Here is a 288,358-nt window from a genome sequence, read left to right as displayed (position 1 = left end):
ACTCTAAAACCTAAGCAATATGAGAGATGAAACTGATTTTTTGCATTTTTTGATAAAATTTATAAAAAGAGAAGTTTTTGAAAGTTTGGGTTTGATTTCTTCAGAAAATGAGTTTGGACCCAAGTTTTTGAGAAAGTATTCGTGTTTTAAACCTTGAATTGAGGGATATAACACGATGGATCCAAACGGATACCGGACGAAGCGTCTGAACTTTTCAAAAGTTATTTTGGTAATTTTTAGAAATTGATTTAAAAATTGGACAACGAAGCTCAGATTTGAATTTTGATCTAGATCCGGATCCGAAATTGAGTTCGATATGTAAAATGAATTTAATTTCAACAAGTTTTGAGAAAAAAATGGAATTTAGATTAAAACCGACTCAATTACCCAAAAAAAAAATGGGGTCAGGGGCAAAAAGGGAAATATTTACAACATTTTGAAAAATTTGGGGTGTTCACATGGCTGCCATTGTTAGACACAATATCGTGTGGGATGCCGAAACGACAAAGAATGTTCTTATGAATGAAAGAAACCACGTGTCGGCCTTCCACTGTGCGCAGAGTTACAACCTCGACCCATTTGGTGAAGTATTCTGTAGCTGCGAGGAAGTATCTGTGGCCATTGGAAGCTGAAGGAGTGATCAGACCTACCACGTCGAAGGCCCACATCGAAAAAGGCCAAGGAGAAACTACGGATTGTAAATATGTGGCTGGCGCGTGAATGGAAGGTGCGTGTGTTTGACATTTGACGCACTTCTTCACAAATCGATGGCAATCCTGCTGCATGGTTTTCCAATAATACCTTGCCCAGATAATCTGCTTGACGAGCGTTTGGTAGCCGACGTGACCACCACAAATTCCCTCGTGTACCTCTTGGACAACCTCCATGGCTTCGTCCTTATCTAAGCATCTGGCGTACTCAGAACTGAACCCACAACGGTAAAGAGTATTGGCAAGAATGAAATAGCGAGCCGACATGCGTTGGATCGCATGTTGCTCCTTTATTGACATTTTCGATGGGAATTCTCCAGTTTCAATAAAGTTTTTGATGTCTTGATACCAAGGTTTCTCTTTCTGAGTGGCTTGGTTTACTTGCTCAGCTAGAATAAAGGCAGGTTGATCAAGTCTGCCAATCTCGAAGGAACGACAAGATTCACTGTCTTTGAACGACAAAATGGAGCTCAGACAGGCCAAACCATCGACTATATGGTTGTATTCCCTCTTGACATGATCGAGCTAAAATTCTTTGAAGTTGCCTATGAGAGCTAAGGCAATCTTCTGATAGGGAATCAATTTTGAATCCTTGACTTGCCACTCAGCATCAACTTGACTGACAACAAGCAGAGAATCGCCAAAGGCATGTACTCTTTTGACATTGAAGTCTTGCAGAATTTTGAGACCTTGTATTAGAGCTTTGTACTCGGCCATGTTGTGAGTACATTGAAAGTTGAGTTTGAGGGAATAAGGGATCATCTCCTTTTCGGGAGTGATCAATAAGATCCCGATCCCAATGCCGGACATATTTCTGGCTCCATCGAAGAATAGAGTCCAAACTGAGGATTCTTGAACATTGCAGATGCGATCGTCGGGAAAATCGTCTTCCGCCTTGATCTCTTCTGTCAACGGGAAATCTGCCAACTGATCTGCTATAGATTGGCCCTTGACTGACTTCTGAGATACATACTCTAAGTCGTACTGCATAAGGAGGACTTGCCATTTTGCAATCCGCCCAGTAAGAAAAGGTTGCTCAAGGATGTACTTGAGTGGATTAAGCCTTGACAAAATTTTGATTTCTGAGGTCATTAGATAATGTCTCAGCTTCTGACACATCCATACTAAGGCTAGACATGTTTTTTCCATCTGAGAATATCTTTTCTCATAATCGATGAAAGTCTTGCTTATGTAGTAGATGGTGTGCTCTATCCGGCTGCCTTCCTCATACTGTGCAAGAAATCCGCCACAAGCATTTTGGTTGACGGAAATGTACAAGAGAAGTGGCTTTCCAAGTTCTGGTGGCTTCAAAACGGGTGGATTGAGGAGATACTGCTTGATGCGTTCAAACAAAAGCTGACATTATGATCCCCATTCAAATTTCACTTCTTTTCTCAATAAGTGATTGAAAGGCTCGCATCTCATGGCCAAATTGGAGATGAAGCGCCAGATTGACTGAATACGCCCTTGAAGGCTTCATAGTTCCCTCATATTGGTGGGAGGCGGCATATCAATGATTTCCTTCGCCTTAGCTGGATCTATCTCTATGCCTTTCTTGCTGATCATAAAGCCAAGCAGTTTGCCAGACTCTACCCCGAAGACACACTTTTGCGGATTGAGCCTCAACTTATAGAGGATAAGTCTTTCGAAGACTTGGCCGAGAGCATCGAGGTGATCCTCTCCTTCTTTGGACTTGACCAGGATGTCATCCACATAGGCATCCATGTTCTTGTGCATCTGGTCATGAAAAATAACTGCCATTGCTCTCTGATAGGTTGCCCCAGCATTCTTGAGCCTGAACGGCATGACTGTGTAGCAAAAAGTACCCCAAGGTGTGGTAAAAGAAGTTTTTGATTGGTCACGAGCGGCCAGTTTGATTTGGTTGTAGCCTGAGTACCCGTCCATAAAGGAAAACATGGCATGGCCTGTCGTGCTATCGATCAGAAGATCGATGTTGGAGAGTGGATAATCATCTTTTGGGGTAGCCTTGTTGAGATCCCTGAAATCAATGCAAATTCGGACCTTGCCATTCTTTTTGGGAACTGCTACGATGTTTGCCAACCAGTCTGGATAATCAATGGACCGGATGAATCCTGCTTTTAACAACTCCTCAAGTCCTTCTTTAACTTGAGGTGCCACTCGGGGATCCATTTTCTCGAGTTTCTGTTTGATTGGCTTAACATCTGGCTTCAGCACAAGACAATGCTCGACCAGCTTGGGGTCTAAGCCTGGCATATCCTCATAAGTCCAAGCAAAGACTTCTTGATATTGCTTAAGAAAATGGATGAGCCTTTCTTTCTCATCTGAACTTAAACCGGAGCCAATCTTGAGGATCTTCGGATCATCCTCTAAACCAATATTGGCATCCTCTGTCGGATCCTAAACAAATGGCGATGGCTCATCTTGCTTCTGAATACTGGCAACTCTTGAATCGCTGAGTCGAACTCTGTTGGCTCTTCAATCTGGTCTGCCATTTTGCTAGCTCCTGCCCTTGCTTTTGCCTTGCAGCTTCTGGCCGGTTCAGAATTATTTTGAGAAAAACTGGGATTGATAATGAGCCTCTTGAGCGATTTAGGAGCCATGATTTGGCGATCCTGTAAAGCGCAAAGAAGGTTTTTGAGAGAAAATAAGAAATTCAAAATGGCCTTTTGTACAGAAACAAAGAATGACGACATAGACAAAATGTAAAGTTTTTGAATGATATATGCCAAGATATGAAGAGAAAAGATCAAAATTTCATTGATAGATCAACTATTTACAGACAAAGAACAAAGGAGAAACTGGGACCGGGTTTGTCCCTACAGGATGACAGGAAAACAAGAAAAAGAAAACAGGAAACAAAGGCATTGTTTTCATTCCGCTCCTTTGACGGAGGTGGTTCTTCTGCCAGACGACTGACCCGTGAAACCCAATCCTGCACCAGTGACACGCTGACTGGGGACAATTGGCTCTAGGATGCCATCCTCATTCTTACCGAGGCCTCCGAAGGGCTGGTAGTCATGTTTTATCAAAAGATCAAACCCCTTCTTGGCTTTAGAGAACTGAGGAAAAAGAGGGTGATCTTTAAGAGAAGCGCAATTGAGACGCCCTCCGATCTTGTAGAAGTAAGGTCCTTGCCACCGAACTATTGCTGTGACGTTCTCTGTTGGTTGGACTTCCTTCAACTTCAGTATATCCAAACTGTCACTCAAATTGATCTCATCAATTTCCCGGATGCTCGGGATGTCGGCGGTGAAAGTAGGACGAGGAATCATGGGCTGCGGGAGTCTCTCTTCTGGATCTTCCCCCAAGACTGTGGTGATCATACCTCCTTTCGACCACTTGATGCACTGGTGAAGGGTAGAAGGAACAGCATTGGCGTTATGAATCCAAGTACGCCCCAAAAGAAGGTTGTATGTGGGCGGTACGTTCACCACATGGAACAGAACAGTATGCACCAAATAGTTGATAAAAATTTCAAGGAAGACCTTCCCCTTGGCCGTCTGCCCATGATTATCGAAGCAGTAGATCGTAATGGGATCCGGAACATATTCCTCCTCTTTAAGGCCCAAGGCCTTCGCTGTCATCTCTGGACAGATGTTGAGGCTGCTGCCTCCATCAACAAGCACATGAGGGACAGTCATGCCCCTGGTCCGCACTACTATATATAGAGCATTATTGTGGAATGTATGAGGTTTTGGCAAATCCTCATTTGAGAAGGTAATTGGTGCGTTGGTCATGGCCTGGTTAACAATCTGCGCCATGTCCTGTGGGGTCGTGCTTGGCTTGACCTTGACTTTCCTTAACAAATCATCTAGAACTTGCTGGTGTTCAGGAGAAGCATGGGTCAAATCTAGGATAGAGATGTTTGACAATGCCGTGATAGGCTTCTGAACTGACTTGACACCTTTGCCCTTCTTGGAAGCTGACTTAATGAAGCGCTTTGGTAACCCGTGAGTCTGCCTGGTGGCTTTTGTCGTTACCTTTGCTGCCTCGCTGACTGGTTTCTTGTTACTAAAAATTGAAGTGATATCCACCCTCTTGGTGGAAGACTATGCCTGACGCAGTACGAGGACCTGATGCTGACCCTGAATGTCCTGGCTGGAACATGGCTGAATACTGTTTTGAAGAGGGATTGTTTGCTCTGAAATGACTGAAGTTGAATGCTTGGGAAAGGGCTTAGACAATATCTCAGGCTGATCTTCGTCCTCATCCTCGATCAACAGATTTTTGTCAATACAGTCCTGGATGATGTTTTTGAGGACAAAATAGTGCTCTGCGTCATGTCCTATAGTACGATGGAATTTGCAGAATTTTTTCGTCCATTTGCCCATCACAGCTGGTGGATCACCCACCTTAGGGAGTTTAACCATCCCTTTTGACAGCATGTATTCCAGGACATCTTCCCGGGATTGCTCTAGGGCGGTGAACTCTCTGTCATAACTCCAGCCATCGTGCTTCGATTTCATTTGCTGCTTTGCTTCAGGTTGTGGCACTGGCTAAACAGGTTGCGGCTTGATGAATTTTCCTTTCTGGGCTGCAGAATTCATTCTTTCAGCATTAGAGCTTCCTGAGCCCTTGCTACGGTTTTTCTTATTCTTCTTGTCGCCGAAACTACTGCTATTGCCTGAAAAATCGGTGGAATAAGTAACATGTGCCTTCTTTTTCTGCTCAGGGTTACCTCGGACGAATGGGTAACCTTCATAAAGGCTGTTGTCCAATCCTGTTTCGAGCCATTCAGCTGACTCGATTAACTTGATGAATGACTTTGCAGGAGACGTGGAAATGAGATTCCTCAGAGGCTGAGAGAAGTTATTGAGGATAATTTGCAGAGCATGTTCCTCTGGAATAGGAACCTTCATCTTGTTACAGGTGCTCCTCCACCTGTGGATGAATTCTCCTGCTCTCTCATTTTCATTCTGCTTCAGATTGTACAGATGATTGAGAGTGGGTGAGACCTCGACATTGAACATGAAGCGCTCGATGAAAAGGTTTACCACCTTATCGAACTCTCGTAGTTCGATAGGGTTGATGTGGTCTGAATACCACCTGGCCGCTACTCCTTCCAAGCTGCGAGGGAAGCAGATGAACAAGGCCCTGTTGTCCTTTTTGAAACGACCGCATTCCGCATAGAACGTGGCCAAATGGGCTTTTGGATTGCTCGTTCCATCAAACTTGATGAACTTGCGAGGGAGATTTTCCAGATCATCGTTCCCGTCCAAGCCATCATAAAAATCCTCGCCAGTGTAGGTCTGCTTGCCCTTACTTTTGGCCTGAATATCTTTGATTGCTCGAGTCATCTCCTTCAATTTCTCATGCATCGGATCCTCAGCCGGAATCCCATACTTAGGCTTGTTCACTGATTCAGATTCTTCGGTGATCTTTACAAACTGTCGCGGAGGATTCTGATTGAACACAAACTGCTCTTCCTCTTCCGACTCTTCTTCTGCTGATTCTGCGTCCTCAGAAGTAGTGTCTGATTGGACCTTCTTTCTGACAATTTTGATCGGCCTCTTCACAACCTTCTTTTTCGGTTTGCTCTTAGGAACGACCTTCTTCGGACTTGCCTCAGCCTGCTCTGACATCATTCTGGCCATCATTTTCTGAAACATACCATACATGGCGGGATCAATGTCATCTCCTTTGCTCTGACTCTGTCATCTGACTGACTTGGGAGACTCCATCGCTTCGATCCCACTGCCACTGTGTCTCCTTTCCAGTCCTTGTCTGAACCATCTTGACAATGCCAATGATTTCTGTAGAAGTAGAAGAATGGTTAGAGCCTGGAGGAATTTTTGAAAATGTGACCTTTTGAGAAAAAGACATGAAAGAAGGAAATTGATAGACGATTTAAACAAGTTATCCCATTACCAGGGATTGGGTCATCACAATTTTTGCAATAATTGTGTCACCATTTTGCGGCAACAAAAATGCGCCTTGTGACCTAGGCGAGGTCCTCCATCATGATGAGAGATAATCGAAGAAAGAATATAGAAAAGAGGTCTCATCACCGGGGATGAATTTGTCACGAGAATCGTGACTATATACAACAAACTTTGGCCATAAAAAGCTTTTTTTTTTTATCAGAATAAAAGTTGCATTTTTATTGACAACAAAATTTAAATACAAAGAGAAGGCGGGCAAACACTTTGCCACCATTCTCGGTATTCCGAAGATACATTAGGACCAGTAAACATGGACAAAGGAATGAAAGAGTCCCAAGTGTATTTGGCGACGTGGTATGCTCCAGACCACTGATCCGACCGTAGATCGAACTCTGGCATGCGGCCCGTCGGAAAGCGGGTGTTGACACGAATATGCCGCTGCGAGAACTGTCGGAGACTCCTCTCTGGCTGATAGTCGACACAGAAGAAAGGGCCGAGCAATTTGTAGCGCTTGTCACGAGCATAGGTGTAGCGAGGGACTGATTCTCGTCTGTCAAAATAGTCCCAGAGGATCTCTTCCTGGTGCAGATTCTCAATCAATGTTCGATACTGATAAATAGATTTTGGCTTCTTGTTGTTGAACCTGAAGGAACTGGCTTTAGATGGAACATGTCGCAGGAACCATGACTGCAAGGCATACGTGCATCCTTCTACCAAGCTTGTCTCTCCGAGGGCGAAACAAGCTAAGCCTCTGTAGAGAATAGCTAGAGCTGCCATGGACACCGAAAGCTGATGGGTCTGCTTGCTTCCCCATCTTCGAAAGAGTTGGGCGACTCTGACTGTAAAACCTATGAATTTTAGAGAATTTTCAATGAAATAAAAATGTGTGTTTACGTGAGATAATATGGTTTATGAGATATTCAATGTGATTTTGAGGCTTGTGGGCCAGTCGAGCGAACCCAATAACGAATACTGGAAAGGGTACTTGGATCCGGACTTTGACAAGATCCGATGATCCGACCCGGTTCACGAGGCCAAGTAAGGAAACCCGATGGTTTCGGGATGATAGCTTGAGATCCGAAGCACAGTTAAAGTAAGTGAGTGCAAGTTTAAAACCAACGGGTGAAAAACCCACTTGAAAATGGAAGAAATCCATCAACAAAGAAAAACGTCCCAATATGACATAAAAAGAATATTTTCGCAAAAGTAAACAAGTGGGAAAGTGGAGTTATGGTAGGACACATAGTGTTGTAGAGTTACAACCTCAATTCAAAACCCCCTGTGCACAAATTATTTTTTTCACAAGAAAGTGATGATTTCTACCTTGGTGAAAAAGGTAAAAACGTGGGCTCAAATTAAACCCTACCTTTTTGGTCTCTCTCCACCAAAAACGTGAGCAACTCCTCTCACCTTACCAAAAATAGAGGAGAATCCCATGCATCAGGGGATGAGGGGTACCAGAATAAGGAAAAAAAGAGTGGAAGTTGAAAAAAATGACACATGGAGTAAAGGGAAAAATCGGAAGAGATGCTATCCCAACAAAAATCGTGGGATTTGGAGGAGATTTATAAGGTTTGAGTTTTGAAAATCCACCTAAGAAAGAGGAGACAAATCAAGAAGTTTTTTTTTTAGAAATCGTGAAACACGATTTTTTATATCTCTCTTTCTCTCTTTCTCCCTCTCTCTCTCTCCCTCTCTTGGGTGATCAGACCTCCATAGTTGGTGGTGGAGTTTTCTATTGTTGCACGACTGGACTTCCATTGGCAAACGTAGTGTGCTACTCCAACGAAGGAAGAAGCGTTGCTTCATTCGCTTGACGCTCCAACAAGAGGTAAGGAGCATTGCTATTTGTATGTAAGTGGTTGATGCCTTGTTGCACATCTATGTTGCAATATCATGGAGTTTACGCGACAAACACCACCTATATGTGGGTGCGTTTAGGGCCTCGAGACCGAGGTGGCATGAGCTGAAACACCTATTCGCCAATAGGTCAATATATAGTGGTTCAGCCGATGGTTTTCACCCTTGGCCAACGTTGGGGCACTGTGGTGTTCTTTGTAAGGGCATTATGTTCCTATGTGTATGCCTGGTGACATGTAGTACTCATATCAAAACCTACAGTTTGAATCTATGTAGGGAAATGCATATATTTCTGGTGTGGGCATTAGCCATGACGGATTCAAGAACTAAACAAAATAAAGTAGGTGAATGGCGTGGAACCTTAATTATCTCGGATTATTATTCCTGAAATTATTGTTTGGTTGTATTTTCTTGTTCAATACACCTTTCACACTTTGTAGATTGAATGATTTTAATCAAGTCTGAAGTTATGTATACGTGATTGATATTTCACATCATGGTAAAATAAAGATATATCATTCCTATTGGGTAATTCGATTGGATTCGATGTTTTTTAGTGTGGAATGCACTCATATTTATAGTTGAAAGATTCCATACATTGAGGATGAAAGGGGTGGCAAAACAGTCCATTTAGAATGATCAAAATGTTTAAAAAAATAAAAAGATACACCCTTTTAAAAGTTACAGAAAAATGGCAAAATTAGTCGACTGAGACAATAGTTAGTCGACTGATAATATGTTCAGTCGACTGATAAAACCTTCAGTCGACTACTGCAAAAATTTCCAGGAAACAGACATTTTGTTCAGTCGACTGATAAAACCTTCAGTCGACTGATACTAATTTTTTTTCAGAAAACAAACTTTCTGATCAGTCGACTGATAAAACCTTCAGTCGACTGATGCTAAATTTTTCCAGAAAACAGATATTCTGATCAGTCGACTGATAAAACCTTCAGTCGACTGATGCTAATTTTTTTTCCAGAAAACAGACATATTGATCAGTCGACTGATAAAACCTTCAGTCGACTGATGCTAAAAATTTTCCAGAAAACAGACATTCTGATCAGTCGACTGATGAAACCATCAGTCGATTGCTGCTAAATTTTCCAGAAAATGGACATTCTGTCCGGTCGACTGATAAAATATTCGGTCGACTAAATTTATGATTAGTCGACTGATAAACCCTTCAGTCGACTGCTGCTAAAAATTTTCCAGAAAACAGACATTTTGTCCGGTCGACTGATAAAACTTTCGGTCGACTAATTTTATAAAATAGTAATGTTTCTGCTTAGAAGATTTGAAGCAAAAAGGTTGGTCGACCGGTGAGTCTATTGGTCGACTAATAAACATGAAAAATTAAGTAAAGGGTTTTCTAAAATGATTTTTATGAAGGGTTCTTTTAGAAAAGTTTTTCTAAAGAATTTTTAGGTGAAATGCAATTGAAATATCTATGAAGGAAATAGTACGATGGTAAACTAAATATGTGATTTACATATGGACTTTAGGATTATGTCCAATACATGGAACACACATGATACATATATTTGCACAATGAAGATCATTTCTTGTTCAGGATAATATAAGAGTTCAAGAATGAACATGTGGTTTCGCTAAATGTTGGGAGTGCCAAACAAGCACTTAAGAAATGATAAAGTTAGATAATGTCATGTTCAGGCGTAACCAGTGGGGGTATGAAACGTACACTCGAGCTCATAAACAAATCTTAAAATGCTGAATGAATAAGTACTCGACACAAAGTTAAACCAGAATTCTAAGAAATTATGGTTGTCGCCTATTGGGCTTCTAGTGCGTAATGTGCATACACTAAGATCACCCCGAATGTGGGTTGGGATTTCGAAAAACCCCTATGGTGCAACGACTCGCACTAAGAATTTAACCAAATACAAAATATGCATTACATGACCTAAATATGGGATTCTGGGTATACCTGAAAGATGGTATATGTTACTGGTTTCCCAAGGTTCTGGGTACATCTGAAAGACGATGTATGTTACTGGATCCAAACAAAACAAGAATGAAAATTATGCACATATATAATAATTATGGGATTCTGGGTATATCTGAAAGATGGTATATGTTACTGGTTTCTCAGGATACTGGGTATACCTAAAAACGGTATATGTTACTGGTTTCCCAGGCTTCTGGGTACATCTGGAAGACGATGTATGTTACCGGACCTCTTGTAGTGCGATAGCTCGCACTTAGTTATAAAGAAAATGTAAAAATGAAATATAAAACCTTCGAGACTCTGGGTATACCTGAAAGACGGTATATGTTACCGGATTTTTCAAGCTCTGGGTACACTTGAAAGATGGTGTATGGTACTGGACCCATGGTCTACCTTGGAGAGGGTAGGTGGCACGAACTTCATGGACGTTCGTGTTTTCGTGAGAGCTAGGCGTCTCACCGTATGGTCTTGGTCCGCTACGAGGTCTATGCCTGTACGTACCCACAAGGTAAAAGTAAGTTAAGCATTAGATAATTTAAGTTGACTGAAAACTTATCTCTAAAGAATTATATACTGTTGATTGGGCTTTAGTGAAACCTATGGAATCTACAACTTGTACTAATGTAGATAAATATACCTTTAGTTCAGTCATCTTTTGCACTGTATCATGAATTAGAAATCATAATTATCTTCTTAGAATGATATAAACTTCCATGCTAGTTATATATGTTGTTGTTGCACGTATTTGTACACAGGACACTGAACACCACATATAAATACATTGCTTCTTACGTAGACAGGGGAGTCTGACCCTTCTGCTTTAAATGTTTTTCAGGCAATGCATAAATGGAGCATCGTGGCGTCGCATTTGGAAGTAGTCAAGAGATCTCAGTTTTTCATGGTCTTCTGTTTGAACTCTGATTAGTAGATTTACATTTTTGTAATGGGATGTAATTAATGTCATTAATGTTTCAATTAATGAATGGTATGTTTTTAGTACTTCCCTGTTTTTACCCTGTAATGCACCCGACTTGTATTTTCCGCACTTCCGCTATTTCAAAAAAAAAAATTTTAATCCAAAATTTTCACTATAAAAAGTTGGGGCGTTACAGCTTTGGTATCAGAGCAGGACTGAAAAATCTGAGATCTTGGCTTTTCCAGCGACCGCGATGGCTCTATAAGTATGTAGAAATGTGGTTTTCTTAATGTAGAGATAAAAACATATAATTGCATATTATATTTTCATGGAGTTATAACTAAGATTAGAATGGCCTTTTACTTCCCAAACGAATGGCTTGGGTAAACCGTTGCAATGATTTATGGAGATGCTACATAACCTGGCCGAAGTGGTAGGCCGGCAGGCTGCTACAATGCAGCTGGTGGGTGACAATTTACATCTTGTGACCCATTAGAATATACATAGAAGATGAGTGTCACCTAAAGTATGGTATATATTTTGCTAGATGAGAAACGTGGATGCACTTGAGGGCATAGCTTCCCAAGTTAGTCTCGTGTCAACTCCTGCGAGAGTTGAAGTTCTGGAGCGAAACCTAGGGACTGCTCACGTATTCTACCTTCTCGAAACTGATTTGGTGAATCGTAAAGAATATCAAAATTATTATCCCAATCGCATGGGAAATGATGATTTTGTTGATAAGAGTCATCGGATGAGGCTCTAAATTAATGTTTTTTTTTCTTTTTCCAACTTCGTTGGAGATGTTAGTGACTCTATCATTGATGAAAGGTACTTTCCCGAATAATCTTTCGAACAGAAGGTGAAAGCCTTGTCTGTGCCCGTTAAACCTTTGAGTTCCTCGTTGAAGGATGTTGTAGATCCCTAGTTGTTCTTGGTGATGAGAACATAAATGATGTTATATGCTTAGCAAATGGCTTCTGGGTTGCCGATGATGGCAATCGACTCCTGAGTGGGTCATAGTTGGGGACTACATAACACCAGACTTCTGGGTGTTATGGTTTTTGAAAGAGCGTTGTGGGCATTCTTGTTTCCCAACCACAGTTGAAAGGGATTGTGGTAAGTCGAGTTGGCCCAGGTGGTGATTCCGGGTAATGCCAACGTTGTCATTAGGGTGGTGATGCTCTACTGATGTCATTAGAGTGGTGATTCTCTAATGAAGGTTGCTGGAGTGGTGATTCTTCAGCGATGCCGTTAGAGTGGTGATTCTCTAACGATGCTGCTAGGGTGGTGATTCCCTAACGATGCCATTAGAGTGGTGATTCTCTAATGAAGGTTGTTGGAGTGGTAATTCTCCATCAATGCTGTTAGAGTGGTGATTCTCTAACGATGCCGCTAGGGTGGTGATTCCCTAACGATGTCATTAGAGTGGTGATTCTCTAATGAAGGTTGTTGGAGTGGTGATTCTCCAACAATGCTGTTAGAGTGGTGATTCTCTAACGATGCCGCTAGGGTGGTGATTCCCTAACGATGCTATTAGAGTGGTGATTCTCTAATGAAGGTTGTTGGAGAGGTGATTCTCTAGCAATGCCGTTAGAGTGGTGATTCTCTAACGATGCCGCTAGGGTGGTGACTCCCTAACAATGCCATTAGAGTGGTGATTCTCTAATGAAGGTTGTTGGAGTGGTGATTCTCCAGCAATGCCGTTAGAGTGGTGATTCTCTAACGATGCCGCTAGGGTGGTGATTCCCTAACGATGCCATTAGAGTGGTGATTCTCTAATGAAGGTTGTTGGAGTGGTGATTCTCTAGCAATGCCGTTAGAGTGGTGATTCTCTAACGATGCCGCTAGGGTGGTGACTCCCTAACGATGCCATTAGAGTGGTGATTCTCTAATGAAGGTTGCTGGAGTGGTGATTCTTCAGCGATGCTGTTAGAGTAGTGATTCTCTAACGATGCCGCTAGGGTGGTGGTTCCCTAACGATGCCATTAGAGTGGTGATTCTCTAATGAAGGTTGTTGGAGTGGTGATTCTCCAGCAATGCCGCTAGGGTGGTGATTCCCTAACGATGCCACTAGGGTGGTGATTCCTTAACGATGCCATTAGAGTGGTGATTCTCTAATGAAGGTTGTTGGAGTGGTGATTCTCCGGCAATGCCGTTAGAGTGGTGATTCTCTAATGAAGGTTGTTGGAGTGGTGATTCTCCGGCAATGCCGTTAGAGTGGTGATTCTCTAACGATGCCGTTAGGGTGGTGATTCTCTAACGATGCCATTAGAGTGGTGATTCTCTAATGAAGGTTGTTGGAGTGGTGATTCTTCAACAATGCCGTTAGGGTGGTGATTCTCTAACGATGCCATTAGGATGTCGATTTCCTAATGAGGTTGTTGAAGTGGTGATTCTTCAACAATATCGTTAGAGTGGTGATTCTCTAACAATGTCATTAGAATGATGATTCTCTAATGAAGTGGTGATTCTTCAACAATGCCGTTAGAATGATGATCTTTTAACGATGTCATTCGGGTGATGACTCTTTCTTTATGATATTGGAGTGGTAATTCTCCAGATTGTGTATTAGAGCGGAAGTTCTCTAATGTGAGTCATCTAGAATGATGATTTTCTGACGGTAGCGGCCTTATGCTGTGTCGCTTGAGGTCGTTCGAAGAATATATGTATAAAATGGGTTATTGCACCAATAAATTTTATTGTGGCACTGTTTGAATTGTGTATTGTACATTTGAGAACTATGAAAGATTGCTAAGGATATTACTTAGCAAGCATAATTGTGTAACCTAACGATTAACTATTATTATGCTTCTGTCCTGATAGATGGCATGGGAGGCTAGGTGCAACAACATCATGGACACTGTGAACAATCTTGCCGAGGTTGTGCAACAGCAGGTGGTTGCAATGCAACAAGTGGGTGCAAACCTTCAAAAGGTGGCCCAAGATAGGCAGAATATAGGTGCAGTCACTTACAAGCGCTTTATGGAAATTGATCCTCTTGTTTTTAAGGGCAAGACGGATCCTGAAGCGGCTGAGACGTGGATACGTGAGATTGAACGTATTTTTTCGTGTTTTGAATGTTATAGAAGAACAAAAGGTGAACTTCGGTACTGATCGTTTGAAGGACCACGCTGAGAAGTGGTGGGATACAATCTATGCGGTCAAGTTCCTGAATGAAAAGGTTACTTGGGAGGAGTTTATTGAGGTTTTTAACTCTGCATATTTCCCTAAGCATGAACGTAGTAAGAAGATGCAAGAATTTTTAGACCTACAACAAGGGGCAACAACACTGGCGGATTATATCACTAAGTTTCGTTGTCTGGAACGATATTGCCCAAATGTATACACCGTAGAATAGGATCGAGCAATGAAGTTTGCTCGTGGATTGAAGCCAGCTTTGAGAACCAAGGTGTTCACCCGAGGGCCAAAATCACTCGATGAGGCCATCGAAGTAGCAACCCTATTGGAAGAAGACTGGGTCAAAGAGCAAAAGAACCAATGGAATAAACTCGAGCAACATATCAAGGTTTATGTGAGTACTAATGAGAAAAATCCTAGTGAAAGGGAGTTCACACCACCTATAAAAAAGAGAATGCTGCAGGAAGGCTACCCGAACCGCTAACAAAAAAGGAAATCACAACAACCAAAGGTTCAACAAATTTGTCGACGGTGCGATGAGGATCATCTCTTCAGAGTTTGCCCTCTCTATAATGGCAAGTGTTTCAAATGTGAGCAACCAAGACATATTGCTAAGTTTTGCCCGAAGAAGTCTACTGAAAATTTAGTTTAAGCTGATTCGACTCCATTGAAAGAAAAGACGTGCCAATAAGTAAGAAATACCATAACCTTTTTGTCGAGTGATGTTTGTGATTTCGCAGACGAAATCCTTTTTAAGGAGGGTAGGATGTAAAACCCATGAATTTTAGAGAATTTTCAATGAAATAAAAATGTGTGTTTACGTGAGATAATATGGTTTATGAGATATTCAATGTGATTTTGAGGCTTGTGGGCCAGTCGAGCGAACCCAATAACGAATACTGGAAAGGGTACTTGGATCCGAACTTTGACAAGATCCGATGATCCGACCCGGTTCACGAGGCCAAGTAAGGAAACCCGATGGTTTCGGGATGATAGCGTGAGATTCGAAGCACAATTAAAGTAAGTGAGTGCAAGTTTAAAACCAACGGGTGAAAAATCCACTTGAAAATGGAAGAAATCCATCGACAAGGAAAAACGTCCCAATATGACATAAAAAAAATATTTTCGCAAAAGTAAACAACAAGTGGGGAAGTGGAGTTATGGTAGGACACATAGTGTTGTAGAGTTGCAACCTCAATTCAAAACCCCCTGTGCACAAATTATTTTTTCACAAGAAAGTGATGATTTCTACCTTGGTGAAAAAGGTAAAAACGTGGGCTCAAATTAAACCCTACCTTTTTGGTCTCTCTCCACCAAAAACGTGAGCAACTCCTCTCACATTACCAAAAATAGAGGAGAATCCCATGCATCAGGGGATGAGGGGTACCAGAATAAGGAAAAATAGAGTGGAAGTTGAAAAAAATGACACATGGAGTAAAGGGAAAAATCAGAAGAGATGCTATCCCAACAAAAATCGTGGAATTTGGAGGAGATTTATAAGGTTTGAGTTCTGAAACTCCACCTAAGAAAGAGGAGACAAATCAAGAAGTTTTTTTTTTAGAAATCGTGAAACACGATTTTTTATATCTCTCTTTCTCTCTTTCTCCCTCTCTCTCTCTCTCCCTCTCTTGGGTGATCAGACCTCCATAGTTGGTGGTGGAGTTTTCTATTGCTGCACGACTGGACTTCCATTGGCAAACGTAGTGTGCTACTCCAACGAAGGAAGAAGCGTTGCTTCATTCGCTTGACGCTCCAACAAGAGGTAAGGAGCATTGCTATTTGTATGTAAGTGGTTGGTGCCTTGTTGCACATCTATGTTGCAATATCATGGAGTTTACGCGACAAACACCACCTATATGTGGGTGCGTTTAGGGCCTCGAGACCGAGGTGGCATGAGCTGAAACACCTATTCGCCAATAGGTCAATATATAGTGGTTCAGCCGATGGTTTTCACCCTTGGCCAACGTTGGGGCACTGTGGTGTTCTTTGTAAGGGCATTATGTTCCTATGTGTATGCCTGGTGATATGTAGTACTCATATCAAAACCTACAGTTCGAATCTATGTAGGGAAATGCATATATTTCTGGTGTGGGCATTAGCCATGACGGATTCAAGATCTAAACAAAATAAAGTAGGTGAATGGCGTGGAACCTTAATTATCTCGGATTATTATTCCTGAAATTATTGTTTGGTTGTATTTTCTTGTTCAATACACCTTTCACACTTTGTAGATTGAATGATTTTAATCAAGTCTGAAGTTATGTATACGTGATTGATATTTCACATCATGGTAAAATAAAGATATATCATTCCTATTGGGTAATTCGATTGGATTCGATGTTTTTTAGTGTGGAATGCACTCATATTTATAGTTGAAAGATTCCATACATTGAGGATGAAAGGGGTGGCAAAACAGTCCATTTAGAATGATCAAAATGTTTAAAAAAATAAAAAGATACACCCTTTTAAAAGTTACAGAAAAACGGCAAAATTAGTCGACTGAGACAATAGTTAGTCGACTGATAATATGTTCAGTCGACTGATAAAACCTTCAGTCGACTGCTGTAAAAATTTCCAGGAAACAGACATTCTGTTCAGTCGACTGATAAAACCTTCAGTCGACTGATACTAATTTTTTTTCAGAAAACAGACTTTCTGATCAGTCGACTGATAAAACCTTCAGTCGACTGATGCTAAATTTTTCCAGAAAACAGATATTCTGATCAGTCGACTGATAAAACCTTCAGTCGACTGATAAAACCTTCAGTCGACTGATGCTAAAATTTTTCCAGAAAACAGACATTCTGATCAGTCGACTGATGAAACCTTCAGTCGACTGCTGCTAAATTTTCCAGAAAACGGACATTCTGTCCGGTCGACTAAATTTATGATTAGTCGACTGATAAACCCTTCAGTCGACTGCTGCTAAAAATTTTCCAGAAAATAGACATTCTGTCCGGTCGACTGATAAAACTTTCGGTCGACTAATTTTATAAAATAGTAATGTTTCTGCTTAGAAGATTTGAAGCAAAAAGGTTGGTCGACCGGTGAGTCTATTGGTCGACTAATAAACATGAAAAATTAAGTAAAGGGTTTTCTAAAATGATTTTTATGAAGGGTTCTTTTAGAAAAGTTTTTCTAAAGACTTTTTAGGTGAAATGCAATTGAAATATCTATGAAGGAAATAGTACGATGGTAAACTAAATATGTGATTTACATATGGACTTTAGGATTATGTCCAATACATGGAACACACATGATACATATATTTGCACAATGAAGATCATTTCTTGTTCAGGATAATATAAGAGTTCAAGAATGAACATGTGGTTTCGCTAAATATTGGGAGTGCCAAACAAGCACTTAAGAAATGATAAAGTTAGATAATGTCATGTTGAAACATACACTCGAGCTCATAAACAAATCTTAAAATGCCGAATGAATAAGTACTCGACACAAAGTTAAACCAGAATTCTAAGAAATTATGGTTGTCGCCTATTGGGCTTCTAGTGCGTAATGTGCATACACTAAGATCACCCCGAATGTGGGTTGGGATTTCGAAAAACCCCTATGGTGCAACGACTCGCACTAAGAATTTAACCAAATACAAAATATGCATTACATGACCTAAATATGGGATTTTGGGTATACCTGAAAGATGGTATATGTTACTGGTTTCCCAAGGTTCTGGGTACATCTGAAAGATGATGTATGTTACTGGATCCAAACAAAACAAGAATGAAAATTATGCACATATATAATAATTATGGGATTCTGGGTATATCTGAAAGATGGTATATGTTACTGGTTTCTCAGGATACTGGGTATACCTAAAAACGTATATGTTACTGGTTTCCCAGGATTCTGGGTACATCTGGAAGACGATGTATGTTACTGGACCCCTTGTAGTGCGATAGCTCGCACTTAGTTATAAAGAAAATGTAAAAATGAAATATAAGACCTTCGAGACTCTGGGTATACCTGAAAGATGGTATATGTTACCGGATTCTTCAAGCTCTGGGTACACCTGAAAGATGGTGTATGTTACTGGACCCATGGTCTACCTTGGAGAGGGTAGGTGGCACGAACTTCATGGACGTTCGTGTTTTCGTGAGAGCTAGGCGTCTCACCGTATGGTCTTGGTCCGCTACGAGGTCTATGCCTGTACGTACCCACAGGGTAAGAGTAAGTTAAGCATTAGATAATTTAAGTTGACTGAAAACTTATCTCTAAAGAATTATATACTGTTGATTGGGCTTTAGTGAAACTTGTGGAATCTACAACTTGTACTAATGTAGATAAATATACCTTTAGTTCAGTCATCTTTTGCACTGTATCATGAATTAGAAATCATAATTATCTTCTTAGAATGATATAAACTTCCATGTTAGTTATATATGCTGTTGTTGCACATATTTGTACACAGGACGCTGAACACCACATATAAATACATTGCTTCTTACGCAGACAGGGGAGTCTGACCCTTCTGCTTTAAATGTTTTTCAGGCAACGCATAAATGGAGCATCGTGGCGTCGCATTTGGAAGTAGTCAAGAGATCTCAGTTTTTCAGCGTCTTCTGTTTGAACTCTGATTAGTAGATTTACATTTTTGTAATGGGATGTAATTAATGTCATTAATGTTTCAATTAATGAATGGTATGTTTTTAGTACTTCCCCGTTTTTACCCTGTAATGCTCCCAACTTGTGTTTTCCGCACTTCCGCTATTTCAAAAAAAAAAAAATTTAATCCAAAATTTTCACTATAAAAAGTTGGGGCGTTACACTGACATCGATGAAATTCTGACCATCCTGAAAGAACGCTAGTCCCACTGTGCATAAGACCATGGCATGCTGAATTCTTTCTTTCGCTGCTCGAGACAAGGTATCGACTTCTTCGTAGGCCCCATACTTGCGATAGAGTCCGAATAGGTCGATGAATTGACTTCCGTTGATCTCGGTGAGATGCCAAGATCTGCTCCTCGTAGCTCTGGCCAATGCTTCTCGAACATCTATCCCCTTGACGTTGATCAAGAACTGCTGCTCGACCGGGTCGTCTGGCTGACCAGCTGGTTCTGGCAATCCTATGATATCATTGAACTCGCCCATTAGCAGAGTCATCTCTCCCTATGGAGACCAAAATGTGCAGGTACGCGGATTCCACCGTTCTGCCATAGCTTGAATTAGACTGTCGGTGATGGTTCGCTTGCCCACTGCCGACGCCATCTCCAATCCACAGTCATCCAAGTGGTCTGGGAACATACGCAAGAAGGTGGCGAACCAAGAATAATACCACCGAGGGAAGAAAGGACGAGACTGGATGACCCGTTGATCCGGGGATCCATCCTGAATCTGATAGAAGACATGATCTCGGGGAAAGACCGCATCGAGGGAGTCAGATGCCATCAAAATGATACTGAGGCAAGAGAGGAAGAGAATTAGATAGACTGCAGGACTTACAGACAGACTTTTGATGAAAGAAGAGGATATATACAAATCCTGGAAAAATTTTGAGAGATTAACAGACCTAGAAGAGTCTTTCCAGGGTTTTTGAGAAAATTTTGACATAAAAGAGAAAAGAATGTAGGTAAAGGAAAAATATACACCTGGGGTTTTTTTGAAAATAGAGGGAAATTTTGAATAGTACACCCAGGGTTTCGAAAAAAAAAAAGGTTTGATATATATAGGAGAATACAAGAAAAACATTGCACAATCAGAGCTGCACAAACAAGGATGCGCACACAACACTCCCTAAAGGTTGACTGTAAAATGGAATATTTAAAATGGCTTATAGGACCTTAATCCTAACTCTATGGTTCAGATCATCTGATTTCAATCAAGGTATGCCTATATACTCAAGCCGAAGCTCGAAGTACGTGGCATAGAAATATTTCTCCGGTTCTAAGGTAATGGCTTCCCAACATCCTTGAGCACCTACCGATATACCTCGGACTATGGCCCTTAGGTACGTGGTAGGGGGGCACGAACCCAAATAAGTGGTCCAGTTGTGAGGCTCTCTACCGAACTATGGTTCAGTGAGACAGCCCAGCAACGTGAAGACTGGGACAATATAGGTAGGGATGTTTTCAAAAACATGCTCAACATGCAATAAAAACCAGATGGCTCTAATGCAAGTCCTAAAAGAGATAGAATTTAAATGAATAGGAGCATACACTTGCATACATTGTTTGCATTCAATCCCTAGAATTAAGGAGAGTTGTATTTCAGACCTAAGTCTAATGTGAACATGGATATAATCTCCTCAATGTGGTCCTACCAAACCATACTTAGATCCTATATGCAATGATGTCAGCTTTAGGATAAAGTCTAGGCTCCTAAGGTTTGCATGGGAATGAAGCTGACATTTGAAGAATAAAGACTTAGATAATATTAAAGAAAAGCAAAGGCATAGATTCAACCGGACGAAGACGGGTCCCATCTCGGTCGCCAACTTCTGTGATCATGCAAAATTTTTTCTCTTGTTCCTCTTTTCCTTCTCTTTGCCTTTCTGACCTCTATTTCTCTTTTTAAGGAGGAAATAAAAGACAGAAAAGAAGAGAGAAAAGAAAATGAAGAAGAGAGAGAAACTCTTTTGCAAGATCTCATTTGACCAAAGAAATGTTTTGAAAAATCACTCGCCTCCGTTTTGAAATTTTTTGCGGGAAAATGGAGAGACGGGATTCGCTCGTCGATACGAGGTTTAACCGTTCCTGGCGCCTTTACCAGGGATAATCGAACCAAGGATCGAATTTATGCCTTTTTGCTTTGCTAAAATATTATCTAAGTATTTATTCTAAGTCCTAAATGCACGAAGAATCATGTTTGTGCTATGATTTTGAACTTGAAAACATGCATACTTTTAGAAATGCTTCAGAAAAAATTGATATTTTCCAAGTGATTTTGGGAATGAATTTTGAAAACATCCTTAAGAAATGGCCCGAAAGTTCAGAAATTGGTTTAAAATTCAATGAAGAATGTTATAAATCGCAATAGCGATTTCCGAAAGAAGCGATAAATCGAGGATGATTTGCTAAAAATCTTTGTAAATCGCACAATGGTTTATGGAAAGACGGTAAATCGCAATAGCGATTTACTGAAGGATGTCACAAATCAGACGACGATTTTGAAATTCAAGAATTTGAAATAAATTTAAGAGGATTGAAATCGAAGATCGGGAAGTCGAATTCCGAAATTGAATTCAAAATTTAAAGTTGAATTTGAAAATCAGAAGTTAGAATTGAATTTAGAAGTCAAAAGATTGAACTTTAGACTTAAAATTGAAGATTTGAAGAAGTGAAGTTTGAAATGAAGAGAATTAATTTGAAAATAAGAAATTATATAAAATTGGGAATGAAGTTAGAAAACAGATAACTTTGAAATGAAGACTATTTTTTTAAAGAAAATTATTTCAAAACTCACTTAGAAATTCAAAAGTAATTTAAATAATTTGAAAGATAATGATGCAATTCTATCTTAAATGATGAATGCATTAAAGGAAATTTGAAATTAGGTTTTTGAAAAGCATATTTCATTCTTTAAGTGAGTTGAAATAAGATTGAAGATATAATACATTTCTGACTATGGCCATAAAATGTATTATATAATAATCGTATTTAAATTCATTTGAAGAATGAAATATATTTTGGTGCCTTTATAGGGTTTAAAATAAAATTAACTCTCAATATATCCTGACTATGGCCATTGATATATGTTTTGAGTTAATTTTAAATTAAACACTGATAAAGGAGGAAAATATTTAGAAAAACATGATGATTTTTGGAAAGAGATCCAGTGTAGACCCAATGTTATTATATAAAAGATGAAAACCCTAAGTTTTGTTCACATTTTGACTATGGCCATAAATGCAAATCGTCAACTTAGGATTTAATCACATTTTATTAGAATGGTGCTTGTGCCATTCGTGTTTCACCATAGTGTTATTAAAAATGAAAATAAAACTGCAACACATTGATTATGAGAAATGAAAAGTTAAACTACATGCTCATTCATTCTAATCTAGGCATAAAGTAAACTTTTCATTAATTGATTTATTATAACCTTTGAACTGATACAACAATTGAAAAGGAAATAACAAAACAGAAAATCCTGCAAAATGAGCAAACTTGTTAGAAATAAGTGTAGGCTTTTTTGGATTTTCCCTCAATTATTGAAAAATTAAAGAATACATCCAAAATTAGCCCTTTATGCCTCAAAGATAAAGAAAACAAACAGAATAAACACATATGACGCATGATTTTGTGAAGACATTTGAAAAGGCAGTTTTGGATAGATGGGAGTCTTAAACAATTTGATTTCAACTTAAAATGAATACATAGATTCACAACATATCAAGGAAGCATTTCCTTTTTACAGAATATCAAAATCATTTCTGAAACCAGGGTTATGATCAGAGCATTAATTTTAGAAACAAGAAATTGGGTTTTAACAGACAGGTTTCAGTAAACTGGATGTTGCAGAGACTAAACAGACCCGATTTCTCCAAAATTTGATGAAAAAGTTGCTCAATCCAATCAAGAAATCAACTCAATTTACAGAATTGAAAAATCAATTTTGGTTTGAAAATGGCGACTTCGGAAAGTCACTATTTCCAAACAGGGAATGAACCTGTTACAGAATTTTAAATTTTGTAACAGGTTTATTCCCTGTTTGGAAATAGTGACTTCCCGAAGTCGCCATTTTCAAACCGAAATTGATTTTTCAATTTTGTAAATTGAGTTGATTTCTTGATTGGATTGAGCAACTTTTTCTTCAAATTTTGGAGAAATCGGATCTGTTTAGTCTCTGTAACATCCAGTTTACTGAAACCTGTCTGTTAAAACCCAATTTCTTGTTTCTAAAATTAATGCTCTGATCATAACCCCTGTTTCAGAAATGATTTTGATATTCTGTAAAAAGGAAATGCTTCATTGATGTGTTGTGAATCTATGTATTCATTTTAAGTTGAAATCAAATTGATTAAGACTCCCATCTATCCAAAACTGCCTTTTCAAATGTCTTCACAAAATCATGCATCATATGTGTTTATTCTGTTTGTTTTCTTTATCTCTGAGGCATAAAGGGCTAATTTTGGATGTATTCTTCAATTTTTCAATAATTGAGGGAAAATCCATAAAAGCCTACACTTATTTCTAACAAGTTTGCTCATTTTGCAGGATTTTCTATTTTGTTATTTCCTTTTCAATTGTTGTATCAGTTCAAAGGTTGTAATAAATCAATTAATGAGAAGTTTACTTTATACCTAGATTAGAATGAATGAGCATGTAGTTTAACTTTTCATTTCTCATAATCAATGTGTTGCATTTTTATTTTCATTTTTAATAACACTATGGTGAAACACGAATGGCACAAGCACCATTCTAATAAAATGTGATTAAATCCTAAGTTGACGATTTGCATTTATGGCCATAGTCAAAATGTGAACAAAACTTAGGGTTTTCATCTTTTATAGAATAACATTGGGTCTACACTAGATCTCTTTCCAAAAATCATCATGTTTTTCTAAATATTTTCCTCCTTTATCAGTGTTTAATTTAAAATTAACTCAAAACATATATCAATGGCCATAGTCAGGATATATTGAGAGTTAATTTTATTTTAAACCCTATAAAGGCACCAAAATGTATCTCATTCTTCAAATGAATTTAAATACGATTATTATATAATACATTTTATGGCCATAGTCAGAAATGTATTATATCTTCAATCTTATTTCAATTCACTTAAAGAATGAAATATGCTTTTCAAAAACCTAATTTCAAATTTCCTTTAATGCATTCATCATTTAAGATAGAATTGCATCATTATCTTTCAAATTATTTAAATTACTTTTGAATTTCTAAGTGAGTTTTGAAATAATTTTCTTCAAAAAAATAGTCTTCATTTCAAAGTTATCCGTTTTCTAACTTCATTCCCAATTTCATATAATTTCTTATTTTCAAATTAATTCTCTTCATTTCAAACTTCACTTCTTCAAATCTTCAATTTTAAGTCTAAAGTTCAATCTTTTGACTTCTAAATTCAATTCTAACTTCTGATTTTCAAATTCAGCTTTAAATTTTGAATTCAATTTCGGAATTCGACTTCCCGATCTTCGATTTCAATGCTCTTAAATTTATTTCAAATTCTTGAATTTCAAAATCGTCGTCTGATTTGCGACATCCTTCAGTAAATCGCTATTGCGATTTACCGTCTTTCCATAAACCATTGTGCGATTTACAAAGATTTTTAGCAAATCATCTTCGATTTATCGCTTCTTTCGAAAATCGCTGTTGCGATTTATAACATTCTTCAATGAATTTTAAACCAATTTCTGAACTTTCGGGCCATTTCTTAAGGATGTTTTCAAAATTCATTCCCAAAATCACTTGGAAAATCTCAATTTTTTCTGAAGCATTTCTAAAAGTATGCATGTTTTCAAGTTCAAAATCATAGCACAAACATGATTCTTCGTGCATTTAGGACTTAGAATAAATACTTAGATAATATTTTAGCAAAGCAAAAAGGCATAAATTCGATCCTTGGTTCGATTACCCTTGGTAAAGGTGCCAGGAACGGTTGAACCTCGTACCGATGAGCGAATCCCGTCTCTCCATTTTCCCGCAAAAAAATTCAAAACTGAGGTGAGTGATTTTTCAAAATATTTCTTTGGTCAAATGAGATCTTGCAAAAGAGTTTCTCTCTCTTCTTCATTTTCTTTTCTCTCTTCTTTTCTGTCTTTTATTTCCTCCTTAAAAAGAGAAATAGAGGCCAGAAAGGCAAAGAGAAGGAAAAGAGGAACAAGAGAAAAAATTTTGCATGATCACAGAAGTTGGCGACCGAGAAGGAAAGAAGTATGCTCAGATGGAGAAAACTTGTCTAGCTCTGGTCTGGATGTGCCAGAAATTAAGACATTACTTGTTGACTTCTGAAATTAAGTTTTTGTCAAAGCTTAATCCGCTCAGATATATTCTTGAACAACCCTTTCTCACTGGACGGATTGCGAAGTGGCAAGTTCTTCTGATGCAATATGACTTAGAGTTTGTTTCTCAAAAGTCGATTAAAGGCCAAGCGATCGCAGATGAGTTGGTGGATTTCCCCCTAACAGAAGAAATTAAAGCAGAGGATGATTTTCCTGATGAGCACATTTATAATATCCAACAGCCCCTAGTTTGGAATTTGTTCTTCGATGGTTCTAAGAACATGTCTGGCATCGGAATTGGAGTTTTGTTAATCACTCCAGAAAAAGAAATGATCCCTTATTCCCTCAAGCTTGGTTTCCAATACACTCACAACATGGCCGAGTATGAAGCTCTAATACAAGGCCTCAAAATTCTACAAAATTTCAATGTCAAGAGAGTGCATTCTTTTGGCGATTCACTACTTGTTGTCAGTCAAGTTAACACTGAATGGCAAGTGAAAGATCCCAAATTGATTCCATATCAGAAGATCGTCCTAACTCTTGTGGACAACTTCGAAGAATTTCAGCTCAATCACATCAGAAGAGAGCATAATTAAATAGCCGACGGTTTAGCCAGTCTGGGCTCCATTTTATCCTTCAAAGGCAGTGAATCATGTCGTTCTTTCGAAGTCGGCAGACTTGAGCAACCTGCTTTCACTTCAGCTATGCAAGTAAACCAGATCAATCAGAAGGAGAAGCCTTGGTATCAAAGCATCAAAGATTTCATCGAAACTGGTGAATTTCCACCAAAAATGCCAAAAAGGGAGCAACATGCGATCCAACGCATGTCGGCCCGCTATTTCATCCTTGCCAATACTCTTTACCGTTGTGGGTTCAGTTCTGAGTACGCCAGATGCTTAGATAAGGACGAAGCCATGGAGGTTGTCCAAGAGGTACACGAGGGAATTTGTGGTGGTCACGTCGGCTACCAAACGCTTGTCAAGCAGATTATCCGGGAGGGTATTATTGGAAAACCATGCAGCAGGATTGCCATCGATTTGTGAGGATGTGCGTCAAATGTCAAACGCACGCACCTTCCATTCACGCGCCAGCCGCATATTTACAATCCGTAGTTTCTCCTTGGCCTTTTTCGATGTGGGCCTTCGACGTGGTAGGTTCGATCACTCCTTCAGCTTCCAATGGCCACAGATACTTCCTCGCAGCTACAGAATACTTCACCAAATGGGTCGAGGTTGTAACTCTGCGAACAGTGGAAGGCCGGCACGTGGTTTCTTTCATTCATAAGAACATTCTTTGTCATTTCGGCATCCCACACGATATTGTGTCTGACAATGACAGCCATTTCAAGAATGAGAAGATGAAGACCTTTTGCTCGAAGTTCAGGATTCATCATCACTTCTCAACTCCTTATTATCCTCAAGGGAATGGCCAGGCAGAGGCCACCAACAAAATTTTGATCCGCATTCTGGAAAGAATTGTGGAAACAGGCCGTGATTGGCACGAGAAGATGCACGATGCACTTAAGGCATACCGAACCACCATTCGGACTCCGACCAATGCTACTCCATCAGAGCTTGTTTACGGGACTGAGGTAGTGTTACCTCTCCATGTCCAAAAGTCTGCCCTCAAATTTGCCTCACTTATAGAATTGTCACTTGATCAATATCAGCAGCAAAGACTGGTGCAACTTGACCTACTAGATGAAAGGAGACTCAAGGCAGCAGAGCATGCTCAAGCTTATCGTCAAAGGATAGCTAGGCATTATGCCAAGTCAGTCATCGAGAGGAGATTCTGAGTTAATGATTTGGTACTCAGATCAACAACTCATATCAAACATCGACCACGGGGCAAGTGGTCACCCAATTGGGAAGGCTCTTATGTGGTTAAGGAAGCGATGCCTCGTAATTTGTATCGTCTGATCAATGCAGATGGAGTGGAACTGCCAGATCCAATCAATGCTCTGTACTTGAAGAAATTTTATACTTGAAGTTTCCATTCTTACCTTTGTATTCTTCAAAGAGCCTCTTTCAATAAAACAATGATCTTCTATTATTCTCATATTCTTCTCTATGACACTGGGGCATTCTATTTTTTTCTTTAATACATGCAGGCAGGATCAGACAAACTCTTTACTTCAAATTCATCAAAATTTTCATTAAATCTTTGATCAATCTTTATTTTATCAAATTTTATTCAATTTTATCATTTTTCATCAAACTTTATTCTTTTAACCCTTTCAGGTTAAGGGATAAACCTGATGCCTCTTTCCCATGAGGTATTTCCTTTTCCCCTTTTGCCGGTCCAGGTTAAGGGACAAACCTGACCCTCGTCCTTCGAGGTGTTCCTCTTCAGAATAAGGGATAATCCTGAAACACCGACAATCATTCTCGCTTAATTCTCAAGTATCTTGGAATGTCGGTCTCTTTTTCAACTCCCCGTTGGAAAACCCAGTGCTCGTACTGGTGCATTTCTGAAACCCAGTGCTCGTACTGGTGTATTTCTCAAAACCCAGTGCTCGTACTGGTGCATTTTCAAGACCCAGTGCTCGTACTGGTGTGCATTTAAAAAAAAAAAAAACCATTGCTCGTACTGGTATGCACTTTCGAAAAACCAGTGCTCGTACTGGTGTGCACTTTCAAAACCCAGTGCTCGTACTGGTGCATTTTCAAAACCCAGTGCTTGTACTGTTGTGCACTTTCAAAACTCAGTGCTCGTACTGGTGTGCATTTTTTTTAAAAAAAACCAGTGCTCGTACTGGTATGCACTTTCGAAAAACCAGTGCTCGTACTGGTGTGCACTTTCAAAACTCAGTGCTCGTACTAGTGTGCATTTTTGAAAACCCAGCGCTCGTACTGGGACATTTTTGAAATCCAGTGCTCGTACTGGTGTGTTTTTTTAAAAACCCAGTGCTCGTACTGGTACATCTTCAAATCCAGTGCTCGCGCTGGTGCATCTAGCGCTCGTGCTAGTGTTTGGCTGACTGATCGGTCAGCTCTTCAGGTTCAGTCTTAGTACTAACCGTTCATCACAATTCAAGCTCTTAAATCTCAATTTCAACCTTCAGGTTACCATTCTGTCAAAATCAATCATTTTTCTCTTGCGAAGGACCCTCTTTTGGGAGAGTTCAAGGGAGCTCGTTCCTTTCGCATGCAACCATCTTTCGTTCGCAAGAACCCTTTTTCAGGGAGAGTTTGAAGGGACTCGTTTTCTTCGCGAACAGTTTGCAAAACAACAACCAACTTTACACAAAAGAACCCTTTTTCTAGGGAGAGCTTCGACGGAAGCTCGTTTCTTTTTGTGGCCCCCATTTTTTTTTCATCTTTGGCCAACCCCTTCACAGAAGACCCTTTTCTAGGGAGAGTGTGATGGACTTGTTCCTCTGTGATACTTTCTCAACTTTGTTTTTCGGCCGCCTTTCCATAAGAGAAGCCTAGAGATAGGGAGTTTTGACGAAAACTTAATTTCTCTTTGAAAGTTCCGTTTTGCAAACACCTCCTCTTTCAGGGAAGAGAGGAGTATTTCCAACTTCCCATTCAGGTAAGGGCTTAAGCCTGAGTCTCTCTTTTTCGGGAAAAAGAGAGGAGAATTTTGTCACGGATGTGTCGATTCGATATCGAGCGATTTCTTTCATCAAGGATTTCTAGAATATCTTGCCAATTTGCTATCAAAAGTCATTATTGATCTCAAATTTTTCATCATATAAAGAATTACCTCAAACTACCTTTAGCATTATTTCCAAAAGAGCAAGACTTTTGCGAAATAAGAACTGAATTCAAACCTTTTCTTTTGATCAACCAAGAGGATGAAGGAAAATCTTCGATACGACCAGCAAAGGAAAATTCAATGATGTTGAAAAGCCATGAGCGAATTGATATTGATCATAGCTATGGCACATTTTTAAAGACCATTTCTTTGGCAGTAAGACAATGGAAATATCCTGGGAAGTCAGAAAAGAACCTACCCAGTCCATATGTCCTTAGTCCTTTCAAGCTGCAAATCAAATATCCGCAAAGGGGATCTCTCAATTGTCGTCAAGATGAAGGCGAATTAAGCGAGTAGACCCCCAGGGCCAAAAAAGATTTGAAACATCTCCAAGATGACGGAGCTTGTGACGGATCCTTCCAGGAAAAGTTCGGATCACCGTCGAGATGAAGGCGGATGTGACGGACCTACCAACAAACCCTAAAAGATATTTGATTTCTGCTATCACCTATACCATCAATGTCATAATTCCTAAGGAAGAAAAGAAGGATCAGAACATCTCCAAGATGAAGAAGTTTGTGACGTACCCTTCCCCGAAAAGAGAAAAAGTCAGGACATCTCCAAAATGAAGGATGATGTAAAAAGCCCAAGAAAGCTCCATGATTCAAAAAAAAAAGTGCAAAAAGATCATCATGGGAAATACCCAGGATATCCATGAGTTTCTTTATCTATGTGATATTCTTTTATCAATGCCTTTTCACTCAATTGCTTTTATGAAACTAAGAATATTTCTTCTCTTTTCATATCAAGGAAATTGATATCTTCCTCGAAGAAACTCAACAGCAACAAGCTTGAATTTCATTCTTAAATTCTACAGAGTTAGCCCAATTGAAGCTAATACTCTAGGTAGAAAGAGGTGATATTTTTTATACACAATTCAATCATGCTGAATCAACTACAATTTTGACACCTTATTGGCAATATTTTCTCATTGTCCCAAAATAAAGTGTGAACTTGATATTCGTTTTAACGTATCCTGACGTCATCCCTCCTTAGGACTGAAAAGTCCTTCCTTTCTGTTTGATCTGAGTCTCTCGGATCTGCACACTTCCCTGTGTTCCCCACTGTCCCGCCATAGACAGTTCCCGCTCAGGATAAGGGTTAAACCTGAACCTTCTGTAAAAGGTCTGTTATTGTCAAAAGCTATTTTAGTCTCAGCAATGAGGCGCCCAAGATCAACCCCTTTTTCAAGCTTTAAGGACCCCCATTTTCATCCTTTTGCAAACCCCTCTTGGACTTGTTGTGCAAAGTCTAGAGGCCCCATCACAGTTTCCTCGCTCCTCGAAGATTCTGTATCCATTCAGGCTAAGGATTAAACCTGTTACCTCACTCCTCGAGGTATCACCCAAGCTTTCTGCGAGAGGTCGTCTGTTTTTGAAAAAAGCTGATTTAGTCTCAGCAATGAGGCGCCCAAGATCATCCCTTTTCCAAGCTTTAGGGAACCCCATTTTTCTCTTCTCGCAAACCCCTTCCAGATTTGTTCGTCCAAATTCCGAAGGTCCCATAATGGTTTCTTCACCTGAGGATTCCGTATGGTCGCCCCTTTCAGGTTAAGGGTTAAGCCTGAACCTCGCTCTACGAGGAACTTTCTATTCAGGTTAAGGTTAAACCTGAGTCTCATTTCGACTAGATATCCTTTCTAGTCCCATCACGGTTTCTTCATCCGAGGATTCCGTATCGTCCCACTCGGGTTAAGGGATAAACCCGTTTGCCTCATGTTTCCATGAGGTATCTTCCTTTTCAGGTTTTGGGCAAAACCTGAGTCTCTTTTCGATGAGGTTTCTCGTTTTAACGAGGTGTGTTCTCCCAGTCCCATCAAGGTCTCCCTCACCAAAGAAATTCATATCTTTCATATCCACCCAGGAAAGGATCATACTCGAGCTTCATCTCACAAGGCATTTTTCTCAAAAATGTCTCATCACGGTCGCCAGAAGTTGGCGACCGTGATGGGACTATTTCTCAAAAATGGTATATTCTTGTTTTCTACCGTTTGGAGACTTTCATCCAAAGTCCCATCACGATTTCCTCATTTCTGATATTCAGTCATATCCTCTTCGAGGATTTCGTCTCCCCAATGTCATTCAGAATAAGGTGTTAAGCCTGAGGATGATAATGCTTCCACACCCAGTTCAGATCTACTGGCTGGAGTATTTTTTTTCAAAATTTGGAGTGTTTTCTTTGCCACTAAGCTCGGCTTTCAACCGGCTTAGTAGCAAAGAGGGGCATCTGTAAACACCCCAAAATTTTCAAAATGTTGTAAATATTTCTCAAGAATACAAAAAAAAAAAGTTGTAAACCCCTTTATTTTCCTTGAGTTTTTAGAGTTTTATTTCAAAAACACAAAAAGATACAAAAAGGAAAAAAAAAAGAAGTAATACAAATCGATTTTAGAAACCTTCTTTTTAAAAGCCTCTTTTAGCTCAAAGAGCCCATTTTCAGAAAAAACTTTTGAAAACAACCATCATTTTGCAAAAACCTCCTTTTTAATTCGTTATTTTTAAAATTCTCCTTTATATTCTATTTAACTTAGATTTTAAACCCTTTAAAATCATAAAAATATTTTTCCTCTTGTTCCATTATGGTCGCCAACTTCTGTGATCATGCAAAATTTTTCCTCTTGTTCCTCTTTTCCTTCTCTTTGCCTTTCTGGCCTCTATTTCTCTTTTTAAGGAGGAAATAAAAGACAGAAAAGAAGAGAGAAAAGAAAATGAAGAAGAGAGAGAAACTCTTTTGCAAGATCTCATTTGACAAAAGAAATGTTTTGAAAAATCAATCGCCTCCGTTTTGAAATTTTTTGCGGGAAAATGGAGAGACGGGATTCGCTCGTCGGTACGAGGTTCAATAGTTCTTGGCGCCTTTACCAGGGGTAATCGAACCAAGGATCGAATTTATGCCTTTTTGCCTTGCGAAAACATTATCTAAGTATTTATTCTAAGTCCTAAATGCACGAAGAATCATGTTTGTGCTATGATTTTGAACTTGAAAACATGCATACTTTTAGAAATGCTTCAGAAAAAATTGAGATTTTCTAAGTGATTTTGGGAATGAATTTTGAAAACATCCTTAAGAAATGGCCCGAAAGTTCAGAAATTGGTTTAAAATTCATTGAAGAATGTTATAAATTGCAACAGCGATTTCCGAAAGAAGCGATAAATCGAGGATGATTTGCTAAAAATCTTTGTAAATCGCACAATGGTTTATGGAAAGACGGTAAATCGCAATAGCGATTTACTGAAGGATGTCGCAAATCAGACGACGATTTTGAAATTCAAGAATTTGAAATAAATTTAAGAGCATTGAAATCGAAGATCGGGAAGTCGAATTCCGAAATTGAATTCAAAATTTAAAGTTGAATTTGAAAATCAGAAGTTAGAATTGAATTTAGAAGTCAAAAGATTGAACTTTAGACTTAAAATTGAAGATTTGAAGAAGTGAAGTTTGAAATGAAGAGAATTTATTTGAAAATAAGAAATTATATGAAATTGGGAATGAAGTTAGAAAACGGATAACTTTGAAATGAAGACTATTTTTTTGAAGAAAATTATTTCAAAACTCACTTAGAAATTCAAAAGTAATTTAAATAATTTGAAAGATAATGATGCAATTCTATCTTAAATGATGAATGCATTAAAGGAAATTTGAAATTAGGTTTTTAAAAAGCATATTTCATTCTTTAAGTGAATTGCAATAAGATTGAAGATATAATACATTTCTGACTATGGCCATAAAATGTATTATATAATAATCGTATTTAAATTCATTTGAAGAATGAAATACATTTTGGTGCCTTTATAGGGTTTAAAATAAAATTAACTCTCAATATATCCTGACTATGGCCATTGATATATGTTTTGAGTTAATTTTAAATTAAACACTGATAAAGGAGGAAAATATTTAGAAAAACATGATGATTTTTGGAAAGAGATCCAGTGTAGACCCAATGTTATTCCATAAAAGATGAAAACCCTAAGTTTTGTTCACATTTTGACTATGGCCATAAATGCAAATCGTCAACTTAGGATTTAATCACATTTTATTAGAATGGTGCTTGTGTCATTCGTGTTTCACCATAGTGTTATTAAAAATGAAAATAAAAATGCAACACATTGATTATGAGAAATGAAAAGTTAAACTACATGCTCATTCATTCTAATCTAGGCATAAAGTAAACTTCTCATTAATTGATTTATTATAACCTTTGAACTGATACAACAATTGAAAAGGAAATAACAAAACAGAAAATCCTGCAAAATGAGCAAACTTGTTAGAAATAAGTGTAGGCTTTTATGGATTTTCCCTCAATTATTGAAAAATTAAAGAATACATCCAAAATTAGCCCTTTATGTCTCAGAGATAAAGAAAACAAACAGAATACACACATATGATGCATGATTTTGTGAAGACATTTGAAAAGGCAGTTTTGGATAGATGGGAGTCTTAAACAATTTGATTTCAACTTAAAATGAATACATAGATTCACAACATATCAAGGAAGCATTTCCTTTCTGAAACCAGGGTTATGATCAGAGCATTAATTTTAGAAACAAGAAATTGGGTTTTAACAGACAGGTTTCAATAAACTGGATGTTACAGAGACTAAACAGATCCAATTTCTCCAAAATTTGATGAAAAAGTTGCTCAATCCAATCAAGAAATCAACTCAATTTACAAAATTGAAAAATCAATTTTTGTTTGAAAATGGCGACTTCGGGAAGTCACTATTTCCAAACAGGGAATGAACCTGTTACAGAATTTAAAATTCTGTAACCAGTCTCGGTTTTTAGCAGGCTTGAAATATTAAATGATCATCGAAAGTTATAAAACTTTCCAGATATAAACTAGACACATAGAGGAAAAAAACCCTTTTTACGGATTTGGAAAATGATCTCCCATTGGGGAGATATGACTCTTACAAAATGAACTAAAAACTGTGTCACTTAAATAAGGCAGACTGATAGGGGTCTGGTTTTAGATCCAAATGGGGTATCAAATAACTATATAAATCGCTGAAAATTTACAGGATAAAGCTAGACTCCATAACGAAGACACCAGTTTTTACGGATTTGGAATCCGATCTCTGGTTAGGGAGATATGGCCCTGACAAGTTGGTCCTGATTCGGATAGCGATTTACAGCGATTTGTATCACAAATCGCTGTAGTGTTTAGCGATAAACACTATAAATCGCTATAGCGATGTCCAGCAACACTATAAATCGCTGTGGGTCTCGTTAGAGACCTGAAAACACTACAAATCGTAGTTAAAAGACTGGACAACACTATAAATCGTTGTGGGACTCGTTGAAGACCCGAAAACACTACAAAGCGTAGTAGGGACTCATTGAAGACCTCAAAAATTGTAACCACGATTTACTGGAAAATGTTGTCAACCAAATGGCAATTTGTTGAAGGAGTGCTACAACAGTCATGATATGGGGGCCAAAATCAGAACATGTGCAAAATCTAGATACAGGGTGCTGGTATTTAATCAAAATAAAATAGCAAATGACCATGAAAAATTCTGAAAATTTACAAGGATGAACTAGACATGTAAACAAAGAGAACCCGTCTTACAGACTTGAAAAATGATCTCCCGTTAGGGAAATAAAATTCTGACAAAATGGATCAAAATCTGGGCCGTTAAAATGACACAAGGTGACAGGGTTGTGGCTTACGATCCGAAACAGGTATGAAAACACCATAAAAATCACTGAAATTTGGTATGAACAAACTAGATTAAATTTAGAAAACAACCCTTTTTACAAATTGGAAAGATCATCTCTGGTTAGGGAGAAATCACTTCAGTAAGTTGATCCTGATTCTGCTAAAATCGTGACGGTGCAAAATAACAAGTTTTGAATCTCGATTTTTAAAGTGGGTCAAACAAACTCAGAATGATCTGATTTTTTGTAGAGAGCATGAAGACATATGCATGAAGTTTCAGTAAAAATTTCAAATTAAAATGAGCTCTGGTTATATACAAATCGATAGATATAAAATGCAATAGAATTCAAAGTATAATCTAGAAAAAAAAAAACTGAACATGATGAAAGCAAACTGCACATCCGTAGATGTTCAAAGATGAGATCTAATGCCTTAAAACATGAATGCATGCATGGATGATGAAAAATTAAGGCAAAGAACGTATTAAAAGAAAACAAACATGGCTGAGGCACAAGTCTAACTTGTTGTAGCCCATTTGAAAGAAGGATTTGATCTAAAAAGATCAAATCACTTTAATTCTTTTGGCTCAATCAAAATATATGAAAAAAATGCAGCAAATAGGAAGATGAAAACTCAGATTCTAATCTATTAATCATGCTATAATAAGAAATTTTAAGGGAATACAGGAGGAATACTCACCTTAGCTGAAGGGGTCTGAGAGAAAGGGTTGGGAGCTTCTCCAAACTTACGTAACTCCTAAGTGAGAAGATAGAGGGAGAGAGAGAAAGAGAGAGACTGCTGACCACCAATCGCCGAATGTTTGAAATCGCTGACTCCCTTCTCTTCTTATCATTTTTTTCTCCTCCTTTTCCTGCATCTTTTCTGCTCATTTTCTGCTTCTTTTCCTCCTTCTTTCCTCACATTTTTCTTCCTCTGTTTCCTCCTTCTTTTCTTCCCATTTTTCTGGAGGGTCTTAGGGCTGAGGCAGTATTGGGCGACCTTTCTTAGAAAAATATTTTTATGATTTTAAAGGGTTTAAAATCTAAGTTAAATAGAATATAAAGGAGAATTTTAAAAATAACGAATTAAAAAGGAGGTTTTTGCAAAATGATGGTTGTTTTCAAAAGTTTTTTCTGAAAATGGGCTCTTTGAGCTAAAAGAGGCTTTTAAAAAGGAGGTTTCTAAAATCGATTTGTATTACTTTTTTTTTTTCCTTTTTGTATCTTTTTGTGTTTTTGAAATAAAACTCTAAAAACTCAAGGAAAATAAAGGGGTTTACAACTTTTTTTTTTGTATTCTTGAGAAATATTTACAACATTTTGAAAATTTTGGGGTGTTTACACACTACTCAGCAAATTCTGAATTTTAGAGAAAGATTATACCAACCGTCCACCTATTCTCTGCTAAATAAAAACTCAAATGGAATATATTGAGTCAATATGGCTATTTGAAAGTAATCCAACACAATCACTTCATGTCAACGATATCCTCGTTGTCAGAGCACTTCCATATTTGGTTTAATATACAAAGGTAAGAGAAAAAAAGAAAAACTTATTCATGATAGAACAGGAGATCAAAATAAAATAACATTGAGCAATAATATAAATCAAAAGAGAGAGAAAGGAAGAAAGAAAGAAAGGAAAAAAGAAGAAGAAAAAAAAAGGCTTATTCATGATGGTTTTATGTCAGTGAATGTCATTACTTCCAAAATAGAATGTTTTACAGGAACTGTCGACGAGTGTAAGAGACATATTTCTGCATGGTAGTTGTTTCCTGTAAACAAAATGCAGACATATACGGCTCAAACCCTTCTCAAATAGCATGAATATTTTAAAAATTTTTTTTAACAAGATAGACGACCTATTCTTAGAAGTCCCTACTTCAATGATCGAAAAGAACTGAGATCGACCTCTAGACTATAGATAAAGTTTGGACCTTTTGAGTTATTCTATTAACCTGTCTGGACATTCGCAGACCGATAGGCCATCGTATTGTCTGATCCCTGGATTTAAGGTCTTGATTGTTGAAGCTTTCCCCAAATCCTCTTTCCTCCTCTTTTTTTTTACCTGTTTCTCATACTCAATAAAATATATTCCTTAGAGGATTTTAGAATTTATATTCACTGCTTTCTGAAGAATCGAAGGAAGCTCAACTGCTGCCATACATTCTCCAGTGTTTGGGATAAATATACAAAGTGTTGAATGATGCAAGCAAACCCAAAAATTTGAGAGAAAAAGAATAAACAAATAAATAAATGGCATACAATGTTAGCAATGATTCGCTGAATGAACAGGGGTGGAAATCCATATTATATGGAAACATCTCCCATACGTGATTCACCAAATGCCCAAAATGAGATTAAATAGGATGAACAAACGCAATCAATCGTTATCAAGTCTGAAGATTCCGATCAAACAAACAATCGGATATAAGCCAGAAAAAAATAAAAATAAATAAACTGAAATAAAATAAGTGAACAGGATACAAATGCAGGAGTGGTTCTGGACGATTTGTTATTCAGAGAGCACAAACCCAAAGGAATTTCAAAGAACATGAAAAGGAAATTATAGGGATCGGATTATCCCGTTAATATTTACAATGGGTGGGTCGAGTCTGCTATATGCAGATCGACCCTTCCTTTGATGCACTTTAATAAAGCAAGGAGAAAAGAAGAGCAAGAATGAAAATGAAGCAGAATTCCTTTGAAATCAATCATAGTAAAAAAAATATCGAAGGAAGAAGGAGATGAATGCTTACTTGTAATGGAGGCACCGTGGAGGGGGATTGAAGGTAGCCGATTGCAGAGGAAGCACGAAAGGGAATGGATTCAGAGAAGGGAAAAGAGGTGAAGGAGGAGGGGTTGAAAGCCTGCAAAAGGGGAGGCAATCATAAGGTAAAAACCGGATGTAGGGGTGTGATTGAGGTTGTGCTTCGTGGATGCCCCCTCCTTTGCTTCTGTGTGCCCTTTTTATCAAGGGAGAGGAGGTTTCTAGATGGGAAGTGGTTAAGGATCAAGGGTGGAGAATGAGGGAAGGTAGTTGGTGATGGAGGGTCCTGCGATGGTTGATCGACGATGGAAGAAGAAGAAGATCGGGAGAGGGATGGTTGCGCGATGGGCGGTGGAGGAGCTCGATTGGGAAGAGGGTTCTGGAAGGAAAGAGGGCGATGGAGCGAGAATGGAGAGAGAGAATCCGAAAAAGCCCCTAAAGATATTTGTTAAAAAACTTTTCCAAAAGAATGGCCCTTTTCAAAAGTATTTAAAAAAAATTGGTTTTAGTTAAAAAGATGTTTTTTTTCAAAAGGAGGTCTTCAAAACTATTTTTTTCTTTCTTTGTATTTTTCATTTTTTTGTTCTTTTCTTCATTTTCTATATTTTTTTGGTATTTTTGGAACAAAAACCCTAAAAATTTACGAAAATAAAGATTTAAGACTATTTTTTTGTATTTTTGAGAAATGTTTACAAAAGAGGGTTTTTTCTGAAAATCCGAGGTTATCTTGGGGAAATTTCTTCAGAAAATGAGTTTGGATTCAAAATTTGAGAAGATTTTCGAGTTTTTGACCTCAAATTGAGAAATATAGGATAATGAATCCAAATGGATGCCGGATGGGCTGTCCGAGCTATTCAAAAACTATTTTTGGTATTTTCGTAATTTTAATTTAAAAAATAGACAACGAGGCTCATATTTGGATTTTGGCAATGGATTCGGATCCAAAACTGAGTCAGATGTATAAAATTGAATTTAATTTCAATAAAATCCGAGGAATACTGGAATTTAGATTTAAAACTGGCTTGATTACTCAAAAAATGGGGTCAGGGGCAAAGAGGGAATATTTACAACATTTTGAAAAAATTGGGGTGTTCACACAAGCGTCCCTTTATTATATTTTTGGGCCAGCACCAATGTACATCGTATGGCATTAATCTTGCTTGTTGTTCATCATTCGCTTGCCATGTTTTATGTCATTACAGTTCATTTGTTCTAAAATCAGCTCATATGGTGAGGACTCGTGATTCACATTTAATCCAAGCCGATGGGTATCGGTTGATCTCATGAAGATTTACATGATTGAACCCCATACAATCTGATTTGTTGTACATCCATCGAAGGTCCATACAATTGGGGCGCATTCAATTCCATTCGATGAGCATTTGCCCGGATTGCAACACAGTTCTATATCCATCTCCACTTTATGCATCCTTAGTACATTGGCATTCGTTTTTTTTTACATTCATATGCTTTAATCCAGCATAGCATTAGTTGTATCCTCGGTTCATTGTATGTTAGCATCTCTCTCTTATATTCATCATGGTTTTGTTCATGCATATTTCGATTAATGATCTTGCTAGGTATTGCATATGCATTACATGTGTGTAGCATACATCGTTCCCCAATGTCCACCATAATCCACTGGTTGTTCCAGATTTAGGTTCGACCTGCTGGAAGCAGAGACCAAATTCTGATTCGCTTCCCGGGAATAAGGTATTAATCCTTCATATATCTGATTTTGTCATAAATTTGAGCTTTATTCTTCTGACCTCGAACTTTTGTTCGCCTTGCTACATCTTCACAATCCCCACTTACACCCCTGTGGTTTCATCTTGGCCACCTACGATTGTGTTAAACCTTGTTGTAGCCAATTACATCTCCATCACCTTCGTTTTCTACCATCCAACATTACATCCATTTGCCATCCACCACCTGCACCTGCTGGAGCCCCCTTTACGGCATCTCATTCACCACCATCATGCCAATCCTCACAGCTATCTCTCCAACATCCTCCCAGACGGTTCATTGATACTAGGTGTTCAACATTCCTCTCATATGGCTCAGGAAGATATCAACAATCCATCAGACAACCTTACTCCTGTGAATACCAGTGAACATGGCTCTAAAAAATTTTGCTGTTATAGAAGTTATTGACAAATCAGACAGTTTAAAGGATGGAATGGAATCCCATAACAATCTCATTGGCGGTAGATCCATGCTTAAGGAATTCTTTGTGGAAGGAGAAAGAATGGTAGCAGACTCTTCTGCACATTATGGTGTTACCACTACTGCAAGCAAAAAAAAAACGTGGACAATTCTGCCTCTAGCCAATCAAAGATTGCAAAAGTTGACAGAAAGCTTTTAGCAAGAGAATCCACTGATTTTGAAATCAGGAAATCAACAATCAATGATATAGCCAGGAATTTGAATCCAGAGATGACTATGCCTGAAACTGTATCTCCTAAAGGATGATTCTCGATATGAATTTTTAGTCAAGTGGGTGGGGAAATCCTACATCCACAACAGTTGGGTTTCTGTGTCACAACTGAAAGTTCTAGCAAAGAGAAAATTAGACAATTACAAAGCAATGTATGGAAATACTATTATAAATATCTGCCAGGAGTAGTGGACTCCTCCACAACATGTTATTGATTTTCGTGATTCTCATAACAATAGAAGGAAAGCTTTAACAAGGTAGTGTGGTCTTCCTTATGATGAAAGCACTTGGTAAAGACCAAATGAATCTTCAATTGAAAATGTTGCACATCTTGTTACTGAGAGATATTAAAGTCAAACTGTGGCTTTATTTCCTACACCTTCAGCCACACCCTTCTAGCTAATGTACTATCTCTACCACACAACCTCCTATTCCTTCACTGCCAACATTTGCATCTTTCATAAGCAATCACCACTTGTTCACATACATTCTGCCATCTCAGTCACATTCACCTGCTGCTACCACCCACTTTTCCTCACATGTGCATGTTTTCTCTACCTTTCACAACATTCCGCCCGCCTACAGTATGTCACCATTGCCCTGCAGCTCACTACACACCACCATCATTAGCTGTTGCACCCACATACTACCTGATAGCTACGTCACACCTTCACTTTCAGCATTTTTTGCATTCATATCCTGTCATAACACTCACTCCATGGCACTTACCTCCTACCTCATTTGCCCATTCACCACTAGCACACTTTCAGTTGTCCATTTTTTGTATTACCTTCTTTCCCTCAATATCACACTTATACATTCAAGCACATCATCATTCATCACAATACTTACTAGATGCATATGCACCTTCATATAGTTTTCCCTTAATAGCATATAGGCATTTTCATGGGCATTTTATTCTTAAAGCAATCTTTTAGTTTCCTTCATGTTTTATATCTTTGCCATGAGCTAACTTTGTTTTGCAGGAAATACATGGAAAATTGTTATTTTCTTTTATAGAATTAGAGACTCTCGTAATCAAATTCAATATTGTAATAGCTAGATTATAATGAGAAATTTTCATTTCTAGTCTTAGAATAGAATGTATGAGCATGTAAATATCATGAATTACCTGTTTCATATCATTTTTCTCTTATTTCTCAAAAATCCACAATGATGAAACACGAATGGCACGTGCACCATTCTAATAAGAGGTGATTAAATTTTAAGCAAATGGTCCACATTGATGGCCATAGTCAAAATGTGGACAATGCTTAGGATTTTCATCTTTTATGGAATAATATTAGATCCACACTGGATCTCCTACAAAAATCATCATATTTTTCTAAATATTTTCCTCCTTTATCAGAGTTTAATTTAAAATTAACTCAAAATATATATCAATGGCCATAGTCGGGATATATTGAGAGTTAATTTCATTTCAAACTCTATAAAGGCACCAAAATGTGTTTTATTCTTCATTTGAATTTAAATATAGATTAGCTTATAATACATTTTATGACCACAATCACAGATGTATTATATTTTCAATCTTATTTCAATTCATTTAAAGAATGAAATATGCTTTTCAAAACCAATTTTCCAATTTTTTTTAAATCATTCATCATTTAGGATGAGATTACATCATATTATTTTAAATTTTCTTCAAAGTCCAAGTAATTTTGAGATAATTCTTCAAATATCTTTTTCATCAAACTTCAATTCTTATTCAAATTCATCTTTTATCCTCAATTCTATCTTATTTCAAACTTTAATTTCAAAGTCCAATTCGACTTTGAAATTTCAAATTCATTTCTAGATTCAAAAATTCAATTTCCAATTCAAATCAAATTTCAAAATTCAATTCAACTTTGAAATTTCAAATTCATTTTTCAGGATTCACTTTCAAATTCAATTCAATATTCCAGTTCATATTTCAAAGTTCAATTTAAACTTTGGAATTTCCAGATTCATCTTCTGATTTCAAGATTCACGTTTAAAATCAAGTTTATTCTTCATTTTTTGAAATCTTCAAAGTTCTATCTAAAGATTGAGTCTTGATTCTCAATTCAAAATCAAGGTTTTGATATTGATTCTAAATCTTAAAATTTGATTTTCCCGAAGTTTAAAGCCCACTTTTGAATTCAATCTGGATTTTCAAAATCCAGATCCATCTTCAAAGTCCCATTTGGATTTTCAAAATCCAAATCCCATCTTGGATTCCAGACTTCAGATCCAACCCCATTTAGGATTCCAGGTTTCGGATTCAACTCCACTGTGGATTCTAGACTTCGAATCCAATTCCATCTAGGGCCTTAGATTTTGGATTCAACTCCATCTTGGATTTCAGACTTCGGATCCAATTCCATTTAGGATCCCGTATTTCAAATTCAAATCCATCCTAAAATCCATATCTAAAATCCAATTCTATTTTCAAATTCCACCTAGGTCCAAGATCCATTTTAGTTTCAGACTTTAAATCTGGAATTCAATCCCATTTCCAAATTCTACCTCATTCAAATTCAAAATCAAATTCAAAGTTCATTCTAACCTTGAAAATTCATTTTTTTTACTTCAAAATTTTTATTTCAAATCTCCCCTTTCCTTCATTTCTTCAAATTTAAGATTTATTTTCAACTCTTTGATTATTCCAAGACTTGGGATTTCAAGTATCTTCTTCCAAATCTATTTCAAAATCCAAGTTAGGTTCAAAATCTAACTTTTTCAAACCAAAATCTTTGAATCATCTCTTCATTCCATTATCAAATTTATTTCAGAATCACTTGGAAAATCCCAAAAAATTCTAAATTATTTTCTCAAAAGCATACATCTTTGCATTTGCATTGCACAAGCATGATTCTTTGTGCATTCTAGGCTTAGAATAAATTCTTAGATAATATTTAGGCAAAGCAAAAGGCATAAATTCTATCCTTGGTTCGATTACTCCTGGTAAAGGGGCCAGGAACGGTCAAACCTTGTACCGACGAGCGAATCTCGTCTATCCATTTTTCCCACAAAATTTTAAAATGAAGGCGAGTAATTTTCAAATATTTTCAAAATTAAGGTCAAGTGAGACCTTTGCAAAAGACTTCCTCTCTCTTCTTTCTTTTTTCTTCTCTCTTCTTTTTCTATCTTTTATTCTCCCTCAAAAAAGTAGAATGAAGGTTAGAAAGGTAAAGAGAAGGAAAAGAGGAATACAAGAGGAAAAATTTTGCAATGATCACAGAAGTTGGCAACCGTGATGGAACTCGTCTTCGTCTGGTCGGATTTTTGCCTTTTTCTTTGCTTTGCTTTGATATTGTCTAAGTCTTTATTCTTCAAATGTCATCTTCATTTTGCTTCATGTAATTTTACTTTTCACTCGCATCAGCAATACCAATCGTTCGAGCCTCATTAGATTTATTTGCAGCAATAACGTAATATCATACTTAGATTCAATAGAGCGTGAGCTGTCTTGCATCCTGTTTTAGATTGCCATCCGATCCAACATTTGTGCATTTGTTCATTACAAGTTGTTGTGCATTTGCTTGTTAAAATGGGCTATTCATGTTATATGTTGCATTCCTGTTTAAAATCACCATATACATCATCATTTACAGATATTTCCGCTTAGCATTATGTTTTATTTCACTTATGCTTCACCATTGGCACCCCCATTTCATAAATGTTACGGTCCATCTGCAATGTCTGCAGTGTCAAGCGTCCCTTTATTATATTTTTGGGCCAACACCAATGTTTATCGTATGGCATTAATCTTGCGCGTTCATCATTCGCTTGCCATCTTTTATGCCATTACAGTTCATTTGTTCTAAAATCAGCTCATATGGTGAGGACTCGTGATTCACATTCAATCCAAGCTGATGGGTATAAGTTGATCTCATGAAGATTTACATGATTGAACTCCATACAATCTAATTTATTGTACATCCCTAGAAGGTCCATACAATTGGGGCGCATTCAATTCCATTCATTGAGCATTTGCCCCATTTGCAGCACAGTTTTACATCCATCTCCACTTTATGCATCCTCAGTACATTGGCATTCCTTTTTTTTTTACATTCATATGCTTTAATCCAGCATAGCATCAGTTGTATCCTCTGTTCATTGTATATTAGCATCTCTCTCATATATCCATCATGGTTTTGTTCCTGCATATTTCGATTAATGATCTTGCTAGGTATTGCATATGCATTACATGTGTGTAGCATACATCGTTCCCCAATGTCCACCATAATCCACTGGTTGTTCCAGATTTAGGTTCGACCTGCTGGAAGCAGAGACCAAATTCTGATTCGCTTCCCGGGAATAAGGTATTAATCCTTCATATATCTGATTTTGTCATAAATTTGAGCTTTATTCTTCTGACCTCGAACTTTTGTTCGCCTTGCTACATCTTCACAATCCCCACTTACACCCCTGTGGTTTCATCTTGGCCACCTACGACTGTGTTAAACCTTGTTGTAGCCAATTACATCTCCATCACCTTCATTTTCTACCATCCAACATTACATCCATTTGCCATCCACCACCTGCACCTGCTAGAGCCCCCTTTACGGCATATCATTCACCACCATCATGTCAATCCTCACAGCTATCTCTCCAACATCCTCCCAGATGGTTCATTGATACTAGGTGTTCAGCATTCCTCTCATATGGCTCAGGAAGATATCAACAATCCATCAAACAACCTTACTCCTGTGAATACCAGGGAACATGGCTCTAAAAAAATTTGCAGTTATAGAAGTTATTGACAAATCATACAGTTTAAAGGATGCAACAGAATCTCATAACAGTCTCATTGGTTGTAGATTCAGGTTTAAGGAATTTTTTGTGGAAGGAGAAAAGATGGTAGCAGACTCTTCTGCACATTATGGTGTTACCACTACTGCAAGCAAAAAAAAACAAACGTGGACAATCCTGCCTCTAGCCAATCAAAGATTGCAAAAGTTGACAGAAAGATTTTAGCAGCAGAATCCACTCATTTTGAAATCAGGAAATCAACAACCAATGATATAGCCAGGAATTTGAATCCAGAGGTGACTATGTCTGAAACTGTATCTCCGAAAGGATGATTCTCGATATGAATTTTTAGTCAAGTGGGTGGGGAAATCCCACATCCACAACAGCTGGGTTTCTGTGTCACAACTGAAAGTTCTAGCAAAGAGAAAATTAGACAATTACAAAGCAAAGTATGAAAATACTATTATAAATATCTGCTAGGAGTAGTGGACTCCTCCACAGTATGTTATTGATTTTCGTGATTCTCATAATAATAGAAGGGAAGCTTTAACAAGGTAGTGTGGTCTTCCTTATGATGAAAGCACTTGGAAAAGACCGAATGAATCTTCAATTGAAAATGTTGCACATCTTGTTACTGAGAGATATGAAAGTCAAGTTGTGGCTTTATTTCCTACACCTTCAGCCACACCCTCTTAGCTAATGTACTATCTCTACCACACAGCCTCCTATTCCTTCACTCCCAACATTTGCATCTTTCATAAGCAATCACTAGTTGTTCACATACATTCCGCCATCTCAGTCACATTCATCTGCTGCTACCACCCACTTTTCCTCACAAGTGCATGTTTTCTCTACCTTTCACAACATTCTGCCCGCCTACAGTATGTCACCATTTCTCTGCAGCCCACCACACACCACCATCGTTAGTTGTTGCTGATGATGCATGAAATGCACATCATGTTAAGACGTTTTTCATGCATTTTGCAACAAGTTTAAGGTTTTAAACCCATGTTTAGATGTATTTTGATAGTAAGGGGTTATGGTTCGAATTTCAGAAAAATCAGAGTTAAAATGAGAGAGTTATGGCTATTTCAGTGTTTGGGCACGGATTTCGAGGTGAATCGAATCCATATCCGACCCAATTAGGTTATTTGGACTTTGGATCAACCCTTAGAAAGCCCAAAACCCAGCCCACACGCATATCCATATCCAATTTAAAAAGTTTTGCAGAAACCCGCCCCCCAGAAAGTGGCGCCTAGTAAAATTTTATTTTTTAAACCTCTTTCTGAAAAATGTCAAAAGTATAAATAGTTTTTTTCAGCAAACCCTAGGCGTCTTTGGCTTTTTTTGGACGCCCCCTACAGTGATTCTACTCCATCAGCTCCTTCCTCTCCATCCTCCCACGTTTTGGCCATTGAAGACCGGTCTATTTCGATCCCCTTGTGTTTTCTCTTCATTTCTTCCTTTTTCCTTGCTGTCTTCTCACCATTTTTCTGTACTTTTGCAGGTGTAGCAGAGGTGGAGACTACTAACCTTGTGTGGGAGTGCGAAACACACCAACAAGGTGAGACGGCCCTACCTCCATCCGGCTATCTACACCCTCCGATCAAGAATCGGCGCATAATCCATCTTCGGTGGATCTCCAACGTGTAGCAGCTGCAAAGGTGCTGTTTTTTTTGGTGAATTCCAGCATTCTCGAACTGTTTGGGACGTCCAACTCCAGCCACGGTCCGCTCTTCTTCATCCCCCCGGTCGTCGGATCTTCCAAGAGGTAGGTCTTCTTCTTCCTTCTCTTATAGCTAAAACTGAAGTGTGTGTTGGTTTTCTTTTATTATTTCTGTGTGTTTCTTTTATTTTTTTTATTGTTTCAACCTTAGAATAGTATCCGTGCATAGACCAGCACGTTAGATCTAGGTGTTTCATTGTTTGCATGTTCGAGTATCGATTTCCATCATTTTTCAAGAAAAACGTGTAAATCGGCTAGAGGTTCTTCTAGCCGATTTGGGTTGTCTTCTTCCACGTGTGTGTTTGTGTTATTTCTACAGAAAAAGACCTCAAAAAGATGAGTTTGAGTTATTTTGGGTGTTGGGTCTAGATCCAAAGATGTTTTTCATCGAAAACCAATAAATCGGCTAGAATCTCATCTAGCCGATTTCTTTTATTTTATTTGTAATCTGTCATAGGCGTGTTCTTGGTTCTGTTATACTGGAAATCTACTTATAAAATTTCATTTTGATTCATCTTATTCATGGGTTGTGCTTGTGTCTTGTTTTGATTTTATTTTTTTAAAAAAAAAAAAAAAAAATCGGCTAGATTTATTCTAGCCGATCTTTGCATTTTCGTTAAATGTGTGTGTTTAGGTTGGTAAGTTGTGTGATTTGCTGTGTGTTTTGTATTTTAACAGCAGCATAATATTGTGTTAGTCCATTTTATTATTTTAGGATAGTTCTAAATAATTGTTTTTATCATTTTGTGTTTTTGGTGTTTTGGATCTATTAAAATTTTTTTTTTACAAAAATCGAATTTTCATTTCTTTATGTTTTTAAATAAATTCCAGCATAGTGCTGTTCATGTTTGCATTTGTGTAATTAGGAGTTCTTTTTATTATATTTTAATTTAGTTTTAGCAAGATAGTGGTTATTTAGTAAAATCGTTTTTTGGTAGTTTATGTTTTTATTTTTTATTTTGTCAGTCTTCTTCTTCTTCCCCAAGGAGGGGCGGCAGCCATTAGAGCTCAATTCGAGCTCTAGGCTGTTTTTGGTATTTCTTAATTGCAATTAGGTATGTGTAATTAGGTTGTCTAGGTTCAATGTATTAGGGTTTATTGCCTTAGCCGTTTTTAGGATTGCATTTAGGTAGGTTTTGGGAATTAGGTTAGTATTTAATCCTAGGAAGTCGGTTTTCCTATTTAATTCCTTTTATTCCCTAAGTAATTTTAATTGCATTAGTTTAGAAAGTAGCACCATTTGAAGTTGGCGATTTTTGAGAAGGGAGGTAATTAAAGTAATTGAAATTTGGAAAGCTTTTGGAAAGAGGAGTTTCTTCAAAAATCGTGTGAGGCATTTAAGGGAGACTTAAATTTTGAGTTTGAATTAAAGAAGGAGTTACTATTTAGTTTTGGAAAGAGTTTTTGGAATTTAATTAAATCTCCAATCTAGGCTCCACGATTTCCATAAAGAATTAAAAGCAATTCAATTCCATCTTGAAAAGCAAAATCGTGGGTTTCTAGATTAGACTTTTCGTCTTCCAAAGAGAGCTTTTAAAGACAATTAAGGAATGTAACTCCCTCTTTAAGTGGGGCGATTTTTGAGAATCCAAAGCATTTCAAAGTTTGAACATTGGTAATTATTACTTTCTTTTCCCAACCTTCTATATTCAAATCGTTAGCTTTGAATTAATTTAGAATAATTACTAGGGTACTAATTTAGTCGACCTAATTAAGTGAGTCAAACCCTAGTCTAATCCCCTTAACCTAATCTAAACCAAGTCAAAATCGAGCTTAGTTGAGTCAACCGAGTGACCCCTATCCCTATCCTTGTTCTTTAGTGGATTTAATGTCATTTAGATGTTATTTATTTTGATTTTAGGTTAAGTAGTTTAGTTATTTGATTTGGTATAGTGTAAAAGTGTGTGTGCGTATATTGTATTTGTTTCGTGTGTGTGAGATGTGTTTTGTGATTGTTTGATTGGTAGTTAGTTATTATTTAACTTAGTAGTCGGATTGCATTTTATTGTGTAGCATAGTTGCATTTGCATCGTTAGTTAATGTAGTTTTAGTCATAATTTGTTTATCATATTTTGTTCGTTATGCATTTAGCGTAATTGTAATATTCATCTGCATATACACTGTTATACAGTGTCATTTAGATTGCATTAGGTTTAATTTGCCTTCTATAGTGGTTAAATACACTCATAAAGTGAATAGTGCACTCAAAGAAACACCTGATTTTTGCCCTGTCGCACAAGCGTTATTTTCTGTGCAAAAATTTCATATTTTCCAAAAATTCTTTTTCTATTCACTTAAGTGGCGTGTTATCTTACTGCAGACCAATCTTCAGCTCTTTCGGAGTTGATTTGGTCTGATTTTTAAGCGTTTTGCGAAAACCGCTTTTTCTGGATTTTAAATTACAGGACTTTCGATATCCTGATTTTTTCCAGATTTGAAATGCTTATATCTGGAGTTCCAGATATCTTTTTTTCATTCTGTAAAAACTGTCAGATTGTTTAATCTGTCAGTTGCAGAACAGAATAAATTTTGAGAAAATCGGACCTCGTTTGCCTTGTCAAACAGTGGTTTTCCGATAACTTATCAGAAAACTATTTTGCACTAGTTAGGGGCAGTTTCGAAATTTCCTTAGTTTCGGCATTTTAGACCTGTTTTCAGTAGTTTCTGTATTTTAGGAGCTCATACAGCATTAGTAGAATTAATTTAGTTAATTTTAGAATTAGTTTAGTATTTTATTTAATTATTGTCTGATAAGTAGCATTTGTTTTATTATTTTCGTAAAATTAGAATTAGTTTTAGTTATTGTTTGCATTGTTAGATTAGAATACTAACTTTTTATTTTTCTGCATTTTTAGGTTGAAAAGCATATTTAGTTTCCAGGGTTATTGTCCAAGTACGAAGAGTGAACAATTGGCGAAAAGATGGAAATACCCTTGGTGTGGAGCAGAAGACTTAGTGTTGTTTCATTTTCATTTTAGTGATTAATTGTAGTTGTATTAACTTTATAATTGTAGATTGACATTTGTAATTAATAAATTAAATTTTCTAGAAATATCTTAATTAATTCATGTTCCTTGAGGATTCGACCTGTACTTACCACTTTGTGGAAAGTCGGTTTTTATACTTTTGGTTGATGATTTTCCAAAGTTTTATTGCAAATACTTGTTTTAAAAATATCATTTCAAAATATCAACCAAATTTTGGCGCCGTTGCCGGGGAACGGCGAATTAATTACTTTATTTCTTAGAGTTTGATTTATTAATTTGTTTTAGTTAGTTAATTAGTTGTTTTCTTTTTAGTTAGTAGGATTAGTAAGTGAATATAGGATTAACATAGTTAGTAAATATAGGATTCACGTACTGTTATTTCTAGGATTCACTTAATTTTCATTTTGTAAGGAGCGATTAGACAAGTGAGTTTTAGAAAAACATAGTTTGTGATTTCCTGTATTTATTTGTTTTAGTATTTTAGAATAGTTACTTTGTTATTTCTTTATTTAGTTATAGCATTCTGACATAGCTAGATAGCATATCTGTTTCTTAGTACTGTTATTTGTTTTATTTACATTTTAGTATTTGTGTTAGTTTAGATTTAGATTTAGGTTGTTTGCTTACATCTGGTCTTAGTACCAGTGTATGCAGGGGCGACGAGGTTTAGGAACCCCATTACACCCATTTGTGGACAACCCAGAGAGAATTTTACATTCTCATCGAAGTTCGACCACAATGGCTGACATGGATCCTCCACCTCCACCCCCAGTTCATCCACGCCCTCTGCGAGAATACTTCATTCTCACAGACTATGTTCAGGCATCTTGCATTCGGAGACCCGATGTAGGAGCGCCGCATTATGAGATTAAGGCCAGCATTATTCAGATGCTCCCATCTTTTTATGGCCTTAGTCACGAGGATCCCTACCGACATTTAGATGAATTTCTCGAAATCTGTTCTATTGTCAAGATACAGAATTTCGATGATGATGCTTTGAGGTTGACTCTATTCCCTTTTTCATTAAAGGACAAAGCCAAGTATTGGCTAAAGTCCTTAGATTCTGTAGAAATAGAGTCCTGGGATCAATTGCAACAGGAGTTTCTTCGGAAATACTTTCCCATTGGTCGTACAAACCAATACCGTAGAGCCATCACTAGCTTCTCAGAGCTAGATGGTGAGCGCTTTCATGAGACCTGGGAGAGAATGAAGGATCTCCTCAGGAAATGTCCCCATCATCAGGTGCCGAAATGGCAACTGGTGCAGAGCTTCTATGATGGATTGTCTGACAAGAATCGTCAGATGATCGACTCTTCATGTGGAGGGACATTCATGCTGAAGAGCGAGGATGAAGCATGGAGGTTATTTGATACATTGGCCGAGAATTCCCTTCACCATGCTTCGAGCTCTCATTCGGATAGAGCCACACCCAGCATTCAGAAGAAAGCTGGTGTTCTTGAGATTGGTCCATCTACTGGACTACAGTGCAAGGTAGACATGATTGCTCAGAAGCTGGACCAACTTCTCTCAGAATCATCCACTACACAGCAGGTGTGTACTCTTTGTGCCAGTCTGGCACACGATATCACTGAGTGCCCTTCGGCAGCTCAGTACCCTGAATTTGTTCAAGAACAAGTTCAGGCAGCTCAGGGTTACGTCAGACCGCCGAACAACCCATTCTCATCTACATATAATCCGGGTTGGCGTAACCATCCCAATTTTTCATGGAAGAATCCACAGTCTTCCATGCAGATGCCTACATCCTATCAGCCAGTTCGGCAACCATCTTTTACTCAGTCATTCCAAAGACCGAGCTATTCTCAGTCTTCTTCTTCTTCAGTCCCTCCCCCGATTCAGCCGGAGTCTGCCCCGCAGACATCTTTTGAGGATAGACTTCTCCAGGCATTCCAAGAGGTGAAAAACTCTAATCAGAACGCCTTCGAGAAGTGTAGCCAGATATTGAGCTCACATACGTAGTCCATTGCGAAGTTAGAGTCGCAAATGGGACAGTTAGCTGAGGCTATTAGTAGAAGACCCGAGGGTACATTGCCGAGTCAGGCTGTCATGAACCCGAAGGGCAAGGATCAGATGATTGGAGGCCTGTTTCATACTGAGACACAGCAGCAGGCCAAATCTGTTATGACCCTGAGGAGTGGACGTGAGTATCACGTCGAGAGTAGAGAGAGAGAGAGAGTAGAGAGAGGATAGAGGAACCAGAGACTATTGTTTCACCTACGTCAGCTCAGCCATCATTATCATCCCCATCCCCATCTTCATCTTAATTACCTTCATCATCATCATCTTCATCTTCAATGCAGAAGAAGGATAGGAGTGAGACTTCTCACAAAGAGAAGGAACCACCCGAGTATACTCCCCCACCACCCTATCCCAAAGCATTAGAGTCTCATGGATATAGAGGGAAGCAAGGTGCAAAGATCCAGGACATGCTTGACATATTCAAGCATATGCAGATCAACCTACCTTTGCTCGATGTGATTTAGCAGGTGCCGGCATATGCCAAATTCCTGAAGGAACTATGTACGCGGAAGCGGAAATCTAGAGAGAGAGTTCCTAACAGGGTCCATCTGACTGAGTAGGTGAGTTCAGTACTTCAGCATCAGACACCACCAAAGCTCAAGGACCCTGGAGCCCCGATCATTGCATGTACCATAGGGAACATCCGGATAGAACGCGCATTGCTCGATCTTGGAGCAAGCGTAAACATTCTGCCCGGGTATTTCTTTGATTCTTTCGGGCTAGGAGAGATGAGATCGACTCCTATTACACTACAGCTGGCAGATCGTTCTGTCAAGGTACCGAGAGGTGTTTTGGAGGACGTGCTAGTTAAGGTGGATGACTTTTATTTCCCAGTCGATTTCATTATTCTTGATATGGAAGGAGTAGACAGCCAGCATCAGACTCTGATCATCTTAGGCAGACCATTCTTGGCGACTGCCAATGCGTGCATCAATTGTAGGACCAGAGCCATGGATCTCTCATTCGGCAATAGGAAAGTCAAGCTGAATATTTTCAATGCCGCGATGGGACCAACAGGAGACATGGACTGCTTTCACGTAGATATTTCTCATGAGTTAGTGGAGGAGCAACCCGAGTTGTATATTACTGAAGATTCTTTAGATCTGTACCATATAGAGAAAAATAGTGGTGTAGATAGTGTAGATGTGTCTAGAGTGTCGTCAGAGAGACCACCTTGGGGAGCTGTCAGTGAGCCTCTTCCCCCACTTGCGGAGACCCCCGCCAAATCCTCGATCGAGTCACCTCTGAAACTCGAGTTGAAACCCTTACCGGATTCACTCAAGTATGCGTATCTAGGAGACAATGATACTCTGCCTGTGATCATCTCGTCCCTACTCACTGAGGAGCAGGAACAGAGATTACTGACTATTCTTCGAGAGCACAAGGCAGTGATTGGCTGGGGAGTTGCTGATCTGAAGGGGATTGATCCTTTATTCTGCATGCATAGAATACATTGTGATGAGGAAGTCAAGTCATTTAAGGATATGCAGAGAAGGCTAAATCCCAACATGAAGGAAGTGGTGAAGAACGAGGTGGTGAAGTGGTTGGATGCCGGAATCATTTACCCTATTTCTGATAGCCAGTGGGTCAGTCCGATTCAGGTTGTACCGAAGAAGTCAGGACTCACTGTGGTTGAGAACGAGAAGGGTGAGAGAATTCCGATGAGGACCACTACAGGATGGCGAGTTTGTATCGATTATCGGAAGCTAAATGTGGCAACTAGGAAAGATCATTTCCCATTGCCATTCATTGATCAGATCTTAGAGAGACTCGCAGGGCAGAGCTACTACTGCTTTCTAGATGGATATTCAGGATACAATCAGGTAGCCGTTCATCCTGACGACCAGGAGAAGACCACGTTTACATGTCCTTATGGCACCTTCGCATTTAGACGTATGCCGTTTGGGCTCTGTAATGCCCCGACTACTTTCCAGAGGTGCATGCTTGCTATCTTCTCGGACATGATTGATGATGTGATGGAAGTTTTCATGGATGACTTTTCAGTTTATGGCTCTTCTTTTGAAGATTGCCTCCAAAAACTTACTCGAGTACTGAGTAGGTGTGCGGAGACAAATCTCGTTCTAAGTTGGGAAAAGAGTCATTTTATGGTCCAGGAAGGGATTGTGCTTGGACACATAGTGTTCAAGCGAGGCATTGAGGTTGACAGAGCGAAGGTGGAATCCATCTCCCGTTTGACTCCACCCACCTCTGTGAGACAGATTCGATCATTCTTAGGGCATGCGGGATTTTATAGGCGGTTCATAAAAGATTTCAGCAAAATTTCTCGACCGCTTTGCACTTTATTAGAGAAAGATCAGCCCTTTGTTTTCGGTGAGGATTGTATGAAGGCCTTTGAGATTCTCAAAGAAGCCTTGATTACTGCACCTATCTTGAGACCTCCGGATTGGACTCTCCCATTTGAGATTATGTGCGATGCGTCTGATTATGCTATGGGGGCTATTTTAGGACAACGCGTTGATAGAAAGCCCTATGTGATCTACTATGCGAGTAGAACTCTGTCTGATGCTCAGATGAATTATACTACGACAGAGAAGGAACTACTTGCAGTAGTTTTCGCATTGGACAAATTTATGTCCTATTTACTCGATTCAAAGGTGGTTGTCTATTCTGACCATGCTGCATTGAAATATTTGTTGAATAAGAAAGACACCAAACCGAGATTGATTCGTTGGGTTCTACTACTACAGGAGTTTGATCTCGAGATTTGAGATAAGAAGGGAAGCAAGAATGTAGTAGCAGATCACCTGTCCAGACTGATCGTGGAAACCACGCAGGATCAGAGGCCGATCAGTGATTCTTTCCCCGACGAGCAGATCATGACAGTCAGTACATCGCAGTTACCCTGGTTTGCAGATATTGTGAACTATCTTGTTTCGAGGCAGATACCTGAGCATTGGAACAAGAATGAGCGGGAGAGATTCCTATCTCAGGTGAGGCACTATTATTGGGATGAACCAGAATTGTTCAGATACTGTGCAGATCACATCATTAGGAGATGTGTTCCGGAGGAGGAGTACCAGTCCATTCTGAATTTTTTCCATTCATTAGCCTGTGGAGGGCATTTTAGCAGTAGGAAGACGGCTGCAAAGGTTTTGCAGTCTGGATTTTATTGGCCCACACTCCACAGGGATGCTCATGAGTTCTGTAGGCGATGTCTTCGATGTCAGCAGATTGGGAACATGTCCAAGAGGGACATGATGCCCTTGCTTCCGATTTTGATAGTCGAGATTTTTGATGTGTGGGGTATTGATTTCATGGGACCATTTCCGCCTTCATTCAGAAATTTATACATCCATGTGGCGGTTGATTGTGTCCAAATGGGTCGAGGCTGTGGCAACCAAGACCAATGATCATAGAGTAGTGCTTAAGTTCATTAAGCACAACATTTTCAGTCATTTTGGTGTGCCATGTGCAATGATTAGCGATGGTGGAAAGCATTTTAGGAATGTACAGATAGCTTCTCTGCTGAGAAGATATTCTGTCAATCATAGATTCACCACTCCGTATCATCCGCAGACTAGTGGACAGGTTGAAGTGTCCAATAGGGAGATTAAGCGAATTTTAGAAAAGACAGTTCGCCCGGACCGCAAGGATTGGTCCCAGCGCTTAGATGATGCACTTTGGGCATATAGAACTGTATTCAAGACTCCCATTGGCAAGTCCCTGTATCGCCTTGTATTCGGGAAAGCATGCCATCTTCCTGTCGAGCTAGAGCATAGAGCATATTGGGCTATCAAGAAATTGAATTTTGACCTCACCCAGGCTGGCAAAGAGAGAGCACTACAGCTCTCAGAATTAGAGGAACTCAGGAATGATGCGTATGAGAATGCCAAATTATACAAAGCTCGCACGAAAGCATTTCATGATAAGCATATTGTTAGGAAAGTGTTTGAGCCAGATCAGAAAGTGTGGCTATACAATTCTCGTTTGCATTTATTCCCAGGGAAGTTGAGATCGAGATGGACAGGTCCTTATATTGTGAAAGAAGTATTTCCCCATGGAGTAGTAACATTATTTGATCCTATGACCCAAGGTACATTCAAGGTGAATGGGCAAAGATTGAAGCCCTTTATTTCAGATTCCTTGCAGGATGGTGAGTGTGAGATAGTGCATCTCACATAGGCATGAGGATTCAACCAGAGGGATGTATAATATGTACACTAGTTTATTTTTAATTTCAGTATTTTTCTTTATTCAGTATTTCATTTCATATGTGCTAACATTTGTTTTGATGTATGCAGGATGAATCTAACACTTTATCAGTTACCAGGTGCATGGAAGAGCTTTCAAAGAATTCAAAGATCAGATGAAATTCAACTTCAGAAGCTTAGAGCAAATCAGGTTGTATCCATCCTTTCTCCCATATTTTTGTTAGTGTCTTTTAGTGTGCATCTGCATTACATTTTTATTTATTTTGTATGCCACTAGGGACAGTGTCATTCAAGCATGGGGGGATGGTTTAGATGCATGCACACAAAAATGTCAAAAAAAAAAAATTTGACTGGTAATTAAAGTAGGCATTTGAGAACAAGTTGTAGCATATATGATTGTTTTTGGCATAATCTAACAATTTATAAATTTTTAAGCCCCATAAAAAAAAAATCTCTGAACTGATTCAAATAGAGTAGTTATTTATGAGAAAATTCAAAGAAAAGATAGTATTTGATTGTTAGCAAATTTTGAATCACTTTAGTATAAGTATGCACAGTGTGTTTTGTGAAAGAAATAAGCAATGGAAAGATGTCTTTGAAAAATGAGTTTAAAAAAGAATAGAGCTACGTTTAGTTGTTGATGTCTTTGTGAATCCTAGTAGTGAAACTCAGACACGAGATGAAGTGTTTGAGTCTTTTTTACGAAAAGGATAACGAAGGAGATCATCTTCTTGTCTAGTTGATATTTGTGGCCTTTGTAGTTCGAGTAAGTAGAATCTGAAGGGTGTTTCACACCTGGTGCCCCAAAGCCAGCTGGTTTGGGAGCCACCGATTCGAAAGCTTGTTACATGGACTGCATAGAAAGCCTAAGAGATAGAGACATTGCACATGACGAGAGGAAGACTATACGTAAACTATTAGAATAGAAGGTCTAGTGACTCGAGCAATTAAGTCCGAGGGATACTTTGTATCTAGTGCCCTAAGGTTGGCCAGCCTGGGAGTCACTGACCCAAAGCTCGCTACACGGGTCACGAAAACTGACTATTCGAAATAGTGCTCATGTGAGAAGAATGCTCAAGAGAACAAATTTGAAAAAGGGTGAAAAAATGAAAGAAAGAAAAAAGATAATGTGAGAAATGAGAAAATTGTCATTGCTTAGGCATATATGTGTATTACTGTGCAGAAAATATACAAGTGAGAATAAATGAGTAAAACATGAGAATACTTGACTTTCTGAGAAAAATCATGAACTAGCTACAATATTAGAAAAGTGAAGGAAAAGAATTTTTACTGTGGTGGCATGAGATTTTTAAACTTGTTTTGAGAATGTCAATTACATGAAATATTTGTTACAACTGCATTCTTAAGAGCCTAATATTTTTGAAAGATCATCCTCGCATTTCATTGATGTTTGTGGGTAGCATCTCTGCAAACCCTCACGAGACCTTACTAGTCCACTAGTGTAAGCTAGGGGTTTAAAGGGCTTGTTGCAAACGCTAAATGCAACCGTGATTCCTACGAAAGTAAGTTAGTTTTATGCATTCATGCTTAGCATTTCTTGTCTTCGTTGCATAGCATAATTAGGGTTTGTTAAGGGACTAACAAACATTCAAGCATGGGGGTATTTGATGATGCATGAAATGCACATCATGTTAATAAGTTTTTCATGCATTTTGCAACAAGTTTAAGGTTTTAAACCATGTTTAGATGTATTTTGATAGTAAGGGGTTATGGTTCGAATTTCAGAAAAATCGGAGTTAAAATGAGAGAGTTATGGCTATTTCAGTGTTTGGGCACGGATTTCAAGGTGGATCGGATCCATATCCGACCCAATTAGGTTATTTGGACTTTGGATCAACCCTTAAAAAGCCCAAAACCCAGCCCACATGCCTATCCATATCCAATTTAAAAAGTTTTGCAGAAAACCTTCCCAGAAAGTGGCGCCTAGTAAAATTTTATTTTTTAAACCTCTTTCTGAAAAATGTCAAAAGTATAAATAGTTTTTTTCAGCAAACCCTAGGCGTCTTTGGCTTTGTTTGGATGCCCCCTACAGTGATTCTACTCCAGCAGCTCCTTCATCTCCATCCTCCCACGTTTTGGCCATTGAAGACCGGTCTATGCTTGGGTTTCAAGCATATTTCGATCCCCTTGTGTTTTCTCTTCATTTCTTCCTTTTTCCTTGCTGTCTTCTCACCATTTTTCTGTACTTTTGCAGGTGTAGCAGAGGTGGAGACTACTAACCTTGTGTGGGAGTGCGAAACACACCAACAAGGTGAGCCGGCCCTACCTCCATCCGGCTTTCTACACCCTCCGATCAAGAATCGGCGCATAATCCATCTTCGGTGGATCTCCAACGTGTAGCAGCTGCAAAGGTGCTGTTTTTTTTTGTGAAGTCCAGCATTCTCGAACTGTTTGGGACGTCCAACTCCAGCCACGGTCCGCTATTCTTCATCCCCCCGGTCGTCGGATCTTCCAAGAGGTAGGTCTTCTTCTTCCTTCTCTTCTAGCTAAAACCGAAGTGTGTGTTGGTTTTCTTTTATTATTTCTGTGTGTTTCTTTTATTTTTTTTATTGTTTCAACCTTAGAATAGTATCCGTGCAAAGACCAGCACGTTAGATCTAGGTGTTTCATTGTTTGCATGTTCGAGTATCGATTTCCATCATTTTTCAAGAAAAACGTGTAAATCGGCTAGAGGTTCTTCTAGCCGATTTGGGTTGTCTTCTTTCACGTGTGTGTTTGTGTTATTTCTACAGAAAAATACCTCAAAAAGATGAGTTTGAGTTATTTTGGGTGTTGGGTCTAGATCCAAAGATGTTTTTCATCGAAAACCAATAAATCGGCTAGAATCTCATCTAGCCGATTTCTTTTATTTTATTTGTAATCTGTCATAGGCGTGTTCTTGGTTCTGTTATACTGGAAATCTACTTATAAAAGTTCATTTTGATTCATATTATTCATGGGTTGTGCTTGTGTCTTGTTTTGATTTTATTTAAAAAAAAAAATCGGCTAGATTTATTCTAGCCGATCTTTGCATTTTCGTTAAATGTGTGTGTTTAGGTTGGTAAGTTGTGTGATTTGCTGTGTGTTTTGTATTTTAACAGCAGCATAATATTGTGATAGTCCATTTTATTATTTTAGGATGGTTCTAAATAATTGTTTTTATCATTTGTGTTTTTGGTGTTTTGGATCTATTAAAAAAAAATTACAAAAATCGAATTTTCATTTCTTTATGTTTTTAAATAAATTCCAGCATAGTGCTGTTCATGTTTGCATTTGTGTAATTAGGAGTTCTTTTTATTATATTTTAATTTAGTTTTAGCAAGATAGTGGTTATTTAGTAAAATCGTTTTTTGGTAGTTTATGTTTTTATTTTTTATTTTTTATTTTTGTTAGTCTTCTTCTTCTTCCCCAAGGAGGGGCGGCAGCCATTAGAGCTCAATTCGAGCTCTAGGCTGTTTTTGGTATTTCTTAATTGCAATTAGGTATGTTTAATTAGGTTGTCTAGGTTCAATGTATTAGGGTTTATTGCCTTAGCCATTTTTAGGATTGCATTTAGGTAGGTTTTGGGAATTAGGTTAGTATTTAATCCTAGGAAGTCGGTTTTGCTATTTAATTCCTTTTATTCCCTAGGTAATTTTAATTGCATTAGTTTAGAAAGTAGCACCATTTGAAGTTGGCGATTTTTGAGAAGGGAGGTAATTAAAGTAATTGAAATTTGGAAAGCTTTTGGAAAGAGGAGTTTCTTCAAAAATCGTGTGAGGCATTTAAGGGAGACTTAAATTTTGAGTTTGAATTAAAGGAGTTACTATTTAGTTTTGGAAAGAGTTTTTGGAATTTAATTAAATCTCCAATCTAGGCTCCACGATTTCCATAAAGAATTAAAAGCAATTCAATTCCATCTTGAAAAGCAAAATCGTGGGTTTCTAGATTAGACTTTTCGTCTTCCAAAGAGAGCTTTTAAAGACAATTAAGGAATGTAACTCCCTCTTTAAGTGGGGCAATTTTTGAGAATCCAAATCATTTCAAAGTTTGAACATTGGTAATTATTACTTTCTTTTCCCAACCTTCTATATTAAAATCGTTAGCTTTGAATTAATTTAGGATAATTAATAGGGTACTAATTTAGTCGACCTAATTAAGTGAGTTAAACCCTAGTCTAATCTCCTTAACCTAATCTAAACCAAGTCAAAATCGAGCTTAGTTGAGTCAACCGAGTGACCCCTATCCCTATCCTTGTTCTTTAGTGGATTTAATGTCATTTAGATGTTATTTATTTTGATTTTACGTTAAGTAGTTTAGTTATTTGATTTGGTATAGTGTAAAAGTGTGTGTGCGTATATTGTATTTGTTTCGTGTGTGTGATATGTGTTTTGTGATTGTTTGATTGGTAGTTAGTTATTATTTAACTTAGTAGTCGGATTGCATTTTATTGCGTAGCATAGTTGCATTTGCATCGTTAGTTAACGTAGTTTTAGTCATAATTTGTTTATCATATTTTGTTCGTTATGCATTTAGCGTAATTGTAATATTTATCTGCGTATACACTGTTATACAGTGTCATTTAGATTGCATTAGGTTTAATTTGCCTTCTATAGTGGTTAAATACACTCATAAAGTGAAAAAGAAACACCTGATTTTTGCCCTGTCGCACAAGCGTTATTTTCTGTGCAAAAAATTTCGTGTTTTCAAAAAATTCTTTTTTTATTCACTTTAGTGGCGTGTTATCTTACTGCAGACCAAATTTCATCTCTTTCGGAGTTGATTTGGTATGATTTTTAAGCGTTTTGCGAAAACCGCTTTTTCTGGATTTTAAATTACAGGACTTTCGATATCCTGATTTTTCCCAGATTTGAAATGCTTATATCTGGAGTTCCAGATATCTTTTTTTCATTCTGTAAAAACTGTCAGATTTTTTAATCTGTCAGTTGCAGAACAGAACAAATTTCGAGAAAATCAAACCTCGTTTGCTCTATCAAACAGTGGTTTTCTGATAACTTGTCAGAAAGCTATTTTGCACTAGTTAGGGGCAGTTTCGAAATTTCCTTAGTTTCGGCATTTTAGACCTGTTTTCAGTAGTTTCTGTATTTTAGGAGCTCATACAGCATTAGTAGAATTAATTTAGTTAATTTTAGAATTAGTTTAGTATTTTATTTAATTATTGTCTGATAAGTAGCATTTGTTTTATTATTTTCGTAAAATTAGAATTAGTTTTAGTTATTGTTTGCATTGTTAGATTAGAATACTAACTTTTTATTTTTCTGCATTTTTAGGTTGAAAAGCATATTTAGTTTCCAGGGTTATTGTCCAAGTACGAAGAGTGAACAATTGGCGAAAAGACGGAAATACCCTTGGTGTGGAGCAGAAGACTTAGTGATGTTTCATTTTCATTTTAGTGATTAATTGTAGTTGTATTAACTTTATAATTGTAGATTGACATTTGTAATTAATAAATTAAATTTTCTAGAAATATCTTGATTAATTTCTGTTCCCTGAGGATTCGACCCGTACTTACTACTTTGTGGAAAGTCGGTTTTTATACTTTTGGTTGACGATTTTCGAAAGTTTTATTACAAATACTTGTTTTAAAAATATCATTTCAAAATATCAACCAGCTGCACCCACATACTACCTCATAGCTACGCCACACCTTCACTTTCAGCATTTCCTGCATTCATATCCTGTCACAACACTCACTCTATGGCACTTAGCTCCTACCTTATTTGCCCATTCACCACTAGCACACTTTTAGTTGTCCATTTTTTGTATTACCTTCTTTCCCTCAATATCACACTTATACATTCAAGCACATCATCATTCATCACAACACTTACTACATGCATATGCGCCTTCATATAGTTTTCCCTCAATAGCATATAGGCATCTTCATGGGCATTTTATTCTTAAAGCAATCTTTTAGTTTCCTTCACGTTTTATATCTTTGACATGAGCTAAGTCTGTTTTGGAGGAAATACATGGAAAATTGCTATTTTCTTTCATAGAATTAGAGACTCTTGTAATAAAATTCAAGATTGTAATAGCTAGATTATAATGAGAAATTTTCATTTTCAGCCTTAGAATAGAATGTATGAGCATGTAAATATCATGAATTATCTGTTTCATATCGTTTTTCTCTTATTTCTCAAAAATCCACAATGATGAAACATGAATGGCACATGCACCATTCTAATAAGAGGTGATTAAATTTTAAGGAAATGGTCCACATTGATGGCCATAGTCAAAATATGGACAATGCTTAGGATTTTCATCTTTTATAGAATAACATTAGATCCACACTGGATCTCCTTCAAAAATCATCATATTTTTCTAAATATTTTCCTTCTTTATTAGAGTTTAATTTAAAATTAACTCAAAATATATAATAATGGCCATAGTCAGGATATATTGAGAGTTAATTTCATTTCAAACTCTATAAAGGCACCAAAATATGTTTTATTCTTCATTTGAATTTAAGTATAGATTATCTTATAATACATTTTATGACCATAGTCATAGATGTATTATATTTTCAATCTTATTTCAATTCATTTAAAGAATAAAATATGCTATTCAAAACCAATTTTCAAATTCCTTTTAAATCATTCATCATTTAGGATGAGATTACATCATATTATTTTAAATTTTCTTCAAAGTCCAAGTAATTTTGAGATAATTCTTCAAATATCTTCTTCATCAAACTTCAATTCTTATTCAAATTCATCTTTTATCCTCAATTCTATCTTATTTAAAACTTCAATTTCAAAGTCCAATTCGACTTTGAAATTTCAAATTTATTTCTAGATTCAAAAATTCAATTTCTAATTCAAATCAAATTTTAAAATTCCAAATTCATTTTTCAGGATTGACTTTCAAATTCAATTCAATATTCCAGATCGTATTTCAAAGTTCAATTTAAACTTTGGAATTTCCAGATTCATCTTCTGATTTCAAGATTCAGGTTTAAAATCAAGTTTATCCTTCATTTTTCGAAATCTCCAAAGTTCTATCTAAAGATTGAGTCTTGATTCTCAATTCAAAATCAAGGTTTTGAGATTGATTCTGAATCTCAAAATTTGATTTTCCCAAAGTTTAAAGCCCATTTTTGAATTCAATCTGGATTTCCAAAATCCAGATCCATCTTCAAAGTCCCATTTGGATTTTCAAAATCCAAATCCCATCTTGGATTCCAGACTTCGGATCCAGCCCCATTTAGGATTCCAGATTTCGGATTCAACTTCATCGTGGATTCCATACTTGGAATCCAATTCCATCTAGGGCCCCAGATTTTATATTCAACTCCATGTTGGATTCCAGACTTCAGATCCAATTCTATTTAGGATCCTGTATTTCGGATTCAAATCCATCCTAAAATCCAGATCTAAAATCCAATTATGTTTTCAAATTCCACCTAGGTCCAAGATCCATTTTAGCTTAAGACTTTAAATCTGGAATTCAATCCCATTTCAAAACTCCATCTCAAATTCAATGTTCATTCTAACTCTGAAAATTCATTTTTTTTTACTTCAAAATTTTTATCTGAGTTTCAAATCTCCCCTTTCCTTCATTTCTTCAAATTCAAGATTTATTTTCAAGTCTTTGATTATTCGAAGACTTGGGATTTCAAGTCTCTTCTTCTATATCTATTTCAAAATCCAAGTTAGGTTCAAAATCTAAAATTTTCAAACCAAAATCTTTGAATCATCTCTTCATTCCATTATCAAATTTATTTCAGAATCACTTGGAAAATCTCCAAAATTTCTAAATTATTTTCTCAAAAGCCTACATCTTTGCATTTGCATTGCACTAGCATGATTATTTGTGCATTCTAGGTTTAGAATAAATTCTTAGATAATATTTAGGCAAAGCAAAAGGCATAAATTTGATCCTTGGTTCGATTACCTCTGGTGAAGGCGCTAGGAACGGTCAAACCTCGTATCAATGAGTGAATCCCGTCTCTCCTTTTTTCCTGCAAATTTTCGAAAAGGAGGCGACTAATTTTCAAATATTTTCAAAATTAAGGTCAAGTGAGACCTTTGCAAAAGAGTTACTCTCTCTTTTTTCTTTTCTCTTTTCTCTTCTTTTTCTATCTTTCATTCTCCCTCAAAAAAGGGGAATGGAGGTTAGAAATGTAAAGAGAAGGAAAAGAGGAATACAAGAGGAAAATTTTTGCAATGATCATAAGGACTACCATCGTTTCGTAAGGAAGTGCATCAAATGTCAAATGCATGAACCTTTCATTCATGCGCCAGCTGCATATTTGCAGTCCATGGTTTCTCCTTGGCCTTTTTCAATGTGGGCCTTCGACGTGGTGGACCCGATCACTCCTGCTTCTAATGGCCAAAAATATTTTCTCGCAGCTACAAAATACTTCACCAAATGGGTCAAGGTTATAACTCATCGAATAGTAGAAGGCCGACATGTCGTTTCTTTTATTCATAAGAACATTTTATGTCGCTTTGGCATACCATATGATATTGTGTTTGACAATGGCAGTCACTTCAAGAATGAGAGGATGAAGACCTTTTGTTCGAAGTTTAGGATTCATCATCATTTCTCGGCCCCGTATTATTCGCAAGGGAATGGCCAGGTAGAGGCCACGAACATGATTCTGATCCGCATTCTGGAAAGAAATGTGGGAACAGGCCATGATTGGCATGAAAAGATGCACGATGCACTTTGGGCATACCGAATCACCATTCGGACTCCGACCAATGCTACTCCTTCGGAACTTGTTTATGGGACCAAGGTAGTACTACCTTTTCATGTTCAAAAGCCCGCATTCAAGTTTGCATCGCTTATAGAACTCCCACTCGATCAGTACCAGCAACAGAGGTTGGTACAACTTGACCTGTTGGACAAGAAAAGACTCAAGGCAGCAGAGCATGCTCAAGCTTATCGTCAAAGGATAGCTCGACACTATGCCAAGTCCGTCATTGAGAGAAGATTTCGAGTTAATGATCTCGTGCTCAGATCGATAGCTCATCTCAAGCATCGACCACGGGGCAAGTGGTCACCCAATTGGGAAGGCCCTTATGTGGTTAAGGAAGCATTGCCTCGCAATTCATATTGTCTGATTAACGCAGATAGAGTAGAACTAGTCGGATCCTATCAATGCTCTGCACTTGAAGAAATTTTATACTTAAAATATTCATTCTAGCCTTTGTACTCTTCAAAGAGCCTTTTTCAATGAACAATGATCTTCTATCATTCCAATATTCTTCTCCATGATACTGGGGCATTTTTATTTTGTACATACATTTGTCTTCTCCTCAACATGTGCAGGTAGGATCAGACAAACTCTTTTTCCTTAATTTTATTGATTTTTCATTAATCTTTTTGTCAATCTTTATCAGTTTTATCAATTCTATACATCTTTATCAAATTTTCATCAATTTTATCAATTTTTATCAAATTTTCATCTATTTTATCAATCTTTATCTACTCTCATCAATTCATTCTATAAAAAATCAGTCATTTTCTCTTGCGAAGGACCTTCTTTTAGGGAGAGTTTGAGGGAGCTTGTTCCTTTCGCATGCAATCCTTTTTTTTGTTCGCAAGAACCCCTTTCCAGGGAGAGTTTGAAGGGACTCATTTCTTTGTGAACTGTTTTCAAAACAGCAACCCAATTTTTACACAAAGAAACCCTTTTTGGGAGAGCTTCGATGGAAACCCATTTTCTTTTGTGACCCTCAATTTCTCAATTTTGGCCACCCCCTTCACAGAGGACCCTCTTCTAGGGAGAGTGTGATTGACTCGTTCCTCTGTGATACTTTTTCAACCTTATTTTTGGCTGCCTTTTTATAAGAGAAGCCTAGAGATAGGGAGTTCTGACAAAAACTTAATTTCTCTTCGAAAGTTCTGTTTTGCAAATACCTCATCTTCAGGTTAGAGAGGAGTATTTTCTATTTCCCATTCAGGTAAGAGTCAAGCCTGAGTCTCTCTTTTGGGGGAAAAAAGAGGATAATTTTGTCATGGATGTGTCGATTCGATGTCAAACAATTCATTTTATTAAATATTTCTAGAATATTTTGCCAATTTTCTACCAAGAACAGTTGTTGATCTCAAAGCTTTTATTGCAAAAAGAATTACCTCAAACTACCTTCAATATTATTTTCAAAAGGACAAGACTTTTGCAAAGAAAGAATAGAATTTAAGCTTTTTCTGTTGGTCAACCAAGATGATGAAGAAAAATCTTCGATATGACCAGCAAAGGAAAATTCAATGATGCTAAAAAGCCATAAGTGAATTGATATTGATCATAGCTGTGGCATATTCGTAAAGACCATTCTTCTGGCAGTAAGGCAGTGAAAATATCCTGAGCGATAAAAAGAATTCACTCAATCCATACCTCCTCAATCATTTAAGTTGTAATAAAATATTTGCAAAAGGGATTTCTCAATTGTCGTCAAGATGAAGATGAATATGCGAGCTAGACCCCCGGGGCCAAAGAAGATTTGGATCATCTTTGAGATGAAGGAGTTTGTGACGGATCCTTCCAGGGAAAGTTCAGATCACCGTCAAGATGAAGGTGACTGTGATGAACCTCCCAACAAACCCTAAAAGATATCTGATTTATGCTATCATCAAAAGATTCTCAACCCAAGAAACAATATCATCAATATAATTTCTGAGAAAAAAAGAAGGATTGGAGCATCTCCAAGATGAAGGAGTTTGTGACGTACCCTTCCTAGAAAAAAAGAAAGAAAAGTCAGGACATCTCCAAAATGAAGAATGATGTAATAAGCTTTTCTCCAAAACCCAAGAAAGCTCAATGACTCAAAAAGAGTGCAAAAAGATCATCATGGGAAAAGCCCCAGGATATCAAACTGCCAAAACTGTCAAGAATCATCTTTATCTATGTGAAATTCTTCTATCAATATTTTTTCATTCAATTACTTTTATGAAGCTAAGAATATTTTCTCTTTTTTCATATCAAGAAAATTGATATCTTCCTTGAAGAAACTTTATAATAACAAATTTGAATCTGATTCTTGATTCTACGGAGTTAGCCCAATTGGAGGTAATACTCTAGGTAGAAAGAGGTGATATTTTTTGCACTAAACGGGCACATTTCAATCATTCTGGATCAACTACAATTTTTGGCGTCTTATTAGCAATATTTTCTAGTTATCCCAACATGAAGCAAGAACTTGATGTTCATTTTGACATATCCTGGTGTTGTCCCTCATTAGGACTGAAAAGTCCTTCTCTTCTGTTTAATCTGAGTGCCTAGACTTGGATTCACACACTTCCTTGTGTTTCCCATTGTCCTGTCGTAGACAGTTCCCGCTCAGGTTAAGGGTCAAACATGAACTTTCTACGAAAGGTCATCTGTTTTTAAAAGCTATTTCAGTCTCAGCAATGAGACGCCCAAGATCAACCCCTTTTCAAGCTTTAGGGACCCCTATTTTTCTCCTTTTGCAAACCCCTCTTGGACTTGTTGTGCAAAGTCTAGAAGTCCTATCACAGTTTCCTCGCTCCTCGAGGATTCTATATCCATTCAGGCTAAGGATTAAACTTGTTACCTCGCTCCTCGAGGTATTTTCTCGCTCAGAATAAGTGCTAAAACCTGAATCGCAAAAGGTCATCTATTTTAAAAGCTGATTTAGTCTCAGCAATGAGATGCCCAAGAACATCCCTTTTCTAAGCTTTAGGGAACCCCCAATTTTGTCCTTTTGCAAACCCCTCTTGGATTTGTTTGTCCAAACTTCGAAGGTCCCATCATGGTTTCTTCATTCGAGGATTATGTATGGTCATCCTTTTCAGAGTAAGGGTTAAGCCTGAACCTCTCTCCTCGAGGTATCATCCCTTTTAGGTTAAGGGTTAAGCCTGAATCTCACTCCACGAGGTATCTTCTGTTCAGGTTTGGGTTAAATCTGAGCCTCATTCTGATGAGGTTCCTCATTTTGATGAGGTTCTTCATTTTGATGAGGTAGTTCTCCCAGACCCATCAGGGTTTTCGCAATCTTGGAATCCATGCTCTTCATATCCATCCAGAAAGGATCATACTTAAGCTTTATCTCACGAGGCATTTTTCTCAAAAATGTCCCATCAAGGTCTTCATGTATTCTTTTTCCATTCAGGTAAGGGTAGAACCTGAAATTCATCTTTATATATCTTCGTCCCATCCAAGTTAAGGGCTAAAACCTGAGTCATTCCAAAAAAGTTGATCTCGTCTCACCCATGAGACATGATCAAAATTTTGATTTTTCACCATTTTTGGATCTTCTCCCAAAGTCTCATCATGATTTCCTCATTTCTGTTATCCAGACATATCATTTTTTAGGATTTCGTCTCCCCAGAATCATTCAAGATAAGATGTTATGCCTGAGAAACCATGTTTTCAAAATAAATTCTTCCATACCCAGTTCAGAGCGTCTGACTGAGGCATTTTTCAAAATTTGGAATGTTTTCTTTGTCACTAAGCTCAACTTTCAACCGGCTTAGTAGCAAAGAGGGGCATTTGTGAACACCCCAATTTTTTAAAAATTTTATAAATATTCCTCTTTTGCCCTTGGCCTCCATGTTCTGAGTAATTGAGTCAATTTTGATTTGAATTCTAGTTATTTCTTGGATTTGCTGGAATAAGAATCCATTTTCTATATCTGACTCGATTTTGGATCCAGATCCAGTGTTAAAATTCAAATCTGAGCCTCGTTATCTAATTTTTTTAAATTAAATTTACAAAAATACCAAAAATAATTTCTGAAAGGCTCAGACAGTCCATCCGGTATCCATTTAGATCCACTACTCTGTATTTCTCGATTCGAGGTTCAAAACTCGACTATTTTTAAAATTTGGATCAAAACTCGTTTTCTGAAGAAATTTCCAAATGATAACCCCGAATTCTAAAAAAACCCTTGTTTTGTAAATATTTTTAAAATTTTGCAAAATTAGTTTGAAATTTCATAGTTTTAAAGTTTTTTATTCAAAAACAACAAAAAAATTGAAACAGAAAAGAAAATACAAAAAGAAAAGAAATGGCTTTTAAGCCCCCTTTGGAAACTTGTTTTTGTTGAAAATCACATTTTAACAAAAATTTGTGAAAATGACACTGTTTTGAAATTTTTCAAATTTGGAGGGGCCAAAACCGCAAATAGCCTAATGGCCTCCCGTTACAGAAGAGAGACCGTAGGAGAAGGCTTCATCCACCCTCCGATCATCTTCCCTCTTCCTCGCTTGTCGATCCCTAACCTCCCCCATGTGCCTCTTCCCTCTCAAAGCATCCATCGATCGCCCCTCCATCGACTTCTTCCTTCACGCCTTGTCCATCGATCCCCAACCGTTTTTCCCCCTTCTCGATCCTTCTCTTGCCTATATAAACAGGCATCCCCTACATTGATGGGGGGTCCATTTTCTTCTGCGCCATTTCTCCTCTCATCATCGATCATTAGCACGTCCTACCACCAAGCCTCTCTTCCCCTCCTCTTCTTCTTCAACAGTAGAGGAATTCCACAAGAAGGAGAAAAGGGAACTCCCTCCTTCAGAACCCCTGCAAACAAGCATTAGAAGATCTCCAGAGCAGAGCAAAGGGAAGACTCTTTTACATCCGTCAAAACTTTAATAGAATTCCAGTAAGTCACCTCTTAACCTTCATTCTGATTCTTTCCTCTTTAATTACCCTAAAGTCTTCTCATTTTTTTTTTCATTAATGCACTCTCGAAGGTGCTGGGTTGCTTTTAGCAACATCAGCCCTTCTCTCGTGCAATAACAATAGAACAATCATGTTCAAACACCTCTTCTGCACTTCTGTTTTATTTATTCTGCAATTTTATTATTGTTGTGCTCAGACCATCGGATTTGAGAATCCTATATGATTCATTCGAATCCCTGTCTAATTCTCCTGCTGAGTCTCAATTGGGTTTTTCGTCGTCGTTCCCTTGTGAATTTTTGACTTCTCGTTTGCAATATAATCTCTACTTTTGCCATTTGAAATTTATTTTATTATTGACCATTTTATTCTGATTCTTATTGGCATTGCGATTTCAGATATTTGATTACCTACTTTTTACTTAAATCAATATTATCATTTGATTAAACGGCAGATTTGCAAGCTCTCTAGCTTTAAATCTGCGTTAAAATCATGTCCCATGGTGTTAATGTCTTCTGAGTTCTCTGCATTCCTGATGGTCGTTATGCATTTCATGATCTTATTTTCTCCTACTTTCATCACCTGATTGTCTAAATTTTTCTTCGATATGAGAAAACCTTGAATGGCTGCCTCAACTTGATGCTCTTCTTGGTAGTTTAGCATCAGTCGATCACCATTTTTTTTTGCAGGCTTCTGCTAGTCCATACTAAGATTTCTTTCAGTTCGTGAATACCATGCAACTCTGTCATCATGATCAATAAGTGTTTTAGCATGTATAGCTTCTGCAACTTGAATTTCTTGCTAATCCCCTGTTAAAATCTTAGTAAGAGTGGTTTGACTGGGAATGACATCAATACCACCCTATTCTGCAGTATATAGGGCAAATCTCATCGAACACTTTACAGCATGCCATCTACTTTCATGACATCTCATTTTTTTATTTCCCCACTCATTCAGTTAGCATTCCCTCAACTTCCCTGGGATTTTTGGTCATCCCAAAATCCCAATCTTCAGTTCAGCAGAGACCTGATTCAGGGCTCTTTGATTAAGTCATCCCTTGGTGGCCAGCCTCCAACTCATTGCCATTCCACTGGACACCATCCCCTTACATCTTATTGCCCAATCTTATCTCACTTATGTTTAGCAAAACCTTTCTAACACAACATGTTCATCACCCAGCCTTGATTAGCAGCAGCCACCCGTTGCATCCTCCCCTGTCACCACTCGCATGACACCCGTTGAGTACTTCATCAATTTGGTACTTCAGATTTCCTCCCATAACTATATTTTTGCTAACCTTGCTCTCTTTACAGGAAATGTATGAAAAGGGTTGATTCTTTTTTTTTTCTTTCTTTCTTTTCATCTTAATTTAGGAATTGTAATTTCCATTTTAGTTTCAGAAATGTAACAGCTAGATTATAATGAGAAGTTTACATTTCCTGTCTTAGATTAGAATGTATGAGCATGCATATATCTTAGAAATTGCTTGTTTCATCTCATTTTACCTTTTATTTCAAAAATTCACGAATGGGAACACGAATGGCACACGCACCATTCTAATAGGAGGTGATTAAATCCTAAGTTGATGATTTGCATCAATGGCCATAGTCAGGATGTGAAAAAAACTTAGGATTTTCATCTTTTATGGAATAACACTGGATCCTTTTAAAAAATCATCATATTTTTCTAAATATTTTTCATTTATCAGAGTTTAACTTAAAATTAACTCAAAATATATATCAATGGCCATAGTCAGGATATATTGAGAGTTAATTTCATTTTAAACTCTATAGAGGCACCAAAATGTATTTTATTCTTCACTTGAATTTAAATATGATTACTATATAATACATTCAATGACCATAGTCAGGGATGTATCATATCTTCAATCTTATTTCAATTCATTTAAAGAATGAAATACACTTTTCAAATTCAATTTCAAATTCTTTAATTCATTTCATCATTTAGGATAGAATTGCATCATATTTTCAAAAAAAAAATTCAAAATCCAAGTGATTTTGAGATGTATTTTCAAATATCTTCTTCATTTCTCAAACCAATCTTCAATTTCTATTTTCAATTCATCTTTCTATCTCATTTCAAAATTCAAAATTCAAAATTCAATTTCAAAGTCCAATCTGACTTTGAAATTTAGAATTCTTATCTTATATTCAAAATTCAATTTCCAATTCAAAATCTCAAAGTTCAATTCAACTTTGAAATTCCAAATTCATTTTCAGGATTCAATTTCAAATTCAATTTAACATCTCAGGTCAAATTTCAAAGTTCATTTTAACTTTGAAATTCCTGATTCATCTTCTGATTTCAAATTCAAACTTTAAAAACAAGTTTATTCTTTATCTTCAAAGGGCTATCTAAAGATTGAGTCTTGATCCTCAATTCAAAATCAAGGTTTTGAGATTGATTCTGAATCTCAAAATTTCAATTTTCTCTGGGTTTAAAACCCACTTTTGAATTCAAATCCGGATTTTCCAAAATCCAGATCCATCTTCAAAGTCTCATTTGGATTTTTCAAATCCAATCTCCATCTTGGATTCCAGACTTCGGATCCAATTCCATTTAGGATTCCAAACTTTGGATTCAACTCTATTTTTGGATCCCAGACTTTGGATCCAATTCCATTTAGGATTTCAAATTTCGGATTCAACTCCATTTTGGATTCCAGACTTCGGATCCAATTCCATTTAGGATTCTAGATTTCGGATTCAACTCTATTTTGGATTCCAGACTTTGAATCCAATTTCATTTAGGATTCCAGATTTTGGATTTCAGACTTCGGATCCAAATTCCATTTAGGATTCCAGATTTCAAATTCAGTTCCATCTTGGATGCCAGATTTCAAATCAAAATCCATTCCAGATTTCAGATCAAAATTCCATTCTAGATTTACAATCCAGTTCCATTTTCAAAAACCAATTTTGAATTTATTTCTCAAAATCTGAATTCAAATTCAACTCCTGTTTTAGGTCTTGAATTCAAAATCGATTCTTAAAAATCGGTCCAGATTCAAACTCCATCATGACTTTGAAAATTCATTCTTATTTCAAAAATTGCAATTTTAAAGTTCCCTTTTCTCTTCATCTGAAGACTTATCTTTCTGAAATCTGATCACTCCAAGACTTGGAATTTCAAGTCTCTTCTTCTAGATCTATTTCAAAATCCAAGTTAGATTCAAAATCTAACTTTTTCAAATCAATTTTCATTCTTTGAACCATTTTTTCACTATATTATCAAATTCATTTCAGAATCGCTTGGAAAATCTCAAATTTCTAAACTATTTTCTCAAAGCATACATTTTTGCATTTGCATTCGCACAAGCATGATTCTTTGTGCATTTTAGACTTAGAATAAATTCTTAGATAATATTTTATCAAAGCAAAAAGGCATAAATTTGATCCTTGGTTCGATTATCCTTGGTAAAGGTGTCAGGAACGGTCGAACCTTGTACTGACGAGCGAATCATGTCTCTCCATTTTCCCATAAATTTTCAAAACGGAGGCGAGTGATTTTTTAAAACATTTCTTTGGTCAAATGAGACCTTGCAAAAGAGTTCCTCTCTCTTCTTTTTTGTCACTTCTTTCTTCTTTTATGTCTTTTATTTCCCCTTCAAAAAGGAAAATAGAGGTTAGAAAGGCTAAGAGAAGGAAAAGAAGGATACAAGAGGAAAAATTTTGCGATGATCATATGTGTCGATCATGCTGATGGCCTGCACCATTGCCATTACCTCTATTGTCAGCATGGTTTTAGCAATAGGCTGTCAGATTCGTAAGGGCTTCAAAAATGAAGTCCCTCTGGGCAGTCCAACCTGGGGGCTGTCGGTTGGCCATCTACAAACACATACAAGGATTTTGATTACTTCTAAGTTTAACATAAATCAAAAACTCTTATTCATGTGACCCTATCAAATCTAAGTTCTGAATTTTGCAGTATTTATCAAAAGAAACCATTATCAGCATACAATTTCTACAACAAATCAATCAAAACTAATAAAAATTGAAACATACTTACAGCGATGGTGGTTGATTGGATGAGCTTTGAGCCATTCTTTTCTTATGCTCTGATACCAAGTTATAACACCCCAAATTTTATAACCCAGAAACTAGTAAAAAAAATAATTTTTTGAAATACTTTATTAAATAACAGTGGAAAAACTCAGCGGGTCTAAAACTTGGCATGCTACTCCACGTGAACTCTTGCAATCATACAATTATGAAATTTTAATAAATAATTAACCATGCATAAAATAAATTAAATGTCTACACATGTTCAAACTTTATTACATTATCCTTGAATTGAATTTAATTAAAATATAAAATCAGAGTCTAAAAAATCTTAAAGAGACAAAGGAAAGGTAGGCTCGGTCTCCATTGCAACATTTCACCTTTGCATCTAATTAGCTACTCATCACCTGAAAAACATTAAATCAAATACGGTTAAACACGCATGTCTCAGTAGAGTGAAATATACTAAACTTATAAAATAGAATACAAAGCATAAATTTTATCAGATTTTTAATAATTCAACATTTAAAATTAAATGAACTACTTACACAACTAGCATGTATATTCAATTACTAAATTAAATAATTGAGCATCTATTCATTCATTTAGAGAAATGTAAATGCATGAGCAATTAATATGCATAACTTACCATATGCAGAAGCAACTGAATGCAAGAATAATTTCTTATCTTAAATTATATTTTTGTTCTTAAATGATGCATGCAATGCCTAACTAATTTACATACAACTTTAAGTTATCACTTCTTAGCCCTGCTAATACGACACAGGCTTGACTCTCAAATTAGGACCATGACTCAGGCAGTGTTTTACATACATATGTGGCTTTAGTCTGGCTAGGCTTTTTTACTAAAACTAGGTGAGGGATGTTAGTACGAGAGAGATTCCCAACACCTTTCAACCCAATGCACCAATTTTTTCTCATGAGTATATTGCCCTCTGTGTTGCAGTCTAATATAGAGGTTTCTCCATAAAATCGTGGGAGGGGAGGAGCAATCTTCTGTGCTCAAAACTTACTTGCCCCATAAAGTTTTGTATCACTTGCCACTTGTAATCGTTGCAATTTTTTTTTCTTTCATCCTTTCTCCCTTTTTGAAGGGAAAAAAGAAAGAAAGAGAGAAAAAAAAGAAAGAAGGAAAAGAAACTCTTTTGCAAGGTCTCACTTGACCTTTATTTGAAAAAGATTTGAAAATTTACTCGCCTCCATTTTTGAAAATTTGTGAGAAAAATGGAGAGACAGGATTCGCTCGTCGGTACAAGGTTCAACCGTTCCTGGCACTTTTACCAGGGGTAATTGAACCAAAGATCAAATCAATGCCTTTTGCTTTGCCTAAATTTGTCTAAATGATTATTGTAAAATTCCTAAATGCACATTGAATCATGCTTGTGCTTATGAAAATGCAAAGATGTATGTTTTTGAGAGATGCTTCAGAAATTTTGGACTTTTTCAAGTGACTTTGAAACAAGTTTGAAAATATCCTTTAAGAAGTGGTTCAAAATTCGAACTTGATTTGAAAAACTAAAATTTGAATTTATACTTGAAATTTGAAATAAATTGGAGATTTTGAAAAGAAAACTTGAAATTCTGAAGTTGAAATCATAACTAAGATCAAAGATTGAAATTGATTTAAAATTTGAATTGAAGAAGGAAGATTTGAAATCGAAAATGAAATTTGAAAAAGAGTGAAATTTGAAGAATAAAGACTGGATTTGGAGTTTTGAAATTGATAAATTTGAATTTAGAGAGTGAGATAGAATCTTAAAATTGAAAATTTTGAACTTGAGATTTGGAATTAAATTCCAATTGAAATCATGCTTTGGAATTGGAATTCAAGATTGAATTTAGGAATTGGAAATTTAGAACTTTAAAATAAACTTTGAAATTGGATTTTGAAATTGAGAATAGACTTTGAATTTAGACTTGCAATTTGAAATCAGAATGGAATTTGAAAGTTGAATTGGACTTTGAAATTGGAATATTGAATTGATTCTAAAGATTGATTTAGAAATTCAAAGTAAATCTCAAAACTTGATTTGGATTTTTAAAGTGAATTTCAAAGTTCTGACTTGGAGTTGAATTAATACTCAGGATTTGAATTAGAAATCGAAAATAAAGAATTTGAATTAAATTTGAAGTTAAAATATGAAATTCAGAAAGGTAAAATTTAGAAATAAGAATTGAAAGTTGGAATTTGAAATAGGATAGAATTGAAAAGATGAATTTGAATTTGTAAATAAGAATTGAGAAATGATTTTGAATTTAGAAATGATAATTGTATTTTTAAAAGTTTATTTTTAGAAATCACTTGGAATTTTGAAGATGATTTGATATCATTTGAAAAAGAATGCAATTCTATCTTAAATAATGAATGCTTTGAAATTTGTTTAAAGATTAGAATTTAAAAGCATATTTTATTCTTTAATAGAATTGAAATAAGATTAAATCATAATACATTCATGACTATGGTCACAAACGTATTATAATATAATCTTTATTTAAATTCTAATGAAGAATAAAATAAATTTTTGTGCCTTTATAGGATTTAAAATAAAATTAACTTTTAATATATCCATGACTATGGCCACAAATATATCTCAAGATAATTTACATCTTAAATTCTAATAGAGGAGGAAAAGAATTTCAGAAAAATATGATGATTTTCGAAAGAGACCTAAGTGAAGGTCAAATGTTATTCCATAATAGATAAAAATCTTAAGTATTGTTCACATTTTGACTATGGCCATAAATGTGAAACATTTACTTAAAATTATTTACTTCTTATTAGAAAGGTGCATGTGCCATCCGTGTTTCACCATTGTAAATTTTTGAAATAAAAATAAAAAGAGATGTCAAAAGCAATTTATGAGAACTATATACTCATACATTCTATTCTAAGCTAAAAAGGAAAAATTCTCATTAATATCAAATTATTACAGTCTTAAATTGAAATTAAAATAACAAAAATTCCTAATCTAGGAAGAGAAATCAACATTTTCCACATTTTTCTTGCAAAAACTGACTTAGCACAAGGCAAAATGTGAAATATAGAAAAAAATAGAAAATACTATGTTGAAAACAGAAATGCCTGTGATTAAGCCTATTCTAATGAAGAATGCATATGCTATGTCTGGATGCTATGCTTATGCTAAATGAAGATGGCATATGAGAACACATTTATCTAAATGCATATGAGAATGCATCTACCTAGATGCATATGAGAATGCATCTACCTAAATGCATATAGAGATGCAAACATAATATTTATGTGGAGATGCATGCGAGAAGGCATGTGTAATGCCTTGTATTGATGGAGAAATCTATATACATTTGCCTAATGATGATCCATAGGTTTATGGAGAAATGCATCATGACTTTGCCTAAGTATATGTACATGCAATATACCTAAATAGAATATTCATACTAATGAGGCAATGCATATGCATCTAAATAAGATGCTTATGAAAGAATGTATGTGAGAATGTATAGGTGATATTTATGTTGGATATCTGCTAAAATGCCTATAAAGATGTATTCACTGAAATAAAAATGGAAGATATTCATGCATATGCTGGGATGCACATGGCAACATGTGTATGAGATGCAGAAAAACGAGGAAAATGCAATGAATAGCAATATGCAATGTACAGGAAATGAGACTACAATGAATGCCTACGATGCCATGATGAAACTACAATAGTTCTATGCATCGTGAAGTGCAGGAAATATATAACAAGGTGCAGGTGATGAAGGGAATGACAGTGCAAGGTGCTGTGGTGAAGAAAGTGCAGGTGAGGGAGGCTGCAAATGTTGTAAAAATTACAGTAGTTGGTGTGCTGGGCAAATGATGCTGCAAGTGGAGATGCAGGTGCAGCAGGGGATAATGTTGAAATGATGGAGGTGTAAATGCAGCAAGTGTGCAAATGAACGTGTAAAGTTGCAGCAGTGAAGGGAGATTTGATATGATATGCAATCACTCTTACCATCGCTGGAGCCCACTGCATGATCATAGAAGAGCTGAGGATGTAAACAGTTAAAGGGAGGTTGTTGATGTTGATAACATCTTCAGAACACCATACTTCAGCAAGACAACAGATTCTTTGACTTGGTTTTTACACAGCCAGTAGATCGAATTGATTTCATAGTTCAAAGACTGGATATACAAATTGACTTAACCAGTGGATGTGACAGATTCACAACATGATTTGATTTAGCAAATTGGCTTCAACAAGTCGGTTGTACCAGTTGATGACACATAGCATCAAAACATTAATTGAAAGATTGGTTCCTACAACAGGATTTCTCAAAGTAACTATGCACTACACAGTGAATTGGATTTATGTAGCAACATTGGTATTGGAGATGAAATTTCAGGGAGACTAAATATCTGTGAAGTTGATAGCTCTATGGGGATCATGTACAAAATTGAAGTTGTTGTAAAATACCTGTAAGTATAGGGTGAAATGAAGGGTTGCAGCAGGATGCTGTGTTGATGTGCAGGTGATGGGCTATGGTTTAATATGCTTAGCGACATACCAATGCCACGAAGATGCAATAAATGCCATTGAAAATAACAGCAATGTATGGCTTACAAAATGAAGCCATTCACTGTATTGGGAGTGGGTGTTGTGTTGTTGGTGGTGTAGAGACAATGTGCAATGGGTGAGTATTGTGCAGAAAAGTGTTGTTGTAAATGCTGAGTGACAAGGTGCATCAGGTGGCAATGTGAGTGTGGTGGAGGTGTGAAGGTGCTGATGGGAAATGGGTGTGCAGATGGTGAGTACTGGTGGTGAGTATTGTGCAGAAAAGTGTTGTTGTAAGTGCTGAGTGACAAGGTGCATCAGGTGGCAATGTGAGTGTGGTGGAGGTGTGAAGGTGCTGATGCAGGAAATGGGTGTGCAGGTGGTGAGTATTGTGCAGAAAAGTGTTGTTGTAAGTGTTGTATGAAATGAAGGTGTAACAAGCAGTGTCGTGATGCTAGGTGATATACGGATATGTTGTGAATAGTATTAGCATATAGGTGTTATGTTGTGCAACACAGGGAGTGAAGGTACTGAATGGTGAGTGCAAGTGGAAGATGTGAATACACAGTAGTGGGAAACTGCAGGTGTATGATGCAATATACAGGTGACCGTGAAGAAAGTGAAAGTGGTGGGTCATGAAGTGTAAGTATGCAGAAAAATGTACTTAAACAGTACACAGTAGTATAATCAAATGATATACAATAAGACAATGGAGTAAAATGATCTTGCTATGCATGATAAATTGATATAGATGAATTAATTTTCACACAAATCGACTTCAGCAGCACCACTTGAGGTTGCCAGCAGAACCTTCTTTGGTATTTCAAGCATTAGTCTACACTGTTTGAAGTCCAGCAATTGTGGGATTTAATGGTGTCTTCACTCTTCCATCACCAGACCACCTAAGAGTAAAACCGGAATTGATAGGACTTCAATGCATAAATCTAAAGAGGAGAGTTATTTGCACTCGTGTTCATAATAAGTGGGATAAATGATCTGTGAAAGCATCTTGAGGATCCTTTGCCAGTACAGTATATGATGAAAACAACGAGCACCAGTGATATAAATATAATAGCAATGAAAAGAGTTGGGTTCAACTTATAAGGGAAAATAGAAAACCCTTGAATCTCAATTGTTCTAGACAATATTTTTCCAGATTATGTTAAAGCAACACCTAGTGTCCAAGAGATGCTACCAGAACCAATAACTACTTGCTTATCATCTATATGTAGGTCATCTCTCAAAAGTGAAATTATGTAAGGTGCATGGAAACAATACCATTCTATGAATGGTTGTGTAGCAAGTGAGGAAGTGAAGGCAAATGGTGTATGGGTGCTGTTGTAAGTGCAGCTGGTGATAATGTGCCGGTAACGGTAGTGAATGTGCCTAACAGAGTGCGTTAAATAAGGAAAGGCATAAACAGAGAGGAATGTAACGCAACAAGGGAAATGCTATGAAGAACAAATGATTGATGCTATGAATCAAACTATTGTGCAAACATGAAATGCAGGAAATGTAGGAGATGAATCTAGCATGGTAGATGTTGATGTTAAAAATGATTTAACAGCATAAATGTTATCAATACAGGTGATAGACTGAAATACAAATGCCATGTGCATACACTTAAGGACTTGGTGAATCCAAATGATGATCGTGAATGACAATTATCAAATTGATCGGGATGCAGCAAATGGATAAGATGCGGGGGATGTAAATCAGAGTGAGCAAATGCTATGATGAATGCGGATAATCATATACAATGAAATGAAAAGATTGAAAAATAAATAAAACCAAATGAAGGGTTATGCAAATCAGGGGATGTTGATGAAGGAGATGATGCTGAAAAAGGAAATTCGCAGGTGAGATACAGTGATTCAGGTACAATGAAAACATGCTCGTCCGAATCCATCACAGAGAATGTGGGTGAGATAAAACTAAAACAAAAAGCAAACCATACGGGTGCAGAAAATGAATGGCAAACTATGCGAAACACAAAAAAAAATCAAAGAAATTCATAAACAAATTACGAAGGAGAGAAAACAAATGTTGGAATATAGATATTATGTTGATATTGCACAACATATGTAGATCGATATTTGCTATATGCAAATCGATACTACAGTGGGTGCATCAAGGGAGCAAGAACAAAAACAAAATTTAGAAGGGAAGAAGGGGGATTCTTACCTTGGCTCTCTGTTGCAAGGCTGATCTTCCTCTAGTCTATTGGGAAGAAAACCAGAGGAAAGAAAGAGAAAAAAAAGGAGAAAGAAGAAGAAGAGGAAGAGAAAAAGAGAAAGGGAAAAGAGAGAAAGAAGGGATGCGTGAGAGGCTCAGATGGATGGAGAGGTGAACAACGGATCTCGTGGATGATCGGATGGAGAAGTGAAGAATGGATTATCAAATGGCCTCTCGATGGTTGTTTAAATAGGAAGAAACCGTTAGAAAATTTTTAAAACGGGTCCCTCCTTGTTTTAGAATTTTTCAAAAAGAAGGCTCCAAGTTATGAAGATTTTCAAAAGACTAAAGCTTGCTTTTTCTGAAATTTTTTCCTTTATATTTTTTAGGAAAAAGACCTAAAGTATGAGAGAAATATGCGGGATTTTAAAAGAATGGGATCCAGTCGAGGTTTTTGTAAAATATTTGTTTTGAAATTTGAGTTTTTTACAAAAGAAGTTTTTTGTGAAAATAATGAAATTGATTTAAAAATTGGGTTTCAAAACGGATTTGGATCTGAGATTTTTTGAGAAAATATCGAGTTTGGATCTCAAAATTTAGAAAATGAAATGAATGGATCCAGATGGGTACTGGATGAACTGTCTGAGCCATTCAGAAAATTGTTTTTGCATTTTTAGAGTTTGAATTGAAAATTGGATAATCGGCCTCAGAACTGGATATTTGATCTGGATTCAGGATTGAATCAAGCACCGAAGATAAAATTGGATTTCGGATCTCCAAATGAATCTGAGAAATGATTGGAATTTGATCAGAAGTTGACTCAATTATTCAAGAGATGGGGGTCAGGGCAAAAAGGGAATTTTTGATTTTTTGAAAAAATTGGGGTGTTCACTCCACTCTCCTAGCAAGTATAATGAAATTTAAATGTCATATATTTACTTGTTTTAACTTGTATTTTTCATGCAACATCTAAATTCTTGATCACTTTACGGACAATGGATGCATTCTTAGAAAGCATTGAAATTTTTATTACATCACGCATTTGACATAAACCTGAGCATATGAGAATATAAAAATCTCATTCATTTTCATGCTTTGATTTATACATATACATGTACATGACCAATGCAATACAAAACATAAACTTGAGCATCCATATTATTAAAACATCAATATCATCATAAAATGTTTGAACTTGCAATTACGACTAATACTTAAAAAATAACATGGCACTTTGCATATTTGACCCTTCGGTCCATCAATTGACACTTGGCTCCCTTTAACCAACATAATTAATTACAATCCTTCACATTCATGACATAAAAAAAATACATCATACACTATATAATTCAAACATGAATATGTCAACACAATATGCATTCAAATCATACATGAAATTTCATGAAACATAGATAACTGTGCATGTAGTGGGATTGGACCCTTAGACCAACTCCAAATTGCGAAACTCTCAAATTTGTTCGACTGTTATAGAGTTCACAAAAAATTTCTCAGTCAATGAATAGAGCTAATATTTTCACAAAATATAGAAATTTTGTCAGTTTTCCGTAGGCGCAAACTGTTCATAAAAATTCTTTCGTATGAGGAAGTTACGAATGCTTTACTAAAGGTTTGTCAGATTATGTTCTAACTGATGCCGAAATAGATTCAGGCCATGAAAATAGATAAAATTTTATAAAAGTTAGAAAATTCTGTTAGCTTTCCAACACAATAAACTTCTCATCGAAACTTCTTTAGAAAATAAAGTTTTGACCATTTTATCAGTCGGTAGTCTGCCCGAAAAACAAAAATTTTGGGTCTATGTATTCGGGTGGGCCCAAACCGGGTCACCCTAATCCGTACACCCAAAGATATTTAATGATTTTTTAAATCAAAATAGCAATAAAACTACACATCAAAGTCTGATTTATTTGTATTAAAACAAATCAGATTTTTTCTTAGTTGTTTGGCCAGAAAAATAGATCTGTCTCTCACATACATTAATTATTCATAAATAAGCTCAAAAATTATATAATTAATGAAGTAAATCATAGAATTTACATAAAAATAAAATTTAGAAAAATATACAAAAATCACAGAATACTCATATGCATATATTCTACCAACTACAAAAATAAAATCATATGGGTTCATACACAAAATTCATGATATTCTCTAATTTACCAAAATCTTTTCTAAAAAAACTAATTTGACTAAAATTAAGATATCTCGAGATTTCGACCATGGAAATTCATAAATTTTATACAGAACCCTTATAATATCATATACTACCAATCCAAATTGATATGTGCACGAAATTCAATTAGGATCGATGAAATTTCAAAATTTATAGATTTCTTTTCTGAGAAACTCGCTTTTGAATAAATCGTGTTTTCAAAGAGGGTTTTCCTTCGAAAAACCCTTATTCTTCCATGGTTTGATAGCCCTAAGCCAAACCCATGTGTGTGAGGATTTGTTTAGGGTTCATGGATGTGAACCCATGGAATTCATACCATAAATTTGCTTTTACAAATACAGTATAGATCACCTACCATTTGTCAGATTTTTTTTTCTTTCGTGCACCGGTGGGTTATTTCACACAATCCACCACTTTCAAGCACACTGAGGACTGGTGTAGACTCTCTTTAGGCATTCCTCAGTCACGTGAAGGTCCTCCTTGAAGCTTCAAGGTGACAATCAATGGAGTTGAGGTAAAGGAAAGAGGAAGAGAAAGGAGGGGTTTTGAGAGAAGGGGAGAGAGAGACTTGAGATGGGCTAGAATTTCCAAAGAGGAAAAATAAGGGGGGCATGATCCCCTCCATAGCTTTATAGCTTCTTGGGTTTGGTCAAGGTCTGGATGAATTTCTAGCTCTTGATCTAGATCCAAGATGAATTTCCAAATCTCCATGCCACTTGCCCTATATGTGTGTATATATATATATATATATATATATATATATATATATATATATATATATATATATATAAAGAGTCTCGTTCTTTTTTTTGTTAGCTTAGGACTCAAGCTTTATATTTTGTATATCATTTAATATACCTTATAACTATAATATATAATAGCTGAGAGGGTTGGTCGGGTAGGCATATTATACCCTGCATAAAATTAGACCTAAATATATACATACACATTCTGCATGCTAATTATAGGGGAAAATTTATGCCAAACACATGCACACTTCGAAAGGATTGGGATTCGGTCCTTAGATCAGCTCTAATTTGTGAAACACTCAACTATGTTCGACTGTTACAGAGTTAACAAAAACAATTATAGTTAGTGAACAGAGCTAAATTTTTTACAAATTGAATAAAATTTTGTTAGCTTTCCATAGTCGCAAATAATTCGTAAAAACTTCTTGGTATGAGAGAATTATGAATGTTTTACTACAGACGTCATATTTTATTCTGACTATCACAGAATTGTACTCTGTCCATAAAAAGAGCCCAAAAATTCACATAAGATAGAAAAAATCTTTGGCTTTCCAATGCAATAAACCGCTCATCAAAACTCCTCCGAAAGAGGGAGTTATGAACATTTTACTGGCTGCAAAACTGTAATTTTGAGTCTATGCATTCGGGTAGGGCCAAACTGGGTCACCCGAATCCGTACACCCATATTTTTTTGACATAAATTAATTTAAAAACTTAAATAAAATTTCACATCTAAGGTTAATATGTCCTAATTATGACAAATCATATTTTTCCTCAATCGTTTGGCCAAAAAAATAGACTTGTCTAACACATGTCTTATTTCCTCAGAAATTAATTCGGTAAAATCTATAATTAACCAAATACCTCATGGAATTTACATGAAATTAAAAATAAAAAAAACTACAAAAATCTACAAAAATCACAGAATATATACATAGACATAATTTACCAACTACAATTAAATATTTCATGGATCTAACTACGAAGTTCATGATTTTCCTAAATTTATCAATTTCTTTTCTAAAAAACCCGATATGACTAAAATTGCAATATCTTAAAATTTTGAACATAAAATTTTACCAAATTTTTATAGAATATCTACAACAACATACTCTACTAATCCAAATCACAACATAATTTATGTATTTTTGAAATTTATAGATTTCTTTTCTAAGAAACTAATTTTTAAGCAAAATGTGTTTTCAAAAGAGGTTTTTTCTCGGAAAACCATTTTTTTCCATAGTTTGATAGCCCTAAGCCAAACCCATGTATATGAGGGTTTGTTTAGGGTCTATGCTTATGAAAAACTCATGGAATTTGTACCACGAATTCTATTTTGCAAGAGTATAGATCACCTACTTTTTGTCAAAAAAATTGCTCCTGCGCGAACCGGTGGGTCTTTTCGTACGATTCAACTATTCTATGTGTACCATGACCTCTATGATATCCTCCTTAAGCTACCCTCCATTGCATGAAGCCCTCTCTTGTTCGCTCAAGGGAGAAAACACTAGGGCTTGGGTGTGAAAAAGGAGAAAGGCTCTAAAAATCAAAGGGAATCAAAATAGTGGGTGGATGGGGGGGGGGGGTCGTGCACCCCTCCATAGTTTTATAGGTTTTGTGGGGTGGTCAAAGGCTTGATTAATTTCTAGCCTTTGATCAAGATCCAACTTTAGTTTCCAAATCTCTCTAATTTTTCTTACCTTTTTTTTCTAAACTCTCTTTCTTTCTTTCTTTCTTTCTTTCTTTCTTTTTTCTAAGCATATTACATAGTACATATTACCTATGTTGTATATTTTATTATGTACATTATATATTCTATATAGTATGGTCTACATGGGATGGTCTACCCATGTAGTCCACATTATTTCCAAAAATTAGGAATGTCAACTTGCTTGCCAAGCAAGCAAGTTGACTATTCAATTTCTTTTTTTCTTTTTCTACCTTTGTCTTGATATATATTTTATTTCTAATAAGTATAGTCTAAGTTATATATACTTTATATACTTAATATACTATACATAACATAAATACATTAAAATAGAGAGAGAGGGTGGGTTGACCCCCTCTTGGCCTCTCTCTCTCTAAATTAATTAGGCAACTTGCTTCTTTCTAAAGTGTATCTCCTTTCTCATTTAATGCTTCATTTTCTTATTCTATTTTTTTTTTACTTTTGACTTTCTTCTTCTCTATTTAATTCATATTATCTAATAGAATTGATTTACTAATTTACTCATAAGTTTTTAACGTTGAATGAGACTCCTTGTCTCTTTCTTTAAACTTTTAATATCACTATTATTTTGTCACCTAGACTCTTGATATTGCAATTTAGTATAAGAACTTGCTTTCTTAAACCCTAATATATTATTGGATAATACAATATGAAAGCATGCCTTTTCATCCTACTTTTAATTAAGTGTTTTTGTGTCCCATATTTATGTCCATGTGACATCCACATGTCAAAATTGTTGATCCAGTTGAAAGTCAGGAGTTTGTCTATTATCATTGTTGTTAAACGCAATCATAGGCATGTGTGGACACACACATATTAACATGTAGTTGCATATAGACACATGAACATGATATAAATTCGCTGCAAGATTAGCTTCGCATCCATGAAAGGTACCAACCAAAAATAATTGGAAACATAATTTTTCTTTTAAGAGCACCACCAATAGTGAGCAACTATACTCGGTAATAAGGTGAACCAAAATTGCAAGGACAAAACATTATTTTTGTAAGGGCACCACCATTAAGGAGTGATACATTATTTTGGCTAATGAGGTGAAATAAAGATTGCAGTCAGAATGCCATATAGCACATGGAGTGACTGAAATAAAGGAGAAATAAAGTTCACAAAACCATTCCCAAATTGATGCCACCCCTTATGGGGTTTAGTTTTGAAAAAACAGCATGTTTTGACTTTTTTAACCCTTTGCTTTATTTTTTGGTAACTTTGTTTTTAACTTTATTTTCAAGTTTGTTTTTGGCTTTTAACATTTTAAACTTTAAATTAGGATGCCACATAGGATGGGATGGCTCACCTATGGACCCCTACTATTATTTAAATTTTAGTTAATTTTTTAAATCCATTCCATGAAACTCAAGCTAAATTCATTCTAAATTAAATTAAAATGTATCATAAATTAATTTATAATCCATATAAAATGCTAATAATTAAAATTTAATTAAATCATGCCTAATTAAATTTTATTAATATATTTTCAAAGTCTTAAACATTTTAAATTATTTATTTTTAATTAATTCCCCTAAGGCTAACTCTGAATTTTATAAAAAATATGATTCAAAATTCCAAATTCTCCTTAAATTGTACTTAAATTTTAAATATCATTTAAGCCTAAATTAACTTTGAATTTTAATTAAATTCAAATTCAAATCTTTATAAATTAAAATATAAATATCCATTTATATAAATTATTTATATTTCTTAAGGGTTAATTTGAATTCTTCAGAAATAATTTCTAAAAAAAATGAAACTCAAATTCTGATCCGATAAAAATCAAAACCCTGATTCAGAATAAATTCTCAACTTAAAATTTATTCTAAATCCAAATTAATACTTGAATTATAATTAAATTTTGACTTAATTTCAAATAATGTTTTAACCTTAATTTACTATTAATTCTCGTAAAATATCGAAAAGTTATGGGTTTTACATTCTGATTGACGAAAGAAGACCCTATTGGAAAGGCTTCGCTTTTGCGCAAAACCGCTTTAACGTAAAAACCTAAGTCACTTGTGCATGGCCTAACTAAGGCCTAAGGTTCCAATGAATCCTGATAGATGCGAAGTACGCACAACAGTGAGCATCTATCCCAGAGTTAAGCATAATATTTCTTCCATCAAAAAGATGAAGTGTTGCTAAATTTTCTAAAAAGATGTTCACCGAGCTTAAAAGAACGCAATGCTTTCTTTGTCAAAGAGAGGAAATGCTACCAAAATTTTTGAAAGAAGCTCAACAAAGCTTAAAAAGAGCATAGCACATACTCTATCACATAGAGGAAATGATGTCGAAATTCTGAGAAGCACTTTCTACGAGTAGAAAGGGTCGTCATGCTTCCTCCATTAAACAGAGGAAGTGGTGTCGAATTTTTTTGGCAAAAGACTTGCTTGGACTAGTTTGAATGGAACGATGATGCCCCTGTTATTGAAATGTTGTCAGAATGACTCGCTCCACCTTCGCCTATAAGGGTACCCTACTTGTAAGGGTCGGTGCGCTAGAGTAGTTGTTGTGCCTTGACTAGGCCAAGTGCTTGTTGCGGCTATATACGCCGAGTAGTCGATCTGATGTGATCGTGGTACATGCATAATCATGTGAAATATTGTTGTACAACTAGACTCGTAAGGACCAGAGTGTCAGTGTTCGTTGTTCACCCGAAAGAGGTGTAGTGCTCGTGAAGGTCGTAGATGCTAAGAGTAGAGTCATGCATGCTATGAATAAAACTTAATGGTAGTTTTTGGACCACACGGTTGGACCGTGCTTCAGAATACTGAATAGGTTTGAGGTACATATTCTCTTAGTGCAGAATGCACTGGTTTCCCAAGTGGCATTTGAATGTCCTATAAAGAACGGTTATGCCGCTGAACCCTTTTAGGACTTACGCTAGCCGTGGCAGACGGTGATGGTAGAACCGCAAGTAACATATATTTATTATGAACCAAAGAGTTCAAGGAACCTCTCTATCACTCAGGAGGTTTGGAGGTCGGGTTATCCTTAAGATCTAAAGATTGAACCCCACTATTGCAGTAGATGATGCATCTGAAAGGACCTGATGGGGTTATCTCAGTATGAGTTCTACCACTCTATTATAGACAGGGTCATCAGGTCTCTGGGATATCTAAAATACATTAAATAATAAACCTCCAGATGGCTTCGTTGATGTCGAAGATAAGTTTTCCTACGTAACAGGGGGTGAACGAGTTAATATTGAAACATTGCATTAGTTCTTGGTTTAGTGATGTATGAATGAATGGGTGTTGTTTTGATGATTCTTGCATAACCTTATGGAAGGTGTTGTATCTGAACGACTAAGCTAAGCTCGCGGAGCTCTTGCTTGGATTCATGGGATACAAATGTGTCAAGTCTTGGAGACTTGAGCTTGATATTCTAATTATGGCCTTGAAGAGGCTTAAGTGATATATGCCAAGTCTTGGAGACTTGAGCATAATGTTCTAATTGTGGCTTTGAGGAGGCTTTCTCGATATAAGCTAAGTCATGGAGACTTGAGTGTCGTTGTTGCGAACTGTGACCCTAAGTGGTTTGTATATTTTCACGAATTTATACTTGATTTGATTTGAATGCTTTCCTACCATACCAACAATGGTTCTTACCCCGTTTAATGGAGAATACAGGTATTGAACCTACGATGCGATATGCGGAGTAAGGCGACATCGAGTTCCAAGGTTTCTCCAGAGAGTGTTGCACCGCTTCTTTTATAAAAATCAGTTTCATAGAATACTGCTTTTCTAAGCATTGATGTTTGTAATAAACAAATCATTTTTATAAATAGAATACTTTGGTGGTCAATGAGTGCTTGTCCACATACTTGTGACTTGCTTGGTGTTTTCTAAAACCGACTACTCATTATCAGCCATCTTCACTGCTAAAACCCTATTCTAAGTTCCACTGCAAAGAAAAAAAAGAAATCTATGAATTTTTAACCAATTAATGTTTTGAAAATCTAGGGCATTACAGTCCATGGCATATATAAGGATCGAAAGAGGATTACCTGACTTTGTTTGAATTCAAACTTGAAGACTAGTATGACAACATAAAGACATTGGCAGCTCATCCATGGTACCTGATAATGAACAACTTAAGGTCCACACTGAGGAGAAGAAAGTTGGGGCAAGGGGTCTCAAGCACACTGTAGAGGTGGCCCTTTTAAGAAAAGAAAACCAAAGGCTAAGGGAGTTGCTTAAAGCAGATGACGTCATGCTACAAAGTCAAACTGACCTTATAAAAAACATAGATAAGATCAACAAAGAGTTATTGTCACGTCTTAAGCAATATGAGCAGTGATAATGAAGTTGTAATTAATTTGTTGGACTTTTTTGAATTGTTTTAGATTGTTATGTATATTATTATAAATAAAGTTAAAATTTAATTGTTGTTTAACAATTTAACTAGTTTAAATAGTCATACATTCATTTCATTCTTTCAAAAAATGAAGTTGCTCATACATTACATTCATTCCATTCTTTCACAAGAATGTTGTTCGACACTGTCGCTTTGATGGGGAGAAAACACAATATGTGCAGAGGTTCATCCATCTCTTAGGCCTCAAGAATGCAGCATATTATTGTATCTTTGATGGGGAGAAAACACATTATATTGATTCTACACTCTATATTGTTCTTCTGATTTTTTCTATACCATTCATACATATGATCGAACATTGACAGTGAGATACGTCGACTTTATTTTAATGGAGAGAAAATACAGTATACTATTGATTCTACATCATCATCATCCAACACATATATTCGGTTATCACAGTTTGTTAAAGTGAAGGCTCACCCATTGATTCTATATCATCATCGTTCATGATGAGAACGGGTTTTCAGATGATCAACTATAGCACTTATGAATAACTTGTGGACTTTTGGTTTTCTATCTCGCCCATACTATAAGATACCCTTATTGAAAAAGTGCACCATCAATAATTTTTCGTTGACAAATTGTTGTTGATCTTTTCACTGTTGATGCTTAGCCTTGAAAAAATAACCATAATTTCTCATTGGTTGGAGACCGCAACAAAAATTTTAGTTTCTGTGAAACCCTAACTTTGCTTTTTATTTTGAAAGGCAAGTTGGGGGTTAGGCAGACCCTCACCAGTTATTATTCAAGGTACCAGTGGGGTTTGAACTTGCAACGTCCCACCACAAAAAGACGTGTACTAACAACTTCTACCAACCTCGCAGAGCCCTCGTTGGTCCTAGCTTCGCTTTTATACTATGTTTGTATGGAAATTCGCAAATCTAAAAAGAAATTTTGCATCACTTCATGCAAAACTACGCAATTCCTGCAAACTTTCAAGAATTTCACAAATATTTTAATAATTTTGCAACCACCAACGTAAAACTCCTAACAAAGCTCACACTTCAAATGCCTATATATACAAGTAAATTCGTATGCTAAAACAGAATCTCACATTGCTTAAAGTCGACAGCATGTGAAAGTCCATAAATTCTACAAACTTTTCATGAATTTTGCATCGAAAGTAGACTTTTGCAACAACCAACACGAATCTCTTGGCTAAATTCGTACTCTAATCACTTTATATATATATATATATATGTAAATTAGCACGCTAAAACAAAATTTGCATTATTTAAAGTTGATTGTATTCGAAAGTCTAAGAATTCTGTAAAGTTTTCATAATTTTAACATTGAAAGTAGATTTTTGCAACCACCAATGTAAAACTCTTGACGAACTTTGCACGCTAAAATGGAGTCTCACATCACTTAAAGTTGACTGCATGTAAAAGTCCATGAATTTCACAAACTTTTCATAATTTTTGCATCGAAAGTAGACTTTTGCAATCACCAACGTGAAACTCTTAACAAAATTCACACATAAGCAGTTTTTGCAAGCATTGTCACAATTTTTGTACTACAAATGTGAAAATCATAAGGCTTTTACCAAAGTGAGGAGTAACCATTTTTGCATCATGTATTATGTGAAAATCATGTTTTCCACAAAAATATCATGTGAATTTTATTTTTAGTGATTTAGAGAGATCGGGAGAGTGTGACAACGCAATGCGCGAAAATTGAGAGCTCAACTTGCACTAAGGGTAAAAAGGTCCAAAAAAAATAAAAAACTTACAAAATTGAATATCTAAAGGATTTCAAAATTTATGAGGCATTTGGGTAAATAGGTCGGGTTATTTTTTGTTTTTAGAATCTAGCCATTTATAACACCATCTCTCCCAAGACAGTGATTATAATCATTTGAGAGGCTTGGGATTTGGTGAATCTTTACGGTTCCCAGACAGAACCCTAATATAATATTTTTACCCATCAAACAAAACAGGCACAAGACCTTGCAAACCCCAAAATCTTATAAATCTTGTAGAATCAGATATCTTTCTATAAGCTGGGGGGACAAACATTGGGCGGGCTGGCGCTTTGATATGATGTTGATTACATATCAAAGCGAATGTAGTGGTAGGAACAATTATATGATCTTGCTATTGCATAGAGGCGTGAGACATGTTACCAGATCATGAGAAACAGTAGTAGATTGGATACTAAGGCTGCACGTGGGCTGAATTCAAGCTGGGCCTGGGTTTGATGAGTTCGGCTCATTTGGAAAACAGTTTTTGAGCTTAGCTTGGCTCAAGCTACTGAACTTTGAAAAAAAAAAGGTCAAATGTGCTACATAGAGGGCAGGGTTCAAACCTGCCACCTCTTGGATAAGTGTCCTACCCATTGGGTTAGGAGTTAGGTTTTTGTCATTTATGCAAGAGAATAATTCTCTGGTATATTTATGAGCTTAAATTCGCTAATTGAGCCTGATTGAGCTCATCATTCCTATTAAGCATGAATTATTTGATATACTGAGCCTAGGCACACCCAGACTCGGCTCATTTACTCTATCAGAAGAGTGTGGCAACCTTAAACGAGACGACTCCAACCTGAGCCCGGGCAATATCATATCCATTGTGCACCTCTAGTGGATACAACACATAGTCTTCATATCATATAAGCAACACAATAAATGAATTGGAAGCCTAACAGCCAAAAAGCCAAAATTCAGCAAATGGATGACATATTTACATTATACAGCAATTATACAAAACTGAAAGGGGCCCTGTGTTCAGTAGCGAGGGAGCTAAGAGCCCTTAACCTTGATGACGCAAAGGGTGGTTGCAACTGGGATAAATCTGGGCAACTTTGGTAGGAAGTGGAGCATGTAGCACAGAATACGTGATGTGAACTGGGCATACCAGACCTGTTTTATGAATTTCTGTGTAGTGCTTCAGTTACCTCCCCACTGCCAACTCCATGCATTTTGATGCTACTGTGTGGACCTTGACCAATATGAGAAACTATGGGAATTTCATGCAACTGAGAACTTGCTAGCCAATCTTCTGATCCCTGCAATTTCTGTCAGATTAGTGGGATCACCAGACAATGAAGTAGCAAAGTGTTTTTGTATGTGTATGAAAGCTTCAATAATGCTCACATGATTCTCGAGATTATATTCCAGATACACATAGATAGAAAGAAAAATAAGAAAACCTTTCATTGAAAACATCAAAGTTTCAAGGGGATATATATTACAGAACTTTGGTCAAGCTTCTGCTTCTCAAAGAAGCAACTATAATGAAGAAGCACATTTTGCGAGCAAAGCAATGTTAGACAGTTCATTAACATGAGATAAGGAGAAAGAATCAGAATTTACTTAAGATAGGCCTCTAACTAAAGTAAGATAGGTCTTACACAGTGATGCAGCCATCACTTTTCACATGCAAAGAAGGGTATAGAATACAATGAGCCAACTGACATTGTTGAAAGCTAGCTTGAACCAGGACAAATTGGCATTTTTCTGAATAATGATTAAGAGGAGTGGAAAAAGAGAATGACCTAGAGTCCAGAGCAGAGCTACCGAAAGCTTCTTAGACAGGTGGGAAGCTTGCTTAACAAAAACTCTGCTTCAGAAGCACGATACCCATTGCTTCCGAAACTTGATGAGAATCTCGATTTTCCCACACTTCTCGTCTGTTTTCTACATGCTTCAACTATTCTTCTTATACGTTCTCTCACACTACTTTTCATGTTTTTTACGTATTTTCTCTCACGCTTCTCACTCACTTCCATGTGCTTTCTCTAAATTGGCAGTCATCATTTCTAGATTTTGTTAAAAATTTAATTTTTACACTAAAAAATCATGAAATTCAAGATTAGAACTTTTATTTTAGTTTTTATTTGTGTTCCATTTTGATTCTCATTCAATTCTTATATTGTTTTTTTTTTCTCGCTTCCTGCTGCTTATACATTTTAAAATGCATCGCTTCTCGCTTTCGCTTCCCGTATAGTTTCCCACTTTCGCTTCCTAGTCTGGCAACCTTGGTCTAGAGTGATACTTTAGAACTTTTCTTTTCTTTTTTGAATTTTTTTCTTGATTGTTTTTGTAAGGCTAATCATCACTATCAAGGCCTCTAAATAAAATGCCAATCAAATAAAAATTAATGGGAAATAGGAAACAATGATGAGATGGGAAGACGATAGTATATGCATGCACGTTTACAAACATGCAAAGGCAAAGAAAAAATGAAAAGCTAGCACCTTACGTGGTCCACCATAGTCTTCCCGGAAAGTGGCCCAAGGCATGCAGTTATCTTTGCTCCACAGGCAAGACTTGTTTTGGATTTCTGGGTGCAAGCTACCACGTGTATCTTGTGCAAATTTGTCAGGTGTATAGAAACATTGCAGTGGTTTCACAGAAGCCCAATGTTCACTTAGGTTCCTCGTGCCCAGATAGGATGATGGTGAGTGGTCATGAGATAGTAGATAGAAGGCGCTATGGTGTTCTTGTCTGCACAAAGTATGTGTGTCCCATGGACTATTATAACAGGACGTGGAATGGAAATCCTGGTGATGTTGAAGCAAACATGATGTTGAAGCACAAGGATGTTCATTACGACCAAAACTCGGAGTTCTTGGATATGGTGATAAATGTGAAAAACGGTCATAAATCCGAGCTGGTGACTTTGCACCCGAAACCCCTACAGGAACTGGTCTACCCCAGTCTTCTATAGTAATTCCCTGTTTAGCAGCCAATTCCATTATCTGTTTATGATCGAGACCCGATGCCATAAGCAAATTCCACAGGTTCCTCTGTGCTTCTCTTTGATCATGTATAGATTGATCTCGGATTGCTATTTCAAACTGAAGTTCAGTATTAGCCATTCCCTGCATATATTAGAAGAGACCATGATAAGAGTCCAGCTTCACATGATATTACTGGAAGAAAGTTGAGAACTTCGTCTTTTATTCTTACCAAGAGGCGATATTGACTGAGAATATGCAAGTAGGTTTTGTTACCATTATTTCTTATGGCTTCTTCAATCATATTTTGCAGCAGTCTACGGTGTTTCTCATTTTCCTCAATCTCCTGCAAAAGATGAAGTCAAATTTAGTTGTGAAGAAACATCCATCATGAAGTAAAATATTAGTTGACAAGAATAACCTTCTGATAACCAGCACCAGCCTCATCATTATCACGAATGTTGTCGAGAATAACTTGCCTCCTTGACCTTAGAGCTTGTACAACTACCCCATCCTTTTCAATGGCCTAGAAAAGCAGATTGTATGGTTGCCCAAGTAATAAAATTATATAAAAACAAAAAGAAAGATAGAATTACAATAACAGTTTTATAATATCTCTTCTGATTCAAAATGACTGTGCAACATGTATCTCTGTTTGTTTCGATCATGGAATAGATGGAATAAATCACAAAATATCATCAATCCGTAACCTTAAAACTGACAGTGATGAACTTCATCTGCAAGGTTATGGATGGGCATTTACCAGACATTGAAATGATCAATTTCTATACGAACCATAACTAATTCAGCCATTCAAATTAACCTCATTGTAAGTTGGATTGTGAACACAGAGCCTGTGCATGCACCCATTATTTTATAGATTCAAATGATTGCAATTAAACTAAGTACTATCATTGCAGCTGACATATGCTGGATGGCAACCAGTACAAGTATGATTTCACCAAATTAAAACCTTCGATAAGCTTTCAGAAAGCTAACAAAGTATCTAATCTCGTGTAGGATGAGGATCATTACTATAGAAGTTTATTCCACAATTTACATCTAGAATGGCCCATAGACAGCATTTTTCACTGATGCTTGCTTTAGACAGTTAGACTTCCTTTAGTTAAATACTTTGGCACCCTGGACATTTAAAAAGATGTCCTAAGAATGTTATAGAGAACTATGAATGAAGTGTCTGAGCACCATTGCTACACAGGTGAAAGTAGAGATCACACAAAGAATATAAATGAATCATAAGATATCACTAACAAAATTTATAGCTCAAATGTTCAACAATTATCAAATGTGTTGAAAAAGAATTGGAACACAAAAAGGTAAAACAATGTCCCTTGATCAAATATCTAATATTTGTTCTCTTTATCAGCTATACTCATCCAAGAAAACATGAGCATAGGAAGTCGCCACAACATAAATGCAAAACCACTTATTTTGTCTATTGAAAACTAAGAAACTGTATCAAGTTTGAAATAGTTTCACATTGATAATGTAGTGGCTTTCAGTATTTCTCGAGGAATGGAAATTAGCATTCACATTTTGTTTATCTTTCGGCCCAAGCCTGCAGCCAGGAGACTTATATACACTCTTATTATTGAAAGGATATAATTCATGCTCTAAACAAATTTGGCATAAGATATAAGCCAAAAATTGGGTTAATCTTCCAAGAATTTGGCTCCAAACACAATATTGGCCTCTCCCCAACCTGCTAGAAACCAAGAATGAGGAATTTTGTTCTTACCTGTTTGGCAATAGCATCATCAAGATGCTGCAGTTCAATGCGGTTACGGAGATTAATTTCCTCCAGTTCAAACAATGCTTTTTGCAAGTTTATGCGTTCCTGTACATTTTCATTTGTTTCATGGCTCAGAACATTTAGCCATGACAGCTCATCATCTGCAGCTTTTTCTGTTGGTTTAGTGCTTAGCTGCAACTCCTTCTCTTCCAATTGTTTTCTCAACTGTGAGACCTCAATCTACATATCAATGGCCATATGTTAGAATATACAGATGCCTTTTCAAATTAAAGGAGAAGTTGCCTAAATGCTTGCCTGCAGATTGTCGATCATCTTTTGATAATCTGCAACATGTGTATCAACTGTGCCAACATTTTTCTGTGATCACACTTACAAAGAGAAATCAGATTTCATGTATCAAAAGAGCACATGTTTGATAGACAACTGAAATATGTGCAGAACATATAGCAAAAGAAATTATACACAGAATGGAATGGGGACAGGAAGTATGAGTCGGAAGCAGGTTGAATGGCATACTTCTAAAAAGAGAGGCATAGAGACATGGCGCTTGAGCATGCACATACACACACGCAACATCTTAAACTTCTAAATTGGACATAATTTGGGGTTAATTTTAGAAACCCAGCCTGCCAAATGTAAATACCTCATGAGCTTACTAAAAGTATTGATTCTTTAAATTCCTTGCATCATAGTTGGCAAATTCAGTGAGCCAACTCGTGATTCATCCAAGTTGCCTCATATCGACCATCAATTTTGTATTATTTGTTGAGGATATATATGTCTCCTAATGTGTATGTAAACTGAAATACCCCTTAAGGGTATTTCAGTAATTTCACCTTGTACAGGTGTCAGTCCAATAGGGACTGACGATGTAATACCCGACAATTTTTCAGATATTTTTGTTTGAATATAAATATCTAAGGTAATGAATATTTTTGGCAATCTATTTTATGATTTTTGAATACACGATTGCGACCGCATCAAAATTCTGAAAAGAATGCAAGTGATTTCATCGAAATCGGAGCTCGTACGCTCGTAACACATGCCCAACAACCTCAAGAGCAAAATCATAATTTTGAAGGTTGACTTTATGAGTTTTGAACACTTGGTTGCATTCGTATCGAAAATCCAAGAAAAACAGTTTTGATTTCATCAAAATCGGAGTTAAAACACATTCAGAACATGCTCGACAAGTTTCAAGGGTAAAATAATAATTTTATAAATGTCGCTAGAGGATCATACCCGTCCACCCACCCATTGAATAAGTCCAGTCAACCCTGATTTAATGTGTATACAAGAAAATAAAAATATATATATATATATATATATATATATATACACACACAATATGATTGAGCCTATTTAGTTAATGTAACTAATAAGAGCCTTGGAACCAAGGTTAGATCAATATTGGATCACAATTAATCCAACCCAAGGCCCATTTAAGCTAGAACATGGGGCACCCACTATTTTTCTTCCATGGTTTTGGCCTATGTCACACGGACTCGGCTAAAGGGTTGCCGCACCCGCGTCGACACGCACGGACTCGGGTGCGGACTCGGGTGCGGCTTTGGACTCGGCCCGGACTCGGTCAACTCCGAGTCGGACTCGGTCAACGAGTCCGGGCCGAGTCCGACCACATTTTGGACTCGGTCAACTTTGACCGAGTCCAAAATTGTCCAGTTCGAGTTTTCAATTTTGTTTTGGATCCGGGTCGTGTCGGGTCCAAACCCGACCCAGATCCAATTTTTTTGGCAGCCGAACCCTAAAAGGGGTTTATCGACAGGGAGAGGGGCTTACCCTCTCGATTTTGCCTCTCTCCCTCAGCCCCTGCAGCTTTCTCCTGCAACCACGCCGGCGATCCGAACTCCGGCGACAGGCAGCCACCGGTTCCTCCTCCGTCAGGTATGTCGACCCTGCTCGTAGCCTCCCTCCCTGCACCCTCTGCTCGCAGAGGAGGGGCTCGGCCCCCCTTCCTGCACCCTCTGCTCGCAGGGGAGGGGCTCGGCCCCTCCCTGCACCCTCTGCTCGCAGGGGAGGGGCTCGGCCCCCCTCCCTGCACCCTCGATTCGCAGGGGAGGGGCTCGGCCCCCCTCCCTGCACCCTCTGCTCGCAGGGGAGGGGCTCGGCCCCTCCCTGCACCATCTGCTCGCAGAGGAGGGGCTCGGCCCCCCTCCCTGCACCATCTGCTCGCAGGGGAGGGGCTCGGCCCCCCTCCCTGCACCCTCGGCTCGCAGGGGAGGGGCTCGGCCCCTCCCTGCACCCTCTGCTCGCAGGGGAGGGGCTCGGCCCCTCCCTGCACCATCTGCTCGCAGAGGAGGGGCTCGGCTCCCCTCCCTGCACCATCTGCTCGCAGGGGAGGGGCTCGGCCCCCCTCCCTGCACCCTCGGCTCGCAGGGGAGGGGCTCGGCCCCTCCCTGCACCCTCTGCTCGCAGGGAAGGGGCTCGGCCCCTCCCTGCACCCTCTGCTCGCAGGGGAGGGGCTCGGCCCCTCCCTGCACCATCTGCTCGCAGAGGAGGGGCTCGGCCCCCCTCCCTGCACCCTTTGCACGCAGAAGAGGGGCTCGGCCCCCCTCCCTGCACCCTCTGCTCGCAGGGGAGGGGCTCGGCCCCTCCCTGCACCCTCTGCTCGCAGAGGAGGGGCTCGGCCCCTCCCTGCACCCTCTGCTCGCAGAGGAGGGGCTCGCCCCCCCTCCCTGCACCCTCTGCTCGCAGAAGAGGGGCTCGGCCCCTCCAATATTCCCTGTTTTATTAACTTTATTTTATTTACTTATTTAATTATTTTCTTTTCACTTTTCACTTTTCAGATATAATGGCGAGTTCTAGCGGTAGTGTCAATACATTTGGTTCAAGTTCTAACCCTGAATTAGATGTTTCTCAACCACTTTGGAGACTTGTGACAAAAGGGATAAAAGCTAGTAGTGGTGGTGGTGGGAATGTGCAGTTTCATTGTAATCTATGTAAGACTGTTTTCACAGGTTCTTATACGCGTGTGAAAGCACATCTTTTGCATATTCGTGGTCAAGGAATTAGGGCATGTTCTGGGGTTGACAAAGACATGTTAAAGCAATTAAAAAAAGAACAAGAGGAAGCTGAAAAGAAGAAAATTGCAGAGATGAAAAGCGATTCGATTAATTTGTCTTTTCCTACTGCTAGTGATACACAAGAAGAGCTTTTAAAGAAAAGAAAGATGGAAAGCAATAAAACAATACAAGCGTCATTCAAAAACATGGCAAGAGCAGAAATTGATAAAAAGATTGGTCGATTCTTTTACTCAAGCTCAATTCCTTTTAATGTAGCTAGAAGTCCATATTGGAAAGATATGATTACATCTTTGGCTAATTGCAATTTGAGTGGTTACGTGCCTCCTAGTTCAGAAAAACTAAGAACAGTCCTTCTTGCAGAGGAAAAAAATAGAATTGAAGACTTGCTAGAGACCCAAAAATTTGCATGGAAACGACATGGAGTGTCGATTGTTTCTGATGGGTGGACTGATATACAAAGGCGACCACTGATAAACTTCATTGCTTATTCACTAAATGGGCCAATCTTTTTGAAGACTGTTGATGCATCTGGAGAGTATAAAGATGCTGAATATTTAAAGAGATTATTTGTTGAAGTGATAAAAGAAGTGGGTGAAGAAAGTGTGGTGCAAATCATTACTGACAATGCTCCAGTTTGCAGTCGTGCAGGAATGAATTTGGCAAGTGAAGATACATATTCACATATTTTTTGGACTCCTTGTGCAGCACACAGTTTAAATTTGGCACTTAAGAGTATATGCAATCCATCAAAAGATGATGCACATGCACATGAAATGTGCTTATGGATTGAGGAAATAGAGCATGATGTTCGAAATATTAGAAATTTTGTTGTAAACCATCATCATGCCCTTTCTATATTTAATAGGCATTCTGATCTCAAGTTACTGAAAGTTGCTGAAACTCATTTTGCTTCTCTAATTGTTATGATAAAAAGAATTAAGCAACTCAAGAATGCATTGATGATGATGGTGGCTGATCAAGATTGGGATTTTTATCGTACTGAAGATGATGTCAAGACTCAAGCTATCAAAAAATGCATCTGTGATGATTTTTGGTGGGATAAAATTACATATTTTGTTGAATTTACAGAGCCTATTTGGGAAATGCTGAGAGAAGTTGACAGAGATGTACCCATGCTTCATAGAATTTATGAAATGTGGGACAATATGATTGAAAAAGTTCAAAGTATCATTTTTAAACATGAGAAGAAAGATATTGCACTTGATGATTCAGAATTTTACAATCATGTACATTCAGTTTTAGTGAGAAGATGGGATAAAAGCAATACACCCTTGCATTGCATGGCACACTCTCTCAATCCAAAATACTATGCAAAAAAATGGTTGACAGCAGGTGTTGGTCGTGTTTCTCCAAATGAAGATCCTGAGATATCAAGAAATAGAATGATATATTTGGGAAGAGTTTTTAATGATCCTCACATGTTTAAGGTTGTAAATAGTGAGTTTGGCAAGTTTTCTACTGGAAGATTTGATTCTTTAGCAGCACTTGTGGCAAGGGACGAGGAAGATCCCCTTAATTGGTGGGCAACATATGGATCAGAGACACCAAATCTGCAACGTCTTGCAATGAAGTTGTTATCCCAACCTGCTACATCATCTTGTTGTGAAAGAAATTGGAGTACATATGCTCAAATTCACAACATTAAAAGAAACAAACTCACTAGTAAAAGAGCAGAGGATTTGGTATATGTTCACTCAAATCTACGATTAATTTCTCGCCGCACCAAAGAAGAGTATAGGTACTTTTTTTTCTTTGTATTCAAAGTTTTTATTTAAATATTTCATATTTGTATTCAAAGTTTTAAGTTAGATACTAATATAGTGATTTTTTGATGCAGTTGTGGACCATCCAAGAATTGGGATGTAAATCCAGAAGATTTTGACTTGGAGGGAGAACATAATTTACATACTCTCAACATGGACTACCTCGATCCTGTTCTTCCTTCTAATTCAGACGATGAGGCAGATTTATGATAAGTTTTGTTGTTTATCACACTCACAAGCTTCTTTATGTGTTATATTTTGGTAAGTTTGTGTTGTTAAGAATTGCTTTTTTTTTGCTTTAAAATTTACAATCTTTATGTGTTAATTTATTGTTATATATATAATTATAATATTTAAAATATATATATTTATAATATATATTTTTTAATATATATATATATATAGCCGAGTCCCCGTGTCCAAATTTTTTGGAATTGCGCCGCACCCGTGTCGCACCCGCACCCGCACCCGCACCCGCACCCATGTGACATAGGTTTTGGCCAACTTTAACAAGTGTTAAATAGATTTAACAGTTGTTAAAGAAGGGCACAATTGATCCTCCCCAAGACCCATTTAAGCTAAGAACATGGAGCACCCACTCTTTTTCTCCCATGGTTTTGACTAACTTTAACAAGTGTTAAATAGGTTTCACAGTTGTTAAAGAAGGATCATCCATGTGGATGACTTGGTGTTGCCATTTGGCAACACCAGGGCTTCCCTTCTCCGCTACATAAAGGGCTTCATCCCCTCCTTTGTTTCATTCATCCAAACCCTCTCACCTCTCTACTTTACTCTCTCTCCCACTCTCCTTCACTCCCTCCCTTTCACCACCTAAACCACCATTGCTAGTGGCTAACCCAACCAACCTCTTCTTTCTTCTATCACCACCATTGGTGGTAGTTGAACCACCACCACATACAACCACCTAACCCAACAACCTGACTCACCTGGGTGCAGATCGACCCCCACTCGAGTTCAGCTTGCCCTAGTTAAAACTCAATTCGTCCCCGCTCCAGCCCAACCGAGCCCTGCTCATTAGAATTTGATCACCCACTGCACTGCACCCATACTCCTCCCTTCCATGCTGCAACACCAAACTCTTCAAACATGATTTGCTCTCACACCTCGAAAGTTCAACTTGGAGGAAAAATTCTCCCAAGATTTTTGAGAATTTTTCCGTCTCTTACCAACATTATTTACGAGGTAAGCTCTATCAAATGCATGTGGATTTCGAATATTTAAATAAATTTTGGAAACATGTTTGCTTACGCACGTATTCGTTTTGTCTCATGAATATATATATATATATATATATATATATATATATATATATATATATATATATATATATATATATATATACATTGGATTTTAAATAAAGTAGTTTTGATGTGTCATACTTCGAATAAAACAAATATATTTCAAATAAAATAATAAGTTTTGGTATATATCTTACTTGAAATAAAATAATCATACTTCAAATAAAATAATAGTTTTTGTACGTAAAATAATAAAATAGTAGTTTTTGGTAGGCATCATACTCTGAATAAAATATTACAAAGATGCATGCATATATTTTGAATAAAATAATATTTTTCGCTTATATTCTGCTTTATAAAGATAAAATATTGGAAGCATGCATAGAACAACGTGCATCTCTACTTAGCTCAAGAATAGAGCTCTAGGTTCAGAGAACCCTATTGACAATAGAATAGTCCACTCCAAATAAAAAGGAAAAGAAAATAGTTGTGGCCCAAAAGAGGCCAAGGTTGTAGCAACTTTTCTGGTACACAGTAGTGTGTAGGGCATACTTCCGTTCTGGGATTGGCTCGTGTACGAGCTTAAAATAAATCAACTCCCAACGTACAAACAAAACACTATCTAATAAATAAAACATGCCTACATACAAAACTCAAGATATTGTTCCGCTATAGAGAGCAAGTACTGATTGGGTCAGGTATACATGACTCTGGTTATTACCCGAAAAATGGGTATTTAGATTATTGAACCCCTATTCTGGCCTACACAGTGTAAGACACTTAAAATAATCCATGTAATAAAGATAACCCTTCTGACCTATTTTATTATTTATTATGATCTCTACCTTGGAGAAAGTAGATGGTACAACCTCGAGTGATTTTGTTTTAATTTTTGGGAGTGAGGAATCCTAGTGGTCTCCACTCACTCGTAGGCCTACGGAGGTTCGGGCTATCCACGTGTCCTAGGTGATAGATCCCCAACTACTGCAGTAGTCCAGGATGCATCCTACTCTTTGTTCTACCTTAGCGGTGATTCTCCTGGTCACGGACCGCCCGCTTTGGGTCCGCTATAGTCAGGTACCCGAAATTAAAATATCTGAGAATAATACACCCCCGGAATGCCTCGGTTGTTTGCAATGGTCTTCCCCCACGTACCAGGGTGGATTAATTATCAAAACAAAGAACCTTTTTAATCACAATTTAAAATGAAAATATGTCTTAATTATCCAAACAGTTTTGTTATGTATTTTGTCTTACTTTTTAGTAAAAATGCTTTATCTGAATTAACTGAATATGTTTAATATTTTGAATTACCAAAATTGGTATAGACTGTCAGAAGTCTGACCCTTTAATGGGTTTTTCTTCAGGTACAGGTCAGTGAATGCAGCGGGGCAGGAGTGACATCGAGGAACTATTACTCTCCAAAGGATCCAGGGACCAGCTTGAGACTTTTGTGAAAAAGGTGCAAAGGATCTGACCCGATCCATGTAAAGACCATGTACCCTTTTGCATTTATTGGGTCTGGATACACCAGACCCGGACCCATACTGTAATGTAAACTTAAATACACAAGTTTAGGTCACGATTTCGTATTACTGAAATCGTGACAGCCGCAATCGATCTCTCTCTCTCTCCCTCTCTCTCTCTCTTCTCTTTCTCAATACAGGTGCAGAGGAAAACTTTCATGGTATCAAAGCATAGATCTATCTAGGGGTTGAAGAGGATTCCAAAGGTGCGACAGATCAAAGGTTTGAGGATTCGTTCATCTCCCATCTTCTTTTCTCCTTCAGATTTCTTCTTTCTCTACCTCCATTCCCAATCTCCATCTCTCGTTTCTCCCTTTTCTGTTTTCCCAATCTTTCTCTTCTTTTTTAGTGGATTCACGTCTCACGTGAATCCCTAAGCTGTTCACGAAGAGTTCACGTGAACCCTGGTTCACGATAACCCTGTACTTCAAAGAAAGGGAAAAGCACGTGAATCTCCTGTTACACGTGAAACACTAAGATCAAATTATAACCCAACCTACACTTCATTCTTTATTCAAATCTTTTTTTTTTCTGCGTATCCCTTCTTCTACTGGGCTAGATATCTAGGTCTGATCGTGCATTTCGGGCAGACCTGCGACATCAAATCTGGGATTCTAAACCTTTTTGTTGTCCAGCCTGCTGTGTGACATCCTCTTATTTGATTCGACTCTCATTCCTTTTGCTCTCATTTGTCCTTTCTCGTATCATATTTCTTTTGACTGTTACAAGTGGGATCCACATTGAAAATACGGTCTGAAAAAAAAATTTCATTGCTTAAATATCCAACCTTACAGAAGGTAGAAGAGAAAACTCAGTCCTTCTTCTGACAGCCTCTGGTCGCCAATCTTTGAGTTACTCAGTCGTCAAAAAAAAAAAGGAAGACGATCAACAAACCTCTCTGGCTGCAGACTGAGCACTCTGTGAATACTCTGGTAACAAAAAAAAGGTTCCTTTTCTTGTTAAAACTGTTTTCTTCATGGATCTTCATTCCTCTTCATCCAATCTTTCTTCAAGTTTTCTCACTCAACTCGTTTCTGAAAAGTTAACTACCTCAAACTTCTTGATTTGGAAGAGACAAATCATTCTTTTTATAAGGAGTCAAGGTCTCTTAGGTCACCTTAATGGAACCACTCCCGCTCTACTCGAATTTGTTACGAGAGAGGAAAAAGACGACAAAAGAGTAAGTTCAATTGTGTATGTCAAGAATGTAGAGTACCTCAACTGGGAAATGAAAGATCAGTCAGTGGTTGCATATATCACTTCTACCTTGTCCCAAGAGGTCCTTGTTGCAATTCCCGACAATTGTACTGCTCTGCAACTTTGGGAAAAATTGGTTCAAACATATTCACAAGTTTCACAGGCAATAATGGTTTTTCTCAAGAGGGAATTTCAGAGGCTGAGAAAAGATTCCATGACCATCATGGAATATCTGAACAAGATGAAGACTATCACAGACCAACTTGCAATTATAGGATGCGCGGTGAGTGACAGTGATATGGTACAACAGACTCTGAGTGGATTGGGATCCGACTACAATATGATCGTCACTTCACTATTGTGTCTCCCTGCCCTTCCTACCTTTGATGAGTTGCGAGCAAAATTGATTCAGTATGAGATGACTCTGAAAGGGTTCTCTGAGGAATCTCACATTCACACAAATTCTCAGGAAGTTTTTGCCACAGGAGTGACTTATGGTAGAGGACGAGGACAAGGAGGACAAGGGCGAAGTGGACACAGAGGGCGTGGTCTGCTGCCCACTCCAAATATGTTAGCTCATGTGCAGGGATCAAGATTCATTCCTACTTGCTTCCTTTATAACAAAAAGGGGCATATCAAGGCGAATTGTTGGCATAATCCAGAGAATAAAGGAAAGGGTCTACAGACAGAAAACAAAAGGAAGTTCTCAAATAGTGGAGAGATTAAAGATTTGCTGATATATGCCTTGTCAGAGTTGAAATTGAAGCAGAGTGATGAAGGCACTTGGTTTGTCGACACAGGGGCAGCGACTCATGTGACAGGTGATGCAAGTAAGATTTCTAATCCCATTTCTTATTTTGGAAAAAGTAAGATTGTCACTGGAGATGGATCCCACCATCCTGTTTCTCATGTTGGAAAAATTGTCATTCCCATGTCATATTTCACTCTTACTCTTTCTGACGTTCTTCATGCTCCTAACATTAAGAAAAATATTGTCTCTGTTTCCAAACTTATTGATGATAATAATGCTTCAGTTGAATTCACTCCCTTCTCTGTGCAGGTCAAGGACCTACGCACGTTGGAAACATTTGCTGAAGGAAAGAGACGAGACAATATGTATGTCTTTGAAGAAGCTCCTTGTCATGTTGTTCGCCCTGTCCAGCTGAATTCAAAGCCCTCATTAGAGTCGTGTTCATCCTCTTCTGCTAATGTTTTTAGTATTTCTGAATGTAATAAGTCATTCTTATGGCATAGTCGATTAACATATTGTGGGAGTCATTTTATTGAGAAACTTGTATCTAATAATCTCATTCCAAAAGAAAGTCTCAATAGGGATGAGAACAGTCACAAATGTTCCAGTTGTCTTTTCTGCAAGAGTCATGTATTGCCTTTTCATTCTATTAATAAGAGAGCTTCAAAACCTTTTGAGATAATATGTTTTGATGTATGGGGACCCACCCCAATTGCCTCTGGATCTAGGAGCAAATACTATCTAATATTTGTTGATAACTATTCTCGATACACTTGGATATATTTCATAAAAAATAAGTCGGAAGTATTCTCTGTTTCAAAATTTTCTTTCCCTTGTCAAAAATCAATTTTCTGAGTCCATTCAATTTTTCCAATGTGATGGAGGTGGGGAATTCTCATCCCGTGATTTTATTTCTTTTCTTCAAAATAACGGAATAGAAAGAAGGGTGTCATGTCCTCACACCCCTCAACAAAATGGAATTGCTGAACAAAAACACTGGCATATCGTTGAAAGTGTTATGAGTATGCTTCATGACAACAATCTTCCCATCAACCTATGGACAAAAGCTTTCCATTCTGCTGTGCATGTGATAAATAGACTGCCTATGGTTATTCTGGAAAATAAGTCTCCTTATCACTGTCTTTTTCAAACTCATCCTAGTTATCATGATCTGCGTGTTTTTGGATGTGTCTGCTATGTGCACATCGATCAGTCCCTGAGAAACAAGTTTCAAGACAAGGCCCAAAAGTGCAGATTTGTGGGATATGCAGATGACTATAAACGATATAGGTGTTATGATCCCACCAACAAACACATCAGAACCTCAAGAAATGTTGTCTTTGATGAACAAAATTTTGATCACGGAGCTGACACAATGAATATGCCAACTGAAATTTACTATCCTTGGCTGAGCTCAAAACTTTTTGCTGGCTCCAACGAAGCATGTTCCTCAGATTGCGTGCAACAAGAAGAGGTGTTTGAGAACACTGAGACGTCGGGGTCACAGAATGCAGAGGAAGTACCGGGCAGATACAAAGGCATTGTCTATTCTAGACAGAGACCAACAACATCAAGCCATTCAGATCATGTCTCAGTCGCCAATCCTGCTCCTTCTCATACTCTTGCAGCCAGAAAATCAAACCGCATACGACATCCTATTGGCAGGTGGGTTAGTTATAACAACTTCTCCTTGGATCTTCAACTGTTTTTAACTGTCATCAATAAGGACGAAGAGCCCATCAGGCAGTCGCTTCTATGAAATGGGTAGAAGCAATGAATGATGAAATGCAAGCCTTGCATGAATGTGGAACATGGGAAGTTGTTCCCAGACCACCTGACAAAAATGTTGTCGGATGCAAATGGGTCTACAAAATCAAGTACAAGCCAGATGGAACCATTGAACGATATAAGGCAAGGCTTGTAGCAAAAGGATTTACTCAAGAAGCAGGGCAAGACTATGATGAGACTTTTAGTCCAGTTGTAAGAATGGGAACAGTTTGAATTATCATTTCCCTGGCTGTTGAACATAGATGGAAGTTGAGTCAGCTTGATGTAAAAAATGCATTCTTACATGGGAATTTGAAGGAGGAAGTATACATGGAACAACCCCCTGGATATCAAGAACAAAATTGTAAAACCCATGTATGCAAGCTAAAAAGAGCCATCTACGACCTGAAGCAAGCATCTCGCTCTTGGTTTGATAGCTTCTCGCTAGAGATTCAGAAACATGGATTTTCACGTTCCATGCTGGACCACTCATTATTTATTTTTAAAAGCCCGCCTGTGACCACTCTATTATTAATTTATGTCGATGATATTATCATCACAAGAAACTCTGCGGACCACATCCAAGAAATAAAAGACTTATTAGGTCAAAGGTTCAAAATGAAAGATCTTGGAGTTCTACGCTATTTCCTTGGTGTAGAAGTTGATAATCAGGCTCATGGCTTGACACTCACTCAACACAAGTACACCGTAGATGTTCTCAGCAAAGCAGGCATGAAAGACTGCAAACCTCTAGGAACTCCGAGTGTACTTCATCAAAAACTTAGCGCTCATGATGGAGATCTGTGTGATGACCCCACCAGGTATCGCAGCATAATAGGAATGTTACAATACCTCACATTCATTAGACCTGATATTGTTTATTCAGTCAATCAAGTGTCTCAATTTATGCATGCGCCACGTACTGGACATATGGAAGCGGTCAAGAGGATCCTTAGATATCTGAAAGGGACTATTGGGGATGGATTGATATATTTACCACAGTCATATGGCCAAGACGAGCACGAAATTACTGTATATTGTGATGCAGACTGGGAGGAGATCCTGACGAACGAAGATCTACATCAGGATATTGTGCCTTCATTGGAAGAAATTTAGTCTCTTGGAGCAGTAGAAAACAAAAAGCTATCGCTAGATCAAGCACTGAGACTGAATATAGATCCATGGTTGCTGCCACTGCCGAAGTCACATGGATCAGGCATCTTCTAACTGAAGTAGGAGAAAAGATCTCCCACACTACCTTGCTCTGTGACAATCAAAGTGCTATCAACATGTCATTCAATCCAATACATCACAGTCGTGCCAAGCACATTGAGATCGACCAACACTTTCTGAGACAAAAAGGTTGAAGAAAAAGAGATTGAGCCTGAGTTTGTCAGCACTGAAAGACAGATTGCAGACATATTTACCAAAGGGTTAACCAAGGATCGCTTTTGGATGCTTAAAAGCAAGTTGTTCATGGTCCAAAACCATGATCAACTTGAGGGGGGTGAAAAAGGTGCAAAGGATCCGACCCGATTCATGTAAAGACCATGTACCCTTTTGCATTTATCGGGTCTGGATACACCAGACCCAGACCCATACTGTAATGTAAACTTAAATACACAAGTTTAGGTCACGATTTCGTATTACTGAAATCGTGACAGCCGCAATCGATCTCTCTCTCTCTCTTCTCTTTCTCAATACAGGTGCAGAGGAAAACTTTCATTTTGTTCATAATATTTTGTATTTCCAAGTTTTGAACTATATACATTTTGTCAAAAATGATGTAAATAATAATTTGGTTTTCACCTTGATAATAACTTGGACTTATTTCACCTTGGTGGCTCGCTCAAAAATTTTAAAACCAGACTTAATATTAAATTGTTTTCCGCTGCCAATATTTAAAAAGAAAACATTTCAAAAAATTTGGTAAAATTTTGGGTTTTAAATTTCGGGGCATCACAAACAACCTCTTATTTTTTATTTCTTTTTATCTTTTATTTTTTCTGTTCTTGTAATTAATAGGACCAGCCCCAACAGCCAGAAATCTAGTCGTTGGGGCTGGCCCAATAGCTAGTTGGGCCAGACCCTTGGTACATGGAGTGCCTATTTAAAGGCACTCCTTCCCCTTGTAATTCTTATGCTTGGTGCCAAGCATTGTTCAATAAACTCATTATTTTTATGTTCTTGCTCCCTTTTGAGAGTTTGTGTGATTAACCCTTAGTGGCTCTTTGTATTTGGCCCATTAGTCGCTTTTGTTCTTGTGAGTGTGCAACCTTTGTAGCCACATTGTGGCATTGTATTTGTGCACTTGTTGTTTCATTACATGGTATCAGATCCTTTGGTGCACTTGGGCAAAAGCTTGAAGAGGAGATTCGTGGGATTGATGAAGCATTGGTTTGTTGCCTCGGGGAGTATGCCATCAAACTTCTTCACCAATCTTGTTTCACTTTCTTCCCGTCTTCATTTTTCTCATTCTTATCTCCATTATTTCCTCCACTATAGCCGATAAAGAAATTGTAACGGTTGTTCTCATCAAATTTGATGGGAAAAACTACAACACGTGGGCCGTTGCAGTAAAGAGGATCCTCATGAGTAAAGACTTATGGTATTTTGTTGATGGATCCATATTAGAACCACAACCAATTCTCACAAAATTGGTTGTTGGAACCGATGGTGGATCAAATGAAGAAAGCTTTAAAGAAATTGAAAAGGAAAAGGCTATGATTGACTATAAAAAAGTTTATAAAGAATGGGAAGTAGCATATGACAAGGTCCTCTCATTCTTTATGGGTAGTATGCATGAAGAGCCTTGCTCTGACATTCTTGAATTTGAAAGAGACAATGAGACTTGGGAATATGTTAGAAAAACGTATACCCAAAAGGATGTGGTTTACAAATGGGATTTCAAAGACAAGGTACACAATTCCAACAAGGTGAAAAGACCGTGAGGGAATAATATAGTATCCTCAAGAGACTTTGGGATCAATTGGCTAAACTTGAGCCTATACGGGAGACTCCAAAAGATGCTCAAGAATGGAAGAAATATAAACATGAGGAACAATTATTCCAATTTTTTAGAAGACTTACACCCAAAGTTCATATCAATATTATTCATAGAAAAATTCCTCTTTCATTACACGAAGTTTTGACTCAAGTATGCATGAAGGAGACAAGACTAAAAGCTATGACTGAATCTAAAGAGATAAAGGATAATGTATTGGCCATCTCAAGACCGGAGGCCAATACAAATGTTTACAAACCACCCAATTTTTCAAAACCTTGCAATGGGAAGCCTAGATATGATGACGACAAAAAGAGAACTAATGTTGACTTGTCATAATTGTGGAGAACCGAGCCTTATTAAGCTATTTTTGTAATGAAATCATGAACTTTTCACACACCTCAAACAAGAGGCACATACACACCCACAGAACGAAGCAAAAAGCACAAGCACACCAGCCACTTATGGGATTAGAGAAACTCAACACACAATAAAAAATAGTCTTTATTGGGTGTCAAATGCACAAAAAATGCATACTTTTACAAGGGGACTAAAGAAGAACTTGATCGAACGAGTTTACGCTACCTCGGTCGAACATCTGACCAAAGGAGAACTCGTTTAAGGTACCATTCTAGTTGTTGGCTAAACGATTTTAATACTTTTTTATTATCGTGCAATGCATACTTTCATTGCTATTAACTTTGTTAAACAATTGTGTGTACCTATGGAACCCTTGAAAAATGTTTTTGATGTGTACAACCCGATTGGGAAGAACACGGTTCGTATAACCTACATATCAAAATTGGACATGGTTTTAACAGACCAGCATCTGCCTGCTAGTGTGATTCTGTTCAATATGACTGAGTTTGATGTCATATTAGGTATGGATTGGTTACATAAGTATCACGCCAAAGTTTTATGTCGTGATGGGAAGGTTGTTTTGTCTTAGTCTGGTGTCCCTAAGGTAAAATTCAAACTCTTGAAGCATGTCTTAAAGGATCGAGTTATATCAATGTTAAATTCGCAGAAGCACTTGCGGAATGAATGCATTGTCTTCCTAGTCAGTGTCATCTTATCAGAATAGACACATGTGCCAATTGAGGACTTGAAAGTAGTTTGGGAATTTCTTGATGTGTTCCCAGAAGAATTGATAGGACTTCCTCCACTTTGAGAAGTAGAATTCAACATCGAGTTGTTGCCTGGAACCGCATCAATCTCTAAAGCATCATATCGGATGGTGCCAGTAGAGCTTGAGGAGCTCAAGAAATAGTTGCAAGAGTTGCTGGATCAAGGATTTATTTGGCTAAACATGTCGCCTTGAGGAGCACCATTTTTGTTCTTGAAAAAGGAAGGGTTGTTAAGACTGTGCATTGACTACTAATTGATCAACCAAGCCACGATAAAAAATAAATACCCGCTATGTTGTATCGAAGATCTGTTCGATCAACTACGGAGAGCTAAGGCTTTCTCAATCGACCTTAAATCTGGGTATCATCAACTCAGAATTAAGGATGATGATATTTTAAAGATGACTTTTCGAACCAGATACGAGCACTATGAGTTTATTGTAATACCTTTTAGACTCACCAATGCGCCTACAACTTTCATGGATCTGATAAATAGGGTGTTCAAGCCATACTTGGACACCTTTGTGATTGCATTCACCGACGATATCCTTGTGTACTCCAAAAATCTGAAACAATATCGAGAACACTTAGAGAGTTGTTTTGGAGACCTTGCAAAAGCAGTAGTTGTTTGCCAAGTTCTCCAAGTACGAGTTTTAGCTCTTTCAAAAAATGGTGTTTGTGGATCCTGACAAGGAGGACGTCATGCTAAGCTGGGAGCAACTGAAGAATGTTCGAGATATCCAGAGTTTTTTTGGGATGAACAGATATTATCGAAGATTTATCCAAGACTTTTAGGATCTGCATATGACTAAACTCCTAAATAATGAAGTTAAGTTCGAATGGAACGACAAGTGTGAGGATAGCTTTCATATATTAAAGAAAAGACTCACAACCGCTCCTATTCTGGCCTTCAGGGTGGTTAAATAATATACATTGATGCCACATGAACAGGCTTAAGTTGTGTGCTGATAAAGAACGGGAAGGTTATCACTTATACCTCATGACAACTGAAGATTCACGAGATGTAACGCCCTCGAGATTTTCAACCCTTGGAAAACCCGTGAAAATTTAAAAAAAAAATCTTTCTTTATTAAAATTGTCAGTGGAAACATTTGGGAATAGAGAGGTTCAAAACCTCGGCGGGTTACGTTGCAAACAAAAATGATTATACTGAATGCAAAAGATGATAACATGACACAAATAAAATACTTTTATTCAAAAGAATGGTATCACTTAAAATATTACAAAACCAATATTACAATGTTGTGTCTTAATTCAATGCCCGAGAAAGGAAAATGATTGGCTTGGTCGACACTGTCGCAGCATCCCGTATCTGCTCTGTGTCGTAGTCTTTACTTGCAATAATCTGCTGATAAAAAGGGTCAGACTTGTGATAGTCTAATAGGTATATACCAATTTCAAGTAACTCAGGATATTAAAAACATATTCAGGTGCCACAATTTATATCTATTTGTGCAACTCAGATGTCACAATTTATCAATAGTTTTCAGATAGATTTATTCTACAAGAAAGTGTATGATTTACAATAGTCACGCTCATAAGTACAGAAAAGAACATATTTAATCGATTGCATTATCAGGTATATTTTTATTTTATGCATAACATTATTCTTTGGCGGTCAAACTCAATACCTGTAGGGTTCAACAACCCTAAGTTCTACTATTGAGTTAGGCAACTATTATTGCAAGTTTCTACTCATAGATTCAGCATAATACGAATGTCCACTCAAGCATTTTAATGATCACTCAAGTATTTAATATAATACAAATGATCACTCATGCATTTAATATAATGCAAATGTCCACTCAAGCATTTTATTACCAGAGCATATTTTCATCTTAAAATGTGTGATTCAAAAGGTCTTTGTTTCGATATTAATTCTCCCTGCGGGTACTCGCAAAGCCACTCATCGTCGTACCAGTCGAGAATATCCCGAATGACTAGCTGAATAAATCCTAAGGAGAATGGTTTGTAACCGAGAAAGAAATCCCCAAAGGCCACTCCAACTCAATATGCATGCATCTCAAACTACTGCAGTAGTTGGGGATCTATCACCTAGGATACGTTGATAACCCTAACCTCTAGTATGAGTAAATGGAGACCATTGGGATGCCTTGCTCCCAGAAACATATCAAAATCACTCAAGGTTTGTATCACCTATCCTCTCCAAAGTAGGCCCGCTCTAAATAGGTATAAGAGTTATCTTTTTAACGGAATTAATCATTTCTTGTGTCTCAAAACAATAGGCAGATATCAGGGTTCAGTAATCCCAAGTGCCCGTTCAGGGTAACCACTCTATTTTGTTTCACTCGTGTGTACCTAATCCATTCGGTATTGCTCTGGCGCATTTAGCCCATTCGAGCAACTTGTCTGTGAAAGAGAATAACCACTCATTTATTATGTGTGCATGTATTTTTCATAGGTTGATGCAAGTTCGCACCTCATGGGTTTTCATCGAACCCCAACTCATTGTAAACCAAGGCATGTGAATAAAATTATTTTATGCATAAAAGAACACAAGAACACGTCTAATATATTTCTCCAAAAATGATTGATAGCATATTTTCTTGAGAGATACGAATATAGAAGGTATTTTCCAACGAAATCCATATATATATATATTATGTATTTTATATGCGAAAACATACATTATTTTATATTGCATATCGAACACATGTGAGGTTATCGAAATATAAACAAGTCATACGCAAGTACAAGTGCCATACAAATATGAATTTTAACATCGAACTACGAGCATTTGGTATAGGAACCTACCCTATAGAGCATATCCACAAGAGACCAAAAATATCCCAGGGGAATTTTCCTCCAAAACTTAACTCTGACGAGCGTAGTCGAATTGAATCGAACCGCGATGGGGGAAAACTGGGTCAAGGGAGACTGAACAGGACTAGGTGGTCTAGACCAAACTTAGGTGGGCTCAAGTTTCGACGAGCTAAGTGGGCTGAGCTAGTTTTGGTGGTCAGGTGGCTGGGTGTAGCGAGCTTGAGGGTGGTCTGGCTCACCCTGAGTTGGGCTCGGTTGTGGGCTAGAGTTGAAGGATGGGTGGCTGATGGTGCAGCCACCACTGGTAGTGGTGAGAGGGCTGAAGGAAGGGATGAGGTAAGAGAGGAGAGGAAAGAGAGTTGGGTGGAGGTCGTGAGCGCTAAGGATGAGTGAAAAAGAGGAGGGGTGAGGCCTTAAATAGAGGAAGAAGAGTGCACGAGTGTGGTTCCATTTTAACAAGTGTTAATTTATTTAACACTTGTTAAAGTGTGTCAAAACTATGGGAAAGAAACCGTATATTGTTTTTTTTTTTTTTTTTTTTGGGGGGGGGGGGGGGGGGGGGGGGGGGGAGAAGATGGATTTGGATCTTGGGTAAGATTCAAATCTATATCTAGTTGTATTTTACTAACTAGATCCTATGTCTTTTCTTAATTCCATTTAACGTAAAATGAAAAACTTAAATTATGAATAATGTTTTCTTTAAAAGTAGAAATTTGATAAAAAAATGATTAGTCAGTTGAGTGAGGGGGGGGAGGGGAGAGAAGATGGATTTGGATCTTGGGTAAGATTCAAATCCATATCTAGTTGTATTTTACTAACTAGATCCTATGTCTTTTCTTAATTCCATTTAACGTAAAATGAAAAACTTAAATTATGAATAATGTTTTCTTTAAAAGTAGAAATTTGATAAAAAAAATGATTAGTCAGTTGAGTGAGCTTGGTCAACATGGATGATTATGATCTTATGGTTGCTACGAACCCCGAAATTTGTTGAAAATTACTATTTTATCCTTTGAAGCTTGCCGAACATATTATGAATGCATTTCAACTCTGATTTTGACAAAATCAAAATTGTTCTTCTTGGAATTTCTATATGAATGCAATCACGGGTTCAAAAATCATAAAATAGACCTTCAAAATTATGATTTTGCCCTTAGTGTTGTTGGGCATGCCTTGAGCTCGTGCGAATTCCGATTTTGATGAAATCATTTTTGTTGTTTTTGAAATTTTGATGTGGTCATAACTATGCATTCGAAAATCACAACATAGGTCATAAAAATATTCATCATTGTATGCATTTATAATTTGTCAGAATTTTCAAAAAAATATAGGGTATTATACGAGAGGAATTATCCAACTCATGATTTGAAATTAGCAGTAGTAGTGTTCGTGCTGAAGATTTGGTGACACTATTTGTATGGAGAACAGTTCGAAGCGTTTACCGATCACAAGAGCCTCAAGTACCTGTTCTCTAAAAAAGAGTTTATATGAGACAACGACGATGATTGGAGTTCCTAAAAGACTATGACTTTATCCTCTCATATCATCCGGGAAAGGCGAACGTTGTAGCCGACGCCCCAACCGCAAAACTCTAGGTGTTTTGACCAGCCTTATATGCACAGAATGAAAGCTAATTGAAGACTTTGTCGCATGGGGGCCGTTTGCAATTAACAAGGGTAATATCAAATTATCAAATCTTACTATCCAACCCGAGATACTCGCCAGGATAAATGTAGGACAGAAAAATTATGTGCTTTATGAGAAGCTGAAAGCTCGAGCCCAGAAGGAAGATACCTCCTTCTGTCTTAAAAAGGATGAAAAACTATAGATGAAAGATCGACATGGGGTTCCAAATGACCCTAAGTTGAAATATGAAAATTTTGAGGAAACTCACAAATCCAAGTACACCATTAATCCAAGAGGCACGAAGATGTTCAAAGATCTTCAACAAAAATATTAGTGAAACAGTATGAAGCGAGATGTGGCAACTAATGTCTCAAAATGCTTGACCTATCAGCAGATCAAGATAGAACACCAAAGGCTTGGCGGAGTGATGCAACAAATGGAGATTCTACAAAGGAAGTTGGAAGACATTACCATGGACTTCATTGTGGGTCTGCCAAGAACTCGAAAATAACAAGACGTGATTTGGGTGATCGTTGATAGACTCACCAAATTTGCTCATTTCCTACCAATACGCATCAACCAATCGTTGGAAAGTCTGGCGGAGCTGTATGTCAGACAAGTTATAAGATTACATGGAGTACAATTCTCGATCATCTCCGATCGTGACCCACGTTTCACCTCTTAGTTCTGAGGGCAGTTACAACAGGCCTTCATCAAGATGGCTCCATATGAAGCATTGTACGTGAGACCCTTTCGATCGCCGATCTATTGGAACGAAGTTGGCGAGCGGACGATGGACTCGCCAATTGTACTGCAGTACTATACTCAACAAATTCAGATGATCCGAGAAAGACTGCGGACTGCCCAGAGTCAACAAAAGAGTTATGTTGATCAACAATGTAGAAAATTCACTTTTTTGGTCGAAGATAGGGTGTTTGCCAAGGTATCCCCGACCAAAAGTGTTTTCCGATTCGAGAAAAAGGAAAAGCTAAGTTTCAGATACAACGAACCGTTTGAAATCTTAGATCGGATCGGTGGAACAGCCTACCATGTGCTTAGTTGTTAAAAGTTGTGCCTAGGCCGCCTAGGCTTATAGGTCTAGGCGGTAGGGACCCGTTTTTTTACCTACGATGTCCATGCCTAAGCGATAGGGACATAGTTGTCATATTTTTATAATTTTTTTTAACTATTTTCTTTCTTTTTTTCTTTTTCTTCTTCCTCCCGCCCCAAAATCTTTCTTTTTTTATTCTCTTATTTTCTTCTTTTGTTTTTTTTACCTTATTTTTTTTTCCTCCTTTCACCCCTCCGCTTGGTTGTCAAAAGCGGAGCCTAGGTGCCGCCTAGGCAGCCTAGCTGAGGTAGTCTCTTGGTCTAATGAACAGTTGCACACATATATATGTTTTTTGTGTAATTGTATATAATTATATATATTAACATATCATAAACATATATTATAAATTTTCAATATTATGCGTTTATATTATATATTTAATTGTATATATACATATCAGTGTACTTAATTCATATATAATCTATAAACGTACAAGTTATCTATTTGACTATTTTTATGTAATATAATTGTGTTACAGTGTTTGACATATTATTTGTCTATTGCTTATTGTTGATCGATTTTATGTTATATACATGTTTGTTATTAATTTTAGTAGTTTGTTTACATATTTTGTATGTTTTTTTAAAAAAATTTATTTGGGGTACCGCCTAGTCTGCCTAGGCCTCGCTTAGTCTTTTTAGGAGCTCACCGCCTCGGCTCCGCCTAGCGTCTTTGACAACTAAGATCGTGTAGTGTTGCCTCCTTAGTATGCACAAATTCACGTCTTTCACGTATCCATGCTAAGGAAATACATTCACAACCCGTTACACGTCATTCAATATGAGGACGTGGACGTTCGAGAAGACCTAACTTTTGAAGAAAGACCAATGAAAATCAACCATTTATTTAGTTAAGGTTTGATGGCAACACCATGGGATTGAGGAATCCACTTGAGAACCAGAATCAAACATTAAGGAGAAATACCCTAACCTATTTGTATAACTTAAGTCTCTGTAATTTCGAGGACAAAATCCTTTATAGAGGGGTAGGATGTAAAGTCCACAATGTTTGTGTTTAATTCCAGTATTTTTATGAAATTCATCAACTATGAATAAATCGATGAACTTTGGATGTTAAAAATGTTTGGAGCTTAATCAAACGCATTATGGATCTGGATCTTGGTAGAAGATCCACATAGATCGATATCCATGAAACCAAGTTTTGAGGGTACTTTTGACATTCGAGAGATTCACTGAATCTCTAGGTTTACTATGTTTGAATTTAGTATAGATCTGAGCTTATAGAGCTTATAAAGCTTATAACAAGGACTCATACCCATTAGTGGACCAGGTCTGGGTTCAGAGTATATATAAAAGAGAGAACGGAGCTCTTGGGAGATCCGGAGCACTCGAAAACCAAAATGGCATAAGTCGAGATCCATGAGGTAGGGATCCAACCTCAAATCATCTTGGATCCAAAAGAAGATCCATATTGAATTAGAGTCCAGAATTTGACTCAAACCAATTAAAAACAAATACACGAGTTGGTATCAGAATCCAATAGTGACTTGATCTATAAACCTCTTCTTAAAAACTTCTCTTTTAAAGTTGTTTTTTATTTGGATCTTTGAAAGATTTAAATCCAAAACACCCTTTTTGGCTTTTTTTGGATATATTATATATATAATAGAGGATTGAGTTGGGTCCTACTAGACCCAACCCAATCCAAATTTGGGTCTCAAACCCAAAGCATTGGGTTGGATCCTGGATCCGCGCAGGGATGTTGATACCCCTATCGACATCCCCCCACTTGCCTCCCTATTTAAACCCCCTATAGGGGGTTTTTCTTTTTAATTGTACGGCCCCCATCTCTCTCTCTCTCTCTCTCTCTCTCTCTCTCTCTCTCTCTCTCTCTCTCTCTCTCTCTCTCTCTCGGCAACCACCGCCATCGGCGACCTCAGCAGGCGACGATAGCATCGCCGACCCTCCCTCTTCGTTACCCTCTTCCCCGACGACGCAACCCCACCAACCCTCTTAGGTATATCTCTCTCTCGCTCACCCTTGTCTTCTTCTCATTCTCCTCTTTCTTTGTCTTCTTCGTCTCCTCCCGTCTGGCACGAGGCTTGGCTCATGCTGCTCGGGTTTTCCAATAGGCAGGGGGCGGAGCCCCCTGCCTCTGCGTGGTTCCATCAGGCAGGGGGAAAAGTCCCCTACCTCTGTGATACTAGCCACCCTGCCTCTGTGATTTTTCCAAGCAGGCAGGGAGCGGACCCTCCCTGCCTCCGCTTCCGTCAGGCAGGGGGTGGAGCCCCTTGCCTTTGTGATTTCCTGTCAGGCAGAGGGGCTCCGCCCCCTGCCTCTCCGTTTTCTGTCAGGCAGGGGGGGCTCCGCCCCCTGCCTCTATATGTCTTCATCAGGCAGGGGGGAACTTTTCCTCTCCCCTCTGCCTCGATGTTTTTCAGCAGGGGCCAAGCCCTTGCCACCTGGGCTTTAGAACCTTAACTTGTATTCTAACGATTTGTTCTTCGCAGCTTGCGCAACGAAGCACGCTCACGCCCCACGGCCCGAGTCTGTCATCAACTATACTTGTAGGCGCACGCAGCCTTGTAAACCCCTAAGGTACGGGCAAGTTGCACGAAAAGACTATAAATGAACAAAATGCTAAAACAAAATGAATAAACATGGAAAAGCAGAAGATAATTACTTCCCTACATTTATTTCTCTAGGCGTGTTGTATTTACTTTCTAGCACTTATTTTTGTCTTTACATTCCGCATTTTGTTTCTACATTTCCTGTTTGCCTGTACCTTTCTGCATATACGTTATGCCTTTACTTTCAGCACTTATTATTGCATCTATGTTTTCTCTTGTTTCTTTTTGTGTTGTCGTGCTCGATGCGAGCCCTTGCCCCTTAAGACCACTTAGGCAAGCCTCGCAGGGTATGCGGTTGTGCATACCGATTTTCGCTCTTATCGAAAAGACACGAAATCGAGTATCGGCGCATCAATCTCGAGGAGTTTTTCCTTTGTACAGGTTTTCAGCCTTCTCGAGTGCACAGTGGCATAGCTATGCTAGCCTTTTCCTTGTATTCTGCTAGATGCAGCTAGCTTCACCGAGTCGAGTTGCATGGAAAAAATGTATGGATCTGCAATGATCCTCAGTTTGTACGTTACCTTTGTTGTAAAGACAGAGCATGGATTTACTTATTGCAGATTCTGTGTTGGGTTATCTTTTGGGACACCCATGCTTACCATTGTAGTTGTGCCCTTTGATAGGGACATTATAGTGTACTATGATAAGTAGCTCAAGAGGTCGATGAAACCTTAAAGTGTGCACTGAGCGCATTTGCTGAAACACACAAAAAGTGATATTGCGCCTTCACAGGCAAGATGCTTGAATGAGTCTAACAAACCAGAGCATGTAGAATGGAGTGGCGGTTAAGAAACCCCTGTCGGGCTCATTCGCCTCTTACGGTACATCAAGAGACATGATGGATGGTACAAAACTCCGATGGACAGGTCATTAACGACCACCCCACGGGCAAATGACTCGGCTTCCCCAGTCATCAGAGTTAGGGGAAAGGGACTATCGTAATTATCCTAGGTGGTAATTTACAGGCACTTCTGCAGAAGTTGGATGCATCCATAGGCCACGAATGCCTTTGGGAAATTCTTTCATGGCCACAGGCCGTCCCTTTAGGAGGGGACTGAGTCAGCTATCCGGGGTATAATAAAATACATAGCATAATAAACCCTCAGACCGATCTCGGTTGTTTTTACGTTTCGTGTTTGTGTGTACTCACAGGCCAGATAATATAGAAACTAATAATATCCTGTTCACACTACTGTTTGGTTGTATATTTTGAGGTGCATATACTGCTTACTGTGCTTGATCTGTGATAGTTACTCTGATTTGCTTAGCTACTCTCTTCTTGTAGAATTAATTGTTCATAAACAATTGCATGCATAGTTAATTTGCCATTAATTTCAACAATTGCTTATCCTGTGAGCATGCTTTGTTTCAGCCTTTGTTCTTTATTGTCTTTCTTTGCGCACCTACCAGTTTTCGTGAAACTGATTTTATGCGCAGGTGACAAATAGGTGCTTCTAACAACCGATGGCACGATATAGCATGGCTCGAGATCTCACACACTTTCTACCTGCATCCTGGCTACCTGCTCGCTTCTGGCTTTTTCTTGTACTTTTGCTCACGGGGTTAAACCCCCAAATTTGTACAAACTGAAAATTTAAACAAATATATATATATATATATATATATACATATATATATATATATATACTTTTTGGCCCACCAACCGTTTGCTAATGTGTTATTGTTGGTTTTTTCGCTAACGTGCCCAGAATTTGTCAACTTGATCTTCTTTCAAACGAAAATTTGTTTCCGCTGACTTTTGAAATCGAAAACTCTGAGTTTTGAAAGATTCCCTCTAAATATTTTCAAAGGTTGACAAGTTGAAAAAATTGAAGCGTTATAGGTGAGCTTTGCTAGAACTGAGCCCAGCTCGGTTCTCCTTGGCCTAGCCCGGCTAGCCGTCGAGATCGCCTCAATTACTTGAATTGAGCTTGGCTCGATCTGGTCAGCTTGAATTGGTTTCAGGTTCGACCCCTACAACGCAATTGTTGCCTCTTTCGCTAATATAAGAACTTAACCTTGTTCCTTACATAGTGCGATAAAAACTTTTTTTAGTGCACCATATCGATGCAACAAACGATAATCCGTACCTTCGACATGCCTACAGAGACACAAATGAATTGATAATCTACGCTCCGAGGTAGGGGAAAGTTGCATACGATGACGACGGTAAAACATTTCTGATATATATGTATTATATTTATGCCAAATATATATATATATACACACACGCTTTTAACTCAAGGACGCAGATTTGCGTATTCTTGACTCATTTAAATTACGTTATTTACTTTTGATGCCTCGTCGTAACATGCACAGGTTCCTGCTTTACACAATTTACTTAGCTTGATGTACGGTTTCGTACATCGGGCCTTGCTTATGCAATTTATTTAACCCGATGCATGGTTTCACACACCGAACCCTGCTCTACGTTATTTACTTTGTCGTCATGCTATTATGTACACAGGCTTCTATTTTAATATATATGTATCCTATATACATATATAATTATAGAGGATACGTAATTTTGCATACTCTTTCTCTATTTCAATTATGTGCGCATTTATTTAGAGTACGCAGTTTTTGCGTACTTTCAGCTTACTTAAATTATGCCAGTATTTATTTAAAGACACAGATTTGTGCATCTTTGCTTTAATCTTCAAAAGGTTTCTCATGCAAGATTTCAAGTTTGCATGCACTGATGTCTCATAAAATAAAACAAGTGTTTTACGTTCACATGTTCGTGATATTCAGCATACACATGCATTGCTTACCCTACGAACAAAATAAATCTTATATGCTCTTATACATCAAAGTTGTTGTGTTCGTTCTTGTTTGACATTTTCCAAGCGTTGGAGTGTTATTTGAAACACCCTTCCAACATGGTTTGAACTCTAATATAAGTTAAGATTTCCATGACTGAGGCATTCACAACTGAGTATTCTCTTTGAACCAATATAACGAAAAAACTTCAACTTTGTAGCCTTCGGTTGTACGTACGTCAGGTCCTTTTTGTATCCAAATAACTCGAATATTCACTCAGCCTAAGGCGCGAAAAATCATGGTTTTCAGTGTTGTGATTGGGGGTTCTTTCTGAGAAACCAATCTCATTCTCATCGTTGAAGTACTATCAGACATGCACGTCATGCTCGTACGATGATGAATGAATTTGAGGTTTGTGACAAACCTTGTTGTGCTACATTGCTCCATATTATGGAAAAATCACGTAAACAGATATGATCGCTTTCACATGCAAGATGCTCGATTTGGTTTAAAAAACCAGAGCATATTGAATGGGTTGTCAAATAAAATAAGACCTGACGTACTCATTCATCCTTTGGTTTTGTCAAGAGAGAGGATATGAGGTACAAACTTCAATGGACAAGTTGTTAACAATTATGCTCCTCGAGTGACAATGGCTCGGCGTCCCCGGTCATCAGAGTTAGGGGATTGGGCAATAAATATTATCATATATGGTAGATCCCATTGACTTCTACAGAAGTTCAGATGCATCCCTCGGTTATTCTCGCCTCTGGAGATTGTGAAATATGATAACGCATATATTAGTCTTGTCTGATATCAATGCACCTACCAAGCTTTCATGAGTCTGACCCATTTTATGAGATACATATGATGAATAGACTGATGTTGCAGACTATACCGCGATGACGCAATGATATCAACAATCCACTTTTTTTATTATTCGCACTTCAGCATATTTTTGTAATTTTGTATAAGGGTTTTTTTTGTAATAACTCTTTCTACATAAAACTTTGTTTTCAATCTTCATGGTTTTGAAGGAATGTATGAAGATATGGACCCAATTTGTTGGATGGGAATTTCACTTGTAATCTACCGAAGGTTCGCCAACTTATTCTTTCCAATCATTTTTCTACCACTGAATTATAGTTTTCAACTCTGAAAAGGGATTGATTGTTAAAATTTCAAATTCTTCCTAAAAAATTACAAGTTTAGAATTTTTGGGCATTACACTTAGTTCGGTTGGAGCAATGTCATCAATAAGGCCTTGCATAAAAAAAAATCCTTTATTTTTGAGTTAAAATGTTGGGGCATTACAGTACGGATAACACACACATATACATATACAGAATAATACATCTTTGTTAAATGAAATATGCTAAATGAAACATACTAAATGGGTTTCCCAACTTTTCCGGTGCTTTCTCGTGGTTCCGACCCCATAAATGTGTTGGGCATGACTTATTAGGAATCTACACCTGGATCATGTGTTTTTGATGAAAAAAATGATATTTAGAGCCTCGAAATGTGTCGGAATAGAATGCTTCAAGAGCTGATCCCTATAAAATAGTACATAGTCATAGATCACATCTGTACAGTCAGAATTTAAAAATAAAATGAAAAAATCCCAAAAAAAACCATTTAGCATGTCTCATTTAGCACAAATGTATTACCCTATACATACACATATATATAGATACTGGACATGATCAAGGGTTGACCAAGTCCAGTTTCGGACTCAAATGGACCCAGGTACGGTTGACAGCACCTGACATTGGGGAAGCTATGTCCCCATATTGCACCTGCACTAACACGGGTATGATGCCCTTTTAGGAGTGTCCACATTACATAGGAAAGCATCTTCATCAAACATGAATGGTTTGCCAAGAGATTCCCCTCTTTTTCTTTCAGAACGAATAGCACTTTTTTCATCATCTCCATTTCTAAAGAACACCTATCTAAATGAAATACAGACATGCTGCTGTGTATAATTCCAACCTACAGGATTCCCTGACATTGTGAAACCAACCAAACCTCATCTAGATAGAGCAGCTGAGGAAGCATCCCCACCAAAAATGAATGATTTGCAAATAGATTTTCCTTTTTTTCCTTTGAAAATGAAATAGTAATTCTTGCATCATCTCCATTTCTAAAGAACAAGAAATATTTAAAATGAAACAAATTATTCCAAATGCCAGATAAGCTGCTGTCTGACTAATGCATAGGGCAGTAAATAATTCCATCCCACAGGATTGCATGATATTGTAAAACAAACCTGGATGTGTGTCTTAATCTCTTTTGCTCTGTCTGCATATTTTAAAGTATTTACAGTATGATGATACTGGTCATCTGCAGGTGATATTGTAGCAACCATGACAGTACGAGAATTTCCACTGAGACCATCCTTTAGAATACGTGTCAACTTGCTGTAAGAAAAAACTTGGACTATTTCATGAAAGGGTCCAGGTAAGTGATGAATATAAAACTTTGATACCTATTCCTATAGGGGACATAAGCAAGACCCTTCTTCTGCTGCTTTCCCAGTGCATTAATGCAGTTTGCCAAGGCCAGAAGAGATCGATTAATATTTGCACCATCTCTAAGCTTTTGCCCTCCAATATTTGTTTCAGATGCTCTTTCACTGTATGTAAGAAGAAAACAATAACAAACAGATGCATAATAAATAATAGAAAACTAGACACATGAGTGAAATTTGCATCAAGCAGTTGTTCACCTGCCAGCAAGATCAACTAGTGCAAGCTTTCCACGTAGAACTTGAGCACGGTACTGATTTCTCCGTTTTCTTTTGACAGTGATCTCCAAAACAGCATGTGAACTGTTGAACATGAGCATTTCCTTTAACATTTCAGTCACTTCAGCATCCACGAGTATATTCTAAGGAAGATCGTGTACTAACCTGAATTACAATTTATAATACTTGCAGGCAACTAACAGAAAGGCATTCTATTTACAAATTATATATCATAGAGATGTACAGACAGCTGGACAAACGGACAATTAAATATTTATTTGGGAGAAAAAGAATTATCCATTTGCCAATGCAACCAGGCACACTCATCACATACTAACCGTGAAGATGTGGCATTTGCTTCAGTGCTTTCTGTTTTTCTCCTGCTGTTTCCCAAATTTAATAGTTCAATGATCTTATCAGCAGAATGAACCTGAAACATGGAAGGGATCAGCTACCACAACATGATTCCCAGCGCTTGATGTGTGAAAATATCTTCAAACTTGAAAAAGAATCAAGTCCGAAAAATGACTCGATTAACCAACAACAATCACGATGGAAAATATGTGCACAAAGGCACAAAATAACATTTACAAATGATCTCAAATGCACAAACGCATAAAAAATATAGTGTTTATTGAAGAAATGCTTAGCAAAAGCATTGAATTACAAGGGGAATATTCCCCTCTATTTATACATAAGAGGAGGGCTGTCTAGCCGTTGGGGCTAGTCCAACGGCTCTAAATCGAGCCGTTGGCGCTAGTCCAATGGCTGGTCAACCCTTTGGTCAAAGTCCTATTTTGACCAAAACAGAAAAAGAAAAATACAAGGTAAAAAAAAGAGAAAAAATAAATAAAAAGAAAATACAAATACAACCTAAATACATATATATTTAACTATATGTATGTATATATATACCATCATACACAAAGTATATGAGAAGTATATCTATACATATAGTCATATATATATATATATATGTATTTACATAAAGTCTACATAATTTTAACACCCCCCTCAAACTTACGGTGCAATGACCGAAAGTTTGCTAAGAAGGAAATTGAAGCGCCTTAGTGAAAAAGTCAGTCAGTTGATATTTTGATGTTACATAAGGCAAATCTATAACTTTCTTCAGATATTCTTTTCTAACATAGTGGCAGTCCATCTCGATGTGCTTCGTACGCTCATGAAAAGTATGATTCTTAGCAATATATAGTGCACTCTTGTTATCACAACATAGCTTAGTAGGTCCTTGAATGTGAACCCCCATATCTTCCAATAGCTGGCGAATCCAAATAATCTTCATAGGTGTAGTTGTCATAGCTCTGTATTCGGCCTCAGTAGATGATAGAGACACCTTTTGTTGCTTCTTGCACCTTGAAGAAATTAATGATTCACTTAAAACACACAAAAACCAGTGGTGGAGTGACGATTATTTGGATCACCTCCCCAATCCGAGTCAGTATAAGCAATTAAGTTTAATTCAGAAGAAGAAGATAAAAATACTCTCTTATTTATGGTTCTCTTTGTGTATCTGACAATTTTGAGAATTGCACTTATATAAACGGATGTAGGAGCATGTTGAAATCGACTTGCAACATGAACATCATGTGAAATATCCGGTCTTGTGATGCTAAGATACATCAAAGATCCAACAAGTTGTTTGTATGGAGTGAGATCTTTTAGAGGGACACCATCATCAATCTTCAATTTGGTTGCTACCACTTCAAGAGTCTCATAGATTTTATCGTATGCAATTCCAAATCTATCAATAATCTCATATGCAAGTTTAGTTTGAGATAAGAAATACCGCCTGAGAGAGTAGGCAACCTCTATACCTAAAAAGTATGTCAAGAATCCCAAGTTTGACATTTCGAATTTTTCTTTTAAAATAAACTTGATATTTTTAACCTCTTTGGTATCATCTCCTATAATTAGCATGTCATCAACATATAACAATAAAATCATGATTCATGTACTAGATTTCTTGACAAATAAGGCACTGTCAGTATACCATGAAGTAAAACAATTTTTTGTCATTACACTATTAAACCGATCATACCAAGCCTTGGGAGCTTGTTTCAAACCCTAAAGAGCCTTCCGCAGACGAAAAACTTTAGCTTTAGGAACATTCATACCCAGAAGAACATCCATATAGACTTCATCATTTAGATCACCATTTAGAAAGGCATTCTTAACATCCATTTGATATATATTTCATTTTTTAATAGAGGCAATGGTAATAAGACACCTAAAAGTGACCATACACGCAACGGGAGCAAAAGTCTCATCGTAGTCTATTCTATATTCTTGACTATACCCCTTGGCAACCAGACGGGCCTTGTACCTTTCAAGGGATCCATCGCTTTTGGTCTTGACCTTAAAGACACACCTACATGCTATTGACTTCTTTCCACTAGGTAGATCTAGCATTTCCCAAGTTTTAGCCTTATTCAAAGTTCTAAGTTCGTTATTTATTGCTTCTCTCCACTCTACATTTTTTGTGCTTCTTCATAGTTTTTAGGTTCCATGTATTAATGAATGGCACTAAGACAAGCTCTATGTTTGGTTGAAAAGGATTCATAGGATATAAATCTAGTATGATTTCTTCTAGTTCTTTCGGACCTACGAGTATTTAGGTTATTTGTGGAGATAGGCACATTAGTTTGACTATATTTCTCAATTGCACTCTTAAAAGAATACCTATCTCTATGTGTATAGGTAATAGGTTCAATAGATGTTCCCACTTTGGTAGGTTGTTCAAGAGATTGATAATGAGAGTTGTTACTCTCTTTTATATTTTCATTATCACTAAGAGCATCATCATCTTTATATAGCATTTTATCATCACTAGAAACATCATCATTTCTATATAACAATTCAAACAAAAAGGAATAATCCATATTATCTCCATGAGGTTCACACACCTCAAAACCACTAACATTTTCCAAAAAGGTTACATTTCTAGAAACATATAATGTATCACTTTTAACGTCACAGCATCTAAAACTTTTTTGTGTTTCGGAATATCCAAGGAATGCACAAGAAATAGCTTTTGGTGAAAGTTTATCATTTTTGTCGGTAAGAACAAAATATTTGCATCCAAAAACTCTTAACTTATTATTGTAGTCAGGTTCTTTTTGGTATAGAATTTCAAAAGGTGAGATCTTATCTAAATTTTTTGAGGCAAGACGATTTATAAGATAAATGGATGCAAGAGCCACCTCGGCCCAAAATCCTTTAGGAATATTTTGAGAAATGAGCAAAGTTCTAGTGGTTTCAATTATGTGTCTATGTTTTCTTTTAGCTAAACCATTTTGTTAAGATATTTTGGGACAAGATTTTTTATGAACAATTTCATTAATTTCAAGATACTTTTTAAATTCATTTGTAAGATATTCACCTCCGGAGTCTGTTCTAAGAATTTTTAAATTACCATTAAATTGATTTTTAATCATTATATAATAGGTCTTGAAGGATGCAAATACCTCATGTTTATGTTTAAGAAAATATATTCATCAATATCTAGAGTAGTCATCAACAAAAACGACATAATATGTGAATCTTTCTTTAGATATAATGGGTGTCGGTCACCATACATCCGAATGCACAAGTTAACGGTTTGGTTGTGAACATAGATCTTTGTTCAAAAGGCAAGCTTCTTATTTTTTTCAAGAATACAATCATTACAAGTGAAATCACTTTTACAAATATCTTTAACAAAATGAAAATAAGAAAGTTTGATGGCATTAGGATACCAAGTCTTTTATGCCAAATATTTATATATTTATGTTGGGCAAGATTATAAAAAGAGTATTTTGGAACTTATAGAAATTTCATGTAGTATAGATCTCATTTCCTAGAGCCTTCCCCAATCAACTTCCCGGATCCGCGATCCTGTATCCATTATTTATTTGATGAGAACTTGACATCACCCCCATGGTTCGAGAGTTGAGAGACCGAAAGCAAATTTAAATTTAGTTTTGGTATAAATCTAATTTTGAAAATAGAAAAACCTTGTTTTTCAAAATTTCCAATTCCTTTGATTTCAAGAGAAACGCCATCCATAGTTGAAACAAAAGAAGGTGATATATTTTTTGTGTATTTGGAAAGAGCAAAAATATTTGGAGTCATATGGAAAAAGCAGTGTTGTGAAAAGTGTTGAGGCAAGGCGAGGCGCTCCACCAAAATCTGAGGCGAGGCGTAAGCCTCGAGGCGCAAAGCGTAAGCCTCAAAAAAATTAAACTTAAAAAAAACTATAAAAATTATCTAAAATTATAAATAAATAAGAAATGCTTTATTGATGAAGCGCCAACCAACACGAAATAAAAAAATCTCAAATAAATACGAAAAAAATATGAGATTAACATGTAAAAGTAACATTAATGCAACAACTTGATCTATATAAGTATCTAATTGCATAAATATGAGCATTCATTCAATAAAAAACTAACATTAACAACAAAATGCATATTAGCACTAACAACATCATGTCATAATTAAAAAATGCATGTTAACATTAACAACCAAATGTTAATGTATTTGTCCAGAATTCTTCAAAATGAGAGTGTTAACATTTACAATTACAACTGAAAAACCCAAAAAACATATAAATGGCCAATAGCTCTATGATATGAATTAGGGCATAGGCTCTTGTTGTGTCTCGTCATCATCAATATTTAAGTCTTCAATATCATCATCAGAAGAATCCATACAAATAGGTTCTTCTTCATCTTCATTCTCTGACTCTTCATCATCTACACTTTCTTTATCCACGTCATCAATTCCTTCTTTTGCTTTTCTTTTTCCTTCAATAAAAAATCATGTATTAAATATTTATGTTATGTAATTAAAAAAATACATTTATATTCATAGCTGAAATGAAATGGGGATCTTCAAAACACGAGCTTTGATTAACAAGAGCAAGTGTCAAGAATGACACTAAAGCATAACCCTTAAAAAGGGTATAACTGGAAACAAAATAAAAATAAAAATGTATTCTTTATTGATATGAAAAACCAATTGCTTAAGAAGCATTGGAGTGAAATACAAGAGGGGCTGCACCCCTTTATATACACAGCTGAAAGAGGACTCAATAGAGCTGTTGGGCACAGTCCAACAGCTCTATTTAGAGCTGTTGGAATGTGTCAGTCCAACAGCTCTATTAAGAGTTGTTGGACTGTGTCAGTCCAACAACTCTATTGCTAGTCAAGTCTGGACAGGACTTGACTAGCAACAGTCATTCTAGTTCAAACTGAACTAGATGACATAAAGACAAAAAATAAAAATAAAGGAAAAAAAATACAGAAAAGAAAGAAATTAAAAATGTATTTATATATATAATAATATAATATTATTATATATACATATATGTACAGTTTTACATTTTAACACTCCCCCTCAAACTTACGGTACAATGAGCGAAAGTTTGTCTAAGAGAAAGTGAAATCGGGGAGCAGCGAGAGGCTTTGTAAAGAGGTCTGCTAACTGATATTCTGAAGTGACATATGGCAGATCAATTATCCCGTGTAGATATTCCTCTCTGACGTAGTGACAATCCATTTCGATGTGTTTGGTGCGTTCGTGGAATGTTCTGTTACTGGCAATGTAGATCGCACTTTTGTTGTCACAACACATTTGTGAAGCCTTTGTTGCTTCAACTCCCATGTCAGCAAGCAGTCGTCGGAGCCAAACTACTTCCATGGTCGTGGTTGCCATGGCTCTGTATTCAGCTTCGGTGGATGAGAGAGATACCTTCTGCTGCTTTTTACACCTCCACGAGATTAATGATTCCCCTAAAAAGACACAAAAGCCAGTGGTTGAGTGTCTGTTATTGGGATCACCTCCCCAATCAGCATCAGTATATGCAATTAAATCAAGAGAAGAGGAGGAAGATAAGAAAAGTCCTCGTGAAAGAGAGGACTTGATGTATCTAATAATACGCATGACTGCTCCCATATGAACAGAAGTAGGAGCATGTTGAAATTGACTTGCTGTATGAACAGCATGTGCTATATCTGGTCTGGTAATGGATAGATAGGAAAGTGCCCCGACAAGCTGTCTGTAAGGAGTAGGGTCTGCAAGAAGTTCTCCATCATCAATCTTCATTTTAACATTAACAACTTCTGGAGTGTCAACTTTCTTATCATCAGTAATACCAGACCTGAAAACAATATCAAAAGCAAATTTAGTCTGAGATAATAAATATCCTCTAGGAGAATAAGCAACTTCAATGCCTAAAAAATATCTCAACAAGCCCAAATCAGTCATTTCAAAATGAGATTTAAGAAGTGTTTTGATTGTTTCAACTCCCTGTTTATCGCTTCCGGTGATGATCATATCATCCACATAAAGAAGAAGCACAATGATTCCTGCATCAGAATTCTTAATAAACAAAGCAGTGTCAGTTAAACAGAATTGAAAACCAATATCAATCATAACACGACTAAACCTATCATACCAAGCTTTTGGTGCTTGTTTAAGTCCATAAAGAGCTTTTTCTAAGCGAAGGACTTTACCCTTAGGAATACTTAGACCAGGAGGGGGGTCCATATATACTTCTTCAACTAGCTTTCCATTTAAAAAAGCATTTTTGACATCCATTTGAAAAATAGACCATTTTTTGATAGAAGCTAAGGCAATTAAGGTTCGGACAGTAGTCATACGAGCCACCGGAGCAAAGGTTTCTTCATAATCAATCCCATATTCTTGGGCATAACCTTTGGCTACTAAACGGGCTTTATATCTTTCAAGAGTACCATCACTCTTGGTTTTAATTTTATAAACCCATCGACATCCTATAGTTTTCTTCCCTGGAGGAAGATCTTGAATATTCCATGTAGAAGCCTTTTCAAGTGCATCTAATTCAACTTTCATGGCTTCTATCCATTTGATATCATTTTTTGCTTGAAAATATGTGGATGGTTCTTCATATGAGTGAATTAATGCAATAACTGCCCTATATGTGGGTGAGAAAGACTTGTATGATACAAACTTTTCTGGAGGCCTCGAGATTCGGGATGATTGTCTAGTTGGAATGTTAGAATATTTCTCAAGTGCACATGGAGTATTAGACTCTTGTCGCCTGGAATATTGAATACTAGTATCTCTATGAACTTCTTCATTTTCAACATTAAGATCAATAATTCTTGGATCATCATCAAAGTTACAATCAAGGTCATATTCATCAGATGTTGATGTTAGATCTAGCAAAAAGGAGTACTCAGTGACGTCTTTTAATTTTCTAAAATCAAAGAAGCTCTCCTTTTCAAGAAAGGAAACATTTCTAGACACATATAGTTTATTATTTTTGAAGTCAAAACATCTATAACCTTTCTGGTTTTTAGCATATCCTAAAAAGGCACAGGGAATCGCACGAGGGGAAAGTTTATCATTTTTGTCAGTAAATATGAAACATTTGCACCCAAATATTCTTAATCTAGAGTAGTCTGGAGAAATGTTCATAAGTTTTTCAATGGGAGTGATATTTTGTAACGAAGAAGATGGCATCCTATTAATGAGATAGGTGGCAGTTAAGGCAGCTTCTGCCCAAAAGTCTTTAGGGACTTGATTTGCTATAAATAAAGTTCTAGTGGTTTCTATAATATGACGATGTTTTCGTTCTGCCAGTCCATTTTGTTGAGGTGTATAAGGACAAGATCTTTGATGTGTGATGCCATGCAATTTAAGATAATTTTGAAAATCTGTGGATAAAAACTCTCCCCCTGAATCTGTGCGAAAAATAGTAATATCATTTTGAAATTTGTTTTTAACCATATTATGAAAAGTTTGAAAGTATGAAAATACTTCAGACTTATGTTTGAGAAAGTACATCCACGTATGTCGGGAGAAATCATCGACAAAAATAACATAGTAAACAAATCCTCCTTTAGAAATTACTGGTGCAGGACCCCAAACATCCGAGTGTATTAATTCAAGTGGTCTTGAAGAGAAAAAGGTTCTGTTCTGAAATGGTAATCTTTTCATTTTGCCGAGAATACAATCTTTACAATCAAATGATTCAGAGTTACAAAATTTCCCTAGATTTGGAAAATGTTGGATTTTGGCTATATGTGGGTGACCAAGTCTCTTATGCCACAGTTCCAACTCTATTTTTTGAATATTATAACAAAAAGCTTTCTTCGGCATTTCCAAAAAATCCATGTAATAGAGTCCTCCTTCTCTATGGCCTTCCCCAATCAGCTTGCCTGACTAGCGATCCTGTACCCAACAACCATGAGAAGAAAAAGAAATATTACACCCATAATCAGAAATTTGAGATACAGATAAAAGATTTAAATTTAATTTGGGAACATGTCTAATTTCTGGAATAAAAAAAAATTTTGTTTTATAAATTTTTTCAAAATCTCCTATTCCTTCTATTTCAAGAGAAGTCCCATCAGCAGTAAAGACCTTTGACACACTTGTTTTATTTTTAACACATTTGGATAGACTTTGATTATTTGGGGTCATATGAAAAGATGCACCAGAGTCAAGAAGCCAAGAAATTTTACCTAAATCAGAAAAAGATGAGGCTGCTGCGCCGGTTGAAGCTTCAGATGAGGAAGAGGCACCTTTGATGAGAGGCTGAAGGATCTCCATTAGTTGGGTCAGGGAAACTGGTGCATCCTGATCTTTAGGCTCCGATCCAGCAATTGCAGCTCTTTTTTCTCTCAGCTCCTTAAGTTTGGGACATTGTGGCCTGTAGTGTCCCGGTTCATGACAGTGATGACAAATAACTTTCTTCTTATCATAGTCACCATTTTGTCGGTTAAAGTGAGGAGGCCTATATGATCGAACATGATTCCCTGGTCTAGACACGGCTAAAACGGAATCATCTTCAATTTTTAAAGAACCTTTCCGGAGACGATTTTCTTCCATTGTTAATTCTTCAATAGTTTCCACAATAGAAGGAATTTTTCCCCGGTGAAGTAGGGCCGATTTAGTGGTTTCAAATTCCGGCCTTAATCCAGTGATAAACTGGTAAAAATGTTCAACATCGAGTTGTTTCTGACGAAGCTCGATGTCTTCGGCACAATGCCACTTTGGTTCTAAAAGGGAAAGTTCTTCCCAAAGTTCGGACAACCCATTGTAATATTCACGAATAGTTTTGTCTCCTTGTGTCATCATTCGAACTTTTTCTTGGAGGTTGCACACGTGTGCAATATCTTTAAGGGAATACATATTCTTAAGGTATTCCCATGCCTTATCGGCATGATCAAATTTGGCAAGACTTGAGCATTTTTTAATGTCAACGCTATTGATAAGCCATGACATTATCTTCGCATGAGATATTCTCCATTCTTTCCATTTCTTCTCGTATGAGGCAATAGCCTTGATTTTCTCTTCTTCCGATAGAGGGACGTCTTTATCTCCCTCCTTTTTAGTAAGAGATAGCTTAGGTTCCGAATCGGAACCATCCACAATCCCCCATAAGCCTTTTCCCCATATATGGTGCTTCATGATTGAAGCCCATGTTACATAGTTCGTATCGCTTAGTTTCATAGGCATGATGGTGACTTTATCATTGTCATCCATCGATTACAAGGAGAGAAAGAATAGGGATAGAAGAGAAACAAGAAGGAAAATGAGAAAGAAAGAAAAAAAAAAAAAACAATACAACAAGATGTGAAATCTTCTTCAATGAAGTGATAAAACACTTCTCTTCAAGTGGCGAACACTTTTGCAAACGGGCACGGAAACCAAGGCAGCTTTTCCTCAAGATTTAGTACTTCCGCGGCTTTGATACCATGAAATGAAATGGGGATCTTCAAAACACGAGCTTTGATTAACAAGAGCAAGTGTCAAGAATGACACTAAAGCATAACCCTTAAAAAGGGTATAACTGGAAACAAAATAAAAATAAAAATGTATTCTTTATTGATATGAAAAACCAATTGCTTAAGAAGCATTGGAGTGAAATACAAGAGGGGCTGCACCCCTTTATATACACAGCTGAAAGAGGACTCAATAGAGCTGTTGGGCAGTCCAACAGCTCTATTAAGAGCTGTTGGACTGTGTCAGTCCAACAGCTCTATTGCTAGTCAAGTCTGGACAGGACTTGACTAGCAACAGTCATTCTAGTTCAAACTGAACTAGATGACATAAAGACAAAAAATAAAAATAAAGGAAAAAAAATACAGAAAAGAAAGAAATTAAAAATGTATTTATATATATAATAATATAATATTATTATATATACATATATGTACAGTTTTATATTTTAACAATAGCTAGGTAAAAGGAATATAACTTTACCTCGATCTCTTGAAGACATGTCTTGCCTAGAACCACTTTGTGAAACATGAGGTGAAGTGACTTTTTCAATAGGCACATGCTCAATGGCATTTATGTCAAAGTTCGGATCCAATCATGAATCCTCCAACCAATTGGGATCACTTGGCAACATTGGATCTTCCTTCTCCACAATCCACTCATCGTCTGAGTCTATATGATCTAGACATATAGGGTCTTTGGTAGCCCTCCTCTTCATATTTCTCTCTTTTAATTTCATACTGTACATTACAAAAACCAATGCATTCATCTTCTCTTGTTCAAGTCTATTTCTTCGTTTTGTATGCACCTATAATTTCAAATCATTGATAATCAAATATAAGATAATTAAACTTATAAAAATGTATTTCAAAAATAAAATACAAAGTCACAAACCAATGAGAAAGTACTCCAATTCCTCTCACAGCCCGATGCACTGCATGTCAAACTTAAAATTCGAATTGCAAAATTCATCAACTCAAGATTTTCGTGCCCAAATGAACTTCACCAATCAGCTGCATTCAAATAAAATAATAAAAAATTGATAAAAACATTAAGAATGTCATAATTAACAAAAACATAAAAAAATATTGACAAATAACAACATAATTGCAAACTTACCAAGACTTTTTAATTTTCTTGTTGTAAGAGTTGCCTCTCTGTCAAACAAGCCCTTTGCCTTTTTAAATGCATCGATTTGTGTTGTAATTTTCAACCGAATATTTGCATCAAAAACTAATTTTTCAACACAATCATAAAAGTCACTCATAACTTCTCTATCAGGGATGAAGTTGTCAACATAATGAAAATGTGGATTTAAATAATAGGCAGCTGCATGCAAAGGCTTATGAAGTTGCAAGTCCCATCGTCTATCAATGATATCCCAAATAGGTTTATATTTTCGTTCGACATTGTCAAGGTTTGAAGCAATTTCCTCCTTCGCTCTATCCATTGCCTCATACAAAAATCTCATAGCAGGTTCGTCTGCATCAACGAGTCGCAACACTTTCACGAGAGGTAGTGTAGCTTTAATTGCATATGATATGACAGCCCAAAACTTATGATCATTAAGAACAATATAAGAAATATTCTTAGCATTAGATTTCTTATAGTAATTAGATGTTCTAAAATTTGAAGATAAGAACATCGACTTTAATTATTTCTTATAACATACAATACTATGAAGTGTAAGATATGTTGTGGCAAAACGAGTGACGGCTGGACGCAGAAATTCTTTCTTCTTTGTGAATTTTCTCATTAAATTTAATACTCATGCATGACTATAAATGTATCTTGTAATTTTTTTTGTCTTTTCCACTGTATCTTTAAAAATTGATATCTTTCTAATATCTACTAACATAAGATCCAAGCAGTGCGCTGCACATGGTGTCCAAAAACATGTTTTTCCTGCTGTTAACATATTTTCAGCTGCCACATAATTTGGTGTATTATCTGTAATGAATTGCACCATGTTACTTTCACCAACTTCTTTAACAACTTCTTCAAACAACTTACACAAATTTGCACCAGTTTTTTCCATGTTGCTGATGTCAACGGACTTCAAAAATATTTTCTCAGATGAGTTGTTCACAAGAAAATTAATTAAGTTTCTTCTTTTTCCATCTGTCCAACCATCTGCCATAATACTGCAACCAACCTTTGGCCATTCTTTTTTGAACTCTTTCAAAATTTCATGAGTACAATCTACCTCGTCCTTCAAAATCCACGTTCTGATCTCATGATAAGAAGGTGGTTTGAACCTTCGCCCATAATTTGCAATAACTTCTACCATTGCACCAAAATATGGATTGTTGCAAAGATTAAATGATAAGGCATTTGCATAAAAAAATCTACCAATGGCACGACATACATTTTTTCTTGCATCCCTTTTGAAAGCAGTGTTTATTGTGGTTTGTCGTGCTTCTTTGTTCACAAAAAGGTCCATAAGACCACTTATACTTGTTTTTGCATCACTACATGATCCACTAGTTTCTTTATTCACATTATCGCTAGTTGATGATCCAAAATAAATACTTCTCCCGATATCCAACTTGTTTTGTTCTAACTCTTCTTTCTTTAGCCTCTGATCCTTTAGATTATTCTGAAAAAATCTTTTCACATCAGGTGGAACCGCTTCGCACATGCTTACACCATGTTTTGTGCCAGCTAAGTGATGTTTTAGCCTATAGATGCCTCAAGTACTCTCTTTATGACAGTAATTGCAAATTACATGTCCTACGAGTTTGGGATCTTTAGTGGGATTTGGAACTTTAACTCCATGATCTCATCCCACATCTTTTCCCATTGTTCAACTGCAAAAATACATATAACAAAATATATATTAACATCATGCATTCTGCTGACCACATTACATGAAAACAAATGCAAAAAATGTAAACCACATTCTAAACTTGTCATGTTTAGTCAGACTTTTAAAGAAATAAACTTAACAAATAAACTGCATATTCACATTAAGTACCATGGAAAAGGGACTTCAAAGCCCAACATGTTCATGCTGCTACACATTTAAGAACTTCAATGCATCGATTGCATGATAAAACAAATTCCCTTAATCCACAATAGGAGATGTAAAAATGTAAACATATTGCTATTAGATAGAATGTTGATTTGATGAAATGTGAACAGGATGGGTAAGGAAAGAACTTTAATTGGCATGCAAAAAGTGGGTGTTTCCTGAACCCAAGGTTGCATACAGACATACTGTTGAGGATGTTCTGTTGTAAAAATCACAAAACCTCATAAAGCACAAAGAAAGATTAACAAAAGAAAACTGACAACGGAATCATGGAGAAGGATAACTCATAGAAAGAGACGACCATGAAATGCCATTCACAGAACCACTATAAAAGAACTAAGACGTTGCAATAAGCGTCAAATAGAATTAAAATATTGTAATTGAGAAATAGTAATCCATAACAGCACCTAATATCGGTAAGGCTTATCATAAGTTAAAAGGGCCCCAGTTACTGCATAGAAAAGATAAATAAATCAACCGAAAATTTCTTGATGTATGAAATGAACTTTCTATCCACATTTCGCCAATAGATACATATAATTCTACAGCATTACAGGAATATGATAAAATGAAATATCTTCTGCCCACGAGAAGCGACCCCAATAGAAAGACAGGGGGTAGCACCCTGGCGACGACACGGGGCTTCGCCCCCTGTCGGTCGACCAAGAGAGAAAAGCAGAGGGGGGGACCCCCTGCCCATGAAAAGCGACGACAGGGGGCCCCTTGTTGGTCGACCCCAATAGAAAGACAGGGGGCTCCACCCCCCTGTCGGTCGACCAAGAGAGAAAAGCAGGGGCTCTGCCCCCCTGTTGGTCGACCAAGAGAGAAAAGCAGAGGGGGGGACCCCCTGCCCACGAGAAGCGACGACAGGGGGGCACCGCCCCCCTGTTGGTCGACCCCAATAGAAAGACAGGGGGTAGCCCCCTGGCGACAACAGGGGGCTCCGCCCCCTTGTTGGTCGACCAAGAAAGAAAAGCAGAGGGGGGAACCCCTTGCCCACGAGAGGCGACAACAGGGGGCACCGCCCCCCTGTCGGTCGATCCCAAAAGAAAGGCAGGGGCCTTGCCGACGTGAGGCGGCGACAGGGGGCTCCCCCTGTCGGTCGACCAAGAGAGAAAAGCAGAGGAGGGGGTAACCCCTTGCCGACGAGAGGCGACGACAGGGGCCTGTCGGTCGACCCCTCACTGAAAAGAAGTAAAGAAGAGGGCTTACCTGGCGGCGAAGACTTCAACGTCATCGGAAAACGCAGAGAAACAGAGGTCGTCGGAACGAACGGCGGTGGCGGTGAGTCCCTGGCTTCCTCGCAACAGAGAAAAGAAGAAGGTGGTGGTCGGCGGGTCGCTGACGCCTTCTCAGCAGAGGAAAGAAGGTGGAAGAGGCAATGACCGGCGGGTGGTGGCCGGCGGTGGCGGGGGACGAGAGGAGACGGAGTGGAGAGAGAAGGTTCGAGAGAGGGGACGGAGTCAAGAGAAGGTTCGAGAGAGGCGCCTGTGTCTTTTTTAAAGACACAGGTTCTCTCGAACCTTCGAGCATACGGGTCCGGGTCCGGGTCCGGGTCCAGGTCCGGGTCCGGGCCCATCCGATTTTCTAATGTGCGCCTCACGGTGAGGCGCGCCTCAAGGCGCATGAGGCGTACGCCTTAAGGGTTTTACGCTTTTTAAGTGCGCCTCAAGGCGAAAAGGCCCTCGCCTCGAGGCGAGGCGTGCTTTTTGCGTCTTGAGGCGGGTTTTTAATAACACTGGGAAAAAAGCACCTGAATCTAAAAGCCAAGAAGTCTTACTGGGAGGAGAAAAGGTTGACATAGCGGCACCAAAAATTGATCCTTTAAAGAGAGTTTGAAGAGCCTCCATAATTTGACTTAATGACAATTCTCCATTGTTGAAAGTAGATGGATTTTCTTCTTTGTGTGGTTGAAATGTGGTAGACATGGCCACCTTCTTCTTCCACCTTGGACAAACCGGTTTAATATGTACTGGTTCTTTGCAAAAATGACAATTATTTTTTTTTATATTCCCTTCCTTGCTTTCATCTTCCATTTTGGCCACCTTCTTCTCTCACTCCTTGATTTTGATTTTAAAATTTGTTGAAGTGAGGAGGTTTGTAAGTTTTTAAATTATTTCCCAGTCTAGAAACAGCATAGGCTCCTTCATTCTCATCCTTGGTTGAAGACATAGCTAAAACACTTTGATTGGATTTGTTCATTCATAATCGAGTTTCTTCTCCCACTTAGCTTAGTAAGAACATCTTCTAATGGTGGAGAAGTAAAAGAAGATAAAAGAGATGATCTTGTTTGCTCAAACTCGAGTCTAAGCCCATTCAAGAAGTTGAAAAAATGATCTTCTTCTAATTGTTTGTGTCGTAGCTCAATAGCTTCTCCACTCCATTTGGGTTCAAGGAGAGCAAGTTCATCCCAAATAAATGACAATTCGGCAAAATATTCTTTAATAATCATTTCTCCATGTTGAAGAGTTAATGCCCTTTTTTGAAGGTAGTATTTGTGGGACAAATCTCTCGATGTATACATCCCAGTGTTATTAAAAACGCACCTCAAGGCGCAAAAAGCGCACCTCGCCTCAAGGCGAGTGGCTTTATGCCTTGAGGCGCATATATAAAGCGCAAAACCTTCGAGGCGTGCGCCTCATACGCCTTGAGGCGCACGCCTCGAGGCGAGGCACGCCTCAAACTGAGGCGTGTATGCCTGGGGCTTTTGGTCACCAAAAAATAGGGTTTAAAGTTTAAACAAACCCTAATATTTTATGTTTTCACGCAGACTCTCTTTCTCTCATGCGCAGTCTCTCTCTCGTCTCTCATGCGCAGTCTCTCTCTCGTCTCTCATATTTTTCTCACACAGGTACTCTTACCTCTCTCACACGCAGTCTACTGCTTTTTCTCATTTTCTTTTGGGGGAGGGATCAAATTGTTTACGAGTTTTGAGTGAGGTTTCATTTAAGAAAATGAGACTTGTGAAACTTGTGGATAGAGAAGACCAGAAAATATTACTTTTGGGCAATGGTGCATCCTGTGGCATGTGGTCCAGTTAGGCATTTTTTCAGAACTTTCAGCACTGTGCCGCGAGTTCAATAAGTCTGGCAAGTTTACTGAGAAGAGTGGAGTGGATAATTGTTCTTAACGCAGTTCGTAGCTCTATCCAATTTCAGGATGTTACATATTTTTGCAGTATGTGTACCACCCATCATACAAAAGGATGCACACAACTTATTTCTTCCATTAAATCCCACTTTGAGCTCCATGAGCATTTCTGATACTGACAGCATGAAAAGGAGAAGAGTGGGTACTTTTCCACCACAAGTTAGTGCCTTTCTGTGAGATAGTTTTTTCATGTCCTGGTGAAGTAAAAAGAAAACTATATTCCAATCAAAAAGCTCTATAGAACTACTTGCCAGTTAGTAGGAGTTCATTTGGTTGTCTTCTGATATCGGTGTTCAATCTCTGATCCTAACTTGATGAAGTGTGGCAATGAGATGCTACTTAAACAGCAACTAGTTTTGTCTTAATAAACAACTGAAAAATAATACATAATGCATGCTTCAATAGACAATAAATTGTGAATACATCACCATGCCTTTCATGACATCCCTAAGGTTCTTTGACACTTTTAAAAAGCCTCACATTACATCATTTCTTTCTGCCTTGCAATTCCTCATTATATGAACATCAGAAGTTTGAGGGGCAATATCGAGGAATGTGTGTTTAAGCCATATTGGTTACAAAAGATAAATCTCATATATTTTTCAGTTATGTAATCAGTTTTTAGTTACTTTTATATGTTAATCTCACATTTTTTAGTACTTATTTGAGATTTTCTATTTCTTATTGGTTGTTATTTCATCAATAAAGCATTTCTTTATTTATTTTTATTTTTAGATATTTTTTTTGAAGTTTTCAAAAAAATTATTTGAGGCTTACGCTTTACGCCTCGAGGCTTACGCATCGCCTCAGTTTTTGGTGGAGCGCCTCGCTACGCCTCAACGCTTTTCACAACACTGATACATCCTCTCAAGATATTCTCAAACTTGAGATGCCTTCTTGAATTTTAAAATATTGGCATTAATCCTAGTCTCAACGGTAGAGAAAATCCAAGAAAAGATTTTATAATTTTTTATTTCTCATTCCTCATGTTTCTTGTTGTATTCTCCGAAAGCTTTCACCATTTCCTCTCCTTCAAGGATTTTTATTTCTACTTTTTCAACTATGGTAATTTTTTGCGCGGGTTCCAGAATCATATCTTTGATGTAGCCCCAAGCCCTTTTCCCTTGATACCCACGATGACTGTAGCACACGCACATGCTTCTAGAGACCTCACTTTGATACCATGTGAAAATATCTTCAAACTTGAAAAAGAATAAGTCCGAAAAATGACTTGATTAACCAACAACAATCATGATGGAAAATATGTGCACAAAGGCACAAAATAACATTTATAAATTATCTCAAGTGCACAAAGGCATAAAAAATAGTGTTTATTGAAGAAGAAATGCTTAGCAAAAGCATTGAATTACAAGGGGAATAGTCCCTTCTATTTATACATGACAGGAGGGCTGTCATAGAGTCATTGGGGCTAGTCCAACGGCTGGTCAACCCTTTGGTCAAAGTCCTATTTTGACCATAACAGAAAAAGAAAAAGAAAAAATAAATAAAAAGAAAATACAAATATAACCTATATACATATATATTTAACTATATGTATATATATACATAAAGTCTACATAATTTTAACATGATGCAGCACAAATATGAGAAACAGTGTGTATTGATACTGCTCTATAACAAACTAGCCAATTCATACTCCTGTAAGAAGAATCATGCTTCAATAATAGAGAAGGAAACAATGATAAAACAGCAAAAACGTCAATGGAGTCATTTAGTGTAGAAAGCAAGTTGGAAATATCAGTCTGCTAACAACTCCACCCAGAAAGCGGAACCATAATGGTTGCCCCCTGCATAGGCATTTTTTGCTGTGCTATTGAACATGGTGAAAATAGTAAATTCAGACTTTATTCTGCTTTCACAACCACATCCCTGAGAGTAGAAAGGAAAATGTATGTGATAGAGCTCAGCTTCCACTAATAACACAACATCTGCAGGTCCAGTGCAATTGACAGGTAGCAGATAATAATACGTTCCATAGATATGGCTGAAGTCTTGAACACATGCAGAAATGGGGCTATTTTAAAGTTAGACAAGTTAAATTGATTTGAACCAGTAGTGCATCCATTTCTGATGAGAATAAAGATGTGACCCAACTTGTCTAGATACAATTAAGCTATTCAAAGCTGGACTAGTGCAATCGAGAGGGATCTAAAAATCTACTAATGCTAGTCATATGCAAGGGAAGTTTAATACTTTTCATGTACAGCTACAGATTATTTTGTATTTCTTTTCCCTTTTCATTACACATGTAATTGAATTGACAACCTAGCCCTGATTATGTGCAGCAATAGATACACATATAAGGAATACCCTAATTCTTAATACCATGAAAAACTTTATTAATTGTTCAGTATTTTACAAAAACCAAGGTGTGTCTGGAAGGAACAGAAAAAAAAACAGCAATGAGAAAAGGCAATGTCCATGGTAATCAAATGCAAGATATGTTCTTTTTTTTTTACGTAAAATTATTCAGATCGGTGATGAGAATTTGTCCCTGCAAAGAAAACACAAGATGTTCTATTTTCAGAACACCTGTTTTTCAAGAAAAGTGTTTCTTTTTCTCATATTTTTCATCTTACCCTATTATCAAGCCTTCTTTATCTCCAGCATGATATCTCTTACATGAACCATGAAAGAAACATCCTGGAAGGAAAAATCTCCAGCTCTAGTGTAACGCCCCACAATCCCGAACTTGTAAATTTTAGAAAAGATTTGAAATTTTAATAATAAATCATTTTTCAGAGTTAAAATGATCGTTAAGCGAAAACAATATTTGAAAATGACAAGTCAGCAAACCTTGGGCGAGAAAGAGTGTTATACAAAAATCCTTATACAAAATTACAAAATGTGTTCTGAAGCGAACAACAGAGAGGGTGGATTCTTGATATCATCGTGTCATCGCTTGCAGCATCTGTCTATTTGTCACCTGTATCCCATAAAACGGATCAGGCTCACGAAACTCTGGTAGGTGCAACGACATCGGACAAGAGAACAAGACTAACATATGTATTATCATATTTCACAACATTCAGTTTTGAAGAAGCAGAGTGAACATCATAATCTGGTTTCAATAATTATCGACATGTGGGTACTCACTGAACAAAACGTAGAAACAATTGAGACCATTAAGGGATTTATTATTTTATGTAAATTTACAACCCGAACGACTAACTGAGTCCGCTCTAATGGGGACGGTTTCAAAGATCGAGAGAGAATAACCTAGAGGCAAGAATAAACGAAAAATGCATCCAAACTTCTGTAGAAGTTTGTAGGATCGACCACCTAGGATAATATTTGGTAACCTTGTCTTCTAGCTCTGATGATCAGGGACGCCGAGCCATTGACACTCGAGGAGCGTAGTTGTTAACAACATTGTCAATCGAAGTTTGTATCTTTTATCCTCCCTCTTGATAGAACCAAAGGATGAATGAGTGTGGCAGGTCTTCTTTTTATCTAACTCATTCAATATGCTCTAGTATTTAAACCAAATCGAGCATCTTGCCTGTGAAGGCGATCATGAATGTTTACGTGATTTTTCTATAATGTGGTGCATTATCGCACAACGAGGTTTGTCATAAACCTCAAAACCATTCAAACGTACGAGCATGTCGTGCATGTCTGATAGTACTACAACAATGAGAATAATATTGGTTTCTCAGAAGGAAGACTAATCACAACTCTGGAAAAAAAATCATGATTTCCCGCGCCTTAGGCCATGAGCATATTCGGGTCATTCTAGATATAGAAAGGAAGGAACTGATGTATGCATGACCGAAGTCTGCGTAGTCAAAATCTTTGCGTTTTTATTGGTTCGAAGAGAAGACTTAGTTGCGAATGCCAATCTCAACTTATCTTAAAGTTTGAACCAGGTTGGAATGGTGTTTCGAAGAACACTTCAATGCTTTGGAATTGTCTAATAAAAACGGAAGCAACAACTTTGATGCATTAGAGCGTTATTTTGTTTATAGGATAAGCAACGCATATGTATGCCGAAAATATCACGAATGTGCAAATGTAAAACCCTTCTTTTATTTTACGAAATATCAAGGGCATGCGAACTTGAAATCTCGCATGAAAACTCTTTTGAAATTGAATTAAAGTAGGGGTACGCAAATCTGTGATTTTAAATGAATACTAGTGTAATTTAAAGTAAGCAAGAATATGCAAAACTACGTACTCTAAATAAATGTGCGCGTAATTGAAATAGAGCAAGAGTACGCAAAACAACATAATTTAAATAATTATATACGTATATATAATACATATATGTTAAAGCAGTATCCACCAAAAAGCCCATCATAAATAATACGAATGTACGCAAAACCACGTACTTGAAATAAATCATAACTTAAATAAGACAAGAATACACAAAATTGCATATTTTGTATAGTTATATACGCATGTATAATACATATATATTAAAAAAGCGTATGCACATAACAGCACAACGACAAAGTAAATAGCATAATTTAAATGGTACAAGAATATGCAAAATTGCATCCTTGAGTTAAATGCGTATATATATATATATATATATATATATATATATATATATATATATATATATATTTGGCATAAATACGTATTAGAAACTATGTCACACGGACTCTTCTAACATGGCACCGTACCAGTGTCACACCTGCACCCAGGCGGGTGCGACACTTGGACATAACTTCCTTTGTGTTAAGTGAAGTCAACCACACTGAGGTCCATTTCTATCCAAAAGTAGATTCAGTTAACCCTAATCAAGTCCATTTTTATTTATATTATATATAAATACACAAATACGTGTAGTGTTAACTTAAAACTGTTAAAAATTATGCATATCCTCCCTGCACCCCTGCACCCAAGTTTTTTTAAAGTGTCGCATCTGCACACGTACCTGTACCTGTACCTGCACCCACACCTATATGACATAGATTAGAAATGTTTAGCTACCATCATCGTACGTAACTTTCCGCTATGTTGGAGATGGTCTGAATCTCTGACGATTTCGAGCATAGGCTTTTAATTTGCTCGTGCCTCAATATACGCATCAGAGGTACGGAGTCTCGTCCATTGAGCCGATGTTGTGCGCTCAAAAGATTTTTGTCGCACTGCGTAAAGAATGAGGTTAAATTCCCATTTTTGCGAAAGAGGTGATCATCACGTTGTCGTAGGGGTTGAACTTGAACCTAATTTGAGCTGACCGGACCAAGTCGGGCAGACGAGACATAAAATGAGTCTACTTGATTATGGAAGGAGCCGAGTTGACTAGGTTTGACCGAGTCAGAGTTGGTTTGATCAAGTCGGGCTTCGTCCCACAAAAAGGGATTGATTTGAGTTCGGCCTTTAAAGAACTCAACTTGGCTGAGCCAAGTAAGAGGGGTTGCCTCTTGATCGAGCCAGACTTGGTTTAGGAAAACTGAGTCGGGCCTTGGATCAAGGGAGAACCGAGTCGGGCTCGTTGCTAGCTGAACTCCACTCAGTTGTGCCTGCCAAGGCAGACCAAGGGAGGAGGTTGGTAGGGTCTGACCAAGCTGGCTCGGCACACCCGAGCCAGCTTGGAGGCACTGGACCGAGTCCGGTAGCTCGATTCTGGCCTAACTCGAGACAACATCAGTAGTAATAGTTGTGGTTGCTCGAGCACAGCAAGGGGGTTGAAGAGAGAGAGCAAGGCAGAGAGGAGGGCATCAAGAAGTACAGACTGAGGCGGCTCGGTTCGCAATCGAGACAGGCCCGGTCCTGCCCTTAAGGAGACCGAGTTGGGCTCAGCTGTGGTCCCAAAAGGGCAGCAGCGGCAACCCATGTTGTTGCTGCCGAGAGGATTGAGGGCAACGGTGGCACAAGTGGCGCTGTCGTGGCCCTTTTATGACAGGGTTTTAACCCCTGCCCACCATTGGTGGCACGACAGGAGTCAGGCCACTGCCGGTGGCATGCCAGGAAGAGAGGGGGAGGTACCACGGCGGTGTGAGTGCCGCCATGACCTCCTCTATCCCTAGCAGAGATCCCTGCTCGCCCTGGGTGGCGTGACAGGGTCCTGGGAACCCCATCCTAGCTCGGGTTCATCAAGACCAGCCACCACTGTTTGGGGTAGCTGGTACAAGGTAAGGCAAGGGAGAGACCCTCCCTTATGGCGGCAACAATGGTTACCTTAGGCAGCCACAGAAGAATGGGAAGATGATGGCAAGGGAGGCGACAACCATCAGCCCCTCCCCCGACCGGCCATCCTTCAAGCAGCAGTAGTTGTTGCTATCCATGAGGGGAAACAGGGGAAGAAGGAGGAGAAACAGGGGAGGATGTAGGGCCAGTCAGAGGAGGATAGAAGAAGGGGGGGCAAAAGAGGACCTCACCTGAGGTGGCTCGCGATGGGTGTTCAGCTGAGAGACACCCCAAAGGAGGGGAAGCTGAAAGGAGGCCTCCGACAAAGTCACGCAGAGAGAGAGAGAGATGGGAAATGGGGTGGCCTTCGACAGAATCACTACCGACGGGGCCTTGGCTTGCCGGAACATTGAGGGTAGGAGGTGGTGTGGGGTGTGGAAACGGCGAGAACAAGAGAGAAAATGAAATCAAGGAGAGAGAGTAAGAACGATCAGAGAGAGGGAGAGAGTTGTCTTAAAAAAATGAAACCTTTGTAGGGGTTTAACTAGGGGAAACAACAAGGGGGGTATGTTTGGGGGAATGTCGACACTAAGTGTCGACATGCTTTGGTTGGAACAGATTGGATCCATTCTAGATCCAACCCAAAAGAAAATATGGTTCAGGTAGGGTTGTGGGATTGGATCTGATTGGATCCAATGCCAAACCCAACATATATAGGGGAGAGATCGAGTTTGGATTGTATTGGGGTTGGGTCCATTTGGACCCAACTTGATACGTAGTATACATAATATATATATGTATATATATAGTAAAAGTTGTTTTGGATTTGGATCTTACAAAGATCCAAATCAAAAACAACTTTAAACAATAACTTTAAGAAAAGGATTGTAGTTGGAACAAATTTAACTCGGAATCCGATTCGAACTTGTGCTTCGGTGCCAATGTTTTTAGAGCTTGGGTTCAAATGGATCAAAACCCTACATGGTTTTATGTGAGACCCATTCTGGGTTTCATTTGGATCTTGTATCTAACTAAGCACTGAGGTAGTTTGATATATATATATATATATATATATATATATATATATATATATATATATATATATATATATATATATATATATAAGTTTCGTATGTTTGGTGATTCAATATATCTTTCTGAATCAAAATCCTTGATTTGCTATCCTTATCGATATGGATTGTTATTTGGATCCAAATTCGTTTTCAGGATTGGATCTTCTCTTTAGCGGATCTAATCTCATGCCATGTGTGTTCCGGATCTCTTTAGAGTTTCATTTTTTTTGAAATACTTTGAACCCGGACCGGGCCCACTAAATGGATTCAAGTCCTTGTTATAGGGCTCTATAAGTTCGGATCCATACTGGATTCGAACATAATAAACTAAGAGATTCAGTGAATCTCACAAGTGTCAAAAGTACCATTGAAATCGGGTTTCACATATGTCGATCCGTGTGGATCCTTTATCGAGATCCGGATCCATAATGAGTTTGATTAAGCTCTATACCTTTTTAACATCCAAAAGTTCATTGATTTATTCATGGTCGATGAATTTTTCATAAAATACTGGAGATAATCTCAAAAATTTTGCGGACTTTACATCTAGTGTCACATGACTTTAAATCCTGAGAGGAAAAGGTCTTACATAATCAAATGGGGCTTTAAGATTGTAGTAGACAGGTGATTTTTTTATGTAGTTGAACAGAATTGAGGTCATAATAACATTTTGTCCTAATTGGAAATTTAGGTTTTCTCAAAGTTATCTTTCTTAGTGGTGTTATTGCAAACCAACCTGTACCTTTTCTATGATTATGTTTAGAACATTATTTTATAAGGATGGTGTCAGAATTTGGTATCTTGTTTATAGGAGTCAGGTCCAGTTGAAGCTTTTGCTCAGATTGAGTTCAGATATCTTGTAGCATCTTCTGGATATTTATGAATGAGCAGTGACTCAACTGTGTCTTGCCTTTTTAGCTTTTCTATTTTTATTCTGAAATAGAACCCTGTAGTGGCATATGTTTTCTTGCTTGTAAATTAGGTTCCTTTCCCTGTCTGGAAAAAAGGGAAACATGAAAAAGATGACCATATCGTATATTAAACGGGTGAACTCAAGTGCATATTTAGTCAAATTCGAGATTTCAAAAATTTGAAGTATAGGAGATAAATCGGTAAAACCTTGATATAGGCATATGTTCTTTGAGTTTGGGCTTGGCCCAGGTCTCAACGACAAGGTCTAAACGAGCCAATTACAAGGTGAAAAAAAAGTTTTGTTTTTTACATTTAAATTCAAGCGAAATTTAAGTTAAATTTGGGTGAATTTCGGAGGCAAAATTTGAGATATATATCGTTGGATGTGTCTCAAAATTCTGAGCATAATAGTATTTTACTTTTTCGAATTCGGGGTACGGTTGGCCCGAAAATCGTATTTTTTCAAAAAAGGACCACCTTTATGATCCAAATTAATATGGATCTAAATTAATATGGGTCCGGATTTGGATCAAACTGGATCCAATCCATATGATCCAAATTAATATGGATCTGGACTCAGTCCAAGACCCATATTAATTTGGAACTGATCCAGCTTAGGATCCAAATAGATTTTGGATATGGATTTGGATCTTGAATCTGAATCCCAGATCCAAAATCCATGTACAACGAAAATACAGCTTTAAATTCGATAATTATGCTTGAATTAAAGTTAAAAAGACTCTCAGAAGAATAAGGTACCCTCTGAAAGTTTTAGGATGTTTAATTAGTAATAAATAATTAATTTATTATTAAATTATAATTAATTTCGAATTTCAAAAGTTGTAATGGTGGGACTCCAGAGGAGTCCACACTTGCCAAAAAAAACGAGTAATTAAAAAGGAGTATAAAAAAAAAGGGAAAAAAAAAGGTTTGAAAAAAAGTCAAAGATTGGAATTTTATGGGAATAGGAAAGTGTGTTGGCGATGGACTCCCACGTGAGAAGTCCAATCTCCAGCCCACAATAGAAAAATAAGGGGGTATTCTTTCTACTTAAACAAAAAAAAAGAGAGAAAGAGATAGAGAAAGGAGAGAGGAAAAGAGAGAAAGAGAGAAGGAAAGAAGGAAAAGGAGAAAGAAGAAGAGAAGATCCTCTTCCTCTCCAACCATTCGATGTTTCATCCATCTCTTTCTTTAAACGTCAACAAGGTACGAGTTTCTCTCTTGTTTCGGATGAGGAAAGAAAGCTTAAATAAGCATTTGGGCAAGACTTTTGAAGGAAGACCATAGATTTTATTTTAGTTTCACTGTTCTGATCCATGGAAAATTAGAATACGTAGTTCTAATTTCTACGCTAGTTACATGCCTATTCTTGTATATTTATACATATATGTATATACATATGTGAAACATATGTATATAGAGATTGTATGTTGTTTACGTTGTTTGTTCATTACTGTCATTATTGGGTCTGTCAGACCCGATCCAAATTGTAACATATATAATGTGGAAATATAGGGCACGACAAAGTGTGTGTGGATTGTTTCTTTTCAGTAGCTATCGCCCCTTGCTCAACGCACCTTCTCCCGGTTCTTCATTGACAAAACCCTGGTACGTATATTCTCATATGGTATCAGAGCAGGATTGAATCTAACCTTTGTTGTTCCAGGTTAGAGTCTCATATGCTCAAGGGCGTGAAACAGATTCCAGGAATATCTCGAGAGATTTGTCTTCTATTCCAGGTTAATAAAAACAAAATTTTTGTCTTCTATTTTCCTTATCTTTCCTCTTTGTTTTTTCCTTCTCCATATTGTTCTTCCAACGTCATCCTTAACATAATCATCGATCTTTAATTTCAAAATCAAACTTCTGGTTTTTTTTTTACTTATTTTGATTCAATCTTTGGATTTCAGATCTGATTTACATTCCAGATCTGTTTCTCTTCTTATTGTCGACATCTATTTCGATTCATCGTTGATTTCAGATCTGATTAGTGCATCAGATCTATTCCTGTCTTGCACCAATCCATGTCTTGCGTTAGCATCAGATCTGACTATTCACCTCAGAATACTCATCTTACATACTTTATTGGGTTTCACATCTGCATATCCAATTTTTGTCAGATTTGACTTTATATATTTGGAGTCTGCGAAAAGTCTGATCAGACTCTGACCAGTACAGATTGTGCAGCCCACTAAAGGTATTAGAGAAGCAGTGAGTCGGGCTTTAAAAAAAAAGAGTGGTTAACTCAGATTGTTGGGCTGACTGTTTCTCTGACTTATTGGACTGTCTTGTTGATCTATTTCTTGTTCTTTTCTTCAACATCATTTATTCTTATTTTTTTCATGGATTCTCCTTCTCTCCCATCGAGCTTCCTTGGGTAACTTATTTTCGAAAAACTCACCAACTCGAATTACTTGACTTGGAAGAGGCAAATATTGCCTTTTATTAGGAGTTTGGATCTCTCCGGATATCTTGATGGATCTGTCCATGCACCACCAGAGTTTGTCTTGCAAGAGGAGAGAGATGATAAAGCAGAGGTTTCCAACAAATTGGTTTGTAATCCAGAATTCACAGCATGGAGGAGAAAAGATCAGGCGGTTGTGGCATACATTACCTCTACTCTTTTCCAAGAGGAATTAGTGGCCATTCCATATGAATGTTCAGCTATGGAGCTGTGGCAGATATTGGCGCAGACTTACTCACAGATTTCAGAGGCCAGGATTTTGCATTTAAAGAGAGAGTTTCAACTTTTGAAGAAAGAAAATTTATCAGTTAGAGAGTACATGAACAAAATTAAGACTATCACAGATCAACTGGCAATGGTAGGTTGTGAGATCCCTGATAAGGACAAAGTTCAACAAGCATTGAATGGTCTTGGGTTGGACTATCACATGCTGGTCACTTCCCTCTTATGCCTCCCTTCATTGCCCAATTTTGAAGATCTTTGTGCAAAGCTACTACAATATAAAGTTACCATTAGAGGTGAAGAGATGACTATGAATTCCAGTAGTCAGGATGTGTTAGTCATAGGAATGGTGCCAGGAAGGGGACGTGATGGTTTTAAAGGAGGACGAGGACAGGTAAGAAATGGTCAAGGAGGTCGTGGATTACTGCCCACACCCAACATGCCGACTAACACCTTCTCAAGGAACCAAAACTTCTAAAATGTACCATGTTTCCAATGCAACAAAAAGGGGCACATTAAAGCGAATTATTGGTATAATCCACAGAACAAAGGCAAAATTAATGGTGCTTGGGTTTTTACTAGAGGAAAGGCAAGAGAAGAATCCAAGGATGATGAGAGGGATAATGTGAAGAACCTTTTGATTTCTGCTCTTTCAGGGTTGAGCTTCAAACAAAGTGAACAAGGGACTTGGTACATTGACTCTGGGGCTATTGCGCATGTGACAAGTGATATCGGTAAGATTTCGAGGCCTGTAATAACCTCGATTTTTTTTCATCAATTGTTTACATTTATCTGAAAATAATAGGTATTTTTCTAAACATGGGCATGAGATCCGTATTTCGGATCCAAGATCCATAAAAGATCCATATATATATGCGTATAATAACATATATATATAGAGAGAAAAATGACTAAGGATAATATAAATAATATTAAACATAATATATACATGTACATAACTAGTTAATACACGGTTCTGCAGGTGGATCCATTTGGATCCAACGGGCGGATTCACACTGCGAGACGTACAGATCCAAACTGCTGACAAACCACGGATTCACACTACAACTGGGACCCGGGCCACGCCCCGTTACTGTTAAGTGGTTTAAAAAAAAACAAGTATTTAAGGTTGGATCCGTGATTGGACCCAAATGGATCTAACATGTGGATCTAAGATCTATAAAGTGGTCTTTATATCCACATCTATAATAAAACTAATAATAAGAAGAAGAAGAAGAAGAAGAAATAAATAAAATTTTAATTTCTTTTTTAATTTACCCGAGGATCCACAGTTGGATCCATTCAGATCCAACTTGTGGATCCATATAGTTTGGGGTCGGGTTACGGGTCTCGGGTCCGGACCCGAGCCGCGCCCCTGTGTAAGCCCTTTTAAAGAAAGGGGCAACCCGATAAGGGTTGCCCGATATGTCTGTAACATAACAAGAAAGGGGGGGGGGGGGGGGGGGGTCGGCGATAAAAGGGAAGCGGAAGAGGGGTCTCTCTCTCTCTCTCTCTCTCTCTCTCTCTCTCTCTCTCTCTCTCTCTCTCTCTCGTCGGCAAGGAGGTGCTGCCAGTCTTATCTCCGGCGATTGGAAGGTAGGAGCGCTTGATCGTGCCCACGTCCTTCCCAGTGAGCTATCGGTTTCGGCAGGACCTACGGCAAGCAGTTGCAGCAGCCATCTAACGCCAGGCAACGGTATGGGTTTTCTTCTCTTGATTCAAACGAGAAATCGGGTATATATTGGATTTCATGCAATATTTTAATCGAAATCCATGGAACAAGAGTGAACCCGGATATTCACTCTATAAGACATGGTTGAGGCCTTCGAGTCTTCTTTATTGAGGTTTATCCAAATTTCTGTAATTCCTCTGAGATTTTCTGGATATCGGCTATCTTGAGGATCAGATTTGTGAGATTTGATGCTCTGAGATTTATTGGTACCTTTAGGGGTGGGTTTGAGTTCTCTAGTGTCGATTTTATATAAGGAGGCTATTGAAATCAGTTTTGGGGCTGATATGCTCGTTTAGTAAAAGTTTTCTCCAGGACCGATAGTCCAGTAATCTGATTTTTTTTTTCAGTTTTCCGTGGTATCGAGTTACATATGTTTGAGATTGTGTGGTTGTTTTAGCACTGTTATAGCATAAGTGGTGCTATTACTGAGTTTTGTGACTTTGTGCAACACTTGGTTGAGGTGTCTTTAGTTTCATGTATGCTTCTTGATATCGGTTGGTTATACCTTTACTACAAAAAGGTTTTCTGTTGTGTGCACAATTTGTTATATGATTTCTATTATGTTGGGAAGCATTTCATGATGTGGGATTGGGAAACCTTTCCTGATTTTGGTTTGCTGGGTGGAGGATTTTGATATGACTATTGTTTGCTCATGAGTATTGGTAACTTGTCCTCAGCATAGTGGTTTGCTATCGTGAGTGCTTTATTCCATCGTACATAAAATACCTTGATAAGTACAGAGAAAATATACCTCAGTTGAATAGTAACTAAAATTTCAAGACACCAATATGCATTTGAGATTTAGAAAAAAAAAATGATAACATTCAAGAAGATAATGTGCATCAACCCAATAACCAGTCTATTTTGTGCATGTTGCTTGCCATCTTCTGGCCACATATCAGCATGATTGAATTAGTCTTGGTGTTCCCAGACAAAAGATGATGCAACATGATCTGTAATATTCACTAGATACTGGAGAACAAAGTAGACTTTGGCACTCTTTCTTCATGAGTCAATGGCAAATCCACTTAACTATCCATTTGAGATGCACAACAGATACATCATGTAACGCCTCTTCTAATTCTCTTTTCACAAACTGTTGGAGTCTGTCTCTAATGGCTAACAGCAGTTGTCTCTGACACATTCAACTTTCCAAATACCTAATGATGCTTCGATTGAAGTGGTTTTCATGAGGAGTTTCAGTGCTTCACTCATTTCTGGAAATTTCAGGGAATATTACTAGAAATATAAAGGTGTTCATGTATATTTACCAATGACCTGCTATGCCCATACATCATATTCACAAAGAAAAACCTCACTCATAGGTATTATCCACTACAAGCCAAGCACCAACTCTTCTACAGGTATTTGAGATTCACATGTTATTAAGGGGTTGGTTTGGGTGCATGAATAAAATGTTACACGTAAAAATCATTTCTCCATCTCTATCAGAGTTCACCAGCCTGATCTGAACCCCCAACCGAGTCGGGGCTGAACTCTAGCCAACAGGGTTGGCTAGGCTTGGTAAGAAAAAAAAATTATTACGTGTATACTTTAACACTTAGTGTTATTTTGATTCTAGAGCTAGATCTTTAAATTTGCAAGTTAAATTTCCAGATTTAGCTATATGCATGTATGGTAATTTTAATACATGTTATGAATGAGATTGTTCATATGTTTTGATTTGATCTGACATGCCTAAGTATTATGCTATCGTAAAATTTGTTTAAGTGCATGTACATACATGAAATCGATGTGTGTGTAGTATGTACAATACTGCTTGAATGTCCACATGTACTTATGAATCATGAATGAATGCATGTGTATGAAATGATTTCATGTACATGAATAGTGAACTCATGCACATGCATAAATATATTATTGTTTCATGCACATCTTTAAATTTGTCATACATATGCATTGAAAAGGCGGGTAGAAAATAATGCATAGAGGCATGTGATTGATGATTTTTGCTAATGAGTGCATCGATGGTCAATTAGATCATTAGGAGGCTGGGTGAGCCTCGAGAACAGGTTGTTCTATGTTTTAGTTGTTTTAATGCATTGCAACAAATCAAATGTGATATTGTTGTTTTACCGCACTGTTCTCTGTTGCCACGGGTTGTGGTCCCGTGAAGAGCTTGGCATGCTGTTTTGCAAGCTTATGTTATTAAAATTTTTACATGTTGATTTGCAAATGTAAATAGATGAATTAATAACAAGATAAAAGAAAGTAAAGAACAGTGTAACGCATGCCTCCTTGATGTCCCGGCTTTGGTGTGGGAATCCTGGACGTTGCGGTTTGGGGAAACCGTGAGGATACAAAAACTCCGTGAGCGTTGTTGTTGCCCCTGAACCCGATATTGAGGTTCTTCTCCTGACCACGGTTTTAGGGAGAGACCGCCACTTTTCCTGGGGGTGGTGTGTTTTGACACAGTTGTTGTTTTGGTATACCAATAAAGTGGCGCCAGTGGATGCTGTTTTTCATGGTGTCCCCGACTTTGGATGTTGTTTTCCAGGGTTCCGATGGATGGTGTTGTTTCCTGATATCGGTCGAGGGCTAAGTTTGGAACCCGGTAATAAGATAAAAATTGTGTGTTAAGCTACCCCGGGAACCCTACTTGACCTCGTGGATTGTACTTGTTTGGTGTATCTGCGGGCAACGGTAATTAAAAAGAGAAACTTAAAGTTGTATGCATTTAATAGGGCATGCATATGGAAACAAAAGATTTAAATAAAAGATAATAAAGGGATTCATGTATTGCACAAAAAAAAATCATGCATTTTCCTGTTATGCATTAGATCATGTATACTTTAATGGTTCCCTCAATCAATACATGATGGTGAGTGTGAAATGATTATTTCTTGTTGCATGTTGAAGTTTTATTACTTGCTACTGCTTTACTGTCTTCGCATGCTTAGCATTTATGATTGTTGCATGAATAAATTCCTAAATGCTATAAACTGTCTTGTACGTATTTCCCTCAATTGTTGCATGATATCTTATCTTAACCATTTATCTCACTTGTTTCATTAAGAAGTAGCTGTGCTTAGGATTTCGATTCTGACACCCTACTTTATTGGTTTTTCGCAGAAACAGGTGATCAGTGAAGTCGACAGCTACTGGAAGGGCGCGAGAGTCACACTGAGTTTTGACAGCTTCATTTGTGGATAGAGTGGCTCTTTCTTTTTGGTCTTTCAGTCTAGTGTTCTTTTCATTTACTTATTTTCGTCAGTGGTTACGTTACTTTCTGTTGAGTAGAACATTGTCCTTGAGATTAATTCTTAACTCTTGAATAAAGAAATTGGTTTGGTTTTTATGGATGATAATTGCAATTTCGTTTGTGGTGTTTGGCTATCCAGTTGGAGTTGGAGCTGTGAGGACCCCAGATCTCTGGGAAGTTTTCCGCACTGTTTTAAAGAAAAAAAAAATCCTGATTTTTCAAAGGTATGAGTTGGGGTCGTTACAAGGCCTGTTTCTTATCATGGAAAATTTAGTATTAAAATTGAAGATGGTGCTCTCCATCCCATCTCTCATACTGGAAATGTTTCTCTTCTACTTCCTACTTCTTTACAATTGTCTGGCGTTTATCATTCTCCTAACATCGTCAAAAATATTATTTTTGTTTCTGAACTTGTTGATGATACTATTTCTTCTATCGAATTTATTCCTTCTGTATGTATCAAGGATCTTCTCACGAAGAAGACGCTCGTTGAAGGAGAATGGCAGGGGAATATGTATGCCATCAAGGAGTCTTCATTTGTTCGTGATGTTTCGCCAAAATCACAGGTTGTCCAGGCATTGTCATCCAAAAATTGTTTTAGTTTATCTCAATATAATAAGCCAAGAATATGGCATCGTCGTTTGGGTCATTGTAATCACTCATCTGTTGAGAGACTTGCGTCTGGTGGACTTGTTTCACGGTCTAGATTGAGTGTTGAGTCTAATTTGCAACTTTGTTCCAGTTGTCAATTATGTAAGAGCCATGTTCTTCCTTTCAATTCAATAAGTCAAAGAGCTTTTGTGCCTTTTGAAATTGTCTATTCTGATGTCTGGAGACCTGCCCCCACAATCCTCCATATCGGGTAGTTACTATTATATTACGTTTATCAATAGTTATTCAAGATATACTTGGATTTACTTTATGAAGTATAAATCTGAGGTGTTTAAGCTCTTTTGTTCATTTCATGCTCTAGTCTGTAATCAGTTCTCGTCTAAAATTCAACATTTTCAATGTGATGGTGGTGGAGAGTATTTATCCAAGGAATTTACTTAATTTCTTCAAGATAACGGAATAAGTCATCAAATTTCTTGTCCTTATACACCACAACAAAATGGTGCGGCGGAAAGAAAATACTGACACATTGTGGAAAGTGCATTGAGCATGTTACATTATACTCTCATCTCCTTATGTTTGTGGACTGAAGCTTTTCATTTTGTTGTTCACATAAAAAATCCTCCTTAAGTTTGTGGACTGAAGCTTTTCATTTCATTGTTCACATAAAAAATCGTCTACCAATGAAGTTGCTAGATAATCAATCTCCTTATTTTACACTCTTTGGTGTTCACCCTAACTATAATGAATTGTGGGTGTTTAGCTGTGTATGTTATGTTCATATTGATAGTTCTCAACGTAACAAGTTCCAGGAAAAAGCGTGCATGTGTAAGTTCGCTGGATATGCTAATCAGTACAGAGGGTATTGTTGTTATGATCCTACCACTAATCGCATCAGAGTATCACGGATAGTTGTATTTGATGAGACTAATACCGAGGATTTAGTGAGGGTAAATGGGCACAGCAAAGATGTTGAAAGTTATCAACCATGGCTTGCGGCTGAGATATTTGATCAGATGGAGAGACACGACTCTTCACCGCATCATTCATTACCTATTGAACAGAATGGGCCAAATGCACAGATGCAAAGGGAAGAGTCACCAGATGCACATAACATTGCAATACCTGTCCCAGCTATCACAAGGTATCAAGGGGCTGTCTACGTGCGACGGAATAAGAATAATGCTCAGTGTCTTGATGTGCAGCCCAGGAAGTCTGATAGGATTCAACATCCCATTGAAAGATGGGTAAGTTATGACAACTTTTTCACAGAATTACAATTGTTCATTTCCCAGGTTGAAAAACAGGATGAACCCATTAGTTTTGCACAAGCTTCTATGTCAATCAAGTGGGTTGAGGCCATGAATGAGACGGAGGCTTTACCTGAGTGTGGGACTTGGGAGATTGTCCCTAGACCTTCAGACAAAAATGTTGTAGGGTCCAAATGGGTTTATAAGATAAACTATAAACTTGATGGATCTATTGAGCGCTACAAGGCGAGACTAGTAGCAAAGGGGTTTACTCAAGAATATGGACAAGACTATAAGGAGACTTTTAGCCCTGCGGTCAAGATGGGAACCATTCGATTAATCTTGTCTTTATCGGTTCAGTATGGATGGACTCTCAGTCAGCTTGATGTAAAAAATGTCTTTTTGCATGGTACCCTGAAAGAAGAAGTGTATATGGAGCAGCCTCCTAGTTATTCAGAACATAGTCCCAGTACACATGTTTGTAAATTACGAAGAGCCATCTATGGGTTAAAGCAGGCTTCTCGTTCGTGGTTTGATAGCTTCTCACTCGAAATTCAACGGCACGGGTTCCTTAGGTCTCATCTTGATCATTCACTGTTCATTTTCCAAAATCATCAGTTGAACACTTCTCATATATGTGGATGATAATATTATTACTGGGAACTCTATTGAACATATAGAAGCTACAAAAGACTTGTTGAGTCGGCAGTTTAAGATGAAAGATTTGAGTGTTTTGTGTTATTTCTTGGGGGTTGAGGTCGATCGGCATGACGGATATCTTTTATTAACTCAGCACAAATATACATTAGACCTATTGGATAAGGCAGGTATGAAAGACTGCAAACCGTTGTCCACTCCTAGTGTACTTAATCACAAGCTCAGCTCACAGGATGGGGAGACATATGGAGATCCTAGGCAATATCGAAGTCTTGTGGGTATGCTCCAATATCTCACCTTCACTAGACCAGACATCGTGTATGCAGTGAATCAAGTTTCGTGATTCATGCATGACCCACACACAGGACATATGAATGCAGTTAAGAGAATTCTTCGATATTTAAAAGGAACTCTTGAAGATGGCTTAGTCTATCATCAGTCTAAATCTAACGGTGAGAGACATCGACTTGTTGTATATACAGACGTCGATTGGGCTGGAGATCCAGATGATAGACGGGCGGTTTTTGGGTACTATGTTTTCATTGATGGAAACTTGATAGCATGGAATAGCAAGAAACAACGAGCGGTTGCACGATCCAGCATTGAGGCTGAATACAGATCCATGGCAGCAGCTACAGCAGAAGTTACATGGCTGAGGCATCTCTTGACTAAAATAGGAGAAAATATTCTACCCATTACCCTTTTATGCGATAATCAGAGTGCCAAAAAGATTGTCTTCAATCCTATTCACCACAATCGCACAAAGCATATAGAAATTGATCAACACTTCATCCGGCAAAAGGTAGAAGATAGAGAAGTGGAACCAGCGTACATTTCAACGACTTATCAGGTGGCTGATTTGTTCACTAAGGGGCTTACAAGCATACGGTTTTGGTTCTTGAAGAACAAGTTGTCCATGGTGCAAGACCATGCACAACTTGAGGGAGGGAATTGAGACTGTATGTTGTTTATGTTGTTTGTTCATTGTTGCAAATTGTAACATATATAATGTGGAAATATAGGGCACAACAAAGTGTGCATGGATTGTTTCTTTTCAGCAGTTGTCGCCCCTTGTTGAACGCACCTTCTCCCTCTTCTTCATTGACAAAACCCTGGTTAGTATATTCTCATATATAGATATATTTTTGGACAAATCTGGACCGATCTATCCCACGTGATAGGCGGACAGATCTGGATAGATCTGGGATCTGGCCATCGTGATGATGGGCAGATCTGAACCCCTGTCCGTTCTGTCCATCCTGAACAGATCTGTCTGTTGGACAAGTGTATGTATCCGAACAGATGGACAAGGGGTTGTGGTTCTTGGAATCAAACCTGAACCATGGAAGAAAGAAAAATACATATTTATATTTCTTTAAAAAGAAAAAAAGAAATTTTGGATTTGTGTGCTTTTTGTCTGAGACAGGATGGACAATTGTCCAGTCCCAACCTGAACAGTCGGCTGGGATAGGACAGACTGTTGTCCAGTCCAAGCCGACTGTCCAGGCTGGGACTAGGTCCCTCTTAAAAAAAATTGTTACATATATAGTATATATATATATATATTTAATAGGGAATTATAAAAAAAAATATAGGTATATTTTTATTTTGGCAGTGGGCCAATGGGTCGGCTGGGTTCTGTCAGGGTGGGGTCTGGGCCCAAATCTCAACTTGTTAACAAGAAAAATAGTTTTGCTTAGAAAAAAAACAATTTTGATTTAGTTGGGTTGGCTGGCAGCCCAGGCCCAGTCAGTTCGGCTGGACAGGTGCAGGCCCAGCCGACCTGGTTCGGCTAGGCAAGCATTCAGTATTAAAAAAAAATATTTGCACAATGATGCTAACCACAGCGTGACGCAATTTTGAACAAATTTCAAAAGAATCATAAATATATAGGTTAAATGTCCAGAAGTTTCTCCTGTTAAATGTACATGCTCACGACCAGATTCACATGTTACGTGTGTCCAGTTTTACAAGTTCATATATGTTTAGACTTAAATGCTTTGGAATATGACCAGAATTATATATATTCAGATTCACGTATATGTTTAGAGATTACATATATGATTAGAATTACATATGTTAGTGCTCGTGATTATTCTCAGAATTATATAGGTCAAATGCATATTGTTGTACAGATTCTCATATCTAAAATGCCCATGTTATTTTCAGATTTACTTATATTAAAAGTTCAGCTTTTATGCATGTGAATGCAAAGACTCATGCATGTGTTTATGCATACTTGCATGTCTCTTCTTATTCAATTTTTGCATGCTTATAAATGGACTATTAACGCTCGCTTGCATATGAGCATTGGACTATTCATATAAGACTACTAGTATTGTCCCGTGTACGGGCAACATGGTTTGGAGTTGGGGTTTATGTGTTGTACCCCGAATTTGCCCGAGATGGCAGAAAGAATTGTTGGTTATGCATGCCTATGTCATTTAATGTGTTGTTACATACTTAGGCATATAGAAAACACGTGCAAATCCTGGAATTTATGTTATCGTTGCACTAGCATGATTAAATGCATATTTGCATATTGTATATGAAATGAATCATGAAAATAAAGATGTATTTTGCAAACATGTGATCATATGCATATGAAAAAATGTTATACTTGTGCATCCTTATTATGGTTGCCTGAATGTGGGTGTCTGAACATGTTTGGATAATTGTGTGATCACATGTTCACGGTGGTTTTTGCATTAGATGCATCGGTAGTTAAAAGTGGATCACCGCAGGTCGTGTGAGCCTTGAGCAGGTGTTGCTCTATGTTTAGTTTTTCTTATGCATCATAAAAATTAACTTAATGATTATTGAATTAATTACACTATTACAAGCTACCACGAGTTGTGGTTCCGTGATGAGTTTCGCATGTTGATTTGTGAAACGTATGATATTGGTTTTGCATGTTGAATTGCAAAGTAAAGAAATTGAAATAATAAAAAGATAAAAAGAAGAAAACAGTGTAATTCACATTTTTCTAAATGTTCCTTATTTACTATGAGAATCCTAGAGTTGCAGTTTTGGGGAACTGTGAGGATACTAAAACTCTGTGTGCGTTGTTGTGCCCCTGAACCCAACTAGGTGGTTTACCTTCATGCCACGGTTTTAGGAAGATTCTGTCACTTTGCCTGGGGTGGTGTGTAGACACAGTTGTTGTATTTGGTATACCAAGAAAGTGGCATTAGTTGATATTGATTTTCCTAGTGTTCTGACATTATATGTTGATTTCTAATATTCCGATTGATGGTGTCGATTTTTTATATCGGTCAAGAGATAAGTGTGAAACCAAGTAATAAAATACAAATTGTGTTAAGCTACAACTGAGAACCTAACTTAACCTCGAGAATTGTTAAACTGTTTTGAGTATCTGCGGGTAATAGTAATAAAAATAACTAAAGTTTGTGTGCATTACATAGGGGCATGTATATAAAAAAAACTCTGATAAAATATAATAATTTATTCATATACGTGCATTGATATCATGCATATTCCTGTTATGCATTATATCATGCATATTTACTTGTTCCCTTGTACTAAATTAATGATTGCATGATATTTGCTCCTGATAAATGTTTTCTATTGCTTAATAATTATTTTCTATTGTATGAATGATTAATTGAATAATAATTTTGTTGTAATTGTAGCCCTCTAAAATATTGTATGAATCTTATTTATGTTTTTTTTTTACTTATTTGATTCATTAGAAGAACTCATACACATGATCTATGATTCTGACACCCTTATTTATATGTTTTTCACAGTCTTTGAGACCTAGTGAGGGGACCTAGTACTACGAAGAGCTACGAGGGTTACGCGACTGCTTGACAGCTTTACTTAGGGACAGTGTGGCTCCACTTTTTGATTCATTTATATTCCTTTATATCTTGTTCTCAAACTCTATGTTTTTGATTAATAAAGTTTGTTTTGTTTGGATGATGGTAAAGTAAGATCCATTGTGGTTGTAGATTGGTTATGACTATAAAGACCCTGGGTCTCTGGGTATGTTTTCGCAAATGCTTAAAAAACAAAAAATTTCACTTTTTAATGGGTATGAGTTGGGGTCGTTACAGCTTTGGTATCATAACACACCATAAAATCTTACATTATTACCATCTTGTGTACCAAAAGTTATTTTTTGGTAATTGAGCCCTCTCCAAAATATAAGCAAGTTGTGTCTCGTGCTCCAGAGCGGTCTTCGTCACTAGTAAGGCTATTAAATACTTTTTATAAAAGTGTTTGAATTTCTTATAAGGGAAAGCATGAATAGTTTAAAATTTATTTCTTTTGCTCTGAATTAAGAATGTTTGATATAATTATGTTGTTTGTAATTGTACTAGGATCAATCCTAAGCGGGTAGGTTGATTAGGGTATAATATTCTAATAATTTTTCATGTTTTAGATGTATACCCACACTTATTCGGTATGTTCTAATTTCGCGGACGAAATTCTTTTAAGGGGGGTAGGGATGTAATATCACGTGTATTTTCATACTTAATCAAATTCAAGATTTCTAAAATTTGGCTAAGTATAAGAGATAAATCGGTAAAACCTTAATGTAGGCATATGTTCTTTGAGTCTAGGCTTGGCCCAGGTCTCAACGACAAGGTCTAAACGAGTCAATTACAAGGTGAGAAAAAGTTTTATTTTCGACCTTTAAATTCAAGCAAAATTCGGGTGAATTTAGGAGGCAAAATTAGAGTTATATATTAATTTGGAACTGATCCAGCTTAAGATCCAAATTGATTTTGGATATGGATATGGATTTGGATCTTGAATCCAGATCTAAAATTCATGTCCAACGAAAGTACAGCTTTAAATTCGATAATTATGCTTGAATTAAAGTTAATTAGAGTTAAAAAGACTCTCAGAGGGATAAGGTACCCTCTGAAAGTTTTCTACATATTTAATTAGTAATAAATAACTAATAAAAAATAAATTTATTATTAAATTATAATTAATTCCGAATTTCAAAAGTTGCTAATGGTGGGACTCTAGGGGAGTCCATACTTGCCAAAAAACAAGAGTAAATAAAAAGGAGTATAAAAAAATGAGAAAAAAGAAAGGTTTGAAAAAAAGTCAAAGATTCGAATTTTATGGGAATAGGAAAGTGTTTTGGAGATGGACTCCCACATGGGAAGTCCAATCTCCAGCACACAATAGAAGGTGCTGGAGAAAAATAAGGGGGTATTCTTTCTACTTAAACAAAAAAAAAGAGAAAGAGAAAGAAAGAAATAGAAAGAGAGAAAGGAGAGAAAGAGAGAAGGAAAAAAAAGGAGAAAGAAGAAGAGGAGATCTTCTTCCTCTCCAACCATCCGACATTTCATCCATCTCCCTTTTTGAACGTCAACAAGGTACGGGTTTCTCTCTTGTTTCGGATGAGGAAAGAGAGCTTAAATAAGCATTTGGGCAAGATTTTTGAAGGAAGACCATAGATTTTATTTTAGTTTCACCGTTCCGATCCATGGAAAATGAGATATGCATGCTTAGAATACGTAGTTCTAATTTCTACGCTAGTTACATGCCTATTCTTGTATATTTATGCATATATGTATACATATGTTATGTATATAGATAGATTTTTTGACAGATCTGGACTGATCTATCACACGTGATAGGCATACAGATCTGGCTATCATGATGATGGGCAGATCTAACCAGATCTGAACTCCTGTCCGTTATGTCCATCCTAGACAGATCTGTCCACTGGACAAGTATACGTATCCGGACAGATGGACAAGGGGTTGTGGTTCTTGGAATCGAACCTGAATCATGGAAGAAAGAAAAATACATATTTATATTTCTTTAAAAAAAATGGATTTTTGTGCTTTTTGTCCGGGACAGGATGGATAGCTGTCCAATCCCGGCAGACTGTCCAGGCTGGGACTGGGCCCCTGTTCAAAAAAGAATTTGTATATATATATATATAACAGGGAATTATAAAAAAATATAGGTATATTTTTATTTTGGCAGTGGGCCAGACCAGGCCCAGCCGACTAGGCAGGGCAGGAGCACCAGCCGACTGGGTCGGCTGGGCTCTGTCACGGTGCGGTCTGAGCCCCAGCCAACTGGGTCGGCTAGGCTCAGATCTGAACCTGTTAACTAAAAAAAAAACAGTTTTGCTCAGAAAAAAACAAGTTTGATTTAGTTGGGTTGGTAGGCAGCCCAGCCAAACTGGGTTCGGCTGGGCAGGCGCAGGTCCTGCCAGGCCCAGTCAGCTCAGCTGGACAGGTGCAGGCCTTGCCAGGCCCAGCCGACCTAGTTCGGTTGGGCAGGCATTCAATATTAAAAAAAAACTTGCACAATGATGCTAACCACAGCGTGATGCAATTAGATATCTCATTGAATATATACGTAGAAAGGTTATCTTCATTTAGTTTGGTAATCATCCCTTTAATACTTGTTAAATTAATACTTTTAATGTGATGAACTTATTTTCAGCAACACGGATGGCTCTTGCTTATTCATCAAGAGTCTGGACCTTTGGGTCTGACCCGGTTAGGGATCAGACCTGAGCCCAGATCCAGGAATCGGATCAGACCAGGATCGATTAGTGCATGTCACATGTGTTGGGACATTGCAATATTGAAACCTAATGTTGTATTGTGTAGTTGGTGGGGCTGTTCGACCCCAGATTAACAAAAAAAAATGTTCTTTTTTATATCTCAGGGCCTGTGTAAAAACCACAAAAAAAAATATTGTTTTGGACCCGGGCCGGGTCGGGTCCGGACCCAACCCGACCCGGACCCCTTTTCTTTAGGGTATTAAAATAACCTGACTCAGGCTCCCGAGCGCCGCACCCCCCCCCTTTTTCCACCTTCGTTTTCGGGAGGATTGGGGAAACCCATCGGGGTTTACCCTTTCATCGCCCCCTGGGGCGTTTAAGTTCAGCGTGGGAGGGCGAGGGGAGGCACGCTTCCCTCTCGAAGCCCTTCGCCCCCCCTGTGCCGACCTCCTCCTTCCCTGCGCACGCCACCAGCGCCGCCCTCGATCCCCTCGCGACGACCTCGCCTCCTCCTTCTCTGCGCTCGTCGTCGCTGCGCCCCACGCCGACGCCAGCCACCGCCTCCCAGGTACATCACTCCTCCTCCTCCCTTTTCTCCTCTCTCTTCTCTTCCTCACCCCCCCCCCCCCCCCTCTCTGTCATCTCGCCGGGAGGGCGACAGACGGCTCACAGTGTTACGACAATGAAGCCATACATGATACTTCAAGTACAAGGTTTTGATGATGAGCAAGTAGAATCAACTGCATTTCAGCTAAGGCTATGAAGAAATTGAAGAATTCGGTGAAGAATCCTTGAAGACTAGTGTGCAAATGTTTAATTCATTAAAAGTCTTAGATTCTTGTAAGAGCCTTACTTAGAGTGCATATTTAGGTTGCATTTCACCTTCTTTAGAAAAACTTTTCTAAAAGAAACTGTTTTGAAAATCTTTTTAGAAAACTCTTTTCTTAAATTTTCATGTTTATTAGTCGACCAATAGACTTATCAGTCGACTAATCCTTTCGCGCCATATTTTCTAAAAAGTCATTTTTGTCAAATTAGTCGACCGAAGGTTTTATCAGTCGACTGGACAGAATGTCTGTTTTCTGGAAAATTAGCAACAGTCGACTAATGGTTTTATCAGTCGACTGAACAGAACATGTGTTTTCTGAAAATTTAGCAGCAGTCGACTAATGCTTTTTATCAGTCGACTGAACAGAATGTTTGTTTTTCAGAAGATTTTAGCAGCAGTCGACTAAAAGGTTTTTCAGTCTACTGATGATATTATCAGTCGACTAACTTTTCTCTAGTCGACTAAGTTTCAAAAGTTCAGATTTTCAAACGGCTCGATTAACAGATCAGTCGACCGACGATAACTGTCAGTCTACTAATAACTAACTATTAGTCGACTAACTGATGTTTCAGTCGACTAATTTTGCCGTTTTCCTGAAACTTCAAAAAGGCGTGTCTTTTCATTTTTTAAACGTTTTGATCGTTCAAAATGGACAGTTTTGACACCCTTTCATACTCTCAACGTATGGAATCTTTTAACTATAAATATGAGTGCATTGTACACTCAAAAACAACAAGAATTCAATCGATTTGAATCATTTACTTCTTGCTTTTCACTCCTATTCATTCAAGTATTTGTTTTCTCACTCACGTGATATTTTCACTTCAGTTTTTCACTCAAATCACTTTAAGAGATAGTGAATTCGTGAGTAGAGTGTTTCAACAACCTCAAAAGCCAATTGCATCTCATTTGCATTCAAAAGGAAGGCTCATAGGTTGTATTGTAAGTTGTTATTTCTTTTGTGTAAAAAGAAGGACTCCTTGGTGTAAAGGAGTTGTTTGCTTTCAGTAGGATTGTTACTGAAAGTGGGACCGGTTATGGTCTGTATGATCTTATAGTTTACAAGGTTGATAGTGGAAAATCTCAAGCGGGTTTTGATTGGGGACTGGATGTAGGTCGGGTTTGACCGAACCAGGATAAAACCTTGTGTTCTTTGTGTGTTTGCTTTGAGATTTGCAAAATCATTCAATATTCCGCAGAAATTTTTTAAAAGCACTATTCACCCCCCCTCTAGTGCTCGTTGCCTCGATCCTAGTGCACTTTCACACAGCCCCTGCCGCGGCCTCCCCTATGCCCATCAGGGGCCCGACAGGTGGCCTATGTGGCCCCTGTCGTTTCCTTTTCCCTCTGGGAATTCGCCGGAGTGCCGGCAGGGGACCGAGGCCCCTGCGACACCCCCCTCACCCCTGTGGGTGATAGGGAAACCGACGGGAGGTCGGTTGCTCTCCCTTACACCCACGTCCCGAGCTCTCTCCCTCTCTCTGTCGGCAGGGGCTGGCCACTGCCTCCTTGTTGCTATCGGCAGGGGCTAGCCCTGCCGTCTCTTGGCTGTCGGCAGGGGCTCAGCCCCTGCCGCTTCTTGGTTATCGGCAAGGGCTGCCTCCTCTGCCGCATCGATGCTGCCGGCAGGTGATGGTCCCCTGCCATCTCGTGTTGTCGGTAGGGGCTGGCCCCCCTGCCGCTTCGTGGTTGTTGGCAGGGGCTCAGCCCCTGCTGTTTCGTTGCAGTCGGCAGGGGCAAGCCCCCTGTCGCCTCATTGCTGTCGGCAGGGGCTGGCCCCCCTGCCGCCTCGCTATTTTTTTTCGACAGGGGCTCATCTCCTGTCGCCCCGCTGTTGTCGGCACGCAGGGGCTCGCTCCCTCGTCACTTGTTTGTTTTCGGCCAGCAGGGGCACACCCCTGCTGCCTCTCTCTTTTTCGATCGACAGGCCTGACCTTCTATTCTTCGCATGATAATTAACGTAGCGTTGAATACTTACACTTTTGCAGACTTCGCATTGAACCCCGCTCTAGCTCCGCGGCTTGAGCCTCGTATCATCTACACGCGTAGACGCACGCAGTTGCACGACATCCCGAGGTAGGGGAAAGTCGCACGAAGAGTTTGTATGAACAAAATAAAATAAGACTTCTGAGATACAATAGTTATTTTACTCTTATTCAGAGAAGTATTGGCTGGTCAGAGTTTTACTCTTTTTTAATCTTTTGAAATTACATGCTTAATGTAAATTCTTTGGGTAGACTCATTCTAGAAAGAATCAAGTAGTCAATTGGCATACCTGTTACCTGTAGGATTACTTAACTCGTAATTGTCTGTTCTGCATGCTTATTTTTTTGAAAATGCATACTTAAGGTAGACTTTGTGGATAGACTCATTTCTGGAGAGAAAACCACTGCAATTGCTATTGTAACCGAACCTTAAGGCATGTACGATATGAATTTTATGTGAGGTCATGGAGTATCTTGAAGTGGGAAATCAACACTTTATTGATTTGGATGTGATAATATCGGCCTCCACAGGCCAATTGCTCAAAAGAGCAATACATGTCATGTATGAACGAAAAGAATCATAAAACCTTATATGTTGCCCTCTCATCGTAGTCGTACCTCTAGGGAGGTACAACCGTACTTTTTGGACAAGTACGTCCCATGTGGGTTACGATGGTTGGAGGATGAGGTTGTAACAACCTCGATGCGCGTAATTAGCACAATGCTGAGATCACATAAATGGTGACAATTCGTCTTCATAGGCAAGATGCTCGAGTGGGTCTAATAGACCAGAGCATGTAGGATGGGGCGGCGGTTAAAAAACCCCCGTCGTACCCATTCGACCTTCAAGGTTCATCAAGGGAGAGGATGGATGGTACAAAAACTCCGATGGACAGGTTGTTAACAACCACCCCGCGGGCAAAAGACTCGGCTTCCCCAGTCATCGGAGTTAGGGGAATTGGGATTACCATAAATTATCCTAGGTGGTAACTCTCAGGCACTTCTGCAGAAGTTGGATGCATCCATGGGCCACGAATGCCTTTGAGGATTTACTCTTTTGGTCACTGACTGTCCCCTTAGGAGCAGAATCAGTCAGCCATCCGGGTTAATGAAAACACCTGACATAATAAACCCCCGGATCGGTCTCGGCTGTTTCTATGTTTCGCGTCTGTGCGTACTCACAGGCTAGTTAATATCAGAACTTAAAGAATATTTTCTTGAATAGTTGTAGATGATTGAGACTTACACTGCTTGAAATGCTTCAACTAACAGCTCTTTGCACATATTGCACTTGTTATAATAGATTACAATTGTATTGATTGTTTAAATATCATAATTGCTTATCTCATAAATGTTTTGTTTTATTTTCATTCTACTTATCTATTCGTGTACCTACTGGTTTGTTATGAAACTGACCCATTTCATGGGCAGGTGAGGAGTAGGACTTCACAGACGGCCGATGGCGTGGTGCAATATGGCTCAAGATTTATCTTCTTTCTGTTGGCGGCTTGGCTCTGAGTCTTTTTGAGTTTTCTTTAGATTACTGAACTTTGGAACAAAATGCTCATTTTGTAATAAACTGCAGATTTTTAATCTATTGCCTTATTTCTTCAATTCCTTTAAGTTGTTGTTCATGTAAATGATGGTTTTTCAGCTAACGTACCCAGGATTGTTGACTTGTGCTCCTTTCTAAATATCTTCCGCTGTCATTTTTTTTTAAGTTAAAACTTTAAATCTTTGAAAGGTTTTCGAAATCACAAGTCAAAATTTTGGGGCATTACAACTTGGTATTAGAGCCAGATCAGAAAGAGGTGAATCTTGACTATTGAGCATCCCATCGCGCTGTAAGTCTTTGATATTTTATAGCATGTTTAGACTAAATTATATTCTTGTTTTATTTATAGTACCGTCGGATAGATGGATCCGTTTACTGGTTCTAGTGGTAGTCGCGGTAGGGGCACGCGTAGAGTACGTGGTCGTTCCGTAAGAGAGAGGGGCGGACATGGGATGTTCGAGGCCGGTTACTGGGCTAACCACTCTCCTCTACCCATTTTTACGGATGAGTAAGGCTTCCCACTACTGATCGCCTACCATATACCCTTGGCAGCAACGTGGGCTGAGGTGTATGCTCGAGAAGGTGGTTTCGCGCCTTCACACGTTCGGGTGCACCATCAGACACCACAGGAGTCATCGGGAGATTTTGTTCCCCCTGAGTTAGCAGAGAAGTGTGTTTTCTGCGGAGAATCAGGGCACACCATGGATGCTTGCCTCCACAAGGCCGAGCATGTCGGCAAGATCGCAATTTCGACTGCAGGCGAGCAACCGCCACCTCCAGCAGACCCAGTGGGCGGTGTATCACCCACATACACACCTACGACGGATTCTTCAAGTTATAGTCTTGGCTCACCGGAATATACTCCGGCGACACCCCTCTACGGACAGGAGACCTCCTACGGGGAGCCACGCCCCGCTGTCATTTTTTTTTTAAGTTAAAACTTTAAATCTTTGAAAGGTTTTTCGATAAGGTTTTCGAAATCACAAGTCGAAATTTTGGGGCGTTACAGCCTGTCAGGCCCAGCCGAACCAGGTTCGGCTGGGGCAGTTTGGCAAGCTGCCAGGCCTAGCCAACCTGGGTTCGGCTGGGTAGGCGAGTTGTTCGTTAGGTTCGGCTGAGTCTACAAAAAAAATCATATTTTATTTTTCTGGACAGAACCAAACAAAGTAAATAAATGAACCACAGGGCCGATCCATGATTGACTTGAAAAAAAATACATACTGAATGCTCAAATTTATACGAGTCACATATTCATATTTACATGTGTTCCATGTTCACGTTCATATATGTATATATGCATACAGGGCTGATTTGTTGTGGTTGAGCCCAGCTGAAACAGTCGTCGGGGCAGGGATTGCTTGTTTCTCAGCCCCAGACGACTGTCTCGGCTGGGCAGAATCATCAAAAAGAGAATATGGGCTGAAATCAATAAAAAAAAAGATATATATATATATATATATATATATATACACAAAAAGATGAACGGGACAGATTTCAAAAGAATCATAAATATGTAGGCTAAAGGTCCAGAAGTTTTTCCTTTTAAATGTACAAGTTCATGACCAGATTCACATGTGATGTCCAGTTTTAAAGGTTCATATATGTCTACACTTACATGCTTTGAAATATGACCAGAATTTTATATATATATATTCAGATTCACGTATATGTTTAGAGATTACATATATATTTAGAATTACATATGTTAGGGTTCGTGATTATGTTCAGAATTATATGTCAAATGCATATTGTTGTCTAGATTCTCATCTGTAAAATGCCCATGTTATTTTCAGATTTACTTATATTAAAAGTTCAGCTTTTATGCATGTGATTATAAAGACTGGTGCATGTGTTTATGCAGAATTGCATGTCTGTTCTTATTCAGCTTTTGCATGCTTATAAATGGACTGTTATGTACGCTAGAATATGAGCATTGAACTATTCATGACACTAGTAGTGCTGTCCCGCGAACAGGAGCATGGTTTGGAGTTGGGGTTTATGTGTTGTACCCCGAATTTGCGCGAAATGGCACAAAAGAATTGTTGGTTATGCATGTCTATGCCATTTAATGTGTTGTTACATACTTAGGCACGTAGAAAACACGTGCAAATCCTGAAATTTATGTTGTCGTTATACTAGCATGATTAAATGCATTTTTGCATATTGTATATTAAATTAATCATGAAAATAAAGATGTATTTTGCAAACATGTGATCATATGCATATGAGAAATTGTTATACATATACATCCTTATTATGGTTGCCTGAATGTGCATGTTTGGATAATTGTGTGATCACATGTTCACGGTGGTTTTTGTGTTAAATGCATCGATGGTCAAAAGTGGATCACCGCACGCCGTGTGAGCCTTGAGCAGGTGTTGCTCTATGGCATCGCAAAAATTAACTTAATGATTATTGAATTAATTACACTGTTCTATGTTGCCACGGGTTGTGGTCCCATGATGAGTTTCGCATGTTGATTTGCGAAATATATGATGTTGGTTTTACATGTTGAATTGCAAACTAAAGAAATTGAAATAATAAAAAGATAAAAAGGAGAGAAGAGTGTAATTCACGTTTTTCTGGATATCCCTTCTTTAGCGTGGGAATCTTTGAGTTGCGGTTTTGGGAAACCATGAAGATACTAAAACCTTGTGTGCGTAGTTGTTTCCGTGAACCCAACTAGATGGTTCACCTCTCGGTCACAGTTTTTAGGAGATTCTGTCACTTTGCCTGAAGGTAGTGTGTAGACATAGTTGTTGCATTTGATATACCAAGAAAGTGGCATTAGTGGATATTGATTTTCCTAATGTCCTGACATTAGATATTGATTTTTATTGTTCCGATAAATGGTGTTGATTTTTTATATCGGTCGAGGGATAAATGTGAAACCAAATAATAAAATACAAATTGTGTGTTAAGCTACAACTGGTAACCTAACTTGACCTCGAAAATTGTTTACCCATTTTTAGTATCCGCGGGCAATGGTAATAAAAAGAGAAACTAACGTTTGTGCGCATTACATAGGGACATGTATATAAAAGAAAACTCTGATAAAAGATAATAATGTATTCATGCATGTGCATTGATATCATGCATATTCTTGTTATACATTAGATCATGCATATTTACTTGTTTACTTATGCTAAATTAATGATTGCATGATATTTGCTCGCTAATGCATGATAAATGTTCTCTATTACTTAATAATTGTTCCCTATTGCATAAATGATTAATTGAATAGTAATTTTGTTGTAATTGTAGTCCTCTAAAATGTTGCATGAATCTTATTTATATTTTTTTACTTATTTGATTCATTAGAGGGACTCGTACACAGGATCTATGATTCTAGCATCCTTATTTATAGGTTTTTCACAGCCTCTGAGACCTAGTGAGGGGATCTGCTACTACGAGAAGCTACAAGAGTGACACGACTTCTTGACAGCTTTACTTAGGGACAGTGTAGCTCTACTTTTTTATTCATTTATATTCATTTATATTTTGTTCTCAGACTCTATGCTTTTGATTAATAAAGTTGCTTTTGTTTGGATGATGGTAGTGTAAGATCCCTTGTGGTTGTGGATTGGTTATGATTGTAAAGGCTACGGGTCTCTGAAAATGTTTCCGCAAATGTTTAAAAAAAAATCTACTTTTTAATGGTTATGAGTTGGGGTCATTACTGACACATTACATGTTGATGAGGCTTCATAGACTTTAAGCCTAAATCTCTTCAAGGAAACCACCTTATCTGAAAAGGATATGCTACCATATTTGGTGCATCCATAAGTTGTCTTTCTATACCATGTCTTTCGTTGCCTTTTCTCATTGCTATTTTTTTCCTTTCCTTTCCTTCCTGATACACCTTGGCTTTGTAAAATACTAAACATTTAATGAAGTTTTTCATGGTATTAAGAAATAGGGAATTCCTTATGGGTGCACCTATTTTAGATCTTGCATTTGATTACCATGGGCATTTTGGATGGTGCCCACATAAAACAAATCATAGGATGAGACGATGAGTTCCATGGTAATCAAACATCCCACAAGAGAAAAATATTTGTTGCTTTATTTCTTTCCGAACAACCCCAAACCCAAATTTTGCTCACCATAAGATTGTGAAGTCTGCTTGTTGCACAAAATATACATTAAATTTTACCAGTCATCAATGGTAGGAATAAGTAGCAATATAAGGACACACACACACAACACTTGAGTACATGATGATTATCAAATAAACAATGACATGTTTTATTGCTTCTAATGCACATGCACAAACTTCTACCAATATTTAATTATTTCTAATTACAATAAAATAAAGAAATAATATAAAGGATGAATTTCACTAAAGATTAGCACGACCAAAAAGAAATCTGTAATCCTACAAATGAAGGATGAATGAAAACCTTAATACATCTCAAACCAGCAACTGTTATTCCTTGTTCGGGATCCTCTCTCAACTCCAAGTGGCCTGATGATTTTTCAAGCAAATCATATATAACCTACAGAATAATGATGCCTTTAATATGGATTGCACTGATGCAGAAGCTTATCACGAATGTTAGAAGACCAACAGTGAGTACCTCATTGTAAACTTCAAGATAAGAACATGTGACTTCAAAGTCATCTGTGCTTTTATCTTTATCAATCAGATAAAAGATTGTATGCAAACTAAGAACCATTAGCCCAGGATCTTGAGGAGTCCCAACCATCGTATACGTTTTACCACTGTCAATGAAATAAAGCAATAAGATTTGCTTGACATGATGTAGAAACATTGCAGTGTGACAAGTAAATTTCACCAATTTGCTTTTATAAAAACTAAATTCAAGTTTATCCAAAAACTAAAATCACGTAAAAATTTTGATATATAAAATTGAAAGTTTTCAAACTATAGGAAACATATCAACACCAAAATACAGACAAAATGATTACCTCACCAACAAAAATATGTACACAATGAACCAACACATCCATTAAGAGAAAATTTCATGAAGACATATCAGCATCTACTTTGATCTAAAAGAAATGCTCACAAAGGATCTTTGTTGTGAGCGCCATTTGAACAAAATCATAATCCAGCTCAATATGTTACGCTTTCAACAGAAAGAGTATAATCACTGTCAGAGCTAACTGTTTCCATGGAAAGAAAAAGTGGCATGGTCACCTCTATGCTAAACATAGGACTGCATCTAAATAACAAAAATAAGAAAAGAGCTAAGGGACAGAAAGCATTATAAGCCAGTCATATTTTAACACCAGCAAAATATAAATTAAAATGTATTAGGAAGTCACTCTGACTCTCTCTCCCTCTCTGTCGCTCTCTCTCTGACTCTCCCTCTCCCTCTGCCTCTCCCTCTCCCTCTCCCTCTCCCTTGCTCGCTCTGTCTCTCTCTCTGACTCTCCCTCTCTCTCGCTCTCTCTCGCTCGCTCTGATTCTCTCTCTCCCTCTCCATCTCTCTCTCCTCTCTCTGACTCTCTCTGTCTCCCCCTCCCTCTCTCTCTCTCTCTCCTCTGTCTCTCAAAAGTTTATCTAGATAAACATGCACATTTGTAACTTAACTTGTGCCATGTATGTTTTCTATTTCCGACAAGAAATTTTTGTAGTGACTTTGCACCCTAGCTTTAATAGTTTTTAATTGAACTTTCTGAGATTTAACTGTATGCATCTCTCTAGATACTGTTCCGAGCATCTGGACGAAAAAGTTTAGTTTCGTTTTGTTGAGGTATTTCCTATGGCAGTTCTTTCTTTCCCTATTTCTCAATTATGGAACTTATCTGAGAAAGTTCAATTAAACTTTTTATTACAAAGTGAATATCTGAGAAAAGTTTTTATTAGACAAATCTTAAAAACTTCACCAAAAATGAAAATAATATTTTGTCAAAAGAAAGTATGTTTTTAGTTTTTATTATTCTAAGTTTTTTGTGACAATTATCAAGAAAACCTTGTGACGTTATCGATAACATATTGTGAAACGTTCAAACTAGATGATACTTTGAAATTGTTGGCTTCTATTCGAGAAAATCTTGGTGATAGTATATGATATTTTCAGTATGTTGGAGATACATGTGCTAAAGGTGTCAATTGGTGTGTGTTTTGCTTGTAGAAGTAGGGAAATTAAAAAAATTATTTGTTTGTCACTAACATTCCATGAATACAATGGAAATAGGGAATCGATGCATATATGTTGAGGCTGATGATCCAACCAGAAATTTTTTAATTAAGAAAATTGCTTAGAAGTTCGAACCTATATAACTCAGACACTCCATTTATGGTGTTGTACCCGTGTGGCACGAGTCGACACGGGTACCACCACCGGACGCAGTGTGGGTATGCTGCGGATTGGGTCCCGCACTGCATCGGGTCAGGTCCAAAACCCCAACTCCCTCTCTCTCTCTCGGCTCTCTCTGCCCTAACTCCCTGACTTGCTTTCTATCTCTCTCTCGGCTTTCCCCACCCCTTGCGGCACCGCCTCCGGCCTCACAACGTCGCTTAGCCCTCACAGTGTTGCCTCTCTCAGCCCCTCGCAGTGTCACCCTCTCTACGCAGCTCAGGTACTCCTCTCGTCTCTGTATCCCTCTCAACTGGCCTCTCACCTCTCTTATCTATGTCTCCCTCTCGTCTTGACTCTCTCATCTCTCTCCCTCTCTCGATTTCCCATCCATGTCTCTCGATTTCCCTCTCTCTATCTCTCTATCTCTCTCGTCTTCCCCCTCTTTGTCTTCCTCTCTCTTGCTCTCGTCTTCCCCATCTTTGTCTCCCTCTCAATTTTCCTCTTTTAGTTTTTTTTAAGTTGTTTTTCAGTTTTTTTTTTGTTTTAAAGTGTTTTTCAGTTATAGATATTATTAGATATTCAGACCGAATCTAGATTGTCTTTTTTCAGACAAAATATAGATTATTAGGTATTTTCTACTGAATATATCTAATAATCTAGATATTTTCAGACTGCATATAGATTATTTAGATATTTTCAGTTGTAGTTGTAGCTTTACTTGTTATTGAATTTTGACTCTTTGAATAAAAGTTATCACTTGTTAGCTTATTCTGTTACTAGTTTAGCTGGTTGTTAAATGTCAATTTTTAAATGTTAAATTAATTTATATTGTCTTGTTGGAATAATAGATTTTGATTTTTGGAATTTATTTTATATTTATGTAATATTTAATATATATATATATATTATACATATATATACTGTCGTGTCTCCATACCCACATTTTTTAGAATTACTGTGTCGTACCCTCGATACTCGTACCTGCACTCGTACTGGTACCCATGTGACTGGTTAGAACTCTTTATAGTTGCAAATGTGATTAGTTTATAGATTTGTGGTTGCTTCTTCACACAAACACATAGATATTTGTTTGCTTTGTGTGGTTACGAGCCAAACCCAGTACAGTTTTATGCCATACACACACTATTGTGCACCTATGGCACCAATAGGTTCCACGAACCTCGGGCTTCTATCGGGCTGCAATTAATTTACCAATATGCCCTTATTCTTGTAAAGCATGCTCCGAGCTCGTATGAACTCAGATTTCGATAAAATCACAACGTTCTTCTTGGTTTTTTTATACAAATGCAACCAAATGTCCAAAACTCATAAAATCGACCTTCAAAATTATGATTTTTTCCTTGAGGTTGTCGGGCATGTTTTGCAAGCTTACGAGCTCCGATTTTGATGAAATCACTTGCGTTCTTTTCAGAATTTCGATGTGGTCGCAACCGCGTATTCAAAAATCATAAAATAGATTGCCAAAAATATTCATTACCTTAGACATTAATATTCAACAAAAATCTCTGAAAAATTGTCGGGTATTCTACAAGATGATTAAATTGACTCATCAAGAAGATCCTATAAATGGTGAAGTGTATGAAGGCATGGATAATATGTTGGGGAAAATCAAAGACAATTTAAAAGGACAACTGGATTTGTATGAAACAATTCATAGGATTGTCTTAAATAGATGGGATAGAATGAGTGTGCCCCTCCATAGCCTAGCCCAATGCTTACTCCAGAATATCTTAAGATCCCAACACCAAGAAGGGTCATCTCATGGTAAAGATTTTATTTTATTCATTTGATAAAGTTTAAACTTTAATGATTTAATTTTTTTTATTCTTTCTTAACAATCTTTTTCTTTTGTCCAGAAAAAGACAATGATATTTTAGATGGTGCTACGCTCGTGCTCCATATCATATCTAGTGAAAATGAAGAAGTATCTTCAGTTTATAGGTCAGAGGTATGGCTGGAAAGAAGATCAATCACAAAAAGTAATGAAAAATATCCCTACGAAAAGAGATTTCTAGGAAGTACACAATGGTGGGGTAAAAAGATGAAACTGCCCCTATAAAACTAAATCAATGTCAATGTATAAATAGTGCCTTCTTCAACAAGAACAAGTGTGAGTGACTGGGTACGATACTCGTCAAGACGTCAACATATACTATTCAACTATACATAATGTCATTTTCAAGTGTAAAAGTGTGAGTGATGTTCATAAACAAGTACTTTGGTGATGTCTAGTATTAGAAACTAACGCTATGAAATGAGAGAAATAGAATACTATACTTTGGTGGGGTAAAAAGATAAAACTACCCCTATAGGAGAAAACAATGTCAATCTATACATAATGTCGTCTTAAAAAAGGGCAAGTGAGAAAGTGTGAGTGGCAAAAATAAGATTTTTGTTTGCCTATGTTGGTGATAACTAGTATTAGAAAATACACCTTTGGAACAAGTGAAATAGCCCACAAGATCAAGTGCGGGTTGTATATTTGAAATAATATATAACAGTAGGGTCATCGAGCTACTGTTATAGATCACATCTACGTGTGGTTATCAAGCTTGGTCATTTATTGTCAATCATTTGGGAATATATCTAATTTTTGAAATAAATTTTTCTTTTGTGATTGAAAGATTTTTCTAAAAATTTTCTATTCCTTTGATTTCAAGAGATGTACCATCGCCAGTGAAAACATTTGACACTTGAGTTATTACAACATTAAGATAAAATATCATGATTTGGGGTCATGTAAAAAGATTCACCAGAATCAAGAAGCCAAAAAAATTTACCGGGGTTGGTATACGATGAGACTGCAACTCCTATTGAAAAAGAAGATTCTCCAAGAAGAGGTTGAACAACTCTCATCAGTTGAGATAAGGATTTAACTATTCCAATGGATGTATGTTGAGAGGTATCATCGCCCTTAATCTCATGAGGCATTTCAACCAGAGTTGCCAGTCAAGAAAGCGAGAGCGGGAAACGATTCGGGAAACAGAAGCGAAAAGCGACACTTCTAAAATTTTAGGAACCTTTACAAAGCTTAGGGTTTATCGCAATGAACCTAGTTACAGGCAATATATATAACACTAAAATTCTCATTAACTCATGATAAGACAAGTCTCTTTAATTTTATACATGTATTATATCAATATATTCCTTGCAATCGTATCGTGATCTATAATTGATCTGAGTTCAACATATAATCCTACTACAACAATTGGAGTGCAACTAAATCCATAGGTTCATAACTAGCTATCACCATCACAATCCATCCTAATAATTTAAAATTGTTTTATCTTTTAAAGATTTAACGTATCATGAAACAAGTTTTCCATTGGATTACCTAGTTTTGAAAATGTACCTCCTTATAGGTTTGTCCTTGGACTACATGGTATTGGACCAGTACATCCTCACAGAATCCTCCTAACCAGACTACTAGTATCAAACACATAGGAGCTACTATTATAGATCGTCACAACCACATTTTTGTATGACACTTGCATAAATTCTCATAGATAATGCAATCATAATCATAAGCACTTCATATGAGATACATACATATAAACATCATAAAGAAACATTGCCTACACATAAACATAGGCATTTCTTTATCATAACTCAACTGCATATTCATATCTCAATGCATCCAATTATGCACAACACTACATGCATACATGCATGTAAAATCAATGGCATTCCTGTTAAAATTGTACATATATATATTTATATTATATATATATATATATTTCTCTTTCTTTATTTTTCTTTTATTTTATTTTCTTTTGTTAACTAGAAATAGGAACTAGGGTTAGATTTTTACTTTTTTATTTGTAATTGAACTAGTCAACACATGTTAACTAGTCAAACATAAGTCGTTGGGGTCCCAACGGCTTTATTTTGAGCCGTTGGGACTCCAACGACTCTCTATGGAGTATGGAGTCCTCCTCTTTTGTGTATAAACATGGGGTAAAACCCCCACATTATGTATGCTTTTTGCATGAAGATTATTAATAAAATATTGTTTATTTTACGCTCTTGTTCTTGCCCTTGTGTGGGTTTTGAGAGTGAGCCCATTTGTGGCTTTTGGTGTGTACACTTTGGCATTATGGTGGATCTTGTTGGAGGTTTCCATTTCTTTACATGGTATCAGAGCAAGGTACACTCTTGACTCTTAAGGATTGTGTATTGCCTCGTTTCCCATTTTTATGGGAGAAAGAAAGAATTTCTCGGTGATTCAAGTGCTCGTGTATTCGTAGTGGTATGCTCATGCTACTACTCTCTCTTTTCTCATCTATTATTTTTTTCCTTCCTCTCTACTTTGAAAGAATGGATGACAATGAGAAAGTCACCATCGTACCCATGAAACTCAATGATACTAATTTTGTAATGTGGTCTTCAATAATGAAGCACCACATATGGGGAAAAGGATTTTGTAATGCGGTCATGTGATCTCAAAGAATGGAGTATTTATAAACCTTGCTAAGGTGAATATTTTCACTTTTTGTTTAACTCTCCAAGTTAAATTAATGAACATCTTATTTTTTAGTTTTTTTTTGGTTTTTAATAGGTGAAAGCCAAGCTAGATTAGAAACATCCAAATAATGTTAGCGATATCAAGAGTTTTCTTGGATTGGCAGGTTATTATCGATGATTCATTAAGGATTTTTCCAAAATCGCCTTGTTGATGACGAAGCTCCTTCGTAAGGGAGTCAAGCTCGAGTAGGCTGACAAGTGCAAAGAAAGTTTTCAAATTTTGTAGAAGCTCACAATTGCACCTATTTTGGCCTTGCCTTCTGACCGAGTTGGTTTTGTGGTGTATACAAACGCCTCTGTTATATGATTGGGTTTGTGTTAATGCAGAACGGCAAAGTTATAGCATATGCATCTCATCAGCTGAAGATTCACAAGCAGAACTACCTGACCCACGATTTAGAGCTAGCAGTGATAGTGTTTGGGTTGAAGCTTTGGTAGCACTACTTGTATGAGGAACAGATCAAAGTTTTTATGAACCATAAGAGCCTCAAGTACTTGTTATCGTAGAAAGAGTTGAACATGAGGTAACGATGTTGGTTGGAATTCATCAAGGACTACGAATTTACCTTATCCTATCATCCGAGAAAGGCAAATGTCATAGCAGAAGCTCTTAGCCGCAAGTCTGATAGTGTCTTGGCCATTCTTGTGGGGAAAGGTTAGAAGCTCGTTGAGGACTTTATTGATTGGAAACCCTTTGTAGTTGGCCATGAAGCTATTCAGTTATCTGGTTTGACCACTCAAGCCGAGATCCACACGAAGATTATCGCGGAGCAGGGAAAGGATCCCTAGTATGAGAAGCTAAAGACGCATGCACAGTAAAAAAATTGTTTTTTCATCTTAGTGAGGATGGAAGCATCTGGATGAGAGAATGACTTTGGGTGCCTAGTAACCCTGAGTTAAAGAGAGAGATTCTAGATAAAGCCTATAAGACCAAGTACACCACCCACCCTAAAGGTACGAAGATGTTCAAGGACCTACAATGGAGGTATTGATTGAACGACATGAAGCGAGAAGTGGCAGTGTATGCCTCAAAGTGCTTGACTTGCTAGCACATCAAGATTGAGTACCAGAGACCGGGCAGAATGATGTAGCAGATTGAGATTCTATAATGAAAATGGGAAGGCATTACCATGAACTTTGTGGTAGGTCTACCAAGGATATGTAAGCAATACGATGTAATTTAGAAGACATGTTGCAACACCAGTCAATCTCTTGAGAGTCTGGCTGACTTGTATGTCAAGGAGATAGTTCGAATGCAGGGTATACTGGTTTGAATCATATTGGACAGCGATCCATAGTTTACATCACGGTTTTGGGGTTAGTTGTAGCAAGCTTTGGGTACCAAATTGAAGTTTAGTATTGCCTTTCACCCTCAGACCGATGGTCAATCGGACAAGACAATACAAATTCTAAAGGACATGTTGCGAGCATGTATACTTGACTGGAAAGGTGGCTGGAATGTACACCTAGTTTTAGCAAAATTTCCATACAACAACAGCTATCACGCGAGCATCGAGATAGCTCCTTTCGAGGCCTCGTATGGAAGTGTTAATATATATATATATATATATATATATATATATATATATATATATATATATATATATAATGTGTATTTATACCAAAAACTCAATAGGGGTATTTGGATCCTTTCACTATGTATTTTTTAATCTTTTAGGGTTTTCCATTTTCTTATTTTTGCTTTTTATTTTCTATTTCCTTTTTTGTTATTTATTCATTTAAAGGACCATTGGGGGGCCCAACAGTCATATTAATGACCGTTGGGGCTCCCCAACGTCTATTGTGGGAGACCCAATAGCCCCCTCTTTAGTGTGCTTTCCTCTTGTATATAAAGGGGGCTTCCCCCTCAAGAATAGTATTGTGTTCTCTCCTTTTTTTTCTCATTAATAAGATTCCTCTTTTGCCTTTTGGCATTTGCCCCTTTAGTGGGTTTGTGTATTATGCACATTATATGCTTGTGACTTTTTGATTCTTTATTGAACTCCTTACAGTTATCTCTTGTAGTTTGTATTTTTGCATTTCTCATTACATGGTATCAAAGCCATTTGGGTCCCTTGTAATCTTGAAAGATATTTAAGCTCTCTCTCTCCTCTTATCTACATTTATCTTCAGTATGGAGCACAACTCAAGAGTAGAGCTCTATTTCAAGCTCAACGGGTCAAACTACTTGATGTAGGCATCGGCTATGAAGAACCATCTTCATGAAAAGAAACTTTGGGGCTTCGTGATGGGACCACTCTTGAACCAACATTGAAGCTCACCAAAATCGGTGGTGGTATTGAAAAAGCTCTTATGGTGAGGATAGTATTAAGGTTATTAATGAGCATCAAACAAAGGTAGAGGATTGGGAAAGTAATCATGCCAAAATCTTGGCATGGTTCAAGAACAATGTTGACATTAAGATTTGTGCCAACATTGCTAAGTTTAGAAAAGTTAATGAAGCTTGGTTCTTCTTCAAGGATATGTATACTCAAAAGGATCTAGCTAGACAAAGGGACATGAGTGTCCAAGACTATTTTAGTGTCAAGTTAATGAAGTTTTGTCTGTTGTTATACTGACATTGTTGTCTTTGTTAAGAAAAGAGGTGATTCTATTGTAATTCTTCTTCTTTATGTTGATAATATGATCATCACGAGAAATGACAAAGGAGTAAATGACATTAAGTCTATGCAAAAGAAAACTTTTGATATGTCTGACTTGGGTTTTCTGAGGTATTTTTTAAATATTGAGGTGGCTTATTCACATAGAGGATATATTCTATCTCAGATGAAGTTGGCTGCGGACATTTGCGCTAAGTTGAGGATTTCAGATGAAAAGAAAATAGAAACTTCAGAAATTATAAATGTTAAATTAAGACTTGAAGATGGCGTTTTACTTTATGATCCTACTCCTTATCGACAATTAATTGGATCTCTTACTTATTTATCCATCACCTGACCAGACATCGCTCATGTTGTTCATGCAGCAAGCCAGTTCCAACACGCCCCTATGATCATATGGCAACTGTCATGAGAATTGTGTGCTACATCAAAAACACTTTCAAAAGGGCTTTTCTTATCCTCTCCCTCATCTTTTGACTTAATTGCTCATACTGATGCAGATTGTGGAGGTAAACCAAATGATCGTATATCCACTATTGTTTTTTGTATCTTTTAGGGGATTCGCTTATTTCTTTGATTTGCAATAAGCAGCAAAAAATATAATTGTCATCCACTGAAGCTAAATATCGCGTCATGGCGACTACAACCATGAAAAATTATATGGCTTAGAAGTCTTCTTTGCGATATGGGGATTACCATCTCAACTCCTTCAAAGATGTGTGGTGACAACAAAAGTGTGATCTACATTGCAAGCAATCATACATTTCATGAGCGCACCAAGCATATTGAAATGGATTGTCCCTATGTTCAAGATGAATACCTGAGAGGAACTATTGTAAAATTGTCTATGAAGAGAATACGCATACAAGCATAAACACTTTATAAAAGAAGTGCACGAAAGCACTCTCACAACACTTAACAAATTACGCAATAAGTGTATAAATAATAAACATGCAATAATGCATGTATTTCATAAAAGAAAGGAAATGCTTGAGACTCTCAAGCTTAGAGAATACAAAGGGGAAACACCCCTATTTATACAAGAAGAGGGAGGTGCAAAGGGGGGCTCCCAAAAGAGTCGTTGGGGAGCCCCCAACGGTCACATTTGTGACCGTTGGGGCCCCCCCAACGACTCTATTGGGGGACCCCCAATGCACCTTTTATGAAATAAAATAAAAAAGCAAAAAAGAAAAAGGAAATACAAAAAAAGAATATTGAAAATTACAACATATTCCAAATTGGAATATGCGCAAAATAAGAAATTACAAGAATACCCTTTTTGGGTAAAAAAGAAAGAAATAAAAAAATGAATATAAATATATATATTTATATATATGGAGATACGTATACATATAATAATTATATGTATACGTATCTCTATGTATATAAGTATATATATTTATACTTACAACACAGATTTTGGAGATACATTTTAACAACTATTATATTGCCTTATGTTACATCAGAATATCAATTGGTTGACTTCTTCACCAAAGCGCTTCCAACTCCTCATTTTTTGTTTCTTCTCAGCAAACTTTTTGTTTTCTCCCCATAAAGTTTGAGGAGGGGTGTTAATATATATATATATATATATATATATATATATATATATATATATATATATATATATATTATTCTATGTATTTATACCAAAAACCTGATAGGGGTATTTTGGTCCTTTCATTATGTATTTTTAAATCTTTTAGGTTTTTCCATTTTCTTATTTTTGCCTTTTTCTATTTTCTTTTTTGTTATTTATTCATTTAAAGGACCATTAAGGGCCCCACTCAAATAGACGTTGGGGTCCCCAACAGTCATATTAATGACCGTTGGGGCTCCGAAACGTCTATTATGGGAGCCCCAATGGCCCCCTCTTTAGTGGGCTTTCCTCTTGTATATAAAGGGGGCTTCCTCCTCAAGAATAGTATTGTGTTCTCTCCTTTTTTCTCATTAAGAAGACTCCTCTTTTGCCTTTTGGCATTTGCCCCTTTAGTGGGTTTTTGTATCATGCCCATTATGTGCTTGTGACTTTTTGGTTCTTTATTGAATTCCTTAGAGTTATCTCTTGTAATTTGTATTTTCGCATTTCTCATTACAGGAAGGCCATGTTGATCACCAACTTATTGGGATGATGTTGGCGAGTGATCGATTGAATCACCGATGGTTTTGCAGCACTACACTCAGCAAGTGCAGATGATTCGAGATAGGTTGCGAGCAGCTCAGAGTCGTCAGAAGAGTTATGCCGATCAACAACATCAAGAACTCACTTTTGCAGTTGGGGATATGGTCTTCGTGAGAGTGTCTCCTACCAAGAGTATGTTTAGGTTCAATAAAAAAGGTAAGTTGAGTCCTAGATTCGTTGGATTGTTCAAGATTCTAGAGCGGATCAGCGAAGCGGTTATCTACCTAAGGGTAAGGAGCCAATGCATGGCCTGCATATGACAGATGTGCATCACGAGTAGGCTCAAGTGATTATCACCCTTAGGAGTGGAAAGGCATATAGAGCGAGGGAGGCTGCAGAAGAAAGTGAGAGATCAAGTGATAAGCAGTCGGTCCCTACTGAGATGCCCCAGGAAAGCGGGAGGGCTCCCCACCTGAGCCTTCCAGATCCTACATACCCAAAGCCCCTTTTCCTGAGGCACTTGAAAAACCGAAGTTGTTCGGCAAGCAGGGGATGAAGATGTAGGAGATGCTTGAGATTTTCAAGCACGTTCAGATAAACCTCCCCCTACTTGACGCCATCTAGCAAGTCCTTGCATACGCAAAGTTATTGAAGGAGCTTTGTACACAGAAGAGGAAATTGCAATCCAGCATTCCGAAGAAGATCTATTTATTGAGCAGGTAAGTGCGGTGTTATAGCACCAAACTCCACCCAAGCTCAAGGACCCAGGGGCTCTTATTATCTCTTGCATCATAAGAGACATCACAGTCGAGTGTGCTTTGCTCGACCTCGGGGCAAGTGTGAGCATCTTGTTGGGTTTCTTTTACGATGCATTTGGGCTAAAGGAGATGAAGCCGACACCGATGACCCTGCAACTGACAGACTGATTCATCAAGGTCCCGCGAGGGATTCTTGAGGATGTTTTGGTCAAGGTGGACTTCTACTTTCCTGTGAAGGAGTGGATGATGTGAAGCAGACACCCATTATTTTAGGTCGCCCCTTCCTGACTACTACTAAGTTACTAACGAGTGCATCAATTGTCGCACTAGTGCAATGGATGTCTTGTTTATGAGGTTGAATGTCTTTAATGCTGCAATGGGCCCTGCAGGTGCGGATGCTTCTTTCGAGGTCAATTTTGTTCAGGACCTAGTGGAAGTAGAGCCGATATGGACGTTGAGTGACCCGCCTCAGGAGGAAGATCATGAATCACTCATGGGAGAGAGCTATGGCCTGATTGATAGATTCACAGGAAAAGCACAGTGGACTTGGCAATTCGAACCCCTCCCTGATTTGGTAGAGAAGCCTGTCAGACCTTCCATTGAGAGTCCACCTGACCTTGAGCTCAAGCCTTTGCCCGCTTCACTCAAGTATGCCTTCCTAGGCAAAGATCGGACTCTGCCTATCATCATTTCAACAAACCTGCCTAGCACTCAAGAATGCCAGCTACTACAGGTCCTGCATGAGCATAAAGAGGCAATTGGATGGTCTGTAGCGGATCTGAAAGGGATAGACCCCTCCTTTTGCATGCATAGGATCATCATGGAAGAGGGCGCCAAACCCTCTAGAGAAATGCAAAGGAGGTTGAATCCCCACATGAAAGAGATGGTGAAGAATGAAGTAGTCAAGTGGTTGGACGCAGAAAACATTTATCCTATTTCCGACATTCAGTGGGTGAGCCCAACCCAAGTTGTCTCCAAGAAGTCCAGGCTCACCGTTACGATTAATGATAAAGAAGAGAGCATCCCCACGAGGACTACCACAGAGTGATGAGTATGCATTGATTATCGAAAGTTGAACAATGCAACGCGAAATTACAAATTCCCGTTGTCGTTCAACGACCAGATCTTAGAGAGACTCGCAGGCTAGCATTATTTTTGTTTCCTGGATAGTTATTCAGGATATAATCAGGTGGTCGTTCACCCCGAGGACCAGGATAAGACTATATTTACCTGTCCATATAGCACCTTCGTGTTTAGGAAAATGTTATTCGGGCTCTGCAATGCCCTGACAACATTTCAGAGGTGCATGATGGCGATATTCTCCCACATGGTAGATGATGTTCTTGAGAAATTCATGGACGGTTTTTTGGTTTATGACTCTTCATTCAATGATTGTCTCCAAAAGTTAGTGAGAGTGCTGAAATGATGCATGGAGACAAATATTGTGCTTAGCTGAGAAGTCATTTCATGGTACAGCAGGGGATTGTTCTTGGACATATTGTGTCCGAGAAAGGGGTCGAGGTCGACAAGGCCAAAGTGGAGTCCATAGCCAAACTTTCTCCACCAACCTCAATACGGCAAGTTCAATCATTCTTAGGGCATGCAGGTTTCTATCGGCGATTCATTAAAGATTTCAGCAAAATCTCCATACCGTTATGTAACCTGTTATCGAAGGATCAACCATTTCATTTTGATGATGCCTGTCTGAAGGCATTTTTATCTCTGAAGAAGGCCCTGACCACAGCTCCCATCTTCCGATCTCCCGATTGGTCAATGCCCTTCGAAATCATGTGTGACGCGTCTGATTACACAGTAGGAGTCATTCTTGGCCAAAAGATTGAATGAAAATCTCATGTCATTTACTATGCTAGTAAGACCCTTTACGAGACCCAGATGAATTATATGACTACTGAAAAGGAATTGCTAGCTGTAGTGTTTGCCTTAGAGAAGATTCGTTTATATTTTTTGGGCTCCAAGGTGATCGTTTACTCAGATCATGCTGCCCTGCGGATCTGATGAGTAAAAAGGATACCAATCCGTGTCTCATCTGTTGGATCCTTCTGCTACAAGAATTTGATCTCGAGATTCGAGACAAGAGTTGATGCGAGAAGCTTGTAGAAGACCATCTATCCAAACCAGAGTTACTGGAAGCTTCTTAGATAGGTGGGAAGCTCGCTTCCCAGAAACTCGCTTCGGAAGCGCGATACTCCTCACTTCCGAAACTTGATGAGAACCTCGATTCTCCCACGCTTCTCATATGTTTTTCACATACTTCATTTATTCATCTTATATGTTCTCTTACTCAACTTTTCATGTTTTTATGTGTTTTCTCTCACTCTTCTCACTCACTTCCATGTGCTTTCTCTAAATTGGTAATCATCATTTTTAGATTTTGTTAAAAAATTAATTCTTACACTAAAAAATCATGAAATTTAATATTAATCACTTTTATTTTAGTTTTTATTTATGTTTCATTATGATTCACAATCAATTATTATATTTCTTTTTTTATTCCTCGCTTCTCGCTTTCTATACATTTTAAAATGCATCGCTTCTCGCTTCTGCTTCCCGTATCGTTTCCCGCTTCCGCTTCCTAGTCCGACAACCTTGATCCAGACTGACTGTGGAGACATCCACTGATCAGGAACAGATTGATGATTCATTCTCGGATGAGCAGCTCCTTCACGTGAAGTGCCAGTCCTGGTTCGCAGACATCATCAACTATTTGGTGACTGGGAAGTTCCCTGTGCATTGAAACAAGAACGAGAGAGATCATTTTATGGCACAGGTGAAACATTATTTCTGGGAGGATCCAGAATTATTCAGATTATGTCCCGACCAGATAATTCGGAGGTGCCCCCCCGAAGAGGAGTTCGAGTCCATTTTAGATTTTTGTCATTCCTTGGCCTGTGGACGTCACTTTTCTAGTTAGAAAACCGTTGCGAAGGTCCTCTAATCTGGATTCTGGTGGCTAACACTGCATCGAGATTCTCATGAGTTTTGTAGGAGATGTTTACATTGTCAACAGACAGGGAGTATTTCCAAACGCGATATGATGCCCCTGCTCCACATTCTTGTAGTTGAGATTTTTTATGTTTGAGGCATTGATTTTATGGGTCTCTTCCAGCCTTCGTTCGGATATGTTTATATTTTGGTGGTGATCGACTATGTGTCCAAGTGGGTCGAGGTTGTGGCCACCCGAACTAATGATCACAAAAAGGTGTTTAGATTTATCAAGCACAACATCTTTAGTAGGTTCATTATCCAGAGAGCCATAATTAGTGATAGAAGTAAGCACTTCAAGAATGTGCATGTTGCTTCCTTAATCAGGAAGTATTCAGTATATCATCGGATTGCTACGTCATACCATCCACGAAGAAGTGGCCAGGTCGAGGTCTCCAACAGAGAGATCAAACGGATTCTTGAAAAGACAGTCCGGCCATACCGAAAGGACTGATCCCAGCACCTAGACGATGCATTATGGGCATATAGGACAGCTTTCAAGACTTAGATTGGCATGTCCCCCCTATCGATTGGTTTTTGTGAAGCCATGCCATCTTCCTGTTCAGTTGGAACACAGGGCATATTCGGCGATTAAGAATTTTAATTTTGATATGGCCCAAGCTGGCGCAGAGCGCAAATTGCAGATGAGTGAACTCGAGGAGTTGTGAAACGATGTGTATGAGAGCACCAAAATCTACAAGGCTCGAACTAGGCATTTTCCTGATAAGCATATTTGAGGAAACAGTTCGAGCCTGGTCAGAAGGTTTGGCTTTTCAATTCGCGACTCCAGTTATTTCTAGGGAAGTTGAAGTCTAGATGGGATGACTCGTTTATAGTTCATAAAGTTTTTCCGCATGGTGCTATTGATATCTTGCACCCATAAACGGGCAATAAGTTCAAGGTCAATGGGCAACGGCTGAAGCCCTACATTTCAAATGTCGTCACTAGTCAGGACATCGAGGTCATTGACCTCGTTGATGTGTGAGGTAGTGCGCAGTGTATGTATGTTGTACTATTAGTGTTTAAGCCGATTTCTTTTATAGTTTTTCATAGTCTTTTGCATATTTCCTTATTCCTTGGTTTTTGAGCATGTATGATAGATCATGTATACATTTCATTCTTTTTTTATATGATTTATGAGTTACAGGTGATATGACAGATTCCATAGCACGGATCAGGTGACTTCTATTCCTTGCCTTGCATGTCTTTTGTTTCATAGTGTGCATTCATCTAGTTTCATGTAAGCATGGGAGAGTGTCACTGAGGACAGTATTATTCAAGCATAGGGAAAGGTGTAGTTTGCACACCCAAATTTTTTTTTTGTCCATGTATTAGCACTGATGAAAACTCATAAAAATTAGGCTTTTAAGGAATGAGTTTTAACCTATATGAATCATTTACGTAATCTAACATTTTTAGAGAATTTTTAAGCTCCACGAAAAAAAATTCTAACACTAATCTAGAAAAATGTGGTCATTTATATGGATTTCAAAGAAATGATGATAGATGCATGTTAGAGTTTTATTTTGAATCACAAGTATGAATATGCACAGTTTATTTTTGAAAAACTAAGCAAATGAACCACATTGAAAAGAAAAGCTCAAAAAGTAAAAAAAAACATACATTTAATTGTTTAATTTCTTTGTATTCCCTAGTAGCTGGGCTCAGACATAAGTTGAAGTGTTTGATTCTCATGTCGAAAAGGATAACGAAGGAAATCACTTTTTTGTCTAAGTCAATATGTGTAGCCTATTTGGTTTAAGCAAGTAGAGCCTGAGGGGTGTTTACATTTGGTGCCCTAAAACCATCTGGTTTGAGACCCACCAGCCTAAAAGCCCGTTACATGGACTTTATAGAGAGCTTAAGAGATGACATTGCACGTAACAAGAAGAAAGTTACACAAAAAACTATAAAAATAGAAGGTTTAGTGACTCGAGCAATTAAGTCTGAAGAATACTTTGTATCTGGTGCCCTAAGGTCGTCTGGCCTGGGAGTCACTAACCCAAAGCTCGCTAGACAGGTCATGAAACCTAAAAATTTGTTATAGTGCTCAACGAAAAAAAAGAAAAGAAAAAAAAAGTGGTAAAATTGAAAAATGAAAATTGAAAAAGAAAAAAAAAAGAAAGAAAATCAATAGCATAAAAATAAAGTTCACTGCTTAGGAATAATTTTTGAGAAACCTATGCAGAAAACATATAAGTGAGGATAAATAAACAATGGCATGTGTGTATTCGATTTTCCGAGAATAAAGCATAAATAATTACGATATTTAGAAAAGTAAATAAAAAAGTTTTACCCTTTGGTGGCATGTAAAGACTCTAAATATGTTTTGAAAGTACAATGACATGAAATATTTGTTTGGACAAACTCCTTAACTGCCTAATGCGTGTTGAAGTTGAATCTTTTGTATACATGACAAAGATGTTTGTGGGTAGCATGATTGCAAACCCTCACGAGACCTTACTCGTCCACTGGGGTAACCCAGGGATTTAAAGGACTTGTTGCATACACTAAATGCAACCGTAATTCTTACAAAAGTGAGTTAGGTTTTTGTTTTGTTTGTTTGTTTTGCTTTTTGCTATTCAGAGCCAGTTTGCTCGAGGACTAGCAAACGATAAGCATGGGGGAGTTTGATTATGCATAAATTCTTTATTTTATATAAATATGTTTATGCATGATCCATCGAAAAAATGAATTAAAAACTCATTCTTGTCAGTGTTTTTCAATATACTGCTTTAAAATCAAAATAAATCTAAAAACGTCAATTTCAAACCTTCCCTGCGTTTTTATAGTGTTTTAATTAGTTAGTTTTTTTTAATTTGTAGTTTAATTAGTTTAGGAGTTTTCAACTAATATTTAATTTTATTTAGGATTGTTCTCTTTCTGAAATACGTTTTTAGGAGTAGGCTTTTTGAAATTTTTGAAAATTAATTGAACTTTTTAGAAAAAAAAATCGTGTAACCTAGTTTGTTTATTATAAAAAACTAACTTTCAAGGAGGGGCGTCTTTCTCTAGGGATTCACGCCAGCTCCTCTCTCTCTCTCTCTCTCTCTCTCTCTCTCTCTCTCTCTCTCGTATCACTCTTGGCAGGTTCCTTCCTCGGTTCTTCCTTCTTCGTTTCATCTTCTAACCCTTGCTTTTGTCGGCTTCTTCTTGCCCCCATCGTCGGAGGCATGTGCAACCCGGAGAGAGAGAGCGCTTCTTCTCAACCCATCCATCGAAAGCGAACGGTAAGGTATGTTTCTTCTCCCCCAATCTCGTTATTTGATTAATATTTAGGTAGATTTACTTTTAGATTCATTAAATACATAATATAGTTTTTACGTTTTTTTAGCATGAATCGTGCTTGATTATTTCAGTTAGTATAGATTAAAAATCCAAGTTTTTGCAATAGTAGTTCATAGATTATCACTGTCGTTTGTTTCGTATTGCTGCATATTTTCGGTGTCGATTGAATCACACATGTCGTTAAGAGGAAAGAAGATAGCCAAAGAACTAATACATGAGCTGCGTGTATTCATGATTTAGATCAAAAATGCAACAAGGAAATGTTAAAACATATGTATTAATATACATATATATATATATATAAATATAGATGTATATTCACCATAATACCCGATAGGGGTATTATGGTCATTTCACAAGTACCCAATAGGGGTACTTGTTTTATTTCTTTTATTTTGCTGTTTTTTATTTTTGTTTTTTTTATTTTTTAAAATGCATTTTGGATACCGAAAAGGGGCCCCACAATGGAGTCGTTGGGGGCTCCCAACGACTCTATTGGGAGCCCCTTTGGTCTCCTTTTCTTATAAATAGGGGGAACCCCCCTTGTATGTTGTATTGCTCTTGAGAGCTCCTCTTCAATAATAGTGATATTATTTTTCATGTGTGTAGCCTTTTTATAAGGCCTTTCGTATATCCCTTAGTGGATTTCCTCTCTTATGCTTGTTGCATTTGTCCGTGTGGGACATAGTGAATGCTTTAGCATTCTTGGATTTTTCCGCATATTTCATTACATGGTATCAGAGCCATACAATCTTCTAAGGTAAAATCGTGTATCTCTCTACTTCTTTTTTTTTCTTTTCTCTCTCACCTCCATTTTGTAGCAATGGAAGTCAAGATCGATCTATCATTCAAGCTCAATGGGAAAAATTACATGATGTGGGCATCCGCAATGGAGAATAATCTCAAAGGGAAGAAGCTTTGGGGTTATGTAATGGGGACCATTCCGGAACCCCAACTTAAGCTCACAAAGATGGAAGAAGATCAAGAGAAAGCACTTGAAGGCGATGCTCGTCTCAAGGCTATTGAAGATTATCATCATCAAATGGAAGATTGGGAGAGTAACCATGCAAAAATCCTAGCATGGTTTATGAATAATGTTGAACTTAAGGTATGTGTAAATATTGCAAAATTCCGCCGGGCAAATGAAGTTTGGTTTTTTATGAAGGGTATGTTTACCCAAAAGGATCTTGCAAGAGCTTATTTTTTGCAAGAAAAAGTGAGAACCACAAAACAATGTGACATGAGCATACAAGACTATTATAGTGCTCTAAATCCTTTGTGGGATGAATTGGCTCTTTTAGAGCCTAAATGGGTGTCTATGGAGGATGTGGTATTAAGACAAAAACAAATGGAACAAGATAGATTGTTTCAATTTTTATTTGGGCTTCGTCCCGAATTTGAACAAGTTAGATCCTCACTTCTCCATAGATCCACGTTTCCTCCCTTAGAAGAGGCTATTGCCGAGATTACTCAAGAAGAGACTAGGCATAATATGGGTAAAAGCATTGATGAAGTTCTTGCCGTATCTAAACCCGGCAATCATGTCAAAACATACAAACCACCTCATTTTGGTAAGCAAGGGAGTGGTGGAAGAAAAATGATTATATGTCATCATTGTTATGAGCCGGGACATATTAAACCCGTTTGCCCAAAGCTAAATGGAGCATTCAAGCCAAAGGTGGCTTCCGTTGAAGAATCATCCACCAAAGAAGATGATGGCAAGAACGGGGATCGCAAAGATACTCTTGGACAAATTTCCTTGGCTCTCCAACAAATTCTAAAGGCTACTTCTTCTACCTCCGGTGCCGCAATTGCCTCATCATCACCTCCCGGTACGTACTCTTGGATTTTAAATTCCGGAGCTTCTTTTCACATGACCCCTCATGAAAATGCATTAACCAATGTGCACACCAATTCAAAAATGTCTTGTGTCTCTACGGCCGATGGAACTTTTCTCAAAATAAATGGTGTTGGAACTCTTGATTCTAAAAATGTTCAAAATTTCCTTGTTCCAAAAGTTAGAATAGTTCCAAAATTAAATCTTAACCTCTTTTCCGTTTCTCAAATAGCCGACCATGGATGTGAAATATCTTTCTCATCCCAAGGGTGCTTTGTGCAGGATCTCCGGTCCGGGAAGCGGATTGGGCAAGGCCATAGGAAGGGAGACCTTTATTTTATGGATAATTTAGTGCTTCCAAATACCTCATTTTGTACTTATGTCCAAGACAAAAATATTGAAACTTGGCATAAAAGGCTTGGACATCCAAGTTACTCTAAAATGTATCTTTTTCCTTTTGGACACAAGTTTTGTAAAGAAAAAGATATCAATTGCAAAGATTGCATTTTTGGCAAAATGAAGTCTACTCCTTTTCCTATTAGATCCTTTGTGACAACAAGACCTTTTAAATTGGTGCATTCCGATGTTTGGGGGCCATCTCCGGTTCTATCTAAAGGTGGTTATTCATATTATGTTACTTTTATTGATGATTATACTAGATATGTATGGATTTATTTTCTTAACTTTAAATCGGAAGTTTTTAACTTCTTTAAAGAATTTCATGCAAAAGTTTAAAATCAATTTCAAAGTCAAATATCCATTCTTAGATCCGATTCGGGTGGAGAGTACTTATCAAATGATTTTCAATCATATCTAAAACAACATGGCATTTGTCATCAAAAATCTTGCCCAAGAACTCCTCAACAAAACGGTCTAGCGGAAAGAAAACATAGGCATATTTTGGAAACCACTAGATCCTTACTCATTTCTAAAAATATTCCTAAAAATTTTTGGGCCGAAGTCGTGTTAACCTCCACCTATTTAATCAATAGGATGCCATCTTCAAAATTGAACAATATCTCTCCTTATAAAAAACTTTTTAATATGACACTCGACTACAATCGTCTTCGAATTTTCGGTGTAAATGCTTTGTTCTTTAAATAAAAGAGATAAATTGTCACCTAAAGCAATAGAATGTGTATTTTTAGGATATGGTGAAAATCAAAAAGGCTATAGATGCTTTGATTATAAAAACAATAAGTTATTTGTCTCCAAAGATGTAACCTTTTTAGAAGATGAAAATGGATTTGACATATTGGAAAAATCAAATGAAATTGATTATATGTTTATCAATGATCTTTTAGAAGATTCAAATGATGACTCTTTGAGTCATCCGGAAGTTTTAGAAAATACTCATGATTCTCATGATAATGATGTATCACCAACTAATGGTGACAATCTCCAAGTATACACTCGGCGTGAGGAAGCCCAACCTATTAGTGCTTTAGAAAAATTCTTGCGGCTTAATGAACCCCTAGAAGAGACCTCCCTTAGGCGTTCTTCTAGAGAATCCATTCCACCTAATAGGTTTGTCTCATATGAAACTCTCTCACCTAAATATAGAGCTTGTCTAATAGCCTTGCATTCTTACTATGAACCCTCCCATTATAATCAAGCAAAAAGTATACCTCATTGGGTTGATGCAATGAAAGTTGAACTAGATGCTTGAAATAAAGCTAAAACTTGGGAAATAGTTCACCTTCCTCCAAATAAGAAAGCTATAGGATGTCGATGGGTCTACAAAGTCAAAACAAAAAGTGATGGTTCCCTAGAGCGTTATAAAGCTAGATTAGTTGCCAAGGGATACTCACAAAAATATGGCATCGATTATGAGGAGACTTTTGCTCCTGTGGCTCGCATGACAAGCGTTAGAACTTTAATTGCGGTAGCATCATCTAAGAAATGGCCTATATTCCAATTAGATGTTAAAAATGCCTTTCTTAATGGTCAGTTGAATGAAGAAGTATATATGGACCCTCCGCCGGGAATCAGTGTTAACCAAGGTCAAACCCTTCGGTTATTAAAAGCTTTATATGGTCTTAAACAAGCCCCTAAGGCTTGGTATGATAGATTTAGTGCTATCATGTTACAATTGGGATTTCGCTCATGTTATACTGACACTGCTCTTTTTGTTAAACGTGCAGGTAATAGTATCATCATCCTTCTGCTTTATGCTATGTCACATGGGTGCGGGTGCGGGTGCGGGTGCGGGTGCGGGTGCGACACGGGTGCGGCACAATTTTAAAATTTTTGGACACGGGGACTCGGCAAAAATATATATATATATATAAAATTTTATTTTATTTTTAAAATGCCACAGCTGACAGCAGTGCACAGTCACAGACTGTGACTGTGACTGTGCACAGTCACAGGCACAGCACTGTGCTCAGTCACAGACTGTGCACTGTGCACAGTCTGTGACTGTGCACAGTCACAGTCACGCAGCACAGTCACAGTCTGCACTGTGCCTTTTTTTATATATATATTTTTAAATAAAAAATATAAAAAATTAGTTTTTTAGGGACATTTTTGGACTCAGTCAAAGTTGACCGAGTCCAAAATGTGGACGGACTCGGCCTGGACTCGTTGACCGAGTCCGACTCGGCGTTGACCGAGTCCGACTCGGCGTTGACCGAGTCCGGGCCGAGTCCGAAGCCGCACCCGAGTCCGCACCCGTGTCGGGGTGTGTCAACTCGGGTGCGGCACCTCCTTAGCCGAGTCCGTGTGACATAGGCTTTATGTTGATGATATGATCATCACTGGCAATGATGAAAGTGGTATTCTTAAAGTTAAAAATATGTTAAAACATAATTTTGATATGTCTGATCTGGGTTTTCTCAGGTACTTTCTTGGTATAGAAGTTGCATACTCTCCTCGAGGGTATATATTGTCACAGATGAAGCTTGCTGCAGACATATGTTCCAAATCTGGTATTTCAGATGATAAAAAGGTGGAGACTCCCGAGGTTATCAATGTTAAACTACGACTGGAGGATGGAGTTCTGTTGGATGGTCCTACGCCCTACAGGCAACTCATAGGCTCCCTCACCTATCTGACTATCACCAGGCCGGATATTGCTCATGTTGTGCACTCTGCAAGCCAATTTCAGCATGCTCCTACATCTGTGCATATGAGTGCTGTGCTCCGGATCATTCGATATATTAAAAATACTTTGACTAAAGGGCTATTTCTATCCTCAATCTCTTCCTTAGATTTACTAGCTTATATTGATGCTGACTGGGGAGGAAACCCAAATGATCGAATCTCAACTACTGGCTTTTGTGTTTTCCTAGGAGATTCGCTAATTGCTTGGAGGTGCAAGAAACAGCAGAAAGTCTCATTGTCTTCTACTGAAGCAGAATACAGGGCTATGGCAACTACTACAATGGAGCTGGTGTGGCTTCGAAGTCTTCTTCAAGATATGGGAGTCGAAATTACCGGGGCTTCGAAGCTTTGTTGCGACAACAAAAGTGTCATCTACATTGCCAGCAACCACACTTTCCATGAGAGGACTAAACATATTGAAATGGACTGTCATTATGTACGTGATGAATATCTTCGTGGGACAGTTACACTGCCATATGTCATTTCAGAATATCAACTTGCAGATTTCTTCAGTAAAGCCCTGCCTGCTCCTCGCTTCTTGTTCCTCCTTGGCAAACTTTCGGTCATTCCCCCGTAAAGTTTGAGGGGGGTGTTAAAACATATGTATTAATATACATCTATATATATATAAATATAGATGTATATTCACCATAATACCCGATAGGGGTATTATGGTCATTTCACAAGTACCCAATAGGGGTACTTGTTTTATTTCTTTTATTTTGCTGTTTTTTATTTTTGTTTTTTTTATTTTTTTAAATGCATTTTGGATACCGAAAAGGGGCCCCACAATGGAGTCGTTGGGGCCCCCAACGGTCACAATTGTGACCGTTGGGGGCTCCCAACGACTCTATTGGGAGCCCCTTTGGTCTCCTTTTCTTATAAATAGGGGGAACCCCCCTTGTATGTTGTATTGCTCTTGAGAGCTCTTCTTCAATAATAGTGATATTATTTTTCATGTGTGTAGCCTTTTTATAAGGCCTTTCGTATATCCCTTAGTGGATTTCCTCTCTTATGCTTGTTGCATTTGTCCGTGTGGGACATAGTGAATGCTTTAGCATTCTTGGATTCTTCCGCATATTTCATTACAGGAAACGCACTGCATAGTATTGGTTAATATCGCAGATCATGCATAGGTGAAGACAAAAAAAGCATAACCGCGTATTCTCATAAGTCTGTGTTTTTAATAATCTGCGGTTTACTGTTTCACCGATCAGCCCTTCAGATCTGCAGCTTGCTGAGTCGAGCATATTTCTATTGAGAAATAAAAAAATTTTTAGCAGCTTGTAAATACCTGGAATAGAAAGCACGGACTGATTACTCCAAAATAGATGGGATAGAATAAACGTGCCACCTCATAGACTAGCCCACTTCTTACTCCAAAATATTATGAGCCAGAATATCTTAAGATCCCAGCACCAAGAGGGGTCTTCTCATGGTAAAGGTTTTATTTTATTCATTTGATAAAGTTTAAACTTTAATGATTTAATTGTTTTATTCTTTCTTAACAATCGTTTTCTTTTCTGCAGAAAAAAACAATGATATTTTAGATGGTGCTATGCTCGCACTCCATATCATATCCAGTGAAAATGAAGAAATCTCTTCAGTTTATAGGTCACAACTCATGGTTTGTGACACACCCTAGTTGAGAGGGTTAGCCATTAAGGTTTTATCTCAACCTCACAGAACATCTACCAAAAGAGTGTGGGGCAACCATTGTCCCAGGCCGATCTTTCGGAATGGGGCATGTGCAATGTGGAGCTTTACTGAGTGAAAAATGCATCGAGTGTAGGAACGCACGGTATGCATTCGCTTGATCGGTGACGTGCGGTGGTAGCACGGCATGCGATAGGCATAGGTATCATCGTTAGTGCATCGTTGTGTGGTGGCACAGACGTGGAGCGTTGTTCGGTTAAGCAGTGCCAGCGGATTAGAGGATGTTGCCTTTGGAGATTTGGTTAAGGACCTCTCGGCTTGCAAGATTGGTCCCACACGTAACGGTTGGACGTACGGGGGTGCGTGTGGGTTAGGGTTAATTCCCCTAGAAATCACCTTAGGTGATTCCAACCGAGTATGGTGACTCGGGGTTAGGTGAGTGAATGCCTAGCCGTCGGCGAATGAGTCTGGGTGATGCTCTTCGCTATGGTGTTCAATCATCAACTGGTTTTCGGACTAGGGTCCGCAAGGTCTTGTTAAGGTTTTGCTATGTCGTGCGCATAGAGCTGCAATACGCTTCATGGCATGCAAGGCTAAGGCAAAGTTTGTGCCTCTTTCGAAAGTGATAGCTGGTATGGGACGGCTATGCACTAAGCGGCATGAACTACATGGAATGCGCATTTGGAAATGCGCTTGATCAGCTTTCGCTAGGCAGTTGCGGACGGGGTGGTGTGCAGGACCAATGAAAATGATTCAGCACATGGAAAGCAATGTCACAAGCACTCGGCAAAGCAAGTGCCGCACCCGCGTCGACGCGATGCGATGCGGGTGCACGTGCGGTCAACACGACCCTGGGTGCGGTCAAGGAACCCAGGGTTGTTTTCATCCACATTTCCAACGTTAAAAAAAAAAACCGATAAAAAGGAGTGATTAGGGCAAAAATTTTTTTTGCCCAAATCACTCCTCTCCTCTCCTCTCCTCTCCTCTCCTCTCCTCTTCTCTCCTCTCCCGCGCAGCCCTCTCCTCCCGACGTCCCGACGCCACCTCCGAAGCTCCTCCTCTCCCTCGTCGCAGGTACGTCCCTCTCGCTCTCTGCTTGTGTCTGAAACGCCCCAAATCTCAAACTTGCAACCTTTTCAGAAAAACAGGCGAGAGACTAGAAATATCTCTTTCCGTCAGAGTTTGTTTATGAAATCAGCGGAAGATTTTTCTTTTGTTAAATCAGAAGGCAAGCTGACAACTTTGGTCATGTTAGCTAAAAGAACCAAAACTCACAAAATTCGGATATACCAAGGAAAATCCATTACAAACCCAAAACGTCCAGGACGCGAGCTAAGAGCAGGAAGAAGAAGTCTTGAAGTCATCTTGCAATCGCGCAATCGCCCGTAGTGTACCTAATCATCACCTGTACCCATAGAATGGGTTAGTTTCGCGAAAAACTAGTAGGTGCATAAGAGAGACTACAAGAAACTGAATTAAGTACATTTAATTCAATATGTTAAGCAGTTAAAAGCAGATATGCAGTTAAACAGGTAAGCAATGCAAGCAGGTGAATAGTGCAAATGCGTAAGTAGTGCAAACAGTAAGCAGTTCAAAGCAAGTAAGCAGTGCAACTGACAAACGCAACATACGATTCAATTGATCGTAGGTAGGGATGGCAGTGGGGCGGGGCGGGGGACAAGGTTTCCACCCCCGCCCCGCCTCCGCGGCGGGGATGGATTTTATCCTCCACCCCCGCCTCCATCCCCGTTTCATACCCTTCATCCCCGGTCCAAACGGGGATGAGGTGGGGCGGGGATATTGCGGGGAAAAGTGGTCGGGGGGGGGGGGGGGGTTGGGGCGGGGATTAGGCAGGGATCGTGGCGGGGACGGGGCGGGGCGGGGAAAAGTGCACGTCCACCCCCGCCCCGCCTCCGCGGCGGGGATGGATTTTATCCTCCACCCCCGCCTCCATCCCCGTTTCATACCCTTCATCCCCGGTCCAAACGAGGCGAGGCGGGGCGGGGCCCCGCTTTCCCCAGGTCCACTGTCATCCCTAATCGTAGGCTGTGAACCACCACGCAACTAGCTTGTTCTCGTTCCTAGAACGAGGTCTTTGCATCTAATCATCATCAAGACATCGTTTGTCACTCATTACTTTTATCAAACGCTTTGTCCTGAACAACCTTAATCCATTTCATCTCTCAAGGCCTTACGCGGCCACCTGTCATCGGTTATGACTCACTAAGGCGTCATACTTTCTCAGAAAAACCCAACCTTTCGTAGAAGGTCCAAAACATGATCACTATCTCAAATCGCTAACGATCTGATTCTCACATCTGAGTCATGCATGTAATCATGCTAAAACAAAAACCCGAAACTATGAATTCATAGTTGCCTATCACAAACAATCTCAGAAGATCATCATAGCTCACCATAACTTTTTATGTTAGGCAAAAACACAAGATCCACGTCGGATCGCTCGGTCCGAGAGATATACGACCTGACAAGGAATTACCGCCCTAGAGTGTATACCTGGTGTTGGACCATAAACTTCCTCACAGGAGTTCACCGTCTTCGCGGCTACCCGTTCGTAGATAGTGTACATCCTCAAAGAGATTTTACCGCTCTAGCCGGATTACCCGATCTGGGAAATGTACAACCTCACAAGGAATTCCGCCCTAGATGGTATAACTGGTCTTGGACCATACACTTTCTCACAGGAGTTCACCGTCTTTGCGGTTACCCGTTCATGGATAGTGTACATCCTCACAGAGAATCTCCCACTCTAGTCGGGTCACCTGATCTTGATCATACATACCCCCACAGCGAAACCTTTGGGAAACCGGTCCCTAACAAATGCCATATCCAATGAAAATCATTGTGATATACGCATCAACACAAATGACCGCTCTCAGGATCGATAGCCACTATTACAATCAACAAGATCAACGTCGGATCACCTGGTCTGGGAAATGTATAACCTCACAAGGAATTCCGCCCTAGATGGTATACCTGGTCTTGGACCATACACTTCCTCACAGGAGTTCACCGTCTTTGCGGCTACCCGTTCGTGGACAGTGTACATCCTCACAGAGAATCCACCACTCTAGTCGGGTACCTGGTCTTGATCATACACGCCCTCGCAGATAATCCTTTGGAGATCAGGTCTTCGACAGACACCCCACTCAGTGATACATGCATCAATAATTGACTACTCCGAACCATTGACCGCCTTGGGGTCAGTAGCCACAATATGGGCACAAACATGTATATCACCATTATGCATTGTATCACTTCACATAGTAAAACAAAACACACAATCACCCGTTACTCCAATAAGGTTCCATGAACCCTGAACATATTATCGCACACTTCCAACATTTCATATCACGTGGCATATCAATCACATTACACAGAAGCATATAATCCTACGCATCATATTGTTGCCACAAGGAACATTATGATCCTCAAATAGGACCTCAAAGCATGCGTAAACGACACATGAGAACATGCAGGTATGGCAATCCAGTTGTAACTATAGGCGAAGAATAACTAACTCTACCCGTCAGCGAAACAAAACAACTGAATAAGACAAGCACTCATAACAATGCTCGTAAAACATACAATTACCATAAAATGGCTCAGTCCATTAACAAGTAATTAAATTAATCGTAAGGCATAAACCATTGCATCACAAGCCATTCATAAGCAATCATACGGCAACAGTTATATCGCAATATGTAAGTAGCTTATAAGACAAGCGGCCACATCAATCCTAGTTGCCACCAGTTCGTATATTACGAGTTGTATGCAATCACATCAATCATAAGAGATGCAAGCCAACAAGTGTTACGCTACAATAAGCACTAAACAGTTCGACCAAGGAGTAAAGCAAGTCACATGCTAATATGTAGCAACTGGCATAATGTTATTATTATAAGCATTTAACTAGTATGAGAAGCTACTTATTACTCCGCAAAGAACTGCGTAAGCAATTTAACCAACTAGAGTAGCGCCTCGACAGGCGGGTACAGCTCTACGAGTAGCATACTGAACTATCGAGCAAGCAAGCAACCGACCAGTGTGAACAGACTTTATGTTTCGATATTACTGGCCTGTGGGTATGCGCAAGCAAAATGTTTCGATAGTTCGGGCGTCTGTTATTCTATGTATTTTCAATAACCCAAATAGCTAGTTGAGTCCGCTCTTAAAGGGTCGGCTTTTGCCGAGAGAGGATTCCCCAAAGGGGGCAGTGTCACGGATGCATCCAACTTCTGTACAAGTGTTGAGCTAACTAATGTAGCCCCTTTCCCCTTAACTCCAATGACTGGAGAGGCCGGATCATTGCCCGTGGGGTGGTTGTTAACAACCTGTCCATTGGAGTTTTGTACCGCTCTGTCATCTCCCTTGACAGAACAACTAGAAGTGAATGGGTGCGTTAGGGGCTGCTTAACTAACGACCCATCCTATGTTGTGGTATTTAAATCACTCGAGCATCTTGCCTGTGAAGGCGAATGTGAGGCCATTTATGTGATTGCAACATTGTGCATTTAGCACTGTTTGAGGTCGCACGACCGTCTCATCCGATCATCGCAGTACTAGACGTGTCGTGCACGACTACAAGTACTCTAGGATAAAGGGGGTATAGTATTAGAATATGAATTGGATCTGGATCCCTTATTGGATCCATATCGTGTTTTATAATGTTGTATTTTACTTTTCTTATACAAGGCATTTATGTCCTTGTAAAAAGGTTGTAACCCTATTTAATATCATTAAAGTTTACCGCAACCCATTGAATGAAAGAGAGGCTGCTGATTCCCAGAAAGCACAAGTTCTCTTCACGAGTTCTCTTCTTCCTCCCTTCCTATACTCTTCTAGATTTCCTCAACAACAAGATCTGTCAGTGGAAGGGCAGTTCTATGATGGTATCAGAGCCACGAGCCTAAAGGCGTCATCGGAATCTTCCAGAAAAGTGCGTCAAAGAGGTTTGTTTCAAAAAAAACAAAAATCCAAACCCTTCTTCCACTGTCCTCTTACCTTTTCTTCCTCTGATATTATTTTCCCTCAAACCCCTTGTATGTTTCCTTTCTTCCTCTCTCTTAATGTCTCCTTTTCTCTTAACGTCTCTGATATTCTTTATATTTATGGGTTGCTGTTAAAACGTGATACGATCCTGTTTAGCTTTATTTTGTTGTTGCTATTAAAACGTGATATGACCCTGTTTAACTTTATTTCATTCATATTATTTTTCTGGGTTGATGTTAACTTATCATTTTTCTGGGTTGTTGTCGTTAACATCAGAAAATCAATACTTTTGGCTAACTCCTTGGACTCTGATCTGCGTATTTCATTGAGGGTATCTTTCCTATATCACGTTACACATTAGTTTCATTAGTTTCAGCGTATGCTTCTTGGTTTGAATCCCATCAACATATTATTTGAGTGATTTGGATTCTGCTAACATCGTTAGCCTGTAGTTTGCCTAGAAAAAAAAAACCACTTGTTATCGTTGTGTCCTCCAGATCCCTTTCCAGCTTATTCATTTTAGTTTGCAGCTGTGCAATTCTTTCTTTAAACTTAGCTTGTCATTCCACCAGCTCTTCATCAGTGTCTTCATTCTCCTCAACTAGAGCAGCAAGTTGAGATTGTTGAAGCTTAAATAATGTACTTCTTTTGGTAGTACTCATATTTACTTCATCCTGCAACTTTCTCAAATCTTTAAGTGTTGTCTCTGTGTGTTGTATATTAACTTCTCATAGAACTTTTTTGTCTCAATCTAATCATGGATTCTTTTTTTCCCCAATCTGCTCTTTCTTCTAGTTTTTTGGGTCAACTCGTTTCAGAAAAACTCAATAACAATAACTTCTTGACCTGGAAAAGACAGATTATTCCTTTTATCAAAAGTCAAGACCTCTTTGGACACTTGGATGGATCTGTCCCACCCCCGTCAGAATTTGTTGTGCAGGAAATTAAAGATGCAGGTGAAGCTATCTCGACTAAACTCACTCGAAACCCTGATTTTATTTCCTAGATGAAACGTGACCAAGCTCTAGTTGCATATATTACCTCCACCTTATCCTAGGAAGTTCTTATTGTCAAGGAGCTGTGGGAAAGATTGGTTCATACATACTCACAGATTTCAGAAGCTAGAATCATGTACCTTAAGCGTGAATTCCAATTACTCAAAAAGGGGACTATGACTATTATGGAGTTCCTAAACAAAGTCAAGAGTATCACTCATCAGCTGGCTGTGGTGGGGTGTAAGGTATCAGATTGAGACATGGTCCAACAGACATTGAATGCATTGAGACAAGAATATCATGTGTTTGTGACCTCTTTGTTATGTCTACCTGAGCTTCCTAGCTTTGAAGATCTGCAAGCCAAGATGTTACAATATGAGGCCACGTTGAAGGGTTTAACAGGTGAAACAAGTGGACAATCTGATTCTCATGAAGTCCTTGCTACAGGCTTTGGTTTAGGGTGCGGACGTGCGGACAATTATTTTGGTGGAGGACGAGGAAGAGGGAGGGGTGGGCAAGGAGGACGCGGATTGCTCCCCACTCCCAGTGGATCACCCAATCCATTTACAGGAAGTCAAAACAGCAAGAGTGTTCTCATTTGCTATCAATGCAACAAACGTGGCCACATCAAAGCTAACTGTTGGTTCAATCCCCAAAATCCTCAAAATCGCAATAGAATACAAAGCAATAGAAATGTGGCTCCATCAGGATCTGCGGGTATCTTTCGGGTTCGCGATGATGCTAAGGACCTTCTCTTGTCTGCTATGGTTAACCTGAACCTGAAACAGAATGATGATGGAATACGGTATATTGACTCTGGGGCAGCAGCTCATGTCACTGGCAATGCAGGTAAGTTCTCTACTTTAATCCCCTATTTTGGTAAATCTAATATTGTAACTGGAGATGGGACTCACCACCCTATTTCAAATGTAGGCAACGTCCTCATCCCTTTGTCTGCATCCTCATCCATTCTTTTATCTAATGTTGTCCATGCACCAAATATAAAGAAAAACATTGTCTCTGTTTCTAAGCTTGTTGATTCTACCAACTCATCTATTGAATTCACTTCTACTTCTATCTTTGTCAAGGATCTTCAAACGAAAAAGATGTTCGCTAAAGGGGAGAGACATGGAAACATGTATATCTTCAATGAAGATCCAGCCTCCACTATTCTGAAGCCTCCCAAGTCTGATCATGCCTCTACAAGTGTTTTGAGTATATCCCAACATAATAAGCCAGAACTTTGGCATTCCCGTCTTGGTCATTGTAGTCAAGTTTTTATTGAAAAATTAGTGTACAATGGTTTCCTTCCAGAGTTTGTTTCATCCTCGTTGAAGAATAAAATGTGTTTGAGTTTTCAGGTCTGTAAAAGTCATGTACTTTTTCATCAAATAAATAAAAGAGCCTCCATGCCTTTTGAGATAATATGTTCTGATGTTTGCGGACAAGCCCCCAATGTTTCCTCTTCCGGAAGTAAATATTATGTATCCTTTATTGACAGTTTTTCTCGGTTTACTTGGATATTCTTCATGAAACACAAATCAGAAGTTTATCTTATTTTCGTCATTTTCATGCTTATGTTAAAACCCAATTCTCTCAAAATATTCAAAATCTACAATGTGATGGAGGTGGTGAGTATTCCTCCAAAGAATTTTTAGATTTTCTCCAAGATAACGGGATACATCGTAGAGTTTCTTGCCCGTACACTCCACAGCAAAATGGAATTGTTGAACGCAAACACAGACACATTGTGGAAAGTGCAATGAGCATGATGCATGGTTCTGACGTCCCTGTTAGTCTTTGGACAAAAGCTTTTCATACTGCCACTCATGTGATAAATCGTCTTCCTATGCCCATCCTTGAAAATCGGTCCCCCTATTATGTTCTGTATAGTGTATATTCATATTATGATAAGCTACGAGTTTTTGGATGCATATGTTATGTAAATATTGATAGATCCATGAGAACTAAATTTCAGGACAAAGCCTCTATATGCCAATTTGTTGGTTATGCAGATGAACACAAAGGTTACAGGTGCTATGATCCTGTAAGTAAAAGAATTCGAATTTCCAGAAATGTTGTTTTTGATGAAAATAGTTTTCTGGAGAATAAAGCGGATCACAATCGTTAACATATTGACACTAGTGGTAATTGGTATGATCCATGGCTCAGTGCTGAACTTATTTCACATGCTGCGGAACACACTAATCTGGCTTCTGAAAGCATATGTGATGAGACAACTTCAGATGAGGCATCGAGAATAGAATGTCTGAGATACAAAGGAAATGTTTATACCAAGAGGCTCAAAGAGCAAACAGATGTGCCTGCTGGAGAACATGTGGCCTTATCCAATAACGGAGAAGCACCAAGAAGATCTGGCAGGATACGGCATCCTATTGAAAAGTGGATGAGTTATGATAATTTTTCAATGGATTTTCAGGTTTTTCTATCCAAGATTGAAAAACATGAAGAACCACTTGGTTTTTGTCAAGTTATTCATTCTGATAAATGGATTGAAGCGATGAATGAGGAAATCGAGGCGCTTCATGAATGTCAGACATGGGAGATAGTTGGGCGTCCCCCAGATAAAAATGTTGTTGGCTCAAAATGGGTTTATAAGATTAAATATAAACTGAACGGTAGCATTGAACGATACAAAGCACGCCTTGTTGCTAAAGGTTTTACTCAAGAATACGGTCAAGATTACGAGGAGACATTCAGCCCAGTAGTGAAAATGGGAACTATTCGTATTATTCTTGGCCTGGCGATTGAACATCAGTGGACTCTTAGTCAGCTTGATGTTAAAAATGCATTTCTGCATGGGGACTTAAAAGAAGAGGTTTACATGAAGCAACCTCAAGGTTATGCAGAGGGAGACCCAAAGGAATATGTATGTAAATTAACCAGAGCATTGTATGGCTTAAAGCAAGCCTCCAGATCTTGGTTTGAAAGATTCTCCTTAGAAATTCAGAACCACGGTTTCATCCGGTCTCAACTAGATCATTCTCTATTCATATACAAGGATGGAACCACTGTGGTCTTCCTACTCATATATGTTGATGATATCGTAATCACTGGTAATGCTCCTGATCACATTCAGCGAATTAAAGTGCTACTAAGTATGTAGTTCAAGATGAAAGATCTTAGGGAACTGAGATATTTTCTTGGTGTAGAGGTGGACAGACAGGATGGAAAAATGTCATTGACTCAACACAAATACACTCTTGATTTTTTGGCCAAAGCATGAATGACAGATTGCAAACCTCTGCCTACACCTAGTGTTGTCAATCAAAAGCTCAGCATTTGTGATGGTGAGTTGTTTCCTGATGCAAGCAAGTACCGCAGTATAGTGGGTATGTTACAGTACCTCACTTTTACCAGACCAGATATCGTATATTCTGTAAATCAAGTATCTCAGTTCATGCATGAACCGAAAACTAGTCACATGGATGTCGTCAAACGTATTCTTCGCTATCTAAAAGGCACGGTGGGTGATGGACTCACATATGTTCAGTATTCATGTGGTACGCCAAAACATGAGATATTGGCTTACACAGATGCAGACTAGGCAGGGGACCCAGATGAAAGGAGATTTGTTTCAGGGTAGTGTGTTTTTATTGGAAAAAAATCTCATCTCATGGAGCAGCAGAAAACAGAAGGCAGTGGCAAGATCTAGCAAAGAAGCTGAGTATAGATCTATGGCAGCTGCCACAGCTGAAGTGACCTGGATTAGGCATCTACTTGCAGAGATGGGAGAGAATGTCTAAAGTTCAAAGCTTATGTGTGATAATAAAAGTGCCATACAAATTGCAATCAACCCTGTCCATCACAGTCGGACCAAGCATATCGAGATTGACCAACATTTCATTAGACAAAAGATAGCAGACAAAGAAATTGAACCAGTTTATGTGTCTTCAGAAGACCAAGTTGTTGATGTGTTCACAAAAGGTCTCACAAGGAACTGTTTCTGGTATCTGAAGAACAAGTTGCACATGGTTTACTCCCATGCACAACTTGAGGGAGGGTATTAGAATATGAATTAGATATGGATCCCTTATTGGATCCATATCGTGTTTTATAATGTTGTATTTTACTTTTCTTATACAGGGCATTTATGTCTTTATAAAAAGGTTGTAACCCTATTTAATATCATTAAAGTTTACCGCAGCCCATTGAATGAAAGAGAGGCTGCTGATTCCCAGAAAGCACGAGTTCTCTTCTTCCTCACTTCCTATACTCTTCTAGATTTCCTCAACAACAAGATCTGTCAGTGGAAGGGCAGTTCTATGATATAGCTCCTCAATAGAAGGCTCAACAAGAGTGTCTCACAAAGATGTAATGTTTATCTTTTGAAACAGCAGTACCTTGTGCCAACATTATGCATGTGATTATCTCGAATCTCATCCGCTACCGGGGTATCTACAAGTCTTGCATGACTCGATACCAGCCTCGATAGACGGGATACGGGTTTCTCAACAGAACACCTGATAAGAAGTTCGCTCGAACCCCCCATTCGGGATCACCCGAGATATGCCAAAAAGGCGAGCAGAACCATCCAATCACATCCTTCCAAATGCTTCGATTTGGAGCAGTCTTTAATGCTTTTGCGCAGCTCCCTAAAATCTCAAGTCGACTCTACAGGACTGCGCACACGAAGAGTCAGGATCCTTGCAAGGTATCCCTCTCCTTAGACGAAGGTGTATCGCCAGCTCCCGACTGAACTCTTGTCGCAAGAGGGAGTGATAGATGTCTCTTGCATCCTTCATGAGGATGCCTCAAACGCGTATGCAATGAGCGATAACCTAAGCGTCATCTGCAATAATAAGGCACTAACAACACATGCAAAAGCAAGAGCCTAGGTGTAAAACGCAACGACAAGGTAAGGACGGTAAGCAGAAGTGCAACGCAAAACCTTTGCGCGATGCGCAACAGCAAAGTAAAGACCGTAAGCAGGAGTGCAACGCAAAACCTCAGCGCGATGCGCGACGGCAAGGTAAAGACTGAGCAGGAGTGCAACGTAAAACCTCGGCGCGATGTGCGATGGCAAGTAAAGACTCGACAGAAAGTAAAGGACAAGAATCGCGAAATCGAGTCCTTGAGTTACATGCATACTCGTATAAATATATATGATATATATATATTTATTTAATGATCATTTTTAGTTAATTGGACTTAATTCAATTATTCAAGTCTTCTGTGTAATCTTCCCCTACCTTGAGAGGTGACGGTCCTCGTATGCCAGCTGCGTAGGTAAGCACGAGCTCAAGCCATGAAGAGCAAGCAGGATCCACCGTTCAACCTGCGATGCTTAGAACTTTAGTATGCTAAACCATAAAGAAAACAACAGGAGGTGGGTCCGACAAGACTCGATGCGAAGCAAAACAAGGGACTTCGCTCCCTGCAGACATGCTGTGGAAGCAGAGGCCAGGGATACGAGCCCTGCTTGGCGCGGCAGGAACAGGGGAGGAGAGCCCTGGCAGGGAGGTCTGCTCCGCTCCGCCCCCCAACGAACAGAGGCAGGGAGGCCAGATCCCTGCCAGCCAAAGCAGACCGAGAAGACAGGCAGGGAGCAGTCGCTCCCTATTTGTAGAAGACTTAGGCGGCTAGGGTCCAGCCCCTGCCGACCTGCCAGAGGACGAGGGGGGGCGGAGCGGAGCGGAGCCCCCCTGTCGGAACAACAAACGAAGGCAAGGGGCGGCAAAGGCATCACCCCTACCTTCCGACCAGAAAGGAAGGTGGCGGCAGAGGGGCGTCGCCTCTACCAGTCCGCTGAAAAAGGTGTCAACAGGGGCATAGCCCCTGTCGACGGGTCAAAAGAAGAAAAAGAGAAGGGAAGGGGGGTTGCGCCCCTTCCCTGGCGGAGGGTGCCGAAAGGCTGGTGCCCTCCGATCGGCCAGCAAGAGAGAGCAGGGAGGGAGGTCGCGGCCCTCCCTGTCAAACGAGAAGAGAGAGAATAGGGAGGGGGTCGGGCCCCTTCCCTGTCGAATGGGAAAACAAAGGGAAGGGGTTACGCCCCTTCCCGGATATCAGCGAGCAAAGGGAAAGGGCCGCAGCCCCTCCCTGGTGACTGAGAGGAGAAGAAGAAAGAGGACCGAAGAAGAAGACAAGGGTGCAGGGATGGGGGCTCGACCCCTCCCTGATCAAAAGAGGCAGCAGGGAGGGCTCGACCCTCCCCTGCCGTCAAAGGTAGCAGGGAGGGTTTGACCCTCCCCTGCCGTAATGAGACGCAGGGAGCAGGGAGGGGAACTCGACCCCCTCCCCTGTCGTAACAGCACATAGGGAGGGGCTCGACCCCTCCCCTGCTAACAGAGGCATCGGGAGGGGGTTGGGCCCCTCCCTTACAAAATCCATCGCAGGGAGGGGGCTCTGCCCCGCCCCTGCGGTTTTAAGGCAGCAAGGAGGGGGATTTGCGCCTCCCTAGCGATTAAGGGAGGCAGGGAGGTGGCTCAGCCCCTCCCTGCGCAACAGAGAAGTGAGGGAGAAAGAGACGGACAAAGGAGGACCTGGGGGGTCGCCAAAGCGGAAGGTGATGGCGGTGCCGCCGATGCCTTCGCAAAAGAGGGAAGAAGGTGGTTGTCGGCGATCGTTGAGCACAGTGAGAGAAGAGGCCTCGGGAACAAGGGAACTACCGTTGATACTGTCACCGACCGTAACGAAGGTGGAGGGTCGTCGGCATCGGGGGCTCTGGCGCAGCCGACGCACGGACGGGAGGTCGAGAGGAGGCGAAGAGGTGGTCGGCGATACTTTCGTTGGCGGTTGAGGTTGTCAGCTCCCTGTAGCACACGGGATGAAGGCGGTGGCCGGCGGTGAGTCACCGTCATCGGTGGCCGCAGGGAGGAACAAGGGGGAAAGAGGGAGAGAGTCGGTCGGGGGAGAGAGACCGAGAGACGAGAGGGGGAAGGAGGTTTTGAGAGCCTCCCCCTTTGTCGTTGCATGCTTTTAAAAGTACGCAGCCAACTTATTTACCCGGGTCGGATCCGGGTCCGGATCAAAACAAATTTTTTTTTACTTGGGTTATTACAGTGTCGGCAGGGGAGGGGCCGAGCCCCCCCTGCGCCCTCTCTTGCTCTCGTTGGGTAGGCAGGGGAGGGGCCAAGCCCCCCCTGTGCCTTCTCTTTCTCTCTTTGGGTCGGCAGGGGAGGGGTCGTGCCCCCCCCCCCCTGCGCCCTCTCTTGCTCTTGTTGGGTCGGCAGGGGAGGGGTCGAGCCCCCCCTGTGCCCTCTCTTCCTCTCGTTGGGTCGGCAGGGGAGTGGTCGAGCCCCCCCTGCGCCCTCTCTTGCTCTTGTTGGTCGGCAGGGGAGGGGTCGAGCTCCCCTTGCGCCCTCTCTTTCTCTCGTTGGGTCGGCAGGGGAGGGGTCGAGCCCCCTCTTGCTCCCTCTTATTTCGGCAGGGGAGGGGCCGAGCTCCCCCCCCCCCCCCCCCCCTCTCGCTCTCTTGTTGGGTCGGCAGGGGAGGGGTTGAGCCCCCCCTGCTCCCTCTGTTTTCAGCAGGGGAGATATTTTTATTCTGTTCCACTCTCATTTAATGCGGCAAGAAATCCTTATTGGAAGGATTTAGTAACATCCTTGGCAAATTGTAATTTGAGTGGTTATGTGCCTCCAAGTTCAGAAAAAATACGAATCACACTTCTTGCGGAAGAGAGGGCAAATGTGGAGAGGTTGCTGGAGATTAAAAAATATTCATAGAAGCAAAATGGAGTTTCTATTATGTATGATGGATGAACAGATATTCGAAGGCGTCCATTAATCAATTTCATTGCTTGTTCGCTTAGTGGCCCAATATTCCTGAAAGCAGTTGATGCATCTGGGGAATATAAAAATGCATAGTATTTGAAGGGATTGTTTATAGAAGTGATAAAAGAAGTGGGTGATCAGAAAGTGGTACAAATCATTACAGACAACGCTCTAGTTTGTAAAAGTGCAGCGTTGAGTTTGGAGAGTGAGTACCCTCATATTTTTTGGACTCTCTATGCAGCACACAGCTTAAATCTAGCCCTAAAGAGCATCTGCAACCCCAAAGAAGAAGAAAATTCGCAAGCATATGCTTTATGTTCTTAGATTGAAGATTTAGAAAGAAATATCAAAAGCATTAGGAATTTTGTTGTTAACCATCATCGTGCTAATGCTATATTTAATAGGCATTCTGACTTGAAATTGTTGGTCGTTGAAACACGTTTTGCGTCCATCATTGTGATGATAAAGAGGACTAAAAGAGTGAAAAATGCTTTGATTAACATGGTGACTGATGAAAATTGGACATTCTATCGTGCTGATGATGATATCAAGGCTCAAGAAATTAAAAAATTCATTCTTAATGATGAGTTTTGAAACAGAGTGGTATACTACCTTTAATTTACGCAACCTATTTGGAAAATGTTAAGAGAAGTTGATAAGGATGAGCTCATGCTTCACAGAGTTTATGAAATGTGGGATAATATGATTGAAAAAATACATGTTATAGTTTTCAAGCATGAAGAAAAAAATCCTGCATTGGATGATTCAGATTTTTTTAATCATATTCATTCAATTTTAGTCAGAAAATGGGATAAGAGCAACACTCATTTGCATTGCATGGCACATTCTCTTAATCCAAAATATTATGCAAATAAGTGGCGGGCTGGTGGTATTGGTTGTGTCCCTCCAAATTTAGACCCAGAGCTATCAAGACATAGAAATATGTGTATGACAAGACTTTTTCCAGAAGCATATATTCTACATCAAGTCACACAAAAGTTTGGAAAATTTTCATCTTCGAGATTACATGGACCGGCATTATTCGCGAGAGAAGAAGATAATATAGATCCTATCACATGGTGGTCAACATTTGGATCAGAAACACCTATTCTCCAACGTCTTGTATTAAGATTGTTATCGCAGACTGCTAGTTCAACTTGCTGTGAATGAAATTGGAGCACATATTCTCAAATCCACAACATGAAGAGAAACAAACTCACCAGCAAGCGTGCAGAGGATTTAGTATATATTCATTCAAATCTTTGATTACTTTCGCGAAGCAATGATGAATACAGGTACTAATTTGCTTTCTTAGTTATTTGATTATTTCTTAGTTTTCATTTAAATATACTTGTATTATATTTAACATTTTCAAATTGGGTTTGTAACGCAGACAAGGAACATCCAAATTTTGGGATGTAAACCCAGAAGAGAGTGACTTCGAGGGAGAGCATGATTTCAACATAACAAACATGGATTTAGCTGAGCCCAGTATTCCTTCTAATGATGCATTTGATGATGATGAAGAAAATTATTAACATCCATTACTTCAGCAGGATATACTTTGGTATGTAATTTAGTTCTTTTATGTTTTACTTATTTGATTGATATTTAGGTTGATTTATGTAATTGATTTACTTATTTGATTGATAATTTGATATTTAGGTTGATATACTGCATGCAAGATGAATGATATTATGACAATGTTAACTCTTAAACTGTTAAAACTTCAAAATTATATATATATATATATATAATTTTTTTTACATTTTTGCCCCTGTCGCACCCCCGCACCCTGGTTTTTTGGAAGTGTCACATCCCTGCACCCGCACCCATGTGACATAGATGGAAAGGTGTTGGTATGCGGCCTTTGGCTGTTAGGCTGGCCAGTTTAGCGCGTTGTGGGTTTGCGAAGCATTCTATGCCTGTGACAGAGCGATAAAAAGGCTTGCGGCGGTAAGAAAGGACTGTCGTGCCGCATTGGCTTGTTGAAAAAAGTAAACCCGTAACACCTATAGCTACATTCATAATATTAAAAGAAATAGGCTCAATGAAGATCGTGTTGATACCTTGGTGTATATTCATTTGTACCTTCGATTGATTGACAAGTATAAGTAAAGTGTTTTGTACTTTGGTTTTAATATCTTATAAAAAATTTATGTATCATTGATTAGTTGTTAGCATTCCTATTTTGTATTCTTGTCATAAAAATGTGCAAAAATCGCTATAAAGGACCTTCTCAAAAATGAGATATCAATCCAAACCTTCCTGTTGAAGAAAAAAAATACGTTGAGATTGGAGGATGTGTGCTGAGGAGTCTTGGATGATATTGCACAACAATTAAACATTGTTTACAAAAGCAAAGATGTACAAGATACTTTGCATCCATCAAGGTTGCAGGAACCATGGGCCATAGCCAGGCCATACATAATTGACTTAGTCTTTACGTAAAGAGCATTTTGCCAAAAAGCGAAGTCTTTCCAATAGGGGCTTCATTCGTCAAGCAGGATCTTGAACGAGGAGCGGTAAGAGGATCGCATTGGCGATTTGGAGTTGATCTCCATTTGAACGCTCATTTACGCGTCATATATTTAGTATAAGCAGAAGCCTGTGCTTTATACAGCGGCGGCGTAAAAAAATGCATATACTATTGTTCAGGGTGTGTAACTGAACGAAATATTCTACATATATATTTGCAGAAAGTAGGAGTCTTGGTGTCATTCAACACGACGGCGTAAGTAAATGCATAATCGAAAGTACAGTAATCGGAAATTGCAGAAAGCATGAGCTTTGGCATCATACGACGCGACGACAAAGGTAAATTACATGGCCTGTGTGATATAGGACGCGTCGGCAGAATCAGCAGATATACACCTAGATCTGCATCCAACGATAGTTACGAGGCGAGCGGGTGAACACCGAAGTATTCTGAAGGGATCAACCAAGAACTAGGGCGAGATACCATTTTTAAGAACGCATACACTCGTATTTGAACATATATATTCGACGATAGTTGCGAGGCGAGCAGGTGAACACCGAAGTGTCCAAAAGGGGCTCAACCAAGCACTAAACCAGATGGTATACCTATCGTGGCTTGGAAATGCTTGGGAGAGAAAGATTTAGAATGGTTAACAAATCTTTTTAACAAGAGTTGGCGGACAAATAAGATGTCTAATGAGTGGAGGAATAGTACTTTGGTGCCTCTATATAAGAATAAGGGTGATATACAAGATTGCACAAACTATCGTGGTATAAAACTCATGAGTCATACTATGAAACTTTGAGAGAGGGTGATTGAGTTTAGGTTGAGGAAGGTTGTCATGATATCGGAGAATCAATTTGGTTTTATGCCTGGAAGATCCACTATGGAAGATATACATCTTCTTAGACAACTTATTGAGAGAAATAGAGAGAGGAATAAAGATTTGCATATGGTTTTTATTGATTTGGAGAAGGCATACGATAGAGTACCTAGAGACGTTCTCTGGTGGACATTGATGAAGAAAGGTGTTTCTCTCAAGTACATTAGTATAATTAAAGATATGTACGAAGGAGTAGTAACCAATGTCCGTACATGTGGAGGGGTGACAACCAATTTCCCTATAACGGTTGGGTTACATCAAGGATCTGCTTTAAGCCCTTTCCTATTTGCTATAGTGATGGATGAGCTTACGAGATCAATTCAAGAAAATGTGTCATGGTGTACGTTGTTTGTTGATGATATTGTTTTGATTGATGAGTCTAGAGCTGGGGTTAATGCTAAGTTAGAATTATGGAGACAAACATTGGAAGCAAGAGGTTTTAAGTTGAGTAAGAGTAAGACAGAATATATGGAATGTCGGTTTAGTAAGCAACGAAGTAGTGATGGGAGTGTAGTGAAGCTTGGTGAGCAAGAAATATCGGTGGATGATTGTTTCAAATATTTGGGATCTATCATTCAAAAGTATAGAGAAATTGATGGAGATGTAAATCATAGGATAAAGGATGGGTGGACGAAATGGAAAAGTGCAACTGGAGTGTTGTGCGATAGTAGAATGCTATTGCGGTTGAAGGAAAAGTTTTATAGGACGACTATTAGGCCTGCTTTACTATATGGTACGGAATGTTGGGCTCCCAAGAGACATCATATTCAAAAAATGAGTGTAGTTGAGATACGTATGCTTAGATGGATGTGTGGAAATACAATAAAATATAAGATTTGGAACGAGGAGATACGTAAGAAGGTAGGCGTTGCACCCATTGAAAATAAGATGAGAGAGAATCGTTTACAGTGGTTTGGACATATTCGGCGAAGGCATAATGATGCTCGGGTTAGAAGGATGGAGAAATGGGAAAATATATTAGTTAAAAGAGGTCGGGGTAGGCCTAGGAAGACATGGATGGAGATGATAGGAAAGGATATGAATGCTTTGAACCTCACCGAGGACATGGCATTGGATAGAAATGATTGGAGGAGAAGGATTCATGTGGAAGACCCAGAATGATTTTCTTTTTTGGTTTATATCGCCGACCCCAATTGTTTTGGGATGAAGGCGTAGTTGTTGTTGTATACATACATACCTATACATGTATATGTATAATATATATCATCTCAAGTGAAAGCTCTTGAACAACAAATTAAACCACTTGATTAAAATCCTCAAATAATTAAACTAAGTTGAAATTGGAATGCAATGTAATTATGACAAATTTTAAAAGAAAAAGAATGCAAGTGAATAAAAAATTAAATAATCAAGATCATAAAAGGAAATGACACAATATTTGGTTGTGCCGGAGACTGGTTTGGTTGTGTCCATGAAGTGTCCTAGTTTATCTGAGTGTCATGTTGTGTCAATGCGAGAGATGCATGCTAAGTGAAGTGTTTGTGTGACAAGAATAGTGTATCTTAGTAGGCAGCGAGTTTTTGAAAAGTAATGAAGATACTAACATGAGTCAGCATATTCACCATTCATTTCTTTTTTTCCAAACAAAAGAAAAGCTTGGCCAAGGGATCAAAAAGGAAAGAAGTAACAAGCAGTCACCACACAAGCAACTAGCACAAAGACACACTGCACAACCAGAGTGTGCTGTTCAAGGCTAGGCCTAACAATAAGAGATCTTGATTTTGTCAAACCCAACTTACAGAGTTTAGTGTGCCATGTAATAGATGAAGACGCACGCATTACTTCTTTGCAACTATAAATATGACCAAGTGCCAAACAAAACCACAAGCTCCAAACTTTAAACCACTCCCTCCTCTCCCTCTTTTTAATTCAAGCCCCGAAAGTAGTGGTACTTATCGACCATGCTTTCTGATCAAAGGTTATGGAGGTGGTGGTATACAAAAAACATTAGAACGTCTAAAAACATGAACCAGTTATGCTTCCTACAAGCATTTAAGACACCTTTAGACAATGAGAATCCTCTCTTTGAAGGTTATCGATTGTCAAGGGCTTTTTCCCTTCAAAACTAACCAAACAAAATCACAGGCTCTTCTGCTTTGTGTAGTAGCATTAACCCAAGGATCTAACAAGACCCAATTGTCCCTTAAAACATAAGACACCATTAGCATAGGCACACTTTTGCCATCTGACCAAGAATTCTAAGTAGCACTTAAGTGGCAACATTTGGTATCAAGCATCGGGAGGCATCTATTGAATTCAATTTGGTGAGTGTCCTTCACAAGCTGCTCGCAATTTAGGGGAGACTTTATTTCAATATTCAGTGTTTTGGGAGCACCAAAGTATAAAAAGAGCGATGACATGTTGCAAGAGACGTCAGCAATCCAAGGATCTTTCCCAAATCATGTCACCACCAGACTATTTTGATGACTATTCCATAATTGAATAGGTTCCCAACAGCTATTCGGTATTTCCAAAAGTTTGATCCTACTTCTCTTGCTTGGGTTTGTACACACAACTCACGGCCAATCCTCAGTATCCTACTTTTCTATATGTAACCAAGTACACCAATAACAACCTTCAATCATGATCAGCCACCACCTCTTAACTGCCAATGCAGTATTGAAGAAGTGAAATACTCTAATGTCAGTGCCGCGGCTTCTATAAAAGGTTTCACTTTCAAACATAATCACCAATATTGCCCATATTTTGAAAATATTGTGATATTATCAGGTTTTGTTAGTAGCCATTGAAACCTTCAAAATATCATAATATTTTCAAAATATTGTTGAAAAACATAAATATCATGACATTATCATGATAATAGCACGATAATATCATGATATCTAAATTTTTATTATGTTTTCAAGAACAATACTGCTAAAACCGATTGTTTATTATCCTGTTTAATCTTTCTTTGAATTTTTTTAGTTTTTTAAAATACCCAATATTTTCCAAGAAAAAATTTTAAAAACACTGGAGAAAACCTGCCAAGAAATTCCGGAGAACAAGATTGGCAACCATGCTTTCAAAGCACCAAGAGTGAGCATGAAGATGAATTGCACTTCCAGAAGAATTTCATATTTGTTGCTCAATCAGACAAGTACATTTTTTGGAATGTGGAATGTGCAAACTGAGTAAATCAGGATGGTGGTCACAATCAAGTTACCAAGGACAATCCAGTTATCATATATCCTTTTGTAAATACTCTCCTACACATCCTTCTGTAAGAAAGACATTTCAGTAAAAAGTACCATCTTTCCTTTGATGAACTTGCTATATGAAAATAAAGCCACAGAATAAACCAAGTAATTGCATATGAAAAGAAGAAAAAGGGGTAAAAGAAAAATCATATACAGGCACAATGCATTAAGAGAAATAGATTATTGACAAAGTCCTAACCAATAAATTTGATGCTCTAAAACTTAAAAACTTTTATTTAAGCCTAATTCTCAAAAAATAAAAGCATTTCATCCTAGAGAACAATATCCGCAGTCCAAAGATGTATGCTTAGTAATAAAACAAAAATACATAAAGGATATTTTGAAAAAATAAAAAGCTGAGAAAAAGCTCTAAAACCTATATGTGACAGGTTAGTAAACCCTGGGATCTTGCAAAGCAACCACATACCTAAAAATCACAAGCCCATGTCAAGGATGTTTATGCATTTGTGTCATCAATGATAGAAATACAATTGATTAACAACCTAAGCATCTTCTGAAGGGAAATGCAAGATAAGAAAAAAATTGCCTTCTATGGTATGATCATTGAAAGCAGTCAAGCCCCACAGATTTGCACTCAGTTTATAACTAGTGTTATCAGGGTAACTAAATAGAAAGACCATAATTAGGTTACATTACAATAAGGATTTACAAATAACTATAGTGCAATCATGCCATTAAGGAATGATGTACATTGCAAATTATCTTTTTCCACATCTAACAATGACTCCAAAACTGTAAGGTAGTACCTAGTCCTACATGCATGTGCAAAGTGATGTTAGATGGAATAGTATAAAATCCCTAACGAAATTGATCTGTCCAAGCCAAGAAACTGCACGAGTGACAAAGCACTTTTGGAAAAAGCCTAATGTAACAGAAATTTTATTGGCAAAAAATTCCTAACTTTGGCAAATAGAATTAATAAAAGAGCTAAATACATTTAGAAGCTCAAGACGCTTGTAGCAATACTCAAATGCAAAATACCTGCCAGTTGAGCCATATGCAAATACAGTGGCATTGAGACCTTGAACTATACCAGCAATTATAGGGGATATATTCCTGTAAACATCCTGGGAGGAGTCCAATGAAGCTTTGTTAGCTGCATCTGTGGAAAATATGAGAAAGCTAAAGAATGTTGCATTTCATGAGTTTAAGCAAAACCATAAAGGCATGAATAGACCTAATAAAGCCTTGTTAGCTGTGTAATGAAATACAAAAAGAACAATAGGATGCCTCTTATGGGCTTTACAAACACACTAAAGTGTGCATAAACAAGGGTCAAATACAAGAAGATACACACAAGGCCACTAATGGGCAAGAGACAAGAGGTAAAAAATATAAATCCTTATTAGAATAATTGCTTAAGACAAGTGTACATTGAGAGGGGGAGAGCCCTTTTATATACAAGGATGATCAATAGAGCTGTTGGGATGCTCCCAACTGCTAGAAATAGAGCTGTTGAGGGCTCCCAACAGCTCTATTTAGTCATTTACCAAATAGCCCCTATGAAAAGGGAAAAAGAAAAAAAAAGACAAATGTGCCCCTAATGGGCACAGTCTATTACGGTTGACTGAAACGATGAGAATACCCCTAATGGGTATATATATATATATATATATATATATATATATATATATATATATATATATATATATATATATATATATATATATATATATATATATATATATACTTTAACACTCCCTCTCAATCAAACTTATGGTGTAATTACCGAAAGTTCGTCAAGCAAAAAATGAAATCTTGGGGAAGGAAGTGCTTTGGTGAAGAAGTCGATCGGTTGGAATTCGGATGCTACATAGGACAAGGTAATAGACTTCAGAAACTCTTCATGCACATAATGGCAATTCATCTCAATGTAATTAGTATGCTCATGAAATGTGTGGTTGTGGATACAAATCTATCTGGAGGTGTGTGTCCTTTCATATTTTCTAAGAGTGTTTGGTTCTTGATTTTCTATACTAGAATAAATGTCTATCACCTGCTCTTCTTTTATATTGGATAAGAGGTTCATTGTCTATATCATGAGATTCAACCACACTGGATATCGGTTTGGGGCATATCATTAACAATATCATTGTTGTTGAATAATTCATCATTATATTTAGAAAATAATTTCAAAAATGAATAATCATCATTTTCTTTCACAAGCACAATTTAGATCAAAGAAACTTTCTTGCTCTATAAAGGTAGCGTTCCTTGAAATATAGAGTAAATCATAGCATCTAAATCCCTTTTTGTTTTCACCGTAACCAGAAAAAACACAATGAATGACTCTTGGAAAAAGTTTGTCATTTTTATTTGTAAGGACAAAGCATTTGCACCCAAAAGTCCTTAATATAAAATAATAGGAGTGATTTTATAAAGTTTTTCATAGGGAGAAATGTTTTGAATTTTGGTTGAAGGAAGTAGATTTATGAGATAAACAACAGTAAGCACACTTCTGCCCAAAAATGTTTAGAAATAGTGGATGCTCCTCTTGCCTATGGTAGATAATGTTTTCCCAAACTTGCTCAAACTTAGGTCTTAGGCCTCATGAATTGAAACAATTGCACTCCAAGGATTTGATTTTTCCTATGCTATGTCACACAGACTCTTATAACAGGGCACCGCACCCGCGTCGCACCCACACCCAGGCGGGTGCGACACTTGGACACAACTTCCTTTGTGTTAGGTGAAGTCAACCACAATGAGGTCCATTTTTATCCAAAAGTAGATTCAGTTAACCCTAATCAAGCCCATTTTTATCTATATTATACTAAGTCACAGGGACTTGACAAAGCAAGTGTCACACCCGCATCGACGCGACGCAGGTGCGCATGCGGGTGCGGCACCCAGTGCAGTCAACACGACCTTGGGTGTGGTCAACACACCTAGGGTCATTTTCGTCCAATTTTTTAACGTAACTTGTGTTTTCTTCTTGTAACTTGTGTTTGGTTGGTAAATACTAGCCGATACATGTTCCTAGGCATCATGGAAAAAATAAGGACGTTACCAGCCACTAATGGTTACTTAAAGGGGTTTCATGGAAAATGAAAGAAGAATTAATTCTACATAATTTTTAGTTACTTTTATCTTGAGAATTAATTCTACAAAGGAACGGACTGCTCAGTTCCCATTAATTACTCTATCTCTCTCTATATATAAGTAATCAATAAATGCATTAGAAAAGTTAATTGCTTTGACAGGTAAAATATCATGTCCATTTATGTTTTACGCCCTGCAGTGTAGGGATGAAAGTGGGGTTGGGTAGACCTGACCCAACCCGAATTGACCTAGCTTGACTCGGTCATGCCCAAGATGAACATTCATTAGTGTTAATGTTGTTAACCGTTAAAACTTAAAAATTATATATATATAAAATATATATATAATAAAAAAAATTATGCCGCACCCCCGCACCCAAGGTTTTTGAAAGTTTCGCACTCCCGCACCCGCACCCATGTGACATAGTTCCTATGGTGAGCATCATTGGAAGTATTTCAAATTGGCTTCATCTTTGCCATTTGCTCCCATAAACTTTTGACAGTTTCATAATAGCACTCTTCTCCCCTTGTTTACAATTATGAATTTTGTCTTGCAATTCCCATTTATGAGCAAAATCGTTTTGAGTGTAGGTTTGTTTGATAAAAACTCGTGCTTAATCGGCCCTCTCAAACTCCAATATATTGGCACACGGCTCTTCACACATACTTCTCATAAATAGGGATAAAACTTTTGCATGTCTAACTTTTCATGCTTTAACGACCTTTTTGTAGTCCAAAAGAATTTTTCTGTCTCGTTGCCTTTAAGGGTTTCTTCTTTAGTAACTTCATCTCCACAAATGGATTTAGTGAGAATAGGTTGAGGTTCCGGTAGGGAGCCATCAACATATTCCCACAAATCTTTGCCAATCAAAATCCGCTTAATAGTTGTTGCCCATATATTATAGTTTTTCCCATCAATTTTGATAGAAACAACTGCAGCCACTTCTTTTTCGGCAATCATGTCAAGAGAAAAGGGAGAAGAGAAAAAGGTAAACAGAGAGATAGAAGAGGCAAAGAAGAGGTTGATGAAGTGCTTTCTAAAGCAATGAAGTTCACGAACACTCGTTCCTCTTTCACATACTTTTGAGTGGATGCCCTTGCACCTTCTTCACTTCCAAGATGGCTCTAGCTTTGATACCATGAATTGAAATACAAAAAGAACAATAGGATGTTTCTTATGGGCTTTACACACACACTAAACTATGCATAAACAAGGACCGCTTATGGGTCAAATACAAGACCATACACACAAGGCCACTAATGGACAAGAGACAAGAGGTAAAAAACTATAAAAAATTATTAGAATAATTGCTTAAGACAAGTTGTGGATTCCCCCCAAATTTTGAAAACAAGAACAAGGAGTTTTTCACTAAAAGATATTTTTTCTTTAAAATGGACTCGAAATCAGATCCAAACTTTGAGAGTGTGGAGATCGTTCTTCAAGGTAGAGTTTCTTTCCTCCTATGATGAACAGGGATCAGCCGAACCAGGAACCCTAGATCTTTGTTTTTGGACCGGCGGCGTTGCTAAGATTCATACCTCATATGCGAGACATAGAAGAAAACGAGTTTGATGTCAGGAGCCACGAAAACTCGAAAAAAGCCAACACAAACAATATATGAACGTTAGGGCTATTAAAGCTTAGAAAAATGCACAAAATAACGAACAAAAATGAATACCAAATCTCACATCGGGCTTAGGTAGCCCTTTTTACGATTGACGAGCACGGGAGAACACGGGCAACACTTTGGCTAGGCAAAAACTCGAAAAAGGGGTTGAGAAAAGGGATCTAGGTCCTAGGCTAGGCCTTGTAGAGACTCTTGTAGAGTAAGGATGTAGACACAAATGAACTCCAGATGTTGAAATAGGGGGGATGCCTCCCTATTTATAGTTTTTCAGGTGGATCCGGATATGTTTCCTATGTATTCGGGATCCATCTAGATGGACAGCTTCCAAATGGGTTGCCAGGATTGCATGGCTTACCCTAAGGAATCATTTTTAAAGGATTACTAGACTTATCCTAACATTTTGGAAGGCCTAAACTCGAGAATCCATGATATAGGTAAGTTAGTTTGGGCCAAGGCACATTTCCCTAAGCAAAACAAGTCTGAAATGACAGGTTTAAAATAGCTTTCACCATTTTTATCATATCTCCAAAAATATAATTGATATTAATATGATTTTTTGTTTTATTTGATGGATAACACGTTTATCTACAACTTTAGTTTTAATCTCAATACCCAAAATTGTAATTTAATAGGCCAAAAATATGCTATAAGTGGGACCTAGTTGAAAATCAGGTCAATCTTCGACAAACTTCACTATTCTGGCCATAAATCCCTCCAAAAGCATTCATTGCAACCCAAATTTGTTATATTTGGAAGGTAAGACATTCTAGAATATTTTTCCTTTTTGATAAAAATATCAAAAATGTCCTCTTGTGAATCAAAATCGTGTTGCAAGTCAATTTTGCTCTATTTGGGACTTGAAACGACTCGTTTGAGAAATCAAATCCAAGATTCAATTTACCCAGGATCCAAATAGATCAAAATTGGGGTGTCTATAAGCCCCTCTTTGTTGTTGAGTATGTGAAGCTCGATCGATAATAAAGAAGTAGATACACCAGCCTTTGAAAAGAGTGAAAGATTGACTAACAAACCATTTTTAGAAAGAATTATTGACAAAAGACATACACAGCTTGACGGTTGACGTTAGCTACAGACTAAGCTAATATCTTGTTTCACACGAGAGATTTTCCTTGAACTCGGTGTTGTTAGCTGGAAGTCTTATTGAACGATGTCAGACGAAGACAAAACAAGTGTTTTGTCGCTTGAAAATACACAAAAGACAACTGATGATTTTGACAAAGACAATGACTTCTTTTTGAAAAGATGAAGACGGAGGCAAGCTTTTTGTAGCAAAAGCATAAAAAAGATGGAGATATTTTTGACAGGGTGAAATGGAACGATACCTTTTTCATAAATGCGCCTTTGAAAATAGGATTGAGTTTAAGACGGTTTATGCTCTCATAAGATGGGTTATCAGATAGCTACATCAATCAGTGGGACAACCTATGGGCCTATTTTTTGTCTATCTACAGGATGGTCCTAAGATTGGGACTCGGTTAGACTAGGTGTGTGACTTGGACCCTAGTCAAATGAGTTTGGGATCCAAACAGGTACGGTTATATGGTTGCTTATAACTCGCCCAAGATTGGCTAACTTAGATCATCCAAATATTTTCCATTGTGCTATCAATTTGAATTAAGGGATCATTTTGTGAAAATTTTGTTCAGCCTGCACAGGAAACAGAAAACAGAGAAAAGGGAGAGAGAGGGAGATAGACAATGGTTGGGGCGGCTAATATGTTTCACACCACTGAGCCCTAATCTCTTATCATATAAAAAGCTTTTACAAATGGAGACTAAAATATTACACCATAACACTTATATTACATAAGTGCCATTAATGAGAAAAATGTCAGATGCATAATTAAAAGAATAGACGTACGTATGGATCTGGATCCAGATCCATGTGCATGTTCTATTTTAACACCCTCCCTCAAGTTGTACATGATTTTGGAGCATGTACAACTTGCTCTTCAATAGCCAAAATTGGCGTGCTGTTAACCCTTTGGTAAACAAGTCTGCCACATGATCTTCTGTTCGAATATGACGTAGTTCTATCTCTTTCATCTCGACTTTCTGTTGTATCAAATGTTGATCAATCTTAATGTGCTTCGTTCTGTTATATTGAATAGGATTACCCGCAATGTTTATTGCGCTTTGATTGTCGCATAGAAGAGATGATCGAATAATTGTCTCCCCAAGATCACTCAATAAATGTCTAATCCATGTAACTTTTGTCGTGCCTGCAGTCCTGTATTCAGCCTTTGTACTTGATCGTGCCACTGCCTTTTGTTTTTTACTGCTCCAAAACACTAAATTGTGTTCAATATATACACAATATCCAGAGACAGATCGACTCTCATCTGGATCCCCTGCCCAATCTGCATCTGCACAAGTGATGAGTTCATGTCCTTTATGTAAGTTATCGTTCTTGCGGTAAACAAGTTTGCCTCCTATAGTTCCTTTTAAATAGCGTAGAATGTGCTTCACAGCTTCCATATGACCTTCTGTTGGAGCATGCATAAATTGGGATACCTGATTGACAGCATAAACGATATCAGGTCTGGTAAAGGTCAAATATTGCAGCATCCCTACAAGGCTTCTATACGTTATAGGGTTGACACAAAAATGGCCATCTTCAAAACTCAACCTTTGATGTAATATACTCAGAGTGTTGACTGGTTTGCAATTCGTCATCCCGACTCTTTCCAAAAGATCAAGAGTGTATTTTTGTTGCACGAGTGTCAATGTGTCCTTTTGTCTGTCAACCTCCACACCAAGAAAGTACCTCAGCTCCCCTAAATCTTTCATCTTAAAAGTTTTCATCAAAAAACGCTTCACATCTTGCACATGATTATCTGAACTCCCAGTGATCACAATGTCATCAACATATATAAGAAGAAGTGTAACGATGTCCCTCTTCTGGTAAATAAAGAGCGAGTGGTCCAGAGAGCATCTTCTAAAACCATAGCCTTGAATTTGCATGGACAAACTTTCAAACCAAGAACGAGACGCCAGTTTCAACCCATACAGAGATTTCCTTAGCTTGCATACCCAGGCAGTAGGATCCTTCTCGGCATACCCAGGAGGTTGCTCCATATATGCTTCCTCCTTTAAATTTTCATACAAGAATGCAGTTTTAACATCCATCTGGCTAAGCTTCCATCATCGATCGACTGCTAGGGATATGATGACACGAATTGTGCCCATTTTAACTACAGGACTAAAGGTTTCATCGTAATCTTCACCATATTGTTGTGTAAATCCCCGAGCAACAAGTCGCGCTTTATATCGGTCAATACTTCATTCGGGCTTATATTTTGTTTTATAAACCCATTTTAAGCCAACTACATTCTTTCCTTTCGGCCGAGGCACTATTCCAAAATTTGGCATTCATGAAGAGCTTTCATTTCTTCATTCATAGCCTCAATCCAATGACAAGATTGAAGAGCTTGACTTAGACAAGTGGGTTCATTCTGCTTTGTGAGCTGAGATAGAAATAGCTTAAAATCAAGAGAAAAGGTCTCATAACTCAACCATCGCTGAATAGAATGCCTGATGCGTGAAGGCCTTTGAGCTGGAGCATTAGGGATGATTTCCACATCCTTCGGTCCTGTATTTTTGTTCCTTCTACAGAGAAGCGTGCAACTGGAGGTGGTTCAACTGGTGGTGGTTCAATTGGAGATGGCTCAACATACATCTGTGAGTCATCCAACTCCTTACTCAAGTCGAAGGAAGGACAAGTTGCCTGACATGTCTCTTTTGTATTGGCAAAAAGATTTGCGCTCATCCATGGATCATATACCTCTACTTCTCGAGATGGCAACACTTCAAAGTCATTGATCTGAAAATGTTGCTCATCGAAAACAACATTCCTGGAAGTCCTAATATGTTTTGTAGTAGGGTCATAGCATCGATAGCCTTTGTATTCATCCGCGTACCCAACAAATCTGTACGTAGCGGCCTTGTCCTGAAAATTATTGCGCAGAGATGAATCAGTATGCACATAGCATGTACAACCAAAAATACGCAACTCATCATAAGAGGGATGTTCCCAAATAAAACGTAATAAGGAGATTTCTGATTCAAAAGTACCATAGGAAGACGATTTATGACATGAACAGATGTGTGAAAAACTTCTGTCCAAAGACTAATGGGCACATTGCTGCCATGTAACATGCTCATCGCACTCTCGACAATATGCCTATGTTTCCTCTCCGCAACCCCATTTTGTTGAGGGCTATGGAGGCAAGAAACCTGTCGACTTATTCTCTTATCCCGAAGAAAGGCAATAAACTCGTTCGATGAATACCCACCTCCAGCATCACATTGTAAGTGCACAATATCACAAGAAAATTTTGTTTTGACCATCGAATGAAATTCACGAAATATTTGAAAAACTTCATGCTTGTGTTTCAAGAAATATATCCAAGTATAGCGGGAATAAGAATCAATAAAAATAACATAATAACGACTGCCAGAGAGAGAAGGAATAAGTGCGGGCCCCCAAACATCAGAGCAAACAATTTCAAATGGCTTTAAAGCTCTTTTATTAATAAAATGAAATGGGAGAACATGACTTTTACAGAGTTCACAAGATAAACTGTAATAACCGAATTTTTTTCGTTTATTTCCTTCATAAAATAATGCGAAAACATGCAAATGGGACTAGGATCCGTATTTCAGATCCAAAACCCATAAAGGGGCATATATATAATTAATATCGTATATATATATAAAGAAAGAAATAATAAATATAAAAATTTAGTGCAGGGATCCACATTTGGATCCAACTTGTGGATCCACATTGTTGGTAAGACACGGATCCGCACCGCAATGGTGTGTCGCATTTGCGTTGGGGGCTCTGATACCACGCGAACCACAAGAATGAATAAAATAAAATAAAAAAAATAAAAGTAAAATTACAAACATATTCCAAATGGAATATGCGTAAAAAGGGGAAAAGACTAAACTACCCTTATGCCTAATAATAGAGAAATATATATTTTATATATATAATTAGGAAGATACATATGCATATATACCATATATGTATATGTATCATCCTTTATATATATAAAATATATATAAGATTACAAAGATTGAATGATACATTTTAACAGTATTTCCCTGCGTACGCTGAGGAGCAGATGCAACAGATGTTCCTCGACCTGACCCAGAGGAACTTGAGTTTGGTGGACTATATCACTAAATTTCGGAGTCTCGAGAGGTACTGCCTGAACCTGTTGAAGAGTGAGAAGGCGAGGGCGATAAAGTATGTGCGTGGGTTGAAGGACGGACTCCGAGTATGGGTTTTGGGAGGCCGACCCACTACACTGGCATATGCGATTGAGACTGCGACGGTCCTGAAGGAGGAATGGGAGAGGTTCAGGGGCGACTCGCAGAAGAAGGGTAACAATGAGGGTAGTTCGGCTGGTGGTGCGAGGAAGAACCCCCCCGCAGGTGGGAAGGAGCAGAGAGGCAAGAGACAACGGACCCAGGAGGGACGTCAGCAGGGTGCGCACCAGAGACAACCTCAACAGAGGCAGCAGCAGGGGAAGGCCCAATCAATGTGTCGCAGATGTAATGAAAGTCATCCTCAGGGTTTTTGTCCGATGTTCAAGGGGGTTTGTTATTGGTGTCAGCAGTCGGGGCACATCGCTCCCTACTGTCCGAACCAGCCAGCAATTCAGGGAGGACAACAACAGCAGCCACAGCAGCAGCAGAGGCCTCAACAGCAACAAGGCCATCGAAGGACCAATGGCAGAGTCTATGTCATTACGACTTCCACGCAGAAGGATGGGACTGAACTGATCGAAGGTATCTTCTTGGTTACTGACCTTTGGGCTCGTGATATACTCTATTTCCGTACTACCCACACTTTTGTAGTCATTTTAATTTCGAGGACGAATTTCTTTTAAGGGGGTAGGGATGTAATAACCAAATTTTTTTAATTTATTTCCTTCATAAAATAATGCGAAAACATGCAAATGGGCCTAGGATCCGTATTTCAGATCCAGGACCCATAAAGGGGCATATATATATATATATATATATATATATATATATATATATATATATATAATTAATATCGTGTATATATATATAAAGAAAGAAATAATAAATATAAAAATTTAGTGCAGGGATCCACATTTGGATCCAACTTGTGGATCCACATTGTTGGTAAGACACGGATCCGCACCGCAATGGTGTGTCGCGGATCCAGACTGCGTCTAGATCCTGGGTCTCGGTCTCGGTCTCGGTCTCGGACCCGAGCCACGCCCCCCGTACTAGGTAAGTAACGAAAAAAAAAATAAACAAACATATAAGGCAACCCGATACGGGTTGCCCGATGAAAATGACATGGGTAGGGTTCAGAGTGAGCCCTAACCCCAGCAGGGCGAAAATCGCAAAGAGGACGGGAGCTGGAGCGCAGCCGCGGGATGATGGAGGGGGAGCTCCTTCCTTTTCGGGAGACCCCCCTTCTACAAAAGGGGTCTCCCTATTCCTCCTCTCTATTCTCCTGTCCTTTCCCTTGCGTGCGGCAATCACTAACGCAGGCCGACGAAGCCAGTCCCCCAGCGAAGCAAGGTCACCGACGCCGGTAACCTCCCCATCTCTATCTACTTCCCTCTCGATTTCACGCGCATCAGTGGGACCTCCGGTGTCGACAACCAACCACCCGTGGGAGACACCTTCTTTTCCTCTTTCTCTCAGAATCCCCTCCACGGCGTCGGAGCAGTCGAGGCAGGTGGAATCGCTCTCCTTCTCACGATAGCCGCAACCCTCAAACACCGATTTTGAGGTACGGGTTCTCTTTTGATTTCAAATAAAAATGGGAACATAGGTTTGTATCCCATGCAATAGTTTGGTAGGGATTCGGTGTTCTTACAGATGTATTATTTTAAAGCTTGATTTGGGTTTCCGTAACTCCCAAATCGACAGATTTGTGGAATTTCGGTTGCTGTGAATTCTAATAAAAAAAAAGAGTTAATAAATTTTTATTTCATGTTAGGGCCCAGGCAGTCAGTTGGCTGGGCTGAGTACCTGACCCCGCCAACTGGGTCGGCTAGGTGGGTCTGGCTGTGTGCTAGACCCAGTTTTGGCTGGGCCACTTGTTCTTAAAAAAAAAGATTTTTTTTATTTATATAGATATATGTGGTGTGTTTCCTAAATTCCCAGATTTCATTAACTGTGTGTATTTCAATGCATGTTAAGAATGGGATTTTCTTATGTTTTAACTAGGTATCATGTGCACGAACTGTATATCATTTTAAGTCTTGGTGTCAAGTTTGTTTCAGTCATACATAGTACTGGTGTATTTGTATATTGAGAACAGGTGTTTCAGAATACTCGAGTTTTATCTGAAATGCATCAAGTGCTGGCAATTTTAGTATTTCCAGTTTTCCATGGGTAGTCATGTGGTTGTGTATTGTGCACGTGTTGTATGTATGGGTAGAAATTTCTGGTGATCCCACTTAATGATTTTATTTCTCAAACTTTAGAAATGTTGGTTTGGGTGTTTATTATTCCAAGATCTATGAATCCTTCAAGACAATAAAATTTATGGATAACTAACTCAAGCTCTAACTTTTGTTGTTTCTGCTGCATAGGACCGTTTTTCATATTCCAACAGGTATATAAATTGTGAAAAGGCTTCGAAATTTTAATTCACAGTAGAAAATATGTACTTCACTACTGTACTTCATGATGATCTCTTCCTGAATCTGGTTCCAAGCCAAACTCAGAACAAAATTTCTAATTCTTGATTCTTAACTCACTGTAAATGATTGGCCCTGTCATCTGTGTTGCTAAGTAGACTAAGTTGTCCTCAACCAGTGTAGCCTGAGAGTAATATTTGTCTAAATCAGAGGTTAAGTAGTCAAGATTCCTCTCCATTTTTTACTTCTTTGATGCTTCACCTTTTGCATATAGCTAGTAGCGGAATCCATCAGTCTGAGATCGTTGGTTTATGGAGATATTGCCAGACAACTTAGGTTTGGATTTCTAAACCTCTGGGTTAACCTGTTGATCCAACTAGCATATTTTGATGCTTTGTGTATAGCATTTTTTTCAGTTAAAGATTTTCTGCTTGTATGATCCTTGTTCTAACAAATATATATATATATATATATATATATATATATATATATATATATGTATGCACAGGCTAGAAATATGCATGGGTTATTCCAAAAAGAACATAGTCCATTGAAAGGTATGTATACGTGTAAAGAGATCTTGCATTGAAGTATACATGCAATCTATTGTGATTATACAGCATACATGATTATGCTTACGTGACGTTATTCAAATCTGAAATTTTACCTTTGTATGCATGATAGATTTCAGATTGTGGTCATGAACACAAGTGTTAATTCCAATACATGTTATGAATGAAGAGTTTTGGGTATAAACCTTCTGTCTATATGTTTATGTCTATATTAAATGAAGCCTTTGGCACGTGCACTATTACCAGAATGCTCACAGGTGTGATTAAAGTGCGGGCTGTGCAAAAGAATTACATTTAACATGAATATGTGAACTCATACGCATGCATGAGAATATTGTTGTTTAATGCACATTTTTATATTGACGTACATGATCGTGCATGAAAAGGCATGTGGAATGAATGCATATGGGCATATGATTGATGATTTTTGCTTGTGAATGTATTGATGGACAATTGGATCATCATGGGCTGGGTGAGCCTCGAGAACAAGTTGTTCTCTGTTTTAGTTATTTTGATGCATTGCACAAATCAGAAGTGATATTATGGTTTTTACTGCACTGTTCTTTATATGCATTTAATAGGGCATGCATATGGAAAGGTAAAACTTTAATGAAAAATAATAAAGTATTCATGTATTGCACATAAATCATGCATAATCCTGTTATGCATTAGAACATGCATGTTTTACATGTTCTCTTGATTGTTACATGTTAGTGGATGCATAATGTTTAATCTCTAATGTCTCGCTTATTTAAATTGTGATCTCTGTTATTACTTAAATGATCCTTCATTGTTCTCTTTTGTATGAATGCTTAAATCGAATTATGTATTTGTGAGCATTGCATTTCTCTAAATTATTGCGTAGATTTTATTCATGTTCTTTTTTCTTATTTAATTCATTTGAAGAACCTGTACGCAAGATCCTTTGAATTCTGACACCCTACTTTTATGGTTTTTTCGCAGCCTGAGGTGATCAGTGAAGTAGACTCGCTTCTGAGAGGATACGAGAGCTACATTTGTTTCAGACTGCTTCATTTACGGACAAGACTGCTTCATTTACGGAGAGAGTGACTCTACTTTTGTTTCTTTTAATTCTTTTTTTTATTTCCTGCAGTTGTTACTTCAATTTTGACTTGAGTATGAGATCCTTATTGATTCATTAATAAAAGAGTCTGGTTGGTTGGTTATAGATGATAAATGTAAGTCGTTGTAGTGTATGGTTATCCAGCTGAAATTGGAACTGTAAGGATCCCGGGTCTCTGGAAAGTTTTCCGCACTCAAAAAAAAATCGTATTTTTCAAAGGGTATAAGTTGGGGTCGTTACATGAACATTTTTTATTCTCTAAAAAAGAATATAAACTAAACTCTGGAAGAAGACCATTAGAGACAAGACTTTCAACGAAATCCCGACTACAATGTCCCAAGCGACTGTGCCAGATATTTGGCTTATTACAATGAGATAAATTAAAAACTTCCAATGAAATAAAAGACAAAGACTCTGAAGACGAAGACACTGAAGAATGCTTGGACGGCTTCAACTGGAGAACTGAAACTGAGGGAATCTCCTTGAAGACATACATGTTTCCTCGTCGCTCCCCCTTAGCGAACGTCTCCTTCGTTCGTAGATCCTTAACATAAACAGAAGAGGGAGTAAATTCGACTGAAGAATTCATATCGTCAACAAGTTTAGCTACAGAGACAATGTTCTTTTTAATATTAGGAGCAAGAAGAACATTGGACAAGTGAAGTGTGGACTTTGACATAGGAATATGTGCATTGCCGGTATGGCTAATGGAGTGATAAGTTCCATCTCCCGTAACTATATTACATTTTTCTAGATAAGGCAATAAGTGAAATAACTTACCCGCATTACCCGTGACATGTGTGGCAGCACCGGAATCAACGTACCATTCTCCTTGTTCATTTTGCTTGATTGTTATATATGATAATGCTGATAGCAAAAGTTGTTGCACATCTGTAGATGGCGCTTTCGTGCCCACAGTAGTGGCTGACTTATTCTCAATTTTGTTTATTTTTTCCCTTGTTCTGCAGATTAAACCAACAATCAGCTTTCACGTGTCCTCTTTTGTTACATAAGAAGCAAGTGGGCACTCTCCTCTGATTCCCTGCATTAAAAATACCTGAAAAATTAGGTATAGGTAAGATACCACGTTCTCCCTGCCCAAAACGTCTGCGGCCTCCTTGATGCCCTCCATTTCCTCGTCCAAAACCTACAGAAGTGTCCATAGCCAAGACTGAATGAGAACGAGCTGATTCATTTCCTTTTGCCCTTGGTTTCATAACCATCTCATGCCGGAGAAGTTTCGCTTGAAGGTCGTCAAAGGTAGGCAAGTGGGGAAGGCTGGACAAAGCTGTGGTAAACATGTCAAAATCAGGGCCCAATCCATTGAGAAGTTGTTGAACTTTATCTTTATCTGAAATAACACTTCCAATAACTGCCAATTGGTCAGTAATACTCTTTAAGCGGCCTATGTATCCATAACTATCAAGGAGCCTTTCTTCAAACTTTGGAACTCATTTTTTAAGTACATAACTCGGGCTTTTGATATTTGAGAGTGTGACTGAGACAACTTACTCCATAGATATGTCGCAGTGCAATCATTTGAAAGAGTAGCCAACACTTCTTGGGAGAGTGTTGACATAATATAAGCAACCAAAGACTAATCTCGTTTCCTCCAAACTGTATACTCTGGATTCTTAACAGATTTAGTAATTGTGTCACCCTGCTCATCCTTGGTTTCCAGCAAAATAAGACGTGGTGGTACAGGAACAAAATCATCCAGATGTTCATCGAGATCCTGACTCTGTATAAACGGAAGTATTTGTCTCTTCCAGGTCAAGAAATTAGAATGAGTAAGTTTTTCCGTAACGAGCTGATTCAAGAAATTTGCAGAGGGACCGGATGACAAGGAGTAATCCATATCAATGGGACAACGAGTAAGCAAACAAGACGAATGAAGAGAAACAAACTGATTTGAGATCACTTAATCAATCAGTAGAGCTTCAATAAAACATATACTTGTGCTATCAATGCCTTGAAAGGAAACCCTCCCTTTTTTTTAATTGACGTGCAGATTGTAAATTGTTATAATATGCCTATAGACGTTGCACAGAAAACACTAATTTGAAAGAATTGAGATTGATGTGTAGATTGTAAACCCCTTTTAAATTGAGATTGACGTGCAGAAGGAAAGAAAAAAGAAAAACTGATATGCAAGTCTGACAGCAATAAGAAAGAATGAAAAGAAAAACTGATATGCACGTCCAGTAATATGGAAACAAAAGTTTAATAACCACAAAAAGAAACTGATATGCACGTCTGACAGCAATAAGAAAGAATAAAAAGAGAAACTAATATACACGTCCAGCAATATGGAAACAAAAGTTTCACAACCACAAAAAGAAGAGGAATTAGAGAGGAGGAAGTTGCAGTCGTTTTGTTTTACTGACAGCAGTCATTGATGTTAAGGAAAGTTGTAGATGGTGAAGAGAATTATGAAGAAGAAGGAAATGCGGACGTTAATGTTGCAGTCGTTAATGATGAGGAGTATTATGAAGAAGAAGAATGAACGAGCAGTAGAGTTAAAAGGAAAGAGGAAGAGTAAACGAAGAGACGAATCAAAACCTGCTTCTTCAGATCTCGCTGAACACGCTTCTGGTAGGGTTCCGCAACCAAGCTCTGATACCATGTGAAAACTCGTGAGGGATCTGTTCAACCTGCATAGGAAACAGAAAACAAAGAAAAGGGAGAGAGAGGGAGATAGACAATGGCTGGGGCGGCTAATATGTTTCACACCACCGAGCCCTAATCTCGTCATATAAAAGGCTTTTACAAATGGAGACTAAAATATTACACCATAACACTTATATTAGATAAGTGCCATTAATGAGAAAAACGTCAACTGCATAATTAAAAGAATAGACGTACGCATGGATCTGGATCCAGATCCATGTGAATTTTCTAGTTTAACACATTTATCATTTTTAAAAAAATCAAGTTTTTAAGTTAGAAATTTTGGGGCATTACAAAACATCAGTGGCATAGGCTCAGGCTGAGATTGATCTTGCAAAGATGTTGATTCTTCCTTGGACATTGCTCAAGGTCGAGGTTGAGATCACAAAACTGAGGAATAACATGAGCATAGGCATGACAAGATTGTATTTTTTCTCAACAAATTTTGAGTTGTCCTGAGGTATCTCATTAATAGGACCTTCTTCTTCCCTAACGGAGACGAGGAATTTTCAGTTATTGAGAAATCTTCATGACATAATCTAGACAATTCATCTGAGCATGACCATCTGTGTCCGCCAAGTTGAATGAATCAAAATTTTTCATTGCATCAGCAAATTCAAGATCTCCCTCTTCAATGGGTTTCTCAGACACCTTTTGTTCTTTCAAAATAGGAGAGCCAGTGGTTGATTCAAGCATAGTTTGAGCTTCTTTTTCTGAAACTATGGGAGGACTTTCCTCTTCTTGGGCTTTCGCAGGACTTTCTTCTTTCGGAGCCATGTCAAGGACTTATTCTTCCTCTTTTATAATGATGGCTTCAACGGATGACTCAAGCATAATTGCCTTCTCTAGAACTTGGACAAAAGCATTGTCATCTTTCTCCTCGACTTGAGTCTCACATTGGTAGACCTGAGGATAGGCAAGTTGTGGTGATTCTAACTGTTATGAGGCGTCTGCAGACTTAGGGAATTATGACAAAAAAAATTCAATATTGGCTCAGCTTTGCTAATCATGTGGGGTTCTTCATTCTGAACGCAACTTGGTTCCTCCTGAGCTTCTTCATTTTCTAACATCAATTCACCTTTGTCGATGTGGTCCTAGATTATGCGCTTTAGAGAAATACATTCTTTGGTGTCATGGCCAACAGACTGATGATATCTGTAAAATTTTGTGTGATCTCTTCCTTTTATCGAAAGAGGATTTGACACTTTAGGCAATTCAAAATCCTCATGTTGCTGCAAAATATCCAGGACTTAAGACTGAGTCTGTTGGATCTCTATAAACTCTCTGTCACTAGGTCATCTTGGATTTTGGGCTTGCCCCTGGTTTTGCTTAGGAAACTTTGACTTTTTATTTTCTCTTCGAGGAGTAGCCATACTAACTTGGCCTTCAGGTGACTCATCCCTTTTGGATTTATCTTTTGTCGACTCAGCAATGACCAGGATTCCATCAAACATACTTCTTTTGAGGTTTTGATTCCCTCCAAGTGGCAACATCAATCAAATCCACAAAGGTCTCACACCTTTGAGTAGCCAAGATGCCATTAAGGGGTTGATTGAAATTATTCATAATGAGGGTGATGGCATGAGACTCTCGGATCAGGTCTTTCATGCAAGGATATATTGATCTCCAACGGTTGATAAAGTCCTGAGCGTCCTCATCCTTCTTTTGCCTAAGATCATAGAGTTGGTTGACCGTTGGCAGATAATCCACTTTGAATATAAATCGCTCAATAAATAGGTTCATGAGGGTCTGGAATTGTCTTATCTGATGAATATCCAAAGTAGAAAAGCAAGACTGCTTCACCTTCAAGACTTCTCGGAAACCATCTGACCAGGGCTTGATCATTGTGAAAATAATCAGAATAGGTATCCAAGAACAGGGTGACATGAGTCTGGGGGTTCTCTGTCTCGTTGAATTTGATAAACTTCCAGATGGTAAAACCCAAAGGTTCAATATCTTGACTCTGGATGAAATTCTGGATCTCATATGGTCTCCTTTCTCCTTTGGCTCCCTTCATTTAGCAGGACACATTTTAGAGTTCCTCTTCTAAATTTTGGACCCGCTCCTTGTACTCATTGGGTTGAGGATTCAAGATTCTAATTGCTACTTCAGGAATTCGGATGGACTGGACTTTCTTGACGAGATCACTTTGGACTTTCTGTTTGTGATTCTGCTTGAACAACCTTAATTGATCATCGTTTTCCAAGAACTTCTGTTGTGCATCAGGGCTCTCAAGGTAGCGTTGGAATTTTTATTTCTTCTAAAGCGAGAGCAGATTTGTCTAGGAGTTCACGGGCTACTCACTTGCCCTTATCCGTTTTCACATACCGAACTTCGTCCTCTTCTTCCTCTTATCTGTAAAATTTTGTGTGATCTCTTCCTTTTATCGAAAGAGGATGTGACACTTTAGGCAATTCAAAATCCTCATGTTGCTGCAAAATATCCAGGACTTAAGACCGAGTCTGTTGGATCTCGATAAACTCTCTGTCACTAGGTCATCTTGGATTTTGGGCTTGCCCCTGGTTTTGCTTAGGAAACTTTGACTTTTTATTTTCTCTTCGAGGAGTAGCCATACTAACTTGGCCTTCAGGTGACTCATCCTTTTTGGATTTATCTTTTGTCGACTCAACAATGACCAGGATTCCATCAAACATACTTCTTTTGAGGTTTCGATTCCCTCCAAGTGGCAACATCAATCAAATCCACAAAGGACTCACACCTTTGAGTAGCCAAGATGCCATTAAGGGGTTGATTGAAATTATTCATAATGAGGGTGATGGCATGAGACTCTCGGATCAGGTCTTTCATGCGAGGATATATTGATCTCCAACGGTTGATAAAGTCCTGAGCATCCTCATCCTTCTTTTGCCTAAGATCATAGAGTTGGTTGATCGTTGGCAGATAATCCACTTTGAATATAAATCGCTCAATAAATAGGTTCATGAGGGTCTGGAATTGTCTTATCTGATGAATATCCAAAGTAGAAAAGCAAGAAAAGCAAGATTGCTTCACCTTCAAGACTTCTCGGAAACCATCTGACCAGGGCTTGATCATTGTGAAGATAATCAGAATAGGTATCCAAGAACAGGGTGACATGAGTCTGGGGGTTCTCTGTCTCGTTGAATTTGATAAACTTCCAGGAGGTAAAACCCAAAGGTTCAATATCTTGAGTCTAGATGAAATTCTGGATCTCATATGGTCTCCTTTCTTCTTTGGCTCCCTTCATTTAGCGGGACACGTTTTAGAGTTCCTCTTCTAAATTTTGGACCCGCTCTTTGTACTCATTGGGTTGAGGATTCGAGATTCTAATTGCTACTTCAGGAATTCTGATGGACTGGACTTTCTTGACGAGATCACTCTGGACTTTCTGTTTGTGATTCTGCTTAAACAACCTTAATTGATCATCGTTTTCCAAGAACTTCTGTTGTGCATCAGGGCTCTCAAGGTAGCGTTGGAATTTTTTATTTCTTCTAAAGCGAGAGCAGATTTGTCTAGGAGTTCACGAGCTACTCACTTGCCCTTATCCGTTTTCACATACCGAACTTCGTCCTCTTCTTCTTCTGCTTCTTCTTCTTCTTCTTCTTCTTCTTCTTCTTCTTCTTCTGTTTCCTCGGGATCGGTTTCTCTTCATTCCAACGGATCCAATTTTGCACCTATGAGACGATCCAAGGATTTGAGCAGAAAAGTCCCCCCCCCCCCCCCCAAGTCCTTGGAACGAACCTCCTCCCAACAAGGATCGCAATTTCTGAGTGCCTCTGGGCTGTTTTCGAGTGTTCTTAGGTGGAATTATGGCCATACACTCAAATTGGTCATGGTTACGGGAACCCCTAGCCTATTTCAGTGTTCAGGTTCATGGCCGGATTCATAGAATTCTTTTGCAAAACCTTGGCTTAGGATTTATGAACAAACAATAGTACAAATCAATCAAGCACACAAATTTTAGAGTTCCTCTTCTAAATTTTGGACCCGCTCTTCGTACTCATTGGGTTGAGGATTCGAGATTCTAATTGCTACTTCAGGAATTCTGATGGACTGGACTTTCTGTTTGTGATTTTGCTTGAACAACCTTAATTGAGCATCATTTTCCAAGAACTTCTGTTGTGCTTGGAATTTTTTATTTCTTCTAAAGCGAGAGCAGATTTGTCTAGGAGTTCACGGGCTACTCACTTGCCCTTATCCGTTTTCACATACCGAACTTCGTCTTCTTCTTCTTCTTCTTCTTCTTCTTCTTCTTCTTCTTCTTCTTCTTCTTCTTCTTCTGGATCAGTTTCTCTTCCTTCCAACTGATCCAATTTTGCACCTATAAGACGACCCAAGGATTTGAGCACAAAGGTCCCCCCCCCCAGTCCTTGAAACGAACCTCCTCCCAACAAGGATCGCAATTTCTGAGTGCCTCTGGGCTGTTTTCGGGTGTTCTTAGGTGGAATTATGGCCATACACTCAAATTGGTCAGGGTTACGGGAACCCCTGGCCTATTTCAGTGTTCGGGTTCATGGCCGGATTCATAGAATCTTTTTGCAAAACCTTGGCTTAGGATTTATGAACAAACAATAGTACAAATCAATCAAGCACACAAATCAAGATTTTGAAAAAAAATAGGTTTTCTGAATCTCCTTGAAAGCTCTATGAATCTGTGAGGTCACTTCAATTGGGATCTAATAGAACGGGTTTTCTCTGTATCGGGCCTTTCGCGATATACCTGAACTAAGGTTTCTGGTACGGGTTCATAGTCTCCTTGGTCCACCACCGATATATCCAAGCTGATGGCTTCTGGTATTAGTGGGGGGATCCGTAGATTCAAAATATAGGACAAGTTGGAGGGATTTAAAAATCCAGATAGTAAAACCAGAGTTACCGGAAGCGCCATAGGCTTTGGGGAAGTGCGCTTTGAAAAGAAGTATTTTCTCTTGTTACGGGTCATGGATCTGGAGATCCAGACCCGTGACATCCACTTCTCATTAATGGCATTGTGTAATATAAGTTATTGTAATGAGGGTATTTTAGTACCCTAATTTTGTAATCACATGTTAATATAAAGGAGTATACACAGCAGCCGACCCTAACACAATAGGGTATCGGTTTCTCCCAACTTCTCTCTCCCTTTCTCTATCTCTCTCTCTGTTTCTCAGCTCTCACGCGTGGAAGGACCTGGAGATTGAAAATCTGACATGGTATCAGAGCCACGCTTCAGTTGAAATTGGAATCGATCTCAAAGGTAAGTCTGAAAGATCTATCCCTTCTCGATTTCCTCTTCTAAGTCAAGAAAATATTCTTTTTCTGTCATCTTATCTCATCTGATTTTTTTTCTGGTTCACCTTTTTCCCATCCCATTCTTTTCTTCTCAATCAGACTTGATATCATTCAGATCTGACAATAATCAAATCTGACTTCTTCTCCCTACAGTTTCCTTTCTGTCTCTTGAACTTGATCAGATCTGACGTTAATCAGATCTGATCAAACCATCTCCCTACCTAATCTAAGTCAACTCAGAAAGGACTGAGTGACTCAGCCCAGATTTTCGACCAAAATCTTTTGTTGAAAATACCTTTTCTTCATTCCTCATTCTATCACTAACATACCCAGTTTATCGCTCTTGATAGCAGCGTGATCTAATCACGCAGGACCCTATTTTGATTCAGTTGCATCCTTGATCAGATCTGATCAAGCCGATACACTCTCATTTCTTCTATTTTACCTCTTTTAGCTTGAAAGCATTGCGTCAATACATAGTAGGAATTCATATTCACAATTTTTTTGGTGATTTTCATACCCAATATTCCATTTCATATACAAATCAGAAATCTGATAGATATTCAATTTATGTTTCAAATCAGCAATCTGAATTAGTTTATGCAATCTGATAGCCATTGATCAGCATTAGTTTCTGGAAAAAAAAGGTTACAGAAACTGTAGGCGTAAGTAGATTGTGCTGAACACACTCTTAATACTGTGAAACGTGGATTCACTTCCTAGCCAGTCGATTCTTTCTTCAAGTTTCCTCAGCCAACTCGTGTCTAAAAAATTAAATAATGGTAACTTCTTGACTTGGAAGAGGCAAATCATACCTTTCATTAGGAGTCAGGATCTTTCTGGACATCTGGATGGATCTATTCCAGTTCCTCCTGAGTTCATATCACGAGAAGAAAGGGACAACAAAGGAGAATCTACTACAGTATATGTTAGAAATCCTGAATTTGTAGCTTGGATGAAAAGAGACCAAGCGCTAGTTGCTTATATTACATCTACACTGTCACAAAAGGTACTTGTAGCCATTCCAGATGACTGCACTGCCATGCAACTTTGGAACAGACTTGTTCAGACATACTCACAGGTTTCTCAGGCCAGGATTATGTTTCTTAAAAGGGAATTTCAAATGTTAAGAAAGGATTCCATGACCATCATGGAATATTTGAACAAAATGAAGGTTATCACAGATCAGCTAGCAGTTGTTGGAAGTACAGTTACTGATAAAGATTTGGTACAACAAACCCTCAGTGGATTGGGACACGACTATCATATGATTGTCACTTCCCTGTTATGTTTACCTGAGCTGCCCAACTTTGAAGATCTGCGTGCAAAATTGTTACAATATGAGATGAATCTAAAGGGATTTTCTGAAGAATCATCTATGCATATTGGGGCACAAGAAGTTCTTGCTACAGGGGTTACTTATGCACGAGGATGAGGAAGCAATGATATCAAGGGAAAGGGAGCACAAGGGAGAAGTGGTCATGGAGGTCGTGGATTATTGCCTACACCCAACACATATACCAATCCACAAAGACATAGGCCAATTCCTACCTGCTTTCTTTGTAATAAAAAGGGGCATATCAAAGCTAACTGCTGGTTCAATCCCCTAAATAAAGGAAAATCAACACAAACTGAAGCAAAAAGAGGCACAGACAGTATAAGGACCAACGGAGAAGTAAAGGAGTTATTGTTGTCAGCCTTAGAAGAATTGAATCTGAAACAAAATGAGCAAGGTACTTGGTATGTGGACTCTGGCGCAGCGACTCACGTTACTGGTGATGCAGGTAAGCTCCTAAAACTTGTTCCTTACATTGGTAGAAGTAGTATAGTTACTGGAGATGGATTACACCACTCTGTCTCGCATATCGGAAATTCCATTATACCCTTGCCCGAATCTTCCATCAACCTTTCAAAGGTTCTTTATGCTCCTAATATCTTGTTGATGATATCAAAGCCTCAGTTGAATTTACTCCCTCTTCTGTTCTTGTCAAGGATCTTTGCACGAAGGAGACGTTCGCTAGAGGAAAACGGCAAGGCAATATGTATGTTTTTCAAGAAGATCCTTCAGCACATATTCGCTCTGCAGACCCAAACTTGAAGCTCCAATCATCGTTGCCTTCTGAAAATCCTACCTGCATTTTTAGTGTCTCTGAAATCAATAAGCCAAACCTTTGGCATGGTCGTCTAGGTCACTACAGTAGTAGTTTCATTGAAAAGTTTGTTTCAAATAACCTCATTCCCAAGTCAAGTTTAGGAATAAATGTCAATGACAACAAATGTTCTAGTTGTCTCTTATGTAAGAGTCATGTTTTACCATTTCATTCTATCAATAAAAGAGCTTCAAGACCTTTTGAGACTATATGTTCTGATGTTTGGGGGCCTGCTCCAGTTGCTTCCATATCTGGAACTAGATATTATTTTTTATTTGTTGACACTTATTCTCGCTATTCTTGGATATTTTTCATGAAACATAAATCTGAGACTTTCAAGTTGTTTTGTAACTTCCATTCCTTTGTCAAAAACCAATTTTTTGAAAACATCCTAAGTTTCCAATTTGACGGAGGAGGTGAATTCTCTTCCATTGACCTTACTAACTTTCTTCAAAGTAACGGGATAAGGAAAAAGGTGTCTTGCCCACACACACCTCAGCAGAATGGGATTGCTGAAAGGAAGCATCGCCATATTGTTGAGAGTGTGATGAGCATGATGCATGACAGTAGTCTTCCGATCACTTTATGGACAGAGGCTTTTCATTCTGCAGTTCATGTGATAAATCGATTGACCATGACTATTTTGGAAAACAAGTCTCCTTACTTGTCTCGTTTTGGTGTACATCCCAACTACTATGATTTGCATGTGTTTAGTTGTTTACGCTATGTTCATGTTGACAGTTCAAGGAGACATAAGTTTCAGGACAAGGCCCTGAAGTGCAGGTTTTATTAGAATACAGATCGGATATGGATCCAGTATTGGATCCATATCCATACAGAATAGGTTCATGTGTATTGTACATTACTAACCAGGGGCAATCTTGCCATTGTAAAAATATCATTGTAAACCTATTTTATATACTAATGATGTTTTAGTGCAGCACACAGAAAACAAGTGGCTGCCGATTCAAGAAAGTCTCTCCTCTCTTCTCCCCTCCTCCTTCTGGGTATTCACGGTAAAGTACCTAACCCAAAGCTATTTTAACATGGTATCAAAGCAGCGATTGGTCTGGGCGTAAAGATATCTTCATCAGGGATCGTGAAAGGGCCTGCTCCTTCTTCTTTTCAGAGAGCCGAGTTCCTGTACCTGCTCCTTCTTCCCTTCAGACAAGTCGATCTTCAGTCAAGTTACAAACAGGTCACGCCTGCTCCTTCTCTTCAGAGGGCCGAGTTCTCAGACAAGCCGATCTTCGGTCGAGTTACAAACAGGTCACGCCTGTTTTATCCTCTCTTTTTTTTCCTGTCACGCCTGCCGATCTTCAGTCGAGTTACAAACAGGTCACGCCTGTTTTATTCCCTTTTTTTTTTGTCACGCCTGCCTGTTTTACTTCTGAAATAATTCATATCTGTCACGTCTGTTGGTCTGAAAACTACTTTGTCAGATGCCTGTTTATCCATTTCTCTGTCACGCCTGTTTTAATTCTGAAACTTTTCATTTCTGTCACGCCTGTTGGTCTGAAAACTGCTTTGTCAGACTGTTGCTTTATTCTCTTCTACTTAGCCTTGCATTGCTCTATCGTTTTTCCCTTTTCTTCTTGTTACTTCAGTCGAGCCCTTTGTTCCACAACAGGAACCGAGTCCTTGTTCTTTCTCTTCTGGAAGTTTCCTGTCACGCCTATTTTATCTCTTTCTGCTTCAGCCACAAGTGTTTTCATTTCAACTTCAGTCATTAATACTTCAGGCAAGCCGTGTCTTCCCGTTGTCAACCAGCTACCAATGGATACTTCAGGAAATTCGGGTCTTCCTTCCAGCTTTCTTGGACAGCTAGTTTCAGAAAAATTGACTACTAACAACTACCTGACTTGGAAAAGGCAAATTGCCCCTTTTATTCGTAGTCAAGACCTTTCAGGCCACTTGGATGGGTCTACTCCTATACCTCCAGAATTTATCATAACCGAAACCAAAGAAGATGGAGGATTGCCGAGTACTATTCGCAATCCTGCAGTTGTTTCTTGGATGAAGCGCGATCAGGCTCTTGTTGCATACATCACTTCCACATTATCTCAAGAGATATTGATTTTCATTCCTGATGATTGCACATCCAAAGTTTTGTGGGAGGTTTTAGCTCAGACATATTCTCAGATATCAGAGGCTAAAGTGTTGTTCCTCAAACGCGAATTTCAGATGTTAAGAAAGGGGGCAATGAGCATTATTGAATTCTTAAATCAAGTTAAAAGCATTACGGGCCAGTTAGCCATGGTTGGATATCCAGTATCAGATAAAGAAAAGGTGCAACAAACATTGAATGCCTTGGGATCAGAATATCATGTCCTTATGACCTCCTTATTATGCTTACCTACTTTACTCAGTTTTGAGGAATTACGTGCTAAACTGCTCCAATACGAAATGACTCTGAAGAGCATGTCTGATACTTCAATTGGACAATCATCCACGCATGAGATTCTTGCCACAGGGATGATAGTTGATCGAGCACGAGGAGGACGTGGCAGAGGCAGGGGAACTGCCAACCAGGGTGGACGCGGATTACTACCCACACCAAATTCCACAGCCAGTTTTTCAAGGAATGTTCCCACATGCTATCAGTGTAATAAACGGGGTCACATCAAAGCCAATTGTTGGTTCAACCCGCAGAATCGAAACAGATCGCAAAATAATAGAAATATTGCTACACCAGGAACTGCAGGTACCTTTCGAGTCAGTGATGATGCTAAGGATCTTCTCCTATCTGCGATGGCCAATTTGAACTTGAAACAGAATGATGATGGAATATGGTATGTTGACTCCGGGGCAGCGACTCATGTTACTGGCAATGCAGGTAAATTCTCTACTTTGGTTCCCTATTCTGAAAAATCTAATATTGTAACTGGAGATGGGACTCATCACCCTATTTCAAACATAGGCAATGTCCTTATTCCTTTGACTGAGTCATCTATTCCTTTATCTGATGTTGTTCATGCACCAAATATAAAGAAAAACATTGTCTCTGTATCTAAACTTGTTGACTCTACCAATTCATCTATGGAATTTACTCCTACTTCTGTCTTTGTCAAGGATCTTCAAACGAAGGAGATGTTCGCTAAAGGAGAGCGACGCGGAAACATGTATGTCTTCAATGAAGATCCAGCCTCCAGTGTCTTGAAGCCCAAGTCTGATCACGTTTCTGAAAATGTCCTAAGTTTATCCAAATGTAATAAGCCAGATCTCTGGCATTCTCGTCTTGGTCATTGTAGTCAAGTCTTTATTGAAAAGTTAGTATCCAATGGTTTTCTTTCAGAGTCTGTTTCAGTTTCATTAAAGAATAAAATATGTTCCAGTTGTCAAGTTTGCAAGAGTCATGTACTTCCCTTTCATCAAATAAATAAAAGATCTTCTATTCCTTTTGAGATAATATGTTCTGATGTTTGGGGGCCAGCTCCCAATCCTTCTTCTTCTGGAAGTAAATACTATGTATCTTTTATTGACAGTTTTTCCCGTTTTACCTGGATATTCTTCATGAAACACAAATCAGAGGTTTTTCTTATCTTTCGTCACTTTCATGCCTATGTTAAAAATCAATTCTCCCAAAATATTCAAATTCTCCAATGCGATGGAGGTGGTGAGTATTCCTCCAAAGAATTTTTAGATTTCCTCAAAGATAATGGGATACATCGTAGAGTTTCTTGCCCGTATACTCCACAACAAAATGGAATTGCTGAGCGTAAACACAGACATATTGTGGAAAGTGCAATGAGTATGATGCATGGTTGTAATTTGCCCATCAACCTTTGGACAGAAGCTTTTCACACTGCCACTCATGTGATAAATCGTCTTCCTATGCCTATCCTTGAAAATCAGTCTCCCTATTATGTTCTCTTTGGTATGCAGCCTAATTATGATGAGTTACGAGTTTTTGGATGCACATGTTATGTACATGTTGACAAATCCATGAGAAACAAATTTCAAGACAAATCCTCTATATGCCAGTTTGTAGGTTATGCAGATAAACACAAGGGGTACAGGTGTTATGACCACATCAATAAAAGGATCAGAATTTCCAGAAATGTTGTCTTTAATGAAAATAGCTTTCCAGAAAATAAAGCTAATTATGATCGTGAATATGGTGATATGGCTGATAATTGGTATAATCCATGGCTCAATGCTGAACTTATTTCACATACTGCTGAATGTACCACTTTGGCTCCTGAAGACATACATAATGAGACGGTTTCAGATAAGGTGTCGAAAACAGAATGTCAGAGATACAAAGGCAATGTCTACACCAGAAGACCTAGAGCGCAAACAGATGCACCTGTTGGAGAACACATGACATTCCCCAATAACGTGGAAGCCCCAAGAAGATCAAGCAGGATAAGGCACCCAATTGAAAAATGGGTAAGTTACGATAACTTCTCAATGGATTTTCAGATTTTTCTATCCAAGGTTGAAAAACATGAAGAACCAATTGGATTTTGTCAAGCTGTTCAATCTGACAAATGGATTGAGGCGATGAATGAGGAAATAGAGGCACTTCATGAGTGTCGAACATGGGAAATAGTTGGTCGTCCCCCAGATAAAAATGTTGTTGGCTCAAAATGGGTGTATAAAATTAAATATAAACCGGATGGGAGCATTGAACGATACAAGGCACGTCTTGTTGCCAAAGGTTTCACCCAAGAATATGGTGAAGACTATGATGAGACCTTCAGCCCAGTAGTGAAAATGGGAACCATTCGCATTATCCTCGGCCTGGCCATTGAGCATGGATGGAGCCTTAGTCAGCTTGATGTCAAAAATGCATTTCTTCATAGGGACTTAAAGGAAGAGGTCTATATGGAGCAACCTCAAGGTTATGCAGAGGGAGACCCAAAAGCATATGTATGTAAATTAACCAGAGCATTGTATGGTTTAAAACAAGCCTCCCAGTCATGGTTTGAAAGCTTCTCCTCAGAGATTCAGAACCACGGTTTTATTCGTTCCCAACTAGACCATTCTTTATTCATATACAGGGATGGAACCACTGTAGTTTTCTTACTTATATATGTTGATGATATAGTGGTCACTGGTAATGCTCCAGAGCATATTCAACAAATTAAAGTTTTGCTGAGTATGCGATTTAAGATGAAAGATCTCGGAAAACTAAGGTATTTTCTTGGTGTAGAGGTGGACAGACAGGGTGGAGAAATGTCATTAACTCAACACAAATACACTCTTGATCTTTTGGCCAAAGCAGGAATGACAGATTGCAAACCTGTGCCCACACCCAGTGTTGTCAATCAAAAACTCAGCATTTGTGATGGCGAGTTGTATCCTGATACAAACAAGTATCGCAGTTTAGTGGGCATGTTACAGTATCTTACTTTTACTAGACCAGATATTGTATATTCTGTAAATCAAGTATCTCAGTTTATGCATGAACCAAAGACTGGTCATATGGATGCCGTCAAGCGTATTCTCCGATATCTAAAAGGCACGGTGGGTGATGGCCTCAGATATGCTCAATCTTCATGTACAACACCGAAACATGACATATTGGCCTATACAGATGCAGACTGGGCAGGAGACCCAGATGAAAGAAGGTCGGTTTCAGGATACTGTGTTTTCATTGGAAGCAATCTTATCTCATGGAGTAGCAGAAAACAGAAAGTTGTGGCAAGGTCTAGCACGGAGGCAGAATATAGATCTATGGCAGCTACCACAGCAGAAGTAACATGGGTTAGGCATCTCCTTACAGAAATGGGAGAGAGTATCTCAAGCTCAACCCTCATGTGTGATAATAGAAGTGATGTACAAATTGCGTTCAATCCTGTTCATCATGGACGGACCAAACATATTGAGATTGATCAACATTTTATCAGACAAAAGATAGCAGACAAAGAGATTGAACCAGTCTATGTGCCTTCAGAAGACCAAGTTGCTGACATGTTCACAAAAGGTCTCACAAGTAACCGCTTTTGGTATCTGAAGAACAAGTTGCACATGGTTCATTCCCATGCACAACTTGAGGGAGGGTATTAGAATACAGATCGGATATGGATCCAGTACTGGATCCATATCCATACAGAATAGGTTCATGTGTATTGTACACTACTAACCAGGGGCAATCTTGCCATTGTACAAATATCATTGTAAACCTATTTTATATACTAATGATGTTTTAGTGCAGCACACAGAAAACAAGTGGCTGCCGATTCAAGAAAGTCTCTCCTCTCTTCTCCCCTCCTTCTGGGTATTCACGGTAAAGTACCTAACCCAAAGCTATTTTAACAGGTTTGTGGGTTATGCTGATGACTATAAAGGGTACAGGTGCTATGATCCGGTGAGCAAGCGCATCAAAATATCAAGAAATGTCATCTTCGATGAATTGAATTTTGATTGTCCATGTACTAGTTCTTCAGAATCAAAACCTAAAGTTGAGACTTATTATCCTTGGTTGAATTATGAACTTCTCTCAGGAGCTAGTGATGTTTGCTCAAATTGCACTCAAAAGGATAAGAAACCTGTGTCTACTGATGGAATGATTGCTCATGAAAATACAGACCCAACTTTGAATCCAGGAAGGTATAAAGGCCTTGTCTACACTCGACGAGAAAGAGAGCCGCCCACCATAGTTAATTCAGACATGGACACATCCTCTACATCCAACATCGTTGATACTAGAAGATCCACACGTTCTCGCCATCCGATTGAAAGGTGGGTCAGTTATGAAAATTTCTCATTAGATTTTCAACTCTTTCTAACAGCCTTGAATAAAGAAGATGAACCCACAACGTTCTCTCAAGCATCAAATTCCAGAAGATGGATTGAAGCAATGAATAAGGAGATGGAAGCTCTACATGAATGTGGTACGTGGGATGTCGTATCAAGACCACCTGACAGAAACGTTGTTGGTTCGAAATGGGTGTACAAAATAAAGTATAAACCAGATGGGACTATAGAGCGATACAAGGCGAGACTTGTAGCCAAAGGTTTTACACAGGAGCAAGGACAGGATTATGATGAAACTTTTAGTCCAATGGTGAGGATGGGGACAATCAGAGTCATACTTTCTTTAGCTATTGAACACCAATGGACTATTAGCCAACTTGATGTGAAGAATGCTTTTCTTCATGGAGATTTGAGAGAAGAAGTATACATGGAACAACCCACTGGGTACGCAGAAGGTAATCCTACAAAATATGTCTGCAGACTAAAAAGGGCGATATATGGATTGAAGCAGGCATCTCGATCTTGGTTCGACAGCTTTTCTCTTGAAATACAAAAATATGGTTTTAAGAAATCTCTTCTTGACCACTCCTTATTTATATTTAAGAACCAAGACACAATTACTCTGTTGTTGATATATGTGGATGATATCATCATCACTGGTAATTCCAATGAGCACATTGAAGGAGTCAAACATCTCTTGAATCAGAGGTTCAAAATGAAGGACCTTGGCAAACTACGGTACTTTCTTGGAGTTGAAGTCGACAGTACCTCTGAAGAAATGACTCTCACTCAACATAAGTATACCATTGATGTTCTCAATAAAGCGGGTATGAAAGACTGCAAGCCCTTGAGCACTCCTAGCGTTCTTCATCAAAGGCTTAGCTCTCAAGACGGAGATCCATTTGATAATCTCACACAGTACCGTAGCATAGTGGGTATGTTACAATACCTCACTTTTACTCGCCCTGATATAGTCTACTCGGTGAATCAAGTTTCTCAGTTTATGCATGCACCATGTGAAGGGCATATGGAAGCAGTTAAACGGATACTACGATATCTGAAGGGAACGGTTGGGGATGGTCTCATATATAAGCGAAAGACAAATGGGCAAAATGCACATGAGATCACTATTTATTCTGATGCAGACTGGGCGGGAGATCCAGATGAACGCAGATCAGTATCCGACTATTGTGTATTTGTTGGGATGAATTTGGTTTCTTGGAGTAGTAAGAAACAAAAGGTTGTTGCCAGATCCAGTATAGAGGCTGAATACAGGTCAATGGCAGCCGTCACTGCTGAGGCTACTTGGATTAGACATCTACTAACAGAAGTCGGAGAATCGATATCTCGATCACTTCTTTTGTGTGACAACCAGAGTGCCATTAGTATGTCCTTTAATCCAATTCATCACAGTCGTGCCAAACATATTGAAATAGACCAGCATTTTGTGAGACAAAAGGTAGAAGAGAAAGAGATTTAGCCTGAATTTGTTCGAACTACAGATCAAGTGGCGGATATATTTACAAAAGGATAGACAAAAGACAGATTTTGGATGTTAAAAGGCAAGTTGTTCATGGTTCAAGATCATGCACAACTTGAGGGAGGGTGAAAAGAAGTGTTTTCTCTGGTTACGGGTCATGGATCTGGAGATCCAGACCCGTGACATCCACTTCTCATTAATGGCATTGTGTAATATAAGTTATTGTAATGAGGGTATTTTAGTACCCTGATTTTGTAATCACATGTTAATATAAAGGAGTATACACAGCAGCCGGCCCTAACACAATAGGGTATCGGTTTCTCCCAACTTCTCTCTCCCTTTCTCTATCTCTCTCTTTGTTTCTCAGCTCTCACGCGTGGAAGGACCTGGAGATTGAAAATCTGACACGCTTCCCCAAAGCACATTTTAGAAGCGCGAAACGACGTGCTTTCGAAACGCCCTGAGAAGCGCAAAAAAAAAATGGGAAGCTCGCTTCCTCCCTTTTTTTCTTTTTCTTTTCCTTTTTTTTATTTTTCTCTTTTTTTGCTTCTCCCTCGCTTCTGATTCACTTCCTAAGTCGCTTCTAAGTCATCCCACGTGTCTCGCTTCCTAAAATTTTGAAAGTGCCTCGCTTCTCGCTTCTGCTTCCCGTATCGCTTCTCGCTCCTACTTTCTCGACTGACAACTCTGAGTAAAACAATGGTTCTACAATCAAAGTCCTAAAAAAGAGGATAAATAGGAAAGAGCAACCACAAAGCAAGCAATGTCCCAAGCAAGATGATTTTCCTAATTTGTTGGAGGTGGATATTTTCCTAAGAAATTTTGGGTGTCATGCAAATCTCCAACGAGTTTTTTTTTCAAGTTACTTTCTTAAGTCTAGAACAATAAAGCAAACACACAATCTATCTATTGTCTCTACCTAGGAAACGAGAAGGAAACACACGAGAAAACACTATGTTTTGTATCCAAAACAATTTTCACACGAGAAAACATGATGGATCGGATTTTTGGATCTGAATATGAACCTTATCCAAAAGGTATATTCGGGTCCAAACGCCACAAACAACACAGAAAAGTAAGATACAAACACGGTTAGAGGGGTCAAGGCTCTGAACCCCAAAGAAAATCAAATATGATATGTAAAAGGGGTGTTTTCCTGAAATCCTTCTAAGTCAAGAAACAACACCAGGTTTTGCTGCTGATTTTCGACTTTGGAGACGACGAAATTCGGGAAAACTCACAATAGAGAGGAGAGAGCAAATAAAAAGATCTTTTCAACGGTGTATGGCACTCAGGAAACCGACAGACGGATGTCGAGATATGGCCCTTGGAACATTCCTAAAACAAGTGTTGAACAGGCGTTGTTGCCCCTGCTCCAACTGATTCTACCTATTTTTCGGCCACCTGTGCTAAAAATATGGAAAAACAACAAAAGAAACAAAGAAAGAGAAGTTTGTTATCTTTCCAACGCCACCAAAATCACAGTAATCCAATGTGCGGTTAGGGAGATAAGCCTTCGAGAACACAAACTAGCCGACTGTTTCACCGCACAGAGAAAATATTATAACCCGATTTGGAATTGGAAAAACGAAAGCCCTAAAGGGGTTTTTGGCTCCGGCTCAAAATTAGACTGACTTAGATCTGAATCTCAACTTTTTAGCAAGCCCGAAAATGAGAGTTTTTTATATTGGGTCGATGAGAAACAGATAAAAGAACAGTTATTTTCAGTGAGAAACAGTCACCGAAATAATTGTTTTTTATTGTTCATGCTTGTTTTTAGAGGTTGTAGAGACAAAATATGAATATGTGAAACATAGCCACGTTCGTCTGCTTTCCAACAAGCCTAAGAACGTCAAAAACCGACTTACAAAATGAGAGATATGACTGTTAATCTGACAGTGCCTGATAAAACAGAATATAGAAAAATGGGATTATGGATCTGAGATGGATCCAATATCCAAAAAACACAAAAATAACAAAACTACTAACCTCATAACGTCGATTTTTTAAAAACTCAAATCTTGAAGTTAAACGAGCAGTCCCCCCAGGATTTTGAAAACAAGAACACTGGGTTTTCCACTAAAAGATATTTTTTTCTTTAAAATGGACCCGAAATCGGTGAGCAGGGATCAGCCGAACCAAGAACCCTTTGAGAGAGTATGGGGATTGTTCTTCAAGGTAGAGTGTTTTTCCTCCTCCGATGAGCAGGGATCAGTCGAACCAAGAACCCTTGATCTTTGTTTTGGAGCGGCGGCATTGCGAAGATTCGTACCTCGTATGCGAGACCTAAAAGAAAATAAGTTCGATGGCAGGAGACACTAAAACTCGAAAAAAGACAACACAAACAATATATGAACGTTAGGGCTATCAAAACTTAGAAAAACACACTAAATAAACAAAATGTGAACAAAAATGAAAACCAAATCTCACATCGAGCTTAGGTAACCCTTTCTATGGTTGACGAGCACAGGGTAACATGGGTGACACTTCACCTAGGCATAGACTCCAAAAAGGGGATGAGATAAGTGATCTAGGTCTTAGGCTAGGCTTGACTTGATCGACTAGGCTAGGTCGAAAAGGCTAGGTGGACTAGGCTAGATAGGCTAGGCAAGGCCTTATAGAGACTCGGGCAAAGTGAGGACGTAGAAACAAATGAACTTCAGTTGCTGAAATAGGAGAGGATGCCTCCCTATTTATTCATTTTAGAAGGATTACTAGGCTTATCCTAATGTTTTGAAAGGCTTAAACTCAAGAATCCATAATTTAGGTAAGTTGGTTTGGGCCAAGGCACATTCCCCTAGGTGAAACAAGTTTGAAATGGTAGGTTTAAAACAAATTTCACCATTTTCGTCATATCTCCCAAAATATAATTGATATTAACGTGATTTTTGTTTTATTTGATAGATAGCAGGTTTATCTACAACTTTTGTTTTAATCTCAAGACCAAAAAGCGTAAAAGCGTAATTTGATAGGCTGAAAATCCACTATAAGTGGGGCCCAGCTGAAAATCAGGGTCAGCCTTGGATAGACTTTACTATTTTGGCCATGAATCCATCCCAAAGCATCCATTTCAACCCAAATTTATTTTATTTAGAAGGTAAGAAATACTAGAATATTTTCCCTTTTTGGTAAATTATCAAAAATGTCTTCTTGTGAGTCAAAATCACGTTGAAAGTCAATTTTGCCCTATTTTGGACCAGAAATGACCCGTTTGAGAAATTCAATACAAGATCCAATTTACCCAGGATCCAAATGGATCAAAATTGGTGTGTCTACACAAGCATACATTAAGAGGAGGGGGAGACCCCCTTTATATACAAGGAGGCTCAATAAAGTTGTTGGGATGCTCCCAACTGCTAGAAATAGAGTTGTTGGGAGCTCCCAACAGCTATATTTGGTCATTTACCAAATAACCCGTATAAAAAGGGGAAAAGAAAAAGAATATAAAATAAATAAAGAAAAGACAAATGTTCCCCTAATGGACACTGTCTATTACAGTTGACTGAAAAAACAAATGTGCCCCTAATGGGCACAGTCTATTACAATTGACTGAAATTACGAAAATACCCCTAATGGGTATTACCTATTACACCTTTATATATATATATATATATATATATATATATATATATATATATATATATATATATACACACACACACACACACTTTAACAAGCTGCATCCCCAGAAAATATCAAGAACACATTGTCATCATTTTTTTTCTTTCTTGAAAATTAGGTTTTAGGACGGTCATGCCTTTTCTCATTGGGTCTAGTGGATGTCTAACATTAATGAGTCTAAAAGCTTGTCCATCATTACCACAGTCAACAAAGTGGAATGTAGAATATGCTTTACATTGCAAAGCAGGCAGTCATTAATCTGGACAGATGGTGGGTGCCTTAACCACAGAACTTTTCTTGGCAGCCTTCTTAATGTCCCCCAAGTGCTATGTATCAAAAGATTTCAGTATCTTTGAAGGATGCTATAGCAAAACTAAAACATTGAGCACTTCCTACAAAAGTTGAGCAAGAAACAGCCTGGAGCCAACAAGAAAATGACCAATATGACCATTCCACCATCACAGGGTTCCAATATTAAACCTTGAAAATAGCAGGCGTATTTCCAGTTGCCAAATGAAGCAAAGGACCTAGAGGCATGGTGTCACACATATTGGGTAGTACCAGTGTTGTGAAAAGCATTGAGGCGTAGCGAGGCGCTCCACCAAAAACCGAGGCGAGGCGTAAAGCGTAAGCCTCAATTTTTTTTAAAAAACTTTAAAAAAATTATAAAAAAATATCTAAAAACACAAATAAATAAAGAAATGCTTTATTGATGAAATAACAACCAATAAGAAATAGAAAAACTCAAATAAGTACTAAAAAATATGATATTAACATATAAAAGTAACTAAAAAACTGATTACATAACTGGAAAATATATGAGATTAACCAACAAAAACCAACAAAAGTTAAAATATACTAAGAAAACTGATTACATAACTGGAAAATATATAAGACCTTTTTTTTTGTGCCTCACGCCTTAGGCTTGCGCTTTGAGGCACGGAGGGCGCCTCAAGGCGCATTTTTTATAACGCTGGGTAGTACTGTCCCAGTTAATTCTCTATCCCACTAGCACCAGGTAGTCTTTAGAGTGTAAATAATACCTACTAGCAGATGTTCATCCAAGTCAATGGGGCAGTTATAACATTTATTCTTCGGCATGGACACTAGTGCACTTATGTACTGTGGTACAGCTAAGGATTCTTTCAACCTATGTCATTTTGTGACTATGACTTGCCACCGACATGGTGGACACAGCAGACCATGTTTAACTCTTCTACAATTTTCAGTTAGATTTATTCTTTGAAGTTTTTTATAATGACTTAGAATTGTTGTTCAAGAATTTGCACTTAAGACGATATTAAACCTTTATTACTTTAGATTAAGAATGTGCACATGCACAAGCACTATACACAGAGAGAGAGTCCTAATTTTTATAAAACTTGCATGCCATACTGAACGTGTCCTGTACCTATAGTTGTGTCTATGTAACATAGCTTTCAAACATCATATCTCAAACCTCTTGTTATTACCAATCTAATCATAGAGGTCTATCAATCAACCCATACAAAAATTTAAATAGGCTTCATGTACAAGGTAGGTATTGGCATACTTAGGAGAATTCTATTGTGAGGGAGCAGGTGTCATCATAAAGCTTGATGATTTAATCTTTAGGTTCAATAAAGATTCTTGTGACTGGATTTATAGATTGCAGCTTTTTCAGGTCATTAACATCATGCACATACATGTATAGACTTTGAATGTTCATAGAAATATCATGCGCTCAAACACAATTTACCTTTCAATTAATCTGTTACCATGCTAAAGCTAGTACCGGAAATTACATAGTGATGATACAAATTGCTGTGAACATGAATTGATGACCACAACATACTTTGCTGCTTTAAGATGCTTTTCCATTTCTTCCCATCATACTATAACATGTGATTTAGGATATCCAGCCCCAAGACTAAATTTTCAGTATAGTTCTATCGACAGTTTTTGTACATTACATAATAGAACTCTGACTCGGATTTACAGCAGCATCTGCAGACCAGTTCTTTAGTAGATCAGAATATTTTTTATCCTGGGAAAGGAAAATATGGTCTAAATGACGTGTCATCTAACTAGAACTTGCTTTGCTGCTGCTTGTGACTGAGCTTGAATGTGCATCTGAAAGCCATTGAGGCATGGATGAATTGTCAAGCACGGAATCCTACTGCATTACATAATCTCAAGAACATCTCTAGGTTCCTACCTCTCAATATGTCAAAATCTGATAGATGGTGCTCAGGCTAAAAAATGCAGCCTGTGTCATTCTCTTCTGTTTACTAGATTCCATGTACTCTACCCTTTGCTCCTACTGCTTCTCTTCCAATATCATTAAAAGTTTTTATGGCTGGCAGCTTAACTAAATTTTGTATCATTCCAAAAGTGGAACAAAAGAAAAAGAAAAAAGAAAAAAGCTTCGACAGAAAAGTGGCAATGCTGATATCATACAATGAAAATACAATTCTGTAGAGGAACACGGACATAATCCCAATCATGTTAAAGAAGATCTACTGATCAGTAACCTGCCACAACGCCAAATTACCTTATTTGTACATTGAGGCCCAAATGCATAGTCAAAAGAATATCTTTTCTCCTTTGTGCGATTCTGAACACGGTCCAGGTAATTCTTTGATTCAACAGGATCCAGAACAACAACACCCTGCAATTACAGTTCACATGAGTTTCTGAACACATCAGCAATTAGACAGAAGTCATTCTAACCCCCCCGGGGTGCTGCATTCACCTTATCATCAGTCACTCGAACAATATCACGACTCCTCTTGCGCTCCGCATCCGATAGTGGCCGGCATTTCACCGCAACCTAAAAATGGAACATCAGAAAAACTGAAAAAACGTGAACAGAACAACAAGCATAGCTAAAAGGTCATGACAACCCAAAGACTGACCATTAGTGTCGCGGTTTGCCTCGATGCTGGCGGTCGTATGCTTGGCATGATGATGCAGAGTCCTCCTGATCAACATTCGTGATCGCAACCAAGCTTTGGACCCTCACTACATCCCTGAAACAAGACCACAAGATCCCTTACCTCAATCTCTACTCCTCAAGATGGTCTCCATTTTAATCCTAACCACCTGCTTTTCCCCTCCAGGTATCGAAAAGCAGCAAACAAGAAACAATCCCTCTTTCCTTTCCAACTTAACCAACCACCATCACGATTCAAACTTCAGAGGTCGAGAAAAAAAAAGCCGTGAAAATCCTAGAAATCTAGTAATGGCAGCAGCATTGACCCCAAATCCAACTCTTCCACAAAACTCTCGAACCTTCATTCCCCAGCCGCAGAAATGAAGAAGAACAGAAAAAAGATGGAGAAAGTGTCAAAAGGGGCAGGTCGATTACCAGGGTATCTTTTTTTTTTTAAATCTGCTCTTCTTTTCCTTTCAGTAGAGTCAAAAGGAAAAAAAGAAGAGTGAGATTTCTCTGCAGAGAGAGAGAGAGAGAAAAAAAAAAGTGGGTGAAAAGGTTAAGAAGCCCTAGTAACTCACTTCGTCTGTCTCAACAGCCGTGGCATCTTCCATTTTTTTTCCTTCCCCCTTGCGTTTTTTTTCCTTTTTTTTTGTGGGGGGGGTGGGGGGGGGGGGGGTTAAATTCTCTCTTTGGTTTGGTTGGGCCGGTACCTGAAATTTTTTAACGCCGCTTGTTACTTGCGGACCATGATTTTCTGTTATTATTCTGTGAACAGTGCTGCTTGCAAGCCGTAGGGCGGAACAGACTTTTCTGGTTTTTTTTGTTTCCCAGATTGCCCTTAATGCTTTCAGACATTACCATCTTGGTATGGTTTCTCAAAGCCTATAATTTTGTAATTCTAAAAAAATAGTCAACAAATATTAAGAAAATTCCTCACAATATCTTGAAAATTCTAGTTTTTCTCGAAAAATCCTTGAAAAAAGTCGTCATATGTAAAAATATAAAACATACAAAGGTATAAATAAATACATGAATAATGTAGTGTTCTCTATAGTGCTAATGTCATGGTAAAAACGCAATACTTACAACGAAATGGTGATATGTTTTAAAATATCACCTTATTTTTTTATATATAATATCGGCTTTTGAAGCTTGCTATATTGTGCGACTGGCTTTGTAGGATGGCGTACGGACGAACATGGCACGACATCATTATCCGGATGCGAAAGTCTTTAACTGACCTGGATTCCCTTAGCTAATTGCATTATCCGGATGCATTTTTACATATTTACAGACTGATCTATTGAAATCAATAAATGGATTCGCAGTAGGATGTAGATTTGTACTTGGTTTTGAATTCAAAACCATTTATCTAGTTAGATCTGAAACTCTTTTACTCAGTTTGATTTAGGGGCCAGAACATATGGGAGATGTGACCGAAAGATCTCGCATGGGCCAAGGGGACGCACCTTGTGTATTAAACTATGGGCATTCATCAACTTCAATGCTTTCAGCCAAACAGATGACCTCCTTTAAATATCACATTCTTACTGTCACGTGTTTAGAGGTATACATCAGAAACAAAAAGGTGAAAAATATGACGGTGGCGGTCCGAAACCTTACACTTTCTTTGAAAATTAAGAAAAAAAATAGTTTTCAGATCATGCATTTTTTGAACATACGATTTGTGAGAGGAAAAGGTCTTCCTGTTATTATGAAATTCTTATAAAGGAAATAAACGTGTTCATAGGAAAGTTAATGAGAAAAGGTGTGTTTTATAATTTTCTAGAATCGTAGGATGGTTTTCAAACAAAGCAGGTTATATGTTCCTCTCTGGAACACCCAAGTGCGTGTTCTCGGGTCTGAATGAGCGTCACCACGCATGTAAGCACGTGGGGTTTATTTCTCTGTGTGTATCGGCATCAATTAGCATCGGGTGATACTGATGTCCAACTATTTGATCTATTTCTACTGTCGGACCCTACATTGTTCGCATACCATACTTCTGAGTTGAAAAAATATCTACCTAATCTTTGATATACTTCATGACAAATACGTAGGGGGAGCGATCTATCGTGCAGCCCCTCAGCTCCTTCAAGGGAACGGTTACTGACCTTTGAAGCTTATTGTCAAGACCGCGCCAATGCTAGAGTCTCTAAGAATCGGCCTGAGACTAATGAAAATAGTGTTGTGGGGTGTCATTTTCCTCAAGCTCATTTGCTTGCATAGGATGTATCCTTAGCATAGAAGGACGCGTTGATGAACGATATGGATGTTTTGGTGCTCTCTTTTGTAAAAATCTGAGTTTCTAAAGGATAGATAAGTGTTCGATGGAACTATCCTCCCATTGATAATGTAACCAAATACTTATATTTTTTCTATATGAATGTGTTGGTAAATCATGTCAATCATGTGGATTTGTAGTTTCATAGTTACGGCGAGAACGATATGTCTTTGTTTGTATTGGTGAACGAAATTGATTTGTATTTAAGAATTTAAATTATTTTGTATCATTGTAGTAAAACCCAAATTCCTTAAACCCTCTACCCCAATCGCCCGTAAAAGCAATTAGGAAATTGGTCAACAAAGGCTTGTAATGTTCGTCCTTCGTAAATGAAAATAGTCCACAGTGATAAGGGATGTTTGTTGTTCAAAAATTGTTGTATTGTTGGCCCTCCGTGAATGAAAATCACAAAATAGATTTTTGATATATGTGGTCAACAAAGGCTTGTAATGTTCGCCCTTTGTAAATGAAAATAGTCCACAACGATAAGCGATGTTTGTTGTTCAGAAATCGTTGTATTGCTCACCCGCCGTGAATGAAAATCGTAAAATAAATTTGTGATGTATGCGGTCAACAAAGGCTTGTAATGTTCGCCCTCCGTAAATGAAAATAGTTCACAGCGATAAGAGATGTTTGATGTTCAAAAATTATTGTATTGCTCACCCTCCATGAATGAAAATCGCAAAATAGATTTGCGATGTGTGCGGTCAACAAAGGCTTGTAATGTTCGTCCTTCGTAAATGAAAATAATTCACAGCGATAAGAGATGTTTGCTGCTCAGAAATCGTTGTATTGTTTAGGGTTTTGGGTTTAGGTAGCAGGGTTTAGGTTTTAGCAATTAGGGTTTGGATAGTAGGGTTTAGGTTTTGGGTTTAACTTTTACTATATATCATACTAACTTATTTATCGTGTTTAGTGAAATCAATTTTTTTTCTACCTAGAGATATTTATATAATTTATATACATAGACTTGCATTTTTTTATACATAATTATGTTGTAGAGTACATAAAATCTGATAGAAGTTGATATGGATACCACAATTGCGACGAAGCAGGTTATATGTTTGATTCACGAACACAACGTTTATGAAGGAATCGTTGGTTTGTCAGTTTCCTGTTCACGAAGCTAAGCGAATCACACCATCTAGAACTTGTGTGACGTGACATTCATATATAAAGGAAACATCATTTTACTGACCTCCGATTTTCAAAAAATAACATCAGTTTTCAAAAAGCGCAAGCCAATAAATTGCATTCCGTATTAATTAAATTAAAAAATATCATTTCATCTACCTATATACAAAACTAATCAACGCGATAGGTCGTAGCAGTCAAATCACGATAGCACATCTCGTGTGGATTTGATATTAAAACTCAATCAAGTCTTTTATAATTCATTGTGTAAATCATGATAGGAAAATCCTTAACTTGGACCAAGCTCATCCAAACAAATCACAATAGGACAAATCGTTGCAGTGATATCGATTTGCAACTACGACAGGATATATCGTTCACATAGACAAAGTCCATCACCCTAAACACTGAACCCTAATACCTAAACACAAAACCCAAAAACCTAAAACACAAAGCTCGTCAAATCACGATATTATGTACTGCTATCGTTCGTAAAGACAACGATTGATATATCATTGTCGTCGTCACTTCTTAAAATCTTAAAACCTATAACCCAAACACTAAACATTGAACCCTAATCCCAAAATCCTAGACACTAAACCCTATACCCAAAAACCAAAACCCTAAAGCCTAAACCATAAACCTAAACCATACTACCTATACCCTAAATCATAAACACTACTACCTAAACCCAAAACCATAAACCAGAAACCCAATTACCTAAACCCTAAACCCTACTATCCAAACCCTAAATACTTAATCCTACTACTGAAACCATAAATGCACACTATCTAAACCTTAAACCCTGCTACCTAAACCCTACTATCTAAACCCTAATTCCTAAAACCTAAACCCTGTTACCTAAACCCTAAACCCTAAACAATACAACGATTTCTGAGCAGTAAACATCTCTTATCGTTGTGGACTATTTTTATTTATGAAATGTGACATTACAAGCCTTTGTTGACCGCATACATCGCAAATCTATTTTGTGATTTTCATTCACGGAGGGTGAACAATACAACGATTTCTGAACAGCAAACATCTCTTATCGTTGTGGACTATTTTCATTTATGAAGGGCGAACATTACAAACCTTTGTTGACTGCATACATCGCAAATCTATTTTGTGATTTTCATTCACGGAGGGTCAGCAATACAACGATTTCTGAACATCAAACATCTCTTATCGTTGTGGACTATTTTTATTTACGAAGGGCGAACATTATAAGCCTTTGTTGATCACATACATCGTGAATCCATTTTGCGATTTTCATTTACGGAGGGTCAGCAATACAATTATTTCTGAACAACAAACATCTCTTATCATTGTGGACTATTTTCATTTATGAAGGGCGAACATTACAAGCTTTTATTGACCGCATACATCGCAAATCTATTTTGTGATTTTCATTCACGGAGGGTCAGCAATACAACGATTTTTGAACAACAAACATCTCTTATCGTTGTGGACTATTTTCATTTACGAAAGGAGAACATTACAAGCCTTTGTTGACCGCATACATTACAATTCTATTTTGTGATTTTCATTCAGGAAGGGTCAGTAATACAACGATTTCTGAACAGCAAACATCTTTTATCGTTGTGGACTATTTTTATTTACGGAGGGCAAACATTACAAGCCTTTGTTGACCGCATAGATCGCAAATCTATATTATGATTTTTATTTACGGAGGGTCAACAATACAATGATTTCTGAACATCAAACATCTCTTATCGCTTATAGGATTTTCATTTACGACGGGTGAACATTACAAGCATTTGTTCACCGCACACATCGCTAATCCATTTTGCGATTTTAATTTATGTAGGGTAAGCATTACAATTTTTTACAAGTGTGTTTAGTAAAATTGAATTTTTATTTCAACCTAGAGAGATTTACATAATTTGTATACAGTGTTACAAAATTTACATACAAAAATTGGTATACACAGTCTACAAAATTTGTTAGAAATCTATGTACATCATATTAATCCTGAGAGGATTGCATCATTTATTTTTTTGTAAGTGCTTGTGCTGGCTAATTATTTTTCTCTTCCGCATTTATAAACTCAGACAATTTTTTGCATAGTTTTGTGCGGAATACTTCTATATCTTCCTGCAACAAAAATGTAATGTGAAACCAATATATAAATTGAGTCCCGAATAACACGGGATAAAAATAGCATACAACGTCAAAACCAGGTTCTCGTCCATTGTATATTGCTTCAATATACTTCATTATGAATACGACACAATCGACCCCATTACTTTGTAAAGAAGCATGGTCAGCACAGTGCAAGATACACTCACCAATGTCGACACCCAAAATATCTTTTAGGAATCCCACATGTGGTTAATGCAGAATATAGTAAAATTTGGGCCACCGTAAAAGATATGATACACTTATGGACAGAAACTTACCAAACGCATAATGTCACGTTGTACACCATTGTGAAAGTCCAATAAGTTGTAGCACCATAGTTGTTTGTCCCATAAATCCATCACGTATAAGACCCAATGCTCAACAGTTTGTGAGAGTATAGGAATCAATATCTGTGAATGGATATAATATATTAGAATTCGATAGAAAATTTGTGTTAGGAATGTTAGGCCTAAACCTTGGACAAGAGGTTTGTTCACTTACCTTTTCACTAGTCTTAAAGTCTCTGCAGTGATCATCGTTACTCCAACAGAGTAGTGCATCTTGAAATCCAATGGTGTATGGCTTTCAGCGGACATAAGTCTGTTGCATGAAAGTGTGATAATAGTAAGGTTAAACCACCAAGCAACAAGAGTAACTCATAAAAGAAAATAAACCAATAAGAGTACAAATATACCATGAAATAAGGGGTGACGATGCGTCTAGTATTGCTTGTTGCATTGCTTTGAATATAATTAACGAAATCGGATATAGTCTGTTTGCAACAAATATGAACTTCTTAACATACATACCCATGGCATACAAACTAATAGTGGTTTCATACGTACAAAATTACTGATAGTGTTCCCTTCTGCAAATTCATCTTTCATCTTATTGATGTTCTCTTGGAGCTCTTTATAGCGTTGTTGCACACCTTCTTTTTTTTTGATGTCCCACTGACATGAGCATAATATTCAGTATTTGACATTGAAATTGCTTTCCACAGTAGACAACACAAATCGAATATATACCATAAAAAGGCAATTGTTTTCGAAACTAGTCATGAGGTTTAGAAAATATAAGCCTGAATCATCATCGTTGGTCGTGTAGCTATGGTCGGCTCCTTCGTTGTCATCGCTGGCCGTCTAGTTGTTGTCGTCGTCTTCGTTGCCATCGCTGGCCGTCTAGCTATCGTCGCCATCTTCGGCGCCATCGCTGTACATATAGTCGTCGTCATCTACTACATCGATATCGATACCCCCTTTGCGATGAAGCAGGTTATATGTTCGTTTCACAGACACGTTGTTCTAAAGGAAAGCTAATGGACAGTCTGTCGAACTTGTTTGATGTGTCATTCTTATATAAAGGAAACGTTGTTTCACTTACCGCCCGTTTTCAAAAACTGCGCGAAAATTAATTGCATTGTTCTTTAATTAAATAAAAAAATGTTGTTTCAACTGCCTATTATAAAACTAGTCAATGTCATATGACGTATCAGTCTAAACATCATGTCAATTGGTTAATTGTTTTCTTTTTCATCATTTATGAATTAGTCATTATGTAAATCACGATAGGATATATCGTTCACATTGAAAAAGCTCGTAACAACAAATCGCAATTGGACAAATATTGTTAAATTTTGAAAATTAAAGTATTGTGGTTGTAAGTCAGTTTGTATTTATTAAGTAACCTATATTTATATTTATTAAGTTATCTGAACAACGTCTCGTTTTGTGTGATGGGTTTAGGTGGGAGAGTGACCCGACCCAACTCGTTGTTCATATCTAAATCCCTAATATATTTAACCTCTCTTCCTATTTCTTTTCTACGACAGACCAACTTCTTCTTCTTTTTTCTCTTACGATTTCATCTTCTTCTTCCTTGTATTTTTCTTTCTTCTTTGTTCTTTTGTGTTTCTTCTATCTTTGTTTGATGGATGTTGTTTAATGTTGATTCCGTAGTTGTTTCATGTCATGCTGAAAGATCTGTATAATCTTTGATAATGAGTATAGTGGTTATCTTCTGTGGATACATCGATATATTCATGACACATACAACTGTGGCGTATTTGTTGTGAAGTATATCGAAGCTTATGCAGTATATAACGACCATAATCATCCTTAATCTTTGTCGTCATACCGAAACAAGCACAGATATTCTGCATGATAGACAGGTGGGTGCTGATGACCATCTATTTGATCTATTTCTACTGTCGGACTCTCAATTGTTCGCAAAGCATACTTTTCAGTTGGGGAAATATTTGCCTAATCTTCGATATACTTCATGACAAATATGCCAGTCGTGCGAGCTGCATTTTCTCTGCCTGTTGGGATCCATACCTTTATCTGCTGCCAATATTCATCGTGAAAAAAAATTGCAAACAGATAAGGACCTCCATTGGTAGATAGATTTGCCTTCAATCGTTTCGAGTGACTAGCAAAGGCCACTGAGTAAACTGAAAGTGTTGATGTTAATGATGATGTCTGTTTCGAAGCACATCACTATTTGGACGTGGGTTGATGTTGATGTTTGTTTTCTTCGATGATGATGATGGTAATGTATTATATCTAAGCCAAACCATTGGTTATGATGTATTATAACTAAATACTCCTGTAAATGAATGTCATTATAATGTATCATTCAAATTATTTGTAATAAGGAATACAAAATCCTTCAACGATCATGAGTTATGAATGCAAACGATTACAATGATTTACAGTACTGAAAGTTAAATGCTAAAGTCATAATGATATGTACTAAGGAATACAAAATCCGGTAAAGATCATTACTTAAGAATGAAAAAAATGATTATGACTTACACTAAAGAAAGTTAAATGCTAAAGTGATAACGACTTGTACTAAGGAATATAAAATCCTACAATGATCATTACTTATGAATGCAAAACGATTACAACGATTTACAGTACTGAAAGTTAAATACTTAAGGCATAATGATATGTACTAAGGAATACAAAATCCTGCAAATATCATTACTTAAGATTGTAAACGATTACTTTGATTTACAGTACTGAAAGTTAAATGCGTAAGCGATAACAATTTGTACTAAGGAATACAAAAATCCTCAACGATCATTACTTAAGAATGAAAACGATTACAACGATTTACAGTACTGAAAGATAAATGTTGAAGCGATAACAAATCGTGGTAGAACATATCGTTCCCTAGAACAAAGCTCATAAAGGAAAATCGAAATAGGATATTCATATAAGTTGTATAGATCGTGATAGAACACCTTCTATGAAAAACAAATTGTGATCACTTATATCAAACTGATTGTAATGAAATCGTGATCTCTTATAAAAAACAAATGCGATCACTTTTATTTATGAAGGTCGGACATTACAACGATCTGTTCAGTGGAACATGTGTGTTAGACATATTAAAAAAGAATTAAACAATTAAAGAATGTCAAGTTACGAAAAATAATTATAGAATTACAATAAATAATTATCGGGATAAAAAGAATCACTATCATTTATTCAGTGGCACTTGACGACTTATATGGACTATGACAGACAAATCGTCTCTTTTTTTTCTTGGTGGACTGTCTATCCTTGGTGGCCTCTTGGTTCTCTCGATCTTATTATAAACATTGGTCATCATCTCTACCAGTGACTGCATTTGTCTCCCCAAATTGCTCACCTTATTTTATAAGTCCTTATTTTTCCTCTCCAACAGCTCGAACCTTATGCCAGAGACAATATTCTCTTTTGTGAGTTGTGTTCGCTCTTCATCGTGTACTATTATTGAGGAAATCATTGTTATAGTCGGAGTGAGACGATGGACGAGTTTTAGATGCTGGGATGCGACATGATGGGGGACAGAAGGGAGGCATGGGTTCCCAATATTCTCAATCTCCAGATTTTGCCGCATGGGTTCCCAATAGTTTTGAAAATAGAAGGGATCATATTGTTGTTCTTTATAATCATACACTATGGCATAGACACCTCATGTGTTCCAGCTATCCAATTGTTTTCTATAGCGTTTGTGCCAATTCATGTTCCTGGTCCCACCACTATTCATCTTCCTTCTCACTTCCAGAGGCTTCTTTGGGATAGACTGTCCCAAGCCAGATTGTAGAAGAACTCAACTACCATGCTGAAACTCAACTTCATAATTGCTAAACAGTCAAATATCGCGGCCAGACGATCTCGCACCCTCGACAATGAGCTTTTGGTCCTCATCCTCCCCATCTCTATACAGTTTCCACACAACCTGTATATTAGAATTTCTTTTTAATAATGAGTGCTAAATATATTATGACTGTCTCTAAGAATGCAAACGATTATTACGATTTATAATACTAAAAGATAAATGCTAAAGCGACAATGATTTGTACTAACGAAGACAAAATCCTACAACGATGATTATTTAAGAATGCTAAACATTTTGATGATTTATACTACTGAATGATAAATGCTGAACCGATTGTAAATGACTTTAGACTATTTATCGTATTTAGTTGCAGTCCATCTAAAATGAACTTAGCATTATCCTTCTTGACATTTATTCTAGCCCACTGACCAATCTTTGGAAAACCACAAATTGCAGAGTCACACTGAGGATGTAACATGACAATATGTTCTCATGACCAGGCCTACAAAAACAATATATTAGTAACACTACAACCTTCAACGAGATTAGTCTATAACTACTAAATATGTAATAAACAAATACCTAAACAAATGACCAAAACCCCTCGACAGTTTCCGTACCCTTACTCGCACGGTAAAGTTGACCGTATAAGTGTGCGAGCATATCAGCACCCCATGATAGTTGTCAACTTCATCTAAGTTTTTCAGGTATTGTAGCCACAAATAACTTATTCTTGAACTAGAACAATCAGGAAATAATGTAAGACCAAAAAAATAAAGAAGGAAGTCGCGCAACTCTTGGTCAGCTCTTTCAGATGCACATGTAGCGGACCAGCCTTCTCATTTATTATGGAAAGAAGGAACTTTCATCGATGTGGAATTTCTTCCACTAGAAATACATTGACTTCAATCATCCATCGACATTCCTAGAAGGGTCGTGCACTTTTTCTTTGCGTTATAGTTTAAATCTCGTAATAGGACAACACTGCCATGACACTTAAGGCCAGTGATCCGCGCCACATCTTCTAGGGTCATGGTGATCTCAAAAGAATCAAACTAGAATGTATTTGTCTGATGATTCCACTTATTTACTAGGTGGGTCATGGTGTTCCAGCACATTTCAAAATAATGTTGGTCTAGAAGGCCACCGAAGTGCATATTTCGTAATCGATCCTTCTAATATGCACTCAGCTGACTATACCACGACAGCACTACAACCACTGACACCGCCCTCTGAGCTTTTCACCTGATGATCTACTTCTCTTCTGACCTCTTTGTAACACAAAATAGCATATTATTCGTATAAATTGTAAATTAGTCTCATTTGTACTTATACACCTAGTTGTAGACAGTAATCGCTATAAATAATAATTGTTGCACACACACTATCACAGTATTCGCTATACATAGTAATCGATATCACAGTAATCACTATACATAGTAATACCTATCACAGTAATCACTATCACAAAAATCGTTATACATCGTAATCGCTAACATAGTAAATCGTGACAGATAGGATCGATTTGTGTAGCTTGGTCATACTTTTCTCTTCTTTAAGCCATCCCTCCAATCTCTGCCTTTCTTGTTTCTCCGTCGCCTCCCACTACTTTTCTACTACTACTGTCCTTCGCTCTATCGCCTCTGTCCTCTGCTTTTCAATTTCTTCATTTATTTCCCTTTTCTTCTCTTCATCCTGCTTTTTCCTTTTACTTTCCTTCTCTTCCTCCCCTGCTTCTTCCTTTATCTTTCCTTCTTTTCCTCGTCCTCCTTCTTTTTCATTTGCCTTTTCTTCTCTTCCTCCTCCTCATTCTCCTTCCTTTGCCTTTCATTTTCTTCCTCATCTTGATGCATAATGAAACCTTACACAAAACTCACCGAAAGGATAGGAGTTTCGATAATCCGACAGTGGAGTAAGAAACACCCAGAAGGTAGATGCAACCGATAGTGGCAACGATGTTGCCACTACGCATAAGATGGCAAATGATGCTCTGGCGGTAGCAAAAGAAGGAAAAGGATGCTCCAGCGACAACAACAGAAAGCAAATGATGCTCGGGTAGACTTTGCTGCTTAGGGCAAAAATGGAATGTTTGGACTTTTAAAATCCTTAAGATAAACCTTCTTATGCAAACTTTGTTGGAAATTTCGGCGCTTTCTCGATCCGTCGTTTCACTTTTCTAGATTAAGGACATTTTTGTCTGTTCTATGACGAGAATGGCAGTAAAGGGTACTTATATCTTTACAACTACAATGCTATCTGATGTTGGCAAACATGGGGATACGAGCCACACGTGCTTACATACGTGGCATTCATTGGGACTCCTGAACATGAGATGTAGCTAACGACCGTCTTTGGGGGGGGGGGGGAGACATATAACTTTGTCAAAAAATTGAATGCACAAACGCACACCAGGTGTATTAAAAAAGGGCCTTTAGCAATGGTCATGACTAGGGGTGTCAACTGTTGGTCAAACCCATGTAGAATTAGACTTGGATCAGGTTTTTGGGTATGGTATCGGGTCTAAAGCCGAGTCTAACCGGGCCTACAATAAGAAAAACTATACCCGAACTCAATAAGAACTACATGAACCAGACTTGGTAAAATAATATTTTTTATCATTTTTACATTAAAAAATTACGAGTCTTAATCCAAACTTGAGTAGGGCACAAACTATACCGGGGTCTATGTATTATTCGGACCTTCAGGTTTGGACTCAGAATCAACGGTGTACAGTTCACATTCAGAAAATAAAAAATCCTGCCATTTCCTCCACTTACGAGGGAAAGCAGATCAGGTCATGCTGAACATAAGCATTTTTTCTCATGCTGACATCGTGGCCGTCTGTTTGCATTTTGGATGAATGCCACATGGTTTTGTTGACTTTTGAGCTCTTTTAAATGCAAATCGAATGGCCATGATGCATGAGCAAAAACACTCATGTTCAGCATACCTAATCTGCCTCCCTTACGAAAACACGGTTTAGGAGGTCTCTATCGTCCTCTTCCCACAGCCTGTTTCCCCTATCTTTCTCTTTTCCCAGCCATTTCCCTCTCCCCAAAAGCTATCGCTCCCTCCTACTGCTTCTCCTCCTCGCCCTCACTCTCCTTTGGGTCTGCTCTCTCTCTCTCTTTGGTGTGCCCTGCTGCTCCACCCACCGCTCTTCTGTTAGGTGTAAGAAGGTAGGGAGAAAGAATTCAAAGGAGAAACATGGGTTGTTTAGAGGAAGTGGTCTTGATGAGGTGGAATAGTCCCATATTGCTTTTGCTTGAGTTTTCTGAGGGCTTTATAAGCAACTAGTGAACTCATACACTTGTTCCTGAGAACAAGAGAGTGGGATGACCACCACACACACGCGCGCGCGCGCGCCTGCTTGCCATGCCGTGTTGTGTCGTGTCGAGCTGAGCCGGGCCGGGCTCGGGCTCGGGCTCGGGTTCGAGTTCGAGTAATTGTCCCTTTAGGGCCATATCCAATCAAGACAAAGTACCTTTTTACCCAAAGTTTCTTTGGTTATTTGGATTCGGTAACGGGTTATGGGAATGGATAACGGGTCACGACTCCTCGTATTCCGTGCCCGTTATGGCCCTTCGGATTCCGTAACGGGTCTCGATCTTTCGAAGACCGTTAACGGATCATGTCTCCTCAGAATCCGTAACGGGTCCTTCCACGTTTCATAACCGTTCGTGGGTTATAAATGCATGGTAAGGGCTGGGGTTACGCATAGGCTGAGACAGATGAATTTCTGGAGTTTTGCGATTTCCCATCTCCCCTGTTGCTCTCTCTCTCTCTCTCTCTTTTCTGAGTTTTCCCGAAAGGGTCTTCTGCAACATTTGGTTCGAAGAGGTTGCTTATGAAGGATGACTTGTCGGAGTGCACCGTTCGGTTCGTCGTGGCTATTGTATCCTGGGGGAAGGATGCCGGACCCTGATTTGCACTGTATGTGGGGGCGAATCTTCTCTAAGGGGAGTACTTCCGTACGCCTTAGTCTGTTACACAGTATTAACATGCTTCTTTTATGTTTATTGGGTTCCATGTATACGTTTGTTCATATGCTGCTGTCTGGATTTTGGTTTTATGCGGAACCTGTCATGCTTGCTCCCTGTTATTGTTTCGGTCGTCTGTTGATCATGCTGTATACTTTGTTGTATTTCCTGATTTATATCATGTTTTATATCATGATGACGATTGTGAAACTGTGTGATCCGAAATATGATCGAACAGTCTTAGAGAAGATTCTAAGCATGTCAACCTCTTCCGCTTTTGTTCCAAAAGTGGACATGTCCGGTATGTCAGAAAAGTTTGCCGGTCAGAACTTCAAGCGTGGCAACAACACATGAAGATCTGGTTCACTACGATAGGGCTGTTGTCGGTTCTGGAAATCGACTGCCCTTCGGTTTCTGATACTGACCCTGACCCTGCTGCAGTCACTGCGGCAGTCCAGTGGAAAGAAAAGGACAGTATATGTCGTGGCTGCATACTGTTGGCTATGTCCAACACATTGTTCGATGTGTACTATTCTTCGTCTACCACTGCTAAGGGTCTATGAGATCAACTTGACAAGAAGTACAATACCGAAGACCAAGGTCTTGAAAAATACTCCGTTGCCAAGTTTCTGAAATATCAGATGGTAGAAGGCAAGTCGGTCACTGAGCAGGCACACGAGTTTCTGCTACTGCTCCATAGTTTGGCTGAGGCTGAAATGAAACTTCCTGAGAAGTTTCAAGTTATGACCATCGTAGAGAAATTTCCTAAGTCTTGGGTAGACTTCGGTATGTCTCTCAAACACCGTAGAGGGAAGATTTTCCTAGATGATCTTATGGTAGCCATTGCCATTGAAGAGGAGCATAGGAGCCAGAAACAGATCGTGATGCCAACTGAACCGCCTAAGGTGAACATGATGATCAGAGCTTTTAAGGGCAAAGGACAAAAATCGAAATCTGCAATGAAAAACCAGTTTAAACCTAAGGCCAAAATCCAGAAAAAGGCAAAGAACAAACCCTGCTGGAACTGTGGGCAGGTTGGGCACTGGGCTAAGGAATGTCCTTTCAAGAAGGCCAAAGCTCATGGGACCACAGGCGGAACGCCTCAAGTCAACATGGTGACTGAGGTCGTTGGGACCAGTACTGGGTATGTTTCTGTTAACCCACAAATCTATCACGTTTATGAGCCAACAGAGTGACTGGTTGACACTGGGGCTAATATGCACGTTTGTGCTGATAAGTCTGTCTTTGTCTCATACCAGGCTGCTGCAGGCAGATCCGTGACTATGGGCAATTCAACGGCTGCAAAGGTGTTAAGGATTGGACGCGTGGATCTAAAGTTTCCTTCAGGACGAGTTCTATCTTTACACAGAGTGCACCATGTTCCTGTAGTTAGAAGGAACATTCTAAGTGGTTCATGTCTTGTTAGAGAGGGTTATGAATTTAACTTTAAATGTAATAAAGTTGTTATTTTACATTCTGGAACTTTTATTGGCAAGGGGTATTTAGATGATGGTTTGTTTAAACTTCGTATTGAACATGTTTGCAGTGATAAGTTAGAAAATGATGTTTCATTTGATTCATTGTCTAATATTGCATATAACATAGAATCATCTGACTTATGGCATAACAGATTAGGTCATGTGAATTTCAACTCAGTGAAACGCATGATGAACTTGAAAATGATTCCTGAGCATTCCATTGATAAAACTAAAAAATGTGAAATTTGTGTATAAGCAAAATAATGTAGGAAACCATTCCATACGATTGTTAGAGATTCTGAAATATTGGATCTAGTGCATACACATATCTGTGAGTTTAATGGAGTATTAACCAGAAATCATAAAAAGTATTTTATTACTTTTATAGATAATGACACTAAATACTGTTATGTGTATCTGCTAAAATCAAAAGATGAAGCTTTTGATAAGTTTCTTATTTTTAAGAATGAAGCAGAAACACAAACTGGTAGAAAACTTAAAAGATTGAGGTCTGATAGAGGAGGAGAATATATCTCTAATAAACTCGATGAATATTGCAAGTCTGTTGGAATAGTTCATGAGTTTACTGCTCCATATTCTCTTCAATCCAATGGGATTGCAGAAAGAAAGAATAGAACCCTAACTAACATGATAAATACTCTACTTGGGAGTTCTGGATTACCTACCTATATGTGGGGGGATGCTCTGAATACGGCTTGCCATATTCTGAATAGAGTACCTCAGAAGCATAAGGATAGTAGTCCTTTTGAACTTTGGAGAAATAGGAAAGCCAGCTTAAAATACCTTAAAGTGTGGGGGTGCCTTGCTAAGGTACTTGTCCCAGAACACAATAGGATGAAGCTGGGTCCTAAAACAGTAGATGCTATCTTTTTGGGTTAGGTAGAGAACAACTATGCCTACAAGTTCTTAGTAATTAAGTCTGAGATATCTGACATAGATGTTAACTCTATTGTAGAGCTTCGAGAAGCTACATTCTTTGAGGATGTATTTCCCATGAAAGTTGGTGTACCTCAGAATCCGTCTTCTTTAGATATACCTTCAACTTCTAGTTCCATTCCCGAACATGTGGAAAGGATGACAGATGTGGGGGTAGAACCATCTTGTTCCTATCCTAGACCCAATGAGTCTGAGGAAGTGGTTGAACCTAAAAGAAGCAAGAGACCAATGATTACCAAGGATTTGGGAAGTGACTTTATCACTTACCTTATCGAATATGATCCTCCCACTTTTCGAGATGCAATGGCTTCATCTGAAGCAAAGCATTGGAAAGATGCCATCAAGAGTGAAATGGACTCCATTATCTCTAATGGTACTTGGGAACTGGTTGACCTCCCTCGTGGTAGTTCCACAATTGGGTGCAAATGGATCTTTAAGAAGAAGTTGAAACCAGATGGATCCATTGACAAGTACAAGGCGAGACTGGTTGCCAAGGGGTTCAAACAAAAGGAGGGAATAAACTATTTTGATACCTATTCTTCGGTTACCCGGATGACCACTATTAGGGTGCTTATTGCACTGGCTTTCATTTATGATCTCTAGGTCCATCAAATGGACGTGAAGATCGCTTTCTTACATGACGATCTTGAAGAAGATATATGGATCAACCTGAGGGTTATGTGGCTCCTGGTAATGAAGATAAAGTTTGTAGACTTGTTAAGTCATTATATGGACTAAAACAAGCCCTTAAACAATGGCATGAGAAGTTTGATAATATTATTTTATCATTTGGCTTTGTTGTCAATGAATCTGATAAGTGTGTTTATTGTAAAGTTAAAAGTGATTGTTGTATTATTTTATGCATGTATGTAGATGGCATTCTATTGTTTGGTTCCAATATGGGAATTGTTAATGAGACAAAGTCGTTTCTTAGTAGTAAGTTTGATATGAAGGATATGGGTGTTGCAAATGTGATCTTAGGCTTAAAGCTGACTCGTTCAGCTGAAGGGTTAACCATTTCTCAATCTCACTTTGTTGAGAAAGTACTTGTGAAATTTGGCTGTAACCAAGGGAGATCTGTAGCAACTCCATATGACCCTTCTATCCCTCTTCATAAGAATACGACTGGTGTTCCTGTGTCTCAATTGAGGTATTCCCAGATTATTGGAAGTTTGATATATCTTGCAAATTGCACGAGACCAGATATTTCGTTCTCCGTGACAAAATTAAGTAGATACACAAGTTGTCCAAATCACACTCATTGGAAGGCATTGGACAAGGTACTTAGATACCTGAAATGAACTATATCATTGAGTTTGCATTACAAGAGATTCCCTGCAGTTCTTGAAGGATATAGTGATGCGAGCTGGATAGCCATGAACTCTGAAAGTTATGGCGTGACAGGGTATGTATTTACCTTGGGTGGCGGCGCAGTCGCCTGGAGATCAGTAAAGCAGACCATCTTGTCCCGGTCTACTTTTGAGGCTGAACTCTGTGCTTTAGATGTCACAGGATTGGAAGCTGAATGGTTAAAAGGACTTCTTGAGGAACTTCCTTTAATGTGCAAGCCAATTCCTGCGATATCTGTGCATTGTGACAATATGACCACTATTGCAAAGATTAAAAGCCCAAAATATAACCAAAAGCAATAAAGACACATCCAAGTCAGAATAAAATTGGTAAGGGAACTGGTGTCTCAGTTAGTGGTTGCTGTGGACTATGTTGGATCCAAAGAAAACACAACTGATCCATTAACGAAAGGACTAGATAAGTCTTTAGTCCTGAAATCCAGAGAGAGGATGGGGATGAAACCCATCAGTAGTTCATCTGCAGTAGCAACCCAACCTATCTGAGTGGAGATCCCACAAAGTAGGTTCAATGTGGTAATAACAAGCTGTAGGGTGAACTGGATAACACCTTATTAAATATGATACTTTGTATCTGTGTCTGTTCCCTTGTTTACTCTGGAAAGGTGCTATAGCTGCAAGTTAAGGAAGAGTTAAAACTCTGAATGGGTTCAAAGCCTTCTAAGCGAGATGTTAGCAGTGCATCCTTGGAGAAGCCCACCTATGTGAGTGTGACTGTGTGGCCGCAGTTTAAGAAATTGGGTTATTCCTGAAGTCACTCATGAAACAAGATTCAGACGCATGACCTTTAACGCGCCGCCCCTAAAGATTACAACCAGAACCTTTATCATGTTGTTGCTGATGGACACTCCTACACCAAAGGTTCAAGTTCAAGACTTCAGTTCACTTCGTTCCTGTGGGGGTAAAGTTAGTCAACTAAGGTAGTGGTTCAAACCAGAATGTACCATTGCTGAAAGCATGATATGTCATGTTGCAGATTGTCTTATCTTGCACCTTGGTTTCCTCCCGTTTCATTCTTTGAATTTGTGGGAGAATGTTAGGTGTAAGAAGGTAGGGAGAAAAAATTCAAAGGAGAAACATGGGTTGTTTAGAGGAAGTGGTCTTGATGAGGTGGAATAGTCCCATATTGCTTTTGCTTGAGTTTTCTGAGGGCTTTATAAGCAACTAGTGAACTCATAGACTTGTTCCTGAGAACAAGAGAGTGGGATGACCACCACACACACGCGCGCGCGCGCGCCTGCTTGCCATGCCGTGTTGTGTCGTGTCGAGCTGAGCCGGGCCGGGCTCGGGCTCGGGTTCGGGTAATTGTCCCTTTAGGGCCATATCCAATCAAGACAAAGTACCTTTTTACCCAAAGTTTTTTTGGTTATTTGGATTCGGTAACGGGTTATGGGAATGGATAACGGGTCACGACTTCTCATATTCCGTGCCCGTTATGGCCCTTCGGATTCCGTAACGGGTCTCGATCTTTCGAAGACCGTTAACGGATCATGTCTCCTCAGAATCCGTAACGGGTCTTTCCACGTTTCATAACCGTTCGTGGGTTATAAATGCATGGTAAGGGCTGGGGTTACGCATAGGCTGAGACAGACGATTTTCTGGAGTTTTGCGATTTCCCATCTCCCCTGTTGCTCTCTCTCTCTCTCTTTTTTATGAGTTTTCCCGAAAGGGTCTTCTGCAACATTTGGTTCGAAGAGGTTGCTTATGAAGGACGACTTGTCGGAGTGCACCGTTCGGTTCGTCGTGGCTATTGTATCCTGGGGGAAGGATGCCGGACCCTGATTTGCACTGTATGTGGGGGCGAATCTTCTCTAAGGGGAGTACTTCCGTACGCCTTAGCCTGTTACACAGTATTAACATGCTTCTTTTATGTTTATTGGGTTCCATGTATACGTTTGTTCATATGTTGCTGTCTGGATTTTGGTTTTATGCGGAACCTGTCATGCTTGCTCCCTGTTATTGTTTCGGTCGTCTGTTGATCATGCTGTATACTTTGTTGTATTTCCTGATTTATATCATGATGACGACTGTGAAACTGTGTGATCCGAAATATGATCGAACATCTTCAACACCACTTCGTCGGTGTTCAACTGGCCCACCCCCTGCTTGCTGGTGTGCCCTGCTGCCCCACCCACCCCGTCGGTGTTCAACCGGCCCACCCCTTGCTCGTTGGTGTGCTCTGCTTCCCTACCCACCGCTCGTTGACGCCACCTCGTCGACGTTCAACCGACCCACCTCCAGCTCGTTGGTGTGCCATGCTCTCTCTTGTCCTCTTCCCCCACCTCTCTCTGTCTTCCTCTTCCCCCTTTCTTCCTCTTTCCCTTGTCTCCCCCCCACCACCACACATCTCTCTCTCTCTCTCACGAATCCTCCTGTCGGCCACCCTGCTCGGCGTTCTCGCCACTCTCATTTTCATCTACACGGGTTGGGAAATGAGACGAGCAGCCATGTTGTGAGTCATGTGCTGGTTAAAGTCATTCCCAACGAGCTGATTCAGTTTATTTCCTAAATATTCTTTTTACATTTTTTTAATATGTTTATTAACACATGTCATGTGCTGGTTAAAAATGGATCGATTTAGCTCCATTCAGTTCAGAGTCTCAATCAGCATATTCTCTAAATCGTTTTGAAAATCAATTCTCAATTCTAGCCTGACAGCGATCCTAACAACATTGTGAGCAGCTCAGCTCATCCAAAAGCTTGATCGGATTGGTAAAACATATTTGGTGAATCGAGTTACTGGAATTTACTTCATTACATAATGTCTTATTTTGAATCAGCCATTTTTTTTAACTTCACTTTTGTCGGTTTGTATGCTTTCCATTTGTTTGACTTGGAAATTTCGGCTTTCTCTTGATGAATTTCTGTAGATGTATGAGTTTTATTAGTTCTTAATTATTCACGGTCTTAGTCTTTCCCATTGTTTCTGTTCCTTTTTTTTGTGATTTATTATATTCATTTAAATTTTGGCTTTCAACCGGCCCACCCTCTGCTCGTTGGTCTGCCCTGCTGCCCCACCCACCACTCTCCGGCGTTGGGTCCCCCCACCTCATCGACACTGCTTCTATATTACTTGTGCCGCTATAGGTAGGTAGTACTGATGCATCTAAATTACTTGTTGGTTGGTATAAGTGAGGTTATCATGTGCCTCTTTGTTGGTTGTTTTTTTTTTTGGCTATTCGATATTTGCAGCGTGTGGCTCGTGAAAAGTTTAATGTCGTCTTTGGAGGTTATCATGTTAAGTTTGTTAAAGAATGAATTCATGACTGAAAAGGTTTTATGAATAAAAAAATGAATGCAAAAAGTAACAAAATGAGGTCAAAATAACAGTAAATAGTACATACAGGTTAATTTTTTTTTTTAAAGAAAGTATATACGAGTTTAATTCTGTTTTAGCTTTACAAAATGAGATAACAAAAGGCCATACATGTGAGATATTTCAATGAAAACCAAGTTTGGGTGCATGAATTACAAGTTTTCAATTCAAGATATATTTAAAGGGTAGTTTACGTATCCTGTCTACTTTGGCCAAGCCCGGCTGAGTTCCGTGAGTAGGCATGGAGGCCTGAGCCAACAACCCTTGTCTCGGTTTCCTTCACTAGTGGGCTGGCCTCTGTCTCAAATGAGTAAGTATGTGGGACCATCAATGGTGTTTCGTAAGTGCAGAATTGTGATGCTCCTCAGCAGCTGGAGTAAGGTAGTCATAGCAAAACATACTATCACTCAAGCAACCTAGAACAGTGAATTACAAAAAACAGTTTTCCTGTATTCAACCATCTCAATTACCTCACATGTGCATTGTTGCATAATATACATGTTTTCCCCAATCTTGAAAAGAATGGTACTGCTTGATATTCAATTAAAGACTTGGTTGGGGAAGTTTATAGATTGACAGAATATCAGTAGATCATTTAACAAAACCACCAAGTTGTTCAGTCAATCCAACTCAACTGTCATCCTAACTTTTTCAGAATATAACAATCCTAACAATAATAACAAAGACTATAATAATAATAAAAGATCAAATAGCAAAAAGAGTTCCTGCAAAAGATAGCATCGCCTCCATGCTTCTCTGCAACTTAAACTTTAACAGCAATCGGCTTTGAACAGTAAGGACAATTTCCAAATAAAACATCAAATCACCTGCAGCAACATAAAAGCAGCATAAATGAATTATTTGCATAGGAAAATAAAGAAGATTTGTACACATAAATGATGTCATCTTACAGTTTTCTTACCGTGTAACATGAGATAAACTTTCCGTACACGATAATAAGATCACGCTAGTGACTTCTACTTGGCAATCTTTTATTCAACGTTCATTGGTTATTCTCTATAATCACTATGAATAGAGCACAATCGAGGGAATTAGCATAGTAAATTAGTGCACAAGAAAATACTAGCAAGCAAATTTCAAACAGTTATATTTAAGCTAGTATAGTATATTACCCATGTGTTTTATGTGTGGACAATTTCTTGTCATGACCGGTACCCTTACAGTGTTTGCATGTTCTTAATGTTTTTCATGTCCAACAACACTGAAATATGAATTTCTGTTTCATATAAAAACAAAAACAATCATGACGGAAAAACAATAATCTCATTCAATCTGAAAAATATAATAATTATATAACATACCCAGTGTTGATGATCGATTCACAGTTACGAATGTCATGACCACTCTTGCCACAAATTGCACAATGTTTGGGCCGTTTTGATGATTTCAATCTCTTACTGCACCCTTTTGCACGTACAGATTCACGGTCTACATGATAGTGAGCACATTTGAACCCTCAACTTCACATGCATCATTAACCATTCCATCATTTTCACATTCTTTTGCTTTGAGTTGTTCAACGCTATTAAGTTTATCAGTTCCATGAGAAACTCTTTTCAACTCTTTCAACACATAAGTGAGTTCATACTGTCGCACAATTTTTGATTTTTGAATGTCTTATATTGTGATCACCACTTATATTAAATATGATGCCATCCTTTGCATTTTTTGTCAACCTTTTCGAACATACTTAGTTGGAAAATTTTCAAATTGCTCCACTCTAAATATAGTAAAAATATAACGACATAGAATACCCTCAAACTCCCATAAACTACAAGGACACTTTAATATATCCTTAGTACAATCATCAAATGTCAATATAAACTCGTTTTTGTTGTCAACTTGTAGATATTCTTTAATAAGATACCTTTTACCATTTAAAATGCCCTCTGAAAATACAAAGCAGCGTTGTGCCATTTCAATCTCTTTTTTATATTTTTCTAATGTGGCATGTGTATAAATTCTAATCATATCATCTTCAAGCGATGAACTGGTGATAGAGTTTGGCTTTTCATTGTTCATCTTGAAATTTTTAAAAAATTTCGTGTCACGTACTTTTGCTATGTTCCTTTAAGCTAATTCAACAAATTCATGCAAAGAAGTATGCCGACCAACAATTTTCTCTAAAGTGCTGTTTGTACTTTCAGCACGTCACGAACTATGAGTGCCGGACATAAATATGTCATTAAAGTACACTTGAACCCAATGCTCTCTATCATTCCAACGATTTTGAAGCCATTTAATGCTATTTAATTGAGAAAACATTGCAAACATATCTCTCTACCTCTTTTCAAATTCTTCTACATTTTTGGAACCATAAATGCTTGTGCTCCAAGTCTCCTTGAAATTTGGCAATCGAAGCACCTGCTTCAATTTGTCAGTAAATTTTTTTTTTTGCTATGTGGCATATACGAAATCTATGCACTAATGATGAAATAATTTAGCTATAGCTTCATTGCTTTGTCCTGGTCAGTTACAATAACTTTTGGAGCATTGTCACCCATTATATATAGCCACTCTTTGAAGAGCCCTTCAAATGATTCTTGTTGTTGCATCCACCAAGAGTCCACAACCAACATTAATAGACTGAAAATGGTTGTTTATGGCAGTAAATGGTGCATAGGGCATTTGTGCTCTATTTTTTACATAAGTTGTGTCAAATAAAAGAACATTACTAAAGTAATAATAATCTTGTCTTGCTGTGTGATCAACCCAAAAGAGATTGCCTAGATGTCTAGACTCATCGATTTGAAAATTACAATAAAATCCTAGATCCTCAGCCTTCTTTTGAATAAAATAATCTATAAACACTTTGAGAACCTTTTCCATGATAATCTTTCTTTACCTTCCTTAAATGTGCTCTCATTTGCTTCTCTCATATAGGAACATTTTGTATGCCACCTGCTTGTTGGACAAAAATCAACATTACCTGCTAAGTTTTTAAACCAGATTTATTAAAACCATCAATTGCTGCTCATCTGTGATAACAGTAGAAGATCGATGAAACTTTTCACTGATTAAACCATGCAATGGATTGATTATGATTTTCCCTCCAACTTATTACAACCCACTTATTAGTTTTTCCATTTAGCGATATATGCATGTTGGCCAAGCATCCGCATTTTGTTTCAACATGCAATCTTTTCCAAACCGTTTAATTTGCTCTTTTTTGTCCTTTGTTGCAAGTGAATTGGCGAGCATACACCTGGCCCCGTCTTTTCTTAAGGTGCTGTTTTCTATTGCTAAATCCAGAACATCTACTGTATGTATTATAAAATTCATATGCATCTTGCTCGCTATCAAAACTCATTCCAAGCTGAGGTTTTAACTCTAGTGGAACTGCTGGGAAAAAGTTACCTTGGTTCTTTGGCACATCGCCATTGACTTCCTCACTTATTTTCAAGTCATCATTGCCATCATCATTACTTGTATCAAATACTTATGCATGATCTTAAGGTTATCTACTCATGACTGCATGATCTTGCATGTCATCATTTGTTTCATTGCAAGTAATACAAGCATCGTGTTTTGCCATCACCTAGAAAGGCATACTTGAGAGTAGCCAGTAAGGGCTTCAACTCAAGCATTGGCGGACACTCAATAGAGGGTTTGGCAGGTGACTGTACCAACTCAAGGAGGGGCTCAAAGGTTCAGGCTACTCTCCTCTCGCCTGATGAGACCACCATCACATCATTATCATTCAATTCATCTTCTGAACATGAAACATCCTCCTCCTCATGAGGATGGTCTACTGACATCTATAAAAGCTCGACTTCAATCAGGTCTTTAACAATATCAACCTGAAAATAAGTGTCACTGTCTGCAGGTCTCATGGCAGCATTGAAGATGTTTAATCGCATCTTCTTGTTGCCAAAAGATACATCCATGGCTCCAGTGCGACAGTTAATGCAAGCATTAGCTGTAGCCAAGAAGGGTCGAACCAGAATGATGGGTGTCTGCCAGATGTTATCTACGCCTTTCATATCCAAAATTATGAAGTCAACGAGAAAAAAAAGTCCTCTACCTTGACCAATACATCTTCAAGAATCCCTTGCGGGACATTGACTGATCTATTTGTGAATTGCAGTGTTATAGGTGTAGGCTTGATATTCTTAAGCCCAAATATATCATAGAAGAAACCTGGCAAGATATTGACACTTGCCCCAAGATCTTACAATGCACGCTTGATAGTAATGTTTTCTATGATGCATGAAATGATGGGCACACTTGGGTCCTTGAGTTTAGGTGGTGTCTGGTGCAAAAGCACTGAATTCACCTGCTCTGTCAAATATACTCGCTTGGGAGCATTGAACCGTGACTTGTTTTTTTTGGTGCAAAGTTCTTTATGAAACTTTACATAGGCTGGAACTTGCTGAATTGCATCAAGTAATGGGAGGTTTATGTTGACTTGCTTGAATAGTTCAAGCATCTCATTTATTTTCACTATCTGCTTAGCAAATGACTTCAACTTCTCTAAGGCCTGTGCAAAAAGGGCTCTAGGGATATAAGAAGGTGATGACTCAGGGTTTGTGCCTTGGCCACTTTCCTTGAGTCTGGTAGAAGGACTCGATTGCTCTAAGGGCGGGTCAATGGTTTCTTCGGTCGTCATCCTAGGTGGGTAAAACTTTTTCTCACTCTGAAGGGTTATCACAACCTTAGCTTGCTCTTGATGATCTTCTGTCAAATGCAAGCCATGGTGCATGGGTTGCTTACCCTTCAGGTTGACGATGGGCTGACTAGGTAAATTCTTCTCATTGTGCCTGTTGAACGCCTTATCCAGTTGTCCCATTTGAGTCTCTAGCTTGGCTATTAACTGTGTATGGGAACTGAAGTTAGCCTTTATGGCTGAAAAAGCTTCTCCTAAAATGATTGGCTAGAAGTAGATTCTTAGAGAGGAGGCTGGCTATATTGGGGTGAAGCTTGGGGAAAGTTGATGTGCGGGTAACTCTGCTGAAAGTTACCCTGGGTTTGGAAAGAAAAGGCTGAGTGGGCCTTGTGGACTCTTCCACGAAAAGTTTGGATGGTTCTGCCATCTTGGGTTATAAGTCTGTGCAAAAGTGTTGTTCCCATGTCTAGCAAAACCTTACGCCAATTGGACTTGTTCCTCAACAAATTCATGATATTGTGGCACGACTGGACAATCCACGACATGGTGTGTTGGGCTAGCACACAAAACACACACCTGTTGTGCTGGGGTAGAGCATGAAAGTAACTGATCCAATTTTTGGGTTAGTATATTTACTTTTTGGTGCAGCTCTAGAGAGGTCCCTACCTCGTATATCCCCCCTTTCTTGGGTCCTACATGTATCCTATCAATATGTGAGGCAGTTGCATGATGCATTGAGTTTTCACTCAATGTTTCAAATAAAGCCCATGCTTCATCTTCGTTTTTCAACATAAACGTGCCCCCACAAGACAAATCAACCATTTGCCTATCTTTGTTAGACAGGCCATCATAAAAATACTACACCAACTACCACTTGGGCACTTGGTGGTGAGGACACTTTTTAAGTAGGTCTTTCAACCTATCTCAGGTATCATGAAACTGTTCTCCCTCTATTTGGAGAAAACTAATTATTGCCTTTTGATATTGGTTCATTTTGTCAATAGAAAAATATTTTTTTAGAAATTCTTTTTGCATTTGGTCCTAAGTAGCAATATGAACTCTATCTAAGGATTTAAGCCAGTGTTTTACTCTATCCTTAAGGAAAAATGGAAAAAGAGTTAACCTCAAAGTGTAATCCCCAAAATTATGGATCCGCACAGTAGAGCAGATCTCAAAAAAATCATCGAGGTGATGATATGGGTCATCATTGCTAAGGCCATAAAAAGATGAAAGCATTTGTATAACACTGGCCTTGATTTCAAATTGGTTTGAATGAAGCATTCTTGAAGTGGACGGGTTAGTCTTTGATCTTCTTTCATGGGGCTAGATCACTTGGTTTTTCTGACTAAGAACTTGGGATCCCCGAATAGCAATATAAGTTCAGGATATTTGGATCTCTGCCTATGCATACATCTGGATCGAGACCAGTGTAGGCAACCATCCTAAATGGGTTTTCTATCTAAACCTAGCATGCACACATGATCAAACCACAAAGCAAGCAATTATTTGTAAAAGTAAACTAAAAAGCAAAAAGCAAGTAAACACAATCAAACATGTAGTTGCAATCATGCTAAAAATAAAACTAAGTGCAAGGTACCAATCATGCACACGTCACCTAGAAAAGGGTTTTCCTACTCGGTGGGCCGTGCAATAAAAGTGAACTTGGCACTATGGATTGCAAACAACGTGGATCTAATCCTAATTGCAAAATTAAACTAACAATCCTAATTAAAAAATGCAATGAATTAAACTAACAATCCTAATTATGTTGCAAAAATTAAAAATTAACAATCCTAATTAAGCGTAAACAAATAAGAAGGCAATAAATGAATATTCATTTTTCAATCGTCGTTCCCCGACAACAACACCAAAAATTTATTGCACACTTTATCAATATATTTTTAAAAGGATATTTTGATGAAAAGCATTTATGTAAGTTGGTCACCAAACTTTAAAAATCCAACTCTCACAAGTAGTGAGAACTGGGATCGAACTCGAGGAATGGGTTGATAAAACTTTGTATTCCATAAATACCAATTGTTTATTGCCTTAAAAGGAAAAATTTGAATTAACTAAAAGTATAAAATTAAAATATAATTAAGAATTATTACAAACCCAATGACTGAATTGAAATTAATGACAAATCCTCAGTGTGGTCAAAAAGGCCCTAATTAATTAGAAAAAGGAAAATGCTAAAAAAAAGTAAAAATAGAGCTTTTTTGCCTTTCACTTCTTCACTTTAGACTCAAATCCACTTCACTTCAACATTATAGAATCAACAAATGGTGCCCCTCTACAAAAACACCAAATAAAAACACAAAAATATGAAATTCTATACTAATTTGAATTAACACGCGAAATTATAATTCTGCTATTAACTATTATAAAATTCTTTGTCAGGACATGTTTCTGTAATTTGACCAAATCAGGTATCAATTGAATTCAGATCCTTCTCAAAATTTTTAGATATGTTCTCAACATGTGAAAGAAGAGAATCAAATTTATAGAATGGTAAAATTTAGTGTAAAACTTAATTTATTAACAAATTAACAACTTCAAAACTGTGAAAATTGCCATCAAAATTTTTGACAACTTTCGGTATTTAATAAATTCAATATAGTAAAATAGATTAGAAATAAATGAAAATTTTACAGCAAAAATTAGATTAATTTAGAAATCCAACTTATTTTGTGGATTTGGATTTGAATTTGGATTTTAGAAGCTCCAGATATATAAAAAAAACAAAACAAAAAAATACAGGAAATAAAAATTACAGAAAACAGAGTTATCGGAATATGCTGCCAGAAAAAGCTCAAAACAGACCATGAAATGGAATCCATTCTTGCTGAATTTTTGCACAGAGCAAGAGGATTCAAATAAGAATCAGATTCATTTTACGGATCATAATTGGGATTCCAAAATCTCTATTTCTATAGAAAACAAAATCTAACAGAATTTGAAATCAAAGCAGAAACTAAGAGTAATCGATTTTTACTCTCTGGTCCATTGGATCAGATCAAAGAGTGAATTAATCTAAACTCCAACAACTAAACTAATATCTAATTAATTTAATTGCGAAAATTGAATAAAAAAAAGAATTGAAATTGCATTAATTGAAATCTATATGAGAATGATTGATCTAAAGCTATAATTGAATTTAAATCAATTAAGCATAGATCACCTATGTTCTTTTTTGTATTTTTTTTATCAATAAAAGAAAAGAACAAAAATTAAAAGTCAGATTAGATATAGATCCATTGATTATGTATAATTTAATCTGATCTGATTACAACTAGGAAACAAAAATATGCTAAAATTTAAAAGGAAAACAACTATTCTACTTCAAGAGGGCCGATTGGCTTATTGAATTTTGCAAAGGGCAATTCAAATGGCCGATTGGACTCTTGAATGTGAAACTTAGTCTAAATGAAATTTGCAGAAACTAATTGAATTACAGAGAATTAGAAATTGCAGAATGATTAAATTAAAGCAAAGAAGAGAAAGAGAATTGAAATCACAAGCAATAACATATTTTTCATGCATGAATTAAGGAGAGGAAAAAGAAAAACTCATCAAATCGTTAGATCCAATGAATTTGAATGATCTTTAACCAAAGATAAATGTGCAGCTTCAATCTGGATTAGTTTTCAAGCATGTCTTCATTCCTGGAATAGAAAAAAGAAAGGGAAAAGAAGAGAGAAAAAAGAGAGAAAGGGAAAGAACAAAAGAGGGAATGCTTTGGACAAAGGAAGGGTGAAGAAGAGAGAATTGGGATTGCATGAAAGAGGCTGAAGACCCCTTTCACGCCAACCAAAAAAGGTATATTTATAACTATGCATTAGGTTAATAAATTACTATTTAACTACCTAAAGTCTTCTTATTTTCAAAAATCAACCTAGCTAACTAAAATTTGCCAAAAGAGGTTGGCACCAATTCCAAGGGGCTTCTAGAATTTTTATGAAATAGATTTGGGGATTTGTATTTGCTGAACACATTAGCATTGGATCCAAGATCCAATTAATGTGTTTTGGACTGGATCAAGGTCTGAATTACCTTAGGATTTGCTCCAAAACCGTAAAACAATTGTAACTTCTTTGTTTTAACTTTAAATTACACGAAATTCGAACCATGGCTTCTTTGTTCCTGAAATATCATAAGCATGAAATGTAAACCAATAAAAAATGTTTAAATGCATGATTTATGTATAGAAAATAAATGCATTATCATGTATTAAAAACGTGACAATAATCTTAAAAGCATAAACAATTACATATATATTGCAGAAAGCGGGAGTCTTGGCATCATTTGATGCAATGATAATCTCAAATACATAAGCAAATACATATCTATGTATATTACAAAAAGAAAGAGCCTTAACATCGTTCGATGTGATGGCAATCTCAAAAGCATAAGCAAATACATATATATTGCGGAAAGTATGAGCCTTATTATCGTTCGATACGATGACAATCTCAAAAGCATAAGCAAATAATATATATCGAGAAGAGTAGAACTTTGGCACTGTTTGGTGCACAAACCTACATAAGCTATGCGGCAATGCTCCAATGATGTGGTTGAGGCACTCCTAGGTCATGGTCGACATGTATTTTATATCTGGTATGGTCACAACCAAGAGGGTATCTTGCTGTTTTCAATGAAATGGCGATATGACAAAGTCTATACCAAAAATCGTATTGGACCTAGCTTAGGTCCAACTGGGTTCAAACCTACCTCAACTGGGTTAGGCTAGGTCAAATGGGTTGAACCTAGTTAAGGGAATGGTAGAGGAGGTCAAGCCGTCAGGGATAAGGGGTTTTGTCCCAACTGAGTTTGATCTAGGTCAAGTGGGTCTAGGCTCACTTCAAGTAGGCTAAGTTTAGGTCAAGTAGGTTTGATCTAGAATAAGACCAAGTCACAAGAGGAGAGAGAAAAGCTAATCGGGTAA

The 288,358-nt window shown here is 38.1% G+C and overlaps 1 protein-coding gene across 2 annotated transcripts; it reads right to left on the bottom strand.

Moving 5' to 3' along the window:
• Positions 1-91,677: 91,677 nt before the first annotated feature.
• LOC149849219 (P-loop containing nucleoside triphosphate hydrolases superfamily protein) lies at positions 91,678-258,441 on the bottom strand. 2 transcript variants are annotated; one of them, XM_090013733.1, is made up of 16 exons: positions 257,993-258,441; positions 257,830-257,907; positions 257,629-257,745; positions 220,216-220,301; positions 174,266-174,410; positions 174,089-174,184; positions 124,942-125,033; positions 124,586-124,687; positions 124,346-124,492; positions 124,127-124,277; positions 95,795-95,857; positions 95,486-95,719; positions 94,148-94,252; positions 93,959-94,072; positions 93,244-93,870; positions 91,678-92,052 (listed from the first exon to the last, which is right to left on the bottom strand). In XM_090013733.1, exons 1-16 carry the CDS (start codon positions 258,038-258,040, stop codon positions 91,912-91,914), a joined length of 2,346 nt encoding a protein of 781 aa, XP_089869859.1. In that variant the 5' UTR covers positions 258,041-258,441; the 3' UTR covers positions 91,678-91,911. The 2 variants fall into 2 exon arrangements, with proteins under 2 accessions (XP_089869859.1, XP_089869867.1); XM_090013741.1 differs by having other exon boundaries at positions 91,873-92,052; positions 93,249-93,870.
• Positions 258,442-288,358: the final 29,917 nt, after the last annotated feature.

The sequence above is a fragment of the Nuphar pumila genome, chromosome 1 (genome assembly GCF_984573655.1).
Source record: "Nuphar pumila chromosome 1, dmNupPumi1.hap1.1, whole genome shotgun sequence".
Lineage (NCBI taxonomy): Eukaryota > Viridiplantae > Streptophyta > Magnoliopsida > Nymphaeales > Nymphaeaceae > Nuphar > Nuphar pumila.
Note: the sequence above shows the minus strand (reverse complement) of the source record. Positions and strands in the feature narration are given on the sequence as shown.

What these genes read in the sequence shown, in the direction of transcription:
- LOC149849219 (XM_090013733.1), bottom strand. Translation starts at nt 258,040, where the DNA reads ATGCCAAGCATACGACCGCCAGCATCGAGGCAAACCGCGACACTAATG. An exon ending in TTCGAGTGACTGATGATAAG is followed by an intron (nt 257,746 to 257,829) that starts GTGAATGCAGCA and finishes CTGTAATTGCAG; the next exon opens with GGTGTTGTTGTTCTGGATCC. An exon ending in AGATTAAGACACACATCCAG is followed by an intron (nt 95,858 to 124,126) that starts GTTTGTTTTACA and finishes GTGTGATCACAG; the next exon opens with AAAAATGTTGGCACAGTTGA.